This window comes from Pipra filicauda, unplaced genomic scaffold (genome assembly GCF_003945595.2).
Source record: "Pipra filicauda isolate LSUMZ 115617 unplaced genomic scaffold, ASM394559v2 scaffold82_size2718185_pilon, whole genome shotgun sequence".
In the NCBI taxonomy this organism is placed as follows: domain Eukaryota; kingdom Metazoa; phylum Chordata; class Aves; order Passeriformes; family Pipridae; genus Pipra; species Pipra filicauda.
The window spans coordinates 1,132,089-1,420,446 of record NW_024105009.1 but is presented as its reverse complement, the minus strand read 5'-3'; the positions used below and the strand labels follow the sequence as shown (position 1 = coordinate 1,420,446).

Here is a 288,358-nt window from a genome sequence, read left to right as displayed (position 1 = left end):
GGTCATTGAAGATGGTGTGCTCCCCAGCGTTCAGGTGAAGTGACTCATTGGAAAGCCCCTTCCCTAAGCTCAGGGACATGACGAATTCCTTGTCATCTCTGAACTCTGGTAAAGTCTCCAGACAAAAGATGACGATGGAGATCAAGATGACTAAGACAGAGACAATGGCAATGCCTCTGGCTGGAGTGGAGCTCTCCGGGTACTCAAACAGCAGCCAGACCTGCCTCTTAAACTCATTCTCTGGCAAAACTTTGTCCTCTTCCTCTTTGACAAACCCTTCATCCTCCCTGAACTTGAGCATGGCCTCCTCCCCAAGTTGGTAGAACTTCACCTCCTCGGAGAAGATGTCAAAGGGTACATTGACTGGCCTCTTCAGCCGACCACCGCTCTGGTAGTAGTACAGGATGGCATCAAAGCTGGGTCGGTTCCTATCAAAGAAGTACTCATTCCTGAGAGGATCAAAGTATCTCCCTCGCTTCGCCGGATCGCCCAGCAACGTCTCCGGGAACTGAGCTAACGTCTTCAGCTGGGTCTCAAAGCGCAGTCCTGACACGTTGATCACCACACGCTCGCAACACTCGTACTCACTGTAGCGGACAGAGCTGTAACCCCCAGGGCCTCCACCATCATCGGGTGGCTGGTCCGAGTAGGAAAACTCATCCTCCCCATAGTCATCACTGTAGTAGAGTTTTCCTTCTTCCTCATCGTCTTCGTCCTCGTCTTCATCCTCCTCTTCCTCCTCACTCAAGTCCTTCAGTATCCTCTCCTCAGAACCACTGAGCGGCAGCAGCTCAGAGCAGGGGAAGGAGGCCCCGCACTCCCTACTCCCCAAGTGGTGGCTCCTCTTTTTCCCTTTCTTCCTCCTCTTACCGCCCTGGCGGTGGGGCAGGCCGCTGCGTGACGCGCTCCCGCCGTGAGAGGAGGACGCCCCTCGGCTCTGCTCCTGGTGGTAGTGGTGGTAAGGTCCTCCCCCGCCGGCCGCCCCACCTTCCACTGCTGCCGTCGCTGCTGCTACGGCCGCGGCCGCGGCGGCCCGGGACTGTGCCAGCCGCTCCCTCTCTCGCGCCCGGGCTTGGGCCGCGTATCCATAGGGCATGTGGGTGTTGCACCCCGAGCTATCTGCACTCACCATCGCCACCTCCATTTTGCAACTGTTTTATTTTTATTTTTTTTTTAATCACTTACTGCGACAAGGCTTTGTTCTATTTACAGCGTAACCTTAACTTTCACTAGAAAGTTCAAAGCCATTTGCATTTGGAGGACAGTCCCCGGGACGTGGAGCATGGCAGCATGGTTGTAACACTGAATCTGTGTTTTGGAAAAGCACAGGTCTGCATTTTCTCGTTCTCTGGAATGTTTGACACAAACTCCTGTTTTGCTAATAAGAAAAGACGGGATCCTCAAATTGAACCAGGGAACAGCTGAGACCTTGTTATTTCATTCACCAAGCCCCTTTATTTTCATTTATCTCCTGCAGCTATCACAGATCTGATCATAATCATGTCTACCTCGCAGGCTATAAAGGCTGCATTTGTCAGGGGAAAAAAAAAAGTGCGAATCAAATGGTACCTGTTCTCCACAGATGGTTTTAGTTCATCATTGCAACCAAATGCAAATAGTCTCTTTCCTCATTATTTGTTCTCGGTAACGCTTTGGCCTAGCAAACTTACTGTTCAATATCATTACTTGGGAAGTTGAAGTTAATTCCAGCCATCACTTCATTTACACAGTGAGGAGGTCTTTGCAAATCCTTTCTTCAGCCTGTCAACAATGTCTCAAACCTGGGAGCAGCACCCAGGGCATCAGCAGCAGTGGTAAGAGGAGGAGGAGGAGGTGGAGGAGGAGGAGGAGGAGATGAAGACTGAGAAACTGGCTCTGAGGTCCCCATAGGACATAAGGGAGTGGATGGGTCACCCTTTGGTTATGGTCATGCAGAAGAAGCACTTAACCTGAGGCACATGCACAAACACACAAAAATAAACAAAACAAAAAGGGAAAAGATTGGATTGTTTTCCTAAAAGGTCACACCGATCAAATGAAACTGTGTCATCTATTACCACGGCATTCAAATCTTCTCCTGCCCACACTATTCACACTTCTACATTACACACACACCCACATCACATGCACTGAGATTTTGAACGACTCTGTGGGTAAGGATGTGGGTGGGTATGTCACATATATATAGAGACAGATACAAAATCCCCACCCATATAAGCACTTCCATCCATACACAAACATATGCATGCTTCTGAAACATCAACACATAAACACCAATAAAAATACTGCAACACACAGGGCATTCAGGTCTTTGAGCACATATGTAATAGATACACCTACATATATCTACATAGAACGTTAAAGAATAAATGTATCTAACACAAAGAGCTTTTGTTATATTTGTAAGAAACACATCAGATGCGGGAATGCTACATTTTAATCTACAGCAGAATTGTGTTTCAATCACAATGAACGTCTCGCTGGATTTAATTTGGAAACAGGCACGTACAGTGCTCACCCAAGTGAAAATACCGTGATATGATATGTCAAGAAAACAACTGCAGGTGCACTGAAGCAACATCTACATGCAAGCACACACGCAAAAATACACAACCCCCCACGCCCCCTTTGAAACAGAAACCTCGTTTATAGCCACATCTATTAATACATGACAGAAGGTGAACACGAACTATTAAATGACGCTATTTTTAAAATCGTACCTATGTGCCATGCAGAAAAGGGTCTTAAAGCCGCTCTTATACTTACTGGTCCTAGGCAGAGAAATAGCAACGCTGTTCCTGGCGGTGCACGGGCGCGGTGGCAGCGGTCCCGAGGGGGCTGTGCCGGCTGATCCACATTCGCAGGTGTCTGTGGTCAGTGCGCACCACAGGTTGGCGAGTGATTCCCGTCCCTCCTTCCCGGGCGCAGCGCGGGCGGCGGGAGCGAGCGGGGCAGGGGCAGCGCGCAGAGCCACAGCCCCGCCGCTCGCCCAGGCATCGGCGGAAAGGCAACAAGCGAGGGTCTCGTTCCCAGAGGGAAGGCGGCGTGTGTGTGTGTGCGTGTGTGTGTGTGTGTGCGTGTGTGTGTGCGAGGCGGGATGGACGGGCAGGCGCGATCACCAGCCTCCCCGCGCCCGGCTCTCGCAGCAGATTTGTGAATCAGCGCCGGATAATCCGCGCACCGAGCCGGGTCCCCGCGGCGGGGGGACGCGGGGTCGCTCCGTGCCGTCTCTCCACCCCCACCTCCCCGAAACACGTCCAGGGGCAGCGGCTCAGCCCGCTCCCGCCCGCGACATCCACTTGTTGTGCGGGTTTTGAGGCGACGCGGGACCCGCGCCCGCCGCAGCCGCACCGCGGGCCCGCCCGCCGGACGCGCCGCTCCCGCCGCCCGCTGAGGGAGCTCGGCCGGCCCGGCCCCGGCCCCGGCCCGGCCCCGCGCCGCACGGCGCTCCCGGAGCCGGCCCTGTTGCTCCCGAGCCGCCGCCCGCCGCCGCTCCCGCTCTCCCCGCGGTTGCCGCCGTTCCCGGCCCGCCGCCGGCCCCTGGCGGCCGCCGCCCGCACTGCGCCCCGGCCCCGCACACGGCCCGGCCCCCGCCCCGCTCCGCGAACGCGGCAGTCACCGGCAGCGACGGCCCCGCGGGGGTGATGCCCGGCATGCCGAGCAAAACTCTCCGCCCGGAGCGACGCTGCCAGCCCTGGCCTCTGCTCTGTCTTAAGGAAGCCAAACCCGTTGCTGGGGCGGCTCGGAGAATTCCGAAGCCAAATTTCCCAGAAAAGGGAAAAAAGCTACCCCCACCTCCACCCCGCTGCCCCGCTCGCCCCCCAGCAGTGCAAGCAAGCGTTCCCTCCGCTCCTACCCAGCACACCGAGGCCGCTGCAGCCGTCTCGCAAATGAAGCCAAATTAACTTCGCTCCCAATTCTGTACCTGAACAGAAAGTAGGTCCTAGTTCATGACTAGAGGGTACCGTTCTGTATTTGGCAGAGTTAACGCCTCAAATCTCTGCTCTCTCTGCCTGCTATAACACAAGCAGTGTACAAACCATTCCTTCTGCACCTAGAAAATCGAAGCTGTGACGGATTCCACTCTCTGTAAGGGATCACCGTGAAAATGCAGCTTGGCTGTATTTGACATCACAGCTGGAATTCTACCATCTCAGTACAAATTAAGTATAGGCACTCCTGCTTCTCCTCACGGAGAAAGAAAAGACTACATCGAGAAGAAATCAAAAGTAGCATTCACACCAGAACACTTTGCCTCAAGGTATTTGCAACTGGAGACAAATTCAGTGCGCGCAGCAAGTGGGTTAGGCTTTTGTTTCATTGCCTTGGTCCTCCTCCACAGAGAAACCAAGACAGCCTGGTGACTATTTCCCTTCAGATCCCTCCAGCACAACTCACATTATCCATGTTACTTCTCTGTCTCTGCTGCCTACATACATCAGTAACTGCTCGTACCCTTAACCTCATTCCTTTCAGCAGATGACCTATGACTATATAAGAGAGAATGAAGGATCAACCAAATAAACACACAGAACGTCAGGCATCAAATCAGTTCATACTGATCTTGCCAAAAGTACTGTGAAATGTATAAATGGCAGTTGTAGTGAACCAGCTTTTCCACCATCACAGTTCTTTGGGTTCCATAGTCAATGTAAAGTGAAAGATATAGAGAAATCCCTAATGTCATCTCAAATGCCATTAAAATACAATGTCTTCTGTCATCAAAAAGCCAGTCCAAAATTTTGGTGCTCCTGGAGGCAGTTTAAAAACATTCTACAGATTAATTTCCAGTACCAAACCCCAGATCCTTCTGCACCTGGCACAGGAGCATACCAAAGGCATGGATCAAACCTCTATCATCACTTAGTCTCAAGGACACGTATGATGCCATAAAAATAGAAGAATTGTCATAGGTACACTTCCTGAACTATTAGGAACACCTGGATTTACTCCTACTTCAGTAAAGTTTAATTCTAGGGGCATTTTCCAGAGTTCAGCCACTTAATTCTTTAGCAAGTCCTGTATTACTTTTTATCAGTAGGACTTGAGCAGCTTTTTATTTCGTTTTTGAGATGTTTCAAGGACTTGGGACAGAAAATAATGGTTTATCTAGTTTTTACCTCTCTTTCAAAATTTCAGATGCATTTTCTTGTCATTATTTCATAGGACTGTTAAACTGAAAAAGTCGGTGGATATTTGAGTATAAAGACAAGTAGAAACAGACCAATAACTTTGGTATTCCTTTATAAGCATTATTATTTTTTTTAATAGCTAAAGCGTGTTCTTGAGCTAAAGATAGATAAAAGATAAATAAAATGTGATGTACACATAATAGACCCACAGCTGATAATGGGAGAAGCAGAACAGCTTTTTTGTGCCTTTTTAAATCCATTCTAATGTGATAGGGATCACGTAACTACATGCAATTCAATCTAGCTCAGAGATCTCACTTGATCCAATTTTTAACTGATTTAAAAGCAAAAAACAAGCTTTAGGTATTTACAGATGAATACAGTGACTCATTTCATTCAGCTTTATATTTTCATAGTATTCAAAGAGCAATTTTTATTTAAAAGCTCTTACATTTCCTCTGTTCCTTCATATTCATAAGGGATACTATTATTGGTAGAACAAAGAGAGAATACCTACATGTCATTATCTTCAATAGTACTGTATTAAGAATACTGTAGTATAGTAAAGGATCTCTAAGATGTGTTATCACACAGATTTGTCCTGTTTTACAGTGATGCAGACAAGAAATATGCATTATTGCTTATCTATGTATACAGTGCCAGAAAAAATACACAACAATTTAATACATTTTCATGAAAAGGGAACTTGAGATTTAAAAAGCTTAATTTATGTTGCTATGCCCAATATTAATTTATGCTATCCCCCAACTGCTGCAATTCACACTGGCAGGGTCTGGCCCCAGTCCAGCACTAATCTTCCTACTGTAATCAAGACTTCTGTGCAGCAAATAAGACTACACTATAGCTCAGTACTTACTGAACTTCTAGGCCATGAATTACTCTCCTTCCCTTTTAGTCTTCTGTTTTTGCTCTTCTACTCCTCCCTGTGCTTGCTTCACTATTATTTTTATTAGCTTCTCATGGCAACACAGCCAACTTCCCATAAGATCAGTGACTCCCTTAAAAACAAGAAAAATATTGCAGCAGTGGGAACTCAGGATAATCAAGTGAAAAGACTATGGTCACTATATCATTTCAGATGTGCTGAAACATAATTCAGAACGTGCATTTCCCCCTCTTCTCAGTTGCTCACAGTGCTGGAGACTCTTAGGTACCAAAGTAGCAGTGAATTCTTGTCTCCACAACTAAGTTTTCTCTCCCAGTGGTTATATCACTTTAGGAAGTTCACATTTTATTCAGATTTTGCTAACATGGCTCTGTAAGACACCCCTGTCAAAGAATCTGACTCGAGTACTCTTGAATATGACTGGCAGGACTTAACGAGATACTTAGCAAAATAAAACAAGCCTGTCTCAGTCAGTTCTTATAGACAACCTGTATGAATTGCACATCTTTTCATTGCTTGTACTTTAACAGGCTAATCCAAGGAAGCTGATGCTCCAGAGAGCAGCAGGCCTTTCATATTTTCTTCTGAGAGTTTGCAAAACCACTGCCATTTAGCATGGAGTTTAGGGGGAACAGCAGTAAAAACACTGATGATATTTTTACTTGGAGAACAATTTCTTGCAGCAGAGTACAGATCTCCTCGGAAAATAGGATAAAAATACCACGTGTGTTCTATTTTTGGACTTGAATATTTATCAATTCGTTCTGGGCAGACAAGGACTCACATCAGGTCTATTCTTAAAATCGACAATAGCAAAAAAAGAGAAAAGAGTAGTAAGGAGAGAAAACTTCTAAGCAAGGAACTGCATGACAATGGAGATACTTACTTGTTTTCTGGGTCGCACTCCAGATTTCCAAGATACCCACAGCCACATCACTCTTAATGCTGACATCCTTTGGTTATTCTGAACATGCAGTTTTCAAACTGTGCTAATAGAAAATGTAATAATGATAAAACCTGAAAACATCAGCTGCTAAATTCTGGCTTGCACATATTTTTGCCCAGATAAAATTGTGAGGGCATGTTAGGCTTATTTCTCCCTGGGATTTTATAAGGAATATTCTGGAGGAGAATCAGGTAGTAGACTAATAATTAATGTACCTTTGCATTATTGAGTCAACCATCACTTGAGAACAGCTGGAAAGGAACACCTATAGGGCAAGAGCTCAAAACTATTAGTGTAAAATCATGAAGAGTTGTTAGCTAGAAGTTCAAGTATCTCATGCTCCAGGAATACGCAGTAGCAAACTGTTACATGAAGAAGCAGGAAAGAAAGGAAATTTAGAGGTTCAAGTATGGCACCAAACATAGCTCACATTTATATATTTTAGGTACAAAAAGGTATTTCTATGAACTTCTACTGGATAGATATTGCTAAATTTTTAGCAAATATGTTTTTATGATCCCTATTTATGAAATGAGTGTGAGTGGGAGATGTGCATGAAGGAATTGCAGGATCAAACTAAAAATAAGGATACACCATTGCACCTGTAGAGCTCTAAATCTTACTAGAAGGCTCCACTTACACTTATTATTACACACAAACTAGATTAGAAACACAATTTTACTGGACTAGAACAATTACTACTAAAGATTCTGGCCTATAACTGCAGGAGGTACACGTTTCACAGGCAATTGTCTTGGTTCGTGATTTGATGGCAAACAGCTTCCAGATAAATCTTTGGGTCAAAATCAGCTCTGGCATCATCTTGTCACCCTACTGATGGATACAAAACAGGCAGGGTAGACACCAGATGAGAGTGGTAAAGGGAGAAGCAGCAATCAAGCTTCATAACCTTCCCATTAAGTGGGTCGGCAGAGAAAGGAGCACAGGCATTTTCTTTAGTCGTTGAGAGGTGTGTGTGTGTGAGGGAATACTTTCATGCCACTATTGCACTACAGGATCATTTCCCTCCTGCCATAATAAGCATGCAGAAAATTGCTCCATGTTTTAAGAAGAGACTGAAACTCTTAGGTCTGAGTTCACGACGTGCAGCAGAATTATGTCAGACTATTCAGATAGGAGGAAAAAATTTGATCCCACTTTTCTTCCAATGCATGTGAACACAAATCCTGGAAGAATGGGGGGAGGGAGGCATTTAGCCAACCTTAATAGCCTTGCATATCAGAGAAAATATAAGAAATTTTAGTAAGGAGAACTATGTTGACAAATTGAGAATCTATTAAATCTTATTCTAACGGCTTCAAGATGAGATTCACGTGGGAGCTAGATGCCTAGAAGTTTTAAATGCCATGTGTATTGATCCACATGGGAAAGATTACAAAACAAACTGTTTCTAAATAAATTATATACTCATAAAAGTTTATTAAACCTCTTTATTTTGTAGATATTGTTGTATGATCTCAGGGGTGTATTAAGCACAAAGTTAACATGGAAAAAATGTAACCAGCTTTGGCAGACTGCAACAGTTATTACTATACAAAGTTGGAGAAAAATGAATTATTAAGATTATCAAATAAATATTTTTGTGGCCAATTTTTAACTAGCAAGTAGTGTAGAAAGAATCTTATGATAGCCTTTATTCTGGTGTAAGGTAAACATATAGTTTTGCTGTTGTTGTCAGTATGACATTTACTGAGGAAGAACCTTTCCAGAATGGAAGTGCAAAATGTTGGGATTGGTCTGGCGTCCAGGAAACAAAAAAGGCAGCACAAAGGCAATATAAAAATTTCTTTAATCCTGCTGTATATATGGAGTTACTAAAAACACTTTGGAAATTGCCCTTTTGAACCCGCCTTTCAGGACATTATGGATCATTTATGCTTGGGAGAGCTAAGGTGCAATCAACACAAGAAACTAATAAATTCTGTGTGTCAGACCTAACCTGTTGAATGAAGCATGTAGCCTGCTGTCTTTTCTTCAGAGGAAACAGGAAATAGTGTTCTGGAAATCACGGGCTGCCCTCCTAGTGTTTCTCCTCACGTTCACGCAGAGCTGTCTCAAGCATGTGAAGGAAGGATCTGCAGCCAGAAGCATCCTTTCTCTGTTTGTGCATCAAGGCAGGCAATGCTGTAAGATATTAGTAAATCCCAACACAGAGGTCCCAAAAGTTGCACCTCATCCAAATAAATAATTTACACATACAAATCAGAAATAATCTGTAGCGAGCTGATGTTCTTTTGTATACTGGGAACAGAGTAACTCCTGAGAAATCCCTAGTTAAAATTAGTTCAATTCTACCCTGTCTGTAAAACCTCCTTATCAAACCCTGAATTTAGAGAAATCTTATGGTTCTCATTTGCAGTTTACTTTAGCAAATTTCCTCATATCTAGAGGTGTGGGAACTCTCAGTCTATTACGTGCCTCTGGGCATTGCTTAATTATTGTTGAACACAAACAGGGAGAGGAGTTTTCGTACAGAGACCAAAAAAGCCAAAACATTTGTCGTTCATGAATACAATTATCACTCATATGAGATCCTGAAAACGTAATTAAACTTAGCTCTTTTAAAAATTGGGCATTATACCTGTGTCAAAACTTCGTGTCAGAAATTGGAATGTGGAAATTACAACCCAAGTGTTAATCTTGGCATGGAAGCCTGAGGCTGAAAATCATACTGAAGTGTGTTGCTAAATTCAGAAAGTTAAGTGGATCTAATGGTGCAGGTACTTCAGATCTTTTCAGGCTAACATGGATTAATTTCTTTCCTCTATTGAAGTCAAAAGCTTCAATGAATTGTTCAAGACTAGGCTTGTGTAGCTAATTGGTTGGAACTGGAACCTTTAGTAGCCAGCAGATAACTTGCTCCGTAGGATACATTGCTACGTGTATAATTTATTTAGGAACGGCTCATCACGTTCCCCCCATGTGGATCTCTATAAATAGTACCTAAAACTGTCAGACATCAAACTCCCACCTGAATCCAATAGGAATTGAGTTGCAATGGACTTTCATTTTTGTCAACATAATTCTCTGAGCCCATTAACTAAAAGAGCCTAATGCTGAAGAACTTGATAAGGTCTCTGATGAGCTCAAGATGAACTAAATCCCCCTGTGCTGACCAAAAAGACCTAACCACCAAGGCTCTGACCTGACTCTCAGCACTTAACACTCTTCTGATGAACACAGTAGTGCTTCACACAAGGGATTGTTGATGTGTCGGTTGTGAAAGCACCCTCTGCACTGTGCTGTGAACACTCACCCTCACCCTCCTTCTCTGCACCACCATCTCAACACAGCATGAAATGGATTAATCACTGAATATTGCACACAGCCACCAGAGTAACAACACAGCACTCTCCATCCACAAGTAAAAATAATAACTTAGAGTGAAACTACTCCCTAAACAACAACAACAACGAGAAAAAGACCCAACCAAACTCATGGTCTATTGGCTGTGTTGTTATGCCATTGTCCTTCTAATCTGTTGAACGTGAACCCTTAGGTAAAACAATTTTAGATCATTATAGTTGTAAAATAAATGAATAAATAAATAGTATCTACAGGAATAGACTCCCTTCTGATTAAAATGACCTTTACAAGGCTAACTCATGTTCAGGAATGTTCATTGGGAGCTTTAATAAGGCAAAAGCCAAGAGCACTAACGCATAAAAATCCAGTTTATCTTTTACCGGGACAGGCTTGTCATCCTCTCTGCCATGCACACTTCAGGAAGTCACCTTCAGAGATCCTGGGGAAATTTTAGAAAGTAACATCTCCCATTTTTCTCTTTCCTGAAGAAAAATAAAGAATGCTGAGCTTCTCTAGACACTTCCTCTAAAACAGAGAATGAATATTTAATAATGAGTGTGGTGCTGATGAGGGTGCTCTAGAGACCAAGGTTCTGTCTTTAGCCATAGTCAAGCAGCACGACAAAGCATCAAGTTACATTTCTGGGCACTATTATGTCTCTGTAGTAACCTGGTAGGAAAGTTCTGTGGCTCTTTCAGGTACCCTAGGGTGAATAATGCTTATAAAACTTCCTTAGGACTTACTGCATTCACAAATGCTGCCACTGCTGATAGTACTGAAACTAGGTCAACAAACTGAAGCTACTTTACTACCGAATAAGTTACCTTTCTTGGGGTTCATTAACATTGTGAGCTCAAAATTTGCCCAGATTCACCCACTTCAAAAAGTTCAAGATCCATTTTAAGCAAAATTTCTTTTCCAGGTTAGAAGGGAGCCGAGTGAACCTCACTAACACAAAGCTCAGCTTGATCTTCAGGGGCTCTTCATAATTCCAGTTTGAACATACAGATATACATTATTTATCAATGCGAGCATTTATCAAAGCCACTGCCAAGAATTTTCAAATTGAAGGTGTTAATAATGGCCTACAATGGTTGTTCTGACAAAGTGGGTTGGTTTACATTAAACAATGCAGTCTAAGCAAAGGCGTTTGAATGACATAAGTGTGTGTATATTACACCTGGAGTTGAGTTCTAGACTCAGACCTTGTTGGTACAAAATGATTAACACACAAAATGTTTAAATATTTCAAGAAATGTCTACCATGTCCCCACTCTCTTCTGCAAAGTGGAATTGATACATTTCTGGTACCCATGGATGTGCAGATTTATGGATACACATCTGCAGGGGCATATCCACGTAACTCTCAGTAATCTGAGGGTTTCCTTTGTTCATCCACAGAGTTATTAAACAACAGATCATGTCATGTGATTCATCTGTGAAAGGAAAAATGGAAGTCAGAAAAATACATCCTGTCTTAAATTATCTTTGCTTTCTTTTATGTATATGGCAAGAATTCCAACTGTGACTTAAAAACAAAACAACACCACAAATTCTTTCTGTGAAACATAAGTTCTTAATTTGTATATTTTTCTTGTTGTCAGTGGCAAAGGAAAAGCCAAGGTTTAACTGAGAAATCAATCTAAAGGTGGCTAAAGTAGCCCAGTATATATCTGGAATATCTAAATGTAGGAATTAGCATTTTAATGATGGGAAAGTGAATGGATGCTGATAGCCTTCTCTGTATACATTCAAAACAAATTTCCTGTTTTATCCACAAGTAAAGAAAAGAACTTATTGCATTGCTTGCATATGTAAGAGTCCATTACTTATCTTTAGCTAGGAAGAGAGATAAATGAGCAACTACCAGCCTTATGGAGTAATTTATAAAGTCTTGGTTCAGCAGAGTGGGAGTTCTAAATGTATGTTATTTTATATTTGAGAAAATGTCTTACAGATCAGAGGTTTATATGCAGTTCTGGCACTTTCTTTATAGTAACAATGCACTCTGTCTAAGGAGTAGAAAAAAATTCTGCTATAAAAATGTCCATTATCAAGGGAACTCATAATTGGTTTTCATATCAGCTTTCCTTCTTAAAATACCCAAATGAACAAAGCAGATAATTGCAAAGTTCACAGAGTAGTGATTATATTCTGACTATGACAATCAAGATGCCGACAGACTAAAGACCTATTATATACATAAAAGGCTGAATTTTGTTTACAGATGACAAGAAAGCTAACCTTTAAAAGATATTTATGCCACCCCTTAATGCATTCTACTGAGATTTACACATTTTGTTTGTGACATTTCAGCATTTTCTACACAATGGTTCCACAAGGTAAACAAACATGTATCTTACTGAAAGCAAGATATTAGTTCCATTGCCTTTTGTGGACCACAAAACACATCCTGATGCTCCTTGCTGAACTGTGCTGTAACTAACTCTTAACATGTCTTAATATCTTTCACTGTACCCTCTCATGTAATGGGAATTTGTCTGTAATTTCCTTTACGCAATTCCATTTAACTTAGATCGTTCTTACTGTGCATTTCCATAGATGTGTTATTTGCTCATAGCCCAAAAAGCTGTTTCCACTGGGCCACAATATACAAAATGGCCTTTGGTGAGGTTGTGTTCCAGCAGGATTGCTTGTCTCGTATGAAAACCAGAGTTCTGCCTCTGATTTCACCTTGCTATGTTTTGATAATGATGAGAAAAATGTTAATCCTTAAAAAAAAATCATTACTTTGCATTTAAAATTCATGAAGACAACACTACAATCCCTACTTTCTATTTTTTATTTAGCATCAAAATATGTCATTCAGCTGCAATCTTCTGTCTTCTGCAGCTTTTGCTAAGAAACTAATACTTACTAAGTCTTGTTATTAAACTATGAATTTTGTCACTTCTTTTGGAAAGACATTTTTCTAATTTTCAGCAACTTTCCTCATTTTCAAGGAACTTCTCTTTGGATCTTTAGTACCTTCCTTCTTATATTTTTCCAGGGACACATAAAGAATCAAAAATATGGAAAATGTAATATATCATACCAAATAAATATATCACACCAAAAAAAAAAAAAAAAAAAAAAACAGTAAAAGACACAAAATAATTCTCAGACTTTACGTTACCAAAACACCCAGACTATTCTGGCAGAAATGAGAAGTATTTCCCAGGCTGGAATCTACTCACTGAAAGGTCTGTAGAAAAAATTTCTGTGAATCTCATGGTAAAACAATGCCAAGCACAGCCCAAAAGGCAGGATTTAGAAACAGCATCTTCCAAATAAGGTGCTGAATGCAAACACAAGTGGCCCAGTTCTTCTAAGAACATGTATCAGGAAGTCCTGGGGAGAAATCTTACCTTAGTACATATGGTGAGTTTTTCTTCTTGCAAGTAGTGAAAGAGGCTCCTGTTTTGCATAATTATACAGTTCTTTTAGTAAGTACATTTTTTTTCTTTTCTAAATAAACTGTTTGCTTGTTTTCCATAATTAAGCTCTCTTTTTGTCCCTCTGGTAAAATGTAATCCCCTAAGGATATAAATCATATAATGGTTGGACTCTTTTCACTCTTACCTGTCATCCTCAAATTATTCCTTGGTTACAAGCAAGTCTTCCTCCCTGTAGGTCAGCCTGCTTCTAATGGTAAATCTCAATTTCATATTACCCATAACCAGAATTATCCTCATGGTTTCTTTGGTACATAGGAGACGCTGGAAATCTCCAGTTTGACTCCTACAGCCCCTTTGATGTATTATTTCTGCAATGCATTGACAAGTAACGACAAGCACAGGTAACATTTAACTGGTTTATTAAAGTCAAAGATGTTATTACCCTCTAAGTGGCACAATAATCAAGGCTGTGCTACAATAGTCAAGCACAACATCCAAGCAAAGAGTAACACCAAATCAATTTTCATTTTTTATAAAGTGTTTATAGTTAACTTACATAGAAAAAGTCATAGGGATGTTTCACACACCTTTGACATTCCAATGGACCTCAGTGAAAAGTAACTACAAACAGCAATCTCCATACTAACAAAGCAGATGAAGGCAGTTGAAACCTTTATCTGATAAAGTTCATCCTCACCCAAAGGATACTCTTGAGATCTCTTGTATTTGCAAAATACACTTACTGCACAGGACAGCAAACCGTGAGGAAGAAAAATACAGCTGTATAGACAAACAAATGCCACAGGGAAAATATGCCAAAGCTTCAAAGCTTTTCCCAAGAAAATGTATTATAGTTCTTTGAAACCAGCATGGCAAGGTAACAGAACCAGCAATAGAAACCAGCATGTGCAAACAGAAACTCTAGATTTCTCCTCCAACGTGGATCATATTTTAAAATACAATGTAAGTTGCTTACATGGCAAGTGAGAGTACCAGTGACAATGCCAGCTGCCTTTGAAACCTCTTAATGGAGAATAAGGAGTGGAATCATAACTGCAAAACCCTCAAGAATAAGAGAGACTGTGAATGCACTATAAGGTCCCACATTCACACCAGACTTGTAAGTGGATGAGTCTTAAGGCTCTCAGTGAATAGGACTACAAGGAATGATAACTGCATGTTGTTTGTTTACAGAATGGATATTATTTTCATGAAGTTAAAGAATAGATACACTTTAAGTGAGGCACATTAAGCTGCACTGGAGTTGCTTTATCATGAACTTTGATTGGAGCAGTGGAAGTCACTCCTGCATGGAAAGGTGAGTACCACCAATAGAAACAGCAGATTGCTTGCCTGAAAGGCACCTTAAAAAAAGGAATCCCTCCAAGTGTTCATAGTAAGTATCAGCATAATTCCTGAATTAAGGAAATATTTTATTTTGCTCTTGCACTCAGCATTGTGAGTTTGTCCTCTGTGACTAATGTTTGGCTTCACTTTGAGTGACATTCCCAGGGCCTCATTTCCCAAAGGACTCACAGATTTGTCTTCCTTAGCTACAAAGTTAAGTTGTTCAAATATAATAGCACTTTTGACAGATATGTTTTAGTATGTTTGACATGCTGACTCAAAAATAAACAGCCTTAGCTTCACAGCACAGTTCATTCATGGAAGAAACCAGCTCCCACCTCCTTGTTCTGCCCTCAACAGAAAGAAACAACCATAAAACCACACACCATTTGTGGCACCCACATTGTATCAGATACAGAGGCAGAACTTGTAGGGCACAGTAGTTTTGGTTTTTGTTCTACATTAACTTGCAAGTTCACATAAATGGAGCCCTTTTCCTGCTGCCAACTTTGTCGACAAAATATACAAAATACACAAATATTCCTCCCCAGTTCAACCCACCAAGTGCATATAGTCTAGCACCTCTTTCTTTAACACAGGACTTAATTCTCTTCACATCTCTTAGCTGAAATAGATTTACAATTCCAAATATTAGAGATTTCTCACATGCCAACAATATTCTGTTGCGTTGTTGTCTGCTACAGCATTCGTGTGGTGGTCTAAGAATCTCAGTAAGGCAAGATTTATAATACTGAGGCAGTACCAGATAAAATAATTGAATCAAATCTAGAAGAAAATGGGAAGTTTTAAAAAAACATATGCCTGTGAAAGAGTTTATTTGTGTCTTTGTCTGGTTTTTCAAGCATTCCCTGACTTAACAAAATACGTTAATTGTCCCTGCAAATTTTAATGTACAAACAGTATTTTGTACATTGGAGTTGACGTTTTTCTATTTCAGCCCCTATCCACAATGATACTTCATTGCTTTGGTGTTTTGTTTTCCTTTTCTAGCTTGGGGCTATGTTATCCTCTTCCAGTTCACATTCTATATATGAGGCTATATAATTCACAGATAGAGGTCATAAAAACACATATGTGTTGAGATACAATCTGAAGAGGACCAAAAAAGGTTTTGCTGGGAGAGCATTTTTTGTACTACTTTAGAAGAATAAGATGAAGTATTACACTTGAAGGAAGTGTCACATGACCCTTCAGCACTTACTAACGTAGAGAAACATAGAGTGAGAGAAGTAGAAGAATTATGTGGTGAATATTGAAAAAAAATAAATCATGGATCATGATGCCACAGAAAGCAATTCTGACTGGGGTCGTGAACACAAGGAATGAAAATACAGGTTGGCTGTGGAGCATGAACCAGCAAAAAAAAGGAGAGAAAGCAGTGATTCCAAAGATAATGGAATGAAACAGTTACCTCTGTATTCAGAAATTCAGCTGGGAGAGGGGAAGTCACCATGGACAACTCTGTATGCATGAAATGAGAAATGTCCAGGCCAAGTATGACTGGAGAAAAAAAAAGGAAATAATCAGAAATTTTGAGCCTGAGCCAAGCACAACAGTAAATTAACAGAAATCTGTTTTTTAGTGATGCACATAGTACAACCTGGCAGCAAATTTGCAATACAATTATAATCAACAGAAGCACTATCGTAAGGCACCATTTTGACTTAGCTGGGGCTACAAGAAACACATGTAACCAACACATCCAAGGATAATTGTTCCAACAGCATTAATAGCAGATTTTCCAAAATTCCTATTTATTTTAGCCTTTAAAAGATCAGAACTTAGGCAGCATACTACAGACAGAAACAGGTTCAAAAGACAGATTGTACCTTCCTTATGTAGTGACATAAGGACAAGGGAATATTATTTTTATCCAGACTCTCATTCTGATTTTACAAACCTTGTGAAAGAATCAAGTTCCAGTTCTGACGTCTTTGCATCACAGAAACTCCCACCATCATCTGAAGGACTTTTAGCAGATCACAAACACAAGACTCAGACTAAAACAAAGCAGTTTTAAAAAGAAAATTATTCTGTGAAATAATTATTATAGAAATTCTCTTTCACTATTTTTGTGATTACCTAGAATACTGTGCTACAATGCAAAAAACCATACAAATCCACAAAATTTAGAAGAATATAATTTTTAAAAATGAAATGCCTATTACTGGAAGCATTTTTCCTTATCGAAGTAGTTTTTCACTGTAAAGACTTCCCACTGACATTTCTTAAGAGCTCAGTTTACAAAATGCAGCCATGTATCGTACTCATACCTGCTCATTTTAGTTGATTTGCCTGGAAGTTTGAATTAGAACCTTAGTGAAACTGTCTTAGCTGTAGGCTTTCAGTTCTGTCTTTGTGATGTATACAGCCCCTTGTTCTTTTCTTACCCACTTTCTTCCTCCTCAGTTTCCACTCTTTGCTTGATGAAGCCACTCCTTGCAGCTGAACTGAGGTGAGGGCACACATGAAAACTTTGTGTGTAAGTGGGCGTGTAGTTTGGTCACAAAATACAAAACTATTCATTGCCTCTCACAGGATGTTCACCAGGCAAGCACATACAATAGGGGACTCGAGATAATGAAGTTTAATAGTTTCCCATTGAGAATTAAAAGGTCATTACTTTGAACACAAGAACTGTTGGCATAAAAAGACTTTGATGGTAGAGCATTGATAGGGTGACTCTTAGATATTCACATGGCATCTGCTGCTGTAATATATTGTAACGTCAAAAATATGAAAATATTTGTCTTTACAATGTTCCTCTGAGGTTAGGATATTCTACTGAACCTCATCTTACTGTGAGGAAATTCAATTACAGAGAAGCTAAGTGGCTTCCCGTAGTCCTACAGGAAGTTGTAACAACATAGACCTATGTCTTAATCAGAATGTTCACCTTTCACACAGTATAGCAGCACCCCAACCACGGGGCCATTCACCTGCTTCAGTCACTGTGACAGGGAGCACAAAATGTGAAGTACAACAGGAACATGAACAGCGCTTGGACTTCAACCTAGTCATAATTTATTACTGTGAGGACACAGAGCAAAGTGAGATTAACAGTTCTCCTTAGCCTCTAACCTCGCAAAAATAAGCTACCAACATCCGAATGCACTGAGAAGTTTCTGTGAAATAAAGAGCAAACCGATCTGTGAAGGCATTTACAGCTTAATTAAAATTAAAATTTCAGCCTCTGGGTGCTGTCTTTCAAAGGCTGTAGATCAAGCCATCTTTGTGTATCTGCGATGTGTCCCATATGGGATAATCCAATGTAGTACAAACTATTTAAAGGACAATAGCCTGTCGGGGTTTTTTATTCCCAAAGAAAAAAAACATGAAGAAACCACCTGGGGTAGAGTGAGCAGACTGCAGTGATTTCCTCAGACCATTGCACTATTCAAACATTTATTCACCTTTGAAGAAGAGCTGTCTGCCTTTCAAAATTACTTTCTCTGGTCTTGTAATCAGTTGCTTACAGACAGTAATGGAACAACAGAATCTATATTAAAAACATATAAGGAGCCATATTTTCTCTCTCCCTGTGTGAAATGAGACTTGGAGGTGGTCTGAATCCCACTCCTTCATGTGTACCACACAAATCAGATATGGCAGGTAAGCAGATGGTATGTAATTAACCACTTCATTGCTCTCTTAACCTTGTTAAGTAATTAGTTTGGCATTACTTGCAGGTTGCAGGAATACAGTTTATCATTTATGATTCAAGTAGCAAAATATTTGTCAGGTTCAAATCTAAATTTTAGCCAACCCTCCTCTTTGCATTGCATTCAGCAGTTATACAATCTGTTATTCAAAACCCAAACCCAACAGCCAGAATTCCTGTGGGGAGTAAGTATCCTGAGTTTTCAGAACACCCTCCCTACCAACAAAGTCGTCTATCCATGTGTATTTTCATTTTTAGAAGAAAAAAGAAAAATAAATAAGAGTCTTTTTTAATGATACAGCTCAAAAATTGCATTAAAAAAAATCCAAGTGCTTACTATCTGTGTATTTTTTGTAGTAACACTAATGGTTTTTTCAGACTAGGGCAAGCACAGGCCTGCGGTGGCACACATAATTCCACTTCTCCAACAGCTATGCCTGTTGCAGTACAGGTTGGAGTTTATTGGGAATCTGCAATATTCTGGGCAAGAGTTTCACCTTCCATACTTTCTGAACTTTCACTTTCAAAGCACGTACTCATGTAGGAGTTCAAACAAAACACAGAGGAAGAGAAGCAGGTTATCATGACATAAATGTGTTGCTACCACTGATTAGTTGCTTAAGTGCCACTATTTTTTCGTTTGATTCCTCCTTCTTTTTGTCTTGATCTTGAGCTGCCACAAAGCTACCACTATGCTTACCATCATCAATGACTAATACTGCACAACCCAAGAGCAGTAATCCAAAACCAGGCATTGTCTTGTATAACATCAAAAAAAGGCTCACAATTCTTGTCCAGAAGCAAAATCTCAGAGAAACCAATGAGCGTACAAATATACAGGTCACAGAGGTGTGAGTGCACAGTGCATGAGTGCAAGAACCAGGCATCACCAGCCTCAATTTCTGCCAGTGCAACACAGAATCAAACCTTGAGTGGGAGGATAACAAGAGACCCGCCCGTCCATCAATAGCTGCAAAACAGTCTGAGACCAAAACTCACAGGGTACCTTTAGCAGCAATGTGAATCCTCACTGCACTCAGAATGAGTGAAAATTTTGGATTCAGAGGGAACTTAATCCTCACATGAAAGGGGAAAATATGTTCACATATCCCCTAACACTCAAGATACGGGTCCTAAGAGAGCAAAAATATGCTAAATTGTTCTTTGAGAAAGAAATGTTTCCATTTAGACAAAAGTGCTTCGTGAAGGTTCTTGCTGTGGGAAAATGTTACCTTTTCCAATAAGGCATCTCTCTCTCTCCCATATGTACATTTTCATTCTCTTCCTGCCATCTTGTGATAGTCCAGGCAGTTTCCATATACCCCACTAGACACTGTAAATCTCATAGAGGACTGGTTTTTATGACACATTTGTTTCTAAACTAATGCCAGTGTCTGACCTGATCCCCCTCCAGGCCCACTGATGAATCGAGATGACAGGACACGTGAGCTTCATACAAATCAGGAGGTTCCATGCGATAAAAATGATAACAAAATAAAACATTTTATGTGACACAAGCACCTCAAAACCTACTTTGACTATCAGGCACTGAAAGAGAAATGAAAAATGATGGATAATGCCACAAAGGGCTCACAAGGGCAATATAATTGCAAAAACAACGCCATGTGGATGGAGTGGAGCAGAGCTGGAAGAGAAAAAGGACGTACCAGACAACAGTAAGACGACAATTAATTTGAAACATTAGAGGATACAAGCTGCCCAGTCATTATCAGATTTTCCTATTAGCCTGAGAATAGTAAATTTAAATAAAGCATATTAAATGCTTTCATCAGTTTAAGATTATGTAACACCCGTCTAGGATGTTACAAAAGGCAACAACAAATCTTTTTATGACAAAAGAACTGGGCTTGTAGCCACCGCAGAAAAGCCATATATTACAGATTATTTTGGAAACCTGTAGATGCGTGTAACATTTGTTAAAGCTGACACATTGAATGGAGTTACATAAATCTGTATTTCTAATACCAAATTCTAAGTAACGTTGTTTTGTAAAAGGGTTGACTTCATTACATGTTATTGTTACAGTGATGCTGAATTCACTTTCATATACATATCATGAAAGGAATGCAATTTACCTTGTGTTCACAAGTCAATTTTGCTGTGTTTTCTAGCTATAGATTAATTACTCCTTCACCAATGTTAGACAATATGTTTTTGTAATAGAGAATGCATCATTACGAGACACAAATGGGAGCAAATGTGCAAGATAGAGGTTTAGATTGTAATTCAAAGCATACTTATTTTTTTCTGTGAGTGGAATACCAATTTAGGTTATTTTCAAGGTTAGATCATTAATGTGTCCTCAGCAAATCAATAAAGATAAAATCCGACTTCTACATCACATTAGCAAGTTGAGCACAAAGTCAAATGTTGCAGAAAGCATTTATTTCTGTTTACAGCTGCAGCTCATCGTTGAGCTCTAGTCCTTTTTTTCCAGAAGGTTTGTGACACAAACTTGAGAAGCTTTTTATAAGATCCAGGGTCTCCATCATCCTCGGAAACGGAAAAGTAATGATATCTGCACGAAGCTGAAGAAGGGACCCTGTAAAGGCAAAGATGTCAGCACAGCAGACCCAGGAAAACGTGTGACCACTTCAGTCAACCTGAAAACAAGTGACAAAGTGAGCTGCAGTGCAACAAGGCTTTTTCCCAAGGATTAACTGAAATATTCCATTTGAACTCTCACTTAGAGACAGAACTATCTGAGAACTAACCAGTAAAAACAGTCAAACAAACTGGTAAATACGTCAAGATATTTATACAGGGGTCATAACACTGATAAGGCATAAACTCAGCAAGCAGAAGCAAAAAACTAATTAGATTAGTGCTCAACACATCCAAAATGGGCACAGAATTCAAGCTTTTTGACTCTGTCTCCTGAGATGAACTGAAGACTGATTAGTTTACACAGCAAAGCCAATGTAAAAAAGATTAAAAATTTCAGCAGAGAGGTTGGTAGCAGGGACAAATCCTTGATAAAAAACAGCATTTAATCTTCTTTTAAAATAGAAATTGTTTACTTATTACTTAAAAATTGCTTGCTTACTTCGCTTTTATTGTTGCATTGCAAAGTAATGAATAAATCAAATATGTCCCTCTTATGCTACCTCTGTTTGACTACACCTTGATCCTTTAAACTCCACCTCTCAGATGTCACATATTCTTTAAGCTCAGAAAACTATTTTTTTAGGGGGGGGTTAATTTTGATAGGTGCTCAGAATATATATATATATATATATATATATATATATATCACATTAATGTAGAGCCACAGTTTCCTTTTTTTCTGTCACAGTGGCTGCGTGTTTAAAAAAAAAAAAACAAACAAAACCAACCAAGTTATAAGGAAATGCTACTAACAAAGAATCAAGGATATTCACTGTGATATCCACTGAAGTTTTCTGGGGAGACATGCACAAATTCTTCTTGGTTTTTCTCTCTAAAGAGATTCATGCAGTTAAGTTTTACTGGCACGAATCTTCAAGAAAATTGAGTTTCAACATCACGGGGGTGCGTAATTGCAGGTATTTGCATTTATTCACATAAATAAGTTACAATAGAAATGATTTCTCCTATACTTAGGCACCTGTGAACTAATCAGAGTTAGAAGATGACTTGTATGTTATGAAATTTACCTCAAGAATCAATGTCAGCACAAGGCCTAAATAGCTCAAACTCCACTACTGCCTATATAAGGATAATTTCTTATGTAAGGTAATACTATTTTTGTCCTATATTTCCATTTAACGTGAAGGACAACCTAAGAGAAAAAAAAAGTAATTTTAAAGATAAAGGACTCCCTATCTTGGAAGTATATGATACATAGTCAACTGGTAGAATCTAAAAATTATACCATTCTTAATCTTTTCTCAAAATGCACTGGATTCTTCAGGTTGTGTATGGGGTGATCTATTTTCAAGCTAGGTTCTGTCAATCAAGCCTTTTGCATTGGTCAAACCTCTATAAATTTCAGTTAATTTAAATTAAAAATCCTTTAATAAAAACAAATATTTTGCAAAGATTTTTGAGGTGTCTGTTCATATTCAATTCAACCATTTATACTCAGGCTACTTCCTGTTTGAACTCCAACCACATAACAAAACATTCCATATTCGTCTGATTTATTCTCAGATTGTTCCTGAACTAAACATAAAAAAGAAGTAGCAAGTGCTGAACTTGTAGCTTATAGCCCTGATAATCTATTTCATAGGCTCTGAATCAGATGCTGCAAATGCAAACCTCCAAGCATTTTCAAATTCCATTTGTGCTGAACAGCAGCGACGTGGACTCAGAATTCCGAAGTACTTACAGGTCTTGCTTTAACCATTTAACTGACTTATTATTCCTTTTCACCAATACAGATGCTGTGACAGACAAAATATTTAAATTTACAAAGCTAAGATTTTCCTTAGCTTAAAAATCCTGCTACTTCCCTCATAGCTACTATAATTTGGCTCAATAGTTATAGAACTGGCGAAATTTGTGATTTACTCTCTGGTTACTTACAGGAACTTTTGAAATTATATAATATGGTGGATTTTTTTATTTTTTTTTTTTTTGAGATATGCCTCGTTTTCTGCTTCCCCCTCAGTACTGTTCTGCAGTACTGTTTTCTCATACCCGAATTATTCAATGCTATGTGGAACACGCAGCAATCGAAAAACAATGCTCAGTAACAGCATAATAAATTCAGCTCAGGGGTTCATTAATGAAAGCTTTCTCTACCCTTCCTCTCATATTGTTTTTGTGGTAAACCAAAAATTATTAGTAAATATGTCTAATGTTTCCACTTTGGCACTGTCTCTGAAGAACAGGACTTGGTTTCAAATCTTCTAACATCAAATATTGATTTATCACTAAAAAATGACAATCAGAAGTAATGGAAAGATTTCCTTCAGAGGAAAAATGATGGCATTGTTTTTAAATGAAATGTTTTAATCTTATATGGTCAAGTAATCAGATTTGTTCTTTAGAATTCTTGTGTGTTTCAGAATAAGGCATCTAACAGAGGTTACCACAGTTTATAAAGATTAATAGTATAACCATTAAAAGAAAATCATCTAGAGAATTTTCATCATTGTCAGAAGGATATAAATGCATTCTGTAATAGAACTTTAAACTCATATATATTACCACTATAACCACAGAGAGTTAAACAGGAGTCTGTTTATGACTTATGGTTTGTGCATAAAAACACAATTCAAAGGGCTTATCTAAGAATGGGCCCTAACTGTGGACAAAAATAATTTTTAAAAAGTTGCTAGTACTCTGGAAAGGTGATTTTGCAAATGTAGACTTCTCTATCTAACCAAAAAAAAAAAAAAAACAAACCAACCAAAACAAACCTTTCTTTGACTAATGAGAATTAATTTCTTGGAAATCGATGGAACTATTTTCTTTGGAGAATCGTTTACTTCATGCAAAGAGATGAGCTGAACTTCAGATAAAATTTATGATTTTGTGTTCAGAATGTTAATCAAAATGAAGAAAAAAATTAAGGAAAACAGAGTGAACATTTTAAATTTCCACAGCTATCATCAAAAAGGACTCCTAGGGCTAAAGTATGAAATCTCTTGTTTCATTCTATTCAATGTCTTCACAGAAGAGCTGAAGTAGAATCAATGCATAAATCAGAGAAGAAAACAATACACCTCACAGTGACCTTCCATTCAGATATTGTGGATTTCAAACGATGGATTATTGTAAAAATTGATACTTAAAAATAGATTCACTCATGTGAGCAGTCCCGTTGTGTTAAGTAAACAAAATTCCCCTTTTTTAAAAAACTGGCCAAAGTCCCACAAACATTTTTAACCCTGTATTTTCCTTCAACTATGCCTACAAGTCAACAAAAAATGAGGATTTTTTTTTTTTGCAACAAGTCAAGCTCAGGGAGATTGTCAGCACAGTCAGAGTTGAAGTATATCTCACGAAATAAAGATTGGTCTGGGTTGTACCATATTCCTTCTGTGCTTCGGGCCTCCAACCTGCTGTCTTATGACACCACCATAGCATTTTATTTTCTAAATATTTGGACTAATTTTTTTTTTTTTTTTCTAAACAGAAATAGTGGAAAAATTCATGCTAGAATATTTTTAATTACACTGTGGTAACTTTCAAAACCTCACACCCCTTTTGGGAGAATTTTTGAGTTTTAATGGGCACTAATCATGGAAGTGAGTTAGATTAGAATCTAGAACCTTACACGCAAAGCCTGACCTTAGATCTATTTGTTTACATTCATATTTTACTCTCTGACTTTTAATTCTTTCAAATACTAAATTAAATGCTTACTTAGACAGAGAAAATGTTGTATTTCATATTCCTGACCTGAATAAGGGCACCTACCAGTCTTCAATATTTGTGTACCTAGCCTTGTTTATACTGATTAATTGGAAAATCTGTTAAAAGAGCCTATTTTATCACTTTTTTTTTCATTATCACATCTTTTAAGCAAGAAAGCCTTGGAAACCTTGGAAAATAATCTGAAATAACTATTTCTTACCTAGCTCTAATTCTCCATTAAAATGTGTCATATTGCCCATGTTATGACTTGCAGTTTATGGAAAGTAATTCTGTTCCTTGATGTTCCACTAGACTCCATCACAGCTATTTGTGATTATGTGCTGATTGATGGAGTTGTTTTAGCTACAGACCAACAACATCAAGTCAGAGTGCTCTAGAACTGTGTGACTATAGACCTAAATTCTCATTGTGCTGACAGCAGATGCTTCTGTAAAATTCCAACACCTGGTAACATTAGAAGTCACGGCTGAAAAAACTCGAGCAAGAGAGTGCAATGCAGAAAGCAATAGCAAACAGAACACATTTAATCTTTTCTTCTAAAGAATAAGCACCAAAAAAATGGCCTTTGAGGCTGAGAGTTTCCCAAGAATAATCTGCACTCAATATTAGACAGATATATAGGTCAAGTCTAATCATTTCTTCTTACTATGACTATAAAAAAAAACCCCAAACTCTTACACTGTGTAAAATCATGGTCTAAAGTTTCACAAGTGGTACAGATGATATAGAACCAGTGGACTATTAACAATGCAAAATAAGAAATCAGATGATCAAAGATTATGCCCTAATGGATCTGACATTCAGCAGTCACGTTAGGCACAATTTCTTTAGCTGTGGGAGGCTTTGTCAACATGAGAATAGACTGCTTTTCACATATAATGCTGTTCATTTTAGTCACAGAGGTAAAAATCCATCTTTTTCTGACCACTGATAACAAAAACAGATCTCAATATTCTTGTAATTTATTGCTATTTTTGGATGTCGGTGAAGAACTCTCTGAGTATAATTCTGAACTAAAACCTCAGAGTCACAAAACACTTTAGGTATATGGATTATATTATGTGAAAGACAATGTGTTCAATTTTCCTGAGCAAAATTTGGAAATGGAAGGTCCCAAAGTTAATTTTTGCCTCGTACAATGCAATCATAGTTAACGGCTAAACAAGATTCTTGGACACGTTATGGTAACATCTAGATAGGTATCTAACACAGCAGTGAAGGCTGAAGGATTGGAGTGAATCTTGGCTCAAATAATAATTTAACAAACCCAGGTTGAGGTCCTCACCTTGTAGCAAGGAGTGAGCAAAGGAAAGGAAATGCTCATTACAGTGAATTACACAGAATTACCCTTAAATAGCCATGCCTTTTCAGCAGTAGTCAAATATGACTCTATTATGAGGGAAATAATACCCCTCAAAGGCAACCATTGATTGCCTTTTCTAGATCACTGTCAGAGACTCCACTGAGCTGTCTGAAAGGCCTTCTCTTTGACTCGAGGCATAACAGAACTCACTGAAACAGGGGATGCAATTCACTGGAATAAACTGTCTCAAAATCAATCAGAAAGACTCATTCTGGGAGCTATGACTGAATATAGCACATTTGAAAATTGAAAGAAATGCACCTCTACTGTTTTGTTACCCACAATGAAATTCAGCCAGGTACTCATCCTGATTTTCCCTGGAAAATTCACTAGGAAAAGTGGACTCACAGAAAGAGAATCGATTTTATTCTTTGTCCTACTAATGGAAAAAATAAAAAAGTCTCATTCTTCAAAACTATTAGATCAGACATGCAGGCTGAAAACCTTAAAAAATAAAAATTTGATTTTTTTTTTCTAAACCAAATTATTTTACACCCATATAGAGCCGTGTTCTGTACTTGCAAGGTTTGATCTGACATTATATTCTGCAACTTGGAGGAGAACCAGGTTAAACCTGGTTTAGTGAAAATTTCACTCCCACCTTACAATTAATTCAATCAATCATTTTGATTCCTCAATATTTAATGTAGTCCTTGCAGAATATACTAACATGAGAAGTCATTAAGTAACACGGGAGGTTTTATCAGTCATAGAATCATTAGGCTGGATGGAATCTGAAGAGTTGATGTAGTCCAGCCTCCTTCTCAAAGCTGAGTGAGACCAGGCCAGATTGCCTGGGGCTTGAAAATCTCCAGATGGGGCTTGGAAATCTCCAAAACTCCACAACCTCCCTGGCAAACCTGTTCCAATGATTAATTATCCCTGGGTTTTTTTCCATATACCTAATCCAAGCCACTCCTGTTTCCACCTATGAGCACTGTCTCCTTCTACCACCACTATGCACCTCAGTTAAGATCCTGGCTCCATTTTCCTGGTAACTTCTCAGGTGTTGACATTCTTTTTTGTCTGCTAATGGATGCAAAATTTGTATTTGCTCAGACTGCAAACAGAATAACTGTCGATGCCTATAAAAAGGGGAAATTACACTGCCTGAAATTTTACATTCTTATCCACTGATACTTCTAAATATTTTGTACAATCATATTTATATTTTAGAAATAATTTTTCAAGATACAAAAAAACCCCAAAAGATGGGGAGGAACAGCAAAATAATAATAATATTATTATAATATATATAATAGAAATATTTATAACATATATTTTATAACATATAATAGACTATATTATAAATATTAATATAAGTACAATAAAATATTGTTATTTAGTCTGAGTGGCAGATCACAACTAAAGACTAAAGAGCTTTCTTGTTACACATTCCCCTACCTGGTATCACCATTCCTACTTACATTACAACACCAGTAGCTGTGAAGAAAGGGAACACATCTTTAAACCTTGACAAAAATGAGGACCCTGGCAAAGCCTTGTCTTAAATACTGTCCCTGCAATTAAGACAAAAAGACAGAAACTATATGACAGATAGTAGGGAGATGGGTTTCTGAGAGGAACTGTCACAAACATTCTCAGTCAGCTATTGGAGAGGGTTCATCTCACAGCATCCATTCTGGGAACATTCCTTTCTCCATTATGTTGTAAAGAACATCTCAGGAGCATTGCTGGTCCTGGAGCAGCAGAGCATCTGAGAGGCAGATCTGAGCTTTGCCATCACCAGATACTGGGCTGCTGTTTTAATATTTCCATGCCTCGAAATTCAGTGCATTCACATTCCCCTGGCCAATTTCTTTGGGTTTATTAATTCTTCCTCCATTAATATTTTCTACTTGTTTTAATGAGTGAAAAGCATCCCTGAGCCTGCAGGTAAAACTGAATGAATTTTTTTTAAATGTCAGAGCTCTGATAAAGGCCTGGTTCTTTAGCAGCCATTAAATAATTAAGAGGTTGCAGCAGCAGTTTCAAATGGCCCTTATCAACACTTGATAACTTATTATCACATCAAAACCATAAATCATGTGTAACCTGCATTTTTAGTGATGTTTTAGGATAGACTGTGAAGTTTAAGGCTGTTTTGAGGAAGACAAGGAAAATACATTGCGTTAATAAAGAAGAAAAAGGAAAATCTTTCTAAATTAGAATTAGATTCTACAACTGTAGGTTATTTCCATTTCATGCATCTTCCTTTACATTTGCCCACTATAATGAAAATCAAACTACTTTGTTAACATCAAACATGAATAGGCAGAGGCTTAAGGAACAGCATGTTTTGGTTTATCACCCCATATTCTTTCAACTCTTTTCTCAGGTACCACAGCCCAAAGCAGCCCAACTCCTGTGAAACTGGTGAATTTTACCCTTGGTAAGGGAAGGACAATGGATCATTTTGATATGTCTCTGTAGGCTCTGCGAGATAATAAGATGTGAGCCAGCAGAGGAGCAAGAACACCATTTACAAATTCAAGAACACACAACTCTTTGAGAATAATGGGAACTGTAAAGCTCTTCAGGGAAATGAATCCTTTCCCGTTCCGGTCTCTAAAAAAATTCTCAGTGTTCTAGTGTTTTCCCTTTTGGGAGTACATCGAATTACAAACAATACACTGGGAACTCCCAGAAACCCAACAGCAATTAGAACAGAACAAACGAACAAAAACCCCCCCAAACATAATCATGTCACCTAGTTTACACTAGTAACCTTATGGCACTTGGATGGGAAAGACCTTTCAGAAGCTCCACTTTTTTTTGTTCACAAAATAGGACTTCCCTTCAGCTTTTGAGAATTTTGAATTAAAAGCATCCAGCTTTCCATCAGCTTTACACTAAACCACAATTAGAGGAGGAATGGATTCAATAGTTTTCATTCTTGAGCCATGGATGATATTTTTAGGTGTGAAAAATAGACCCACAATCCATCCAAATTTTATTCAGGTTTTCAGTTATTCTGAAATAAGATTTGTTCGTAAAGAAAATCAGCTGTAACTATGACACAACTCTGCCTTTTCAGTCTTTTTAGCCAGTGAGGCCTAAATAATTTTTTCAGTAATCTTAAAAAATGCCATAAAGAAAGATTCAAAACAGAGCAAAACCCTTGTGGCTTTTTTCTTTGCTTCTCCCTAAGAACATGGTTAAACATTCCCTGGCAAATGATGGTAAAGTCTAAATTCAAGTAGGGACATAGAAGTTCTGGAAACCAAAGTTGCTTGCTAAGAACCACCACAAACATAAAGCCCATTCTTCTTTTCACCCTTAAGTGAGCACAAAAATCAAGGTCAGACTCTCAGGACCAAATAAATGTTCAGCTGCTGGCAGTCAGCAATCCCCTACATCAACACAGGCATGCTGGCTACCACATCACTCCAAAGCTTAGGAAGTATGGAGGCTGAGAAACCTTCAGATCAAGCAATTAAGAAAAAAAAGTGAGAAAATAACATTGTTGCCTCCAAGCTTGCTAAATTGTTTTGTGCCCTTGCAGTCCTTTGAATTCCAGCCTTCTCGGTTGAAGAGAAACCCTGGTGGATTACTACCGGTTATCGTAAGAGTACAAGCTGTACACTACCCACAGCCACAAAGACATTCTTGTGCTAGAGAAAAATACTGCTGCAATGAGACTGAAATATGCACAATTTACCATGAAGAACTTGTAGAAAGACTAATTACCAATTTTTCCTCTGAGCCAAAGCAGGTTTCACAGGGTATCAGAGTTGTACATAGATCAGGACAGCAACAAGTGCAATTTTAGCTCTGTAATTGAAAGAGGAGCAAGTCACTGCTAACAAGATAAGTCTGAGCTAAATTCATACCATGCCCTCTGTATGCTCAAAACAAATTTTAATAGGAGAACCCAATGTATCTCCAACAGGGAAAATGCCTTTCTGATATGAAAGACGTGTTACCTTCACTGTCATAGTCTCAATTTTTTACTCATAAATATGAGGCAACATGAACCAAATGCCTTGTTTTAGAAGGAAAGAAAAAAAAAAAAGTGTGTTACACGATTTCCAGATGTGTTCATCACTAAAGGGCTTATCAGAATTTCTTCAGATGAAAACTGTGACAGCGAAGGCAGATCCCACACCAAATAAAAAAAAAAAAGATCTCAAAATAGAACTAAGTTTAGGTGGCAATTATGATGAAAGGACAAGATGAGGAGGCTGGAGACAATGGAAAATAAATGATGAGTAGTCTGCAGACTTAGCACAGGGGAATTCAAGGGAACAGCACAAGATATCACTGTTAGAAGTCAGAAACAATAAATGTATGCAGGAAGATCATCAGAAGGACATTAGAAGCAAAATATTCTAGAAACAACTGAAAGACTTGTCTTTATAGTCTTGTGCACACAGCCTCAGTGAAAAAAGTGCATTCACTGAAATTGCTGAAACAATAACTACATTTCTGATCAAAAGACTGTGATGTGTAAAATCCCCACAAACAAGGTGGAAGGCATTTGAACTATAGTAAGAAATACAAACACCAAATCTACAGCGTTCCTTAACTATTAGTCTTCCTGCACATAAAGGAAAGTGATGGCTATTCACAAGTTACTTGGGTTTTTGTCAGAGGAAATATTCCATCAGAAAAAACAACCTGCACAATCTCCCTTTAAGGCAAAGAAAATTACTTCATTGTCAGCATTATAGTAAAAACAAACTACGAAATAATAAAATTAGTGTGATTGGGGGACTGCCACTCTTCTGCCATTTTGCAGCTGCAATTAAAGAGATGAGACTGAAGGGACAGAGAGCTCTGCTATGAAACTCTCCCAGCTACACAGGTTATCCCTCCCACTGTCTGGAAGCCACACAGAGGAACACGACCCAAAGCCTAGAAATAAGTAGACACATGGTGGTACAATATCACCCTAACTAACAAATGTATCATGCTGCCTCCTAAAGCCCAATGTTATTTCCAGGTTAAATTCACTCATTAGCAGGTTTAGAGCTTAATTCAAGCATTTAGCCATCCTAATATGTGCTTTCCACCACATTTGTAGAGAGAAGGTGCATCTCTTTCAACCTTAGCAGTTTTCTTGGCCAAGTGTCTAAACTATCACATTATACAGTGTTCAAGACCAGCAATGCACAAGCCAGTTCTTGCCCTACAGCCCTGATCTCTGTGAGCATATCACCCTGCCCATGCCAGTGAACTCCAGGCTAAGTTCTCCATTTCCCATGCTCACCTGGGCATTGCTCCAGTTTCCCTTCATCTGATTCAGCTGACCTGTACTAAACACACAGTCTCCACCTGAGGAGGTCTTATCAGCAACAAAAGCATTACTAATTACCTGAGCATCATGTTTACCATTTTCTCTGCCATAGCATTGCTGAAACATAATTATCTTGCAGCTGATTAATATACTCAAGTGTTGCTTCTTACTCAGTGATAGCAGAAATTTTTGCAATTAGCCCCCTAACCACATGACCTTGCAATTTTGTCCTGTTTCTATCAGGACACTTCAAATTCACTTAGCTGGTATCACCCCATCTTTGAATGAAATTATGTTTTCCACATTTAAAACATCAGTGCATTTACCCACCATTTACAACAGGGTGAAAATGAAAATAGATGCATAAGACTGATGCTCACACTATTTTGGAGTGTCTCCTTCAGACCACTAGATCTGATATCATTAGAATTTTCATCATGGCACTGAATTTTTCCTCACTTCACAATTTACCTGCTACATTGCTACGTGCCACCTTTTCCAGACGAACAACACTTCACATGACACAACACCAAACACATTCCTGAAGACCTGATAAGCAAGATGTGCTGTAATCTCATTGCTTATGAGAGTCAAGGTGAACAAGGTTATCAGGCTGATCTACCACAACCTGTCTAAATCAGCTTGGTGTTGTTCCTTTATTATATCCCTTATGGTTTTATTTACCTTTTTGGTTGATAAGCTCACAATCCTTGCATACCATCAATTCAGACTCATGGGAACAGTTGTGCTTTTAGGCTTTGTTTTGGGGTTGGTTTCTTTAGTAGGTATGTCATGTACAGTATTCTCCCCTCCTTATATATCACTCCAGTTTTAGTAGACCAAGTACAGGATCCTTGTTAGCAGTAATTTCACATGCCTGTTTTTCTACTGTAACAGAGTGAAGCCTGTTGAGCATGACCACTCTAAAGGTATGTTTGGAAGTTCTATCATAAAGCTTTTTTTCCCCCTAAGATAGTTGTATTAAAGTTGCCATTTACGGAAATGGGAGATTTTTTCAGTTAATTGTTGAGGTATTGCTTTGTTAGCTGAGAGATCATTCTTAACTTTGCTGAGATGCACAGAAACATGGCAAGCTTATGGGAAAAGTTTCTGAAGCACAGGAAAGATTTCCATTTTCCCTCACACACATATAGATATAGATAAATACAGAAAGAAATATGTAAAAAGGCATAGATTTGATTTAATGACAGTAACTCCATTTAGTTGTAGTTTACTACAGTTCATTGCAAGAGCAATGGATGTAATAAACTTTTTCACCTAAAGCTTGCAGCCATTTTTCTCACATAATTTATTTCATTATGATATAAAGTCGGTAATTTGCTTGAGAAGCAGAATCCAATTACTCTCTAATTAAGAAAATTCATGTCCTTTGTTTAACTGGAAGGGATCCAGACTCAAACAGTTGAACATTCTTTTTTGTCACCATTAACAAAAAAAGAGTTCTTTATGTTTTCAGGAAATAGCATCCATTATTTCTTCTAGATTTAATTCCTGGAAGATGACTCTTATCTCAGATCTGGATAGGCTGAGTATCAGGGGCAGTTTTACAACATTGTACTAGTCTCAAACTATAGTCTCTATACATCATAAATATTACGATTTGCATAAACATTACAATTGCATATACAATTTGCATGTTAATTTTAAAAGTTGCACTTTTCAAAATAAAGTGTTGCAGAGGGATCCTTGAACACCACATGAAGGCCAGACTTCCAAAAATTTAACCTGGTCTCAGTGTGGGGTGGGAGTTATGCATTGATATTGAAATTCTGACCTTCATATGCACACTGGAAAACAGGCATATCGTGCCATTTGCACGTCAAAGTTCATACAAGCCTTTGAAATTCTGAGTCTCCACTGCTGCTTTTCGGGAATGCACAATTTCTTTCCAAAGCTCGTTTCCATCCCCATGGATTGGGACTTGAGAATATCTGGTAGACACTATTTCTAAGGCTGAAAAGCAAGGACTCCTCCTTTCCCCAGTCTTTCAGTAGCCATGATAGCTTTGACTTCAGTTTACTTATAAAGGCTTCAGCAGATTATTCAGGGATCAATGTCTTACAAAACTGTGTAATAATCTTTCACAATTTCTGTTTTATGCTAAAACGGGATAGGAGGGAAGAAATTCAGCAGATAAAGGAGGGGGGGGGGAAATCATCATTCAAAATTCAGAACAGCTAAATAGGTCACTCAAGTCTTATAATAATCTCCAGTATCCAGGAGCAGGTGATGACATTGGTAGTCAGGAACAGAAATTAAGAATACAGAATGCTGACATTTTTTCCAGAGCTTATAGGTCTCAAACACTGGATTGTCTCTAGCACACACGATGCTCTATGGGGCAACCCTGAAATGCATTATCAAGTGTAAAAAGGCAAAAATACATATGAGAACATGCAGAACAGCTCTACAGTCTTAAAATATCTGCATTTTAAGCCATTCGAATACAGTGGCTTAAATACTGCTTAGAATCCTTTAAATAGCACTGAAGGTAATGACTAGCCCCCTCATTGTGGCAACCAGCCTTTCTCTGAACTCGCTTTGCATTAGCCAGCGCTGGCTAATGAGTCGTGGTCTCTTCAGTTCACCAGCCCAGGAATTCATGAAAAACCTTCTTCTCTCACAGGCTGCAGGAGGTGACTATCAGTTGATTTCCTTGGCAGCTTTGCTCTGCTCGTAGAGGTCCCTGTGACCTCATCCAAAGCCATAAAAAGGTTGTCTAGAATGGGAGAATGGTTGTGGACGTAGGATGGAACTTCTCTCGGCCGATTCCAAAAGCACCTACCAAGCCTTCGGCGTTTTCCAGTCCAAACAGATTGATACCCAAGGCCTGAGATCCAACCCCTTCACCTTTCCTGCACCCAGACCTCTGTGCAGATTCGAGTCTTCAAGACACTGAAAGATCTGCCTCAAGCATTTTACAAGTCTGCCATGAGCACAGCAGGATTCCATGGGCTGCAATGGACACACCCGCTCCCAGCTCTTCTTCCAGGTCTGCATCTGTGGCACTATCACATAACAGCCTTTCCAGGTTATTTAGGAAAGGATGTTTTCTACAGCAGAAGTAATTTTTTTCCTTACACTCCCTTGCTTACCAGCTCTCTTCTGAAGACTTTATGTCCCCTGCCTATGGAAACTGAGATGTGAAGCAAAAACCTCTCTTTGGAGCTACTAAATCACATGTGGCCAGCAAATGTGAGATTTCATAGTGTTACAGACACTCAGAAATTTTACCAGAGAGATGGATATATTGACAGTTTCCTCCAGGAGTATCATTATGTAAAAGTCATTCAAATAGAAATTAGAATTCAAGAAGAGACATATGACAAACATTTTTCTGAAAATGCTTGCTAATCTTCTGGATGCAATAAAAAGTGATAAAACGTTGTAGCAAAACAGAATGGCAAATAGTGGACAACACCAATGAAACAGGAGGCTGTAAAACAACCATTGTAACACAACTGAAAGTTTCCTAGTTTTGGGGGATTGAAAGCAAAAATAAAGCCTACTAAAAAGCAGACTTCCATTAGCAATCTGCTGAAAGCATTACATTGGAACACAAGGAGTACCAGCTGGAACAAACGTTATTCTTTTTCAAGGCTGAGAGGATAGTAAGATGAGCAGGGACATAGAAAGACCTCTTGAAGTTAGGAGGAATGCCCCTCAGTGTACAAGCTCTGTAAGAGCAGGTGGAAATGAGCTGGAGAGGACTGCTATATATACTTTTCTGTAAATCTTCTTTCCCTATCCCAAACAAGGCACATCAGAAGCAGAAGGACTGCACTCTCCCTATCCACTGTCAGAGCAATTCTCTGGAATGATTATGCTTAACGTTCCAGGGTTTACAAAGAAAGGAGAGAGAAGGCATGTTTTCTTGAGCCCAGTTCTCCATGCCTCTCATGGAGGGGACAAGCAAAATGGCCCAACACAATCAATACAATTGCATTTCAAGACTGCTGTATTATCACCACTCTTGCAGCGAGATTTCGGAAACTTCTTTTTGCCCAAAGGCTTTACTAGAGCTGGAAAGGACTGAGCATGGCAGGAATCTGGCCAATAGCCAGGAGGCTCAAATTGCTGTTTCAGTTCCAAATCCTTGCATTTTGGTTTTTCTTGCCGCAATGCTGTAAAACCTGCTTTAGCCGGCAAGTGACTTTCAGCAAAGTGGGAACTTTTACTCAAGAACCACGAGATGGCACCACAACAAGCCATAAAACCTGTTTAATTATCAGCAGCTCTGATCTTGCTCGTTTATATAATTAATAAAGCAACTGAGTAGGGCTGTTTCTTTTTCAGGCAGTACTACAGAGATTACAAATGGATCTGTGCTCAGCGACTTTTCAATTCCTCTAAAGCTGAGCAGCCGTTGTTTAGACTGATCCATTTCAAACAGCTATTTAATGCTGTGCTGAGACAGACACAACATAAATCAATATTTAAAAAGGTGATCCGTGCCCACTGGTATCCAATTTCAAGGTAATTCTAATCACATTTAGGAACACACATTTCATAGGCTGGCTCATTCAGCCTGTCCTACATGATGCCCTGTTTTTAACTCCCACACCACCATTCGACTCATCTGCCCATCCCAGTGTCTGGAATCCCATGCTCCCCCATTCCCAAGAGGCAGAACTGCCTCCCAAGACAGGCTTCCCTGCCTGACACTTGCCATGGAGGTAGCAGGAGAGGGTCCCAATCTCCTAATGGGAGAGAGGAAAAATGAGTTTCTAGGGCCCTTGGCAAGATAAGAACAACTCCAGGATCCCAAAGAGAACGACGACCAGTATTTTCTGATGTCAATATGGGCCAAGACTCTGGCTCGAGGTTCCAGCCATCAAACAAGTTTCCTTTTCTGCAGTAAGGAAGCTTTCCATTTGCTGACATCATGGCAGGTACAGGAGTATTTATCTGACAGGCTGAGCAGCCCACACATCCCACCACAGCACAGTCTAGTGCAGTGCATGCTCTCAGACATGGAAGGCTCCTCCAGTCTATTGGACTCTCCCAGGTGTTTTTATATGCCCTTAAGTAATGGAGTGCTTCTGGTCACTACAGTTCACATCCCTTAGATTATAATGCTGTTTCACCTCCCTGTTTCCTATCAGGAAGAACATTTCTAGGTTTTCCCCGTGGATTGGAGAAGGCATGAAAAGATATTATGGCATGGCACAAACTGCTTTGTGCACTTTTCTACTCAGCCTTCGATGATCACCAAGGAAACAACAGCAAATCCAGAACCCTTTAATAAAATACCTTAAATAACACACTTCCAAATAAGCTTTCTAAACATGCATTTAACTGAACAAATATTGTGCCTGTGCCTTGTTCCCCAAAATATGTTAAGCCCTCAGACAGCAAGAAGTTCCCAATACTCTGAATTAAATGAAACTGATCTTCTGACTGCTATCACATTCCAGGTGGTTTTTTTTCTAATTCAGGAACATTAAGGTGATGAGACATTTATGTTTCAATATCTCATCATTTGGGGATTTTTTTCCTGTAATAAATTGACCACATGGCAATGCCAGGTCAAGGCCTCTAGAAACGTGAGCCAAACTGAATTGTGGTATTCAGAACTAGGACACTGGAGTCTGAGAGCTCCTACCAGAAAAACCAAAGAAACCTTGGGGTCGTGGTCTGACTAATGCCAGGAAAATGCCTGGAGGGATGAGAAATACTTGTTTCTTCCACCAGAGGAACAATCCTAAACTCTCACTTGTCACACACACTTTGAGCTCTGCCATGAGCAAAAGGAGCGCCAGGGCCATAGTTCTCTTCCCCTCCCTGGAATTCTGCTTGCCTGCCAGAGCTTGGTTTGTTTAAGAAGTAAGAACAGTGGCATTCCCACAGCACGGTTAGTGAGCAGAGAGTATCATATGAACAAAACAGGCAGAACGGGAGAGAAAGGAGAGAGCTGCATCTTTCCCTCAGAACAGTAAACAGAGATCCTGCTGACCACATTGTTGATTTCCTTCAACAGTGTTACACAAAGTAAACAAAAATTAAGACTTCAGCTTAAGCCTGAACCTGCCAAATTTATACGTACTTTATTTAAGAATAAAGCCTCTGGTTTAAATTATTGTAGTTGTCTTAAAAAAATAAACTTTCATCAGGAGTTCAGCCAAATGCAATACTTGTTTTCTTATTTCATCATTCAGCTAATACAACCTAATGAATAAAATCTGGTTTTCATATTAAGCTATATACTAGGCTGATACCTGAAAAGTTTTCCTTTAGGCTTCCAATCTGTTACCTCATTAAAGCTCTGCAGTACTGATTCCTGCAGTAGTTTCATGAAATGTCTTTGCAAATTTGCAATCTGATCACAATCAAACTCCTGCAGCTCACAGTGCAACTCCATCACCCCATATTCTGCACAAAAATGGCTCCATGCCCCAAAATAAAGGGTCCAGAGGACAGCTGAAAAAAAATATGTTGTTTAGAATCCTTAAAAGCAGTTAATATTTTAGCTGGAGTTGGTCAGATAAAATGTTAAAATCACAGCTGAAGGTGGCTATGGCTGTATGCATTCTTTTCAACCTATTTTTCTTAAGCACTTTGACCTAAAATCACTGCACTTGCAAAAAGAATATGGGTCAGATATCTTCTGCCTCAGACTTTATTTAGAAACCCAAATAAGGTGGGCTTTTCATCCATTCTCCAAGTGTGCTGAATCCTTCTGCAGCCACTCGATTTTGTTATCAATGCAGACTCTCAGCAAGATTCAGGTAAGCCTTATGTTGCATATTAGAGCTGTAGTTTGAAAACAATTAGCAACTCTGTTTTATGCGTGTGAATAAGGCTCAGTCCTGCCATATTTACTGTTTTAGAAGAAATGGATGCTTTTTCTGAAGCCCTTCCTAAAAGCCATCAAAGACAAATGCTTGCCCAGCCTCTTAGCTTGGTTACAGAACATAACAGAAATACTGATGAAATATTAAAGGGTCTGAAACACTGTCTTTTTTTTTTTTTTAATTTCTAGCTTTAGCAAAATACGACCATGACAGATCAGTGAAACAACCCACCTAGAAAACAAATGCAAACATTCCTCACACAAACTACTAATGGCAGCCTCTGTCCTTTGCACTCCAGTCATTCTTTAATATTTGGGTCTTGAAGTATTATTTGCATAAAAGTCTTCTTAAAAAAATAAATGTTGACACAATCTGTGGACATTTGTGGTGAACACTGACAAGAAAGAAAACCAGGACTCCTCGTTCATAAATTTCCAGGTTTTTCACTCAGCAAGTCATATCAATGAAGGTAAATACCTGTTTTCTCTCAAGCACTTACTTTTTGTACCAAAACACTCAAATGCACTCAAATTTGATTTGACTTTTCAAGTGAATATTTAGATATGTTTATTTTATTTTCTTTTTGGTTATCTTTCTCCTTTTATCAACAGCATAATGACAATTCCTTACAGACCCAAGAACTGCTCTCGTAACAAAAAGGAAACCCTGGCTAATTATGTATCAGTGGAATGTATAACCTTATATACTGTCCTTGTTTTGTCAACTCTTCTCTAATATGACTAATCTATTTTATATCCATTACAATGCTTTCTTGTTGAAAAACACTAGTCATACTCAGAAAGCTTAAAATAAAACAGTAGTGCTCAAGGGCAGTCACAGAATCAGAACTACTACTTATTCACACACAGAGAAGCTACTCCTAGGAAATAAAAAATATTTTTCATTGGAAAATTAAAATAATCAGGAACTAAGTAATATGTTAAAATGAAAGCATGACCACAAAAAAAAAAAATGGAAGAAAAGAGAGTTTCTATCAAACATATAATTTTTAACCTTGATCTAATCTTGAACAGAATCTTAAAGCACATTTCCTAACAGATACCACTGGAGTTATCAAATGATCTTATATAAGGAGCCAAGATCACACTGTGATGTGGTTTTGCAATAGCAAACAGACTAAAATTGCATACAAAAATCATAAGAAAATCTAGCTGGTTTAAATATTTAGAAATGTGATATAAAAATGAGCCATGAACAAACTTATGTGAGACAAAAACTGCAGGAAAGATAATTCAATGACAACATAAGCATCTGTATTGTTCCTTGCACTGCTCTGTGTTTATTAAACACTTTCAGAATCGTTAGTTTCTGCTGCTGTTGACTGCAGGCAGTATTTCCACAAGACTTAGAAGGACTAACAGCTCGTGTAGGTATTTGAAAATACAGGATGTATATGCTTTGCTCCAAGTAATGGTAACTTGTATCTCAAAAGCTTTCTAAAATCCTATGCTACTAAATACATAGTCAAAGCATTCTAGCATTTTCTTTATTCTCCTGAGGGTCAAGTGTTCTGCTTGCATAGGGGTGCATATACAAATTCTTCATTAATAATTAAGTCTTTAGCTGACACTAATTAGTTTCAACTATCTAACTATGTGCTCAGCAGGCCTGACCTACTTCACAGCTCTGCATCATTAGTGCTGGGAAATTAAAACAATATCAGTAAAAATTATATTGACCGATAGTGACCAACCTCTCAATGCACTTACCACTAAAGCCAACGAGGGTCTCCCCACTGACTTTAGCAAAAATAACAGTAAATCCCAAAGGCATAGAGAGAGGTAATGCAATGAAAAAAGTCATCTCCCACCAGCAGTAAGCAGCAAAAACAACAACAACAAAAGGGAAAAACAAAACTCCAGTTAATTTGCTTAGCACAGGCCACTGGTGCTCTGCTGTGAAATACAGGGAGCCCAGACTTGAGCAAAGACTCAGAAGCAATTTGCAAGCTGTGTACTTCAAGGATATCAATTTAGTCAATCACCTGGGAGCAGCAATATACCTCGGGTTCAATTTGGACCTGTGCAGAAAAACATGTGGCCAAATACAAAAAAAAAAGGGGAGAGGGAGAGTGCTCAGTCAAGACAGGCTGTGTGCAAAAGAAACTGGAGACATCACACATACTCAGTGTGATGGCACTGAAGTGCCCAACTCCAACATTACCACATGTAATGTTAATTAAGCCACAGGTTTAAGCACCTTTGACATGCCTTGAGACATACTTTCAATGCAAACCAGCTTTCATATGCAGAAGCTATTATCCTCAGAAACATATCAATTTAACAAGGCCTAAAACATGTAACCACAACCATGAATGTAACAAACCTCAGACCATGTCCCTTGACACGTTTAAATTTAAGAATATATAAGAAGTATTTAAGAATATATTGCAAGCTAAAGCTAGTCTGCAGCTGGAATAGTTTACAGGTAAGACCTGTCTTTTATATCAGACATGTTTTTTCCCACAAGAAGGTTCAATACGTCTTCTATCAGGACTGAGGCAGATTTATTACTCATGGTGGATAAGTTGCACACACTTAGCCAGGTTTTCCAGTAGCACTTTGTTAGGTGCTGAAGTTCTCTGAAGGATCTAAACTACCTTCTTTTAAGCAAGGCAGGCTTACAACTTGCAATCACAGAATTGTTAGTCTCAACAACATCCCACTTAAAGAAAGAAATTGCATTTGTTTAGAACATATAAGGAACATAAAGCTTTCTGTTGTGTATTAGATACTTTTGCAACGGAAAAAAAAGCCAACAAAACAAACAAACAAACAAAACCCAAAACAACAACAACAAAAAAAACCAAAACAAAACAAAAAAACCCCAGTGTACACAATCACACACAAACCCACAAACAAGCAAACCAACCACCAAACAGAAGAAAAAGCAGAAAGAAGCAGCAGAAAAGCAGGAGTAAAAGAGCAATTACTGCTAGAAAGGAAACAAGAACAGAACGTGTCACAGCACTTCTGGTTGAAGTGATTAGAAATAGCATGGCAAGTGCTCCCTTGTGACAGTGATGGTAACAATGGCTTGCCAGGTTACAGCAGCAAACAGTCCAAGGGAAATAGTCACAGAACACAAAAAAATATAGCAATAGGAGAAGCCCTTTTTTTCCCCAAGGTGCCACTAAGGCACTAACATGTGAATCTGATGTCCACTGTGACTTACACAAAAGTTGGTGAGTCTTCACTTACAGGAATATCTAAACTTTGATGAACCAGCTCCTTTGCTCAGGTTGAAGATATTCCATTGCAGCATTTGCCAGATTTCTGCACTCACTCCAGTAGGAGTGGAGCAATCTCCCTTGACAGAGGTCCTGACCATTAAGTGCTCCCTTAGGACCCTCCCATTCCCAATTATAAGGTAATTACAGGGTTCTGTGGCAACTTGAGCCCTCTCATGGGTCTTGCTATAGCTTGGATTCTGCAAAACGAACCCACTAATAAGTTAATTCCAGAAAGGTGTAGAAAGAGCATAAGGCTGCTTTGCTAAGGCCATTTGCAAAGACATCCCAGACCTATGAATTGCAGAGCACACGCAGATCTGTCTGAATCTTTCTGTATAGACGTAACGCAGCATTTTTTATTTTCCTAGGCTGTACACATAAATTCCAGGAGAATTCCAGGAATAGGGCTACAATAATTCTTCTCTGACAGTCTGGGCAACACCTAGCATCCAGCCTGGAAGCATAATGACAGCTGCTAAATCCTGGGTGGACAATACTGCTTGGGAACCGGATAGATAAAACCACTACATAAAAGTTTCTGTGGTATGTGAAGTGTTCCTTCCTCTGATATTATTCCCTAAACTGAAATATAAACCATTTAAAATGGAAAGCATTACTATTTCTCAAATAGATACAAACTTCAGTAACAGAGAACCTACACGTAATGTTCACATATATGTGAAAATTATAGTTGTTTGGATAAATAATTTTGCTATTCCCTTCAAAACTACCATAATCTTTTTAATCTAATGGGAATATAAACTTGAAGGAGTAAGATACAATTAGCATATAAACATTTCCCAGAGGTATGAATTAATAATCTTAGAAAAGCATGTACTTACATAGCATCTTGCCCTTCATGAGTAGTTCCTTTTGTGTATCTTTCTAGCAAAAGGTGTGGAATCAAAATCAAAGTTAACCAAGTAATAACTCACCAAATTACTGCTCCTCAAATGGCAGGCTGGGGGTTAATTGACTTCAATTTGCAATTTCCTGTTACCCTAAAAATGCATATTCATGTATTCTCCCATTGAATGTAGCAGAGCTGATAGCTGGAGAGTCAGCCCAGAACAAATGCCCCTGAAGTCAGTGCAGGACAAAATCTTCCTGTTAAAAAGTTTGTATTCTGTTTGCAATGTGGCTTCATGAACATGTGTAAAGCATTTTCTGTTAACCTTAACCTTCACTCACACTCCCCAGTCAACCCCATCACTTACACTGCTACAGCTGTTCCTCCCACTGTGGAACAAACTGATATGGATTAACAACAGTGGTGTCAAAGACAGCTGGATTGGTTTTTTACTTTTAACAGAATGATTTCCCTAATTCCCGTTTCCACAAGTGAGGAGGCTGAGTGAGCCAAAACAAGGAACTAGGGGAGGGAAGAAACAGCATGGCACGGACTGAACTCACACTCTCTGCTTGTGAAACTGTGCTTTTAGTGGATGTGTATGACTTCTTCAAGTCATGAAACAGATCACAACAACTGAGACATTAGATATTTTCTGTACTGTCCTTTGCAAATTGCATTTATTTATTTGCATAAATTACTTAGAACCAGTATAAATTACTTAGAAAAGACCAGATCCTCACTAGGGTTATAACAAATTGTAATCAGCTTTTGTCTGGCATTTCTGGAATTAGTGATTTACAGCAACTGAGAATCTTCTCTGAGAAGATAGACTGTGTTGACACCAACTGACACAGAAGACCACTATCAAACAATCACAGAGTTTATATTAGCACAGAGGAAAATGTCTGATTTCTTGTCTTCTTTACACATTTAACTGAGCTGTCTTCTCCTTCAAACAAAGTCATTATTACAGGAGATGTCCAGGGAAAATTTGCAGCTCACTTTCTAACTTTGGTGTGATATGAAATTCATTAACAAATGAAGGCATTGCAGACTTCATGGAAGCTGGAACAGATGGCCAGTCTGCAGGACCACAGGAAGGTATGACACACTTAAAGGGCTCATTTGTAAAAGCCACTTAGAAAAGTATCCCATCTGCTGGAAACTAATAGGCCAGTGAGAATTTCTTTTCAAGATAAAATGCTTTTAGCTATATGTCCTTGTCTAGTTTTCTTCTGTGGATGGATTTCTGTGAAAGTCAGACTGACCATACTAGAACAGTCAAAACAAAGCAAGACCGGCTGTTCTGGGCAGGTGAGAGTAAATACAGTGCTGCTGTGAGTCATTTGCCCCAGAAGTGATATGTGAAACTCAACCACGTTCTTTCTCTGCCATTATTCTGGTGAAGAGGCACACATCACTGACCTGTGAGTGCAGAAAAGGGCAGTAAGCAGGGGTACACTATCCACAGAATCTTTTATTATCATGGGAAACTAGGGAATACAGTCAAATTGAGTTTTCATGGCTGTCAGTTAAAAATATTAGCATTTTCCCTGTAACATGATAATATTTGATCTGAGATCACTGACACAAAAACACAGATCTGGAGCCTCATTATGACATACTTGTCCCTTTCCACCATACAGACATCCCTTGCATAAGTTAAAAAAATATGAGCATGCAGCAGACAGGAACCAGGACTGCACGTACTGGGATAGAAAAACCACAGTGCTTTTAGGAACAGCAAGGAAAACTGTAATTCTTCATGGCTTAACAAAATTCATAGTACTAGCTTTCTTGGACCACAGATCAATAAAGAAAGTACGTATGCAGCTCAGTGGGTAAGACCTAACTCAGAGAAAAGCAATTAAGATTGATACTCTGAAAACCCCAAGAACATGTTCATTAGGCAAGAAACACTATAACAACATCTCCAGCTATGAAGGGTCTTCCACCACCAGAGGACCAGCTTTGCACCCCAAACTCCAGCTTGAGGGCTGACACAGAACACAGTTAAAATACTTGAACTTTTCCACAAGCGGGCTTTTCAGCCTTTTTTTCAAACTGTGGAATGGCTCAGCTATTTCTAAATGCCACTGAATCAAATCCAGTGAAACTTCTAGAGAGGCACTGTGACAGTAACCTTCACCACCACTTCCTGAGTGTGTTTGGCTTTTCTTTTTTCCCCTTAACAAGGCTTAATCTCACTGTCTGGCTGAACACTAATCCGCTTTCACCAGGTCCCAAACTAATGCCTGCTGCATTAATACACTGCAAATCCTCGAGGTATAAATTACACACAATTCAGTATAAAAGGGAAGCATAGGGCTTTCTTCTCACTGCAGCTATTACTACCAGGAAGGCAAGTAGAATACAGGTAAGTTTTCATCAGATCCTGATCTAGAAATCTTTTTTTCAGATTACAAACACTTTATGTAATTAATTGCTACTGAAAATACATTGTCCTTTGCGCTTTCTCTCCTTTGCTTCTTTTTCTTTCTCCTAAAGACAGGGCACATTCTCTGTACACAACCCTAGACAAAAATATTTCATTGAAACCGGTATGGTATTCTGCTATTATTAATCTGCAAAGATTGCTGACATTCCATTTCGGTTCTCAGGGAAATCAAACTCTTTTAACAATAAACATAAGGACAGACCTATGTAATGTCTCTGTTTTCATTGATGTTTCCAAAAGCTAGCTGTTATAGAACTACTACTACCCTGTTTCAATAAACATTTCCTGTTGAAAAAACTATACGTGTGTCTCTGGTACACATATATTTTTTTGCTTTATACACAGGATGAAGACAGTTAATTGTTACGTGCTGTTACTTTGCTGGAAAGCAATTTGTTGCAATAGCTGCCAGCTCACCAATATTACCATAGCAGTGGAAAGAGAAGAATGTGAATTCTGCATTACAGTGAACGCCACGTGGTGCTCCGGATACTGCTTCACAAGGGTGAGGCTCCTAATTTTAATTTCAGGCACCAGAATTAAATATTCCAAGTGATGTATGAACAACCCATTTCTCCAGTCCGTAGCGAACACATTGGCAGGATGAGCCTTGTGAAAGAAAAGCTTGAGTAACAGGAAAGTAGATACACAGTCAATCTGAAGAAGGGGGGGAGTGAAAAGACATGAGTAAAACTCAGTTCTTTAACTGGCTGCTCACATTATGTTTATATTGTATAATTGGAGTTAAAAGTATGGCAGTGGGGATCTCTGCCTTGTGTTCAATTTGTGGTTGCAAACAGACACTGTGTAGACTCCTACTTTTTCAAATAATTTGAAGAAGAGACAAGTAATTGACCTGAAAGATTGTCTGGAGATGGTATGACACAGATTTGCCACATCAGTCCTGAAAGGCAAAAATTTAAGGATCTAAGCGAAATTAGGAGAGTCAGATCCAAATGCTTTCGACCTCTGTGGGATTTTCCTATTTTATACAAATTTGGAATTCTACCCCACAGCAAATTCCAAAACGGTTATTTCCTTCTTGTAATTTCAGGATCCAGTATACAAATATCCACCAGTATCATCCGTTCAGCAAACATGCACCTTCAAGGAGGTTGTGTACGAAACAGTGAAGATCCCTGGCTGTGGTGACCATCCTGAATCTTTCTATTCATACCCAGTAGCTACAGAGTGTCACTGTGAGACCTGTGACACTGACACCACCGACTGCACCGTCAGGGGACTGGGGCCATCCTACTGCTCCTTCAGTCAGAGTGGAAGTAACCAGTGAAGGGTGCTTGAGGTGGCAGTTTGGCCTTAAATGTTCCCTTTTAAATAAAGGTACTGATCAGGCTTAAGTGGAAGATAAAAAGCGAGGCTATTTAGAATGCCAAGATTTAAACAAAGATTTTTAAGGCCAAAATGGAGAGCTACTACCTAAACTCTTCCTGAGGCCTTCCCTACTTATCCCATCAGTTGCATTTTCATACATCTATAGAATGCTCCTTCTGATTTCTTCTGCCCTTGCCTCCTCTTCATCACAACTTCTTTATTTATATTCCTGTATTATCACTGCTTGGTTCACTTAGATTATTCTGTGCTATTCTGTGCTTTCAAAAAGTTCCCAAGTTTCAAGTCTTTATTACTCCCTGCTTTCCATCTCTCCTCAGAATGTACTTACTTTAAAAAGCTTTGCTGCTCTGGTTTTATTACAACCAATGTCTGTGCCTTTACTTTCTATTAGTTGGTTTGTAAACTTCTCTCAGCTGAGATCCTGACTGGTTTATTTTGCAAAATAGTTCATATAGTTATTATGCTATATAAATAATAACAGCATGTTTATTTAAGAGCCAAAATCTATGTTCAAATGTTGAATATCACTTGAATTCTTGTACTTTCTCAGTAAGGCTTGTTAGTTCAGCCTCAGTGCCACAATAGTACAAGTAAGAGGCACTGTAGTTCATACCTGGCTAACTTGAAAAAATAATCATCAGCTCTCTATTTTCACCTGAGTACAGAATGTAATAATGAGAATTCTTTAGCATTATTTAACACAGCAGTCTCACAAACTATTTCGGGGTGAATCTAGAGGCACCTGACCCCAGTAGTGCAAACATGGTGTGATGACGTGCCTTGAAAGCAGTTCCTTCTGGCAGTAGTCCCTTCTGAGAATGGAATTCAGAGAGCTCTGCAGCAATTTTGCCAAGGCCAATATGAAGTTGGGGTGGTCTGGAAGCAAGCTGGAAGACTGACTGAATCGGAGCAGAAAATTACCTCACATTATGGAGAATCTTGTCTGAAGCCTACGGAATGAAATCCCATCAGGAAAACGAAAATACACTCTTCTCCATCAGAAAGAATCGACTACACAGACACAGAATGGAAAGTGACTGGTTCAGCAGCAGTTTGGCACCGAAGGCTTGGAGGTTGTACAAGAGAAGCAAGAGTCAACAGCATCACAGTGCTGCAGAAAAGTGGGAATGCAAGGAGTAGAGCCTTCAGGACACAACCTACCTCCACCACTCAGTTCAACGGGACACGTTGAACTCACCTCGGCTGAGTGGTTATTTCCAGCTTGGAACAGAGAACTTCAGTGCATTGAAAGACTGGGGAGAAAACCCACAGAGGAGTAATAAGAAGGGAGAGAAGCCTAAAAAACACCTTAGGAGGGAAAGATTTAAATAAATGAGGTTGGTTTGGTTATGAGAGGTAACACTTGGGGGAGGGGGGATATTAGTGGAACTTTTTACATGCTTGAAGACTGTTACACAGAACAGGAACAGTCAGTTCTCCATGTTCAAAGAGAACAGAACAACCAGAGAAAGATTCAGAGTAGTCACTGGCAAATCTTCTGAAAGGTACAGACAACTAGACATTGAAATAAACTGTCAGGGGGTTGGAGAAGGAGGGAAGGAAGGAAGGAAGGGTGTGAGGTCTGTGGAGTAGTGACCACTACAGGCCACCAAGAACACATTGAACCTGTCAGGAATTGAGGCAAGGGAATGAGGCAGGAATCTGGCATGTCTGCTTTTAAGACCCTTGCAGACATGCTTATTTAAAGGGAGTCTGTGTGTTACTCTGAATCTCTCTTATAACAGATATTTTAACTTATTTCATTTTTAGCTTTTTTACTAAAAGATATTAATTCTTTTGATTGTATTTATAAGATTTATATGCATTTTCTTTAGTCTAGTGAAGCTTTAAAAGTGATAAAGTAATAAGTAAATCAAATCGGGTCTCAGTTTAAACATGAGTTGACTTGTGTTAAAACTAAGCATATTATTCATATCAGCAATTATTCCACTCTAAATGAGAGAATTTTGAATTAAAATTGCAAAACAGAATAGCTTGTAGTAAAAAAGTATGGAAAAATGTTTTCAGCATAGATGTGTATTGTCTGTTGTGTATTTTGGAATAATAAAAATAATTGTATTGCACTTCCATTATGTGTCTTAATAAGCCAATTAAAAGACTCAAGAGTCCACCTCCTGACTTTACTATGCTTTAAATCACGTTTTCTTCCCCTCCTCTTACTTTTTTTTCGTGCAACACCCACCTGAACCATATTTACATTATATGGCCAAATCAAAACAAATAAGACCAGTATACTTTAGCCTGATCCAATAACGTGATGATGAAATATTACACAGCTGTAACACAAGAGAACTGTGGATAAGAATAAAGATTATTATTAACATTTTATTTAAACTCTAGGGATTAGAACCTGTCCAGATGTGTCCGCATATGTCACAAATTAGCTTTCATGTGAAAACAAAAATCATACAGCTCTCATTTTATCCATCAGAAAAATGCAGCACTTATTTTCATTTTGCAAACAAATCAATTCAGAACCTCGAATCTAAAACTATAACTAATGCAGTCAAAAGTCTATTGAGGTTAATATCAGAATGCTGACCAAAAAAATCCTAATCATGCATCACTACAAACTTCCAGAATCTCACTTTATATTTCCTACACATACCAGGTACTGATGGTGAGGTAAATAGCAAATCCTAGAGACTCCAAGATGCAAAGAAAAAGATGCCCTCTATTTAAGCACTCGCCCTTGCCAAAACAATTGCAGCCTTTGGGAATACCTCTCAACCTCTGTCCACTACCTAAACATCAGTTTACCTGAATCTCTTTCATAAAGCTGGGCTTTGAAAAAAACGGGTATATCATGCATCAGAAGCTTTCTGTTGTTCAAAAGTCCAATAGGGAGCAGCAAACAAATTATTGAATTTAGCTTCTTTTTCTAATCATAAGTGATCACACATGAAGCTCAGGAAACATCTCAGTCCCACATGAAGCCTTGCTGTTAACATCAGCTTGCAATACATGCCTCCCTTTATATAGACTTGGTATTCTACTCTGAAGTAAAATCTGCTCCAAATCATGTCAAAAATTACTTTTTGTTCTACAGACTGATGGCAAATATTTCACTCTTGGTACTTTCAGTGACAGCAATTCAGAAATTCTTAGAGGAGGCTGCCCTGAGTTGAAGGTATCATAGTCTACGTTTGATAGCTTGTAGGAGAGACTTTATCTTTTTAAAGTTCAATTTCCATGCAATGCCCAATAATTTAATTAAACTTACTTTTGCATCAGCGTTTCTGCAAAGTTCTAGTGGAGGTACATGCAAGTCATGAATATCAGTGTAGACTGAGTTCCAAATCTGCTTATTATTTAAGAAAAATATTTAAGAAGTAACTTGTATGCTCTCTGTCTAGGTCTGTCACAACGAGTAAATGGGAATTCTGTCAAAAGGTGAAAGTCTCAGTATGACATGCTATTCTAAATATTAAATTGGTGGATAAGATTTTAGAAACATTCCTAATGCAGTCAGAAATAGATTTTCAAGAATATCTACCACAGGCCTAACACTTTCCATGGAAATCAATAGGTAAAATGCTTTTCAACTTTAACAGAACTATCTGCCAACAGTGAACTTTTCAAAAACTGCATATTAATTCTATTTTTGATGTTAGGTTCTGCAAAAAGACCTTACAACATGCCAGATTTTAGACACCAGCCTACAGAAACTAACTTCAGAGGTTGTAAAAAGTAAACCGAACCGAACTATTTATTTACTCCCATTTAAGTAAAACTCTCTTTTTTCTTGCACGAGCCTGAAAGCAGCAAACCTGGAAAACTGTAATTTATGACCCCCTGGTGAAGGCATACAGCACAGGGGCAATACATAGTGTTGAACTGTCCCTTACAGATCTCTGAGAGGGACATTTGATGCAGGATTCACTTTGTTGTAAATAATTAAATCTTTCAAATCCCAGATGTATAGATAAACTACACAGAGATTATTCTTCTTTGCTGCCACATCTGTGGGCAAATTAATACTCTCTATCATTTGTTATGCAGACAGTTTGACCTTGATCTTCTGAGTGTCTGTGCCAGTTGTACTTGAAGCTCTCCAGACATCAAGATGGGAACACGACGTGCAGCAGCAGTATTCATAGTCCTACTAATTGAAATGACCATTTGATCCCACGGCATTTTCAGGTGGAAAGCACACCCTGATTTTACAGACAGACAAAGAAACAGACATTCCTCACCTTGAAGCCATTAAAAAAGCATCAGCATATTAGCATCACCCTGCTGTTGTCAAAGCTCAGCTATTATTCCCAGCCCAAGTAAATAATTCCTCCTGGCTTAAAGCAGGTTTACACTTGCCTTTTTAATTTTGCAACATAACTGGGTTCACGGTATTTTTTACCATGAACAAGAATTATATATGTCCTCTCCCTATATTAACCCAACTGGTGTATAAGAACTTACTAGTCACTCACAAATCCTCAGACAAATCTAGCCTGAAACGGAGTTAATTACAAATGGTGGAAAACAGGAGTTTCATCAGCCTGGCTTGCACGTATCGACTTGAGACTGCCCTTAATTTGGGCTATTTGAATGGGAAGGGGAAAGACAGTTGAGAGTGGTGTTTTATATGCCACACTCCTCTTTTACCCTCTCAACTCAGCAAGAGTGTTTTGCTTTGCCCGCTATGCCATATTTCGCCACACGCTTTATTTTCGTTTAAAAAAAATACAACTATTGCCTTAGTCAAAACTACCAAAAAAAAAAAACTGTAAAAAAAAAAAAAAAGAGCTAAGCAGCTAATCCGAAAAATTCATTTGGAGATGGCAGCCTTGAGATTAGTGGCTCCCCTCCGCTCAGCCAACGGGATCTATAAAATTTTTCTGTGTCTCTCATGTTTCTCTTCAATTTATGTTATTAACATCAGCTATGAGAGCCTTGGTCTTTCAGCGTGACTTATACTGATAGATATTACAGCAGCTCACAAGGCTGCAGCCTCTGGGAAATAGAGAAAACGAGACAGGAGCAGGGTTAGAGAAAGGACATACTTTCAAGAAATCAAATGTCAGTGTTTCATTATGTGTAGGCGGGGAAGAGAAAGAATTAACTAGCTGTGCTTCACAGTAATTAACCATTAGACCTCTTAATTCATTGAAAAAAATATGAGAAACGGTTCAGATATATTTCCTGTGTTGTATTATTCTCTGTGAAACAGAGATTATATAGAGATAATATATAGACATTATTCTGTGTGAAAAAGTAAGGTAAATTATGAATCTAATATGTTTGGCTTACATTCAGCTGTAGTTACATACATGAAATAATATATATTTTTCAGTCAGGGTATGAGTCTATCCCCTAAAATTCATCCTTCTTAAAATGACAACATTCAAGACATAAAAGGTAATCTAGAATTGTCCAATGGCTTGTAGACAAATCTTTAAACAACTGAAGGAATCCAGTTTTCCTCTTCTGTCATGTGTTTACATTTAAAGTTTCAATTCAAAAACTATCTTAGCTTTTATGATCTTCTTTTCTCATTGTACAGTATTGGCAAGTATCTTGATGCTTTTGTGAATGCTGTGGAAATTCCCAGTCAAAATAATATGATAATGAAGAAAAATCTTCATTAGAAATTAAAAATTTAGAAAGAAAACTTTTGGTTCAGACACTGACGAAATTTATGTCACAGCGAGGCAAAGGGTTATGAGTCAGGTCTATGCCTTGGTAATACTTGCATTTCAAACAGGCATTTAGAATCATTACCAGCTAGGTAACACAAAATTAGGGTATGCACTTCAGTGAGCCCAGTGACTGAAAAATAATACAGACAGCTGGAAATTAATTCTGCTCCCACTTCCAAAGTGTACCAAAGACAGCTCTGCCAAGCAATGCATCAGTTCTTTCCTATATGATTTCTCCTTTTAGAGAAATACCTTAATCTTCATGAGAATTCTAAAAAAGAGCTAATGCTTTAGATGTGAAACTGATTTACACCGTGGGTGGGAACAGATGCAAACTTCACCACGCAGGCTCTGTTTACACAGTCGAGCCTTAAGACAAGGAGACCCTGATTCACAGGTGTCTAGATGTGTTCATGGCTTATTATGTCTGTATCTCAAAACCACTATATGCTGTGATGCTTAGTTCAGGGACAATGTAAAACCAAATCAGTTACTGTCTATGCACAACCTGCTTATTCAGTATTGTCACTCAATATGTACAACACATGGGAGACTGCCATTTTACTAAGCATTTCTCCAAGCAGAGTGCAGAAACTACCTTGCCAAATTCCAATATCCAGCTGATAAATTCATTAGAGATAATGAAGCTGTAGCAGTCTTCACCCCAATACAAGCCCCAAACATCAGCTCTATGAACAAGCACTCTAATTAATGGAAAGTACGTTGTCTCAAATGGTCTCATATAAGTATATAAGACCTCTCATGAGGACCAGCCTAAGAATATTTATTTTCACCTATTTAACACTATAATATTTTATATATTTATTTTAAGATTAGGATAGCTAGTGGTATCAGAGCATTCTGATACAGCATCTGAAGAACATCCATTTCATTTTGTTCGTACTGCAACCAATGCTGCTTTAATAATAAAACAAATTTTAAAAAATAGCACAAAAGCAAGCCTGGGAATAAACGACATCATATCAGGATAACTAACTTCCAAATGTGAATTTCAGTGCTCCAGGGGTTAAATATTCAAGGGCTTATGATGCCCTTAAATAATCCAGTCTACCTCCTTTCAGTAGATGTCTGCTCTATTAAATATTCACAAACACTTTGAAGACTGGAATAGTGTCAGATCCCAAATTAGAAAATCTCCTTTTAATGTCACTCTTATGTTAATTTCTGCCACCTTATTTCAGGTTATTTGCCACATCTCGAGATATTGACAGCACAAAAAAGCATCTCATTCTTGATAACTCAGGATATCTCATGAGAGAAAAAAAGCAACCCTGCTTTTGATATACACAGCCCCATGGACTTCCAAATGGGAAAAGTGACCTGCCCAAGAGTATGGCAATTGATAAGGGAGACTTCAGGGCCTCCCAGACTCTCACTCAAGCAAATCAACATGAACATACAATTTGAAGCATTATAAAATTGATAATATTATTATACCGCACCAGTTTATTAAAAACGTGTCCTTGTACTTGATCTGAAAATAAAATAAAAGCTTATTGCCCATGACAGAAGGTAGAACAAGGGATGAGTGTCAAGTTGTAACTCTACTAATAGATGGAAAGAGCCTAATGTAGACCTGCCAGGGTTTGAAAACAGGGAACTGAACTGGGAAATCCCTTTGGTTTCAGTATGACATTGCCATATACCCTCATTATGTGATATGGTTCCAAAAACATTATGCAAACAGCTGTGCAAAAAGCACTGAAATCAGACCTTTCACAGCGAGAAAATCTGTGTCGTAATGGGATTCTCCTGCTTGAAATACATTACACCCTTTCAGTGAACATGTCTGTGCAACACAAAGTGTTTCCTGCTTGCTTCTGCTGAATCCTCGTGTGAAATTCATGCAATTTAGCTCTTCTTCGACCTGTAAATTATTTCCAAGTAGATGTTGACAACTTGTGTTTGCGATGGTTAATGCAACCCCACAACACTAAAAAGCGAGATTCCTTAGTCACATTTCTTCCTCATGTCAATGAGGGGACACAGTAAGGGATCTATTTTCCCAATACATTCCAACTGTTCTGTGAGTAGCAATAAGGCAGTAAACATTGCTGGTCTGTTTGTGACTAGGATTTATTACCATGAACATGAATGTGCTGCTGAACATTTGAAAATCTAACTTTATGTCAGTGAAAACAGAGAAACTACAAGCACTGAAGACTGGAGATCTCTGGAGATCTCTTTAACTGGATTTAAAAAAATCAAGTAGCATCACTGTAGGAAAGAGCAAAAGACCCTCAACCATTGCAAAAGAATGTAGCAAGAAACCAATCACAAAATCAAGAATGTTACTAGCAGGAATTAACCCCACAATACTCACTCTAGTCAAGCATTCCCTCCATGGCATTCTGGTTTGCCATGTTTCCTTCTACAGGGAAAGCCTAAGATGTCTTGAAAGAGTGTTATTCCAGGAGCAGATATTTCAAATTGGTCTTAAATTTCACATCTTATAGATATGGAGAGCAATGTACATTACAAGCTTCTTCCCAAAAGAAAACCACAGGTAAAGGAAACTATAAACTTGCTGAATTAAACAAAAATGGACCATGTCCTCACACAGACTTTTCGTTACTTATCAACTGTTATGCAGTTTAATGACTGGTTCTGGGGACAATTACTGCACCTCTGACTCAGCAGGTATGGACATTGTTAAAGGAGAAATACAACATTCTGGATCCAACAGCCCAAGAGAGACAAGGGCATTAAACACAGAGGTGTGTACAGTCCCTCTCGTTAGGCCAACTGGCAATCCCACCTAGGTCTCAGGAAGTTTGAACCCCACAACACTGTATAAATTTTCCCTACTGTTTAGCAAAACTCCAAGAAAAGAATAGACTTCTTTGGCATCCATTTAATGTATCAAGGATTGTCACCCAGACAAATCTCACTGCCCTTTCACTTCCTTAACTGATGCTCAGGATTTTGGGTTGTGTTACTCTTTTTAAGACTTTTAGTAGGAAAAAAACAAAACAAAACAAAAACAAACAAATACAACAACAAAAACTAAAAAAACAAACAAACAAACAAAACAAAAACCCAAAACAAAACAACAACAAAAACAAAAAACCAAACCACACAACAACAACACAAACAAACAAAAAAAATCCCACAAAACCCCAACAAACAAACAAACGAGAAACCCACTCACCTTATTTGGATATTTTACATTTCTATTCAATTTTAATAAAACAGCTGCTTTCCTCTTCCTTTCCTTATCACATTTCCTGGTGACTAACTAGCAGAAAGAGGCATTCATTCACAATTTTGATCATGACATTGCTAACAATTCCCATCTACTTCACATTAAGTCCTTTGAAGAGCAATTCTAGTCAATTCTAGATGGACACATGCTCACTTTTGAGAACACATAATGCCACACATAAGCTTGAAAGTCAAGTTTTCAGTAACTGATAAATGGCAGTGAGTTTAGGTACCAAGAAGCATCATCAGTCATCTTCTGCTTAAGATGCTCAGTGGATGTTTTCGATGCTGCCTTTGAATTAGCTACACAACAGTGTGTCCTTTCCAAAAGCCCTGAGCTGAAGGACATATAGCAAAAGTGCACCACGTAGCTATGAAATGCTCATATTCTGCAGTGAATAAAAATCTTCTGAACAACTTAGAACTCTGGTTCTCTTTGGAAAAAACTGTGTTATATGAGTAAGTCCGTCCAGCTAAGAAAAAGGCGCAATAAAATCCATACAGACGTTAGCATTGGTATTTTTAAATGTTTCTTTAGCTGGCTTTCCACCTCTGTTGAGCACAACACTGAGTCTATTTTACTCCTCTTTGATCAAAAATCACACAGAAAAAAAAATTAAATTGATATTGTAACAGGAAAAAATGAACATATGAGTAATGAAACTCACAAGGTTTGATTTCAATGTAAAACAAAAGATAATTTCCCCTTCACCACTTCAACTTGGCCAGCTTTTGGTATTTATTGAGCTCAATGTTTTGATTTCCAGTAATGTTTTTCTTTGCCTGGATGAGAATGACCTTTATGTGGCACCTGCACTAAAGTAAAATTCATTGGGAAACCAAGGCCAGACAGATTTTCCTGGTGAACACTTGAGTTTCCAAAACAAATCACATCGTAATTCATTGTGAGCAATACTTTCAGGAACACAGCCCTAGTTATCTAAATTAAAATCTCCACAAGTCAGGTTTCCTAAATCTAATTTACTCTTTATTATACTAATGTGTCCTCAGGTAGCTCACCAGAATAAGCTACGAGTCTGCTTGAAGTTCAGCTCTGAAATCCCACCTAGCTTGTAAAACTTCCTGTGCTTGAACAATCCTTCCTAAATGCATCATTTTTTTTATAAGACAAATTCTAAATCACTAACCAGCCTTTCAGCATAAGGACACATTCTCATTAGCATAAAGAGTGGCAATGGGTTCACCCAAACCAAAAGTCTTATACCTAGGTTTCTGGTGGTGCATCCCTCCACTCTCCTCTTTCTTCAGGCTGCTCAGCAATCTCAGGAATATTTGTTAAGGCCTTAGCCTTAATTAATGGCCCCCAGGTAATTAAGCTCCCCTTGAGCTTGTCAGAAACACTGTCTGTTCTCAGGAGTTTCTGTTGCCTAAGGAACATCTGTTGTCTAACAGAACAAAGCTTTGAAGCCTTGAACATTATTTGCCTGAATCACAGCCAGAGTGAAACAATGTTGTTGTCACTGGACTTCTGAGGAAAACTGCAGCAATTACCACCTTGGATTATGGCCAGGATGGGGATTGACAGATGACTAAAGCCAAACATCTTGCAACTCATAAGCAGTGGTCCTAAGTGAGGCTCTTTGAGCGTTCCTGGACCACAGCAGGCTGTGCCAGCATCTCCCTCTGAACGGGACATCTCTTGGAGTTCACCAGCCCTCAAGTATGGGATACTCATAGGACCATCAATGAAAGCTGACATGGCCTTTGCTGATACCCCAAACTCCTTGAGGCTGAACCCTCTGACCAGTGAGAACTGCAAAGGCAACCAGCATACTTCACTGAACTCGAGGGCAGTTTAACAGTTTAACACCTTTGCACAAGCTCTTCGTGTCTGTGTGTGTGCAGAGCACGTGTAGAATAATGTTGCCTTCTCAGATCTCCAGTTAAGTTACTGCTGTGTTTATACAAATCCTGCTGAATCATTTTGTAAATGTTAAATTAGTCAACGATTAAGTGCTGCTAAATCCTTTAAGCATAAACTGTTGACCAAGTAGGGGTTAAGTTTGGATTCAGCTCCATCAGATTAGAAAGCAACAGGTCCACTGTGAACCCTGTAACTCGACGGATGGGTCTCCCTTACCCTTTTGCATCCTTACCCCTTTTATGCCCCCAGTCTGCGTGTAAATCATTCTAAATTTATCCCAAGCTGATTTATTTTCATGTACTTCATCTATGCAGTAAATATATGAAGTGAGCCTTGCACCAAATTTTAAGTCTCGCTTTTGCAAACTTACATTAAATCTGCTCTTGCTAATAGCTTTGAGAGTGATTCTTTAAGTGACCTAAACTACTCATTTGCACCAAGGTTCAGAACTCACTTATGGGTGGCTTCCCATTATCTTTTTAAGTATCCTAAAATCTGTCCAACTGCAGCGTAATTTAAGGACACCTCTGGGCCATGTCCCTTCCAGGAAGTTGAGAAGAGATGAAACAGAGCCAGCTACTCTCTAAGTAGGGATAGTGAGATTCTCCTTTAATATGATAACACAAAAGTACTCTTTGACTTTAAAATGTACCCCAGCAGTAAGGAGTTAGTTTCCTTTTATTTCAATGGGTAGGGATCTTACCTTAGCAATCTTCCACTGATCTTTTTTAACCCATCAAGGACACAGAAAGACTGAAAGTTCATGTGATTCTGGGGTGGAGGGAGTTTTCCTTTTAATTCCCATAGAACTTTTCTAGGAGTATTATTACTTTCTGAATCAACAGATACAGCACTCAGAAAATAATCTTATAAAAGTGTCTGGAATACACAAAAAACTAAGATATTAATAAAGTGATATAATCACTTGCTCAGCTCACAGAAGCTTGCTAACAAGCAAGCTAGACTGATTTATCTGGTGATTTTACACCCCAGGTTGTTTCAATATATTTCCAAAGGCAGTGGTAAAGACTCAATATTTGAAAACCGATCAGTCTTAGCAGTTGTGATGGGTCACACAAATCAAGTAGCATCATTCTTTTTCAGCTGAAGAATGTCAACTCTTACAAAGAATCTTTGGTGTACCACCAAGCACAGGTATAAATCTGAAGTTTCCCAGGTATGATAATTCCCACATATAAACCAGAAATTCAGCCTCCTTGAACTGCCAGATGTAACATTGAATTACTTAAATGTATTTTAAAATATGCCAAATCTAGCTGAGCATAGCTGAAGCACATACAGATCGGGGGAAAAAAAGCAAAGCAAACCAAACCAAAACCCCAAATCAAATAAACACAGAGAACTTGATGCTCTTTTCTAGTTAGTGGCAGGGTAGAATACACTGAACAACAGAGACACCAGGCACACCATACCACCTCTGCTAAGAGGGCATTTCATACTCATAGAAACAACATTACCTGTTTAACTTTCACTCAAGTGAGGGATACAGCTGTGGTTTGCTAAGAAAACAACAGAAAGCCAATGAAGAATTAAGCGTTACTGTTTGAGCTGTACTACAACTACTACTTCTCCAAACTTCTATGTCTCATTGTACAGGTTTTACCTGCAGAACATCCAAAGAACATATCATACCCCACGTGATATTGTGCTACAGTGACACATTTGACAAAAGGAAAATGTAAAGATAGAGAATATTTATTTGTCAGTGACTATGTTAACATCAAATAGTAAAATACATGGAAAAGTAAAAATTTCTTGCACTTTCTATAGATAATAGATTTATGAAGATTGCTGCTGCACAAATCATCGGCCTTGCTTGCCAATCCAACTATATCATTGCTCTTTGCAACCTTCAGCTGACCATCCCTTCTCTATGGCAATAACCATAAGGCATTGCCATCGCTTTCAAGGCTCATTATGACTGATCCCTCCTACCCATCACCTCTCATCAAGTATTTAGAGGCCTCCAATCAAGCTATAGTGACAGATCCCATCATCTTCCTGTTAATTTTTTAGACAAGCATCCCTATACTTCCTGTCAAGAGCTGACACATCCAGAAAGGTACTTTCTAGCTCTCCTTCGTATCTTCCCTTAAAATTTTCCTTTGCTATAATACCAAGAAGAAGTATTGTGTTGTATGAAAAGAGATACTTAACCTGTTGATCAAGAATATCAAACTGTCTCCCTCACAACCTGCCTGCTAACCTTTGTGTTTTTCTGAACCCATGAATTATTTACCCCTCTTGATAAAGCTTTAGAGCTCTGCGGTGTATTCTGTTTATTATGACAGGATAAATGTGCAGATCTCCCTCTGAGGAAAATGGAAAACCCTCTCCAAACCCACAGAATATGTTACTCATTTTAATCTAGATTAATATAACATAGCTCCACAAGATGGCATTACACTACACTCAGCTGGGGAACACTCCCTCTCTTGCCTGCTTGTGCCTGGGACGATTCAGTGCTCACTGAATCATCCCTAAAAAACCAGCATGCAGAAAACTGACATCCCTGTCTCTGTTCTTGAAAGTCACATGAGAAAACACACACAGGCAATGAAAATGCAGAGCATTAAAAACTGGAATTTTTCCTTTCAGAAAATATGGATTACTCACTTCACAGATGATATTTTATAGAGAAACAAACTACATGTGAGCAATCTCCAGGCTCACTGTCAGTGCAGAACCAGTTCAGTTACATCCTGACCACTGCTGCTCATTCAGTTCCCACCAAATACAATTCTCCAGCTGAAGCAAATGTTTTTCATGCAAGTTCACTGGCCCATAAGAGCTGTGGGGTGTCGCTTAAATACAGTGAAAATTAGCATAGCACCAATATGGGGACCCAGCCTCTCTGTGCAATTAACAAACGTATGTGGTTAGCTAAAGAAAAATCTGCAGTGTAGTTTGGTGTTCTCCTGATAGTCACATAAAACCCTTGTTGACTATTGCCAGTGCAGCTGATGCATAGTAGCTCTGCAGTAAAACCATGGCATTATGAAAATTCAGGGCCTATTGCAGATAAGCCAGGATCACACCAAGATTAAGACAGTATCTTCTCAGGGGCTTTGGCAGGAAAGCACTCTAGAAGGATGCATGCAGAAGCAGAGTCAAAATCCTACAGTAGGAGGAAGATTGATGAACTGCAACATCTCAGAGGCTGAGCAAGATAATCTAGGCTGCCAGAACCATTCCAGGCCTCTAAGTCCACATGCACTATTTCCAGATAAAATAGATTTGTATCAAGCCTGTCACTTGTTTAGTCACTGTCCTCTTCGATGGCACATAGAGTCATGGAATCAGCAGTAAACTCCCAGTGCCAGGAAGTCTCTTATCTCCCAATTTAAAAAAAAGCACTAAAAAAAACCTAACTAGTGTATTCTCCCTCTTTCCTGGAGATTAAGTGATGGGAGATCCTGTTAAAACAAATACCCATGACAGTTTCTGCTTTTTCAGTCTCACTGAAACACTGCAGGCCAGACCAAACTCAGAGCCACCTGCTGATTTCAACGGGCTCTGGAACAACACTTAGCCCAGGAAGACTTTTCAATTATCTCCTTAACAAGGCACTCGGTTGATTAACAGCCCTCCACCTGCTACTCTAATGGGAATGCTTTTATTTTTATGCTTCTCAGAGCATCAGATATGCTTGTACAATCATCTGCAAGCCAACTTTAAGGAAAATCTGTTCACTAGTTCATTTACGTTGTTCAGCTGTTACAGAAGATCCCAATAACTTCACTGTGGACAGATCCTCATTTCAGGATCAAGCTACCATTGTAGCAATTGAAATGCTGATCCTAACAGAATAGCTGATCTTTTAGAGTGTGCCTCTTTCTGAGCATCAAAAATTTACTGATGGTAAAAAAAAAAAAAAAAAAAAAAAAAAAAAAAAAAAAAAAAAAAAAAAACCCACAAGAAAATAGTGTGAAAAAGCAATATCTCTGAAGACTTTCTGAACTGAACAGAGGTGAGGGAATCTTAATAAAGAGATCACAGAATTTCCATAAACTTCGAGATACAATATGATCTCACTCTTCAGAAGATATTTGCTGGATTATAAAACACTGAGAAGGATATTAAGGGGCAATTGGTTAGGAAGAAGTAAAAGCTTATGAAAAGGGCAAACAAAGGCTAAATACAACAGCACTATATTCCCCACTAGGTAGAGCAGAATTTTAATCTGATCCTCCTTTTTTTTTATGCCCCCATTCAACTCCACGATTTCTTTTTTCTTTTTACTACAAAAAGACTGTAGTAGTCCCTATTAATTTATTTCTATATCTGAAGTGCAGCAATAGTCAGAACTGTCTGACGACACCAAATACTTTTTTTTTTTCACAAATTTTAAACATGCTCAGTTTAAAATCTATCATCACCTCTCATAAAATTAAACATTTAGTTTCAAAACAGAAATCTGCTACATAACTGCTCATGCTTTGGTTTTGCAATGTGACACCACATGGAATTTTAGAGTATCGCTGAGAAGAACTGAATGGAAGAAGATTTGTCAAACATGCACAGCGAGGAGGTCATTGTTCTGTTTTGTCAGCTTCTAGGCAAGACTAAGCATGCTGCTCTGGGAGACCACAAAGTAACACCTCACACTCACAGAACACCTGAATGTGACTGCTGACACACCTCTAATTTGTTCATTTAAGGACAAAGTCAGCCTACGAACAAGATATGACATCGAGTCAGTGCTTCCATCACTTTATCCCTGTAATGGGTCTTGTGCAGTGCACTTCAGGAGCATTTGAGCTGCCTTCTCTTTTTTGTGAGCTTTAATGACATTTCTGAAGACCAGAAGAGAGGGGGATAAAGAAAACCTTGGCATAATGAATCATAATTCAGTGTAAGTGAATACAGCTTTCCTCAAAGATTCCTGCACACAGAGAAATTATTCTTCTATACTAACTGCTGTCAACAATTGTTTTTCACTGCAAGAAAGAGCCACAGCATTCTACTCAAGGGTAAACAGATCTCTGTAGGGAGACTTATCTAAAAGCATGATATGCACGTTTTGAAACCATTTGAGATGAAGTTAGTACAATGAACAGTCAGAAAAATTTCTCTTCTGTTTGCATTACTGTGTTTTAGAAGCACATACCTTGTTCTTGAGTCTTCTCATCCTAACTTCTTCATAGCTAAAATGTTAACTTTGGGGTAAAAAGTGGATCCAGACTCTAGAAATGCAATTTCTTAGGTTATGATTGTGAAACATTTCAATATGAATAAGGTATTGTATCGTTTTATTTCCAAATTCCATTAACTACTGTGAAAAGCTCAATAAGAGCCACAGCCTGAGCCTCTGTTTCCTCTAATACAATGACAGTGTGATTTATACCCAACCCCTTCCCCCAGTTCTAGGCGTGCATTACTATTACATGTAAATTTAAACAATTTAAACTTTTTTGCTTCAGTATGTGAGCCAAACTGAAGTTGGTAAGCGTATTCTTAAAACAGCAGCTCTGAGATATCTCCAAATTGTTTTTCACTTGCTACCTAGTGTTTTCCTGAGGCAGTTGTTTTAACAAAATAACAAGAGTATTGACAGAGTTTGATACAACCACTGGTCTTGTCTAATGTTTAGTCTTACATGTCCATATTCTGAGCTCTCCATGTTCATAAAATTGAGCCAAAACACAGGAAAAAAAAAAAAAAGTACACAGTTGGTGTCCAGGAGAGTATTTGGCACCACCACCTTGACAAATAACTTCTGCTTTGTAAACTGAAGGGAAAAAAGTCATTGTACTGGATTTTCTCATACCCAGTTCTTTAAGTTAAAACACATTACCTTCCTGCTGTTTTCCCTATTCTGAGAAACAAGTGTACCTTGACTGTCAGAAGGATCAAAGCCAGATTTCTTATACATGATAATTTTATCAAGTGAAATTAACTGGAGGGGGAAAAAATTGCGGTAACTTCAGAGCTCTGGACATTTTTGCTACTGCCATTTATTTTGCTTCTGCCTTTTTTGCTGTTTACATATATCTTTCAGTCCTTTCTTTCCCAGTCCTTAAGTCTTACTAACTTGCCTTCTCAGTTCATCTTTAATTTAGGTTCTCAATCAGTCTTCAATGTTCCTTCATTTATTCCGACCTAGTCCAGTCTACTCTCACATTTTGTGTTTTCCTCTGGTATGTTTCCCCTTCTGTTCATCTTACTAAGTTCTGGCATAAATTCCTTCTGCTTTAACATCTGCTTTAGCTTCTCAGAGCAAAACACTTTGCCAAGCTCAAAAGCTTTTCCCACAGGGTTACACTGTACAGGCATCATCCTGTTTGTGCTTCTGCCTAAAAAATTATAGTTCAGACATCATTTGGTGCTTGGGGAGACAAGAGTCTGAAGAGGACTGGTAGTTATACACTTTTTCCATGCAAATGGCTACAACATAGCACAATACCTCTTTCCTGTTAGTCATGGTGCTATCTGGAGAGTAAAGACAAGTAAAAACAAGTAACACCCATCCCACTTGGCAGCATAAATAATCCATTCCCAAACACAGAATCTTTCTTTTACTTTTTTATATGCTTGCCATCATTTTCTGATGCTTTCTGCTATTACAAAACAAACAAACAAACAAAAAACTACCAGTGCTAGGGCACAAAACCACACTGAACACAAAGTGTTGAATACAAGTCTGACCTATCTCCAGAATACCCATCCTGATCCAAGCACTGTACACAGTGACCATATTTCACTTCACAAAATTAGCTCCCCCCTCCTTCAGCAAAGAATGTACCACTGTGTAGAGCACAAGTTACCTCATGGGAACAAACCCAGAACAAAGCAGATGCTTCTGTGCACTTTGCTGCATTGGACCACTCCAAAGAGTTCATGGCTCCTGAAAGAAAAAGCACTTACATTCAGAGACATCTGATAAATATACAAAAACATTAATTTATGAGAAGATATTCTCCTGAGACAGAAAACTCTGGCTCTTTTTTCATGTCCCTTACTTGAGAAGCCACTAATCTTAGGATCAGCCTGCACACTGAGGTTTTTCAATTGTCTGCATTTTGTAAAGATTCAGACTAAAATCCAGGTTTCAAACATCTCTCCAGTCAGACCAATATGTAACAATATTGTAACATTTCCAGCTGAGAAATTCTAAGGGGCTACAAAATATTAACAGTATGAAGTAGCCCTCTCAGGGAGAAATTTTCTCAGCCTGTGTCACTCGGAATCTATTTGCTGACTTGTTTTCTGGACAGGTTTCCTAATACCTTGACACACAGAAATTGCAGCCCATAAAAACTGTACTTGTACATATGACGTGCACATTCACTTACAATTAGACACCTATGCAAAGCGAAAGAATTTTGACATGCAAAGGGCTGTTTCAAGGACTTTCTAATATTTAAAAATCCATTGGAAAGTTAGTGCATGTTTATCGTTTAGAGTAAGAGTCATAGAGACTTCTAAAATCCTTCCACTCATTATAGAGCAGTACCACAAAGAGGCTGGATGAACATAATGTGCATAAGCTTCAAAATAAAGGAAAAGAAAAACAATATAACCCACTGTAAACATTGAGATTACAGAAAAGAAAAGGAAATTACACAAAGGGAAAACAACATATTGGTCACAGTCCATTAAAGTGAATAATTAAGGAAGTGTTCCAGTGGCATGCTCATAGACTTAAAATGAGATGAATTCAAGACAAAAAAAATGGCCCAAATGTTTGTCTCCTGTAGCTGGAGTGTAATAAAAACAGGAAAACAAAGCAAACCAAAACATGTTCAGAAAGGAGAATATTCATTTCAAATACCTGAAAAAACAGTGGCAGTACACAATTATGAATATTTTTTAACTAAAACTGATGTATGTAACTCAGTCCTCCCCTGCTCTTCAGAGATTTCAGAGAAACAAACACCCTGGACCAAAAGCCTATGACAAAAAATTCTGAAGTATAATTTGAGAGTAAATGTTCACCAAAGATCTGATTCTATGGTGGCATTTTGACAGCGTGTCAGTTCTGCCCAAATAGCAGAGATGTGATAAAGTAACAAGTAAAAAAATTAGCAAAAGATTTACCTCATCAGAACTAGTTAAAATGCCACAGTCGAGAAAGAAAAATAAGTCAGATTTCAACTGTGTAAGAGAAAAAGGCACTTTCTCCTCTGAAAATAAAAACTGGGAAAGTACCAGGAGATGTGTTCCAAGCAATTAGCAGTTGTCTTACAATTGGAAACCTGAAACAATGTATAGATGACCAGACACCGGCTGGACAAGCAGATAAAGGGAATCTTTGTTCCTGCTAAAGAATGAGAATCTGGAGTCTTGATACAATGGTATCACTCCCAAAATCAGAACTGTTCTTTGCACTTCATAATTGCATGGAGAAAATGCCAGAATCAGAATGAACCACATGACATCCTGAAACCATAACTTCTTTAGGATTTCCGTCACCACCGAGCACATTTTTATCAACTATGAAAAAACATGTGACACTTCCTAACATAACCAGATTTGGAGGAGGCTGGATGGCTCAGTAACTACAAAAACATCTCAGTGAATTGCAAAAAAAAGTCCCTATCATCAAAAAGAAGAGATTAAATATCTTGCTGCTGATCACAAATAAGACTATAAATGTACATTCTATCCTTAGCCACACAGCAACACTGATGATCCTGCATAAGCAGAGCATCAATACAGTGCCCTGACAACAAAAAACTGGTACTAACAATCAAAGTCTGAATAAATAAGGAGGAACAAAGCAATCCAATTGCCTGAGTGACACAGAGCTGATCCAAAGTAAGAAATAGAAGCAAGAAGTCCTAAATGATTTGCTAACTATCAAAGTTCAGGAAAACTGTGGACTTGCCAAACATAAATTGATTTAAATGCTGAATAATTTATTCTTCCACAGTAAGTGTGGTTATAGATCACAGTAAATTCACATTATTGACACAAGAAACAAAACCTTTGAACAACAAAGATTTCTTGGAAAATAAGGAATGCTTGTATCAGAAAAAGTATTGGGGAAAAGCAGAACTTTGTCAGAATCAAACCAGATTTATGTGCTGCAACTGCCTCAGAGACAGATATGAGAAAACCATTACAGATAAAATGATAGCACACCAATGTTGTGAAGCTGGTATTCAACTTACCCAGGGAAAAACTTAAAAGGAGCATTTGAAATTGGCAATGAAAAGAGAAGAATATTAAGACATGAATAACTAATCACAGCTCATAGTATGAGCTGCCTTAACAAGTTATTTGAGGATATTCTAGAAGAAGGTCTTCAGATATAGTTCAAAAAAGACCCTGGAACCTCAGAGCAGCTCACTATTGAGCCTACACCGTGGCCTAAAGCAGACTCCGACTTATTCCAGGAACCAGGGATTAGATACACACATGGAGCCTTCCCTCAGCACTTTGTGGGCACTTGGTGACACACTTAGAGGCCCTAATGACCAGGACACTTCCCTGTTGGCACTGGAGTGACCCTAAAAAACCCAGAGAAACAAGCAGTATCAATGCCACACCCTCCACAAAGAAACTTTAACTGCAATGTTACGTGGTATCACCATCTTTCTTGTTCTCTAGCTTTCAATAAAGGCATAAGATGAAAATTTCTAATTCGAAAAATCAAAGCTTATAATTGCTGCCAAAACTAAGAAACCTTTTCTAGGTTTTCTTTAGAATAGTTACACTTTTCAGTTTGGTAACAGCTTTGTTTTGTCAGCTGCTGGTATTAACTCATATTCATTACCTCTGGAAGCTGAGATGTACTCTTATGTTGCTTGGATTCAATAAAAGCTATAAAGAAAACTGTAACTGTAAATTATAAACTACTGTACAGCTCTCTTGACAAACTGTAGACTGACTCATAAATTGGTTTGTTCCAGCATAAGTACTAGCATTGTTTTGGCTTTGACACTGAAGTACATCAACAAAGTGATCTTAGGCTGAGCATGTTAAAAACCACTGTGTTTAGACTCTATTTGCAGTGCTTGCTGGTACCTGCTAACAGACCTATCAGCTGCAGAAAAATGGACCATTTTCTCTCCAAATACATAATGAGGCACGAAATCCAGAGGGCAAACTGTGTGGTTTTAGGTCAGCAATTTGTCACAGGGCTATAAAACTGATGGACAACGTAACAGTCTCCCACGCCTAAAGAAAAAAAAAATCACTCTCTAATGTAAAAATAGAAAAGATATAAATAAATTTGATTTCAGTAAAGGTTTCATGGGATAACTGTCTTATTTCTATAAGGATTTCAAGGAACCATGGTAATTCCCATAGCTACAGCTGACAGAAAAGTCTGATGCACAGTGAGTCATGGAGCAGAACGCTGCAGAACTGAAGAATTACCCCCTACGGAATTTTGTGCAGTGCCCAACCCCTGCAACAGAGGAGGACTGAAAAAAACCTAAGCCCACAGACACATTTCTTGTTCGGTTTATGCACACACCCAGCTGCTGTGACCATTTTAAAACCAAGACTTTATATTTGATAAGAAGCTGTGCAACACATGTGATAAGCAAATACAAGAGTCAGTTGCTGGCATTCCTTGTCACAAACATTTCAGGACTCGCTGTTCCACGAGTGTAAGCGAGGAAATGTGGTAGAACTGATGTGTTAGGAACAGAAAGCTTAGCAAGCAAAGATACTCTTGCAGCAGGGCCTCACTAAAGCAGCAAGCTATACTAAAATGTGTTTCCCATGTGAATGATACCAGTACAACTGCACCAATAAAACCTTGCACAGCTGCCCTCAAGGCCATAAGTCTGCGCTGAGACCTGCGAGGTGCTACTCTTGCTTTTCTACTGATCTACTTCAGGATTTCAGCAAGCCACTTCTCTCAGTGATATTGTTTAGGACCTTCCCAACGAGATTACAAACTGATGACTGTTAAGACAGACATGATTTGCCCTGGAAAAATGTCCTTTTAAAATACGGTATGTATCACCTACCCACAGTAGCTGATACCGACATATACTTTCGTGCCAGTATAACCATGTCAACAGAATAAATTTTTTGCTTGAATAAAAATGTCACAGAAAATTTCTCCCATTACAGACAGTGTCATACACGAGAGTTTCCACAATATGGCTAATAATCACTGCTATCTCTTTGTGCTGGATAGGTTTTCCAAAACTAGGACTTAACTAGATTGCTTTTCACTAGCTGGTGGCTGCTGTAGAACCAACACTTCTAGACCTAAATGCTGTTCATTTCTTCTCCTCAGATTTGGTGTTCTGTTAAAGGCAGCCTTGCAGAATAACCATGAATCAAGCCCTACTATTCAATAGGCAAAAATCATGGGAGGCTTCCTAGAATGATGGATGACCCATAAACCCACACTTACATTCCAACCTAATGCCTACTCACAGGCACGTATCCATTATTCAAGCCCTTTGCTTCCTTGGACTTGAGGGTGCATTGGAAAGAAGTAACAGATAAATAGACAAATCATTCAGCATACACCAGCAAACAGCAGTTTCCCCTATTTGATTCACCAACTGTCAGATTAACAACCTTCATTTTCCCTCAAGCCAGGCACGGAGAGGACATTTTTCTTCAGAAAGGGCAAATCCTAAATTCCTTGAACACCCTAACCTGTTACCAGTGAGTAGGCATTAGCTGTCTTAGGTCTGTGCTCTGTAAGAATAGAAAGAGGCTGAATGAGATTGCTTTTAGGAACAGCAGAAACTAATGTCCCTGCTTTTTGAATCAGAAATAAATTCAACACCTTTACAGATGGGTAAAGAAAACTCCCAAATCATCTGAGACACAAATGTTAGAATAAAATGCTGTCTGCTGGGACTTCCTAATGAGATACAAACCTGGCAGAGAGTGCCTGCACCAATTCCAAAGGGCAGCAGACATCCATGTTTCTGAGCACGTTCTCTTCAGGCCCAAAGCAAAGAGCACAGTGCAGCAACAGGGTGATGCCACATCATCTGTGAAGCTGCTCAAACAAGAGGGGCAGACTGGAAGCAGCAGCCAAAATCCTCCTCAACACAAAAAAAAAGGGAAGATCTCACTGAGCAGACAGACAGAATGTTCCAGGCAATAAATTTATAAAGACTACCAAGGAATCAGCCGGGAAAGGGCAGAAGATTCCCAAAGAGGCATTCCAAAGTCAGATGCCAGTAAAGTAGATGATTCTCATCATGACACAGCAAGAACCAAATTACTGAAGAGGATTTTATTTTTTTTCCTACCTGACAGAATTTCTATTATTTCTATTATTCAAAAACTGCAGCATGATATGAATCCAAATATTCAACAGTGTGTGTCAAAGTTTAAATGCAAATTTAAAAAATAATCAAGTCTTTATAACATTGCCAAATAAGAATAAAAACAAACAACAACCCAGCCAGAAAGTAATTTAAGCCAATATTTTCATACTCTTATACCCATATCTTACAAAAAAAAAAACAACAACTTATCAGCATGCTACAAAATATCCCAAGGTACTTTTTAAGATTTTTTTTCCATTAGTTTTATGATGATATCTAGACTTTTGACAACTTAAAGATTTGGTGTGAAATAAACAGTGCTGTTTGTACCAAGACATTAGTTCCTGACTTTCAGATAAAATGCAGCACTTGGCATCACATTTTCTACAAGGAAAAGCTCATGTAGGGTACTTATTTACAACGTTGTGTTTTAGTGAATGTCTTTTTGCTTGTGTTTGAGTTTGTGTGGGCAAAAGCATGAAATCAGCACTTACCCATATCTGTAATAAAATGTATTGATTTAGGTGTCATTCAAATGAGCCTGTAGGTCTTTGTGAAGGGTAAAGACAAGACAACAAGTGGCAACACAAAAGAAAAGACCAGTTGGACAACGTAAATTTAATGGCAATAAAATAAATTCTCTAAGGTCCTTTTCTTTCACTCTTCTACAAGCTTATGTTTTTGTTCCACAAGCAATATTTAAACAGGCTAATATTTGCTCTCAGAGTGTATGTTCAGTCACAAAAGAAAGAAGTCCCCTGAGCTGGTGATTCCCACAGCATAAGGGAATATACAAGCTATAAGAGTGGTAGCTTCCAAATACATCTTAGCACTTCAACCAAAATTGTCACCTATTTCTCTCATCAAATCTTTATTTCTTATTAAAAAGAGCCTAGTAACTCAAAATAATCCTTTCTAGTGATACAGTCCCCTTTCTGCCTTGAGTCTCCCTATTTCTTATGCCTGAACTGCTCCTTACACAGAATTTTGCCCCTTCACACTGAATTTACTGGGATGTTCCATGGAAGGTTTTCTTTTTTCCATTTAGGTGAAATGGTCCATACCAAAACTGTCAAACTTTTTCTGCCTCCTTTCCCTGCTACAATCATTCTCTATATCTCTGACTTTACGTTTTTGAAAGAGTACACCAAAATATTTTAAAAGAAAACAGTAAAAAAAACTCAAAGCAGACAACATCTCTGCCTATTTAGTGTTCCAGGACGTTTATCAGGAGCTAGACACAGAGAGATGTTTGCCTAAAAACTTTAAAGAAAAGAAATAGGATTTCTAGAATATAAACTACATTAGATGCTGGTTTCCTTGTCAAATATGCCAAAAATGCACATTTTATTTCCATTTAACACTTAAGTTTAGAAGAGACACTTCATGAGATAGTGATTCTGTAGTAGTGGAGTATCTTAATCTGCTTCACTTTAATAAAAAAAAAACAATTTAACAGCATCCTCAAACTTGCTTTGATTGAAGAAATTAAATCAAGTCGCTGACCCTTCCCAGCATTTTGCTGGTTTCTAGACCAGTCTACCTGGATATTATGTAGATAAACTGATTTTTGGAAGTTTTCTATGGATAAGGTGTAAAGTCTTAAAACTATGGTGTTCACATGACAGGCAAAGTTACGAAAAACTTAAACTCCCAAGCTTCTGGCAGAAAAAAACTATCAAAATACTTATACGTGCTTTCTCATGTAGTCTTCTCCTGTAAAAATTTTTTCTTGATTACCTTGGAAATTTGAGCTGAGCTCCCTGGAATTTATGATGTATTGAATGCAGTTCCAATATCATCTTTCTTCTGAGTCTTATCTCAATGTTTTTTGCAGATCAGAAACAAATCTGTCACTGCTTCAAACTCTGGAAATCAGGGCAACAGGAAGACACAGCAATTTTGAAGTGATGATCTGTGTCACTACTGCTTTATACAGTTTTTACACATGAGTGAACTGAGGCACACACTGAGCACTGAAACTTAGTGAGCACAACAAATTTGGGTACAGAGAGTATGACTTCAGCTACTTTTCAACACAAAATCCACTAAAAATTACCTTGACATACATATTCCTCTGTAGCACAAGCTTTGACAGATTCCAGATGCCCTTATGAATGAAAATGGCATATGGAGTCAACCTGCATTGGCAGAGAAATAAATTTAAATTGCTGTCCAGTATTACCAGAATATATGAGAATATTTTTACCACATCTACTATAGCTCATGATCCTGTTACCTTTCATCTGTCATATCTAAAATCCTTTTACTCTAAACCCCAAAGTTCTCCCTCATTAGGCACCATTCCATTTACATAGATAAAAGCTAACTGATCAACCAAAACCTGTCTAAATCCATGGATGGCAGACTTGTTACAAGTTAATTCCCAGATAACCTGAACCCTGAACCTAGCCCTATACAATCAGCCTCACAGATTGACACTAACTCTGAAAAAGTGAATACACACACCTCACTGCTCTTCCTACATTTATTTAGTACAAATTGATGTCACAACCTGTATCTCGAGTGTCTCCTCTCATGAATTATTCCCCTTCATTAACTCCACACATTTCATCCTAAGCAACACCAGTCAGAAGAAGCAGCCTTATTGAAACCCTCTTGAATGATAGCTCCTCACAGTCTCTTTGTCATCACTGAGCCAACGTATGACCTAAGCAATAAACACGGAATTTATAATGGTTTTCTTTAATGGTCAGATGGAGAAACAGAAAATGGCACAGCCTACTTACTGTTACTGTCACATTGCCATTAAAGCTTTATATTCCTGTGCTTTAGCCTTCTGGGTATCTCCTGAAGCAAGTATAAAATAATTTCTCACCTCCACAGGCCTTTAAGACAATGATGCCACCAATTCTTCAACTACTGCTTGAGAAGTCCATTGTTCTGAAGACATTCATGGGATCATCAAGGCTGGAAAACACCTTCAAGACCATCCAGCCCAACCATCAGCCCAGCACCACCACCACTGTAACCCCTAAACTACATCACCTGGTGCCACATCCAGGCACCTGCTCAACACGTTATAGAACTAAAAAAACAAAAAAAAAACAAAAAAACAAACTCTCAAACAAACAAACAGAAAGAGTAACAGACTTTTGAGTGACAATTCTAGTGACTAAAAGACTGTGTTGGGTTTTTCCCGTTAAATGAAACAGCAGATTTGCGAGGATTTTGTTTTATTTAAAACAAATAACAGCTTCAGCAGTGCTGATTTTGGGGCCGGGAGGGGGGAGCGTGTGTGAAATACTGTCTGTGGGACCTGGGGATATGAGAGATAAAATACAATTTTTATATACATAGGTGCATCGTGAAGTTGCAAGATATCCAAGTTCCAAATGGAACTGGGTGTCAGGGTCTTTTTCGGCCGGATAAGAGAAATATAAAAGTTCTTAAAAATTAAAATCTTTCAAGGCCATGTGGAAGTTTTGTACACAGGGGTTTCTTCTCTCTCTTTGGGCTAAGAACAAAGGAAGATCCATTGTTTTTGACAGAGGACACCTTGCAGCCAATCAGAAGAAAGGGAATGTCCCTTTTCAGAGAAAAGAAACCTTTTTAGGCAAAAATGAATATATTAAACTTATCTGAATAAGGGTGGAACTACAAAATGTGTGGTATTTAAATCCAAAGGGTCTTTCTCCCCTAAAAACTCGGTGTGAGACTAGACCCGGCACGCTGAATAAATTCTTTAGTTTCATGACTTTATGCCATCTTTCTAAATTTAAAAGAGGAATTTTTCCCACAGGGCGAACACCGGTCATTCCCGAGGAAGGCATGGAGATCACTGCTGGAGAGGGCACGGGTCATTCCCGGGGAAGGCAGAGGTCACTCTCGGGGATGGCAGAGGTCATTCCCAGGGAGGGCACGGGTCGTTCCCGGCGAAGGCATGGAGATCACTGCTGGGGAAGGCACAGGTCATTCCCAGGGAAGGCATGGAGATCACTGCTGGGGAAGGCACAGGTCATTCCCGGGGAAGGCACAGGTCACTGCGGGGGAAGGCAGAGATCGCTCCCGGGGAGGGCACGGGTCATTCCCGGGGAAGGCACGGGTCATTCCCGGGGAAGGCAGAGGTCATTCCTGGGGAAGGCAGAGGTCATTCCCGGAGAGGGCACGGGTCATTCCCGGGGAGGGCACGGGTCATTCCCGGGGAGGGCACGGGTCATTCCCGGGGAAGGCAGAGGTCACTCCCGGGGAAGGCAGAGGTCACTCCCGGGGAAGGCAGAGGTCATTCCCGGGGAAGGCAGGTCATTCCCGGGGAGGCAGGCGCGGGTCATTCCCGAGGCAGGGCACGGGTCACTTCACGGGTCGGGGAAGGCAGAGGTCACTCCCGGGGAAGGCAGAGGTCGTTCCCGGGGAGGGCACGGGTCATTCCCGGGGAAGGCAGAGGTCACTCCCGGGGAAGGCAGAGGTCGTTCCCGGGGAAGGCAGAGGTCACTCCCGGGGAAGGCAGAGGTCACTCCCGGGGAAGGCAGAGGTCACTCCCGGGGAAGGCACAGGTCGTTCCCGGGGAAGGCACAGGTCGTTCCCGGGGAAGGCAGAGGTCACTCCCGGGGAAGGCACAGGTCGTTCCCGGGGAAGGCACAGGTCGTTCCCGGGGAAGGCAGAGGTCACTCCCGGGGAAGGCAGAGGTCACTCCCGGGGAAGGCAGAGGTCACTCCCGGGGAAGGCAGAGGTCACTCCCGGGGAAGGCAGAGCTCATTCCCGAGGAGGGCACGGGTCACTCCCGGGGAAGGCAGAGCTCATTCCCGAGGAGGGCACGGGTCATTCCCGGGGAAGGCAGAGGTCACTCCCGGGGAAGGCAGAGCTCATTCCCGAGGAGGGCACGCATCCTTCCCCCCCCACCGCCCTCCCTCCCGCCTCTCCTCCGCCCCGACAGGGGCCGCTGCCGCCGCCGCCCGCCCGGAAGCGCCGCCATGCTGAGGGAGGGCGGTTCATGGTCGCCGCCAGCGGGGCACGGAGCCCGGGGACGGGGAGCGGGACGGCGGGACCGGACCCACGGACAGGTACCGGGGCCGCCCGGGGGGAGCAGCGGGAGGGCCGGGCCGGGGCGGTGCCGTGCGAGGCCCCGCGGGGCGGCCGGGCCCCGCTTTCCCTGGGGCTGCTCGTACCGCCCGTGTAACCCCCCCTTTTCTCCCCATCCCACGTTTCCGCCGGCAGCAGGAACCCGGGAGGCCCGTGCTGGATCCCTGCCGAGCACGGGCGCTCCGCTCCCTCTGCCCCGGGCGGCCGCGGTCGGTGCCGTGAGCGCCGATTATCGACTCCACAGGTGCGAACGCAAACCTTCGTCTTAGCAGTGCGGGTCGGGTTCTTTTGTTTGTTTGTTTGTTTGTTTTGTTTTGCTTTGCTTTAAGCTCCTTCCTGTTTCCACCAAGGAACAGCAGCTGCGTGCCCCTCCCAAGGGCGGGGAAATGCGGTGAGGCTTCCACCAGGAATTCCTGCGGGCGAAGCGGATGAGAGGCGTAACTTTACATCCCCCAGCACGGTGTCATTCGAGCAAACCGATGGGCCCGGTGTGCCCTCCCTCAGTTCAGTACAGGGCTCGTCACGCAGTGCAGTCAGCTGTCACCGCAGGTGCCTGCCCAGGGTAGCATTGCAACAGCTATTTTTGGGGGGGATTTTTCCTTGGGAGACTAGTTGGGTTTCTTAACAAGGACGTCTTCCGAAAGTTCTGACTTATAATGCGTCCGGGAATTTTGAAATTCGGGTCATCGCTTCTGTGTTGGCCTCGTGTGTTTCAGCCACGCACGCAAACCCCGCCTCGCACGGCGGGAATCAGTCAAAAGTACATGTTAGCACCTGAGGTGAGTTTGGTGCATACCCTGTAGGTTTGATAGCTGGTCTTTTATAAAAAGATTTAAAAAAAAAATCATACCAAGTCAGTGCTGCAGTAAAAGTGTATAAATAGGCAAGGGCACTGGAACTTTTATGTAGTAAAACTTAGTGCTCAGCAGACACTGAAAATAAGAATTTTTCTAATTTGATTGACGTCTACTCTTTACTTCTTATTTGTATTAGTCAGTGCAGATCTGAAAAGCTCGAAACTTCAGGAGTTAGCTCAGCATACAGAAATTGGAGTGAAGAAATGCTCAGATAGCCTGGTAATTTAGGACTGGATTAGTTCTAGCTCTGAAAATAAAAGATTTAGGTTTTGACCTGAGAAATTAGTGTTAGGTATTAGAATACTTAAGTCTTTGTACTTTCAGATCACTTGCAAAAAAAACAGAACCAAGTTTTCATTGCTTTCAGAATGAAACACTCCCTTTTCTGCAGACTCACAGGTTTATAACAATGTGCCTCTACACTTGGAGCTCCTTGTGCCTCTATTATCATTGCTTTAATTTAAATGTGAAAGGTGGAGCATTCTTAACAATGGGCTGAGAAAACTTATTTAAAAATAATTGCTTGGTTATACTCAGTTCTGTCTCAAATTAGATATAAAATTACACTTCAAGACAAGTTTACTAGCCTGAGTAGAACCCAGCATATCATTTATATTTGCATCAGCTAAGTCAGTAGACAATACCATGTCCTATACAAGACTTTTAAATTACTGCCCATGCCGTTTAATGTATGGAAATGTGTTGTGTGATTTCCTCAGACATACACATCTGTTTGAAAAAAACTGAAGTATTAAAATCCAAAGTGGATTTCTGCTCCGAAAACCAGTGGCTTCTCAGATTAATTTTAAAAATCATATGAACTTACTGTTCTCTTTCAAACTCTTGCACTGCTGTGTTCATGTTTCTGTATATTGGCTAAACTTACACATTTCGTGTCATTAGATTGTGCCTGATGCTATTTGCTTTCATTTTATTGAAAGTAGCATCTCAGGACTCTTGTCCATTAGACAACTGGCTGATACTTTGATTGATTAAAAGGCCATATTACCCTGTTCAGTGGTTAGAACAAATGTGTCTGTTGTGGCTTAACCCCAGCTGGCAACTAAACACCACACTCCCCCCACAGTAGGGGGAGGATCAGAAGGGTAAAAGTGACAAAGTTGTGGGTTGACATAAAAACAGCTCAATAATTAAAAGAAATTTTTAAAAAAAAAATGGTTTAAGGGAAATAAAAGGAAAACCAAAAGAGAGCAGAAAGTAAAACCCGAGAAAAACCAAGCAATGCAAGTGGAAACAATTGCTCACCTCCAGTTGAGCAATGCTCAGCCATTCCCAGAGCAGCAACCCCTCCCCACCAACCTCCACTTCACTGCAGAGCACAAGGCCATGTGGTCTGGAACGTCACTTGGGATCAGCTGTCCTGGTTCTGGTCCCTCCCAACTTCTTGTGCCCCCTACCAGCCCCTCACTAGTGGGGTGGGAGGCAGAAAATGTGGTGACACTGTAAGCACTGCTCAGCATTAGCTAAAATATCACCAGGTTATCAGCACTGTTGTGGTCACAAATCCAAAACACAGCCCCATACCATATACTGTGAAGAATTACACTCTATCCCAGACAAACCCAGTACATTGCTTTTTTGTTTGTCTGTTTTTTCCCTTTTGCAGAGTAGTGTGTGGGTGAACATGAACATCCCAGTTAGGCTGAACTCATTGTACTTAGGGTTCCTGGAGGATTTGAGAGCACATGATTCCTTTCTTTCGGTAGAAATTTGTTCTCTATGTTGCAGTAGAAAAGAATGTAAGGTGGGTTCAGGCTCTTATGTGTTAGGGCTGGTATTGGATTAGCAACAGACTTTGGCCTGGGTGTGAGACCAGTCTGCAACAGCTCACTTCGTGTTTTGTGCCTGAATTAGTGTTTAAATAACTGCCCAGTATTTACATCAGACACACACAGCACGCAGCTGCAGGGAGCTGCACACAATGGCCACAAAAACTGCACGCATCTAGAACCACCAATCTTTGTGCCCACCCCAGACTGGTTCTTGAAGAGGCTCAGGTTGATTCAGTGTGTTGACTTGCACCTGGTACACAGGGGAGGAACACACAGGAGAGCACTGCCGGATGGGAATTGCTGACTGACATCAGCCAGCCTGTGCAGCCTACCTTCAGCAGCCTTTTTTCCCCCCTTAGAAACTACCAGGATTGTTTTCAGTTGTTTAGCCATCAGCAGTCTCTTCCTGTGGACAATCTGAACAACTGGTCTAGACTAGCAGGGATTGTGCCAAGAGAGGGGGCCCTGACCAGAGCAGGCTGCTGTCTGTACAATTCATCCACCTCATACCTTGCTCCCAAATTGTTTTTGTGAAAGTAATGCTGCTAAACATTTTGAATAGATGCTTATTTTAGCTGGGAAAAAGTGCCTCTAAAAGGAAGATGAGATGCATGGTTTAATTCCAGAATAAATGTAATGTCTTTTTAAGCTTATCTAGACTAGGAGGCTATAATTTCTTTACATGTTTGTTAAATTACTTAAACCCTATATGTCAAGCTTATGGATAAAAGTTTGCAGTGCAAATCTAATTGATTTTAATTCTTCCTCTAGGGTGACCTTCATAGAAACTCCTAAAGAACTCAAAATAAGTGCAATAAGTTGTTCTGATAAAGTAAAATGGATCCTTGTTCAGTTGGAGTTCAGCTTCAAGCTACCAATGAGTGCCATAAGACCTATTACACCCGTCACACTGGCTTCAAGACTAAACAAGATGTATCCTCATCTGACCTGCTGTTGCTCCAGCTTAGGACTGGAATAACCCTTTCAGAGAACAACACGATCTGCTTCCACCATGCGAAAATTTACATTGAGAGATTCGAAGACTTGCAGAAATCATGTTGTGACCCCTTCAACATACACAGAAAACTGTCCAAGAAAAACTTACGAGCCATCGATATGGATGATGCAGCTTTTCTCAGTGCCAAGTTTGGGAGGCAGTTTGTACCTGGTTGGAAGTTGTGTCCCAAATGTATGCAGATAATAAATGGAAGCGTGGATGTTGAACCCGAAGAGCGACAAAGAAGAAAACTTGATCCAGACGTACGTATGTGGATCAGTTTTCCCACCCCCCCCTAAGTCCTGCAAGCTGTTGGAATTGGGCTTTGTACAACTACTACATAAAAAATTAATTTTTTTATGATAGAAATAAGAAAGGATGTAGTCTTTTAGATATGGGGGAGTTTACTGTATTTAAACCTTTATTTGGAGGACCTTAAAAGTCCTCTTCTCTAATTAAATATTATGGCCTTTAAAAATCTGAAAAATTTTGTTTACTAGTGTGACTTACAACTCATAAGTTCATGTAAATACCAGACTGCTTCTGGTATTTTAAGCTGTTCTTCAAGTCTTGCAAACAACAAACTGAACACTGCAAAAGTTGTTTCTAGGGATGTCTCTTCAGTTGAAAAAAAAAAAAAAAAAAAAAAAAAAAAGGGCAATTTTTTCTAGCAGTTCATTACCAAATGAGCCTGCATTGAGGTGAATTAAGTGTACTCTGGTTGTGGTGTCTGGGCTGTGAAGGCCACGGTGTTTGGTCAGGGGCAGTAATGAACTGGTGTGGGAGGATAGTGCTGAGCTCAGAATACAGCTGGTGCATTGCTGTACACAGATCATCAGGAGCAGGGGCAACCATACCAAAGAGCTCCTCCACACATGCCCTGAGCAGAGCAGAACTGCACTGTAGGAACTGTTGCACAGCTGTATTTTTCAGTTACGTGTCAGTATGATTAGGAGGCTGATAGGAGTGAAATTTGAAAGCATTGATTAGAACTGCTACTACAAAGCTTGTATTGCTGAGTTCTGAGACCGGTATAGTTCTCTAGCATAAATATTTTAAGACTTAAGAGTCCTAGGTCAAGAATTCACCTGGGTTATTACAATATCATGGCTTGACTGGACATTTTCTTAAGAATGTAGATTTGTATTTATAATTAAAGGCCATTTTCTGTCTTTCCTCAGGGACGTACAGCCAAGGCTTTAAAGTCTCTGCAGTTTGCTAATCCAGGGCGACAGACTGAGTTCACTCCTGAGACCAGTAAGAGGGAAAAAAGAAGGCTGCAATCAAAAATTGCAGCATTTAATTCAGACAGGTAATCTGTTTGCTGTATTTACATTATCTTTCATTTCAGAATAAAGTATCCTCTATGGTCAGTGTCTCTGTAGCATTCAACATTATCTTTGTGGGTCTTTGTGTGTTTATGGGTTGCTAAAGCTCACTCTCATTCTTGGGATAAACAAACCAGAAGATAAAAGGTTGGCATACAAGCAATATTTCAGGCAATTAGAATATAAACAAGTGTTTGTGAGGCATGACAATACTACACAGATCATAGATGTAGCTATTAATTTATGCATAAGCTAAAATTCTGATGATAGGCTAAATTTGAATATGTTAGACTACACTTAAAATATTGGAATTATCTTTCAGTAAGCTCAGTAACTACACTTGGTAAACAGAAGTGTGCAGGTTAGGACCTTGCCTTCCTTTTAAAGAACAAAGTTAGCATCCATGTTGGACAGTACTAGATTAAGTTATAACCTTCTAATGTGATTGATTTTTAAAAAAAAAAAAAATCAAATTTTTCTAAAGAGGAAAGTTGAACTTTGTTATTTTCCACTAAAACTTTGGACCAGTCTTGTGCTAATAGAAGAATGGTAGAAGTTTCAGCTTTAAATAGTCGTACAATATTTGTTAAAGCACGCAGTAATTATCACATTAATGCCTTGCCCCTGTTCTCCACCCAAGTTTAAACTCACAAGACAGACACTGGATGTGCCGCTCACCAACTGCACATCGTTTTCCTCTCCATTTGTTGCTTCTGCTTAGTTTGGGCACACAGTGGGAATACAATTAGGGCTGAGAAAGGTTGTCAAATACAGTAGGGTAGGCACGTCTTTTAAATTAACAGCGCTGAAACGGACACCTGAAGAAAGCAAACTCCCCTCCCCAAATTTAGCAGCTTGGCCTCAAAAGAAGTGGATTTTGACACGGAAATAACTGTCGTTTTTCGTTATCCAGGCAAGTTATACCAGCCAAGAGCAAAGTCTATGACAGCCAGGGGCTGCTGCTTTACAGTGGGATGGACCTCTGTGACTGCCTGGACGAAGATTGCCTGGGATGTTTCTATACTTGTCCCAAGTGCGGCTCCAACAAGTGTGGGGCGGAATGTCGCTGTGACCGCAAGTGGCTCTACGAGCAAATCGAGATAGAAGGGGGGGAAATAATCAGAAATAAGCATGTTGGTTAGTGCATGTGTGCATTATTTAATCCTGAGTATGTATTCCACGCTTCGGTTAAACACGGCACATTCATCATTTAGTAATTTAATGAAAGCCGTTGGAATTTGTGACAATCCGCAAGATTAATGTACTCACTTTCACAATCATTTTCCATATGATTATGGAGATAATTGTGCTGCTCTCTCTTCACGCTTCATTCTGCATTGCATTCAGGCTTTTTAGTCATCCAGGTAGGATTCTACTGAACAATCACTGTATTTAAACACAAGGTGCTAAATCTTAGTGATCTATCCTGAGCCACTCACTGTTGTTTCATGAAAGTACCATCTCCATGTATCCCTCATTTTTTCCTTCTCCAGATCAGGATCTCATGGGTTTTATCTGTTTTATGTGAAATACTGAAATTTCTTAATTACTTTACATGCAGTGTTAATAAAGCTCTCTCCAGTATTAATAGTGAATGCTGCATCTTTACTATAGAGTATCTGATTAATCTGATTAATCCAATCCTGTCCACTTGGAAAGGATTCAAAAGCATTTAAGTGTTCAGATCTCATGCAGGCTACTGGGATTTGAGATCAAGTTGTCCTTATTAATTCAAGCCTCACTGTTAAAATACTGAAATTAAACTGCCAAGGCATTGTAAAATATATTAAAGTATTAATTATGGCACAAAAGTTATTATTTTGTTGGTTTCTGTGTAATACAGTGAAAATAATTTTGCTCTGTTTGTTATCAGTCTGTAATTGGACTGAACTAATAGTCCAACAGCCCTCTACCCTTTCTTTTCCTCTTTTTACTTGTTTTTAAGGTGAAGGTTTATATGCAGCTGAAATAAATTTGAGTTTCTGTTCCCACACCAAGGATATCTAGACTGTTACAAAAAAACCCACAGTCAAATTGAAATTATCTTTAGTTGATACATTATCTGTCCTCAGAGTATTAACCTCTTATGATATAACAAGGTTTATGGAAAAGAGATTTTACAAGTGAAATCTTAGTAATATTGTTATTCTTGCTATTTTTGTTGCATTTTGAATAAATTTCCTATTTCTGTGCTAGACTTGGAAGATCTGCATGTTTTATTTGTCACATTTATTCAAGAATACTGTTAAGTGTTGATTTCTAAAGACTTACTTGGTGAAGTTGTATAATCTTTCTATTTCTTCAGCATATTTTCTTCTCTGGTAAGTGTCATGAACATTGCATCACCAAAATCCAAAGTTGCTTTGAGTTGTACTGACATCTGCTGGTCCTAGCAGAGTGTAAGCACCAACTTATACTACATTTTTGTTAAATCTGTTATAAAAATAAACAGACTTCCTTTTTGTTTGGTCTGAGTATTGGCTCTTATCCCAATGGATGTCTCCTTGGCCTTGTATTCCAGCCACATTTATCACAAGAAACATGATGGGAGTTTTAGGGAGGGCCACACACTACACTTTTCTAGATGGCAGCACCACAACTGAGTAAGAGCCATGGCTTCCCTTACATGCCAGTGGCATTTAATACATTTTACTTTGTTGAGTACAGAGCATGGTTATCCTGACACAGCAGTAAATCTTGTGCACTTGACCCATGTTTGGAACTGCTTCATCTCTCAAGCAACTTTTTGAAATAGGTGAAAGTATAAATAAATAACCTCCCTGAATGTGGGAGGGTAAAAACTGGTCCAGTCTTGTCACTTATGTGTATTTATTATTATTTTTAATTAGACCAGAGTCAGCAGCACCCATTCTTAATGAACTTAACAGCTTTCCAAGTATGTGATGAATGTAACTTAACACTTAAAGTCCACATCTAGATTTTGGATTCAGGAATTACCAGTAACTTAAGTTGCCTAGAGCATTAGGGGAAGTTTAGGTTGGATATTAGAAAAGGGTTCTTCCCCCAGAGGGTGGTTGGGCACTGAACAGGCTCCCCAGGGCAGTGGGCACAGCACCAAGGCTGACAGAGTTCAAGAAGGGTTTGGACAACACTCTCAGACTCTTGAGGATGGTGCTGTGCAGGGCCAAGAGTTGGACTTGATGATCCTTGTGGGTCCCTTCCAACTCAGCATATTCTGTGATTCTGTGATCCCATTATTAGAACTATGTTTCTCCAACTCCACTGAGTCTCTGCAAAGTTGGTATATCCAGTCCCTCGTTTTACAGGTGCAATAGCAATCAATATTTTCCCAAATAAATCACTCAGCTTGTTTCCTAACAAAATGCATAGGACTGTTGTTTGACTAAAAACTTGGGTCAAGTACTGGGTACTGTTGATTATTATAGTGGCTACAGGACACATAGGGGTTTTTTCTCCTAGTAAAAAGCCCAACTTTGTGGTTTGGGCTGCTCACTTACCTTCTTAACATATTTAGGGCATTTCAATTTAGCTGCATTTCTTTATCATGCCTAGGCTGTAGTGTGTAATTAAGTTCAACAGTGTGGTTTTATACAGTTCCATGTGCCCCTCATCTATTTTTCTGTTAAAAGACATTGTTGCAAGTCAAGCTTTGCCATCATGCTAGATTTTAAAATGCTTACAGCTGTGAATTTCTTCAGGTTTTTTTCTATATATTTTTATAAACACCACACAAGCTATCATGTGCAATCACTTTAGATGTGTACTTCCCCATCTTTCAGAATTACTCTACAACTAAGCCTGTTAAACAACTGCTTTCCATGCCATCCAATAATTCAGGTCTCATGACCACTTTAAACTCTGCATGCAGTGAAGAGAAAAGCCAACTGCAGATACACCTCAGCGGCCGTGTTAAAACTTTCCTTTTGGTATTGACTGCAAAAATTGTTGCCTAGCCAAAGTTTACATATTTAAAAGGCAAAAATCAATGACAGTGAAAGACTCTGGTTTGTGAATAATACATATCCCGTGGGTCAATTTGAGTTTATTGAACAGAAGCTCCAGAATTGTGATCTTGTGAGTTCAGTGTTAAGGATTGTTTTGGTTTCTTTCTCACACAGAGCAAATTTCACATCAAGTTTAGAAAATAGCCAAATTTACATCTTCTAAAGTCAGTGCTACCACACAACCCTGTGGTCATACCCAAGACAGGATGTGCCCTTTTGTGGAGCTGAAAGTTTAAAACCAATTAAATAACCCCTGGGATTATTTTTGTTTAATACTCAACAATATAGTACAGCCAGGTAATTAACTCAGAGAGGGTTTATATTAACATTTTCAGCATTATGCTACAAAAAGGCATTTATCTTTGGGAGATACATTATAACCTTAACCAAATTTGTGCTTTGTCTTTTAATTAATTAAAATCATAAGTTTACTAACTAACATAAGACAGCTCCTAACTTTTTAATCTTTTGGCTGACTATTCAAGACATAAGAAACAGCAAAAAGTGGACAGACCTACACAAAAAAAATGTGATTTTATAAATCCAGGAGTCAGAATTAAAGCTTCTATGAGAAAAGAAGAAAACTATTAAGGTGACTAAATAATTTTTTACTTATTTTAGACCTGTTTTAATGTTCTTTTTAGCCTTTTCTTGTAGGCATTACCCATATTAGCCACAGTGGGCCAACAGACAACTGCACAAAAGCTCTCACTGAAACCCCATAGTGACAATACTGCACAGAGGTGTTCTGTCACTTCTTAAGTGACAGAAACATTCCAGCTTGCTGGGATCAGCATGAAGGCCTTGGAGTTCTCAGTCTCATGAAAAAGCATAAACAATTTCCAGTTTTAATTTGTTTTCCCCTAAGGTTAGAGTTACATTTTTTTGTCATATTTATGTCTCAATAAATGCAGTTTTGGCATTTTTCGACTGATCTCGCAGTGGAATATGGGATGTACTGACATGCAGTAGCTTGTCCCTCACGGTCTAGATATTTTTCCCCAATATTTTTAAGTTTAGCAAACATTCTGAAATTTTTATTCACCTTTATATTGACTTCTAACCAGTTAATATCATACTAATGACAACTTATTTAAACAGGCAAAACACTTCTCTCCAAGTTATACATGCTTTTAAATCATATTATTAGTAGAGGAACAGTTTATTAAAATTATTATATTTGAAGATCTTTAATTACAAGTTGGACCTAATATTCAGCAATGTGGAAGCAATAACCAGAACTATTTCTGTTATTCAGTCACTGAAACTAGATTCCAAATCTAAGCTGTCCTCCAAACACATATTAAAAATCATCGTGGGGAGGTGTGAACGGTTGCAATTAGACTATGCAGTTCCCTCTTTGCAGGAGTTGTGTTCAAAAGCCGGTATCCTGCTCTGAAAGAGGGGATTTTACATTTTCCAAGTGCTTGGTACCCAGCAGAGGGCATCAGCTCGCTGCAAACGTGGCCCTGAGCTTCTCCGGGCTGCACTCGGGAGAGATGCAGCCCCAGAACGGGAGGATTTCATCGACAGACTGAGAAATCAAGCCCGGGACAAGAGAAGTATCACCCAAATCCATGAGGCTGCGACAGAGCAGACTCAACTACAAGATGAACACTTCAGAGAAGCTGATTTGCTTATGGGACTTTCTAAGAGCTTCACACCAGCCCCCCAAATATCTCGATGACTCCTAGTTCTTTAAGAGGAGAGCAACACAGTTTTCGCAGGTACATTTGCATTTTGCTGTGAAACCTTGTTTCAGAGCTCCTGCCTGAACATTCCCTCAGAAATTCAGTATTGGACAGCCAAGAAACCCCCTTCCCAGCAGGGCCCTGCACTGATTAGCGGGGAACTTCCTGACATCCACAGTGGTGCTGCTGCCAGTGTTTGGCAGTATTTTAGCAGAGTAGCTACAACAGTAGCCAGAAGCAGCCTAGCATAAGGTGTGTTGGGTGAGGAAAAGTCAAGAGAGGCAGCTGGGGATGGGAAGTTTCCCTGGTTCTCCTACCGTGACTGAGTGGTGAGAAAGCTGCACTAATTCTTCTCTTCTTCCCCCAGCTTCCTTTGGCAGCCCTTCACCTGCGCTCACCAGCAAATTAGATCTGTATCACACACTAAATGACCTCCTTTTCTAAGCTCTAGTTAGGACATTATTAACGATTAGATTACAGTAAGCTCAGTTCTCCATCTCACCCACAGGTGTCAGCATTATCTGCTACAACCTCCAGAGAGTAAACAGAGAGTCCGTGCAGTGTCTCGGACTGCAACCAGAAGTAAAAGCAATTCTCTTCTATCATCTTCTGATTTTCTCCTTAGTATTCTTCCATTTGTTCTTGCATTTTAACTGATAGCTCTACCTATTTTAACTTGATCATTTCAGCTACTGAATTAGTACCATGAAGAAGACAACATTATTTAACATAATAAAATAATACATATATATATATATATATTTATCAGCAAGCATCAGCTGCACAACCTAGGTAAACTGCTTACCAGGACCATCAGAATTTAACTCCTCACAGAGAAATCACTGGGAATTCAAAGACCCTGATCCATTCACAGCTTTTAAGACCTCTCAAGTCATCTGAGAAACTGAAACTAAAGAACCCATTAACACAACTACTTTGCTTAGAGGTAGAAAATCAGATTTTACTAACTTTCAGTAGAATAAGTTTTCTTAATTCAGTATTTCATTTTCTATTTAATTCTTCATAAGAGTACCTGATAATCCAGATGAGAATGAGTTTTCTTCTAACTTCAACTATTTTCTGCTGTACATTTGTAGCATAAAACCAAAACCAAACCAAAATCCTCACCATCAAGCCTCCAAGCTGCTCCTTTCCACCTGCTTTATAACAGGTGACTTCCTCATCAGCTTTCAATCAGATGGGCTGATTTCAATGTTCCTGAAACTTTTCTCTGACCAGCTCTTCTCAATAGTTATTAATTAGAGGTGATTATATTTTGGCTTAGTTTTAATTTGTTATCTTCGTGCTGCTTCCTGGGAATTTCAGTTCAACCTCTAAGAAAAGAGAAAAATCAGAGTGATTACTCTGTTAAATACACCTGCCCAAGCTCCTTAAAGTTGTACAGGCTCCTCATAGCAGCACAGAGGGAGCCCTAAATTTCACTGCACTGTTCCATGTCTCAGTAGTGAGCTCCTCCTAACAGTCCTGGTGACTTGAGTGAAATGCCTTAGGGGGGTAAGCAAGCCAAGCAACCATGTGGGTTCTGCCCAGGTGAAATGTGGCATCAAAAAAATGCTGGAACTGACAGAACTGTTTGGACAAAGAGACCATTCACCTCACTGGTTAAGTGGGAAACAGGAGTGGAGATTGTGACTGATATCCTATGGTCCTAGGAAGCCACTGCAGAAGGCAGCTGTGGAGCAACCATCAGTGTACACCTAAAATAAAATCACATTCTGTTGTTGGATTCCCACAGCAAAATGTTGGGTCGCCTTTACAGGATTGTCCCCTAAATATCTAGAGAAGCCTGAAGTCCCTATGAAATGCCTGGATCTGAACTCAAATATTTGGGTTTCCCTTTGGAGTTCAGAATCAGGACAGGGGACAGAGCAGCCAGACCTGCAGAAGTAGAACAGATGGCTTTTCATGCACTTTCTGTTGGATGTGGTCAGTATAAACCAACTGGGTTGAAAGCACAGTAACTTACACTAATCAAAATTGGTTATATCTCTAAGCAAACCAAGAATTTTATTTTTTTAAGAGGTTTTTTCCCCACTGTGTTGTGGGTTTGGTTTTGCTTTTATCAAAAACCTCAGAAAGGCCAAATTTATCCAGCCTAGTCTGTGCCAGCTGCCTCTGCCTTATGACTCCCCCGTGTTAACTCCTTGCCTGTGAACTGCTGACTTTTTGAAGGAAAATTTTGGGCTAGACCTGGTTTGGAGCAAATGAGGGTGCAGGGCCACTGGCAAAGGACATCCATCATAGGAGTTGCTGCAGAAGATGTCTGGAATTTCTTCTCCTCCAAAGAGGCTGAGCTGCAACATGCAGCTCTACATGCCCACACTCCATCCCAACCAGGCATCTCCGACCCAAACTGGGGTAACAGGGTTTTCCTCGTGTACTCTCTGAGCACATCCTGATTCCTTAGTTTTAAGTAACACTTTTGCTGCAGAATGGCAGAACCTAACTCACCAACACTGTACCTGTAACTTATTTAATTTTAATCTGCATAGTGCTCCAAATGGCCCAAGGCTGATTTAGGACTCAGTAACACATAGGACTGTAAATGCAGCTGATCCCATTGAACTAATTGGAGCTCACCTCTCAGAAATACCAGGTGCAAGTGATTTGGTCTATGTTGCCACTGATCCAACTGGATTTGTTTGAATCTGCCCAAGAATGAAGTGGGCTTTTCTCCCTAAGTGTGCGTTCTGTCCTGTGGGGTGTGAGCAAAGGGGACCTGCATTTCATTGACTTGTATTGGCCTTAGCAATTATTCAATAGTTAACTGGAAGGCTGGAAATTATCCTTCTGCATCTTCTGCTTCGATGTGCTTTGAAAGGCCCATTCATCACCCAATTACAGGTGGTACCCAGCTCAGTACTGAGACACTACCATGTGGAACAGAGAGAGCTTCTGGAGGAGTGGAGCTGTAGCTCTTTCCCCCTTTGCATCTCTCCTTCCCTCTGACTCCACTAATTTCACTATTTTATTTTTCCCATCCAGCACTAGTTGGTGATGCTTCTCACATGTCAGAAATTGCTACTGACATTTCAATTTTGCTTTATTTTTCTCCTGTCTTTGATAGCATTATAGAGAACACTTATATTTGAATAAAAAGCAAATAATGCATGTCAGAGTATGCATCAGGGAACGTCAAATTGTTTTTTTCCAATTACAAGTCTATTTCAAATAGGGTAATGCAATTAAAGGATAATTGCTAGAAGTGCAAAGCCAAGGTTATGATCAGAAATGGTTACCCTTTCACTTCGAAGGCCTGTCTTACTAAATAAAACATTCCTGTGGGGCAAGTTACTCCTCGTATCTGCAGGTATCCAGAAGCAGCTACATGTCTGGCACTACAAATAGAGTGGCTCTTTGTGTATAAATTGCCATGCTAGGAAAGGGGACAAATCACTGATTAATAATGCTATAAATTCACTTCAGGATAGGATATTAATTAGTAATATATTAGTAGTGTTTAAAAAGCAGTATCATAACAAGCCTTTAAATAGTAGTCATGGTGAAGTGCTAATACTTAGCACTGGGCTGCAGTTTGAGTTCTGTTTTCTTTGATGAACTATCAGCAACAAAATAAAGAAGAAAAATAATTAGGTTGTTCTCAATGGTTTGCTCACTGAGCATGTTATCTTGGCACTCCAGGGCAGCCCTGCCAAGGGCCAGGGGATGTTGTCCCCACAGCAGGAGGGGTTTGGTGTGGTGAGTGAGCTGCAGAGCAAAGCTGTGGGTCTGTGGGTGGACTCTCAGTCAACAGCAGGTACAGCAACCTCCTGCTGCCACAGATGGGTCCAGTGACCCAGAACACCTGGCACTGGTGATGTGGCTCTAGGTTTTCCTCTCTGTGACCTGGACCAAATCTGAACTAAACAAATACATCTGTACTGCATCCCCAGGGGGCCCTTCAGCTGCCTGCAGGAACACATTCCCCGTCCTTTCAAATGGCAAAGGTGCACTTCAGCCTGAAACACTGCCAGAGGCACCTGGCAAAGGCACACCTCAGCCTGAGACACTGCCAGAGGGAGCACCCACCTTCCTGCATCCTCCTGTGCTGAAGCACAGCAGAGATGGAGCCATCGGGACCAGCCTAGAGAGGGATTTTGGGATATCCCCTCATCTTTGGAGGGGGTTTCCCCCTGCAGTTTGGCTCTCTCATATAAGGAGTGTTGTGGGGAGCCAGAAGTTTTCAAAAGCTTAGGATTCCTCTTTCAGAGCTGCCTTTGCCCCTGTGTGGAGAAGCACAGTGATGCTGTCCCCTGGCTCATCTCGAGGGCCATTCAGTGGGAAGCCAGACAGAGGAGGAGCCCAGTTGTGCCAGCTGTGTGACCCACACGGAGCTAAAAGTGATTTTCCCGTGACATAAGCATACATCACTAACTAGCACAAAGCACTAATTAGCACTGTCAGCCCCCCCGTGTCACTGCTGGTGCCCGGGGAAACGGGGTTTTTTTCTTCACTTAGCTCAGGGAAGGCTAAGGGGGGATCTAAAAGTAGTTGATGACTGTGGGAAGGGTAGTTATAAAGGTTAGGGTGCTTCAAACTTTATTCAGATAAAGTCATGGACTTTCACCCTTTAAAAGCCCAAAACTGCTGGGAAAACCTGCCTTTCTTCAGAAGCCTGTCTGATATAATGCTCCCGTGTCACAAATCATTAGTAAGGTTTTGCCATTCTGTTTTATTTAAGTGTATGAAATAAACCAGCAATACTTTATTATTAACTGCTTTATTGGACTGGTAATAGCGCCTAAAATGGGCCAGGACTCCCGTTTCCTCCACTTGGAACCGCTATTTGCTGTGAGAGTACATGTTCTCATTTTCTGCAAGAGTTTCAGTGGGGTGGTGACTGAGTCTTGATCCTGTGTTGTTTGTCTTCAACTTTCTTATGGAGGCGGCTGACAGGTAGTGCAAACTACCTGTTAACTGCATCATGGGAGCAAGCCTTATTTTAGTAAATGTTCCTCCAAGGCAGTGACAACACTTGGGTGAAAATGCAGTGTTTGTGACTGAGCACTCTGGCTTTCCTCTGCTGGGCCCCACAAACTCATGATGTCTCTTCAGGAACAAGCCAAGCCCCACGGAGCTACACACCTAAAATACACTGAAGAGGTTTATCCCCTTTGTACTTCTCTAATGAGAAACCAGAAGGTGAAGCTGGACATATAGAGAATTTGTTTCATAACATTAGTGTTTTAAACAAATATCATAGTAACAACAACAAATCTTCATACATATTTATAGTGTTGATTAAGTGATAAATCAGTTTATTTCTCGTGTCAACCTTACTTTCAGGATGGTTTTTCTACCTGTATCCCACTGTAACTGACAAAAATGCTTCTCTATGTACAAACAAGGGAAATGGGGCAGAAAAGCAGACCAGGAAACACTGATACCTAAGGAGCAAACAAATAGTGGAAAAGAAGCAGAGTTGGAGCATTTTTTTTTTTGTTCCCTGGAGATATTTCCCTATCTCAATAATTGGAGGAATAATAAGTAAATAAATATGTCTTATTTAACTGTGTTGTTGTTGCTGGAGTCCTTTTTCTGTAGTGTAGTCAGAAAAAACTTTTGCATTGATCTGGAGTGCACAAGCCTATTTTCTATTAAAGTGTATTAATGCCAGGTTCTGTGCAATTAGTGAAAAGTCAATTCCCATTACTAGTTAACATTATTGAGTATCTGCTTTCTTCTATAAAAAGCTATGTCCAGCATAAAGACAATAAATCGATAAGCAGCCACTTTCTAAATCTATTCTGTCTCCTCCAAAAATGCAGAGAGTGCTGCCATTTAGAAGTCAGAATGGATTTAGAAGAAAACATCCCCTGCAACTCTGTTCTTCTTTGAAAAAGCCTTTGCTCCTTTCTAAGAGCTGTACACGTGCAAACTGGTGTTAAAATCTTTACATTCATTTAGCAGCATCAGAGCCTGAGCTGGCAGAAATCCTCCGTGGAGTTAAGTCGTCTCACATGTCTGAATCATACACATGCATTATGATTTTCTTTACTGTGAGGGTGGTGAGGAGCTGGAACAGGCTGCCCACAGAAGTTGTGGATGCCCCATCCCTGGAAGTGTTTAAGGCCAGGTTGGATGGGGCTCTGAGCAAAGTGATCTAGTGGAAGATGTCCCTGCCCACTGTAGGAGAGTTGGAACTAGATGATCTTTAAGGTCCCTTTCAACCCAAACCATTTTATGATTCCATGATTCTATAATTCTACAATCCAGCAGCTTCTGAAAGTGCCAGGCTGAACCTGGGACAGACTTTGGAGGTGTCTGACAGATTCCAACAACAACCCTATTGACCAGGCAGCTCTGTCAGGCTGTAGAGTCCCACCTCACTCTTCTGAAGAGCAACCATTTCTCCTTTAGCAGTGGAAGGTCTGCAATTCCTTACCACTGTCACCTGGGATTGCATATTTGCCGTGCTAATTCCACAGGTAATAATTACTTTTTGGTAGAACTTGATCTTCTGTTGTAGGACTTGCTGGAAGAGCTGCCCAGGTGGCAGACTTGGATTCTCCTTGGATTAACAGTACATAGTAAGGACTTGGGATGCTGCCTTTTCAGTGGTCATGGAAAGTAATTGTGTCTAGCCATGAGAGTAGGGACTTCTGAGTGCAAGGAGCACCTGAATGATTAGCTAAAAATAAGATAGGGAGAAGTGGCAAAGGTCTGTTTGGTGCCTTTTTAAGCTTCTATGTACAGGTTTCATGTCTGGTTAACCCCCCAATAAATAAGGAACATGATTTGAAATTACCAAAAAAATAACTAAAATGAGGTGAAAAAACTAGTTCTTTTTGGGTAAGAAAAATGCAAGCAGAGCAAGAACTGTGGGGAAGAGTGAAAGAAGATTTATTGTTCTGCTCCTGAGGTTTCTTTGGGTTAGTATTGGTTTTCACTTTCACCATGGATCTGCAAAAACCCAAAGGCTGCTGCTCAAAAGTGGATAAAAGGCAACTAAAAGGCAGATGCTGTCAGTAGCCTTTTTTGTTGTTAATGGCACCTGCAGAAGCAGGGGGAAAGGAAAGACTGGTGGCAGAAGAAGCCAAAGATTGCTAAAGGATAGAAAATATATTTCCCTTCTTTCTCTACAGAGAAGCAGGGAAATAAAGCTGCTCTGCCTGTTTTAATGATCATTTGCTAAACATCTAAGCAGCTGAGTTGTTAGTCAGAATGAATGTAAATGAAATTCAGACATAGACAAGGCTATTTGTAGAAATTTGATTTTTATAGACACATTGGCAGTACTTTTTCCCCAGAAGTATTACATTTTGATTTAGCTGAGGAAAAGAAATTATATTATGTGATTTAATTACATGATCGTGACTCACACTTTGTTACAAATACTGAGTGGTGAAAATGGAAGCAAAATGCAAGCTATCTGGTAGGTAAATATGTTCTTTTAAACTGTTGACTGAATTTGAATAATGAATAAATTGGAGGAAATGGCAATCTGCTTGTGGAAGCTCCAGAAAAATAAAAAACGGCTAAGCTCATAAGGTAAATTATTAATGTTGGTATATTCGCTTTGCTCCAGTTATTTGTAACATAGGAAATGTGATTTGTGTGTATGTGCCATTTTAATATTAACTCAGTTGCCAGCTCAGACCTAAAATAATGAGGCAGATCCAAGTCTTTAATTTCCAGAGAAGCATTTTTAATACAAGTGAAACCAATGTGGTAAAACATTCTGCCCAAAGAAAGGCTGAAAACTGAGTTTTGGGAGGTTTTAGACCCTCCATTTTCTTCACCTGAGGTGTGACAGGCACATGCACACATGGAAGTGGCTCAGTAAGAGGATGACGACATGTGCTTTCACTTCTGAGTTCAACTGTGTGCTGTGATCTTATCTGCAGCAAGTTTGATCAGGAGCAACTGCAACAGTATAAACAAGAGTAAAAAAACCCATTGGATACATAGACACAGCTGTGTACAGCTGCAGGGCCCGAGAGTTACTGAGTAAGAGCTGACATCCTTGGTGGGATGCTGTTGGGGAAGCCTGCATGCCAGCAGGAATGTTGCACAGCCGCCCTTCTTTCCACTTCCAGCCCTTCCTTACTACTCATAAATACACATTTCCACTCCCCCTTTTTACACTGTCTATAAATAAGTTCAATTGCAAGTGCAGGACTAAAATTCTATTAAAGGGAGTTGTAAATTACAGCTATATTTTTAGATGTGTTTTGTTAATTTTAGATTTGAGTGTTTCATTAATTTGGCCGCAACGTTTCTCAGAAACACTGTGATTTTAGTATCTGCAGGTGGTAACTGTGGGATAACTCTGGGCTCTGAAGCCTTATATTATACCCCAGCATACAGACAGACCCACTGTCACTTTTCAGGCCTTGCTTTGCCAAAGCACTTCAGCCTGAGAGGGATCATCTCTGGGACTGGGAAGGTTGTCCGGAGCTTCCCAGATCCAGCTAAATCCTGCTGCCCACGAACACAACCACGGCAGAAAAGCGGGCGACCTCCTCATGCAGCTTTGCCTATGGATTTAGGAGTGCTCAGGGCAAGGTCCTGCCTCCCAGCCTCCACTGAGCTCCTGCTCACGGTGCTAACCTGACTGTGAGCCCCTGTGCTGGCTCCAGGGAGGCCACTGGGACACCCCCCGAATTGGCTGCGGCACCTCTCGATAACACCACCAGAGGGCTTGAGTCTGCGCCGGCTCCATCCCACGATTCTCATCAAACACCCACGGTCCTCGTGAGAGGAACCTGACACCAACGTGCAGTCAAGGTGCGTTTAAGGTTCCTAATGCTAAATCAGGAAATGCTGATGGTCTTAAAGGCCACCTCAGCAGGAGAGGACCTAAATTATGCTAGGTTCTCTCCTCCTGTTTAGGACCTAAAATGGGTCCTGTTCGTCTTTCCATGCAAACAATCATTGAAATTGTCTTGGGGATCAAAGGGAAATGACAGATTGGGGCTCATCTGGCTTTGAAGTTGCTTAAAACAAGGAGGGAATCCCCTTATTTTAAAAGGATGGCAAAATTTCTTTTGAAGGTAATGTCCTAGAAATCTGCCTCAAGAGAGGCAGATCTCCTCTCAAGGCTCCCCTTGTATCCTTGGGCAGCTGCAGATCCCTCTCTCCCATCTCTGCTCATTTGTGCCTGGTGCATTTATATCAGAAAGAGAAGACTGACCTGGTGAGCAGGCTCACTCCACAGGCTGCCTGAGCTCCCCATGCCCCTGGTGAGCAACATTCCTATGAACAGGAAAGATCACCATTCTTTCAGCCCTTCTGTGCTCAACCCATTGAAGGAGAAACTGGAGCCTCAGTGAGGTCAAGTTCACTTGTGGCCTTTTCAGAGAAATCTGCAGTGTGGCCTTGCTCCAGGTGTGAATGAGCATAATGCACATGGGAGGCAAATTTGGTGGTAAGAAAAGCTTGGACCCATCCTTATCCACTGCAAATATGCACTGGGCTTTTGAGTGATGGGAAATACAAAGCATTGAATATAACCAAGCACCTTGCCATAGAGGATTATTTTAGGGCAGTATGGTCTCATGATCACTAGTAATGGCATGAGAATGAAATAATACTCATCTGCTCCAAAATCTGCTCTCCCAGTGACATATATAGCAGAAACAATAGCAGGAACTGGTTTTTTCTTTTTTTTTTCCCCCAGCTTGTTCATAGCTTGTGCCAAGATCCCTGGAAGGATCATCTACAAGTTACAACACATGAAAATAAGAGCGCTGTCAGGCAAAATTCAGGTCTTATTTTCACACCACGTAAGGATAGCAGCTCAGGTGGGGGTCACATCCAGATAAAAATGTCTCTTTATTTAACTCAAAGGGTGCTGGACCAGAGGTGAAACCACTGTGGAGTTTGGTCCAGCATCTTTCTTCTTTATAAGACTGTACATGTCTTCAGATATGCAGCTTGTGTTGTCTTGGGGTGGATCCAACTTTCACAGTGAGCTGGTGCTGCTGAGTTGCCCTGCACAGGGGCCAGGAGTATGCTGGCTTCTTAAAGGCTTAGAAGTTTCCTCTCTTCTTATTTTCCACTGACTGATTCTGTTTTCCCCAGAGGCTGCTTGTTAACAGCACAGACCGTGGCCAAAAATTAAAAACAAAAAAAGGGGAGGGGGTGGGGGGAGGAGAGAAAGGATGAGAAAACAAGACATACCTGCAGCAGTCCTTGCTGTATATTCCCTCTGTCCCACCGGCAGTGTCATGTGGAAGGAAAATTGTTCTATCAGTGACTGTGTTAGATTCATGACCCCACCACAACCTTGAATTGGCCTTTAGTTGTCGCTGATGGGAACTGAAGAACAGCTCCTGTCGACATGATTGCTGCTCTCCAATGAATCAGAACACGCAGGGCACAGAGCAGCACATTAAACTAGCAACAGAAATATATCACTGTACTTTTATATAGATGTATTGCTTTTGCCCAGGCATATAAATGATTGGGCTATCCACTTATTTTTTTTCCAAGGACTATAAATTAAAAATAAGCTAAGGGTTTGGAAATTATGTTCTCTCTCTTTCCCCCCTCCCCTCCGCTCTCTTTTTCTTTCTTTTCCAAAGCTGGGTAGCTATTTTTGGTTTACAGTAAAACATTTTAAAGGTAATCTTACTGCCTGTGCCTACTTGACCATCCTTTTTTCTAAAAGAAATCTACCACTGCAGTTCTTGCTTAGGTAATTTAGCACTTCAGTGTGATCACACTAACTGCACATGTGGATCTCTGTACTGCTTCTGCTGCTAATGAACACTTACAAGGCTGTATTCTTTCATTTAGTAAGACAAGTCACTGAAATGGCAAAATCTATGTATATCAGGTGTTGGGATTTTTTCCCCTAACAAATATTTCATAAAATAAGGTTATTTCAATATACCTTAACCAGAGGTCACTTTGACTGGAAAGGTAGTTTGATGCACTGCTGCATAATTTAATGTGCTGCCTCAAAAATGGAAATGTTTCACCATTAAATTGCATATAATTTTTGCAACTTTCTCTGCTCGCTGATTGAATCATCTATTCAAAGCATCTCTTTAATTCAGAGATGATATCACCAGATCTTCAGAGGTTGGAATATGTTTTGTCCATTGCACATTTCCAGCTCTTTGCAAACGATTTATCACCTACCAGCTTTGCAGCCACATGTAGAAGAAATAAGCGAGCTACTCGACTTTCATTCCTCTCCCATTTCATGGGTTTTTTGGGATGAAATGCAGAACAAGAGTCCAGGAACCCATTTTCTGTGGTCTGAGGCCGAGGCAGGCAGGTATCACAGCGTTTGTTCCAGCCCTGGAAACCCTCGTCCAGGGGAGCAGCCCCTGGTCGTGTAAGTGGAAAAACTGACTGCCATGAGCAAATTTTCCCTACAAGAATCTGTGGGTCTGAGCCTACCAGATTGTTTTCTGCTAGTTTTTGAATGTGTTTTAATAAGATCTTTTTGACTTTACGTTTCTTGGACTACCTGCTAAGGGACTTTGGTGGTAACCACATGTTTATGTGTCAGAGGAAATGATTTTGCTGGCCACCAACATATGACCTGGTCAAAGAAAGTAAATGAACTGGTCACAGCTATTTCTCCTCAACACTCCTAAACACCATAACAGTGTTTGCTGTGTATCTTTTCACCAGGTTTTGGGTGATTGAATCCTTACTGTACACCACTTTCTAGCAAAACTAGTGAGCTATAAATGAAAACCTGGCTGCATTATTATCTCTTTAAGAGACCAGTAATTTCCAGATCTAATGATAGTGTAGTCCCAAGGTGCACAATTAACCCAGGGATTACTGGCTGATAGGTGAGGGGGAGCAGCCCTTCTTTGCTGTGTCATCTCATGGAAGGGAACCACAGCTGTAGGAGAAAGGATTTATGGCGAGACCAACACTTTGCTTGCTTTGATGACGTGGAGACCAACACTTTCCTTGCCCAGATCTTTGCCTGGAGAGGCCAGAAGTCAGGCTTGGATTCTGCTCTCATACTGGCAGCAGCCAGCCAGACCTGTCTCCCTATGGATTCAATCCCTTTTCAGAGCCCACCTGAAGGTCTGTCCGTGTTGGCATTCTTAGGGTAATGGATGCTGATAACCTGTTTTCCAGATATAAAAAAAAAATAATATCGCTCTATTTAAAGAAAAAAGAGACTTGCTTTGTGGCTAGAAGGCCGTCCCAAATAATTTGGTTCTCTCCTCACTACATGTGCAATTTGCCATTTGGCCTTGGGAAAGCCAAGTAGCTGTTACTTGTTCGCTGAGCTGAGGAACTGGGAAATTTGGGGCTCTTTTCTTTTTTCCTTTTCACAGAGTTCTTGTAAATCTTGACTTTCTAATAGCTTTAACATATGCTCATTGTTTACAAACTAACTTTTGAGCATGACTGGTGCTAAATTCTAGACCTAACGAAGTTACGTGTCTGAGGGTTTTCTCCTAAGCTGCTTCAGGCTGTGAGAGCGAGTCTGTTTTCATTGCCCTCCTGTCAGGCTTGGAGGAACCTGCTGGCTGCAAGGGCATTTCTCCCTCTCTGTGCCCATCAGAGGGGTGCAGAGGTGGGCACAGTCACAGTTTGGCTTTTGTTCTTCACCCAGAAAGGGATGATCTCTCGCTAAGCTGGGGACCAGCTGAGGTGTTTCCCTCTGGAGGAAGGGGCACTAAGACTAAGGCTGTGAGAGCAGGGAGCTCTGGGGACAGGATGCCCACGTGTTGTTTTCTATAAAACACTACGTAATTCTCTAATCTGGTCTTAAAAGCCAGAAAAAAGCTCTTGTCAGCCATGGAAAAGAAAGTAAGAAACTCTCAAGAACTGTCTCAAAGTGAGACAGCACTAGCCAGCGAGCAGCACAGCTCCCCAGCAAGGTGTTCCACGCCCAGAACTATTTACATCCAACTCAGTCTTGCCCTTGTAACTCAGTCTTGCCCCTGATCTTAAGCAAGGTGAAGTTTAAGTTATCAACAGTCTTGTAACCACCAATCCCCAAACTCAGATAAATTTAAAATACCCCTCCCAATAAGTATCATTGGCACCTGAAGGACACATAGAAAGTCATTACTGAAAGGTGCTAACTTTTCTGGTGATAATGAATTAGTTTTCTGACTCCTTGAATGCTTTCTCAGCCCAGTCTGGAGATTGTTTTATAGCACAGGTCTGGCATGCTGCTTGCTTATTGATGTTATGAATGTCCCGGATTTTATTTAGGGTTTAGGTTATCACCAGGTGCTGAGATTGTGCAGGGGAGGAAAAAAAACTTGCAATGTCCTCAGCTGGTCTACTCCACTGTTCCTCCAGCAGCTCACATGAAGGGGAAGGTTGACAAATTTCTGATATCAAACCCAGCTGTCAGAACAACACGGGGTAATAGCTGTCCTTGTCAAACACGCCAATTAATTCACCGGCGTGTCAATGTAGGTGTAATTGATAGACTCCACAATCTGGCTGAGTAATGAAAGTCTAAAGCATTACTAAGACCATTTCACCTCCTAAGACATCCCATGATCTAACCTGAGCTGTCAGCAATGTGGTGAGGGGCACTTAAAAAAAAAAGAAAGAGGAAAACAAAACAACAGTTTGCTGCGATAGCAAGTAGGGGTTTCTTACAAATCTTCATTTTAAGGGGAGAAAAGGATGTGAAAAGGAAGACTATGAAACAATGGCATAGTACTGTGGAGTGACAGTTTTATTCAAATACTCCTTAAAGTCAAACAGAAAATATAATTAGAGGAATTGTCTCTCTGTGAGAATCCTGGAGTCTTCCTGTTAATGAGGGAGTTGCTTTTAGAAGAAAATGCGGCCATTGTCTTGAAAAGCTGCGGCTGCGGAAAGGCAGTGTCAGCTCAGCAGGCTCATTAGCATAATCCTTTGTCTGACTTAGAAATGTTTGTTAAGAACTTCTAAAACAACAACAAAAAATTACTACTGGAGTTCTCTGACTACTGTGCTAACTCATCCAATTCCAGTGTAGATTTTGTTTTAATAAATGGTTTGAGGTCTTTGGGCTTTAGAGGGTGGTTTTTATATTAATCGTTTACATTATTTGATTAAAAAAAAAAAAAAAAAAAGCTTTCTCCTTTATCACCATAGCATGGGGATAAAGTTATTGGACCAACAGACACGCAAGACAGTGGTATGTGCCAGCCAGAACAGCTCTGTTAAGTCAGCTCTGCCACCGGATGAGTACCCAGCATGGACTCAACATATAATAATACACAATAATAAAATACAGAATAAACTCTTCAGGCACAAATCCAGAAGCCAAACACACTGGTAGGAAAATAGCATGAAAAAGGAGGACTGACATTCACCAAAAACCTGAGGGTGCTGCCCTGTCATGTGTGTAAATCTGTCCTCCGCTCCTGCCCATGGGGATAGGGAGGAGCGATGGCCCCATCCCATCTCACAGCCATCCCTAACATACAGCCAGATGTTCTGTGCAGGAATGCATGATATACCTGAGCTGCCCAGGGAAGATGCACTCCTATATTGGCCCATGAAATATGTCTCACCCTCTTTCAGCACACTGCATTGGCTCAGCTGGGCTATCAGCACTACAGCAAAGGCATCGAGACTCATTGCCATCATTTAAATGCACTTTGAGAAATACCTGTTTGCTAGAAAGGGCAGGGGGCAAGGCCAACCCTGCTTCTCTAGGGTAGCACAGAGCATGGCCAGGAGCCCCAGGGAGGGAACTAAGCCACCAGGGATTGTAATGGATGCTCTGAGGGAGTCTGAAGTGAGAAAATGGAACTTCTTAGATAATTTAGGACAGCTTTTTATGGGGAGGGACTGTTGTATTGGTTCTTTATGCAGGTCAGGATATGACTGAGAGATATTACAACCACTGGCAACGATGAGAAAAGCAGATGAATAAGGACCAGCAGTGCTGGGTAGTTCTGCTTTCCTGCTTCTTGGGATTTATGTACTTACGGATGAATTTAATACTTGGTGATCAAAAGAGTTCAAACAGTGGTTGTATTAATGATTTCAGCATAACCTCTAAATCCCGGGATGGCAGTAGAAATCTTCAGCTTGGTCTTAATCTTCTGACGTTTTTTATTAAGAGCAAAATTAAGTGCTGTTGCCTCACGACAAAGCCGCTCACGGAAGTGTGAACTGTGCCACTGTCACTGCCGTGTGTGGACACCCTGTGCTCGGAGCCCCAGCCCTAGTCAGACCGCTTAGATCTTTCCCCAGAAAAATTAATTACTGGGGAAAAATATCCTCTCTTGCATTCTTTCGGATTTTTTTGCTGATGTTTGGGTTATTCTCGCCCGGTCTTCTCGTCTGTAGCTCTGGCCATGCAGAGCGATGCACGTTATTGCCTGTGTTTGTTACAGTGTGTTACTGCTGCTGGTGTCCCTGGACAAGAGAAGAGCCCAAGTTCTCTGTTCATGCAGACTGTTTTGGCCCTAAATTACCACTCTTTCTTCCTGTTTTCCCCATAAATATTTGGTACCCATTAAAGATACCTGCAGGGCTCCTAGCTCATGCAAGTATTGTGCATCTTGCAGCAAAGACCTACCAGGCTGGAGTTTAGCACACCTGTGATGTGTGTTTTGTGGCCAAGGAAATATTAATATGCCTCAAAGAAATATGAGAATCATCTCACCATTACTCTTCTTCCCTTCCTCCCACACATTCCCTAAAGTATATTGATCTTTGATGTGCTTGCTTTCTTGAGCCAATATGAAGACAAAGTGTCTGAACCAGGGATGGAAATAAGTGATATTTGAAGCTGTTCTCAAACCTCAAGACATTTTATTCTGGCTTTGCTGTCTCAATTGCAAAGACTACTCAGTTTCTTAGTCAGGGGTAGTGTTATCTGCTAATTAGAGGTAATGACATCCCCAAAGATGAAAACTGTCAGCCCTAGTCTTCATTTTGAAGCTATAAGGTATGGCAAGATCTGATCCCAAGGGCCTTGAATGAAGGTAGGGATTTTGGGGTTGACATGCTATTGTACTCCCTCCAGTGCAGGAGAGCTATTAAGGACACTCCTATTGCAGACTTGGATGGTGATGCAGAAGCCAGATAAAATAGTTTTTGTAGCTCGTAGTTTCTTCACCTTCCTTACACCAGGGGCCCCAGAACTCACAATATTACAGATGTAGCCTAACAAGTGCAGAAGATGGGATCTCATCACTTCATCTGCAGGCTGTGCTCACTCTAACACAGCCCCAGTGCTGTTGGCCACCTCAGCTGCTATGGCAGGCACGCTGCTGGCTCGGATTCAGTTCACTGCCTCCCACTGCTTTTTCCCAGTGCAGCTGCTTCCCAGTGCTGTGCCACAGGGTTAGTACCTCCAAAGTGCAGAACCCATGTTAGTCCTTGCTGAATTTTGTCAGGTTCCCGTTGGTCTGTTCCTCCAGTCTGCTCCTGTCCCTTTGAAACACTCCAAGATCTTTGAATCAAAAGTGAAATGCTAACGTTGTGTTAATGTTCCCACACTCCCTGTGAAGAAGGCAGGATGTTATGCTGGCAGGTCCTGTTTGTTAAAATGCATCTAGGATACATCCAGAGGAAAAAAGATGGGAGAAGGAGGACATGGCAACAGAGCATCTCTCCATGTCTCCTCCCCTGACCTGAGGTTAGTTGAGTCCCTGTTTGGTATAAGATATGTGGCAATAATATTTCAGTGTTGTGGCCTTCAGTGAATGCAAGGTTTAAGATGTGAGGTAAAGACATACATAAATTCTCTGGGTGATGAATGGTTGGCAGTTTCATTTGAGTATTTTCTGCTGCAGATGTTTAGCATTTTTTCCAAGGAGTCAAGGTTTAACCCCAGGCAGAAACTGAGCTCCATGCAGCTGCTTGCTCACTCCCTGCTGGTGGGATGGGGGAGAGAACCAGAAGGGTAAAAGGGAGCAAATTCCCGGAGTGAGACAAAGACAGTTTAATAGATAAAGCAAAAGCTACATGCACAAGCAAAACAAAGCAAGGAATTCATTCCCTACTTCCCATGGACAGGCAGGCATTCAGATATCTGCAGGAAAGCAGGACTCTGTCTCCCATAACGGTGACTTGGGAAGACAAATGCTATCACTAAACATCCCCCCTTCCCTCCTTCTTGCCCCAGCTTTATGTGCTGAGTATGACACCATATGGTCTGGAATATCCCTTGGGCCAGTTGGGGTCAGCTGTCCTGGCTCTGTCCCTTCCAATTCCTTGTGCACCCCAAGCCCCTCGCTGGTGGGGTGGAGTGGGAGGCAGAAAAGGCCTTGGCTCTGTGTAAGTGCTGCTCAGTATTATCTAAACATCCCTGTATTATTGACACCATTTCCACCACAAATCCAAAACACAGCTCCATAGCAGGCACTAGGGAGAAAATTAACCCTATCCCGGTCAAAACCAGCACACAAGGGTGTATTCCAGGGAACAGAACAAGGAGGCAGTTTCATCTGAACATTTGCATCCCTAGGACACAGTCACTGTGGCCAGCAAAGCCAAAGCAGTTGCACACGGAGCACCCAAGTCAGGAGGAGTTAGAGTGGGAACACAACTGGGTTATGGACTCGGCAGAATCCCGACAGTAACGTGTGATGTGCTTTGCTGGGCAAGGTGGAAGATGCGGCGTTCCCAGCTGGCAACTGCTGGTAACTTAATGCTCCCAGATGGAGGCTGGGGGGTGATCTGATATTCCCAGCTGGTGGCCGTGGCCTGCCTCGGCGCGCTCCCAGCCGTGCATGTGCCTTCCCTGCACAATGGGAAGGGGTGGGCGAAGCGTAATAAAGCAGCTGGTCTATTAGAAGATAAGCTTTGTGGAGAATAGCACAAACATGCAGAATCCCCTTAATCTTAAACTTTATTACCCCAGATAATAGGCTTTGGTAGTGACAACAATCAGTTGAAACGCAGAATTGTCTTGGCTTCTGCAGCACCTGCCATGTCAGTCAGTCACAAGCCATCTCCTGCTGCACAAAAAGGTGGCTGTTGTGGGGCTAGCAAGCTAAAAGTTGTGTTGGTTTATTTTGAAAAGGCCAGGGAAAGCTGGGCACCCTCCCTTTGCAGGCTTAAGCTTGCACTCTGAACCTGCCAGGGAGGAAAGGCTAACGGGATATGAAAGCCTGCTTTCTTTACCTCCGAGGAGTTGGAGCAAGGCTTCTTTTGTCCACTGAAGCCCACTTGAAGGAGTAGGGAGTGTTATTCCTACTCTGAATTAGGTCAAGTTTCCCAATATTCAACCAGCAATTAGAAGGGAAAAGCCATTAAATCTGTTTGTAAAACCTTTATCTGTGTCATTTTCAATATTTCTGACATAAAATTAATTTAGTTATCTGAGGCACAACTCAGAAGCATCTCATATTCTCCTTTCAGTGAAACAATTAGATCCATGAAGCTCAAAGCACATGTGCAATACCCACATCTGTAAGTGGGGAGGAACAGAAAGCTTTCAAATGAAAAGGCATTTTGCTTTATAAATGGTCTTGCCCTTATTAATTTTTAAGGGCTTTTGTCAAGTTAATTTTTTTCCACAGTCCTGTGATCAAAATATGGGGGGGGGGGTGTGTGGAATCTGCTTACCACAAGCCGTTCTTTTGTTTAGAAATATTTCAATATGAATGTTGGTTAATAGAATAACTACAAAGTGACAGAGGGTAATTTTCAAATCATGAGAGATAAGAGATGTTTTAAGAAAAATTTGTGCCAATTATTTCAACTTTTCTGTGTCCTCCAACAATAGTTGCTACAAGGAGTGTAACAGAAGCTCACAGTGAGAGGGGCTCATTTAGGGACGAGGTGTTTATACATGTGCTGGTTTGGGCTGGGATGGAGTTAATTTTCTCCATGGTAGCTGCTACGGGCTGTGTTTTGGATTTGTGCTGGAAACAGTGTTAATAATACAGGCATGTTTTCCTTGCTGCTGAGCTATGCTCACACAGAGTAGAGGTCTTTTCTGCCTCTCACTCCACCCCACCAGCGATTAGATTGGGGTGCACAAGGAGCTGGGAGGGGACACAGCAGGGACAGCTGGCCCCAACTGACCCAAGGGATATTCCAGACCACAGGACATCATGCTCAGCACATAAAGCTGAGGGAAGAAGGAGGGGATGTTTAGTGATAGCATTTGTCTACCCCAGTCACTGTTGCATGTGCTGGAGCCCTGCTCTCCTGAGGGTGGCTGAGCACCCGCCTGCCCATGGGAAGTGGGGAATGAATTCCTTGTTTTGCTTTGCTTGCATGTAAGGATTTTGATTTACTTATTAAACTGTCTTTATCTCAACTCAGGAGTTTTATCACTTTTATCCTTCCAATTCTCTCTCCCATCCCAACACAGAGGGAGTGAGTGAGCAGCTGCATGGAGCTCAGTTGCTGGCTGGGTTTAAACTATGACAGTGCAGGTCTAGGGAGTATAGTCAACTAAGTCTAAATGCTATGAATATTAAAGCTCAATCTAGCGGGTTAGATTCCTAGTCTTAGCTTTGCCTACAAATCTCTCCCTTCTAATGTTCCGTATTTCCCTCTCTCCTCTGAAGAAAGTGTGAGTGGAGATTTAAAAATCAGTAGACTGAAACCAGCAGTGTATATATAACTTGCAGAACTATAAACAGAGAGGCAACAGAAGGTGCACTGAAACCTGCATCGCTCTCTGCCTGTCTCTGAAGACAGAAGTCAGACTGGAGGCAGCACTGACCACCCCAGCACCCTGCCAGCTGCTCCTGGACGGTGCTGGAAAAGCATCGTCACGGCAGAGCAGATGCCATCATCAAACTGTCTGGGTAAGGGCAGGGAAACAATGAAACCTAAAAGAGGAGTTTAACACCATCTCAGCGAAGCTTTAGAAGAAATGCTGCTTCGAGCCTGATTTCCCTCACCTCAGTTGGCTTTGAAACTCCTTGTCTGGTTCAGGCGATTCCAAGGCTCCTGACCCGTTCCAAAGCTCTCCGGCCCTTGTGCCTCAGCAACGTGAGACAACCTCCCTCCTCAGACAGTTCCACTTCCTCTGGCAGCCAAGACCAAGACACCTCAGCTTCCTTTGCGATGCCATATTGATTTTTGCAGTCTCTCCTTCCCTAAGGAATTGACTGCACTAGATCAAATTAAGAACAATCTGAGCGTTTAATGGGGCTCCTTCAATGCGATGAAGTTTGATTGCTCGAAGTTGAAGTTCATGATAATTATTTATGCTGACAGCACCCTCACAGGCAATAAAGCCTGACCCTTTCCTGAAGGCATCTGTCTTTCCATCAGGGAATTATTTTAATCCTGCTGTGCTTACTTAGTACACTTCTCATTATTAAATATGAGAATAATGATCAGACAACAAAATGTATCATATTTCCACCAAAACTGGTATCAGAATTCTGATTCTGTTGCTGTTCTCAGTGACTAAATAAAACTCTTGTGCCTGACCAGCAACAGCAGCACCAGAGCTCACCTGCAGCTGGAGATTACCAACAAAACTTTTGGCTCTAGTGGATGCAGGATCAGGGCTCTCCCTGCTCATCTGCAGTTGCACAGTATCTATAAAATCTGTTCATGATGAAAATTGCTGCATTTCTATATTGTCTAAGAGGTCTATCCTGAGGATTGTCTATAATCACCACTCTGAGTTAAATAACAGGTTTATTTGTGAGCAGGTATTTTCACGAATGACAGAGAAGTTAAATCCAAATCTCGCTTGCAACTTCTTGAGCTCTGTTATTAAAAACCCTCCTGGTGGAGTATAATGAAAACAGTCCTCATAGTTCCTGTGTGTCTGTAGGGACCCCACAAAACCATCTGTCTTTAACACCTGGGCATGCTTCTCAATGCACAAAGCATCAACAGGTTTTCATCTGTGGTGTGTATGCACACACACACATAAAAGTGAAAACATGATGGTGTTGTATGTATAGACACACATAAAAAATACACCCACGTGCAAAGTAGCCCTCCATCTGCAGCTGCTATAAATGAAGCAGTATAACACCTCAGCCCTCAAAAAATTGAAAAGGGCATCAGGTAAGGACAGAAGGCAGTTTTCTGATTAATTTTTTTTTTTAAACTTTTCTCCCCAACCCCCAAAACAACAGCTACATCCATCAAACTTTTCTCTGGAGCATAACTGTCAAAATATAACACATTTTGGGACCTCCCCACACGTATTCTGCTTTTTTTATGGCAAGGAGAAAACCAATGATTATGGCTTTCTCACAAGGAATGTAGTACCTACCTGGGTTGTCATCCTTCTGTGGTGGAGAGAATGGCTATAGGGCTCTGATGCAGACTCATAAAATCCTCGTTGTCGTTCCTTTGAGCAGGCAGCCCAGGATCCCTGCTGTTCCTGTCACACTCCTTCTCCCCAGTGCAGGCTTCTTTCACTAGGCAAGGTCTTGGTATTCCAGTTTTCAGATGCACGAACAGCTGCCTTGCATTACACGGTAATTCCCCAGCCAAGGGACTGAGGAGAAAAAACCAGTCTCTTAGCTCATCTAAATGTAAAAATGACGTTATTTAAGAAAAGCTAGAAAACGTGAAAATGGAAATTAAGCTGCGTGGAGACAGCAGAGCTTCCCTGTGACAGTGCTGGCTTTCCCTCAGCAGTGCTGGAGCAGCCCAGCTCCAAACCCACCACTTGGGCCAGACAGAGAAGGAGCAGCGAGGGGCTGGCAGCTGATCAAGGGGGAAAAGCACATTTGAGGGGTTCCCTTAGATGGCTCTGTTTATTTCTTGCTTTGGCTTTCATTTGCTCTTTGTCACATCTCGGCTCATCCATTTTAGACTGTGTGTCAGAACCGATCTCGTCTCAGTGGATTGCTCTGAAACCTAATGATGGCTTGGCTTTTTCAGTACCCCTGAGGGGCCAGGCAAAAGGAGGCTGGAGCTGCCCCCCACCCCAGCACAGGTCAGGGTTTGCATTTGGGGAGGGAGTTGGCTACTTGCAGTAAGGGGAGGGGTTTTTCGACAGTATGGCTTGATGTAATCAAAGAATAGGGCTTAAACCTGCTTCTCATTTAAAAAAAAAAAAAAGAAGAAAAAAGTAAAGCAGGAGGCAAGAGGGGAGCTGCTCTGTTTCTTTAAGTGAGAGAGCCTGTGTTGGCCACTCTGCTGAGCCACTCACTGCCCTGCTCTAAGTTCTTAAGTGATACTGAACTCCAGGTGACCCTCGCAGACAGTAATTGCTTTAGCATAGGTTTGACAACAACAGCACGAGCTGTTATTTTAAGCACGAGCTTAAAATAAATTTCAACCCTGGAGACGTGCTCACGTGAAGAATCCAGTACATCGCCCGTGTTTTCATTGATGAGCATCACAGTTCTTGGCAGTTGGGAAAAATGACAGTTTTCAAGGGATTTCCAGAACCTCCTGCTCCAGTTTGTAACCTGGCAGGGAGTCAGCCAGGAAAGACAGCAGATGGCCTTTAAAGGAATTTTATGGGAAAGCTCCAGGCCACTATCCCTGCTCATTTAGTCCAATAGCTACCTCTTCTTTAAAGAGGTTTTCCTTTTGGAGAAAACCAAATTTAATTGCAGTTCCTTGCTTTGTAGCTGTAGCATAGTTCATTTAAAACGGGTTCATCATACCTGACAATACAGACCACCCAAAACCTGCCCATCAAATACTCATTTAAATGTCACCCTCGCATTTGGGAGAATGAAACTTTCTGCTCCTGAGCAGGAAAGGGGAAAATTTCAGCTGCAAGTGCTGTAGGAATTGTTTGTTCGTGAGGAGGTGCCCACAGGACACACACAGAGCAGAGACATGTCTGTAATTGCAGCACAGTTTTAGAGCACTTCCCATTTTAACAAACCACCTGCAAATTAGCCCTGATACTTGCCAAGGTTTTAAGGAGGTACATGTACCTTGCTGCTACACTGAATCTGGCATGCAAATTTTCACTAAATTTGATGGAAAGTTACTCTTCTTTCAATAGTGAAGAGGAAAGTGTTTTACTTGAAGAGGATGAAGTTTCCTTTTTCTGGCCCATACAGTGGCAGCATACACAGGATGGATTTGGATTCTGTGAGTAATGAAGAAGAGAACCACATTTTTTTTTGCCTGGCTCTTTCTAAAGACATTTTTTTCAGCTTGCCAGGCTGACTTCCTGCAGGCAGCCTTCTCACAATATGAACTATTGAAAGTTAGAATGTACCTGTCCACCTGGCATGGCCTCCTCTTGTTCATGTTTTAGTGGATGGTGCATTGGGAAAAGGCTGTTAGGACATTGGAGAAGAATAATAGACACGTGCATAGAATTCTACACGGCAGTCAGTGTTTTATCCTTTCAGGAAGACTTCAAGTATTTCAAGAAAAGAATTTGTACCAAGTTTCAATCCTCTATAGCAAACATAAAGTGGTTCAAACTCTAAATACACAGGGGGTTCCAGCATGTGGTGTGCAAGGCAAGAGGAGACACGATTTCTCTGCATACTGTTGTCTGGAAATCGGCTTTTCTTTTCCCTCCCCCTCTCCAATAAAAGACAGAGTTAGATCCCAATTGCAAACTGAAATATTCACCTGACAGCAAACATTCAGATATTCCAGGCCACTCTCAAGCAGCACTTCCTCCTCTGACAAATCAGATTGGAATTCTGAGAAACATATATAAGAAGTCTACATCCTTTGCTTGTTTGCTGATTAAATACACTTCTGCTCTGTCATCACTGATGAGGTCAGCTTGGTCCAATAACTTTTGATGACACAAAGTGGTGGACTTGCTGTTGGCATTTTTTTAAATGCCTACATTTTAGAAAAAAATTGCCTGTATCAGCTTGCTAAATAACAAAACTCATGAAATTGCTTATTTTAGTAATCGTTTGAACTAGTAGTAATTATGCCTGCAATAGTAAAATGAGATTTTAATGCTGATTAATGAAACTGCTAAATTGTCAAGACTGCTAGTCACAGCTATCAGTCTCTGGAGACTGTCCCCTAAAATAGTTGCCATCATATGTATAATATGGCTTTTTCTGTAGGACCAGATGTGAAGCATATGGTGACCTGTAACAGTAGGCATGGTTTGTAAGTCCTGGCTGAGTTATATTGGACAAACTACCCAAATGGAAAGATAGCATCCAGTGATTATTATAGGATCATAGCAGCTTTCTAGAAGGTAAGGGATGATGGAGGACTTGGGAAACTGCCTAGCTCCATTAATCGTTCCTGCTTGATGGAGTAATACTGATATTCCTTTATGCTTATTTATATCCTAGAAGAATGCCATGCTGCTGCATATGCAAACATACTGTAAAACATATTGCTACTGCTTACCACTTGTTCTCTTTCCTGCCTGTGCCAGCTACCCATTCCCACAGCTGGGGGGAAATCCCATGGGATGGTGAGTGCTGGCAAGAGGAACCTGTGGAGTTCCCAAGCGTTGGACCTGACAGTTGGCAGGAACAAACCCCAGAGGTGCTGCTGCAGAGGAGGAAATGTGGTGTGTGATAGGAAGGACATTGGACCATCCAGACCACAAAGAGGCAGGCGGGAAAATGAGGACTAATTATGTAATGAAACTCAGTGGTCTCTTCTGCAGAGACACAATTTTAGTGCAGTTGGGCACATTTTACTTCCTTTTGGCCATTTAGTGGTTGGGGCAGGGTCCTGGCTCACAGGGCAGCAGTGAATGGCTGCACTGAGCTCAGGAGGGCTGCTGTGAGAGTGCTTGTGCCCCTGGTAAGAGGAACAAGAGTAAAGCTCCCCTCTGAATAACCAAATTGCCCCTTACCCGTTAACTTGATGGTTATCCAATACTGTACCCAGTCTTCAGTACACTGGCAGGTACAACCCAGAGCAAAACATAATGGACTGCTTTTCAGTTTTGCTACTGCCACTTCGTATTACTCCTTGTATGATTCTGTCGTTTTATGAGCAGTTTAACCTATTTACTCATGTGTAAATGGACAATGGTTGAAGATTAGAGAGGCTTCATTTGCTATGAAGAGCTGCTATCTTGTCTCAAAGGAAAAAGAACCAGTTGACCTAGATGGCAGGTCACGTACTTCTTACTGCAGATGTAAATCAAATTATCATCACAGCATCAGCCTATGTGTACAAATACACAACTGCATAGACACAAACTGATTTTTGGAGGAAGGAAAGTTTAAACAGCTATTTCAGTAACTAAACATATCAATCAATATGCAGGATGATTCAGATGATTCATAGGCACATTCGCTGTGCCTAAATTTCTAAAATTGGTGCTAAAATTGCTGATGGTCAAACTTACTTCAGGCAAGATGTTCTTGTTTGAATGCATGCTTGGAGGAGGGAGTAAATTTCGTGTTATCTCCTAAACCATTCCAATATTTCTTCCACTGCCCTATTCTTGGGCTTTAGGGCTGTTCTCTAAAATAGAATTGCTCTTCTTATAACTTGTCAGGTCTTGCTATTTTGTCAGTGGTTTCACAGCACCCAGTCCTGCATTCCTAACCCCCATGAGCAGTATCACCAACTTCACCAAATCAGATCCCCAGAAATGCTGAAACTATGTACTGCAACTCTGTAATCATGCAAGGCTGATTTATTGCAGCAAAAGTCCTTTTCACATTGTTTGGCAACAGAAAGTGAGGTATTTCCATTATATGGTTAAGCTTTCTGTGACGAATGATGCTACCACAGTTTAATTGGCATTTATACAAATATTCAGGTCTGTAAACGATACTAGTGGAAGCCAGAGCTACAGCTGGGGTTGTCTGCATATGGCTACTGCACTCTGGATAATTTGTTCCTTGGAAAAGTCTGTTTTCATAGTAACTGGTTACAAAGCAGCCTCTCAAGCGCCACTGTGTCAGGAAAGCACATCACAGACAGAAGGTAATGACTGCTGACACCAGACCAGCTTTCCTCTTGTTCCATATAAAAGCCAGCAAACTCTAAATCATCAGTGCAACCAATGCCATGTGCCTGCCCCCATTGTTCGAGCGTGGCTTTAAGCCGGGAACAAAATCCATCAAAACGCGGTTTACGAAAAAAATTTCCTGTACGACACGTACGAGTCCGACTGGCTGGTCTGAACAAAGGTAAACTGGGATTAGGATTTCAACAAAGAGCACTTCCTACCCAAGGAACAGTGCCTTGGTAACTACTTCACACACACAGAAAAACCCCTCCAACACTCCATCTCCCTGGGTCAAACAAAAAAAAAAAAAAGAGAAATCTGGGGTGAGATGGTCTTAGAATTTTTCCTGTCCTGGCACTTTGGCACACAGCCTTGCAGGCTCTGTGAGAAGGAGGAAGATTACAGTAAACAAGTCATAAAATACTGTTTGTCTAACATTTGCCATAACTACAGCCCACTGAAAATCCAGTTTGTCTCCTGAATGCCCTTTCTGGTATCTATTGCTTATCGTTGGTTCAAATGACAGCTTTAATGTGAAATCTTCTGTGGGCTTTTAAGTGACTTTGCTTCTCCAAGTAAGGATTAGGAAGTTGGCTCATTTTCACTGTATGATCTTTCCAAATAAAAAGCTGTAGGAAACTGAACAGCAGCAAACAGTCAGATCAGAAAATAAGGATTCCATCCTTAGTTTGGCCACAGGCCGCTGGTGTAACTGTAGCTGATCAGCTTAATTTTTGTCCCACAGCTGTTCCAACAGTAAAAAATAGCACAGTTACTGGCTTTTTGCTTTCCTTGATTCTTGCCTAACTTGGGCTTCACAATAAAGGGACTCTCTGACCATGCTGGGCATGGAACACCAAGTCAGGAAGGTCTTTGCCTCACCTGGAACGCAACTGAGAGCCCCAGCTTTTACTCAGATAGCCAATAGTTTGCTGTAGGGCATTAAAGTAAGAACTGTAGATTTTACCTGTGACTCTCCACTGTGCTTAAGTCTAACTGGTAACTGCAGTAACTCCAGAGAAATCTTGGAACAAGGTTTTTTTGTATAGGACAAAACCCCACAAAACTGTAAATTTTTTTTTTACATACTTCTAGATACAATAAGTGATAGAGTGCCCAATAGGATTTTTCAAATGTTCCTGGCGACATAAACATATCTGAAAAACTGGCCTCAGTCTGATAACAGAAACCCAAATCACAAATGAAAATAAATCCCTTGAATTTCATTTCAGGCTGATATAGCTCTTGGATTTCAAAGTTTTATATCTAGTATAATTGATTATGAATAAGCCTACGTATTTTGTAGTTTTAAGTCTACAGAAAATTCAATAGCACTTTGTACAAGCTGTTCTGTTGATTAGGAGACCTTAATCAATACAATTTAGCTTCTCTTAGGAACTGCCCCTGTGCCAGCCAGAGCTGGGCTCGAGCCAGATGCCTTGTAGTGTCAATACGATGCTCAAACACATCGTCTCCAAAATTCTCCTGATACCTTATAACACAAAGCCAATAATAATGTGGTGTTACTGAGAGAGCTGCAGTTGGTATCTCACAATGATGCAAAGATTTTGTACCTGCTTCAGAACTTTTAAAGAATCTACAATAGGGAACATAAAAAAAGGAAAGTTACATTCCTCCTACAATTGCAGTAACTCTCAGGCAGAAAAAATATTTTGAAGTACTCACACAACAGTCAATGTTGAAAATGCTTGTACACAGCATGCAAAAACCTTGCTGTTCCTTTTGTAACTGAGAGCCCTCAGCAACAGACTGACACGTTTGAGCCACAGCAATAATAACAGCAATACAAAAATACATTTTAATGGATTTTGAGGAAGACTAAGCCTTATTTCATAATTTTAAGTCTATGCTTTCTAGCCTACTTTTGAATGTATTGTTATTTATCTAAACTCCAAGGATTTTTGCACTCCTAACTCCTCAGTTCATAAAGCTGACAAGTCCTATTGTACCTCTGAGCCCTCTACCTAGAGAAGTACTCCTCACTGAGGAAGAGATTAATGTAGGCCATTCATTCAGTTATCCTAAACTCAGGTAGAGGTTTTTGTCACACTCCCTTTCAGGAATGTAAACCTTAGTTACAAAAAAGCAACTAAACTGTGTACTAAGAACTGCAGGGAAATGCTGCCCTAGAAGAAATGAAGGACTCCTCTGATTCTATTCTATAATCGACAAAAAGTAAATTAAGCCTGAGGAAAACAAGAGGTAAAACAAAACGAGATGTATCCTTATAGCCACATCCTAATAGAATCATTACAAAACTGGCTGGCTCCTGACAGAGGTGGAGGTACGGAAAGGGATAACTAGATGGGGAAGAAATAAATCAATAGGGATGGCTGAAAACCGATTTAGAGCACTAAGCTCACTCAGACTTCTCTTGCATTTTCTCTTGATTAGGCTGACAGGAACTGAAGATGAAAATGTTAAAACCCGACTTTAGTCTCCCGTGTTGCACTTAGGCTGCACTCATTTGTTAGAGCTCCTTTCTTTGTGCCTCTGCAGGTCAGGCAGTGCTCCAGCGGCCGGGCCCTGCCTGCAGAAGTGCAGAGGGTGTCCTCTGGCAGCCGACACAGCTGTCCAAGCCTGATCACAACATGATTTTATCTGAGGAGCTAATGTAAATTAGCTGATGATAGTGCACAGCAGACTGCTTGCTGCAAATGAGGAATCTGCAAGGAAGTTAGGATCAGTATCAAAACAGAGGAAAGAAAACACACTGCTTTTACAATGCATTTCTCCTCACAATCAGAAGCTATCACGTTTAGGCAGAGAAAATCGGGAACCCTGCCTGTCTATAACTGCTAGAGAATATCAAGTTTAAAAAAGGAAGGGGGGGGGGCAGGGAGAGAAAGGGTGAAAAGAAAATTTCAGAAACGTAATTCAAATACACGTGGTCAAAAAGCAAGGCCTCAAAGAAAGCTCTAGGGTCAATGTAACACAGAATGGAAGCACTACAGAGTTTGGAAGCCTCCCTGTGACTTAAATTACAGATGGCTTCCAGGAGTTTCCTTAATAAAATTTGTCTAGGGAGAAAATATTGGTGTCAGTGAGGGGAAAAACTCTGATTCACGGAAAATGGAAAAGAGAAAGGCAGCTTCAACCAGGAGTCAGTCATCAATCTGTTTCTTAGACAGAGTCTTGGCAAAACCCATTCTCCTGGTAGAACTTGCCTGGAGTAGACCAGATTGATTTGACAGTCTCTTAGCCTAATAAATGCTTGACCTCAAGGTCTGCTGAATTCACTAAATTCACTATGCAGAGAGAATTGGGAACCAATCACCTCTGGGGAACATCCTGTTCTGCAGCCCTCCCCTGATAAAGGCCTTGACTGCTTTCAGCCTTATCGAGATGACTAGATGAAAGCTGCTCTCAGAAGAAGAAAGGTTAATCGACTACACTGCTGTTAATCAATCACTTGGAAAGATTCAGCACTTACAATAGGTAGGTCCCTCTTCCTGCCAAGAGGTTCTTGCATGTTAACCAGGGACCATCTCCTCCAGTTTGAAGGATGAGTAAGAGGCAGGAACATAATCCCCGATAGATGCCAGGTGTCTGATCCAGAGCCAGCTGAAGCGAATAGAAAGACTCCTGGTGAGTTCAGTGGGCTTGGACCAGACCCCGAAGAAAGACTTATCATCCCAGGTTTATTCTGCATACATGTATCGAGCTACTTTTAGCAGTGAAAGATCCTTGAAAAGAAGCAGATTCATCACACACTTCTGCCTCCCTGTGAAATCAAACTTCTTCAAATCATACTGTATCCCATTTACCCTGATTGTCAGATATGGCTGACATCCAGCAAAGGAAAATTACCTGCCTGTGACAGCACAGATAGACATTTCAAAATCTCTAAGGAGCACAAAAAGAAAAATGCCAAGCTGCTAATGTTTTCCTGGCCTTTTTGTAATTGCTGCTAGCCAAAATGATAGCTTTCTCAGAAGAGGAAAAGCTAGATCAATTTCTGAAAGGACAAAGGAAAACTGAAGGAATAAGATTTAAAAGATCCTGGCATGGAAAAGAAAAGCTCAGTCCTGAATCAGCAGTGGTATGCAAGGTGAGGCTGACAGAACCCGAGAGAAAAAAAGTACCAAGAGAGAACACACAGTTAGAAAGTACCCCTGAAGATTTACTTCTGTAAATTAACAGCTGTATTCAGCACCAACATCAGCTGATGACAAAGCAGTGACTGCCCCTGATGTGCTCTAAATGGAAGTAGGAAGTCTTAAGCCCACTGTTACAAATCCAGGTCCTTTTATCCCAGCGCAGAACCACTTGGTAACACACCTGCTGCACCACACAGCTGAAAAGCCATATGGCAAAGAGCTGAAAACAAAAGACACAACACACCTTTAGGACATTTATGGCTACAGGTACCAGCTTATGGTTTATTGGTACAGACTTGCTTCTCCACAGCACTGCTTCTGGCATTTTCTCACTACCAGTCTCACCCAAGGCAGACTCCAGGCTGAACTTGTGCTACCATTTCCTCGTGCCTGCCGCCAGAAGGCTTCAGGATGCTCAAATCCTGGAAAAAAAGCTGCTGGTTGGAAACTTTTTCTTTTGGAATAACCCAGTTTCCATTAGAGGCAGACACATGACAGACTGGTGCCATGGGCTATACCTGCTGTAGCTGGTGAAGAGGTGTCAGGTCCTTCAGAAGGCTGGAAAGCAGTACAGGTGCAGTGACTCTTCTCTGCTCGTCTGAAAGTTAATGGCACTATAAAACACCCTAGGCTATGGATATTTCCTTCTTGGGCAGTGGCAACAAGCAACAGATCAGCGAAACAGAGTAATCTAAGGTGTGCTACATATATAATTTCTATATACTCCAAGAAAATGCTTTTTCCAAGCCATCTCGAATGGACGGCCATGCTCTTTGCCAGTAAACAGCTCATTGCCAAAAACAATTCCACAGTCTTCCCTCTGCTAGCTGAAAAAAGCCCACAAGACATATCCTGCATCTACATCCAAAAGTAAGGACTGATCTCTCTCTCTCTCTCTCTCTATATATATATATAAAATAAGACCTTTTTTCCTTTGCCTCCACTGATAAAATAACCAGCACTGCAAGCAAAGCAAGGCAGATATCATTAAAGAGTAAAGGTACCTATATATTTCATAAGGAAACCTGACAAGAAATTCCACATGCAAAACAAGAACTAGATTTAAGAGGTACAACGGCTTCTTTCCCAGAAAAGACTTTGGTATAGCAGCCCTATAAATCTGAACATTTCAGCCAACTCCACAGCTATGTGGAATGCACACTGCATCAAAACACAGAGCAGCACTCTAGGCTGTACTCTGCTGTAAGAGCCTGGAATTTGTTTTTCTATAACCTTTGTGTGAAAATGATGTCAAAAGTTAACAACCTGCTAAGATAAATGTGAACACACTGTGTCTCTCCAGGTCTTGTTGATGTTATTGCAGATGCAGAATCACGAAAACTGTGCCTTATCTTCTCATGCTTGAAACTGGATTTTCACAGCTATAATTCTACTTTGGAACAAGGTTCTGCCGTTATATATGTAACTGTATGCAGCAATACCAGCAGCAGGTCCTGCTGTGTTTGTCATTCCATGGGCACACACTGAATCCCACTCCCTGGTGATTCTCCTGCCAGTGGCGGATCCCGCTGTAGCCACAAAAATGACAAGAGATCCAGATAAAAAGTGATATATTTCACCTATTGACTATTCATTTCTTAACCCAGAGTGGATGAGCATAAGACACCTGCAGGTTGGTACTAATGACCAAGTGAGGCAGTAGAAAGGTTACTGCCTAATCAATTCTTCCTCGTGTCGTTTGGAATAGCGCCCTACAAGGCTTAAGGCACAAACTTGGTTGCGCTGAACTACGACATCCAAAGACAAAATCCCTTCTGTCTCAAAGGAATGGAGAGGTGGATGGGTGGCAGAGAAACGGAAGGAAAAGTCTCAGTGCCTTATCGACCCAGCTGACATCCTGCGAACGGCACGAACAAAAATTCACTGGGAAAACAGAAAACTTCTTACTTGCCCCTGTCATCGCTCCCCCCAATGGTTCATGCCACGGAAAACCACAAAAATTCCCTTAGGCCACGTATTTAAAAATCTTGCAATTTTATTTGCATATAAAGGCCGCTAGATATAATATCACAATAAATTTAAAGAAACAACCGCTTTTCTAAATTCCATTAACAAGGTAACATAAAACAGAACAAAGCTCAATTAGCATTTACAGTGGTGGAACAGAAATAACTATCTGCAACAATATTTTGTGCTAGCGAGATTGCATTTACACACAGTGCAAAATAAGAAAAAGGAAATAAAAAAGACAAGAAGAATATTTAAATATAAAGGACAACTAAGCCTTATTTTATTTAGGCTTGATTGTATCCATTTGACTCTATACATGCCTGAACTACAACAAAGATTTAACTCGGGCTCTTGAAGGCCTTGAGCACTTGGAAAAATGTGTCACATCCTTCATAATTTAGATGTGCTGTACAGCATAATTTTGCAGATGCTATACTGGCAATATTAAATCCTAGCTTAGTTATAATGCACAAAAAATACATATATATATAAATTCATATTTAAAAGGAGTCCGCATTTACATTTTTTTTTTTTTTTACTGCATGAAATACCTGCTCTTTGCAGCTTTCACCCCCAGTCTTTTAAAGCTAAAATAATTTAAAAAAGAAACAACAGAAGGTAGATATCACATACAGGCTGTGGCTATCTAGATCAGTCTTTATAAAGCAGGTAGAGACAAACAACTGAGAAGTCTATTCTCCCCTTGCTGCATTCTACCATGAACAGAATTCAGTTTAAGTACATGCACACATATCAAGAGGTAAATGGACCCCAAAATATTGTTTGTGCTACTAAAAAAAATTGATATAAATGGAGATAAAAAGCTAACATTTAGACCTAGGGAAAAAGAAGACACTTAAAAAAACCTCGACAATAACATAAGTTGTGCAAATTTGGGTGTTTTTAAATGCTGCCTATTTTTTAGCTTATAATATAATATTAAAATAAGGTCTCTCACTTATTAAAAGAAAGCTTGGCTGTCCTTTTGAGAACACTATAACAATTTACAATGGCAAATTTATTGGAAAACAAAATTCATTTTACAAATTCACAATGCTTTATCAATTTAAAATGAATGCTGCATTTCCAAAAAGCACAACCTCTAACTTTTCTCCTTGTTTGTTTTGCACCAGCAATTTACAAAAAAGAAAAAAAAAAACAAAACAAAACAAAACAACAAAAAAAAACCCAAACCCCAAAGCCCACCCCAAAACAAAAACCCCCACGGTTCCCCCAAAATCCCACCCCGCCCTCCCCCAGCCCCTCTTTCGAAATAAACATGTAACTGAATGTTTTATAATTAGAAAATGGCAGTTTATAGACCTTCCCCAGTTCCAAATGTGCAGTAGTGCTTCAGGATCCTTGAGGGGTCGGAAGGTCGAATATAATTGGAGGGTTGGTTGGTTGGAAGCTGACTGTACACGTTGAAGCATTGATGTACGTCGTGTAACCGTCTGTCATGATGCCATAACCTGTGGGGACAACGTGTCACACTCACTGCACCACAAACAAACAGTGCTGAAGGCTTGTTGTGGGATCAGTGCTTTGGAGTAAAATTAAATTAATCCCTTCAAAACGATGCAAAGCTCTTGAAAGCTGCTTGATTGAAAAAAAAAAAAAAAATACACAGTGTGCCGTGTTTGAAATAAGAACGGATGCTTTTGTTTTATGTACAAACCTTTTTTCCCCCCATGGATAGCCCTCTGTTGCAACTGGATGTAGCAGAAACAGAGACAAAGCCACACATGTTCTTTTTCTAATTACATTATTAGTGAGCTACAGTCAGAAGAAAAAGACCATTCAGGATTCGGAAGTATCTTTGGTTTAGTCTACAACACCCTCACTCTGGGAAATGACCCAAACTCTTGTAAGCTCTCCCTCTGCTAGTCCTTATTATCCAGTTCCTCATCACAGGACTGCCAAGCTGGGGTTCATGCCAGCTCCTGATACCCCAGAAACTCCTCAGCAGGTTAAAAGTATACACATACACCCATCCAGGTTGCCCAGAGAAGCTCCATCCCTGGAAGTATTCAAGGCCAGGTTGGATGGGGCTTGGAGCAAGCTGGTCTAGTGGAAGGGGTCCTTGCCCCTGGCAGGGGGTTTGGAATGAGATGATCTTTAAGGTCCCTCCCAATCAAAACCATTTTATGACTCCACAATATACTATATATATATATATACACACACACACATATGTGCATATACATATATATACACACATACATATTTTTAAACTATTTTTGTAAAAATGTGTGTGTTTTCAGCTGACATCCACAAAAAGCTAAACAAAGAACTTGGAAAAGGTCTTGAAAATGTATCTGGCACCAAATGTACTTGAAAAAATAATTTTGAAACCCCCCAGAGTTTCATGGAGGAAGAGAGTTTCCCATCGCAAACCCACAGAGGAAAAATGTTTTTCTTTTGAACCATTATGATACAGTACAGATCACTGCTGTCTGAAAGCTAAGATAAATACAGCTACCCACAGTGCCTATCAGAAAGAATAATCACTGCAGAATTGCTGCACTGTCCACCTGTATTACTTTATTTATTTAGAATGGCAATTTTGATTTAGACCATCTCATGGTGGGAAAAACCCTGTTTGTGGTTGTTCTTGTTTATCAACCAGGGAAAAAACCTGCATCACCAAAATGTGTGTACAGCCTCCGTTGATTTAAGGGATTGTGGTGCATGTTCATCTCAGCTGGAGTTGGATGAGAATTAATTGAACTGTAAGATAATGCTTTTAACACTTTGCTATTTCTTCCCATAATGAAACAAGCTGTTCTTACGTCTTCTGTGTAAGTACTAAACGGGATTTTAACTTTTTGCTGTTATTCTTGTAAGAATTTATTTGAACATTCGTTTTTAATATGTGCTGCCACCTTTCCTCTGAGATACAAATGCAGGGCGCTACACATGGTTCCTTGGTGCTTTCTCATAATAATGGTCTTGTACATTTTAAATATCTTCCTCTCCCACTATTTAATGCTATTACAACCAGAAGTTTCACCACCTAATGTGCCTACAAAGGCTGTAGACAACTTACACATTTTAGCTGGAAGTCTTGCTATATTCGCTTATTCTTAATATGCAAGGACTAATATTTATACAAAATATCCAATCTTTTCCTGAGTGCATTAAAAGACTGTTATTTATGCCTCTATACTTAAGGTCATGTCAACATTCCCAGTATAAACTCTTTATTTGCAGATGCCAGGCATGAAATTCATCGTATGGAGGGCTTCAGAAAAACCAACATCACTAGTTGAGAAAGCTGTCCTTTTTTTATTTTCCTTTTATGAAGTCCTCCAAATCTTTAAGCTTATGGAGAACCTACTTACAGACAATGGAGAAACCTCCAGGGGGAGAATATAAAGCATTTAATGTGTAATTTTGAGTTCCAGGGTCACAAAGTCTTACACTCTCTCTCTCAGGCAGAACTCCTAGTGTTTGTCTCTCAGCCACATGAAAGCTATGAAATTGTATTAAATATTTAAGTATCTCCAGCATGTATTTAATCTCTCAGTCACTTCCACTGCCACAAACTGAGCTCATTGTTTCTGAAGCTTCACACTCTGCCTGTCCTGGCACTGACAGTGGGGAAATATCTCTTCTAAAACATGAGACTCCTGGAGGGTAACACACGCAGTACAGACTGTATTACAGGGTGCTTTTAGAAATGTATGCACAGTGAGTTCTGGCAATGCCTCCTGATGCCTGACTCAAGATGCCCTCCTTTCTGCTTCTCCTTGTGCACTGAGGGAGGTGAGCTGAGACAGTAAGTTGTCTTTGATTTTCTGTTCCCTCTGGCACCTTTCTTAGCTCCTGTATTTAGAGTAATGGGGATAATTTTCATTTTGGCTTGCAAGTGTGGGGAATCTCATCTGTTTCTCTAACCAAGTTTGTCAAAACTTGAATTGCTTTCAAATAACCTGCATAGAACAACCTTTGCACAGTGAGAGATGTAGGTGGCTAAATGTAGCACACATTCCTGAAACAGCCTGTTTTAATTCTGGCATAAATTTACAATGTGCTGTGCATGCAACCACTTCCCTCAGCTCCTTCCCCACTTTAGTCCAATATGCCACCCTCCATCCATTGCAATACACCATCAAAATGTGCTCCTTGAAATCTGTCTGAGATCCAAGTGGGGAGTAGTGCTGCTCCTTACCTTCATGAATCCCACCAAAGACATGGAGTTTGGGCCTTACTCGCCTCTGCACTGTGTTCAGCAGCTCCACACAACCCACCCTCTGCAGCTCCTTTGGAACCCAGTCTCGAAAACCTGAAGGCAAAATGCAATCAATATTGTTAATTTTCTCTTATTCAGGTAAGGTTTCACGTAGTCTTTCAGGAAGTCATAATTCACAGAAGGTTTATTACATTATCTCTAGTCATAACCTCTCCATTAAAGCACACAGTGGCTTTTAAGGAATGTTTCGCTGCCACTTTGTCTTCCTTAAGATTTCCTCCCTTCAACTGCATTAATATTTTTCTGGATGTGATTTGTTTTTTTAAACTACAGGTTTAAACTCATCTTCCACCTTGAAACCCTGGGACATTTATTCCTGGCACCGTTGCAGATTTTTCTTTCCCTTGCCCTGGCTCTTGGAGCAGTCAGCTTCCCAAGCCAGCTGTGTGGTTATTCCAGAAATGAAAACAGCTCAGGAAGATCAGCTGATTTCGATACAGCTGTCACCCCAAAGGTTTAAAACACAGTCTCCCACAACTTCCAGAGGACCATGGTCTGCAAGCATCAGGTAACTTCTGAGCCCACATCACCAACCTCAAGCAACGCAGCAAAACAGCTTTCAACAAGCCAGTGCTAACTGATTATATTGCCAGTTGGTCCTACGGATAATATGGGAAAATGTGCAAAATTTGACATCAGTCCTTACAGAAGTTTGCTGCCTGGATGGACTAGCACTGACAAACATCAGCAGGGCAAGATGAACGAGGGGGAGTGAAAGGGAAATTGGGAGCCAGGTCCGACTGCAGCACCATTCTCCCGACTTCAGTGTGATTACACCCTGTGCCAAGTTTATCCCAGGTAGTAAAAACGTGTTTGTGACATGAACTTGGGCTCTACCTCCCTTAATATTTACTTACTAAGTAAATAAGTAAACAATAAATATTTATTTAAAAAGCAGTATTTTGTCAATATTACCATACAGGCTGAGACCTAAAGCCCCTCATTTTAGGCATAGTACTAACAACTAATCTGTGTCTGTAGTTAAGATACAGTGCCAACCTTTTGAAATTGAACTTTATTATCTCCATCAAACACAAAATTTAAGTATGCTTATTCAATTAAAGCACTCCTTAGTGTCTGCAGCATCACAGTACTTCTGCATGAACCCAATTCAGAGCAGATGGATTAACAACCCGTTTAAAACAGCACCCATGAAACATTATAAACATGCTTGCGGGGGTTTTTTTGCTTCTTTGGGAAAATAAACTGATTAAGAGAGTGCTGTTCAAAGCACTGGTTTGCAATATCCGGTGGCTCCAAAGCCAGTGGATGCTGTATCCCTGCTTTAACACAGCAGTAAGGTGGGAGCTCCAGTGAGGTTAAAGACAATTTGTAGATCACCTTACGATGTTCTCTAAGTTGTACCAAAAAAATGGAACCAGAATACAAAAGGAGCAGTAATTACATCGGTCAAAAACTTTCTGGACTTTTTTTTCCCTAAGCTTTGCTTAGATTGCTGACTCTTAATTGTGGTAGAAAGCATAAGCATGCATTATTTCCTGACTCCACTGTCACCAAGAAGCTCCGTGAGATCACTGAGCCAGCCTGGAAGCATTTCAAATGCCGCTTTATGATGGCACCATGCAATTCTTAGAAGTTTTTACTAGATTCACAACCATCTCAAAAGTCAGCGACTTCGTGAGATTTGTGTGATGATCTGACCCCTTGGATTGCAAGCTCTTACTAAAACCCTGACAAAATCACAGCAAGGGCAATGAAAAGACTGCCACACTTCCTTATCCTGGTAAGTCATATTTATAAAAGACAGATGCTCAGTTGTAAACCCCACTGAAATACTTAAAATACAGTCCTAGACTGCTTGCCACATGTGCCTTACAGAAAAGCAGTAAATAATATGTGATACTGTCTTCTGGGGTACAGGGTAGAGAAAAAATAGTGGGGCTTTTCAAGTGGTTTTAGTGTGGGCTTTAATGACTTCAGACATGCCAAAACTGAGTACTCCTGTCTCTGCTAAATGAGTTTCCCAGTGTCTTTTTGAGACCATCAGAACTTAGTTTAGATCTTACGAGCTAAAATGGAGATCAGTGAATTACTCACGTTGACAAGGCAAGCAAAATTCAACTAAATGAGAAACTTTTAGCTACCTAATGAGAAAACAAATTATGCATTCATAGACTGGTGCTCACCCATCATTAGTTCAAGTAAGGAACAATTATCTAAGAATGTAATTTTATTCCTTCACAAAGTTCTTATATGCCAATTAATACCTTTAAAACTACTGTTACATATTCTAAGTTTATCAGGACTTTATCAAGGAGAATATGTGATTACATACCCCTAACTGCTGACTGCTTACTCTCAAACCTTAAAGTAACATGCCATTGTAGCGAGAAAAGTTTTTAAAAGTTTTAGTCAATCTCTAAAAAATCACATGGGATTGGAAACTGCTTGTCAGATGAATACTGTTCTTAAATAAAATGTCAAACTATAATGGTTATTGAATCAGATATTTGATCTCCCCTAGCTTGAATTTAACAAAAAAATTAAGTTTTTTTTATTGAAATTCAACAGATCAGCTAAGCCTAATCATCATTTTCCACTTCTTCCAAGAAGGTTTTTAATCCACAGTTTTGAGTTTGGGTGCAATTAGAGTATAGGTTAGAGCATTATTAGTTTTGCTTATTTTGAAAGTAAAATTCTCATGCAAAAAAATCACACAGAGCTTTTGTTTCACTTACCAAGGGGAGGTCCATGTGTCATTAGTATGTCAATTCCCTCAGGAATAAGGTTCCACTTGTCTAGCAAAGACTGACCTCTGGGTAGATTAAAGCCCCATCCATTAAACCACGGTGTCCTTCGGGGGAAAATAAGACAAACTGCATCAGTGTAAAATAAAAATCTCTTTCCTTCTCCAATTTTTTTCCAAATTAAACCAATTTCTGTGCTTCAGAGATTACTTGCAGACAGCCTTTTTGAAGGGGATGCCTCTAAAACACACTGATTCAAATACATACATACATTAATGTATATGTTTGAATTCAGATTAATATCTGATGCTATTTTTGTGCTTGAAGAGTATTCAGCCCTGGGGGCATTTACTCACTAGAGGGGAAGGGAAAAATGTTAGAATAACACAGTCTAAATATAAAGCTTTTTTTTTTTTCAAAGTTTGGGGATGTTGGAAGGTAAGAACTCCTTGCTCGTGCTAATTACCAAAACAAGCAAAAAATTTTCAAAGCTTTTTGGAGGCAAATATCGATTTCTCACAGCACAGGGCAGCAGTAAATAACAGTTCAACAGCACTTAAAAGCACCATCTGTGCTATGGTATTTCACTAAACTCAAATTTGCTCCTTTTAGCACTTTTAATACTGGGTTACTGTCACCTGTCTTGGTTTTGAACTCCTGAGCCTCCTAAAGATCTCCATCACACAATGTTTAGCCTCACGATGGCTTTTTAAAGAGATCTTATAATTTAAAGTTCATTTACTATTTCTTGAGGAAAACTTATATTCTCAGTCTTCTCTACCATAGCATAGCATTGTTCTGAGACACTGGTTTAACCACCAATCCAAGCCTGTAGCAATGACAAGTGAACCTCCTAGGAGTACTTTTTCAAAGTATAACAGCAAAAATGAATAATTTTCATGCAGGTATATCATAATAAAGCCTTTCCTTATCAGATGGGTACACAAAGCAATTGTTCTGAAGAGATACTGTAATGTTTATAGTATCTGTTACTAACAACTTTTTATACAGTTGTTTGTACTGTACTAATTTTAAGGGTTTTCAGCCATGTGTGCACTTCCTAGAGCTCAGGCAACAAATTTAGACTTCATTTTCTAGGGAGGAAACTCCTATCCTAGCCCTAGTCATTTGGGGGTATCTTTCTGAGAGTTCAAGCTCCTCCTGACATCTTTTGTGTGCTGCAGTTCTGAAAAGAGAAAACAAAAACCGGGGCAGAAAAACAATCACAAACCAAAGAAAACTGTACCTTTTAAAGAGACAGAGATCATTAGAGCCCTATGTAATTTCATTATGTAACCTGCCTCCTCTACCCTCTAAATTATTCATATTTCTCAGCCTCAAATATGCATTAAAGCAGGAGTGTCCTGCTGAGATTACATCTCTAATTTTTATTTTTTTTGTAATTAAAGTGCTTTGTTTTCCCGACCCAATGATTTGACCAACGAAGATTATACCCAGTTATATGGATGATCTGCATTCCTGACAATCGGCAGTATGGAAAAACAGCAGGCGCTGCTAATATAGGGGCAGGAAGGTCACTGGTGCCTTAGTAACAAATAATAGACATATCCCATGTAGTCCTACTGAACTAATACTCCTACTACACACACACAGGAACTCATTCAAGCCAGCAGACTTCCTGAATGAACACTAACAAAAGATAGGGAAATGAGACGTTTGGTCAAACATTTGATGAGAGCTATGGGTTCCTCATGTGCACAGCCACGAAGCTTCACCTCTCACAGCTGCCCCGCTCTGCACCCACGGAAACGCCCCAAAAAACATTCCCGTGTTGCAAAGTAAGGTCAGTGTACTCACAGAAGGTTTGCATGCAGCTGAATTAAAACTGGAGGTTGTGTCTTAGCTTTAACCAAATCACAAGAATTTCTGCTCTTCTAGGATTGAAACATTTATCCTGAAACATGTATCTAAATTTCCTGTCCTACAGAGCTCCTAGGTCTTAATATATCAAAATTATTGTAACCTTCAAGGCTGCAGTTAGAAGTTTAAAGATTGTTTGGCTAAACATTCAGCTGCTTGAAAAAAACAAACACACAGAGCATTGGTCAAACTTTTTACTGTCAATTAATGATTCTTTCCCCACTTGCATTTCTCCCGAAGATAAGATTGTAGTTATTACACCAGAGTTAAACCTGAAACATGAAACCACATCTGTGATTTCTCTGGAGCTCTTTGGAGACTACAACCACAGAAAAAGCTGGATTTGTCTGCAGGTTTTTTATTTTATTTTATTTTCTTCTGAAGCACTGTGGAAGGAGGAGGGGAACCTGAGCTCAAATATATTCCTCATTCACCAACCTCTGTAATTAGCTGTGACTAACAGGCCCCACACGGGAACTCACTTGCAAGAAAACTTTCAAGAAACCTTCCTGATTATGCAGCATGTGCACAAAAAAGATGGTCAAGTGCTTACTTAATATAATAAAGATTTTCATACAAAATGAATAAATCAAGGAAGAACACCTGGATTGCAGATTTAGGCTTCAGGCATTTAAAATACAAAACCTTGCATATTCAGTGACAGCACTGCACAGACCAGGCAGACTGAGGGTCCCTGCCTTTCAGGGGGTTCAGGCATTTCCAGAAAGCCAAGAGGATGCGTTCAGAACACCACCAAGAAGAGAAACAGCTTTCTGGCACAGGCTCAGGTTTAGATGAGATCACAGGGAAGGTCACCCGATGTTTGCACTCGGCTGTGTTGGAGTGCAGACGAAATGGAGTTGATGTGCTGTGAATCCCACAGCACATCCCGTGTCACAATCCCAGGAGCGCACAGTGAACGGCCTTTTACCCCCAGCAAACTTGAAAGGCGTGGAGGAAAGACAACCCCTGCAGTGTAGGTAGGTAGCATCCTATCAAGGGGTATTGGATAGGGGTATTTTACTTCCATTAGTGCCTTTTTTTGAATACATGAGTTAGAGTCACTCTCAACTTCTAAATAATTTAGAAGAAAAACTGTGCATGATGTTAGGTGCCTTCTGCAACATATTTTCAAGCTGATTACTCACTGTGAGAAACCACTTCCTCTCTAGGAAGAAATGCCTGTAATGAACTTTGGCTGCACTGTCAGGGTTTAAGCCCAGCTGGCAACCAAGCACCACACAGCCACTCCCTCCTCCCCGTGGGATGGGAAAGAGAACTGGACGGGTAAAAGCACATACACCCACCTGTGGTAACCCCCTAATCAGGTGCAAATAATTAGTAAATTTTTGTAATAAAGTAAATTGCTTGATCCTTAGCAGCCATATTTCAGATCTGACCTGTTTTTTTCTTTCCTACGGAGCTCTAAGTAAAAGTAATTTGGGTTAACTCCTAAAACCGTTCATCGTATACTTCATTTTGAAGTACAGCTGGCAAGAGCAGAAAGATATCAGCTGTTGAATAATGTCACGAGGGAGGCGTAGACGGAAAACCCACCGGGACTGGTAATGAGAGATTACAAATGATTTTGTCATTTTACGTTTGATGGACCAGAACAGTTCCTCACACCCCCATGCCCGGCGTGTGCAGGGGAACCTAATTGAGCCTCTGCTCGTCAGAACCACGCCACACTCCACAGCCTCCTTCACGTGCCATCAAACCATCACGATAACTCCCGGTCCCCGGCTCACCTGACAGCTCAGCCCTTGCCTGACTGCAAAGCTTCCTTGTGGTTTAGGGACAGCAGCTCTGCTGGCACCAGGTGTGACACAGGGAATATCCTCGTGAAAGGCAGACACCTGGCCCGTCCCTACTCTCCTCAGTTCTTCATTTCTACGCAGGAATCCCCACAGGCCCCCCTCCACCTGGCATTCTGGAAGCTACATTTCCTGCAATTAAAACTGAGTGCTTATGCAGGAGGCTGCAAATTACCTTCGCACCTTGTGCTACAAGAGACGCAGACGTTACTTGACGTGATGCCAGGAAGGAGGGAATCTTAAGCTTCACAGCAAGACTCACCCTCCTTTTACAGGTGCACTGGGAGAACCCCTGGACAAGACACACAAATCCATCTGCTTTTTACAGCAGAGAGCTGCCTCTTCAGCAGGTGATCGGATCTCCCTTCTCCCAAGTAAACACTGTATGGTTTTATTAAAACCCAAATGAACCAAAGCCAACCCACAATAAAAGCGCAGTCACGGAGCATTATTTCATGACCAAAAAAATCACAACTGCTCTTTGGTGTGCTCCTCAGAAGCAACCATAGCTATGACATGAGGAAACAGGAGACACAAGGCCACAGCCAAGTTCATCCAAGTGATACAGGAATTTCAAATCCTTCTGGAACTTTAATGTTTTTAAAGGTTGGTATCTCCTACAACCTACTTTCATCTCTTCTCTGGCTCATGAATTTTATTACCTGATCCTCAGAGTTCAACAACCCAAAAGGTAAATGTACAGTGAGACCGTCTAGATTCAGATTCTCCTCTTAACTCCACCAGTAAATCCGTTTATTTCAATAGTTACTTCTAAACAGGATTAGAAAAAATAAATTATCTCATGGTTCTTTAATCCCATGTATCCATTCATTTTTAAGGCTAGCCAGTCTTTTAGGAAAGCTTCAATTTTATCCTTAATCCTATGAGTAAAGTGCGCAGGAGGCAAAAATCTCGTTCTATCTCCTTCCACAGGATAACAGCCAAGGGAGTGTCTAAAAGGCATCGCAGCAGGAAAGCGCTTCCACACGGCCAATAACAGTAATGAAATGCTCTTTATTTTTTTCAGCATTCCAAATGAACACACAGACCTGGCTCGGGAGGGAGAGAGACCGTTCCAGCAGCAGAGCAAAAGTGGTGGGACAGGACATGGACACGCACTCCTAGACTTGCTCAGTTGCAGGACTGTCCTACAGACACGTCCCCAACGCGTCTACGCTGGTGCTGGGCAAAAGCTGCTGCCGTGCCCGTGGAGCAGCAGAGAGCAAACCACAAAGTGTGTGTGTGTGGGGGGAAACAGTGACCTTTGTGCACTGAGAAGAAAAGCCTTTCAATCCCCTCCCTCCACCCCGCACAAGTGTTTGCCAGGGCCGGGCAGCCCACACGTGCCGGGTGTTCACTCAATGGACAGAGCGGGAATACACAAACAGCGACTGCCAGGGAGAAGGGGAAGGAGGAGAGAGCCTGTGTAATCATGGAGACAAAAGGCTGAGCAGGGCAAGTGCACAGTGTATTGAGGAAGCACATTTTTACAAGAGCTTCTGTAAAGGCCCCAAAACTTGCCTTCGGTGCCACTTTTTTTTTTTTTTTGGTGAAGCTCCTTCTTACGGTGAAGGTTCAAATGCTTTTTGCACAATGTAACAACTATCAGGAAATGATAAAAGCTAAATTATTTCCTAAATGTGCTCATCCTGTGTAATGTTGCTATATCAGTAAGAGGCCCAGCCTAGGGGCTCGAGCTGTATGTCATTCCCACTGAGCACTTCTGTGCCTCAGTGTCCTGTTTAGAGAGTGAGGACAATAATACACAACCAAAAGAATCACCATGAGGTCTGGTTCCTTGGGATTTTGCTTACCCTGCATCTTTAAACAGCTGAAGCTCTCACAAAACTGGATTTTCAGTACTGCCATTATGTTAGCCATGTTACTGTATGTTACCTCCTTATTACCAACCTGCACCTAAGTCTGGAAGCCTCTAAAACACAGTTCTGCTATTTTTACAAAGCTAGAAAAACCTGAAACCTCAACAGCTGCTGGTTATTTGTTTTGTTTTGTAGTTTTTCCTTTTTCTCTCTTTCACTTACAGTCTATAATCTCTAAAGGCTGGTTATCTAAATGACAAAGCATTTGAGAAGCACCCCTGTTATCCACCCTGCTTGGAGGGCAAGAGCCCACACAGTGCCTTTCCTCTGGGAAGCAGTATTCCACAATGAGAAGCAGCAGCAATCACCTCATCACCACCAGCCAGCATGACATGGCACATTCCTTGCACCAGGCCTCTCTCAGTTTCTAATTCAGACTGTGGAAACTGGTCCATGAGGGTTTCAGCTTAAACTCCTGCCAGACAGAGATCCATGCTTGAATCTGTGAGAGCTATGAAAGGAAAGAAAAATCCAGGACCTTTACTGCTACCACTGCTACCTCTGTGGATACCTTTCAGTAATTTTGCTTCTCTGATGGTCCACACCAACCACTTCTATCCTGTGTCTTGAATGGTTAGTGATCCTTTTTTGGCAGAGGATTGTCCATTCGGTTCACATGTTTTGTGTTAACAATACCAGAGCAGCACAGACAATATTTAAGAAAACTCATCTGCGGGGAAGGTGCGTTTTAACAAAAATAAAATTGAAAGAAGTTGAGGAAAGAAACACAGAACAAACAGACCAGGGTTTAAGACACTTGAGAGCAAAGGAGCAGACAGACAGGAGGTCGAAATGCGAGTAATGTCACAGAGGATCACAAGACACTGAGGACAGCAGGAGGCAGAACACAGGGCTCCCAGAGGACAGGAGTAAGGAACACACAGAGAAGCAGAGGAGTGGACTCCACCAGGAATCCAGTGGGTACCAGAAAGGACAGGAAAGGAGTAGATGTATTTCTCAAGTTTATGATCCATACTACCTTGGCTTAAGCATCTGAATTGCTCATCAAAGAGGAAATTTCCTCCAAACCTTCTGAGGCTTTTCAATCCCTAACTGTATTGAAATTATTTTATTTAGGGCTTTACTTAATGAGATCTGGGAGATATTTTAATATCCCAAAAATATGAAAATAATTCAAACTTGACTCAAGGGCTAATTTCATTCTACTTTTAAAAGGAACAGAATTACAAAGGCCTACTAATAGAAGCAAGTTTTAAACCTTACGTATTTCTGTGCTGCATAAAGTTGAGGATGGCTTCAAGGATAGACCTGGTGTAAAACAGGACCAGTTTTAAATGGATCCATACATTAAGTACACTTTGTTTCCCCACATGGCAGTGGAAGCACTGTGGCAGCAGCCCAGACCTATGGAGTACCATCCTGGATTGACTTGTAAAAGTGCTTTTCAGTCCAGAGTGGGAACAGTGTCCCCTTCATTCCCATACTACATGGGAATGTACATGCACGTGCACCTTTGAAGAGTCAAAGGATGCTGCAGTACTGAAAAGAGCTTAAATGCCTCAAATTCTTATAGTAGAATTTTGTGGTCTTGGTAGAAACACAAAGGATCCTGGTATATCTCCCTAAAGGATGGTCCTGAAGCTCACCATAATATAAACTGAATGTCCATTCTGAGGGACACACCGGGGGAAAGAGGAAAAAAAAGGGGGGAAAAACAGCTGAAATTTTGGTTTAATTTTGCTCAAGAACTGTGCATGTTAAAGAATGATGCTTGGATTCTTGTTTTCTTATAGTAAAAGTGATCATAATATGCTACTTGTATTGCATCTTAATTTTCTACATTCCTCTCATTATCCATGCAGGAAATGTAAACTGACAAAGCTTCTACCTCAGGTCAATCTGGAAGAGGCTTTTACTAACAGCCCTGCTTCTGTGATGACAACACAAATTAAAGTAGAGATAAAAAAAAAAAAAAGGTAAAGAAGTAAAGACCTCTCCCCCAACGTATTATGTTGCATAGTTTCAATCCACTGGGAAAGTCTGTGTGTTTGACATGTAAAAAAGCCAAATCTGTACAGGTGTAATTGCAACCAGTAGTTTCTGTTGAATATTTTATACATTTATAAAAGCAGCATTTGGAAAATATTAAGAGAAAGATGTCTGCCTTTAAAACAAGTAAGCTACATTTCAGTGAATTATGAAACAACTGTTGCCAGATATAAGTCAGTATAACAAATAAAATACTCCAAAGTAGTTATGCCTGCCTGTCCTATTAGAGAATTTGGTTCTTGGTCCTAGGAAACAGCCTCTAGATATTTAATTATTTAGAATGCTCCTTAAAACAGAATACTTTAGCATCACTAGAGTGTCCGTAGTTCCTTCAAAAGGTTATGCTGGTCAGTGAACACGATTGCTTGTTCATGAATTAATGCCACAAACCAGAAGCTTTCCAGATACATATTTTTATGTAGTGTTTCAGCACCTTTAGGTATGTTTACATCTGCAGCCTGTACTGCATAACATTTAATGAGACCAAGAGGAAAGGTGTGTGTTCCCCAGAGGATGAATTCTGGCTGGGGACTCCCTAAGAGCTGCTGAACCACTGTCCCAGTTCACTGCTGCCCAGAGGCCACAGCCCTCCATGCACTGTCATCAGTCACAGAATCACACAATATTCTGAGCTGGAAGGCACCCACAAGGATCCTCAGGCCCTGCACAGGACCATCCCCAAGAGTCACACCCTGTGCCTGAGAATGTTGTTCAAATACTCCTTGAGCTCTGTCAGGCTTGGTGCTGTGACCACTGCCCTGGGGAGCCTGTTCAGTGCCCAGCCACCCTCTGGGTGAAAAACCTCTTTCTAATATCCAACCTAAACTTCCTCTGACACAACTTCAGGTCATTCCATCAGGTCCTGTCACTGGTCACGACAGAGAAGAGATCAGTGCCTGCCCCTCCTCTGCCCCTCAAAAGAAAGTTGTAACTGCAGTGAGGTCTCCCCTCAGTCTCCTCCAGGCTGAACACACCAAGTGCCCTCAGCTGCTCCTCACACGGCTTCCCCTCAAGGCCCTTGATCTTTGTCGCCCTTTTTGGATGCTCTCCAATAGCTTAATATGCACACAGTATTCGAGGTGAGGCCGCCCCAGGTCAGAGCAGAGCAGGACAATCCCCTCCCTCAACCAGTTGGTGATGCTTTGCCCGATGCCCCCCAGGACAGGGTTGCCCCTCCTGGCTGCCAGGGCACTGCTGACTCATATTCAACTTGCCCCATCCCAGGTACAGAATCCAGCTAAACTTCCCTTGCTAAACTTCCTACAGTGGTCCACGCACCAGCTCCAGCTCTTGCAGGCCCTATCCATTTAAATCCTGACTAACAAATCAGGGAGAACACTAGGTGATGTCACTGCCTCTGTAAGCAGTGGCACAAACCCCAACCTCAGATGATGGAATAAAAACAGTAGCTGGGCTACCTGAAAGGAGGTCACTTTTCTCATTCTGCTCTTCCCTAAAGATAATCCTCTGAAAATAAGAGAGTTGCTGTTTTATGCTTCAGGAATACCTACTAGATATCACCTCTGTTTAGAGCCACCTTAAGAGGGCAACCCATCACCACTACTCTGAGCTCTCACAGTAAAGCTGTGGTTAGTACACACCTAAAAAAGACCCTGAGTTATAAAGTCCCTCAAAGAGTGGACTTAAAGCAGAGCCAAATTTTGCTCTTGTTCTTGCATTGCTTTAAAGCTTTCCATGTAACACACTTCCATGCTCTAGGACATAGCATCAAGAAAAAAAAGGTTTTGGTTGTTGTGCCTGTATGATGTGGATGTCTTAGTTGCCCCTGCTTTTCCTGATCTAACTTCCAGAGGTAACAAACCGGTTTGTTGTTTCTGAAAAGTAGAAAAACCAAACAACAAAACCCAAAAACAAACAACCAACAAAAAACCCTCACTAAGCACAACCTACATCACAATCACAGGAACTTCAAGGCTTTCAAAAACTCTTTCAAGTGCTTTACAAGTAATAAATAATTCAGGCTCAGAACAGTCTAGATAGAGCATTGTTTAAAGAGGTATTGTGTAGGATGGGATTGGCCACACCAAGAATAAATTTGCCAGAATATACGCCTAAGTCACTTGCTTAAGGTGAATCAGATGGTAGACACAGGATGCTTGCCCTCCATGATTTTCATTATTAGTCTTCACTAATAAGTCAATTATTCTTATCTACTCTGACTTAAAATCAGACACTGAGACTGCATAAAGTCGGATGGTGCTGTTTCTCTATAAACACCATCATTTTATTTATGTTTTTCTCAAAACACTGTCCAGCACTCCTCAAGAAGAAACCAAAACTTTACAGAATGCCTGGTAGGAAAACCAAACAAGGCTCACATGTATTAAGTCTTCCAGGCACACATAGCCCACAATATTTAATTGTAGGAACTTGAAACATAATCTTCTGCATATTTACAGAAAAGAATGGAAACAGTTAGTTATAATTAGGTCACAGGATACTCCCAGCATTTCTTGTTTGTTTGAAGTCTGTGCTACCTTCCGTTCCAGCTTATTCTTGAAGGTGGATGCAAAGTTGCTTACCCTCACTAACCATATGAAAACTAAGAGTTTCCAGTGTCACAACACATGCTTAGTTGGCATTTAGGTACAGTATAAAATATCATGGCTGGACCTTAAGCCATAATACTGGTTTACTATTTATAAATTTTAGGAAATGCCATTTATTTAAAAGCTATGCAGATTTTGTTAATTTTCTTCATTTATTACAGCCCTTGCTTTCTGCAGAAATTTAACATCTGGCACGCTCAAAATTTCACCTTTACTGAAAACCACAATCCTACTTTGGAGTCTGCAGGAAGGGAAAGTTAGCAACTCCTGTTCAGTCTTCATCAAAAAACACGGATCCGTCATTTGTCAAATTCTTTCAACCAAGAGATAATGGGATGATTATGAATCCCAAAATGCCTATCACGCCTCCTTCTAAGCTCAGGAAGCCTCAGGAGACAGACATGTGTGCAAGCAAAGTTCACACATACAAAAAATCTTATACCTGATATTACATGCATACAATGTGTGCACACGTGTGTGTGTATATATATATATATATGTATAAATATACATCTATCTCCTGTTGCTCTGCTTGTATCAAGGAATCTGACAAATAACTTGCAGAAATGGCACAATGCACTCCCAAAACAATGAGAACTCCAACTGCTGCAGCACTAGAGCAGAGCCCCAGCCATGTAAGCAAACATTTTCAGGTTATTACCTGGAGAAGCTGTCTTATGTACGAGCCAATTTAGCAAATCAATTAGAGTAATGCAGTTACTTGATCAACAGATGAACACAAAGGGGGAAAAATGACAGAAAAGACTGAGGGAAAAACATGATCGTCATGAAAAAAAGCAGAAGCTGCTGAAAAGAGAGCATTCGGTATCACAGAGGTAAACAGAGCATTGTTTTAATTGGAAAGGATCTGTTTAAGCAGTGGGTCACTCACTTTTGTTGCCTTTAGAGTTATAAAACAAGGAACTCAGATTACACGTGGGTCATTTACACAACACTTAATTTTAGGCCCTCCCGCGTTCGCGCTGTCCTTTCAACGAGGTTTGTGGGAGGTGCAGATTACCACAGACTGAATGAGAGTTAATTCAACCCTTCTGGTGAAAAAAAACCTAACAGTAATAGAACAATATTTCTAATTATAGAATAATTAGAAACCAATGTAAAAGAATTTTTACATCTGATCAACAAAATGCCATTCCTACTCTTTACAGTTCTCACCTCGAGGGAGAGAGGATTTGATCCCCACATCTCTCTGAGGCCACATGCAACACCTAATTCCTCTCAAGAGAGTGTTAATGGAAGAAAATTAAATGGAAGCAAACAGCAGAGGAAAAAAAAGTAGGGAAGGTGTCTTTCTCAGTGACCACCAATTAAACTCCAGGTTTTATGAAAAGCCCGAGATGCCTCCCAGTGGATTGCAAAGTAGTTCCAAAGCTTCCCCACAGCCCGCTGACAAATCTGCTTCTGCTGGAACCACAAAGCAGCAGCTCAGTCAGAAGCACCATCCAGTGGGCAACAATCAGCATTTCTGGTGCTACAAAACACAGAATCATTGAATGCTTTGGGTTGGAAGGGACCTTAAGGATCATCTAGTTCCAACCCCCTGCCATGGGCAGGGACACCTTCCACAAGACCAGGTTGCTCAGAGCCCCATCCAACCTGGCCCTTAAGAATTCCAGGGATGGTGCACCCACAGCTTCTCTGGGCAACCTGTTCCAGTGTCCCATCACCCTCACAGTGAAGAACTTCTTCCTTAGATCTAATCTAAACCTGCCCTCTGTCCATTTGAAGCCATCCCCCCTTGTCCTATCCCTGCACGCTCTTGCAAGAAGTCCCTCTCCAACTCTCTTGTAGCCCCTTCAGACACTGGAAGGTTGCTGGAAGGTCACCCCAGAGCCTTCTCTTCTCCAGGCTGAACAATCCCAGCTCTCTCAGACTGCACAGGAGAGGTGCTCCAGCCAATCTGTAGTTTCCCCACCCCTTGGGATCATATACAACTCATATTTAAAAAGAAAACATATTCAAAGAAAAGTTGTGAGCTCATATTACAAGTTCTCACTCAAAGTAAATTTTTTACTGATGAGTTACCAGCCTATGAACTGGTGGTTTATAATAGAAAGGCAGACTGACATTTAAATAGAGTGGCACTAGAATAATGGCTTTACATTAGTATTTTATGGGAGCCTGAATAACCACAGAGTTAACATACTGTATTTTCTGGCAATAAAAAATCCTTTGAAAACAAAAGGTCATTTTATTTGATAATGTAAATGAATTAGATTTGTATTGTATGGCCAAGAGAGTAAGGGAAAGATTAATTCTTAGAGGAGAAGTCAATATATCAGGATGGCCAGGATTGGTTTGGTTTTAATTCTTTAAGCATGTTGTAAAGCCTGTGGTTCATAACCCACAGCCATATATTGCTGTACACTGGAGGTTTTAATATGGGCCCCGGACTTCAGTCTGATCTGATAAAAATCTGAAACTTGCAGTAGGCCATTATGTGGGCAAACTATTCATTTTATATTCACCTCCTTGTCGTGTCAGTGCAGAGGTCATCTAAAGAGGGGGCCTAATTAATCAAACTGTCAGAGCCGATGAGGAGGAGCATGTTAATGGGACTTTTATTTCACCCAGGAAAGCAGTGGTCTGACAGGAACCAGAAAATATGGCCTTGATGTTGCTGTTTATTAGCAATGCTGAGATCAGTGGTAATAGGTGCCAAGCAGCCTATGTTTGATAAAGCACTGGATGTCAAGAACCTGCACCAACTAGAAATGAGACTGACAGGAGGCAGGAGTCGCTGCTTATTGAGGGCTACTGAGAGCAGGTACGGCTGGGATGTGATCACAAAACCTGAGCCTGCACAGGACACACTTGTTTCTTCAAAAGTAAAAACAAACACACAAAACAAAACAAAACAAACAAAAACAACAAAAACAAACAAACAAACACAAAAAAAACCAAAACCCCAAATCGAACTACCCCTCACCCCTCAAATACCAAAACCCATCAGCTATTTTCCTGCACCTAAAGGTGAGGCTTTGCAATGTTTAGGTCCCGTTTGTTTTGCCTAATAGGCAAGCACAGCAGCACCAGCATAGAGAAACCCCTAAAATTAGTACAAGAGTGCTCAACTTGAAGGACTGCCTTGACGGGAGCTCGTGGTGGTGCAAGGCCAGCACACCAGCCTGACAACTCTGATACCCTCTGAGAGAGTTGTCAGGATTGTAAATGGTCTAAGACTAGCACAAAAGCTGAGACTAACTGATCCAGACCAATGCAGGAGTTGCACCAGATAAAGGAAGCACAGCACAGGCAGAAGTCGGGTCTGTGCCCCTCTTGCCTGTGCTAGATTAGGCACTCAGTGAGTTCAACCCTGTCCCCACAAAACAGTGATAATGCTAAAATAAACACAGTGAAGATTTAATTTCTTGCCCAAAGCCTTTCTCCAAAATTCCTAACACAAAGTGCATGCCCATAGTAAAGAAGAAAACAAGCATCTCTAAAAGGGAGTGAGTGGGAGATACAAGAGATGCTCACAGTTTTTGAAGGGCACTGGACTCATTTTAGCAGCAGCCATAGCATTTGCTGTGTGGGTGATATATGCAAAATTTTAAATTAATTATTTTAGTAATGCACCCCTACATGATTTCCCAGTCTGCAGTGCATTTTATACTTCAGGCCATGGTAGGCTTTATAATTAACTACTTTCTGAAGCCATTTTAATTAATTTTTCCCCCCCTCAACACCATTATTTCCAAATGAATAGAGAGCTAACATTAAATAGCCTTCTAAATAGAGAGCTACAGGGATCTACTCTTGTAGGATAAAGCCCTTGGAATCACGCCCCGAGCAGTGCCCTCGGAAAGGTTTAAGCAGCTGAAAGGAAATGTGCTGCCAAAAGGAAACCTTGGACACTGACAGGGCATGCAAGTCCCTGGCTAAGTCAAAATTCTTCCTGGTGGAAGAGGAAAGCTATTGTGTTTATGGCTGCTGCCATGGATCCAAATATCCTCATCCTGAATTACCTTTTTCTTTTCTTGCCCGAGAACACTCCATTGTCTGGATCTTCCTCTTATAGCCAGCAATACTAAAATTGGAATTAAATGATGCAAAACCAAGTTGTGTGCCTCTCACTGGGGTGAGTCAGCCTCCTGGGCTGCTGCTCCATCCCAGAGCTCTCAGAGGGCTGTGGGAAAGGCAGGAGCCTGGGACAGTCCTGCCTTCTGCCCTGGGAACAACTGTCCCTTGCAAGAGGACCAGCACAATTCCAACTACAAAGGCTAGAGAGACATGTTGGCAGTAAGGCATTTTTCTTTGTTAGCAAAACCACTTAGAAAACCTCCTTCCCCTCTCCTGAGCCTTCCCTGTTCCTCCCTGCCACAGGCACCGCTCTCTTCTACTGGGACTCATGAGCCTGGGGTGAAGTCTCTGACAACATCCACATCTGAAAAGACTGGATGATCTTTTTGGTTATTTGGCTTTACAAGATTCAAGCCTTCAAGTAGCCCAAATATGGGACTGGAAAATGGTAGCACTGGGCTCAGGACTGGTTACTCAGGGCAGGAACTGCTTCTCTGATGGCAAAACTCACTTAAAGCTTTACCATCAAATTACAGCTTTAAAGAGAAAAATGCACTCCTACCATAAAAGAAATGTAGGAAGAATAATAAAGACACTCTTCCTGTCCTAACCTTTTGCTGCTGACAATGCCCTTTTGAATGCTTAAAATGATATTTATTTTCCCTTACAGTTTCATACTTTCTAATTTAAACATAAGGCACACCTACTATACTTCACAGAAAATACATTAGACTGAAAATAAATGCAGAAAGCTAAAATGTGGTTCAAATTAACTACCTTTTGAGCTTTAGGTGGCTGTTTTCACAGCCACAAGAAAAATAAAAGTTGGTGGGCAAAATTTTAATGGTTATGAGACTCACTTACATTTTTCAGTGACACTGGTGTTTAAATCATTAAAGTCAGTTCACTATTAGCAAATGAAGTAGCACAAAAATTTGGAACTATGTTGAGTATCTTTTAGAAGAGTATTGAAGAGGGTTTTCTGTCATTGACACTGCATTACTTAGCCATCCCCATAGTATTTTATTAATGTTAGGATTTTATTACCTATATTGTACTATTAGTTTATTGGAGAGGAGGTGTGAATTTTTTGTAATGTCACCCCTTCATTTACAGTCATTGTGTAGTCAGAGTATGACCACACAACTATTGCTTCAAAGGCTTTGTAAGATTGTATTCTTTAAACTGCCTGCCTCACTTCATGGAGATATTGCTCTTATTTTGAAATAGAAGAAAATCTGCACGTTAATCTCAATGACATTGCTACAGGGACCTTATTTACAGTATGATTAAAAAATGGTCCTTTCTTACAGCCTCATTAAATCTAAGCCTCATTTAACTACCAGGACATTTTTACAATGGGTTTACTGACATACCATGATAAATGTCTGTATAACATCCTTCAACAATAGCCCCGACTATAGCCATAACCACAATGTGTATAAACACTGCATCAGTCCTAACAATGCGCTGTCCTGAATAGTAGGAAGTGAAGTAACACTAAACACATTTTTACTAACCCCCAAGTCTCCAAAACCTGTGTTTTGCTTTAGGTTTTTTTTCATTGGTTTCTCTTTTGTTTTGGGGGGGGGGGTTGCTTTGTTTTGCCTTCTCAGCGGGAAAAGAAACACTCCCCCTAAAATTACGAGAATTAAGATGCTAAACTTTGTAAAATATTACAGGACCCTTTGAAATTTTGACCTAGGCAGAAGGGTTTCCTGAAATTTGATTCTTTAGAGATAAAAGGGTTGGCAGCTGGATGAAAGCAGCCCTACCCTTTTTTTTCCATGTCAGAGAAATGAATGGAAGGGCTTATGAATACATGTAAGTCACCCATTCAGGAGCCACGCTGGTGCCTATTTGTCCTGAAATATCAGTGTTAGGTTACTGTGCAAAGCAACACAACTGAGCCAGCATAAACTCAACCCATGAGAACAATGAGGGCCAGAATAAGGTTTTTGGAGATTAAACAAATTTTTCAAACTTCAAGGTAATGAAAGGGATTAAAAGACATGTCTACGGGAATCATTCTCTCAAAACACCTTTATAAATGGTTAGCCACTGTAACTTTCTTTTGCAAGACACAGAGATCAGGAGTGCCAGAATCGTACAACAAACTAAAACTGAACAGGCTCAAATGCCTTCCTGTTCATGGTTAGCCTCTGATTTAATTTCACATCAAGTGGAATCACAAAGCTGGACATGGTAAACCTACAGTATTTTCACTGGAGACTAGGGTCTGACATTCTGCCTAAATGAAATTTCCCAGTTGTCCCAAACACTTTTTATCTTATTTCCATGCTAGCAGTTCGAAATGTCACTATGTATTGCCACAATGACAGATAAGCAAAGGCACAAGAAAGCAACAAGAGCTGCTTTCTCCAATGAACCATGCCTGGCAAATGTGAAAATTCACTTGTGCCCCTGGCTCCTGGCCCACTCCCAGGTATTGATGGTAACACAGGGGTAAGCTCTGCAATGCAGGCTGAAATACAAAGCATAAGTTAAAAAACCTTTCTATGCATGTATGTACATACACTGCTAAAAAACACCACTAAGGGTCAAATCTTGTGAATATTTTTTACTTTACTACCACAGGTTATAACATCCTGACAGCAATAAACACCCTGAGATACAGAAGATCGAGCTATGTGGCCATAATACATATTTTATGTGGATTAACAGACTGAGGCTAAGAATGTATTGGTAAAAAAATAAAGAAAACATCCCTCAGAAAACACGTGCTTAAGAGATGATGCCTCCTGCTCACTGGGATTTCAGAACCTGCAGACTTCCTCTCAGTGACAGTGGGGAGAAGACCACAGTAACATTTCTCATTGCTCTATCTTATTCATTTCTATTAACTACAATGAATTGTTCTAACGACAACCTCAAGACCAAACTGTAAGCTATAGGGATTCTCTTCTCTAAGTCTCTTCCTCTTGCTGTGGTGAAATAATAATCTTCTGCCTCTAAAAGGCCACTCCTTTACATAGGTTTGCTCATGTCATAAAGCTGATAAGTGCAAAAAAAAAATATAGATGGGGTTATATTATCAATTAACACCTAAATATTGCTTATTCCCTCCCAATCTGAGTAAGTGCTCACTCTGAGCAACACTCCTGTCCAGCTCCTTTCAGAGCTCCCAGCAGTGACTCCCGAGCGATGGTAAAACGGAGCCGTGAGCATTTGTACGCAGCAACCTCCACCTGGAGACACCCAGCACTGGTACCAGGGGGTGTGAAATGCTGCTCTCATTGCAGTCAAAGCGCCAAATTTCACCCATGATTTATTTTTCAATAAGTCATCTCTTGCTGTTCCGCTCTTTGATATTGCTTTGCCTCTGAGAGCGCAGAAGATACAAAAAGGTGCATTTCTATCAGCGACATCCACTTCAAAACTTCACGTGCCACCCTCTTCATAAGGCCCTGCTGCCATCCACTCTCTGATACAAGCTGTTACTCAGCCTTCACCTGCCTTTATTATCAGAAGAAATCATTTTGACCAGCACAATAAAACCCAGAGGTCACCACGGCCTCTCTTATAGGCATTAGGAAACAAACTTTTTAGTAAAAGGTGGGATAAAAATCGAGTTCTGCGCCACATTTGGGCTAGATTCCCCTGAACATGTAAATCTATACAACTATTTTCTTTCAAAGTATAAAACTGAGGTCCCATATGGCCAGAGTCTTCCATGACTGAGATGAGAAAAGCAAGTTTTGAGCATATTTTGAGGGTATATTTTCAGAGCTCAATAGTGAGATCCATCTGAAACCTTCCTCTTCCAGGGATGCAGGAGGTGACACCTGCCCCCAGGAGACCCACGGCCAGAGTCATTTCCTCAGCTTACCATTCCTTTGCTACAGCTGGGAGAAAGAAGGGAAAAGGGAAGCAGAAGACTGTGGGGATGCTGACTTCAGTTTATACAATACTCCAGTGGTTAAAAAAACTTCCTCAGAACGTTCTCATTCAGGAGGCATGAACTATACTCTCTAAAAACTAAACAAAAAACTAGAGGATTAGCCTCAATGCCTCCTACATACAGGGCCAGTAACTCTATGCACTCATGCAGACATGCACATATATGTAACCTAGTCCATGTGTTTTTTCATATATACTTACATACTTTTATAAACAAGAGGCTACATTATATGCTACGCAATTATAATCAAGAAAAAAAAGCTGCATTAAAAAAATGAGCATGATTTGGCACGTTCAAGTAATTTAACATACTTGCATATCAAAACATACAAGTCCTTATCAAATTTCCTTCATCAAGTGTCGGAGCAGTTCAACTTCTGCCTGTAAATATGAATTTATGAAGGGAAGAGCAGTATTTAATTTTCTGTTTCTGCCCAGTTGCTTAATTGCCACTCGTATTGGGCTAGATGAATTAGCAAAGTGTTTAAAGCACAAGCTAAGGCTGCCTGTCATCAGGAATGAGTTTTCTACAGTGCTTAACACTTTTCAGTGATTAAACCACTGCCACAACATCCTTGCAGAGGTCGCTTGATTTCTTACAGTGCATCAGGAACAAATATGACCTGTTTTTAACAGCTACAGTGCATGCAAGTCTACTAATACAAGAGTCTTTGTCAGCTAAATTTAGGTGTTCAGGAGTCAAATGTTTGGTACAAGTTATTTTCCCTGGCTCCCTTATGGGCCATGGAGAGAGACAAGCCCTTTTGTAAAGGGTACAACTAGTCCACAGGCTAATGTTCAAAGCAACTGGCATGGATTGCAGGTGCTGCTTTCTGTCCCCTTTAATGAAAAAAGAGGGAGCTGAGGAACTCTTCCTTAGCTTCAACTCATAAATTTAACCACCCCCCCCAAAAAAGCCATCAAACCTCCAACCCCAACCCCAAAAATTTACTGCACCTTAAGGGACATCATACGTTATATAAAATAAAACTTCTGTAAAAATGTGATGAGATAGGTGTTTGTTCACATGAGCATGCATGTATATATACAGCATACAAAATTTGACACCTAAAATATATATATATCAACTGCTGGCAATATTGAAAACCCTTCAGCATGTTTCTTCTTTGAAAGTGTGCAGTGCTTCTAAGAAGGCAACTGTGATATTGCTTTTAAGCTATTTTAGTAAGGGCCCTTGACAAGCTTCACATAACATATTCAGCATTGATGCTTTCAAGTCCACACAATTTAACTTAAAAAGCTCTCCCTTCTTCAGCCCACATTGTAAATAGGTTTATTATAATGGTGGCGTATGGATTAGATGCTTTCCCTTACCCTTCCCATCTGCCTTCCTCAAGTGTAATTGTATTGGGCTGCATCACAAACTCAAGCAAAAATCAAAAAAAATTTCCTTTTAGAATTAAAATTATTTATTTAAAGCTGTAATTGGTTTTAAGAAATTTGGAACAATTTCACACACTGTTTCAAATTGCTATGTTTACATCTCCAACAATTAACTGTGCAGTTGAAAAGCAGCTGGAATTAAAGGGGTCCTGCATTTATTTAGTCCTCTAGTAGGAAACTTTATTGGTGATTCCTTTATTGGGAAGAATTTGTCTTCTAAACTAACTTTTGAAATTACATCCTGGCTTTACGGAACTCAGGAGCCAGTGCTACTGATTTCAGAGGGAGCTGACTTTCATCCCTAATCTTTTATTTTTATCTGAATAACGAACCAATAATCTGCTCAATGTAAGGAAGTTCTTAAAATAATACACTGAAATACTGGAAAAACATCTGTGCTGTGGAAAACACAGCATTCACATAACTTTTCTGACTATACCTGCAACGAAGGACCCTTTGCAGGCACAAAGCAAAAGCCATTTTCAAATTCTTACAGGCCTAGAGACTTCAATGTGTTTTTCTAACCTATTTAGGTGCCCAAGTTGTCATCAAGATGGAGCCATGCTTGAGCCTGCATGTTGTATTTCTTAATGTAAATCTGCAGTCCTGAATCGGGCAGAATTCCAAGCACAGTATTTAAATTTTTCTCATCTGTTGCCGAAGAACTTCAGGATCAAACACACGATTTAAAGCCTACTGAGATCAGTGGGAAAATCCTATTGGCTTCAACAAGCTTTGGAAGAGACTCAGAGGACCACAGTTAGTTATCTAGGGCTGAAAAATGCATCTAGTGAGCTCTAAGCTCAGCATCAAAACTCCTAGTTATCTCAGTTTTCCTCTCAACTTTTCTACATTCCAATCCCTAACTATACTAGCCTCTTCTTTATTTGAAAATCTGTTGTGTCCTCTTCTCTTCTCTGTTTGGTACATTTGGGAATTTTATCCTTGACAATAGAACTTCATGATAAAATAGAGACCAATAACACTTTTAACTTCTACTCGTGTTATGCAAAGACATTTTAACTGCTGTTGAACTCAAGCTACAGGAAATGGTGATTTCAAACTAGACTTGATAGGGTCATTGAGATATTTCCTATAAATATTTTAGATGGTAATTCTATTCTTCCCAAAGAGAAAATGACTTAATTATCAGAGCCTTCTGCTCGCACTATTCATGGGAACAGATATACTTTTTAACACATTTAAAGATATTAAATTATGAAAACCAGTTCACACAGGGTAACTATCAGAGATAATTATTTGATAGTTCATTATGATGACTACAGCACATTTATTTATAATAAGTGCCATGTTTTACACCCTGACACCAAAATCAGACACTGCTTCATGGCCAAAAAAGTCTCCTTTGGCACCAGCAGATGGAAAATCACTGCAACCTGTTAATCCAGTCCCGTTCCAACCCAGACCTGTTCCTCTTTGTTGTATCAATATTGCACAGCCAGTGCAATCAGGTTCCTTGTCCAAAGCCTCCTGGTCACTCTGCTGTCTCACAAGAGCTGTGTGTGCTCTGCACAGGGGTAAATATTATTTGCCATTCTCTGTGTTTTATAGTCTACCATTTAACCTTTAAACGTGTGTTTACCAAAGCCTCTAGGAGCACAATGTCTTTCTTAGCTGGAGAACATCAGGCATACAACACAAGGTTTATACAGTAACTTCTGCTTGACTGCAAAATATATCAAAACAGGGTGAGCCCCTGTTTATCCTGGGGGGGAAAACGACCTTCTGTCTTCTCATCCCACATCTGACAGTTGTGTACAGAGACTGAAACTTCATCTCCCACTGAAAGGAGGAGAGGTCTACCCAACAATCTAAAGCGTATCAAGATTTAATTGAGATGAATATTGGCAGCACATTTACTGCAGAGTTATTGCAAAACTCATTTCATTAATGATAATGATACTAAAACATTGGAAATCCATGAAGGTAGAATCAGAAAGACCGATGTTCACTGAAGTCAATGCAAAGATGGAAGCAAGCTCTGGATCTTACTTTGCTTACAAAGCACTATCTTCTTTAGAGCTAGTAAAATTTCACACAAAGGATTAGAGGCATGTTACCAATTATTTACATAAAATCCCCACAGAATAAAATGTAAAAGAGTAAATATGAATGGTGAAAACACAGTGAGGAAGTGGGAAGAGACCCAAGATCATTTTTCCACAAACACACACAATTACTGACACTCATTCAGGAGAGCTGCTTGTAACAAATGAAACTTTTCACACCAAAATTTGCAGGGTGGATTCCTCTCCTTACTTTCAGCAATCTCACACATATTTGAGAAATCAAGCATAGTCTGCAAACTTTAATTCAGGCTTTAACATCAGCCCTTCAATCCTACACTATTCCCCACGTGCATCCCACCAGGAGCCACAGAGCAGCAGCATGAAATGATCTTCTGCTCTGAGCCCAAGGAGCTCTCTGTGCTGCTGGGCTGCCTTGGGGGCAGCTGTTTTAAGGAATTACCAAGCTAATGAAAAAAAATCTGGTTTCTGGGGATAGAATATCAAGAATAAGCGGTTTCTGTTCCTTTGCAACGTTTGCCCTTTCTTGTCAGCTATTGCTGAAGTAAAATGAATTCACCTGAACTGTAACCATCAGGGTGAGGTGAGAGGAAAGTGCAATATTATTAGGACCAAAGTATTACATGAAAGCTGTGATATGAAAGTCACAACCCCCTCCACCCCCACTATTTATTCCAAGTAGAATAACATCTTTGCTCACACCAATATTCACCCCCTTGTCATTTAAAGAGGGAAAAAAAAAAGTCAGGCCAACTTTTAAATTAACTTACATACCACGCCTCCAGAAATGATTAATACTTCTTGAAAGGATAGTTAAGAACAGCAAAAAAAGAAAAACCTAGATTACTGTAACTGGGCAGAATTTCTTCTCAAACTAACCCCAAACAGAAAGAATTGCTCACGTTGTAAGGTCATCTGCTACAAATTTATCATTACCTAAGGTTTTTAATGCACAATTCAAGCATGATGCTTCTGTGTGAAATGCCAGTGCCCGCGACAGGTAGGCTGGAAAACACAAGGACCTTCTGTTGCAGAAATAAGAGGCAAATAAGAAAACCTGTGAGGGATCCCTGGGGAAGACTTAACTGCAGGGCTTGCTTGCCATCAGCCCCGATGGATTGAATCCATCAGCACAAGCACCACCCGCTCCCACGAGCTCCTTCAGACTCTGTCAGGAGCACCACAGCTTTCCCAGAGTTGCAGCTGGACATAAAACTCATCAAATTAACCTCAGTCTGCATTAGCTGCATTCTAGAAGGAACCACGTGGCTCCGGAAGCAGAGGAATACTGAAGTTTAGCAGGTTTTGTTTGCAGTGAGTGGGATGGCTCCTTATTATTTGTTGCTAGTTTTCACTATTCACGGTGGAAGAATGCTGACGCCTTCACTCTTTTATCGCTTGCAAAAGGCATTCAGCCCCCAAAAATATTTGAGACTTTACTGATTGGTCGCTTCCCTGCGCAATTTATTTTAAATAAGTTTCCGTGGGAAAGGGTATTTTGGAATGCACTATCAGAATAATTAACGTGTAAAATTGGAGGCCGTTCAAAACCTGCGGCACGTTGTTAGCGCGACCCCCTCACATTGTGGAACTAAACATAAACCCGGGTGTCACAAGCAGCTGCAACCCCAAGTACAATAAGAGGGAAAAAAAGGCTCTGCACTAAGTAGAAGAGCACCTTGACACGTGGCTTCTCTTCGCAGACTTGCAGCAGAAATTAAGATCCAAAAAACAAACGGTGGTGGGGATAAAAACTTACATTTCTGACTTAATTAACGTAGATTTCTGAGTCTTTACATAATAAATTCTAGTTTGTATTAAGTACGTGATTGCTGTGTTGGACAGTTAATTATTTTTAACATTTACCCTGAAGGTGTAACTACCCACATGAAGTGTACACTTACAGTAATATATTAAAATCACTAATATCTTAAAAAATAAGCAATATTTAATTGGTCCTAAAGTTAAAAGTCAAGCCACTTAACTGACAGAAGTCCTCAAATAAGATTTTAGAATCATGATTTGCTGGAAAAAGATTTTTACAGGATTCATTTCTGCTTTTCTAGAAGATAATGTATTTTTTATTTCAGTCCATATTAATGTTGGATTAAAATGAAGAAGAAAAATCATCCAAAAAATGAGAATCAGAAAAGTAAAAGTACCACCTGCAATTTATGAATAAAAATTAAGTATAAAACACTATGTCCATTATCTCTGCAATCTTGAAAGACTGGCTTGACCAGGAACAATAGATCAGTTTAAAAACTGAAACAAAGGCAATACTTTGTCTTATACGATAAAATTTGCTGTAATGAACTTTTTCTTTATGCATTTAGAAGTTCTAAGGTAGTTTTATTCTGTTAAGAGAATGCATTTTAAGCCATTCTCTATGTTCATTTATAAATTAATTCTAACAATTTGCATCAAAAGACAGCTTGAATCATGAAAAAAAAGAAGAGAGTAAAAAGCATAATTCATGACTTTATAATCAGAAAAATTTTAAGTGTATACACAAAAAACATAAAGTGTAAAAATGTTAATGTATAATAAGCTAGGCTGTTATTTAAATAAGACTGTAGCATATCGTCCCAAGCTAAAAAAAGATGAAATGCTGCCAATTAGTGACAATCAACTTTCTTCAGATAAATAATTGCTTGTAGATTTTTACGACGCAAAATAACAAAAGCAAGAGTAAAGTTAATTAAAAAAATCACTTAGACTTAAACCAGCCCACCCTGTGGCAAAAATAAACTCTGTTTTACAAAGGGGCAACTTGGCAAACGGTGACATTTATTTCTCATCCGCTCCTGAGGCTTTCTATAAGTAACACTGTCTAAATAATCTTTCTGCAGCTCTTTTACGCTGCCATCCAACGCTGCACTTCCCACAGGGTGCCCTGGCTCTGCACCTCAGCCCTGTTTATCCACCTTATCAGCTCAGGAAGAAATTTCGGCGAAACTCTTCCTCTGGTCACCGATATCTCTGGGAACCGAACCCATTAAGATATTTGTGACCCCTACTCATGCTATTTTAACTGTCTGTTGTACAGGAAGGAACTGATAAAAATAGGATTACAATGCCCTTACAGATGAACTAGCAGGAGGCTTGATTGTGATTGATGCCTGAATAAATATACAATAACAGGCCCTACATTTCAACACCGCTTTTGATAAAAGGTAAGAAGCAGTGTCGGTTTTCACCGCCTGGACTGCAGGACTCTTTTCTCAAATACCTGGGAAGTGCCTTTCATTGAAGATTGAATCTTCTACTCTTGGTCTGATTTTAAATAGAGAGCAGGAGGTGCATTATTAGTAGGTAGGAATGAATATTAGTATTATTTCGTGAAGTACAAAGATGCATTTCTTCCCACAGGTGCTTCCGTGTGGCCCACCCCCAAGTTCAAATGAAGGTCTGAATTCCTTTGAAGTCTCAATAACTTCCCCACAGATAATCAGTGCCAAGGTGAGCATATTGAAAAAACAAGGCAGCATCATAATAGCTCTGTGAAAAACAAATGGGCTGGACGTGGAGTTTGGGGTGGGGAGAGGAAGGCTGGGATTGTCCAGGTCTGTGTCAACTCATCTCTGCCTTGGGAGAAAAAGTTTTCAACAGTCATTCAGGCACAGGCCTACTCTGGGGAACAGTTTCTCTAGGAAAAGCATGAGCCCACCCATGGCTGGAGTTGGATAGCAACAGGAGAGCACAGTATTCCTAGCAAACAATGTCAGATGGTTTTCCCTGACTCTGTTTACTGCAGTACAGACTGAAGCCTTTTAATTCTTTTAATATTTCTTAATCAATTAATTCTTAATGAGTGATGCATTTACCACCCAAACCAGAAATTTCAGGAAGTAAACTCAGAGCACTGTGTTTATTAACCTTCCTCTTTTTGGAGAAGAGGGCTTCAAGTGTCCTGAAATCACACGTTATCAGCTCCCACTTCAAGTAACACAGCTATCTACTCCACTTCAACAGTATATCAAATACGCCCCTTCTTATCCTGCAAAAAATAGACACCTACTTAGCTTTCCAGTGCAGTGATCCAGCCAAGTGCTCCAGCAAGTACACAAACTTCAAGCAGGCAAACACTCCCTCTGGCTCCTTTGAAATCATTCAAGGAAGTAAATCTGCATCTGCTCAGTACCTTGCTGGATCATCTTGCTAAAAATAAGTTAACAGCAATACTTGGCACTTCCAAAGTGTTTCATGTGCAGAAACTACTGTTGAAATGGCAATCAGGTAACTGTTATTGGCCTTATTTTGTAGATGGAGGAATTAAGGCAAAGAAACCATTTAGTTATTTCCTGCCACTTGTACAGTGAGGCAGCATCAGAGCTGGGACTCCCTTTTCTGTTCCCTCATCCACATGCTCCATCCTTCTGGCACCCACGTGTTTCTCTTAACTGAAGGCACAGTCAGCATATCCAGCAGCTGTCCAGCAGTCTACAAACAAACTTCAAAAATTCAGTTCCACCTACTCCTACAGTCTGTAGCAATTAATATAGATCAAATACTAAAATTAGTCCAACCCCCCTGCGGTGAGCAGGGACACCTTCAACTAGGTCAGGTTGCTCAGGGCCCCATCCAACCTGGCTTTGACTGTTTCCAGGGATGGGGCACCTACCACCTCTCTGGGCAAGCTGTGCCAGTGTTTCACTACACACCAAACTCCATCACTCACTATTCATTATCAGCAGATCTTACTGAAGTATTAATTCTGTTCTGAACTCATCATTTAACAAGACAGCAAATACCATTTTAGTGTACCTGGCCCTAGAGCAGAACTCTACCAAACCCCTGAATCCCAAACCAAAGCACTGCAGCAAGAAGATGCAAATCATTTACCCAGTATAAACTTGACCAGTTCAAAATTTGGAGCACACACTTCATATTTTATACCCTGCGGAATGAAACAGAAACCCGGTGACTTGGAGGAAGCTCGTGTTAAGGGGTCACATGGCAGAGCTCAGACCCAGTATGACTGATTGTGGAACTGGGATTAAGCTGTGCTCCAGCCTCCCTTCCCTTCCCAGTTTCAGTGGCATTCGAATGCTTGCAGGGTGACATCAAAATCACAGTGTTTAAAGTCATTTAACACAGCATCTCACTGCTCAGGGAGAAGCAAGAAATCCTGGCTCCAAGTGGTCAGTGATGCCTGAGCACCGAGCACACCACCAGCTCCTTGTTTGTTCAGGCTGCAGAGCTGCCCAGCCCTAACCAACCAAGTGCTCTGGTTTTATGTTCCTATAGCTCTGGATTAGCACAGTCCAAAGCCAGGGCTGTGACCCATATTTTAATACCTTTTCTTCTCCCAGATGTGATGATTTGGTGGTGTTTTGAACAGCACGCCACTCCAACCAAGGCAGGACAAATAAACTCTCCACACTAGAATTTATAACGTAAAAATGGGGTTTTGCACAGAGCTTGTAAAATCAAGCCAAACATACATATGAGAAAGTGAAATCTTCCAAGCTTGGTTTCATTCAACTGCTGATGACACAACTTGTTATTCAAGTCTATACACACACACACGATGCAAATGGAAAAGGTCGTGAAGCAAAAGATTTTTCCTATTACAATTTAAAATATCTTTGAATTGGAATGAAAAATAAATTCAGTGCACTACTAACCAAATGATACATACCCTCAAGCTGCACAGCAAGAAAGCACTTAAACCCACATTGAACTTAAGCAAACAGATAAATCTTACAAATTCACAAGGATGAAAGTGTGCACTTAAAATTAAGGCAAGAGTTTACTGTTGCTTTTGCAAACAGGTGAACGAAATTTCAAATAGACATATATATACACATATATGTTCCATATATGAATATAGAATATATATTTATATATCCATATAAAACATTACAAAATAACAAAGCTCTGCCCATCACAACTGCAGACAAATAAGTAATAGACAGTTCAAAGGTTGAAATATTAACAGAAGAATTCCATCCGCAGTAGTTTTGTATTTAAAATCAAAACCTGGAGAAGCAGTGAGGAACGTGGCACTGATCAGCACACTGTGAATTACGGAGCAACACTGAGAATCATCTCCTAGTAAGTCTAAATTCAGCACAGAATAAAATTATGGTGTAATTGGGGTGGGGGGTGGGTGGGGGTGGAGGAGGTGTAATTGCTCTAAGAAAGGAGAATTATAGCTACTCAGCTGCCAAGATCTCGAAGTGCTCCAAAACCACAGCTCTATTTCATCACATTTAATTTTTGTACATATATTAAATCCAGCCAAGGCAGTAGATTAAAATAATATAGTAGATTGTATCAACCCAGACTTTGGCAAAATGTGACACCATCCCTTTTCAAAATCCTAAAATTGGCTTGCTTGGGAGGACTATCACACGCCTGAATAGTGGCTAAAGGGCTATAAATAAATAGATTGCAGCAGCACAAGGGAGGTGCTAGCAGATTGCCACAGGGATTGGTATTAGGATCAGTTTTATTTAACATCTTTATTAATGATCTGGAAGAACGGGTAAACAGTGCATTAATTAAATTCACAGATTTCAATATAGTGAGAAGTGTTATAAACATGACAGTGGGGAAAGAAATTATGCAAAATGAGATTAGAAACACTGAGATAAGTAAGAAAAGGGGATTCCTTCTGGAAAAAAAATGCAGGCTAATACATCTGAGAAGAATTAAAAAAACATAAATAAGCAGTGAGAGGAAGAAACTCAAAACCTGTGAAGCAAAAACAAGAGACCCAGGGGCAGCAGCTGTCAGTGATTTGTGTATGAACTTGCAATATGAATGAGGAAAAGAATAAAATTTTCTGGGCTGCACACGTGGATGGATCACGACATTGTAGCGTGATGCAAGCCTGGAGTTCCTGCAGAGGCAGTGGAACATGCAGTCACCATCGGTGTTCCAACCAGCCAAGTATCTCCCCTCAACATACTGCAGAATTCTGCAGTTTGGTCCTAAGCCTCTGTGAAGATTTAAAAAAAAAAAAAAAAAAAAGCCAACCCAGAAAACCAACCAACCAAAATCCAATACCCAGGAATATAAACCACCTCATCAGAAACAGCAAAGAGGGAAAGAGAAAAATCTGAAAGGATTACAAAAAGTGTATAAAGTGGCTGACACAGGGCTGGAAAAGTACAAAACCAAACATCATGAAGGTACAAGAAATCTTTAGGTTCATTTCAGCAAGCATGGCACAATTTGCATATATTTTATTTAAATAAACATAGAAAGCATATAAGCAGAATATAGGTCCCATTAGCAACACCTACACTACACCGAGGAACAATCTCAGGAAGAATTAACTAAAACTATTTTTTCTTCATTCATTAAAACTGGGCATAATATTAAAAAATACAGTGTAGGAGACAATCCTGCAATAGCAGAATGATTTAATGGGTCTTTTCTATCTCTAACTCCAATGATTCCTTAAGAGACAATAAGCAGAGAGACAACCCTCTGCAAAATTAAATCACTGGAAATCAACCAGAGAATGAAAATTAAATCACAGTAAAGTATTTTCTTCTTTGTAAGCATTAGCATTAATCACATGCAAAAGTAAAATATTAGTTAATTTGATTCCCTGTGCCTTCCAGACTCTGGTCGAAATGAATCAATGCAGGAAGACTGATTTCTCTGATAATTGGGGAAATGGTAAGGAGGGACGAGAAGAAGAAAGAAAAAAAATTGAACAGTAGAAATAGCTGGTGAAAATGAAATTACCCAAAGCAGACTAGAGAAAACCACGCTAGAGCACCTATTTCTCTTGTATTCCTATTAAGAACAATATATGTAAAATTTCACAGCGGGGGCTTTGAAACAGTGTTTTCCGACTATGGTTAGAATTGGAGAAAAAAAAATCACCTTGGACTGTACAGACTATTAGTAATTTGTTTAAGTGACTGTTATTACTGTGCTGGAAGTCTCTGGACAATGGCTTTACTGCATGACACCTTCTGCTGGTCAGCCCTCTGCAACACCTCGGGTTTGCTGCAGGGAGAAGGTGGTGCTACACCAAAATCCCAGCTCCCCACACACAGTAAAGGATGGGCATGGTGAATTCACAAGGCACAACACGTTTGGGAACCCCTTCTCCTGAACTGCTGTGGAACAAGCAGCATGAGCCGCTCCCTTGGCTGTTTCCATCGGGATCCTGTCAGCGATCCAGCACAACCACTCTGTGGCCGAGGGAGGGAGGCGTCATGCCAGCACTTAAATCTGCTCTTTAGGCCACAAAAGGTCAGACTGGACAAGCCACAGCCTAACCAAGCAGTTTGTAGCTGGGGGGGGAGGCAGCACAGAGCCTTTCAAACCGGCAGCCAGACGATGGCATGAAACCGTACGGGACCAGTTCTGAGCGCAGCCAACAAGAATTCAGGTGCAGGTGCTGCTGGACATCCAGACTGGGCCAGTTTTGCAAAGGCTGGTCATTTCAGCTTGTGCACTAGGGAAATTATTGCCTGTGCTATGGGGAGTACAGGAAAAATGGACATGACCACAGTGAGAGGCGAGCAGAGCAGCTGAGACAAACCCTGCTGCCTTGGGGCCAGCGTTTTTTTCCAGCCAGCAGCCTGAGTTCTTTAGTTCAGTGACAGACTTTATTGAGCTGGCAAAGAGATACACCATCAACATAACAAAAACTTTTTAAAAAAATAAAAATAAAGCCAAAGGAACAATACAGAAAAAAATAACTGGGGGTCTGGTTTGTTTCTTTCGATGCATTTTAAAATACATGCTTTCCTCCTACAGGGAAGAAATACTGTATTTAATTAGAAGCATAAATCATTACACTTTTATAGTTAGCAATTTCTTCTTTAGTGAAACTACATTATTTTCTCACTACACATGCTGTTTATTGTTCAAATTTTATTATAAGTTCTAATAATTGAAGTGTTACAGAACAGTTCAGTTTGTGGGGTTTTTTTTTTGTTTCTATTAAACCAACTCTTAGATTATTCTTTTGTTATATTCCCATCAGCAGAACTACGCCTGGCTTTCTACTTACTGCAGGAAAATATGCACTATCTTAAGTGACCCTCTGAACGTTATGGGGATAGACTTATCTTCAAAATTCTAAAAAAGAGTTTAAAACTTAGCCCCATCTGTGAGCAGAGCTTGAATTTTAGTCCTGATATTTAAAGATGGGGAGGTTCTTCACATTCAGAACGCAGGTAACCAGCGGTTCTGCTGCGACAGGACCCGTCCTGCAGCTGCACATTCACTCTCTACCAACACAAAGCCAAATGTCACTTACTTCAGCCATTTTCTACAGGACTGCAATTATTTTCCTCTGTGTATTTTCCCCACCCCACAGCAACACGATCAAGATGTAAACACAAAGAAAGTGCAGCAGACACCTCACTGATTTCACTGCCATTTAGACAACCCCAGCAGCTCTGTGCTGTGGGCTGATGAGGAAAGCACATTAAGGCACTTGCAACAGAACATCCAAGTAGGCCTGTTTTGCAGCCTGATTAATAGAAACAACCTCTGAGGACTAATCACAAGTCGAGCCCTGTTTTGTAGATTAATAGAACAAAGGCACAAGAGAATAGGGAAGGTTACAGGACTGGAATATAAATAAGAAAAGGTGTGCATTCCAGGCAGATTGACTGCTAGTAATTATCAGCTAAAGACACATCCTTACAGTGAGGTCTCGCTCTTCTGGGCTAAAGCAGCTCATTTCCAGATGGACAATAGGTCTCTGTATCTCTGAATATTTTATCTCCAAAATTCACAAAACAACAACAGCAAAACCCTTCTCTGAAACAAATCACACTTTCATATCATTCTTTCAGTACCACTTAAGTTTCTGTTGGTATTAGGTGATGTTAAAGTTTGCAGGAACCATCCTTTTCAGTTATACCTATGAGGATCAGCAAATACAACATTGGAACATAATGAATGACTGTTACTCAAAACACTGCAATATGGTAGTGGATACTACAACCCAGCAGAAATCCCACATACCCCATCTGACTCTGCCAGGAGATGTGCTGCTGCTCCTGCTGCACCATCCCAGCCAGCAGATTTTGCTGGTCCTGAGCAGGATTCCACTGCTTGAGAAAAAGGTACTCAGCCAGAGATAAGTCCTACAAATAAATCCCTTTGAAATGAAATGCAAAATAATGTACACTTTTTCATTACCTAATTGTTCAGCAACGATTTAAAGCTGTGCCTGAACTACGTGCAGTGCCTGCACAAGTTCCGTGTGGAAAATGATGGAACCTTTTCATGCCTCTGAGGAAAATTCCTTCTCTGCTTTTGAAAGTATTCATTTTGATGGGCCATAACAGAATGTAGGCAAGATAATGGCAACACAAAATGCTGTGCCTGTACCTGCTTCAAAGTTCAAGAACAACTGCAGGTATCACCCAGAGCCAGCTCTTCATTAAACACGTGCAATCTGCTCTCCAAAATCCTGAATGAACTGAAGTCCTTCTGACTTCAGGAAGGATGGATTTCTTATTTTATGAGAGAAAGTATCTTTTTATCTACAAACACATTAAACATTTGCAGAGTGATTTCTACTTTGTTTATATATTAAATGTATATATTTTATATACATATACATATTTATATATAAAAATACTCTCACAATTCCTAGCTTTTCCAAAATTTCCACCTCTGTCAATGCTATACATACAAGAACATAAGCTCTTGAACCGTATAAATCTAGGAATTTATAAAAAAGGATCCTCAGGCTAGGCAATGGAAGACAATCTTCCTTAAAATGGCACTTTACACGTTTATCAAGAAATACAAAACTTTTGTTATATTCATAAACAGAAGAGGGAGACAAACCTACTAAGAACCGAAAAACCAAATTCAGGCACCCATAACCCTGGAAATTACAGTGTATCCATATTAAAATTAGGAACACTTTAGGACTACAGCTTTCAGACTAGCACTCAGTTTTCCTTGCTCCTCCTTTTCCTTGCAGTGCAGGCCATGGAAGTGTCCCAAGCAGCCCAGATGGAACACCCAGAGAGGTGTTAAAGAGAACACCTTTCTTGAAGTTTATTACATTCCCAGTTTTGAAAACAAGATGCATTAAAATCTGTGCCAGGAAAAGGAGACTGAAAGACAGCCTTCTTTCTTACATAAAGCTTCCTTATATAAAGTTTGAGGCAAGACACAATCTGTAAATACATTCCCAAGGTACAAACCCATAAACCTGACTCAAGAGAGCAATACACTTAGCAGCTGCAAATATCAGCTTTTTTTCAGTAAAACACACTGATTCACCTATGCACAGAAAGAAACTGGCTTTTTGAAGAACCAGACCACACAACCTTCTTTGTCAGCTCTACCCATCCTGCAAATGCTGCCAAAGCAGCAAAACTGAAGGGGAGAGCTCTCTAGAAGCAGAGGGGAGACTGGCTGGCAGATCTGCAAATACAATACTCAAGTTCTCACATTACTTGCAAAATGAATTACGATGGCACAGTTGTCAGATGATTTCAAATCATCGCAAGATCGTTTTCGCGGCAGCGCGATTTCCTTTGTCAAAGCAGCCATAGGCACAGGGTTTCCAAGCACAGTACACGTGTCAGCATGTAAGACAAACAGCTAAGCTGCACATCTATTAAGGAGTACTGTGTTTAGTGTTCATTTAACGTGCTGAAGAACGCAGAATGGAGTAACTCCCAATACCTTCTCCCATGTACACTGTGCACACAGATTGTAAAAATTATTATTATATCCTTGTCTGTGCAAAATTAACAGAGGAGGTAGGAGGGCGTTGTGGCTTGTGAGGCCTTCTGTACTCGCTCCAGGGTGTGTGCAACTCTGGTACAGCTGTGAAGGCACAGTGATAAGCTGTTGGCATCTTCCTGCTTGTAAACCACTGCTAAAGCCTTCTCTGCGTGCACATACACAAACATGGCTCTCAGCAACACTGAGACTTTTCCATTTAACTAGCAGAGTTAGAAATGTCAGCAACCCTCACATTTTAGATGTACACAAACCATAATATAGACCAGAATCTGAGCATTTTAGTGGTGGTTATGAATACCCAAAAGTCTCAGTGATTTTCAGCTGAATCCGTGAGTGTTGACCACCTCTGAAATGAGGTGCCAGATCTATTCTACTGAACAGATTCTCATGAAAATCTGATGAATGCAGTTGTCACTCTTGACCTTTATGTTTATGCTCAGATTCACGATCAGTGGTCTCTTATTTGAAGTGCATGTGCAATTTTTGCTTTATTTCATAGCCTCTGTGAATTACTTTAAGCATTTTATACACATATCAAGGTAAAGTTAGCATCCTGATCAATAAGTATTAGATAAATACCACCCAAATCATCTTGAAGTCAGTCGTAAGAAATCCTTCCCTTCACTGGTAGCTAACAAAATCTAGTCACTTACTATTTGACTTACTTTTGGATTAAAACAAAATCCAGCTTTTCAAATATAATTGCTTCTCCCTTTCTATTGCATTTTATCACCGTCACATCACATGAGTTTTATTGTCAACCCTACCTGAACTGATTTAAGTTCTTCCACCTTTTTTCCTGCTTGTCCTGAATAGATGAACTGTGAAGCAAAGCACCTGTAGACTACATCTGTTTCCCTGACAGTACCCAGGACAAGCACAACCACCTTCTTCCCTGTCACCCCTCCACCCCAATCTCAGTCATTTCACCGCACCTTGTAAAGGCACTTGGAAGTATCCTTCTTTTTCCAATTAACCCAGCAAAGCTGAAAATATGTAGATCTGTACGGAACTGATAATTATATAATTTAATCCAAGCTTACTATCCATCTCACAGAGTCAGTGAAACCAGCCAGGTCCCACAGTTGGCACCCTTAGGGGCTGAAGTGGGGCAGTTTCACAACATTTTCCCAGTGAGCCTTGACACTCGCCCTGTGAAGGTATCAGCCTGTGTACTCTCTTCTCACTCAGGGTCAACCCCTGACTTAGAAATGATCAATGCATTTTAAACTGGCAGCACTGCTGCTAACTCCCCAACAAATGCATTGATGTGTTGTTTGATCTCAATATCCTGCTGGAAACACACACACATGTTCATGCACCAGGTGCCCACCGAGTTGCTCTATCAGTCCCCCTTCTCAGCTGGACAGGGGACAGAAAAAGATGGAAAATTACTTGTAAGTTGAGATAAGGCAGTTTAATAAAGCAAAAGAAAAAGTGTGTGCACGCACCATAAGCACAGAGGGGAAAAAATAACTATTCTCTACTTCCCACCAGCAAGTGATGTTCAGCCACCTCCCAGGAAGCAGGGCAAATGTTGTAAATAACAAATGACCCCCTCCTCCTTTTCTTAACTTTTGTATCTGAGCTGACCACATATGGTATGGAACATCCCTCTGGTCAGTCTGGGTCAGCTGGCTTAGCTGTGTCCCTTCCCAGGATCTTGCCCACACCCAGCCTACTGACTGGGGCTGAAATGTTGGAGAAAACTGTGCTGATGCTGTGCCAGCTCCGCTCAGCAGTAGCCAAAACACTGTGGTGTGTTATCAACACCTTTCCAGCTACCAGTGCAGAGCACAGCACTGTGAGGGCTGCTGTGTGGAAAATGAACTGCATCTCAGCCAGACCCAACACACACTGGATGGTCCTCACCCTTCCAGAGACACAGCCCTCACATAATCTCCCTACCCATACAGTAAAGTCTTGGTGTGACACTTAGTTCCTCACTGGAGTCCTGGTTGCTCTGGCTCACCAGCTCCTCCAGAGAGCCCTGAACCTCCTCCTGCTCTGTGCTCCAGCAGCCAGGCCCTGGTTTGCACCCACCCACCCATCCTCCAACAGGCTCTTTGCCTGTCACTCAAAGCATCCACCTGCTCCCTAATTCTTCTTGCTTAGGGCATAGGGGAAATGAAGCAAAGAAAGTAATGAGGACTGAAGAGCACCATCCAATGCAAAATCCATTCTGACGTCAGCTCGCCAAAGCTGAAGCCCCTCTCTTACTCCTCCACTCTGCTACTGGGAACGTGGTTGTCCTAGAGCGAAGTAATTTTTCAGTTAACCTTAACAGCATGGTATTTTCAGCTTTGTCTTTCTTCCCTTCTGTACTAGGCCACCACAAAGAGGTATGGTGCACATGCAGGTGGAAGGAAATGGAAAAACAGGAGTCCTGAAGTGCAGAAGCTGCACAGAAGAATTTATTCAAGCGAGCATCAACACACAGCACTGAGTCCAACCCGGTACAGAACAGCCTATCTCCACATTGGGGTTAATTTGAAAATTTCAGTTTTGTAGTATTCAAGCTAATCCCTACCATTCCTAACTCCTGGCTGGGTGTGAATGCTTTCAGTCTGCTCCACGCACACAAATGCCACAGTGATCACTCTGTTATTCCAGCGTTCAGCAGAAGGAAAGCAAAAACTCCTTGTTCCTGAAGAGCTGGCAAGTAAAAACACACAAAACCAAAGCAAAACTACAAGTATAAGCCCAACTTTTGAGCTTTGTATGCACAGCTCGGGCATCGAAATGACCTTGTTGCTGAGCAAATCACACTTCAACCTACGAGCAGGAGACCACCATAATCAGCCCCAAAACACCACAGCTCACACTCATCCTGCCTCTGCTTTTTTGCCCAGCACCTACTGAACTCCAGGAAAACGGAGCAGGAATTAGAGAGCCAGAGCAGATTCCCACAATCATTTGTTCGGTACTGCTCTGAAGGAATTCAAATTCCTTGTTTCCACCCTGGGAAAGATTAGAAAGAGTTAGGAGAGCCACCATTTTGTGTCTGTTTTAACTGGCTAGAATTCCTCCCACTAACAGGCGCAGTTTGTGTGTTACACTAGTAATGAATACTCTAAAGTTCTTATTTCTGCTGAAGTCAAGCCCGAAGAAAAGGTTAAGACTTCATGATCTGTGCAGGATACAGAGCTTTCCAAAGAATTAGCTAGGAGAGGCTTGCATCACAGTATTAAAAATTACCTATGAGCTAATATATTTAAAATTACAAACATTAATTTAAAAAAAAATAAGAAGAAGAAAAAAAGAAAGTAAACAGGACAGTTTTTTTACTTGGAAGTGAATCTGATATCAAGGAGACCAAATTAAAATCAGTGACATTCCTATCAAGGCAAAAAATGTAAACAAACCGCTGCAATTCTACACCGGGGGGGGAATTCATTCTTCAATCCTAAATGGAGAGACCTGGAGGACAAATGCCAAGAAAAATGAAACAGAAGCCTGCACCTTTAAACACAACCACACTGCAGTGGTGGTGTGTTTGTTTAACATACAGACAGGAGACTTCAGTCTTTGCCAATAATTTTCTCAGTTGCTGACTTCCAGTGCATGAAAGCCAGAATTCCTGAAAAACTGGTACAACACCAACAGCCCTGTCCAGTCTCCCCTGGTTTCCTCTCTACTAAATAGCAAAGAAGAACTTTATTGCTGAGTAGTCTGATTTCTATTTCTTCTTTTTTTAGGCACAAGCTAATTGCCAACTAAGACTATGAAAATAAAAGAAATGAGATCCATTCCAACCCATCGGTGTATCTGAATCCCATCATGTGAGTTGCCAATTGGTTTTCCAGTCCTCACGCTCAATATCTGCTGTTAATTTGCTTGCTATTTCAAGAACTTGAAGACTGTCAGCAAAATCCATGATGCATTACAAAACTTATAATTGGAAAGAAAAAAAAAAACCACCTCTGACACTTTTCTGACAGGATAAACTGAGGGTCTGAAAACACTGATCAGAACAAGGCAGAGGTACTAACTTAGAGCTACTAAAATACGACTGCAAATGAAGCGGAGAAAGAAACAGAGTAAGAAAAATAATTTCAAACTGATGTAAAACCATTTGATGAGACCCCCAAAGTTAACACAGGTCTAAAAAGAAAAGGAAAAGACCGCACAAAACATTGTTTTTAAAGGAGATGGCTGAAGCTGTCTCGACTTTCTTAAGGTTGCATTATCTATGCCAATTAAAATTTTGCTTCTGAAAAAGAGTTAAGGCACTTCCTCTAGAGTTACTAAAAAAAGCAAATGAAAGCCTTGGCTTCGCAGAGGTGAGTGATAGTGAGCCGTTTGTTCTTGACCTCTGGATCACCCTACAGATCAAATTCTTGGACATAGGAAAAACCCACTAGTATTCATTAAAAGCAACTGGGAGGCCAGCTATGTGCTTCTGTTCTTGAGACCTGAACAAGCTACAACTTGACAAACGTGCAGGATATTGCTGAACAATGCTGCTGTTCCTGTCAGGAGGGAAGAGCTTTACTCCCAGCTCCATTCAGGATGAATTGATTTTCATCACAATGATGCAAATCACAGATTTCAGTCATTATTTAAATAATCGATTGTCATCTCTTACCTTTGTGGTGCTTTTCAGTTATTCCCATAAAGTTGATTCCGTTAACCATTAACATGCATTGATTTATATTGAATTAGCTTTTATACTACACATTTTTCCCTCAAAAAGATACATCTAGCTACAGTTATCTAAACAAATATATAGCCTGAAAGTCCCAGATATTTAGCTTTACTTTTCTTTCTGCTAGATATGGGTGACATTTGCTTATATATTTTCGTAGCTAAAAATTACGTAAAGTATTGCTTTATTAGAGAGATTATTTTATACTTACAGCTTTTGACATTTTTTGACATTTTTATGCATAACAGAATTTAAAATCCATAAATAAGCCTATTGCCTCAGTATTCATAAAATTAACTGCTATAAATTTCTCTGCACACAAAATAAACTTCATCGGAATACTTTTTAACTATTTTTCTCTTTCAAACAATAAAATAATAAAAAAAAAGCTACCTGTAGAGCTGATCAACAGAACAAAATAAAACAGCGGAAAACATTCTCCCTGAACAATTGTTTCTGTCAAAATGTGGTTTAAACAAATTCTGGCTCCAGTTAACTGCAGTTCTCTGGTGGTTTGAATGCTTTTAAAGCTTCATTAGAAAACAGACATTGTGAGAATATTTGTATCCAAATGTCTACAGCATACTATAGTGAATTCAGTGCTTAGCATGGATGAACAATTTCAAATATAATCTAAAAAACTCAGACATATTTTAAAATAACATTTGAATTTAAATAAAACTTATTCACTTATGCATATTCAGCACCCGAAGCTGCAGTAAAAACAGACTGTCTCTCCTTACTCTTTCACAGATACATCAGTATGACTTGTGCTCACACTTACTTCACAAAGGCAATTTTAAAATTTAAATTTTCATATATCCATCACTGTTTGTATTTTTCTGTCCTGTTTAATAAGTAGCCTCAATCTCAAATTTCCCAAGAAGAAAATATTTGCGTTGGAATCTTTAAGAGTTTTGACTGCATAAACTATCAATTATTTCCCCACCAAACAAGGCAGGTTCATAGCACAAAGTCAGAAGGAAGAGAAAGGAGGGGAATGTTTTTGTGGATTGTTATCTATAGACCAAATGGAAAATCTTCAGCCATTTTGCTCCTTCAAGGTACATCAAAGAATCTCCTATTTAAGGTGTGAAAATGTCAGTTACATTCTTCACCTCTGAAAATGAACAGAGCTCTGAATGCGATTTATGTCCCACCCTGGCACTTTTCTCTTTTAGGGGCTGATACTCTTCTTTTCAACTTCCTTCCAGCTAATGCCATTAAATACTCTCAGAACCATAGGGCTAAATTCAAATTTTCTGCTCCTTAGAGGCTGTTGTTATGCACCACTGCACATTCCAATTGCAAATACACATGAAAGCTCCCGTGTATTGTAAGTTATTTTTTACACACAAATTCTGCTAAATTGTAAGTTAGGAGGCACTACTTGAATTCTCTGAGGTCTTTAGAAAGCTTTCAGATGTACCACGAGTAATAACATGTAATGAATATGGACTGATATTTCTTTTCTGTAGTTACACTGAGTTGGCAATTTACATTTTCTAGATAGATTACTTATAGCCAGCCTTCCCAGTACTCTGGCAATTACTTCTTAGAAACCCCTGACAGGCTGAAACCTCCAGAATCACATCTGTTATTCTTGGTTTGATCCCTCTTTTTTAAATTAAAACCAGTAGCTTTATCAGCAAATGAGAATTTTTTTTTTTTCCCCTCTGGAAATACTTACAAAACTGCACATAAATTGAACACGCCAACTTATCTCGTTTTAGGGTTGGTGCATCTTCTGGGTTAATGACCAGTGTTCCATTTCTGTGACAGAACTAATTGAGGTAAGGAGCCCATAAATACACACAAACCCCCACAAATTCTCTTCCTTTGGGGTAGTCTGAAGATGTATAGAAGTAGGGAGAGATGTGATTGGAGGGGAAAGAGAATAAAATTTAAGAAGTGCTAACAGGCTTGTCTGATCATTCTATCTCAGTTTCCAGGCACAGAATAGAATTAGAGCAGGTTTTTCTAATACCTGATGTGACTTTTTCCTTCCTCTCAAACACCAGCTAAAAATGCAAAAATCTGGTTGAATTTTCACATTTTCTAGGAACCGTCATTATTTAAAAAAAAAAAAAAAGAAAAAAGAAAAAAAGGAGAGAGAATGTATAGACAATACTACATCTTTATGCTCTGAACACAAACTGGCTGATTGATCTAAACAGCTCTGATGAAAACAGTAGCCTCAATTCCACACCAACAGTTGCTCAAAACATGCTTTGACAACAGTTTTTCACAGCTGAACACAAACGAAACATCCTTCGAGAGAGAAATCCGCACTTGGTTGGAGCTCAGTGTGCATTTCCAGCAATCTAGCTGCATTTGTCATGCATCACTAATCAGAAAAATCCAGTTATCAATGGATTATAGGAAAGAATAATTCAGGTTTGTCTTCCATGACTAGGTCAGAATGCATATGCCATTCACTTTTTACGGCTAAAACAACTCAGTACCTTGATGCGATGTCCCTTAATATCTCAGAACAAACATTCTAAATCCATGTGTACACCTGCAAATTGAAAGAACTTCTAAATGCAGCTGGAGGCAAAAGGGTGACAGATTTCCATTGTAGATTTGGGAAGCATAAGAGGACAAAAAGGAGCACTACATATTGCCTGTGCATATAAATGTAAATGTAAAGGCATGTCACACAGTTCTCCATTTCAGAATACCAAACTCTCTCTTCCCCAGACGGGGATTCTGCGTTCTCCAGATCTCTCCAGCAGTGCTGTAAGCAAGCTGAGTTCAGGTAAATCTGACCCAAATAAATTTTAAAAGATGCCTACACTTCCTAATCACTGGATGGCTGCAGAAGCCCTCTGAGTCTGAGACATACATACAAAAGAGGCTGAACACTCTTAATCTTAGCACCTAACCCTCCTCAGCTCCTTACCTTGCAGCAAGCCTCAAATCCACCTCACTCTACCCAAGGCCTTATGTGCCCTGCCTTCTGTGCTGATATTACCAAAAAAAAAAAAAAAATTACTTCAAAATGTCTTGAGGAGATGATTCTTAACCTGAATTAAGATCATCTTTCCCAATTTGCTGATAATGCAGGATTTAGAGCATTACTTTTTTTTTTTTTAGCTAACCAGTGTCAGGCTGATTTAAACTGCTAGCTAAAGGCTACAACTTAAATTAAAAAATTAGTAGCTCAAGTCAAGAATGTGAGACACAGAGCTAGATCAGTTTTCTAGCCAGCACTAATGCACACAATATGACCAGAAAAAAGCACTGTCAGAAGCATCAATGTGTGTGGTGTTACATGAATCTGCAGGCCAAGACAACAGAGATGAGATGAAGGGGAAAATTTCTAATATATGTATAGGTTTGCCCCATTTCTTGGTTCAACTCCTGTCATTCCTCCTTCCTCTCCTGCTTTCACCTTTAAAGCAAGGCTGACATCAAAAATAAGTTATAAGCTTATAATAAACCCTTCTTATAGGTGTGCATAAATTAGCATCTCAGTACTTCAGCTGACAATTGAGAATGCCAAGCAGCGGAATGATTATCACCATCACTCAAGTTCAGGTTTCTGGTAAAGCCTGAAAGGACTGTGGCTGTTGTTAGCATGAGAATTTTAAACAAGTGCTACCCAAGACTACACAGAAAGATGTCAGGCATCACAGTTAAATGGCATGTAGAAAACACAAGGAAGAATCTCCTTAGTACAAAATGGGACAGCAATTTTTTCCTGCGTGACATGCTTGACACATGGATGGAATGACACCAAAACTGGCTTGAAATTTTGCTATCACAACTTTACAAGGAAAAGAAAACAATGCCTGGAACTGATCAAAAAATAGGGCTTAAAAGCACCTGCTGCCTTGTACCTTGTGCTGTGTGGGAGTTAAATTCTACCACACTAATCTATTAGCATAGTAGACATAAATACCCCAACAGCACAGAATATAATGGAGCTTCCCTAATACATACTCAGATGCCACTGCAGTTAAATCCACGAGCACAGGGTGGGCATTGAGTCCATTCAGCAGGTAGGAATAGTCACAGTTCCTTTTGTCTTATTTCACACACATGGCTAAATAGAGATTATTTATACACACACACACAAAAAAAAAAAAAAGGAGAAAAAAAAAGAAACTATTTCAGGGTGGTTTACAGCCAAGTTTGATACTGTTCTGCAGGGCAATGCAACAAAGCAGCTTCATGCATGTTCAACAGGAACAATTCCTGCTGTGGTTCAAGTAATAAACAGCAAAGAAAGTTTAAATTGAGACTTACCATGGGGCACCATATATTCGGAATCCTTTAACTGTTACCTCTGAATCTTGTAAGTAAATACTATTTGTCAGGAGTGACTGAACATTGTCAAAGTCCTCTGGTTTCAATTTGGACACAGAGGGAAAGCGGTAGTAATCTTGTTTAACAAGGTCTGCCATGAATTCCTTATCAAATGTCAGTTCATGATTCCCAGCAATCACTATTTTATATTCATATGGTAGGTTTCCTGAAATAACAAAAAAGAGGACTTAATTAGCACATTTTCCTCCCACACCCAGCAATGCCAGCACAATAAGTAGACAGCCAGCAGTGACAGAACCAAACACCCGAGGTCTGTGTGCACCTCCATGTCGAGCACAAGGCTTTAAAGCTGCTTCTCCTCCACTCAATGGAACTGTGTTAAAACGTAAAGGAACGTCACACGAAGCAATGTCATAATAAAGGGCCTGCACCGCAGAGTTAAACAAAACAAGCTGGTAGGCAACAAACCAGCTCCAACGGTGGCGTAAACCACCACTGCTGAATGAAGATTCGCCTAAAATCTGACGTGGGACTGGGTCAGGGTCAGCAGCCCCCAGTCCCTGTCCCCAGGAGTGCCCTGCAGTGAGATAGGTGGCTGTCCCAGTGGGCAGGTGACCAGAGCCCGCAGGATACCTCACCAGTGTGTCCTGAAGGTACTGAATTAGACTGCTGGTGCTGTTGTTTTTTTAGAGTATGCTGTTATTTGGATTAATTTGTGTCCCAGTGGCATTTATTCCACACCTAGTCTGTCCTCCAAAGCATCAATTCATTTCCAATGTACTTTCACGTTATTATTATTGCTATTATGTTAAAGCAGCATCTCGTTTCTGTAAGACGTACACGAGTAGAAGAAACCATAAAACAGCCAAATACAACACAGCAGGAAAAAGGAAATGTGGTTAATTCATTTACCATGAGAGTCAGAGGTAAAGAATGCAGGTTTGCTCACCTCAGTGCAGGGCAACTGATACCACTGTTTGGAAGGAGGCTCATGCCCAGAGAGCCAGATTGTTGGAGTTCAGAAACAGATTTTCAAGCACTTGGTACCAGCAATCACTGCCAGGTTTTCCAAATAAACATACTGGCTGCTGAGCTCCCTTAAAAATATAGTCCCATACTGTGATGTCTTCACAGAAGTTAGGTTCTTTTACAAAATCTGTCCCATTATGACTTGCCAAAAATCGCACCTAAGTTTGCATCAAAGCTAACTTCTACTGCCTTCACCATAAGCTTGATTTCCCAGTCTCATACCAAATCAGTGATTTTGGTGTTTACTCCTAATAATCATTTAGAAAAGGTTGGGTTTGTTGTGCTGGTGTTTTGAGGGGTTTGTCTTGGGTTTTTTCCCATAAAGGCAGCAAAATATCTGTGGAAATCTATGGGTCCATCTTCCACCTTGGGGACTCACAACATCTGTCCCAAGGAAGACAAAATCAGATGTCATACATTTCTTGTGCATACAGTTCTCTTGAATAGAAGAGGCCTTGCTAGTTTAAAAACTTGCCTTTTAACTTTTAAAACTGTTTGGGTTTTTTTAAAGTAAGTTTCAAAGTAAAGCTGCAAGTATATATAACAAGATTAACCTTCCCATAAATAAGACTCACAGGGAACCAGCCAAAACCCTCTGCTTTTCAATATTTACAGCACAGAAACAGGAATTACACAAGGTATGTATACAAATATCATTTTAGCAAAATTAGTTAATTCTGGATAGAAAACCAAAAAGATACAAATCCCCTGAAAGAACCATGCAGACTTTTTCACAGACACCTCACGTCTGAACAAAATACAGATTGTACATACACTTAACTCTCTGCAGTGCTGCTTTAGAATAAAATCTGGGGAGATGCAATAAATGCTCCTCTACAGGTTTTGCCTCACTCTTTTCCCTCTTCCCTCCTCTTCCCCATCTGTGCTACGTGCAGCTCTGCAATTCATTTCTATTTAAAAACTCGATGTGGCAGGTACCTACAATTCCTGCTCTCTGTGACTCCTGGGCACAAGATAGAATTGCTATTTTCTTCTCTCCCAGGAAACATAAAAGATACCACCAGCATGAAATTTGATACACTTGTCATAACTATCAATCTCCCCAAACAAACTAGATGTGATAATATTATCAGAGAAGTAGGATGGAGCAGTTAAATTCAGGTATCTGCCAAGTTATCAACATTTGCCTGTTTTAGCAGAGAAAACTTTTCATCTTACTGGATACATGTCCGAGCTTTACACTTCCTCTCATTTATTTTGATAGACTTGAAAACCAGCACATTTTGCTGATATTATGTCCAATTAAGCCTGGAACATTTTTGCTTGAAGTCAACGGTTTTTTTTTTCTCTTGACATTTAAAAATAAGGGCTTACTTTGAAGACACACAGGGCACACAAAAACAAACTAATGGTGGCATCAGTAATTATTAAAACGTGTAAGTGTAACATTGTAGATGTCATTTAAGCACCTGAAATCAGTAGGGAAACCAAACAGTATTTCTTTGCTCTGGCTTTCTGGTGCTGGCTCAGGAGCTATCAAGGAGCAACACCACTCACCAAAAGGCAAACACACCAAAAGCCAGGCCCATGCAAAGGAAGGGCAGCAGCAAGAGGAAATCTCATCCATTTCTTCCCTCTACCCCGAGGAAAGACTATATAGCACTAATCACAGTAATAAATTACCTGCAATAAGATTAGCTCATTTATTCATCACATTCATGTTCTTCCTTCTTGAGACGTGTTGTGACAGTGCACAACATCCATTCTCTCTAATACTATTTATGAAATATTTTGGTGTGTTTTCTTTTGGCAGATCTGCCCTTTGTCTATAACCTGTTGACCTTGTGTTTAACATGGAAGCATAAAGAGTCATATTCAAAAATCTCCTACTCCATGGTAATTTAGTTTCATCTTGACCAGATTAATCTCTGCATATCTACATCAGTGTTGCCTGTACAGAACAACACACAGGTTGAAGGGTATTTCCTCATTTTCCTTCACTAAGTCTTTGTTAGCTACATTTGGGTTTTATTAGCCTAATTTCCTAACTATCAAAGCTTCCATCATGCATCGGTAATATAATTCATTCTAATTTTTACTGCGAAGACTCCTTTTCCAAACTATAAAAACTTTGATTTGTTTGCTGGGACAAGCACTTCAGAAAACCCAAATAATAATAACTGAGTTTATTTAAAATGCTTAAATGCTTAACAGGTGAGATCAAAAGGCTAAAATTACAACTACTAAAAATGATCAGGGCACTAAGTCTGTGAAGTAGAGTTACCTGTACTAGAGTATTTGAACCCCAGTATATTTATGTGTATATACACACACAGGGTGTGTATGTGTGCTTCTTCAAAATGTATCTATCATTTTGGGTAAGATGAGCAACATCTTCCCCAACATCTGCCCTCAGCAGCACAAGCAAGGGCACAATGCAACCATTGATCAAGAAAATACTGCAATTAGCCAAGTTGTTCTCTTCTGGAAGCCAAAAAGGTCAATATTGCTCCTCCTCAAATAAAGGCAAAGATAGTTAACTGCGAACAGTAAAAAAGGAATTGTTTACAGTAAATATATTAATCTGGGAGTCTCAGAAAATTTCTGTGACTTCTTGTCTAACGAGTCAACCCTCAAGCTACAGTCCCAAGTACCTTTGCCCCCAAGTGTTCACCTTTACTCTTTGTCAACACAAGGATTTGGTGGCCACAGAATAGAGTGGATCAGAAAACTGATCCAGATGAAAACCAATGTAGCAAAAAAAGGAAAGGGTGTCTGTGAATGCTGGTAAGGTAGGAGTTCTATTGCTGGCTGCAGCCACTTACACTACTCAAAGTGTCAGCTGAACAACAGACTGACTTTAAATATATCTATTACATGGGATGAGGGGGGAAGCTTGGGGGGCTGTGGGGTTTTTTTAACCTATATAAGTAGGTGATTCAGTGGGGGTTTTTTTAAAGTTCACCTTAAGTGCTTGGATCCTAGGAGTCCTTAATCTGTTGGACAGCCATTCCCATTTTAAAGGCATGCTTCATATGAGTACAATTTAGTCACACAACCCAAGTTCTGTGGAGCTGCCAGACATGAAAAGGAGTCTGACTGGCAGCGAACGTTAACTGCTGAGTCCCTATAAAAATAGAAAATCACATTATTTTTTGACTACTGTTACCTGCAAACCCCACAGGGAAGTAGGGGAATATGAAATAATGTGATACTAGCTGTCTATATAGCGGTAGAAACCTGTATTTACACACAGATGATATGCAAGTGCTTTTGATGTGAAGCTCTGAATATGCATATGCATGCATTAACTATTCAAACCACACAACACTTCCATGAAACACGAAGCCTTTTTCATGCCCATTTCATAGCCTCATAAACCCTTTGGCCATATGCTGAGAAACAGGCTGAGAAAGCTTGAAGTACAAATCCTAGTCCCTTCAAAAAGAGAGAAATCTGTATAAAAGATGTGTGTGCTGGTGAATCATCTCAAGTTTATGGTGTATCATATATGCTTCAACAGTGCACAACTGGTCATGGAGCATTCACCCTATAACCAACACCATACACGTCCAGGGATAAACACTTCAAGGAGCAGATTTGGCATTGTTCCCATGGAATTCCAGTCCCCACAGGAGCACAGGCTGGCAGCAGTTGTCCAGCCCAGCTGCCTAGCAATGGGCCCAGCCCGACACTGGTCAGCAGCTCTGTAACTCTTCACACAGGGAATTCTCATGGAAAGCCCATAGCATCTCAGGGCCATGCTTAGCACAGTCACAACACACAGAAGCTCCTTTTCAAAAAGAAAACAGAATATCTCAAAGCTCTGATTTCTCCCATGGCAGCAGCAAATGACTTTGTGTAAGTACAGTTGCACAGACTCAAGCTTTCACATAATAAGCCGGACTTATCTCACCAATGATCCAATCTAAATACCAAGATCTAAAACTGGGTAGGAAAAAACTCGATATCTTTTCTAGGATGAGACTGACCAACAACTGTGAAAGTATGCTGGCTGTTTTAATCAAATCAGCCCTCACAAAAAGTCCTCGATGGAACAGCTAAAACTGATGTCAACCAACATACTGGCTGAAAATGTAACCCATGAACTTCTAAGCATTTTAGCTCTCTGTGTCTGTAGAAACCTACACAATGAAACAATTAGAAACAAAAAAAAAGCGGGCAAATAAAAGACAGAACATGCACAAAACCAGAACATGTTTCTAAAATAGTACAAAGGACTGAAGTACAAGATCTCTCAAAATCTTCCAAGTGGAAAGTACTCCACCATCAGTTCAGATGCCTTTTTTTTTTCCCCCTCCAAAATGAAATTTTGGAGAAGTAGAAATAAAGGCAAAACACACGCAAGCAACACAGCAAGAGGAGAAGATGAATGAAAATTTAACTGTTTTGCCTTTATGCAAAGAAAACATCAGACCACAGCACAGGGAGAAGCAAAGGCTGAGACCCTTAAATTCCTGTGATAAATCTGAAGCTTGTACATTAAAGCTCCCCTTTGTTGAAAACGCTGTTAGACGCAACAAAACAGAAATGTTAGGTAAGTGCAAGCTCTGCCTCTGACCTTTCCCTCTGTAACCGTCAGGCTTCATTAATTTTCACAAGGCCTGACAGCTCCAGCGTTAATACTCACACTTGCGGATCGAGCCACACAGCAGGTTCAGAGTCTGCTACCTTCTCCTCTGAAACTCATGCATTAGGATTTCTTCCATGCTGGCAATGGAAAACCAGGTCTGAGAAACATTAAACACAAAAAACTACGTTACAATAACGCCAGGGTCGAGCCATAAACCCACGAAAGCAAGGAAGGACTGAGCGAACGCCGCCTCGGTGCTGCAGGGAACGGGCTCCTCTCCCAGGGACCTCGGGCACAGGTGCTGCTTCACCTGCACGGGCACTTCAGAGAGGTCTGATGCTGCAGCATCAGCGGTACCCAAGACCAAGGGTTTCCACTCATTCTCTCTTCTGTAGGTAAATGTAGTAAATTTTGCACAACGCTGGGCCAAAACATCGCCACGTGCAGCACGAACCCCGCAGGACCCACTCGGCTACGGGTCGGACTGAACGACGCTCTGACATGGGTAACAATTCCTTGCTTTTATGTATTTATGTCTCAACCATAACATTATTCTAATGTAACTGTTTGTGATTAATATCCTTCTCCTGTCTGCTAAAAGGGAAAATGCAGCATGACATAAGTGACAAGCTTTTGTTTCACTTCGGTGTTCCACGGCTTCCTCAAGGATTATTCTGACGTAACTTGTGCTGGGTTTTGATCTCCAGGTTGTTTTCGAATTTCACTGGGCTACTGTTATTGAAATATTTTTTTTCTTGAAACGTGGAAAGCTTCACTAAAGTTTTAACAATTAATACATGAGATTTCTTTGTTTCGAAACAGAATCTGAAGGTTTCATTTAGTCTAACCTCAAAAACAAACCAAAAAAAAGCCTCCAGATTTTGCAGCTCACAGCACTGCCAACTTTAGGTGTAAAAAGTCCCCCAAATTGACTTTAAAATTATGAAATCTGAAACACAAGCAGCACAGATTGCTTGCTAGTCCCTGGAAAGGCTTTCTTTTCAGGCTTTTAATTATGCAACCTAAAAGATGAAGCTTTCAAGAGAAAAAAAAATCACCTAACCTGAAATCAAAAGAGTTGACAGCTGTGAAGTTTCCCTTTAAATTCAGCAAATTCTGAGAACCCCACCCTCCCTGGAATTTGCAATAGCCTTGTTTGTTCCCTTCATTTTTATAAGTGCATCTTGCATTAATGGTAGCTCCTGCTACTCTCCTCTCTCCCACAGCAAAGCCATACCTACAGGACTACCATGGCTGTACTGGTGCTGTGAGCCCTTTTAAAGAGATCCTTTAAGGGAACTGGTGTTCACTTTAAAAAATAATATGAGATTTTCAGGCAAGAACATCTTTCGTCTGGCAGAGGTGAAGGGTGTTCCTCGAAACCCCATATTTACATTTATAGGGACATTTGCATCTAACCCCCTGTAGTTTAGGGTCTGTAGTGCACTTATACTGTAAATATAGAGAAACATGTTCTGTTTTACCCAACAGAACTTTATCTATTCTCTTGCAATCAAGACTTTAATGTGCCAGGGCTGAAAAGTTTTGCACCAATTTCAGCACACTGTGTGGTTTCAAATGGCTCCCAATCTTGAACTTCAAATACCAAGGCCGAGAACATAAACTCTGCCTTCACAGTGCCAGTGGGGCTAAGTCGAAATGTTCTCCTTGAACTTAATTTAGACTAAATTGAAAAGGAACATTTTTGGTTACTATTACATTAGGCTAAAATATAAAAATGAACCCTAATACTATCTAAATCTAATAAGAGAAAGCCATCTCCATTTCAGAATTTTCAAAGCATTCTCTATAAATGCATCACAGATCAATTTACATGGTACTTTTGCCAATAAGCAAAACAAAATCACAGGTTCCAATTGGCTTAACTCATATTGGAAAGCGCGAAAGCAAATGCTGGAAAATGCAATTACTGCAAACAAACTCCATTTCCTCCACTCAGGAGGGAATTTCAGGGAACATTTTATTGCCCTCAAATAATATTTCTAAAGGCATCAATACACAATTCTATTTTCTTTTCAGAGTCCCTCACACTATATAAACTAATCCTCCATAAACGAATTCACCAGATTTTGAAATAATATATTGGTTGTTGATATTACCTTGGGCACACACATACTGTATCAGTTTAAATTATTTTTCTCCATGAATCTTAGGAATATAAAAACCAACAGCCACTGCCTGACACAGACAGATCTGGACCTACTTCCCATAACATACCCTTTGTCTCTGTAATTTACAATTCCAATTAAGTCTTTTTTTCCCCTTAAAATAAATGAATAAAAGCCATCAAAAAGGAGGTCATCTTGAGAAACAATTATACAGAAAGTAATTAAGCTAATCATAATTATCACAGACAATGTCTTGGTATTTTCATGTATTTTCACACAGCAAAAGGCCAGGGACTGCTAAGGACAAGATGTTTCAGGCAAAGCAAAATCTTTATTTAAGAGAAAAAAATCTTGATATGAATTCTTCACTACTTACTGAAGGAAATAAGAAGTATTAATGAAGGACCCAGATCTAGATTCTGCCCCAAATTCTTCTACCTTATTGACAGAGACCTTTATATGAGCAGCAGACCTTCCTCTTCTGTCCACAGGACTGACAAACACACCTCTATCAGGATTCTTCCCACATCTATCCACCTATCTTAATATGAACAAATAAATACACCAGCCAGGAAAGACATACAGTAATCACACCAACACATTTTCCTGTTTCTCTCATCTTTGAACTTGTTCCCATTATTTGTTTTCTCATTTTTAAATGAAAGTCTCTGAGGCTTACAAATGCACAAAGCAGTAGGCACACACCTTCCTCTGTCTCACAACCTGGTAGAGCCCAGTCAGCATTTCTGAAAAATCATCTCTCTGCCTGTCTCCTTTTTTCTCTGTCTCAGGAAGGAATTCAGAGCATTTCTGATGAACAAAAAAAAAAAAAAAAAAAAATCTCAAAATACATAAATGAGAAACTTACAAAAACTATTTTCCTTCTATGATACATTATATTTTACATAACTTCTTGATTTTATACATCTAACTGAAAACCTTCCTTTAAAACTATGATTTTTGAGTATATTGTTGGTAAACTACAAACCCTACTGAGGTTCATATTAACCAACTATCAATACCAATGTAACATGGATAAATTTCCATAACAAGAGGGAAAATAAGCAGGGATAGCAAGAATAATCACAAGGAAAATAAACTGAAAGGAAAAAGAGAAATGAGATAAAATTCTTTTTAAATATCCCAAAGGTTTTAAAGCATGAACTGCTGCCTAAAAGCAGGACTACAGCTTTTTAAGAACTCTGAGAATGTAACATTCTCCAGTGTGCTAAAGCAATTAGCTGCTTTTGAAATTTTACCTTGTGATCATCGTTTGTGCTTTTACTTGTAAACATTAAAGTATAAGAAGCAAGTTTGATATTCAAAGGTGTTTTAAAACATATTTTCAGGTGGCAGTGCTGATGTTTGTTGGGAATTGTTTCTTCCTTTTCTAAGTTGGAAGAGGAGAAATTTAAAATCTGAACCAAACTGCACTTCAAGAGTCCAATATCCATTTGACAGCACTATGTGCTGTGTTTCAGAACCACCTCCACGGTTCTCTTCTGAAATGTTTATGGAGGATAAAACACAAAGAGAAAGTGCACAGAGAACACCAACAGAAATTACAGTCAACTAAAATATTCAGGCAGGTCTTTCGGAACCTCCAGTATTATTTTCTGAATCCCATCTTTAAATTTATTGTTATAAATAAAACTAAACATTCCATTATAGTCTTTCAAGATGAACTTGGATACCAAGAATCTCCTGAGCCCTGTAAGGAAATTCCTTTTAATAACTCAGCTCACAGAGAGGTTTCTTAGCTACTAAAAGAGACAACCAAATCACTCCAGCTGTATCATGTTATTACAAGGAACTGAGTTCCTCTTGTGCAAGGTTTTCTCCTGGCCATCTAGAATTGCCTGAGCAGAAGGGCACACAGCCTCAGATACCTTCTTAAGCACATGTAGTAACCCCAAACATTAAAAAGAAGAGAGAGAAGGAAGCTTTAAGCCTGATCAAGGTTTAGAGTGATAACCATGGACATTGGTGCCACTGATTTCTCTTACCCCTCCTACTGGTTCTTGCCACCTCCTCTCTTCCACTGGCTTTGCAGAATTTCAATTACCAAATTATTTATGTTACAGCACCCCAGGACTTCACAACAGACAGTTCAAGTTCAGACTGAGGCTTTTTAAAAATCCAAATCTTTGAATTTTAGTGGAGAAAAATATGTGCTGAAATACCTCCTAATTTGTCTGTAATTAAATGCTACCATTAATTGCTGGAGCAAGCATCTAGTGTGCTTTCTGCAGAGCGGAGTCTCTTGTTGACTTATTCATTTTAGGCACCATTTCTAGACTTTAAAACAAAACTGGAATGAGAAACCTGCTGTAAAAAGGCATGATATGCAGACTTTAAGTTTTGCTGAATAAAGTGACAACTCCAGTTAATCAGAGCTGGTCATTAAGACAAAGCCTTCAGAGAACAGCTATTTCAGTCACTTAGACAAAGGTAACAATTTATTCCTTATTTATACTCCTTTCTGCTAAGGTTTTGCCCTCTCACCCCCCAGGCAAGCATCATTGTTTTTACAGCTGGCTTCACGGAAGCAGTTGTTTATGAATGGCTGTATTGCTTCCACTATAACTGTACACACTCTAGTAACTCACTCAAATGCCAGACCCATTTCAGCACGGATAACCAGAGCTGTCAGTCACCAGAGCAGTGGCTCTTCCTTCTCCCTGTCCCAGTGCAGCCCAGATCAGCCAGTCTCGCTCAGGCAATCTCTCCCCTCCTTTCCCACTCCAGCTAATGGCACAGGATTATAATTTACAACAAGACAGCAAGTGGTGAGTGGCTTTCCCTGCAGTGCTGGTCTGTGAATTACTTCTCACTGGGGTTTAGGAGGGGATGTCAGTCCAGGACCTTTACTCTCAGGACCACGAGTATGGCTACAGCTGCATTATTTTATTCCCAGAGGCCGTTGGAACTTGCAGGAGGGACGGAGGAGAACGGAAGGAATGAATTCCTTCCCCGCCACGCACAGGAGACATCTCCAGCACAAAACTGCAGCAAACTCCACGTCTGCCTTGCAGCTTTTCTGCTCATCTCTCAGCAGTGAAGGCAAATGCCAAATGCTGCTTAGGGAGCGCGGAGCCTTCAGAGTAACGGATGGGGGAGAGCAGCTCAGGGAAAGGTGAGGACGTGTGGGTAATCTTTTATCATTTGCAGCTCTGTTTTAAACTAAAACTCTGCGTTGGCTGCTTACACCAAAAAAATTTTAATGGCAACATTCAAGAGAGAAGGAGCTATTGCACTCTGATACCCAGCCTGGCCTGTAATATGAAAGCTTCTGGTTCATTAGAAAAGATGTACATAATTCTGAGGTCTTTATGGTTCACTTACCAACAATTACAGGAAATTCAAAGTACAGAGTGTTCCTGAGCTCTCATTCCTTAATATTATTAACTTGAGAAGAAATGAAACTCTGAAAAAAGCAGGTGAATCTCCAGCACTTTACATCCCTGAGCTCTCATTTGTCTTCCTTTCCTTTGTAGTCTCCATCCCACCCCCAGTTTGATGTTATTTTGTTCTCCTGTGTGTTGGCTTTCCATCTTTTTGCCTCTCTCCTTGCACTGCTGTCCCCTGGTGTGTTGCTTTGTTCCTTCTCTACTAAACATACCATCAATAGCCAGTGAGGGTTTGGTGACTGTCACCTCACAGCTGGGGTGCAGGATGAGAAAAGAGACCAGAACAGCTCAGTGAAGTGAGGCATTGAAGTGACCTGAGCCTCAAAGCCATCTCAAGTCCTGAGAAACTCCGTTCCCAAAGCTGTGGAAGGGCCACCACAAACCAGCCCTCAGCCAAATGCTGAGGCCACCCTGGTGTCACAGGACGAGGCAGCAGAGTGGGCAGCCTCGGGTGACAAAGCAGGACAAAGAAAGCCAAAGTTCCTTTAGCTCCGGGAGAAGGGCTTCTCTTCCCCTTCTCCGCCCCACCAGTGGTATCAGAGTGCCCACAAATACAATGCCCATCCTCCAAAATCAATATACTCCCTAAACACAGCCAGTAAAGATCCCAAGCTCTCCTATAACAGGCACGATGAGGGTGGATGGGAGAAGTGGAGTTGCACAGGTCTTTCTTTCACAGCCCTTTTGTGCCAAGACACATCATTCTGATAAAGAATTTGCCCAAGCTCAAATACTCAGCCTCAGCAACCAGAGGGTTAATTAACAAGCTATGCAGGCTGGTTATAGCCAGCAATAAGCAGCCATTTATTTTTCTTTAACAAAAAAAGAAGTCAGTAATTCTTGGAACATTTATTAACCCCCTAGTAAAGGCAATTACTGTAAGATAAAGGTCTGCCAGTCTTGCATTACTATAAATTGCTGCATGTTGCTTTTCCACAGCACAGTAATGTCCACAGCAGTGTGAATAAATGCTAACATTTGAGTTTTAAGCTTGATTCAACCCCCTCGATCAAACATTTTTAGCAGATCTTCACTCTCACTGGCTGTTTGGCCACAAGAAAAATAACCATTTTATACAAGCCCAAAAAACGCAGGATGCTATTTCACTGACATACTGTTTTGTAGCTCAAATTAAGGTAATCTCACTGATACACTGTTTTGTAGCTCAATTTAAGGTAATCTCACATATTTTCTAACATGCAGAACCGAAAAGAGGAAGGGGGTGGGAGGTGCAGAACCCAAAGATCATTCCTGCTGTCTACCAGATTCTGTAGTCACATACAACATAAAAAAAATAGCAGCTATTAAAAAAAAAAAAAAAAAAGAAAAGAAAAAGGCTTTGTAATAGACAGAACACTGCCAACCAGCTTTAAATTGAATTACACAGCCTGCTAATCTTTATGATGAAATAAAATTTCTTCGAACACTACACATTATACTAAAATCTGCAGTGCTTTCTCCCCAGCCCCAAAGCTTTCTCTCTGCTCAAAGTAACTTCTCCATGCCACGGCCATTGTTCTTTCTAGGCAGGAATGTGATGCTCCTCTAGCAGGAAGACTTATTTTAATTAGATATTGTTAATAGGGTGCGAGTGGTGTGAAAATTTAGGAGAGAAGTATTTTTGCACTTGGTGTTTTTGATGCAACATTAAATTTGTAAGTGACAAAATAAACTGATGGTGTACAAAGAGTCCATCCTCTGACTGCTTTCTGCTGAAATCATTCTCATTGTGATCCATGGCTGTGGCAGCAATACTGGAAGAAGAATCTGATGACAATGTCTATAAAACTTCCTATTTGAGTGGCATCAGCTGTTTCATGCCTGGTCAATACAACCACCATAAATGTCTTTTCTCTTTTAAACTGGATTTGAAGGAAAGGAAGAACTATTTTAGTTATTTTATAAATTTGATTTGGTTATGATTTGTTATTAAAAACCTAGTCATCCCCTCCCCCTTCTAAGACAACATCAGCAGCCCAGGGAAGCAGATCCAAGAAGTGACCAAGCAATTATTGTGACAGAAAACCCGTTCAAGAATTGTGCAATACTTTCCAGTGCTCACTGGCTCCCTTCTTTCATTGAAAATTACCAAATGAATACATTAGGTTTAAACAGAAGAAGAGCCACTCAATCCAGAACATTATTCTCTTGGAAAGCACATTTCACCTGAGCCAAGTTTTCTAATGGCTGTCAAATAACACCTTTATATTGGGTTTGACTGACCATGGCAGTTCGTAAAGAGAATTTTACACTTTATCTCTAGGAGTGAATACAGTTTAAAAAAATCTGTTTCTCTATATGCCATTAAGAGACAGCAAAAATAGATTTTTGTGAAATCTCTTCATGAAACATTGCCAGGAATAATAAGAGCAAAACAAGAAAACACTGATCAGATATGAATGAATTTACACTGCTCCTCAGGCATAAATTCCACTTTAGTCAGTGGAAATTTTACTACCTTGACACTCATTTTATCCAATTGCTTCTATTCTACCTTTTAAGTTATAGCATTCTGTTTTCCGCAAAGCATTTAGTATCTGATCCAGAGCAGAGGACAAATATGAAGAAGCAGCTATAATAACCACAGCACAAAAGGAGAATTTTGCACTTTTTTCCCACTTTTGTCATATTTCACTGTAGATTGCTAAATCAAGAAAAACTATTCAGCCTATTACCAAAAAATCAACATGGCTGTGTTTTCCGACTATTTTATAAATATAATAAAATGTAACATTCAAATTATTTTTGTATTCCTCTGAGAAGAAAAAATAAAATTAGTAATAACATATTTAAAAAGGTATATGCAAATAAAAGCTGAGCACTGATGATTAATTCAATGAAGCCACATGGGAATTTAAAACTAAGTACAAATGGGAATTTAACCATGACATTAAACACAGGTCAAGTTAGAACAAAAGCAAGGCAAATATTCTTAAATAAAATACTGCAATAAAACCTAAATAAAGTAGTTTTTAAAGACTTTATGGTAAAGACAAAATGAGATACATAACCCAGAGAAGTAAATAAGTGAAAAACCCACAGAACCAAAACACTTTGAAGACTCCACGTTTCATCTTATAAATCTGAGGGGGTTTTGAATGAAACTGCATCAACACATTCCAAACTCATAGTATTCAGCATCTAGAAATAATAAGCAAGCGGCCAGCTTGGTCTGGATCTTGCAAATCACGTGGTATGAGAAGGACAGGACAGTGCCAACTCCACCAACTGCCTTCAGCACACCCAGCTCAGCTCAGCCTCTTATTCAAACATCTGCACCCCATTCCGGTGCCTGAAGCCTAAGGAAGCTCCCCCCCAGAGCCATCACCCAAGTCACAGTTGTTCTCAAAATCAGACTAATAGATTTTTCGAGGAGTTGCCTCCCTCTCTCCCCAGAACAGCTGTGCAAAACTCGTACATGCTCACAGGATTAAAGCTACCTCAGCGTTTTCTTTCACTTGCAGTGAATGCAATTTATTTTTTTTTTTTTTCAAGTGCTGAGAGTTTTGTTCATCAAAATGGTATTTTATGTTTAGTCAGTTATTCATCCTAGCTATAACAAGTAGAGCAATGTAGAGTTCAAAATATGCTCCAGATGGCAAAACCACAAATCAGAAATAAATCAATTTATAAAAATGGAAGAGATTTGTTTTTATTGCCATAATTTTACTTTAAAATATTCATAACCTTGCTTCTGGTTCTAAATTAGTCCAGAATACTCTGAGCTAATACCCCTCTGAATTTGGAGAAATTTAGAGCTTACTGGTTTTTTTTTTTAATAAAAAAAAGTGTAAAGTCAGATGCCAAAATAATTCACATCAAAAATATATTTTTAAGGAGCAAAAGGCCTCAAGAACAAATACTTCATCACACTGAAACTGTTCTCAGTGTACATTAGAAAAGGAACACACTTAGACAAAACCCTAAATGAAACATGCCTGGAGAGGAGATGAAGCCAGATAAAATGAGGGAATAACTAAGCCAGACCAGAGAGACTGAGAAAGGATAAAAGTGGAATGTGACCCTGCATTTTTAAGCAGTGATAAGAAAAAAGCTTGATCTTAGTATTGTACTAATTCTGTACAGCTCATTTTTTTTTTTTTTTCAAATTAAATTACACTACCTTCAAGATCAAACACTATTTTGGCAGGTGTCTGGCTTCATAGTGGTGAGTAAATTTCAAATTTCTATGGCACTAATGCATAAATTCAGGTGTAGACTGGAACCAAGTGTCTGTCCATACTTCTGAGAGCAACACCACATTTCCATTTGGTCATCTATTCCATGAAACAACCAGCAAGTCCAAGCTGATGCTGCTATTTTCCATAATTAACACTCACATAAAAATGAACTTTAAAATAATTGACAATAGTTTTATATATATACAGTGTGTAATAAGAAAACCTCCACATTAAAACTGTATAATCACTCTTTTCTTCTCACTTTAAGCAACATGATCGAGGAACTACAGTGCAGAGAAAAAAAAGCTGAATTTTTTTTTTAGCTCTGTCAACAATGTTTACGCTAAAGACAAGCATATATTGTAGGCAAAGAAATATTGTTCCAGTACAAACCCATATGTATTTGGCCACTAAACCATTCACAAAGTTTGTGGAGTCATTATCCCACAGAAATTAAAAGATATAGACATTAAAAACACTTTTTTTTTGTTTAGAAAGACTCAAAAGAAAAAAAACATGAAACAATTAAGTTGCTAAATCCCAGAACAACTCAGGAAAAACCTAGCTAAATTCAACACTCGGCTCCACAGACAGTAACCAGCAGTAATTTCACCTCCTGAATTTATTTGTTTGTACAACTGCAGGATTTTGTCTAGTTTGTGCAGTAATATGCCTTGTAATAGAAGTCTTGCATGGAAAAGTAAAAAAAAAAAAAAACAAACAAAAACGCAGAACCCAAAAATTAACACATTAAGATATAACCTCTAAACAAAAAAAGTACAAACCTGGTTGTTTGAGAAAAATTACTAAACTGGATGCAAATTATTCACACAAGTAAGGATATGCACAATCAGGCCCATACTAATTGAGCACAATAAACATATCGACACTCATTAAAGATCTATCTGCCAGAATTTATCTTGGCTTTCTCTTCAGTTCTTATGGGTTATTCAATCACTTCCCATCACCCAGGAAAGGAAATATTGCACTATGAAGACAAGAGCTATAATTGGATATTTCTGTATTTCATTTCACATGTATGACTGAACGAGAATGGATGGGGAAAATATGAACAGAGATAATAATAGTAAGTTGAAACATTTAGTAAGAAATCCATTGGGGACAGAATAACATCTCAACTCTTCCTCAGTACATAATGCTGTGTTTACTGCAAAATCAGTTACTACAAGAGATTTTTAATGAAAACAATTATAAATTTAAAATAACTGTGTTTAAAGCATTTAACAGTCCCTAAGGTCAAGTGATTACAGCAGTTACAAGACCCAAGGGACGTGTTCACACCAAAACAAAGTGAATAAATTACTTCAGCCAGCGTATGTAATCAGTAAGTGACCACAGAGGTTATTCAATGTATAAGCCCAGATGACTCCCATGCAAAACCAATAATGAAAATGTAACAGCCGAAGGGAAAAAGCACACAAACCAGCAAAAGTTGCAGGAAGGGCTGAGAACTAGGAAGAGTGGGAGAGAGAGCGTGGAAAGCACGTTCTGTGATTAGGCTGTGGAGACAAGGAAGAACGATGAGCGTTAATGGAATGGACAAATGAGATGCTGAACACTTTTCCCAGGTGAGAGACCCAAATTGTTGCAAAGGGATGCAAGTCTCACAAAATACAAAACTGCAGGGCTGACAGAAGTGCTCTCAGCCCTGTATAGCTCTGGCATATGTAATGCTCAGTGAAGTACAAGCAAAGCAGGAGTTCAGAATTAACCATCTCAACTTTCCTCTTGGCCTTACTGCCAAAAAAAACACGGGCTTTGTCTTTGTGTCTTAGTTATTCCATTATACAGTCCTAGTGGAGATGAGCCCCTGTTTTTTAACCACAGAGTAGGTAAGATAAGCTGCAGAATGAATCCCAGCTTTGATCTCACTTCTCTCCCTCATGGCACAAATGATACAGGTGCATTGTCTTCATCACAGCTTCACAACACAATTGCCAGTGGAGAAAACCACGCCCATGAAAGACAGGAAAACACTTTTCTATAGGGACAACGTCATATTTGATGGCAGTTCTCAGCATGTTGCTTTGGAATGAGCTTTCTACCAAGTATGATGAAAAAACATGCCTCCCACCATACAGCAGAAGAAAAAGGAATCCCACTTGTTCCTGTACACTGGTATGTATTTTTTCAACTATTGCATGTCATCACCTCACAACACTGAAGGTATTAAATCCTCACAATACACACCGTAAACAGTAAAACAGAAAATGGTAAAACACAATTACCCATTTTGTAGGTAGGAGCCTGAAATAAAGTGGCAAAAGTATGTGCCTGACTTCAGTGTTTTGATTCCAGGTGAGGAAGGGACAGCACTGAAGCAAGTTTTGACCAACGTGGCAAGATTTCACAGGGGAATCAATTTGCTGTCTCACTTTATGCCAGAAAACTGGTATTGTCATATAGAGGAAAATGCAAGTGGGCTCTGTGCATGTAAAACAAAAGGTTTTCTCTGCACCTGAAATATGAAAGCCTGAGCCCAAAGCCAGTGGGTCCTCCCAAAGTCAAAGCTTCCAGTTTCAATCAATCTGACTGCCAAAGCATGCAAAATCTGCTTCCTCAGGTAAATCCTATACTGACTTCTACAACAGCTATACATATATGCTAAGAAAGTCCCATGGTAAATTATTGAGGCTGGAACACAACCCATCCAATAATTCTTCTGCTGCAAATGTTAAGCCAAGGACCTATGTGATAAAATAACATCACCTTGAAACACCTGTCAAACACAAGGAATTCCAAGTGGCTGCCCATACTGTAAGATTCCCCACCAAAGGGTGAAACCCCCCCCAGCAGATTACTTGATTTGGCTTTCTGCAGCACTAAGTCAGTGCTTTCAAATGCCAAGCACTGGGCACAGGCTGTGGCTGTGTCAAAATAACATTTGTGCAATTACTCGGAGTCCAAAGAGGAATTCTGGTGGCCTGACACTGCTGTCAGCAGTGCACTCAGGGCAGACTTTGGAATCTCCAGAAGGCAATTCCTTCTCTGGAGCTACTTGGTATGCATAATAACAGAACCTTGTTGAACAGCAGTGCTGCCCAGCCTCTCTAGAGGACTGGAGCTGGGCAGGATCCCACTCCCAGGGAAGCTGTGCAGCCTCCCACTGCCATTCCCTTGCTTACTCCTTACCTGCTTGCTCCTCCTCCTTCACAACACTAACACTTAGACATTATCACAAAGAACATTCAAAAGCTGAGGAAGATGATTCCTGCTGTCTCTTCCCTCATCCTATGACATATCTACCTGCTTCTCCTACTGCTTCTAAATTCCCATTCCCAGAAAAAGGATAGTTTTGAGCCTATCGAATCTAGTACTGCTTTCTAGAAGTAAGAACAATAAAACTAAGTTGCAGTGATAAGGCAGTATTAGGAGGCCCCAGCCCCACATGCACAGCAATAAAAGGAAGGAAAAACACTCTTTTAAAACTGGGCTGTGGAAATCAGAGGAGGTCAGGTAAAAAGAACAGTGTGGAGGAAATGCAAAGGAGGATGAAAAGACAGACAGCGGGGAAGTTCTTCTATTTCCTTTTGTAAATCTAAAAGTTCTTTACATATCTCTTGAAGGGTCAGCCAAGGAACTCTAATGGAATGAAATGATGCTATTAAAGGCCTGTGGAGATGCAGCCGTCACACAGCAGGCAAGGGAGTGCAGTGACGGAGGTAAAGCCTGGTCACAAAGCTACGCTTTGAAAGATTTTTATATAATGCTGTAAATTCATTCTAATGTTTCCTGAAGATCAGTTGCTTGAGTCACCTTCAACTCTGAGTGCTTCTAGTGCAAGAGGTGGCATGGCAGTACACAGCCAGCTACCAGTGGCATTTATAACAGGAGCATCCTGTACAATTTCCCCTCCCTCATTTTGGTTTTCTGCTGTTGCAATTTAATTGCCCTCAACTCCAGCAGTATCGAGGCACTGCTGTCCAATACAGCAGAGTATGAAAAGTATTCTATCAAAGGGAGGCTGACTGCCTGTGGTCCAACTTAAAATGCCAGTATTCTAACTCAAAGGGGCAAGCACCTGAATAAAAACTCTCCTCTTCCAAACAGCATTATTGATTCTGTCATACTATATCCCGGGAAAAAGGACTTTCATCGTTTCCAATTATGTTGTAGCTTCCAGTGCTGCTTTAAGTTATGGTAAACCCAAAAATACAGTGAGCAACAGTTTTGGCTGTGGTTATAAAACCCCCCAGCATCAACTAATGGGACACTGTATGCATTCATATGAGGTGCCACCACCTCCTCGGCACGCTCGTAGGGCTACATGGTTCTTGTCGTGGAATGACAGAATCTTTTCCCCCCAAAATAATGCAAAAATACAGCAAAGCATCTAAATTTGTCTTAATTAACGGAATCAGACCAAGGCTAGAAACAGCACATCACATGAGGACAAGTGAAGTAAGGGGGTGGTGGTGGTGGGGGGAGATTTTCAAGTGCTCTAATTCAATTAGGAGGCAGTGACTGACACTTGGACAGGAGAGGTTAATTGGGGTCACCAAAACGCAGTAATTCCTTACCTAACCAGTCATTAAACTTCTTAACCTCTGAGGGCAGTCCCAGTTCGGTGAAATCGCCCGTGTGCAGAAGGATGTCCCCATAAGGCATCTGGATGCCATCTGTTCTGGAGTGCGTGTCTGAGACGCAGACAAATCGCGTGTGGCCCGCTGGTTTTGGAGTGTCATATGGGATAGGGTCGACCCTAAAGCAGACACATAAAGAGCTCGTAACAGTTACAAGGTTAAAACCCCTCACATCTATTATTTCAGGTATCAGCACAGATCTCTCTCTGCAAAAGTGAGAACACACACACACACATACAGACACACACACACATTTACACACACCGTGCTGAAAGGACTCTGCAACACAGCACTACCAAAGGTCCAGCAGGGACCACAGTGCTTCTTAAATACTTACCTGGGAAGGAAGGAAGGAATATTAGAATATACACAAGGTTTGGCCAGTTTCTGACACTAAAGTTAGTTTAAACATTGGAAAAAAATGGATTTAAAGAGACTTTGAATTCAGATATATGTTTTCCATCATCTGCCTTATGCCATTAAATAACAGGTTTCACAGGTGGGCCAAAAACAGGCTCTCACTCGAGCTGGGCAGCTTAGCAGCTGATTTTGTTCAAGGGCATAGGCACTCCCACAGATTCCAGCACGAATATTTGTTTACACACAATCAGGTACATCCAGGAGTGCTTTGATGAAGCCTGGAAACTGCAGAACTGAGTCTAATGATAACTTCTTAAACTCACAGAAAATCCTGAGCTCATCTGCCCAGAATCTATAAAGTCAGGAACTAACATGCTAGAGCACTAAGCAACCACAGAAAAAACCATTTTTTTTCTACAGCCAACGATGTTAAAAATTTAATTCAGCTGGTTATTTGCAAGCTACATTTGGTAATTTGATCTTATCAACTGCACGTGAGCATAGAAGTTTTGTCTTTTTTTATCTTATTGAGGCAGAACAGAAAAAAATAATAGGCACGAGAAATGCTTTATGCATACTTGGTGGTTAGAAGTTCTAATTTGTAGCAGAATAACTTAAATACAGAAGGCAACCCACTGCCTACTTCAGACTAGCAATTATTTCTCTGCAGAGTTACCGTAATTTGATTTGCTCAGCACTTGAATAGCACAACATCTGGATTAGTGCCACAGAAAACGCCATCCCAATTCCACAAAGCTTCAACTCATTCCAATTGATGTGCCACTTTGATCATGGTTAGAGCTTAGCTTCGACTAGAAATTTTGAGGTATTTAGGAGTTATGTCAGAATAATAGTCCACCTACATCTCAAGCTATCAGAGCAGTGAAACCAAGCTCTAAGTGCTTTAAAGCATCCAAACAGTGCTGTTCTAAGACAACAGACATTAAAAAATCAGTGACTGAAAGTAAACAGAAAATTAAACAGCTTTTATTAGTTTTGCTCTCCACACTGAAAAGAAAAACAATTATCACACGTCACTGTGAATCTCTTTGTCTTAAATCCCCACAGTTGTATTGAGATGTATGATCAGCAGTAGAAAATAAAGCAAAAACCCTAAGAAAAACACAGGCTTTTGAAGTATTATTCTAGTTTACTGAACTGTAAACTAAATTAGTATTTAGTATTTGCTATACACTGAACTGTGTGAAAACTTCTACCTGTGTTTGCAACTTCAGCTCCCTACATAGGTGAGAAAAACCAGAAGTATATTCCAGTGTGCAATTCAGTTCCCTGCACTGGGGAGATTTAGAGTGGTTCCAGAAATCAAACTCCACGTGGGTATGTCCTGGTCTCCAATGGAAAAATGCCCCCAGGAATGCACTTACTAGCAAGATTTTACCAAGTCAGAATCTAACTTGATTTTGTTAGAATTTATTCTAAAAAATTATATTTGTCAGAATATTAACAGCTAAAGTATTAGTGGGGGAAGGGCTATAGGGGAGATATTTGTTACATTGCATTTTCCTAGGTACCATAGTTAGTATTTGTAAATAATTATATATTAATTATTCAGTAAATAATTAATTTCTAATCAATCTGTATTTACCATAAAAATACCATGTCTGCTTGCTGTGGGCCGCTGAATTAATTGCCAGAATTCAGGTTCTGATGAAGTTTACTTTAAAAAGAGATTCTGCTGCTGGCTGGACTGGATGGGAAAAGGTTATTTCAGTAGACAAGTGGCTTTTTTGGCCTTGGTATTGTACCTCCTATTCCACCCAAGGCACCAGGTACAATTATCTGAGCCTTGCAGCTGGTTACCACTGCAGAAACAATCAATGGATTTTTTCTTCTCTGCAAGGGTCTGAAATTAATAAGGTTATTATTACAGAGAAAAATTCATTTACCCAATGAAATTGCCCTGCCAAGGTGGGCAGAACTGTAATTATAGGCCACAGTCCTTTTGTATTTGGTGCCTTCCTTCCAAATACTGAAGTTAAGCCCCAACTTTTTCAATCTTATGTCACACAGTAAACACGAGGGTCCCCAAATCAACACTTCCCCACTTCCAAGTGTGTTCATTCCAGGCAACACAAAAAATAAACACTTGCTTTCATCACCACCACACACATACCTTGTTCAGAGAAATCTCTGCTTGAGCTATGGCCAGCACTGCCTGCCCCTGGGGAGTCCAATTTTGTTTGTACACAGCAGCTATGCTTTTGCTATTCTCTGCAGTTTGCTTCCAAGCCAGCCCTGTTTTGCTTGAGGCAATCCCTATTAGAGTAGGACACCAAAATCTGGTTTCGGATTTTTCTATTCATGCAATGACTCACTTACAGAAAATTCTATAATCAAAATTCATTAAGTTCCTGACCCTTCTTTCTCTCCTTTACAAACACTATGATGTTGCCAAGTAACCTTTTTTCCCACATCTTAGCTTTCTTCGCTTATTCGGTAGCGCTTGCCTACTAAGTATTTGAGAGTGAGATACTGAAGGTTATTGTGTTCAGTCCCATCAATTTATCCTACTCAAAATAGTCCTTCAATAGAAACTTAATAAAAGTGGTGTTATTGCCAGTCCTAAAGGCTTAAGTTTTCTTTTCATTCACACCTACAGCATGGCAAACAGTAATACCAGAGTCTTCTTTTCTGCTGCATCACGAGGGGGTTGGCCTCTGAAGGCAAAGCACTGCCTGTTCAGCTTTTGGTGACACCCTGCTCACTACCTGGGCTGTGAACATCTGATCACCTCACAAGCCAGCAGCTGGGGATTACAGACTGGCATTTCTAAAAGCTCTGTCATAGTTGTGCACCTGACCCCCACCGCAGTTCAACAGCAGATAAAACAATTATTTCATCCCTGTCCACCACCACTCTGCTCAATCAGAGCACATACCTAAGAAACTCAGCCTCATTCTTTACCTTTGCTCCAAACACAGTCTATACAGCTCACTTTGACACTCTCATCACCACCAACACTTTATTTTTTCAGTCTTCTTGGTGTGACAGACTGAAATGCTTTACAGATTATTTGATGACTGTATTTGGAAAAGCACGCTCATGGAGACGTGTTCATACATTAGGATTGATACAGTAATCAGAAAATAGAAAAACAACCTAAAATAGCCAACTATCAGAATGAATGAGGATTTTTTTTTTGCTTTAAGTTAGTAAATTACTTTGAGCATCCAACTTCCTTTACAAACAGCTATTAATAGATATTTATCAGTCCTAAGATATGTTACACCTTAGAAAATCAGGCACTTGGCTGTTTTTAAAAAAGTTTATGTAAGACCCAGAAAGAAATCCCATAAGGCAGTTGAGCAATGACTGCTTTCCAAGATCGTGACAGTAATGTAAGATCTGTCACATTTAATGCATTTATGACAAGGGTTCAGGAATCAGAAGGGACAACATAACCTTCATACACTTCTATAAGAACCTTGTTTATCAGATAAGTACTTGGCTTTACTAAACTGCCCTCACCACCAGTTGTTCTCATTTGGAGCAGGAGTCCCTCAGGTACAAACCTCAAATTTGCAGTTCCTCACACGTTGCTCACATGTCAGCTGTGTATTTCAGCCCAAGCTTACACTGGTTACTCATAATGATGTCGTATAAATCAGCAGCGTCGGAAAGCACCTCTGAGACAGAGAGGGCAGTGCAGCCCTCCTACAGACACAACTACACTGGGACCCCATCTCAAAAAAATTAAGAAAGGACACAAGAACCATTTTTCAGAAAGAAATAAAGACTGATTGCAAATGATAATTCTGCATGGGTGAGTTTAAATGCTGAAAATAAGGGTCTCGGGCTGCGTTAGCTGGTCCCTGGGAACGCCCGTGCTTGGAGAGCCAAGCCCAGAGCCTGTTTGCTTCCCTGCTCTCTCGGGTTTTGAGATATGCAGACTCCAAATCCCCTCTTAGAGTGTAATTCCCAAGACACAAATTCATCCATGAAGATGGAATAAAAATCTTAAAACATTAAGCCAGGAAAAATTTCCAGTACCTAACACTGATAAATCACTCCGATGAACGCAGCACCTACGCTGGATAAAACATTTACAGACGCTGAAAATCCCTCCTCTGCCCCCACCTCCTACAATTCACATCAGCCTTGTTCCTGCTTACAATCCACCACACTTCAGGCTGGCTCTGCTGGCATTGCTTCAGGTGAACAAGTCAGCAGGCAGCACAGAAAACCACGTCATTTTACCCTTTCCCAGGCTCACCAGATGCATGAATAGTCCTGTGACATACAAGCCCATGTCCCTCCTAGACTGTGTCACATCATATGCTGGGCCTTTTCATCTCAATAATTACTCCACTGGGTATATCTGTGACTGAATTTGTGGGTTTGTTTTTTATGACATCTAAATTAGCATTCATTATACATCCATTTATGCACAGACTTCAAGTCTGTGTGCCACATAAAGTCCGTGTGTGTTGTTGCACTTACTCTGTCTTGGGAGTCACTTGCAGACATGTTATCTAGGAACTACTTCATATTTAAAACATATCTATATAACTAGCTTTTAAAAACCCACCTACTCATACTTGCTATGAGCAGTCATCATGGTATTTATTTACAGTCTAGCTTCCTCTTGTAAAATTTCATACTCTTCTTGCTACTTCTATTTTCAAAATTTGTAAACCAAATACTTCTTCAAAGAGCCAGTTAGCTTGGTATATTTATTTTAGGATTAAAATGCAAACATTTTCTGCAAAAACACTTTTAAAAGCTTGTTTCTAAGTGCAGCTGTAGCTCCCCCTCCTCAGCTAAGGGAATGAAAGACAATTGTTTTGAAATCAGAAAACAAAAGCAATATATTTTCTACATCTTCAGGTTATTTTCTTTTTTTTTTTTTTTTAATTCATACATCTGTCTCTACACATGCTCCCTCTGGCATGGAAAGTTCATGAGAAAAGAATGGGAATTTCTGTGAAAACTCCTTGCTACAGTACTTACAGTATTTGTTTCTGTATGCAAATCTCACAGCTTTGTTAAATGGTGATATTTGTTACTGCTCTTAAGAGCCAGTCCCAAGTCCTGGAATAGGGTGATCATGTGAAACCTGTGGCTTAATTATTTTTGTCAAAATATGTCAATAAGTCTCTCAGTTGAAGAAAAATGCCTGAAATGCACCTGTATGCCCTGCAGCATCCAAGAAATGGAATGAAAGTAAAGGATGTGTAATGTTCCTATATAAAAACAAATAAAACTCAGGACTATTAGGCCAACCTCATAACTTTAGAACCAGTTTTTAATGCCACAAACTAGAAGGACTGTATTGAAACCAAGCTGTAAATGTGCCTACATTTTGAAGCAAAAATTTAAAATCTTAATTTAAAAATCTTCCAAACATTAACATAAATGTACCGTCATTTAAAATGCAGTGTCATTTAAGTTTATTAGAGCAGAATGATGGACACATTACTGAAGACTTTAAACAGCATCAGATTAAAAACTGCAACTCCAGCATCACGTGTGGGGCAGAAAAGAGTGCCCTGCTCTCCTTTAGAACTTACTCGAAATCATTTGAGCTGCTTCCCTGTCCCAAAGAGCAAGTTTCCTGTGCCTGTGTGCTCAGCACTGCACATCCCAGCTGCTCTGGACACAGTTCCCTAAATCTGGAAGGCATCTCGAAAGACCCAGACATTTTTCTTCTACTGAAGCACTCTTATTTCTTACAGTTTATCACCATGACAGCACCCATCTCAACACCCAACACTTCAACTCCCCTGTGTATCTCAGCTGCAGGGTAAATGCAGTCCTAAATGAGACCCTACACGATGAGGGCCCAATCATATGAACCTTGTACCCTCCAGTGAAAGGTGGGCAGTCTGCAAATCCTTGTGCATCATATAGATACCCAGTCAGAAAAAACATACACATGCCCATACACAGAGCTGATTTTTTGAAAAAGCACATGCTGAAGACACAAAGCCAAACACTAATTTCCTCTCGGTAAACACAATGAATGCCAAAATATAGTATTGCTTTAGCTGGCCACTGTCAGCCTTTAATTGTTTAAATCATACATATTAACGCTTTTGTTAACTTGACTCCATCTTCCAGTATGGCCAAACATCAAGATAACATCTGTTTTTGTCTCTGACTGAAAACAAAGTGATGCAAATACCTTTCAACACTCTCACTGGTAGGCTTTATATGTACAAGCACTCATATCTAAGAATAGACTACCCCAAATTCACTAGAAAGCCACACCTCTTCTGGAAACCTCCATGTACATGTGTCACCCACCAAAGCCTTAGAGGGTTCTGGAAACTGTAAAACAGAGGTCTGATATTTATTTCAGAAATGGCATTAATTGTGTCTCGGTGCAATGCGGGGAGGAAAAAAAAAAATTACATTTACAAACCCACAGGAGGATTCAATGCACTGCTCAGCAGCTTACTGCTAACGCTTCCAACAATTACAGCTGCAGGGAAATGATGGATCTTTTTATTACAGGTTCTGGAGCTGTTTTACTTCCAGTGAGATTTATGAGATTAAACAGAAAAGACCTACATTATCCACCGTCATCATTTGAGCAAACTTAAGAAAACTCTCTTTTATAAGGAATTTATAATAATACATCTTCTCAGCCCGATTTAAACCTCAACTAATTAAGAGTCCAAACTCTGTTAATCCCAGATTCTGGTCAGTAATAAAACCCGAAAGAGCTAAAATCCAGATTTTCTATGGCATTCTTTGGGGGCAAATAGTCAGCTGGTCTTTTCTGAAGTACCTAACCTCCTCCTTTGATATTAATGGGAATTCAGAGACTGAATTGCTTGAGTGCTTTTGAAAATCCTATTAATCATCCCTTTGCAGACAAAATTTCTTTTTAGTCAGCGCAGTATCTTCTAAAATTTGGGTATCAGTGGCTTTCCAAAGGTGAGAGAAGCCAAACAGAACTGAAAAAAAGTATCAATACCAGTATCAGCATCACCCTAAAGCACAGACAAAAGTTTCCTTTAAATAAAATAGTAAACTGCCATTTTTATGCTGGTATGGTTTCAATTTAAATTCATTAAGAAGCACTTTTCTCACATTCTTTTGTTGTTGGTGGTGGGGAACTGCTATAAATTATGTCTTCCCCCCACCCTGACAGAACTCATTTGCTGATAAAACTACACCTACTAGAAAGGGAAGTCAATAAGCTCTCTACACTGAAAGCAGACTTTTATTTCCCTACTATAAGCTCTACAAACACCAACTCATTAAATATACTCAAAAAGTACAATCTGGCATCCCAAATTTAGATCTAGTTTTAATTTAAGGACAACAAGGTTTGAAAAGTACACATTTTGATATCTTGGGAAGAGTGAGGCTCAATTAATGTGTGGTATCCCTCCAATCATTTCAACTGCAGGAATCATAAAATAGAGTGGATTTATTTCTAGGATGGAAACCACAGAGAAGGCTTTAGCCCTTGCTTCAACAGTAAAACAGCTTTTCCCAAAATGTTATGCAAATTCATCCCTAAACAAACAGATTTAGATCTCCAGGACACAATAAATTTAATTGGTTTTGTTTGACATGCCATCTTTCTCAGAAATTAGGACAATTCTGGTCAGAGGGACCAAAGGTCACAAGGTTCTGTCAAAAAAAGAACTGTATAAGCATGTTTTGCAGTATGTATTCCATTTTTTATGCTCATTTAAATTAAGAATCAAATCTGGAATGTCCCAAAATGTACAGAATTCATAAGCATAAATCATTACTTTTTCTTGGAGATGACAAATTCAGCAAGTAGACAATAACTCTTAAGTTACTGAGTATTATTAAGTAATAGGGAAACTGGGCAACTGGACCTGAAGATGAAATTTTGAGAATTGATTTTCTTCAGAATTTGCTATCAAATCTAAAATCTTGTCATGTTTCAGACACAAATCTGCAGTGTTTAGATACCCACAGGATTAAGCCCAGAGTGTTTGCAGAGAATCACTTGAGGTTGGTTCTCGGTTTTTTTACCCCAATAGATATTTGGTCTAAATTACAGTGACTACTTGAAATTTCAGCTCTAGAAACACAAGTGCTCTTCTTTAAGCCAAAAGTTAAGTACACAGTGCAAGTAAGAAGCTCTGCCCTCAGTCTTCTCAATCATTTTCCTTTCTGACCTGAAGGTATCACCCTCTCCAGGGATGAGATGTTGGCCCTCTCCTAAACAGACGGCTAATCACGAGTCTCTCCCCTGCTCTGCCTTGTGATTTGACTTCCACAGGGGTGATGGAACTGAATCCAAAACAAAAAAAACACAAAAAAAACCAACCTGTTCAAAGGAAAGACAATTCATGCTGGGTGAACACTCCCAGTTCCCATTTTTAAGTTACTAAAGGCACAGAGTGCCATCAGCACGCCTGTGAAGTTGTGAGTGGTGTTAGCAGGAGATCGGTGACAAAACCAGACTGGAACATGCAACTCGGAAAAGAAATTTGCTGGTATTCATGCAGCATGATATACTATTTTAAGAAAGTAAATTGGCAGACATCATATGTCATCTGCAAAATGAATTTGTGTATCTGAACCAGTACAAAAATCTGTTGCTGTTAGGAGGTATATTCTCTCCTGCATCTGAGCTCTAACAAACTTCTTGAAGATATTAGTCACAAAATGCTTCCCATTAAAATCCGAGCATCTAACACTGTTTTCCTACTAAATGAAACTTTTCATAATAGCCATGCTGTCTTAAAAGGCCTTTTGCCACTAAGTCTCATGTATATGAACTATTTCAACCCTTGTCAAAGGTTTCTTTTCATTTGTCTACCTCCTAAGGTTTAAGAAGCTTTCTGCAGGGAAGAGGATAATACACAGACAGCAATTTAGCTCTCCTTCTAAAGTTAAGTCCTAGTTTTTAATAGGAATAGAGAAGAGATTATTAAACTAACTTCCACCAACACAAAAATACAGGTTCCTGCTCAGCATCCAGGTTACCAAAAGGCTCAGTTCTATATTAAAATGGTTAACTGGAATTAGGTAAACTCTCATGTTATATAGTCATACAGCTGGCTTAATATCTCTGTACTCCTAGAAATTCCATTGCCCCAAATTTTGACACCAGTTATCTTAAGCTCAAGTCTAGATCTAGACTGGTGAGAGTTTGGAATCAGTCTCAGCGTATATAGAAAAAATAAACAGTTACCTCATAAAATTTTCTTTGTTGTAAGGGGGGAAAACAAACAAACAAACAAAAAAGCAAACAAACAAAACAAAATCATCCAAAAACCCCCAACAACCAAGAACCAATTTCTGCCCTTAGATATGCTTTCAACCTTTCACAGAAACTTTGCTGGAGACACAGAAACATAAAAGACAACTTTGGGCATAAAACTCTCCTGGAGAGAATTTAGCACTTTAATCTTTCTATCCTTTATCTTTCTAGTGCAATTGTCTTCACTGCAGCTAACAGGGTCTCCCTGACACACGCAGCTAACATAAAATCCAGTCACAGACAGAACTGGATTCAATCAGCAAACTGCTGCAATTCCTCAGTGGCTGGGTTGGAGAGGGCTGTAGTGCCACAGATACTGACTGAAAGCAGGTTCTGGGTTTGTAAAACACTGTGCCAAATACAGTCCCAGCTAAAGAGGTATTCTACCAGATAGCTCTATCCCTCTTTTCTCTCTCTCCAGCATTAAATAACTCATGACAAGGAAACCACAGGTCAAATAGTACACATTCCACGATATTTCAAGACACAAACATTCGTTCGAGTGAGAAAAGGCTTGGTAGATAAAGCTATAGCAGGTGGGGGAGAAAAAAAAATCTCATGTCTTCACCAGCAGAAAGGTGCACAGAGGTAACTCCAGCTGGAGATACTCCCTAGAAACGCACAATTCATTCTGACTTACTTTCTTCCCCTTTTCATTTTCTTTTTCAAATCTCACTCATTATTTGGTGTTCTTATTCACTTTCTCCTAAACCACAAGTATTGTGTGACAGAGGCTGCTGAACTCGGGACCAATGTCTTCATATAGAAAATAAAAAATATCTTATGGATAGAAACCAGCACTGACTTTTTATGTTGCACCGTCCCTTTAACTTGTCTGTGGCATTTATTTGACACACATCACGTTTAGACAGTATTATGAGAAGCAGTGCTGCATATACAATCAGGAGGTTTTATCAATAATGTAGTTAATGGGCAGAGGGTTTGTGGGCAGCCACAGTGTTACAGGTTATCTAAGAACATTTCTGTTTTGCTTATACTTCTATCATAAAAATTAATGACTTAAAAGTCCTCAGTGGGAGTATCTAGGACATTCGTATTTATCAGAACTGTTACTGGCTTCTGCAGTTAGCAATTATTCTTACTGGATTAAACCAATTATTTGCAAAGATGTATCCCCAAAAATCAAATAAATCCAAAAAATGAATTATAGTCAAGATAGAAATTTACCTCGGGGATACTTTTAGAAAACTCAATTTAAAAACACATTTACTTTTGCCTCTGTGCCAGTAACAAAGGCAGGGGGAAAGAGGGAAGAACAACAGAATCATTTTGCTTTCAGTGTTATCTACAAGTCAATTCCAAAGCCAAATGAGCTGCAACCCCTCAATATACAGCTTCTATCCCTGAAAAGTAGGAAGGTATTACCACATACACCTCAGAGGTTGCTGCTAATTGTACAAACCTGCTTAATAATACTTAATATGCAACAGAATGCAAGACTTTGAAAACTTGCTGCTCCCGAACCCTTGCGTTGCGCGCAATCAAAATTTTGGTTCACGTGACAGATGCAGAAGCGCACTGCAGAAAGTGATTTCTGTGGCAGACACAAAAAGCAAACACTTGTAGTTCGAAATTTAGAGAAAGAACATCACAACGAGAAGCCCCAGGAAGGAGGAAAACGAGCTGCACCACATAACATTTTACGACAGCAAACGAGACGCGGGCAATGTAATTTCCACTTACGTGATTCATTTTACCAGCAACGCAAATGCAATCTCGCTGATTACCCTCCAAAACAAAAGAGGGAATTTCATTACCTCAGCCAGAGCAATTAGACATGTAAAAATCAAAACATCCTATCCGCAGCAGAACAAACAGAAACCCTCATTTCACATTCGGATGGGAATAACCAAGGTGGGTGAAATTCATTCTGTTGTGGTGGGTGCTGGTAAGGCATAAACTGAATCTTGCAGCATTTAAGCTCACGCAGTCAGTGGTACATAAGGCCTCATGCACAGAGACTAATTCCACCAAACTTGTCATAAATGAGCTAGAAGACACCTCAGATCCTCCATGCCAGGAGGTAAAAAACCCTCAAACAATAACAAAACAAAACTAAACTAACAAACGAAAAAAACTCCACCAAAATCAAAACTGAACACCTTTTTTATGCAAAAGAATCTGTTTCAGCTTTTATTTATCCTCTGGTTTCTTGAAATTTGAGAGTAAGAGGTTACTCTGAAGCAAGTCAGGCTGTGTGAATTAGGAGTATACCATTGCTTGTTCTATATGAATCCCCAGGGAGTCTATTTATTAGGCACAGTCCTGTTTTCTGATTTAACTTAAGCACTTTTCCTAGAGAATATGAGTGTCCACACCAAGAGGAATTTCTGAGTAACAGCTGCAGAACAGCCTTTTTCTGTAGGAACTCTCTTGAATCAGATTCCCTATATGGATACACAGTCTTGATTTTTATCTTCATAGTCCTCTTAGTACTAAAAAGGAAAATAAAAATCTTTTTAATAGGTATTCTGATAACAATAACTTCAGAAAAGCTTCAGCTACTTGAAAATTAGAAATAAAACTGAAAGTTTTATTACCAAAAAAAATAAATAAAGGGAACATCAGGGCACTCATTGTCAGTTATAGTAACTTGGGTGGGTTGCTTTTTGTTAAACCATCAAAACCATTTTTGCTTTGACTAAGAATACATGTAAAACTGCACCCACCTACCCATCCTCTGTAATATTTCTCAGCACATAAATGAAATGCCAGCTCTTTTCCCTTTACCCATTAGGGAGCAGGAAAAGATACATTCCAGGGACAGACTAGAACAGAATTCCACAACAGCTTTGCAAGGCTATGGGGAAGTGCAATTTAAAAAAAAAAAAAACAAAACACTTCCATGAGTTTTCAGCAAAAAAATCATTACTAAACATTCTGTAAAAGATATTAGAGCACCTTCGACAGGCTTACAACTATTAGGGTAGTTTATAAGTAAGGAAACAAACTGTTGCTTAAGTTGCTTAAGGAGATGGAAAAAAAAAAAACCACTGCAAAAAACATGCAAATGTTAAAAACCTGGGAACAGCTGTCTTAACCATTTCTTCCTTTACATCTGGATCCATTGGGCTTTTATTTTTTCTTTATATTTCTTCATTCTGGCAGTGCCACTGAGATTTCCAGTTGCACGGCACGAGGGCTTGTGCTCTGTGCTCGTGCTTACTGAAGTCAGTAAAGTCAAAGTTCCCAGTGACCACAACAGCACAGGAATGTGAGCTAAGAGAAACTACTTCGTTCACATCAGTACTGTTACAGTCACCTATACTAAACAAAAAAATCAGCAGTTAAGATTCTTAGTTCTTTGACTGGAGTGACTAATTTCCTGCAACCTTTCTCCTCCTTCCTCCCTCCAAACGTTTTGGCAATCAGGAACAGACTTACAGACTGTTTCATAACGAATACAGCCCTTAAGGGCAAAACTGGCAAGATACTCAAGTCTGTTCCAGAAATCCCTTCTGCAATTCATTATTCCATCTAGTTCTACTCTAGTGTTTTACTCTAGCCTATAAAATCTTGAGCTCCTTCATCTTCTGCAGACTGTGAAGGCTAACTATACTCCAAAAGGGCAAACCCATCTCTTTCTAGAATTAAAAGGCTCTGGCCTATCTGCCTTCTGGAAAATCAACTGCTCTAAACCTTTTCTCAAGAATGGCTTTGTCTGAAGGCTGCTGTAGAAACTAAACGGTAACAGTGCACAGAGTCTTTCCAGTAGAGACTACTTTTGCATAAAAAAGCATCTCTAGCACTTTTTTTTCCCCTATTGGTATTACCTACAGTAACAAGGACCACGTCTATTTCTCTCCTTGTCAAATAACGTGATAGATTTTTTTTTAAAAATTATCATTTTTCACTGATGAAGAGAATATCACGAAGTTCCAAAGAGCTGTGCTCATCTCGCCCACACAAATGACATTTTCTCATCTGAAACATCACAACCTCCCCAAAGACCATTTCTCACCAACATAATACTTTGCTGTTACTGTGACTTGATACCTGCATACCCTTTGGAGCGTGTCACCAAGACAGCAGCAAATACAGCTTAGTTTAACAAGCACAGGTGTATTATTTTTGCAAAACAGCAAAATCACTTCGTGTAGATCACTGACATTCCCTGTGTCACAATACCTGTCCTTATAAGCCAAGCTCCCTCTGTGCACACACGCACACCCCCACGGAACATGATCCAGTAAGTCGCTCTGCCCTTGACCTTTGCTAAATACCCATGCCCAGGGAATTGCCTGAATTACAGACTTGCCATTGAACTATTTCTCAGTATGAGGCGACCTGCCAGGTGTATGCACCACCAGCCCCAAGACGTCAGTAAGCAGGGGTTTGCCTGGCTGTGCTCGACACAGGCAAGCCGGCTATCCAAAGGGAATCTAACCTCACAGGAATTTAACAAGGTCTCTGACTCTGGCATGTGCCACTCACTTTTCAGCTCCCAGCCTGATGGCAAAAATGCAATTCCAGTCCAAGCGTGATGGGAACATGCTTATATGTGGAGGGACAACTGCAGTATGGTACAGAGGGAATTCAGCCCTGGGACGTCACATATGGCCTGCCACCAGTTTAACAGATGTCAGGGCTGCACACTGAGGTTAATACAATGCACAGCCACTTTTACAGTTTGAAGTAAGCACGGGAAGTGCTGCTGACAGCATAAACTACGCTGTCATTTTTCACACCGCTAAGCAAAACAGACCAAAGTGTTAACCATGAAGACCTGTTGTGTCCTGGATTTTCCCTGATGATTCCCAGCCTGTAATTCTCTCTTTCACAAGTGTCCCACCAAGCTCTCACTCATGGGAAATAACAACTTGTATCATGAAGCTTATCAAGGTGACTGCCTTTACCATCCATCCCGTTCACAGATCTGGTAAAGGCCACTATATGAAGGCTTGGAGTGTAAAATACACAAATACAGACTTGGTAGCCCTTAAAAGTCACAGTGTAAAAAGGTGAGCCATGAACATTTCATGGACACTCGTCAGGTAAAAGGGAAAAAGGCCTTCTTCCTTTCCCACTAACCCAGAATCTGTATCAGGAGCCTATAGACAGGAGGCTGCTCACATCCTCCCAACCACTCCTCATTACCAGGTACATGGTCAGTCAAACCTCCTCCCGGTCCCATCCACAGAGCACCTGCTCTAACGACTGCCTGGAGCCAGTATTGCAAGTCAAGACTTCAGGCATCACAGCCTAGAAAGGAGTACTGACACGACAGCCCCCCAGACCCAGGCCAAGGTCTATCTGTTCTCCTGTGTTCAACTTGCCATCTCATGGCATGACTGCTGAGCTGGACTAGTCCTGGAAGCTGTGCAGCCCCTCTGTGAGTGGAATCAGCTCACCAGACGGGCAGGTGAGTACAAATCATAGAATCATAGAATCATAGAATCATAGAATCAATTGGGTTGGAAAAGACCTCCGAGATCATCGAGTCCAACCCTTGGTCCAAATCCAGTCCATTTACTAGATCATGGCACTCAGTGCCACGCCCAATCTGCGTTTAAAAATCTCCAGGGATGGTGAATCCACCACCTCTCTGGGCAGCCCATTCCAATGCCTGATTACTCTCTCTGTAAAGAAGCAACAGGAGCACTGGGGTATGGCAGGAAGGCAGGTAGTGGGCTGCTCCTTTCTGCAGAAGCTACATGTTGGATCAACACAGCCATTTTCCAAAGTGTTAAGTGACGTGGGATTTTTTCCTCTTAAGGCAAAAATAAGAACCTCATTGGCCTAATGAGAGTTTTCTCTATTTGCAGACCCGGTTTGATCTTTCACTCCATGTTTGACTTCCAGATAACTCCTTCTGTGAGAAGAGATGGTATTAGGTTTGGGTGGGAAACAGACTTCCAAAACAGACAAATTAAAAGCAAACAAACAAAGTGAATGAAGAAAGAAAAAAATAAAAGGAAATATCTTTAATATATTGAGATAATAAGCACCCTGGCTGCAGTTTCTTTATTGTGCTAAGGGGTTGTATTTTACAATCTTCACACCTTTTGTTTCCAGCATCTCAGTCGTAACCATCTATGCTTTTTTGCTATTCCACTTTTTTTATATTTTCCTTGAATAAAACTGTATCCTTACATGGCCTCATGTATATATTTAAGCATTAAAAGCAGCAAGTGACCATGTACATGAAAAACTGAGCTATGCTCTGCCCAGTTTTACAGACTTTGCTTTATTTTTTGTTTTGTTTTCCTACAACCACTTCATTTTTTTTCCTGAGGGACACGCTGACACAAATGCCACATTAACTGCCAACTCTACGAGAAGAACATTTCAATCACCCATTATAACTAAGAATCAGACTTCTAAATTCCAATGGCCAGACGCTGTTTGGTGCCCTCCCAGTAACCCTGCAGCGTGGCTATCGCTGCCACTTCTTATCTTATCGCCCCTGCAAACACTGTCTGCTGTGGGCAGACAGCGAGCCAGACCTAAACAATGATGTTAAATGAAGACTTCCTCCCAACAGTCTTGAACTTCTAATGAAAATGATAGCTCCTCAAGCAAGACAACAAACCAAGTCGAGGGGCTTTTACGGGGCTTTGAAATCCAGGTCAAGAGATTGTAAATAGGAAGCAGACCTCCAGAAAACAGCAAGGCTATCACTGCGTGTAAACATTCCTCCCTGGACATCAGGAAACCCACCAGCTATATGTACATATATACACACATGTAGAAACAAATATACACTGTGTGGGTTTTTTTTTTTTTTAATTTTGTAATCACAGCGGGGAAAAAAAAAAAGCTCAGTCAAATTCTTTTCTGTTACACCTGGTGAACAGAAAAAAAAATAAAAACAAAAAATGAAAGGAGGCTTTTTGGCTCATTAGATTTTAAAACACAGCTGAAGTGGCAGAGAGTTTTCTAGAGCAAAGAACTCGACGTTTTTTAATCCCATGAAAATTCAGACAACTCTGCACTAGAAAGTGATGCCAGTTAAATAAAATTAGTTTTGCAATGTTTTCATAACAGTGAAAAAATCTGACATATACATATATATATGAAACAAAACAAAAAACCTAAACCCTGGAAGTAGTAAGACTTCCATACTTTTTCTCCATCAGGCTATTTCCTGTCAAGAATAAAAGCTTTTTTACCATCCTAACCTGTGCCCTCCTTAGGTGGTCTGTTAACCTGATTAACATTAGGAGTGTACTAGCAAACTGCACTAACATGCACACTTGGCCCCTGTTCAGGTTAACTGCCCTTTCTACCAGGGGAGCCACAGGCAGAAGCCCTAAATGAGGATTTACAGTTTTCAAGGATGGAAGAGATTCTGTCCTGTCCAAGGCCCCACATGACAAAGACCATTCTTCATTCACTGCACCTGCACAGTGGGATCGTACCCCCAGCTCCCCCAAGGCCTCAGTGCCAGGAGAGGTCCAGAGACACTGCAGTGTCCCACCCTTAAGGAGATTTGTAGATGCTTGTGGTTGAAAGGAACGACAAAAGACATAGAAACGTTTATGAGGACATTACACACTTGGCATGGAAATTCGTATGTTAGTCCCTGACCTCCCATATAAGCACATGGCACTGGGTTTTGAATGAAGGGGTAGGCTGAAGGGGTGGGAGGGGAAGAGAGAGAGTGAGAGATGAGTTAGAGGGCAAGAGAGAGAAGGAGGAAGGGAAATCACCAGTCCTGGCTCCATTGTCAATCCAGCTGTGGTGTCCAGGGTGCTGGGGCGCACATGCAGAGCGAGTGCCCACCCTGGGATTTGTGGGGGTACCTTTCTATAGACAAGTTTTCCCCATCCTGAAGACAGGTTTCTCACTTTCTATGCAAATAAGTTATCATAAGCAGTCTGTTCTTCCAGACCTTTCTGGAAATGGGCTGGAGGTTTTGGGGGTCTTTGGTGGTCTTGATCCCCCCCTGCAGTCCATGCCTGCTTCTCAATCTCATTCCTTGCCCTTGCACTGTGTTGTGCTTATCTCCAGGAACTAGAACAAGGATGTTTGTCCCAGAAAAGTGATGGCCTACCTCTGTAGGGCCCCCTTTTCCAGCCACATACTGCTCTTTCTCACAGTGTGTTATTACCAAGAACCCTTAACTGTTTTTATCACTAATCCCTGGTTGACTCCACAGCCATCCAGCTCTGGGTGTTTGAGACATACACATTAGCCCCTTCTGGGCTCCTACAGACACTACCCTGCAGTTCAAAACAGGGTGGTACTTTCTCATCCTTGCACCAACCAGTGCTTTGCACCATCACCATACCGGCAATGCCAATGGACAGCTGGCAGCTCAGCACTCTCCACACTTTAAATCACTACTCTGGCCCTGCAGAGTCAAATTCCCACTGATCTCCACAGATGCACTCAGGCTCTTCAGGATGCAGGAATTATCTCAGATTATTCTTGTAACCCTGAACAACACTGGGAGATTCTTTACGTCTTGTTTGGAAATTACCCAAAGGTCTCATGTGGGTTCATTCTAGCTTTGCAATTCACCTGCACAGCGAACTCTGAACCATCTGACACCACAAGATACATAAACCAACAATTTCATAGCTGTGTCTCGTGAAGTCCCTCTGTAAGTGAACTGCAGTGGGCCATACATTAAACACAGGCCCATCACTAATCCGTGCAGGGATACGGATCGATAACCTCGCCTTCCGGCAGCACTGCCAACCTCTGCAGCTCCCAGGGCCCTCTCCCTGGGGCTGGTTCCTGCTTCAGCAGCGTCCCTGTGGTGCCAGTACAACTGTACAGGGACAGATGGTGAACACGACCGGAGAACTGAACCGGGCAACACACTCGCTCCAGGGATTCCCGTGGATTCCCAGTCACGTTACACGTGCAACACAGACGTGGGAGAACAGAGCGGCGCTGCCAGGGAGTGAGGGCCACTCCAGGTAGCAGAAGCACCACCCTCAAAAAAGCAGGGCAAAATAGCTCTCATAAAACCACTGCTTCACACGCTCCTTGGCATCACGGATTTAAGAGGCAGTGGCTGGAACCAGGTCTCAAACCACAGTGATGTTACAACGGATGGTAGTTCGAGCAGCTTAAAGCAGCCCCAGGTTGCAGGTCTTTGTGAAACCACAGTGCAAATCAGATTGCTGACCCATCCAAGAGTTTAACATCACATCTGAAGGCAGTGGCAAGCCTTGACTAGGTGTGCAAGTGAATGTTTTCCTTCATCAGTGATTAATCCATGACAAAAGGCAAAAATATCACAGGAAAAACAAATTAAAATATATTTCTCCCTTTTTAGCAATATGGATCAGTTCAGGAAAATATTCCACAGCATCTTACTGTTTCTGCAAGGACAATGAAGGCAATCTTAAAAATCTTGATCCCACAGAAACCTGTGGCAAAACTTCCATGCACAGGGGTTGCACTTCACCATTCCAAAACATTTCCCCAGCAACAACTACGAACTGGCCTTTCAAATGTATATCATGGGGTATGTGGCCCAGTGAAAACACACATTATGGAAGTTCTACACTCTTTATTATTTTCATAAACATTTAGGTCAAGTGCTGCAGAGCAGCATGACAGAAAGCTCCTTCAAGATTCATTCCAAGAGAGTCAAGATCAGCCACCTTCTTGCTAAGTGCAGGAAGCAGAAGAAAGCAAGTAAAGCTGTCAGTGCAGGGAATTGTCTATATGCTATTCCTCTATAAAAACACAAGCACTGTAGAACCTTAAAAGTCCTTTTCAGACATTGTGTCTCTACTAAGAGCTAATATAACAGGAAATTTTAAGTCAAATATTATATTAGCCAAAAGTACAACAATAAATAGCAAAGTTGCCATGCTTAGCATAAAAATGAAACACTAATGAAACATAGTGCAGTTTGTTCATACCATGTGCAGTCTAGTCTACATGCATAATGTAACAGTGCAACTGCTAACAGCAGGCTCACAGAAGATAATTTACACTTATTTTTATGGACATGAGGAACTGATCTTTGAAGTTGTCCCTAATGAGATTCTGCTTGGCCCTAACAGCATCCTGAGAGAATGTGCTGGTTTTCTCCCCTGCATCCGGTGCATATTTATGATGCAGAATCCAGACCTATTTAAATTGCACATGTGGACTTGTGTGTGTGTGTGTGTCCCCCCTCCCCGTGCCGTTGCAAAGTCAGATTCTCACAGTGGGGGAAATACCTACTAAAATACCTACTCAATTTAGCTTCAAGTCTCTTCTGTAATTACCCATACCACCTTTACTAATTACCAAAAGATACATGGGGGTTAATGAGTACGGTCTCTTTTTTTCTTTGTACAGTTGAACTCCTAACTCGATTTAAGCTGCCAGGTCACCAGCAGCTGCATCACACATTGCAGAGGACACATCCAAACCACAGTCACAGGGCTCCTCAGAGAAAACACAAGTGTAGCTGTGCAGTGGACTATTTCTAAAGCACAGGCAACAGCATAAGTAAGGCAAATAGAAAATGGGTTTTGCTATGCCCTGTGTAGTCATTGCTTTGATACTACACCCACCTGTTTTTAAAACCCCTTTCAGTTAAGAGATCTGCAAGAACCATTGAGCCAGTGGGTGAAACACATAATGTTCACAGAGAACACATGTTAATATCATCACATCTGTAGTAACACAACCCTTCTCTACCACTGGACCAAAAATGACTGCAAACTTTGGATAGACAACTGAAAACATTTGTTTAAATGTTGCCTGACGTAGTACCTTTGGTACCTTTGGAACAGTGCTGCTAACAAGTGCCTTTGCCCACTCTGAGCCAGGGTTGGTAACAAATTAAATAAGGACACCTAGATTTTACTCTCTCTTCCATAATTCTCCACCCATGTGTCATGGTTCTTGCTTATTGCTGTTTCAGGTCAAAGTAATCAAGTAACCTAAGTGCAAACTAAGGTAGTCCAAGAAACTTTTTCATGCTCCATTCAACTGTTCCTTCTGCAGCGTAACAGCCTTTGGGAAGGTGCTAAATTCAGAAAGATGGCAACTCCAGCAGCTCCTCATGCAGCTGATACATCATATATTTCAGTTATACCATCAGGGAATCAACATTTTAACTCTTAGTACTCTGTCTTTTTCTGTTTGGACAATGGGGGGGGAGGGGGGCAATCCATAAATTCTTTGAACATATCTGTCAGCACTGTCCATACCCTACAAATGCAGTGCATATTGGTTAAGATTAAATGACTTAGGGGACAGATAGCAGGATGCCTGATTTTTCATTTAGAGCTCACTGTCTAACGTAACTCTAAACAAACAGAAATTCTACCCCACTGACAGCTGTTTGGTGCCTTAAAAAAAAGAAAAAGGTCCACAAAGGATGGTGCTTGATTTCCTATAAAGTTATTCCCATAACTAAGACCACCACAGCGACTGCTGCTCTCTGAAGAAACTCTGGTTTGAATGGAGGCAGAGACTAATTCGTTCTCCTGGTTCCACGAGTGCTCCCGACAGGTAAGAGAGTCATTTGCGGGGAACTCACGAGGGAAGTTCTAACAGGAACTACAACAGCTCTCTCTGTGGAGACAGAGAATTTGTTCCCGGCACACCGCCTGACATTGCTCACACTAAGGCACACTAAGCCCGACAGAAGAAAAAATTGTAAAGAATGAAAAAAAACCAAGCCAACCAAAAACCCGCGTGCCTTTAAAGCCTTGCTCGGTTCCGGGCATGGCAGTGGAAGGTTCCGCTGACCACGGTCAGCGTGGCCACACTCCCGGGAGAACGACTACAAGGCACGAGTCTGGAAGTTCAAAAAATCTAAAAAAAAAAAACACTTTTTTTTTTGGCTAGGAAAATAATAAAACACAGACAAACATGAAAGGCCAGGTCCCAAGCTAGCAGCGCAGCAACGCTGTGCCGTATATCACACCGCTGCGCTTCACGGCAGAGCGAGAACTCTTCAGACACATATGCAGGCAGTGACATTGTAACAGGTTAAATACGGCTGCAGGTGCCAGGTGTGCTAGGAGCTATACATCAGGCCAGCATCTTATCTCTCTCTGGTTATTTCTGGATACTCAGGATCGTTTATCCATTTCTCATCTTCCATTTATTCCGTATCAGCCGCCTCCAGTACATTTCTCCTGCGTTTTTTTGTGTAAGTGTCTGGACCCTAAAGAAATGGCGTTGCCTCTTTATGAATAGATATACAGAAAATTGCCATGTCTTGCTCCAGATCTTCTACAGATCCCCCATTTAATTTGAACTAATTAATAAATAAAACCCTCTACCAACTTCCTGGCTCTACGTGTTTCAGATTATACCTTTTAACTCTGCACTGAATAAAATAATTCACAAAAGGTCTCTCTTATTCTGCAGAATGACATCTTAAAAACCTTCTAAGCGAAACTGAAAATAGTGACTCTGGTACACACCACAGTATAAAATGATGGTATGAACTGACTATCAAGGAAGCCAGGTGACCCAAAATTAATTTTCAACTTAAATTAATATTTCTCTTTTTTTTTTCTCAATTTAGACTGAATGTAAGGGTTCGTTTCAGGACAATATGTTCTATAATAATGATATCTAAAATGAATGAGCCTAAACACAAAACAAAATCCCCCTAAACACAGACCATTTAAATTCCTTGAAACCAGTACCAGGGATTTTTTTTCTATTCTCACTCAGACAAAATGAAATCTCTACTCTACATACATACATTTTTAAACCAACCAGTCTTCTTGAAGGCATAGAACTCATGGCAATAGATAACTAACAACAAATGATGAAAACTCCACGAGTTAAAGGTCTCCATTTTGTTGCCAAGATGATGTATCAGGTTCTGAAAGGAGCAATGTGTGTGATCCTTCCATTAACACAGCAGCACTCTCAGAGAGCAGCCATGCAGAGTAGCTGAGCAGAACACCACCAAAGGTCACAGTGGAGAAGGAAAAAAGGGGGAAAAAAAAATCATAGACCACCCTTAAGATTACCATCAGCATTTTAATTCTCAGAGGGTGTTTGAAACTCGCATTACAGTATTTGTTCTGTGCAGTCTCATTACACTGACAACGTTTCTAGCAGAAAAACTGTCTTAAGAACTTTGTACAAACTATTAAAATAACCTCCAAACCATCTAACAGGTTGCAATATTAATCATAACTCTCCCTCAGTAACATAAAGAGGGTACCTAAGTGGAAACTTTCAAGGCAGAGAATAGTAACGAGAGCAGAACAAAATTAATTCTTCCTACAAACGTGCCTTCCTGTCAAGGCTGCAAACATCACTGTTTAACAAAGAAAAAATTATGAAACACATCAAACTAATGCCAAGAGAGATATAATCAAAATGAAACAATTATACAAAAAACTTTCAAGTCATTTCAAAGATTACACCCAGGTTATCTATAATTTTTTTTTAATGTATAATTGTGCATTTATTCAGTTTTAATTTATTCACTTCTTTCCACCAGGAGAAAAAGTGAATGCCTGGCTGACTTTAACTTTACAAAATAAACAAACAATAAAGATGAAACTTCCCTCTTCCTTAATATCTGTCTATTATCATAATCTTACATGCAGATTGTTAACAGCCAGAGAACAGAAGTCCCTGAAAGAATCATTGTTAAAAATTGAGGGAGCCACTTAATGTGGCATTTCTCAGTGATGGGTCCTGTCCCACTGGAAGCAATAATGATGTCACTAATCACTGCATTAAACAGGTATAGGACAAGGCTCCTATTTATTAAATATGCTGGACCACATGAAATTTTAATTCTGAACATTATTTTCCCCAAAACTACTACTTCACCATTCACAGGAAAGAAAATAAGCCATTGTTAATGCTCGCTGCTGGCCAAAAGTGAATGCGCTTTAAGAAACAAAGAAGCCCAGAGTAATTAAAAAGTAATGACTTTTTTCTTTGTGCTCCCTATATAAAAGGAACAGGAGGGAAGATATACTGAACTAGCACCTTTTCCTTCCCATAAACAGATACAACAATAGCTAAACATTTAGGAGTAATGTGCTGACCCTGATGCTCACAGTCACTACGCTCAATTCCTTATACCAGGGAAATTGTAAACGTGGTAAATAGCAAGTTCCCTGGCTTACAAATACATCACATCAAGGCCCTTCTATCATACTCCTCTCTCCTTCCCTCTCCCATTCTCTCTCCATCTGCTGCCCTCCTGGGAAGGGAGTGCTACACTTAATGGCTGTGTGCTTTTAAGTCTAATGTGCTGGATATAAGTTAATGCCCAGTACAGTAAGTGGGGACCGTGCTGCAAGGAAGCCTCTGGTGCTGCTTTTCCCCTGTTAACATCCAGTGGAATCTCTGTAGCCCCAATGTGAGGCGGCACGCAAGGAAGAGAGGGTCTGGGAATACCAAATTCACAACCTGTGACAAAAACAAATCTTGGAAGACCCCACACGGCACAACAATTTAAACGATCTTCTGGTAAAACCAGGAGACAGTTGGGATTTTCTTATTTGTCTTTTCCCTCAAGACGATGATTTACATTTAGAAAATATGCTCATTATAAAATAGTGCATCTCAAAATAGGGGTGGGCATTTCCCTGTCAAGGGAGAGTACACAGGTGAACTCTCTTGACAGCAGAAATAAAATGGGTCTGATCCATCAGCTATGAAGAGGACAACTGTATTTGGGGATTATGAGTCGACTTGCTGTCTTAACCATCCTCTCTGCCCCAACTCCAAAAGCTTCAGCAGCAGCAACAGCAGAGCTCATCCCACCAGCATTCTGTTACAGCCATAGATCCTGCAGGATATATCCAGCTGATGTGCTGGAAGAAATCTCCAGGTTTATGGAGGTTATGACCAAGCTTTATGGTCAACTCTTCAGAAGGAATAAAACGACTGCAACGCCAGGTACCTAAAGTTTATTGTTTGGAATCCAGACTTGCAGTTTTGTGCTCTAACCACTTGGTCCTGCTCCAGGAATGTTACTGGGTACAAGATTATCACACCCTAACATTTTGTTCGAAACAGGCAGCAAAATAAAAACCATTAAATAAAGTCTAGTCACATTTACTACAGGACAGAATTGGTTGGACTTCAGTGTTTTAAATGCACACGTTTGCTGTTTCATTTTATGTGATCTTAATTTGCAGATTTTTTTTTTCAAACATCTTTAGCAGTTAATATATTGAATTATATTGTGGCAGACTTGGCAATGCTAGGTTAATGGTTGGAGTTGATAATCCAACCTAAACGAATCCATAATTCAGCCACAGCTTCCTCGTAATTAAAACCAACCACACACTAACAGAAAACTTGCCCTCTACAATACATAATCTAAAAACTGCAGTCTTAATGGCCCACATCAAAACTGAAAGTAAATGGATAAGATCTGAATTTTCAAATCCCATAGAGCTCTTTCTATCTTCTGAAATATCTTCTACTAAATATGTGCAGATCTATATGCACATAGCCTTACCTCCTTGCTCTATTTTGCGCTGCTCTGCATGTGCACACTACAGAAAGGACCTGAAAGCCAATATCAGGCCTTCTGCAAGCAGAAACAATCACAATGAACTCCATAAAACTACAAGTGCATGTGCCAAGTATGATTCAAACCACTGGAAACAAGGAGTCATTGCTTCAAGGACCAAAACTCACAACTTGCTGGAATCCTCTGTAGGGACTTGGAAAAACCTGGTGTGAATTAAGAGGTGAATGATTTTCCCATGCAAAACTGAGGGGACTTCCTACCCAGCACTGGCACTCCCCTCTCCCTGCCAGCACATATCACGTGAAGCAGTGCAGGCAACCCCAACACCAAACTTGACTGTGTCTTCAAAGTAGTAACTTCACAACCTCACTGTTAAGAGATGCATGTTTTAAAGACATCTCCCTGCCTCACTGTACCTCTGCCATGCCTAAGAGCATTTATTTTCTCAAGCTATGCCATGGCATTTTAGAGAATTCAAACCCAAACTCTTCAAGTGTTCCTTTAGGAAGGGAGACACATCAGCTACCCATTTCTGAATTTTTCCATGGATACCAGTGTTAGGCAACTGACTTTGAAATCAAGCCACCTCTGGTAGCTCAAGATCAGAAATGCAAACTCAAAAAATTACCATGCCAACATTCAGTACAAAACCCAATATCCATGACCAACACTTGATCACTTCTGAAGTAGTCTTGCATCAAACATAAGCAAGCTGCATATAGTAATTTAACATATAACAGACATCTAAAACCACATCGTTTACAGGGCTTTCCTCTTGCTTATTTGTCCCACAAAATATTCAAGCAAGGGTTTGCAAAAGAAAAGAATGAGATGTGTGATAGGTAAGTGCAGCACTTTCCTTGAGCTTGGAATAGCCATGTGTCACAGGGAACACACTCCCTCATCACTGCTGGCAGGGAAGCCTCATTCTGCCACTAGAAGAAAACCATGAGCCAAAAATTCTACAATGGGATGTTCAGTGTGGGGTCTGCAAATTTAGTCAGATACTAACTCTCTGTTTGGAAATCTATGCTCTAGAAGTTGTTTCACAGGACAGATTGTGTTCTCAACCTTCAAGCATTAAATAAAAGCAAGAATCTGCTGCTTCCACGACAACATCCCTACTGTCCCAGTATGTTAACAAAAGAAATTACAAGTTTCCAGTGACAGTACAACACCCTGATTGCAACATATATTCACTTTTTCTGTCCAATTACTTCACTGCAAAGAACTGCCTTGGCGAGCAGTCTCCCTCCAGCACAGGGTACCGTGGTAGGAACCACTGCTGCAAAAAGTGTTCCTGGGTCAAATCTCATCACACATCTCCCAAAAGGTAAGGACACACTGTGTGTTGTACACAGACATGAAACTATAAGTCAACTGTCTCTCAGTATGACTGACCACTAAACCAACTACACAGGTAACACCATAGCACAGAATCAGATCATGCAATGAAAATTTCCATCTTTATAGTGCTCAGCTACTGAAAGAGGGCCTTACAATTAAAGTGCTTGCTATCTGAAGGCTTCTTTACATGATTAATAAAGCATAAAAGAACATGAACACATATGTACATAAAAAACTATTTTTCTTCCTCCCTCTCGGGTTTTACCGACAGTGGTCAGACTGGCTCTACAAGGGGTTGACAGAACAGTTTCACCAATGAAAATCTTCATCAATCTTACTTCTTCAGGTAAGATGAACAAATATCCCTCTCCTTCTATCCTTGCCCACCAGCTGATCCATAAGCACACCTCCCTCTCACCTGTGCTGGCCACCCCAGTAACCCACTACTGGTGAGGCTACACCAAGAGAGAGATCACTGAAAATAGCTCACTGGAAAACAAAACAAACAAAAACCCCAAACAAACAACCAAAACCCCCACACCACTAAAAGGACATTTTTAACTTAGACCCTTTCAGTGTCTGAGTCTCTACAGCAGCCCCAAAAAGGCTCTGCCAACACTCCTGGGGAGGGGGCAGAGCGTGTGGCGAAGGGGCAGGAAGGAGCAGCTGGGCAGGGTCGGTGCTGAAGCCCTGTATTTCAGGGATCTTCCCAGCTTCCAGCCCTGCAAGGAACCTCCAGGCACAGCTTTTCTCATTCAGCCAACGCGTGGGAGCTGCAGAAGGGCTGCTACCTCACACTGAGGGACTGACAGATTGATTTTGATGGGCACGGAGGCTGCTCTGGCAGCCTGTCCCCACAAAGCAGCAGAGGTAAAGGGTTTATCGACAATTTAAACCAGACCCGGCTTCTGTCTTAGGACAGGGCAATGTGGAAAGAGAGTAATAATAGGGCAGTGGTGACAAAAAATTATTTTAAACCTGTCCTACATTTATAGTAATAATATTGGCACTTTTACAGCATCAGCCTTCCAGGGATGTCAGATCATTTTTTTTAAAGGTAGGTTGGTAATATTCCTTTTTACAATGACAAAAAGAAAGGTCAGAAACTTAATTTTTCAAGAGCGTTTAGCATATTATGACTGCACTGTATAAACACAGTACAAGGCGCCTAAATTTCAGTTTTATTTACAAAACTGCAATTCCTGATCCTTATATCACCACTGTATTAACTTTCATCATGTTCCACTCCAGTACCTCAAAAGGCTCTAAAAAGTATTTATTTTCATCTCACACGTAAAATATAAGTTTAAAACTTATGTGATGCTTCGATTTTTGCACAAGTAACTTTAATTAACATAAAAATCAGGAAGATTAAAATTAGCATCTTTGCCACTCGGCTTCCACTGCTCTATGGCAGAAGAACCAGAAAACACAATCAGCTGATGGCCCTCTCCTTGAGTGCAGCACTATTTATTTGGGGACAGTTGTAAGGGTTCTCACCTCCAGCTGTCCTCCCTGTATTCTGCTGGAATCCCCACCAGGCCACTGCAGGGAGAGCTCAGCTGCTCCAGGGCAGCTGCTGAAAGGCTACTGCTCTTGGCTAAAGAAAAACAGGTTTGTTTTCCTTAACACACCGGGCTGTGAGCCTGCTGCATTTCAGCAGCACCCAGGTCAGTGAGATAAAAGGAGACTAAACCTCCACAAAGGTAAGATGGTTGTGAGCCTCCATCCCAGGCAACAATCCTCACATCCAAAAGTAAAGCTCAGCTTGTAAGTGCACTCATTCAATGTTTTCACTACCAGAATTTAAATGTAACTTGATTGTTTCAGAGGGTACTGGGGTTTTTATTTATTTATTCTGAAAAGTAAGTTGTGAAAAGGAACTTGGGTGGTCATGAGCTGCGTATGGTTTTACAAAAAGTCTTATTAAAGGCCAGAGCAACAATTTCCACCAAAACCTCTGTCACATCACTATCAGCTGAAACAGCCTGCCCAGTCATACTAAATACAGCAGACTAGTTTAAGACTGAATCTCTGTATTCTCTCAACCAATAATATTACATGCACCGACTCCACTATTCTCTAAATGTCAAATGAGTTCATATTTTATTAATGCCAACTCTTTCCCCTCCCCCTAAATATCACACACCCTATATAAAACAAAATTGAGACTACTACAAATCAAATGCACGATTTCCCACTAATCTCAGGGGGAGTTTATAAAGCACATTAAAAGCAGGACCGTTTCCCAAAGAAGAAAAAAAAAAAAGCAGGATCCTATTTCTCCAGGTTAGTAGTCTAATAAGATCTCTGGGTTTTAACAATGTAAGGCTTTGTCACAGTTGAAAGTTTTTCTTCTATGATCACACAGCTCTGCTTTTATTTTACTATTATTATTATATATACACATTTACACACACTCATACCTTTAAATATTTTATTCAACCATATATATATACACCTTTAAATACTTTATTCAACCATATATATATATATTTCTACTAATATAAAACTCTGCTTATGCTCTTTGCTTTAAAATGAGAATATTCACATGGGGGTTTACTCCAGTACAGAAAAGGCAATAAAATTATATGGTTACAGATTGTTCAAGGTATGTCTCGGTATGAGTAAACTTATTTAGAAGACTTGTGCTCTGGCACAGAAACCTCTATCTTTCTTACTCCCCTACTACTGAATTTAAACCACAGGAGTTTTAACATGTACATACTCCCAAAAACAAGCCACCAAGTCATGCTGGTGAGACCAGAAGATAATGAACTCCTCTAAAAGGCCCAGCCTGCAGCAGCTTGGGCTACAGCTATTTTATCTTCACAAAACTCCCCCATCCTCACCAGATGGGCCCGTCCAAAACAGATACACAGAGTTTATTTCACTCTTCCTTTTTTTTTTTCCCCCTGCAAGTAAATGGGGTGTTGTACCTAAATCGGGAGGTTTTTCTCTATGGTTAAAGCCTAAGTAAGCAGTTTTACATTTGGATTTGTCCCCAGGCTGCATTCTACTGCTGCTCACTGGTATTGGTACCACTGATCCCAGCCTCATATCGAACACCTCAAAACTCTAAATGGCTTAAAACCCGTTTAAAAAACAAAAACAAAACCAAAACAACAAAACACCCCCCAAAAAATAAACCAAATGTAAAAACAAACAAACAAACCCCAAAACAAACAAAAACTTCTCATACGTGGCAGCACCACACCAGAGGAGCAAAAAGCACTTGCCTCTAAGTCACAACTCTTGGCAAAAAAAATACAAAGTATGAAAACTTTCAGAAGAATAATAATCAATATGAAGCAAAGGGAAGCATATTATAATTGTCATTTATTATTTTGCAGCTGCCCTTGAAAGCAGGGAACTAAGGTGATGCATATAATTAAAACTAACAGAAAGTAAACGTGACTTGTACAAAACATTCAAACACAAACACTTTATGACATCTTCAGAAAGTAAGTGAAACCTGTAGGTGGGAGCATTGCTTAAGATGACAAAATAATATTTCAAATTATATCCCTTTATGCAAAATAATTGTAAAATTTGCCTTTGGAATACCTGTTCAAATGTTAATTGGTAGAGAAATGAAATAAAAAGAATGGACAAACTGATTCAAAAGTTATACCACCAGAGCTTAAGTAAGTGACAAAATTGCTGTCCCAGCCAGCCCAAGCAAAGGGAGCTGTAACAAATCCCCTGTTGTTTACCTGGCTGTACATTTAAACAGATTCACTAAGAAGTGCTGGTGGAAATACACAAATAAAGACAAGAGAACTGTATCCCAGCTGACACTGTCACATGAAAGGCACAAAATGAAAGTGGGAGAAAAAGCACAGGATGTGTCCCAGACTGATGCCTGGAGTGCCTTACCCACCAGGTTTGTGCTGGTGATAGTCCATGGACTCCCCTCTACTCTGTGTGAAACGAGAGCTGAGCCCAAAGGATACCAGAACCAGAAATGGCTCAGCATGTGCCATGAACCCAGTTCTCACCTTTGCACATGGAGATGCATATCCATAAAGAAATTAGTTCTAAAAAAATTCCCTTAGCAAAGAACACTGTCCTTAAGCTGCACCCAGCTCCTGATTTATGGCATGCAGCAGGGCCCTGCAGCAATATATTGCCCTGCTATTCACATACCTGTCACAACACTCAGTTCCCATGTTGCTTTACTCATTTCTCATCATCCCATGATTTTTAAAATAAATTTTTCACTAGAGAATAAAGCTTCCTCAAACTCCCTCTTAGAAAAGAAAAAAAAAAAACAACCAAACGCATGCATTACTTTAAAAGACAGCAACAATAAAAAAAAGCAGACTGTAAAACCTAATCAAATCAATCCCAGTGGCTGCAGCAACGTGGCACTAACAGAGATACAACAGGATAAACAGATCATGGTTTCTTTGTTAATACTGCTTTTACCAATTTTCTGTTCAGGTTTCTCACTTGATGACATCCTCTTTCAAAAATACACACAGTGTTTCCACTACAAAACGCTGAGAAGACAAATAAAGACCCTGTCTGAAGCTACCACAGAACCCAGGCTCTCCTCCCCAGAAATAATTCAGCTGTTGTTACCATCACACAAACCCTCAGCCATAGTTGTCTTCACTTCCATGCTTTCCTCTACCCTCCTGGTAGGACCCTGTCTTTTTTTTTTTTCCCCCTCAATAGGTTTTCTAAAATCCATCATCTGTTATCCAGACCTACACCTGAATCCAGAGTCGCCTCCTGCACTATGACATTGCTCTCTCTGCTTCCACTGTGAAACTGAGACTAATTAATTTCCAATTTTTCTAAATTTTGATCTCCCTTTAGTTTGCCACACCCTCCCCTGAAATCAAATTACTGATTTTAAGAAAGTTGCAGTATTCAAGTTAAAAATCATTTCAAATACTGTCACTTAAAATACTGTCACTGTACTGAACTTTGTCGTTTCAGTATTTATTTCAATTACAGTTTTTCCAGGCAAGAAAAGTACCTTTTAAGATATCCATCGAATCAATATCATTTAAGAGATGCACTATCTATTAGAGGTGTGGCTGTCTAAACGTTTTCAATCAAATGTAATTAATGAAAACTTTTTTCACCTTGAAAAGTCAGCCACATGCAGGACAGACACTCTTCAGCATCCTTCCCAAAGTTGCCTTTAGGAACATTGTAACCACATGAAATCCTATTAGAAGGTGCTGAACTCCTACATTGTGACTCTTCCGGCAGCCTTCTACATAACAAAAATGCAATGAAGTACCATACAACTTTCCCCCCCTTATTATGCTAAATCCTTATCAAATTCAATAGTGTGACATCGTTCAAAATCCTGCCTAACAATGGCTCGCAGGAGGTCAAGAGATGTCGGCTTTGTTTTAGTTTCACGTGCTTTCCAGTCTATTAATGCTAAAAGAAAAAGAACCTTCACAGAAATAACCGATAAAGATCAAACCCAACTAAACAAAGGGAAGGAAATTCAGAGTTAAAACTGGTACTTAGCTCTTTGCTAAGCAAGCAGCCCATTGTGCCAAAGGTGCTGGGCGGCACAAGGACCCCGGGTCACACAATGCCCAGGAATAACAAGGTGAGGGAAGGAGCTTTCAGCTCTCCACTTCCCGTGCCCTTGTTGGTTCGGGCCAGAGCTGTTGTTTTAAGAGAGTATTTGTATTTCTTGGGAGGAACTACTGGGCAGACCCCGACTCCTTTGTGCGGCAGGTTGCGGGTGGAATGGAATGTGTCATGCGGCACACGTTCCACTCGCAACCCGGAGGACAAAGGATTCACTGATCAGGGGGGACAATTAGTCCCAATTAGGCCTATTTCGCAGCTGAGTGTAAGGGCTGGGGGAAGGGAGCTTAATTTTTAAAGCAATGGGTCCCTCAGGCGAGTTAAAAGAAAGATCAGTAGAGTGACAAGCTTGAGAACGTTCGCCCCACCAGTCGGCACAGGGGAGTTCCACAGAGGCGATGGCGGGCAGTCACCTCCAGGAGAGGATGGAGCAGGGCTTCTCAAACCTCAGACAGCCAGGTAAGAAATCTGACAACCATTTAGCCTCTTAGCTCATGTGACTAACCAAACTTCCCCGTTTTCAACCCACTCCTTCAGCAGCGGTTCTCCGTCTCAGGCACAGGCAGACACACGCACAGACACACGGGCAGGAAGGTCGGGAATACTCACATATGCACATGTGGAGGCTGGAACCTGCTCTGGTTGATGTTGTAGTGTGTAAACGCCTGCGTTGGGTTGGAGCTGTATTCATCCACTGTTATGGTAACTTTGCCTTGTGAAGGAATTCCATGAGCCATCCTTCCTCCTTATGGACATGAGCAGCTCACAACTTCCCAAGGCCAGGAGCAGGGTAGGGCATTGTGGTCCAGGCAGCTCCCGATTCCCAGCAGCTCCTCATCAACTCCGTGACCTCTGCCAGGAGAGAAAGACAGCACACACTGCTATAAGCTATGAGGAGATGTAAACATACACAGACAGATTACTCTATCCTCTCCTGATTTCTATTCAGACACCTTTTTCTATATTTTTTATGTAACCATCACCCCACTCTCTAAGCATTACTATTCACTTTTTTGTTTGTTTGTTTATCTTGGGGCGGGGGGAATAAAACATGAGTTTAAAGCTTCTGTTAAATACTCCACATTTCATATTCTTTATTTGAAATAATATCTTGTGCTAACTGCAACCACGAAAACTAACAAGTGGACCCAGTTTGCTGAAAGATAAACGACTTTCCACAAACATACACACTTGTTTTCTAGGCCCTATTGCAGCTTTACCACATGAATGACAATCTAGAGACTTATAAGAAACTGATGTAAAGAACATTTTAAAATTGCATAGCTAAAGTTACACCCAAATGCCTTTAAATCAAAGCATTTATTTGTCCAGAGAAAGGCGATTATCCAGACAACGTTTGCAAAATATTCATGTTATAGTGCACTAGCAATGAAACTGGTTTGGATTCACCACCAGACAGTAATGATTTATCTGACAGATTTAAGTGCGATTTTATGCACAAATATTTCTGAATAAGATGAAAGAAATAGGCTCTTTCCTCCGTATGCATCCCTATCTTTCACTTCTTCAAAGTGCTCTTAAACGTATCTTGTGTCAAGACTGGGTGTACACTGTAATATAAGCAAAACCCAAATAGCCAGAAACCTCCCAAACCTGCTCTGCTGAGCTTCTTGCACAAAATCTGAGCTTCGATTTCTGCCGTCAATAAACTGAGGATCCCTCAGCTGCCTTCCTTTCAGAGGGACTCTGTGAAAATTGATCAGCTGATGTTCGAAGAACACTTTCAAGACGAGCAGCTCACGAGGCAGATGCTCAGCTGGGACACACTATCCCAGCAAGGACTGACATGAAATCATGACACCTGGCATCAGCTGATAGCCCTCCCTTTAGCTGCCACACGCAATAGTGTTTTTTCCATGTCTGCTGTGTAATTCACAAAAGTAAATCAGTGCTTACTGGGAGGAACAAAGAGATGGGAAAGAGAAGAGAATGATTTGAGCCCTGAGCATCAACACTGGTTTTTCAGTGTGATTTTCCTGGACCTCTCTAGCTCCCAAATAGAAATGTGTTTGCCATGTGTAACATGAAATACTTGAAATCTTTGATTTGTATTCAAAATATATTTTTAATACAAAGACTAATTTCCAGTTTGGCATGAAGCATGATGAAAATGCCCTGCAAATGGCAGATGGCCTGCTATAGGCCATTTATTTTACTATTTTACCACCTCAGGCCTATGTAGGCTTCCATATGTTAGTTGGGTTAAGACATTCTGCAACCTTCATTCCAGTAACTGGGTTCTATCCTACGTCTTCTTTAGATGGAGGGAAAAAATATAAAAGAAGATGAAACTAAAGCATAAAGTCCCAGCTTAACAAACTGTCACTAGTGAGATGGTACATCTTTGTAACTCAGGTTATGGTCTGGTCTCCACACTTAGTAAGAACAAGTGCAATAGTTTCAGGAGCAAGGTGAGCTTTACTGAAACAAATCTTTGCTGCAACAACTGCTCACAAATCTTAATGTAGCAGTTACCACACCAAGTTTGCAGCTGTTTCCTTAATTTCCTTTACCATTATATTTTAGTGTTATTTTGCATAACAGTAAAACACAACACCTGCTTCAAACCGCAGTCCTGTTCCAAGCACTGTAATTCTTTGGAGATAGGAACTGCGAAGAGTGCACAACACAGAGGAGCATAATTGCCCTGTACTGAAAAGTAAATACAAATAAAAACATCTTCCTGCCAGAGAAATGACTGTCATTAGCAAGAATGCTGGCCATCAGAGCTCCCAGGAAAAAACCGGAACAACTAGACTTTTTCTTTTACACAGCAAGAACTTTAGCGTCTGCATATATTAAGAAGTGATGTGAAAATTACATGTGTAATGTTACTTTTTTCCACAATTAAAAACAACAATATAAAACAACACATTAAACCAACAACAAAAATATGCTTGGGCTTTCAGAAAAGCTAAATGACACTGTTTTTAGTAATCCAGCATAAGAGAGGTCAGAACATTAAATTTCATATTATAGTTCACTCATGGAAGAAAAATCTAATTTGTTCATGAGAGTGAATTATACATACAGATAATAAGCATTTTTTTCATGGTTTATAACAATCCATGTTACAGAAAGAAATTACAACTAACTGGCATAAAACAAATGACAAGAGGATACTTGAATAGCTGTATTAAATACTTTTAAGTTGACTCTCAGTAAGATTATAAGTATATAAGCTGCAATTCCTTCCCATTGTTCTAATCTTCAATCTTGAAAATAAATCTCTATACTTAAATTAGGACAAAGCTGAACAAAATATCCTTTTAAGCTGAAATTCACAACAAATGCCAGACTGGAGGTTAAAAAAGAAAGTAAAATTTGAAGCTGGCTTCTGTGTCAATTCTCTTAATTTCCTTTTAGTACTCCATAGAGTACTACAGCTCACCTATCAGAAGTATCTAATTATTACCTTCCTTACTGTGAATGTCTCTGAAGAAAATAGAAAAAGAAGCTGAACCCTTCAAAACTTTAAAAAAAAATATTTTAGGCCCAAGATTAAAACAAAATAAATTAAAAAGACTACTTTGAATCGCTCCTGTTCTTCTTTCTCTAACTGTGAGCACTGTTTGAAGGTTACATGCAGGAAATGATACAAAAGAATAAAAGTTGCATTATTTTCCCATCTATCAAGTATAACAATGTGTAATATCTTCCACGCTTTACGAGGCAGTTTTAAGTAAGAATGACCGCATTAAAAACCTAAATAATGATTTTTTTGGCGTGTTGTGTTTTCCCAAATATAGGCAGCTATCCTTTTCCAGAGTGTATTTGTACCGGCAGCGAGACAGGAGATGTGCCATTGTACACATCTGCTCAGTGTTACAGGTAAAACCCGGCACTTTTTCAGAACAGGGCTGGCCCAAACTTAGGCGCAGCTAATTGTAAATCCGTACGCTGCTGCCCTGTCATAAAAACTACCACGAAATAAGCACAGGTATTTGAAATGTAACGTTACATTTCACGGAGAGCTACACACACGAGCCCTGCGTATGTACACGCACACACACAGGCACGCGAAAAACCCATTTCCCCAAATAAAATATTTACGCCTTCCTCATCTGAATTTCAAACATTTGCCTCTGGCTGAGCTCGGGCCGTAAGAGAAAATGCTGAAAGGCAGGAGACGGGAAGGGTTAATCCCGTGTCAACACCTTCTGTTGATACATCCACTATCCCGGCGCTGTTACACCGACACCGCACGTTCCGCCCGCCCGGGGCGCGGGCACCGGCCCCGCCGCCCCCGCATCCCCCCGCACTCACGCTGCGCTGCCCCTCAACCCGCGGGGGCTTGGCAGCGGCCCCGCAGCGCCCGAGATGCTGCGCTGCAGTTTGCGGACAACTCCGGGCTCCAGACACCCCATCGAGTCCGGCGGAGGCGCAGGGGGGGCCGGACCCCGACGCTCCCCCGCCCCGTTCCCCCCCACACCCCGCCGACCCCCGGTACCTGCGCTCCCGGCCGCTCCCCACCGCCGCCCGCCGCCGCTCCCGGGCCGCCCCGGCCGCGGCCCCGCGGGGCGCCGGGCTCGCCCCCCGGTGATTGATGGCTCCGGGTGGCCAATGGCTCCGGCGCGGCCCCGTCCCGGCGTGTGCCGCAGCCCCCGCCCCGCGCCCCCTGCCCTGCCCTGCCCCCGCCCCGCGGCTCCGGGGGGCATCGCTGCCCTGTCTGCGCCGTACGTGCCGCGCCGCACAAAGTTCGCGTCGCCCCCGTGTCCCCCGGCTGCCACGGGCCGGGATGATCCGCGGGGGGAGGATGCTCGGGGGAGGGATGCGATGAACTCCACGGCAGCCGCGGGCGAGCGCGGCGGGGCCGGGAGGGTGGGAGGGCGGAGGCGGGATGCCCGCTGCTTTTTATCCCGGCGGTGCCAAGCGCGCCGTCCCCCGCACCTCGCCCCCAACCCCTTGAAAGCTTCCAAGTGTCTGAGGCCTCCGGGATCAGCGTTTCAGACCGGGTTCTACGCCGGCCAAAGGGCGAGGGGCAACTCCGCCGGGGAACGGCGAACCAGCCCGCTTTTCCCTCCTTTACTTTTGCGGCGTGTTCCCCCCCTACACACACACACACACACGCACCCCCATCCCCGGGTCCCTCGGCGCCGGCAGCCCCGTCCCCGCCGGCCGCTCGGCGCTGCCGCCCGCCCGCCCGCTGGCCCCAGCCAGCACAATGCTCCCCGGCCTACCCTCCCGGCCCCGCCGCGCCGCCCCCCGCCCCGACCCCGCGCCGGCAGCCCCGCACACACCCCCGGCCGCCCCCGCGCCGCTTCCAGCGCCGCCGACCCCTCGCCGCCCCCCGGCCCGGGCGGGGGGCGCGGCGGCGGCCGAGGGCAGCGGGGGCACGGCCTGGGCAGCGGGGCAGGGCAGCCGCGCTCAGCGCCGCCGGGAACGCGCCGCGGCTGCGGGGAAGCGCCGCCGCCGCCGCCGCTGCCGCCGCCGCACCGACCCGACCGACCCGACCCGACCCGGCGGGCTCGGGCGGTCACGCCGGGGGGCGGCAGGAGCGCAGGCGGCCGGGTTTATCCTCATTATTGTTCGCGGGAGGCTGGACCCGCCGCCGCCGCCGCTGGAGCTCCTGCCCGCCCCCCCCCTCCCTCCCGCTCTCTCGCCCATGACACGGCACCTCTAACCCGCCGCTTTGTGCGGCGCTGCCCCCGCCGTGCCCGCCCTGCACCGACACCGGCCCGGGGCCGCTCACCTTCCCTCCGCCGGCTGCCGCTGCGGGCGGGTCGGGGATGCCTTCAGCGGGGCCGCTCCATGGGGCTGCGGGGGCGCGGCCGGGGCAGAGCCTGCGCCCGACCCCGCGGCGGTGCCCGGCGGGGCCCTGGCTCCGCGTCCGGGTCCGGGTCCGGCTGCGGGAGCGGGGCGGCGGCGGGGGCGGGCGCGGTGCAGTGATCGGGACTGCCACTGGGGTCAGGGAGCAGGCACCAGGAAACACGGCGGCCACGGCGCGCTGCTCGCACACACACACACACACACACACGCACGGCTCCTCCCGCTGCCTCGCACTTCACCCCCCCGGGCAGGGAGGGAGGGAGGGAGCAGTCGCTGCTGCATTTCCCAAGTGCGGCACGGCTTTCCCCCCGCCGGGCCGGCTGGAGCGGTGGCTGTGCCGCCCATTGGGGTCACGCAGGGGTGCCCCGGGGGAGCGGGGAGGGCAGCGCCGGAGCCCACCGGGACCCCCTTCCCCGCCGCCGAGGGGCAGCGCCCGCCTCGCACCCCCAAACACGGCCGGCCCCGCTCCGCGCACCGCCGATCGGCTCTGTCCCTGCCCACACGAATAGCAAAATAAATAAGTAACAACAGCAAAAATTTAAAAAAAAAAAAAAAAAAAGTAAAAAAAAAAAAAATCCTTGGAACGGGTTTTCGCATCTTCCGCCGCACCTTTCGTCACTGGGTGTCAATGCGGTGCTCTGCTCCTTTGTAGGTAAGCTCACCTCAGCGGCCAGAAAAACCACACAGAAACACCACTGCAGGGTTCGCCTTTGAGGCCGAACATTGTCTTAGGGTGACTGGGGCTTTTCTATGGAAAGATAGAATCAGGGAATCACGGATGAAAAAGATGTTGTCTTTTTCTTTTTTTTTTTGTCTTCCTCCCCCCCTCCCCATCCACAGCAATTGTGTCAACAGCCACAACAGTAACAAAGTAAAGATTATAGGTGTTTGCTCTGTTACTTTCAAGACAGCAAATGGAAGGGGAGACTTCCACAAAGGTACACTTACAATGGGGAGGAAAAAAAGAAATAAGGAAGAAAAGGAAAAAATCCAAACAATTTTGAATAGTCGAGCAGATAGAAAATAGATAACAGGTCTCTAAGAGTAAATAGTGTCCTATATATCTTAAATAAGTAATTTTTACTCTGGCCAACCTTCAGACATAGATGGCAAGCAGGCAGGTTTTTCTTTGTTACTGAAAACTGTGAGAAGGGTCCCTTGTATTGCCAGGCAGAAATCCACTGGGATGGATTGTTCTGTTTAGAATCATGGCAAACTAAGAAAAAATCAACCTAAAAAAGACTAAATGGCAAAAGGTTTTTTCCAAATTTGCCCTTTCAGTCCCTCTTTTTTTTTTTTTTTTTTTTTTTTTTACTATTGTCTTTATCGCTTTTAACAGAAGCAAGCACTGTGAACCACCAAAGGAAAATTCCTGTTTCAGACAAAATGGCCCACAGATGAGTCGTCCTCCTAATCGAATCAAAGTAACATTTCCAGGGAAACTTTGCCTGGAATGAAGTCTTGAGGCCATAGTTTCACAAGAATTTTTAGCTAACTTACTCTGACACAGCTGTAAAAAAAGCAGTCCAGCATTCAGCCCACTCCCCCCACTTCTGTCCCTGCACTCACCCTGCTGTGAGAGCTGGGGACCCCACCTGGGGCACTGATCCATTTAGCACCAGGGAAAAACGTTCTGGTTCGGTGTGAGTCCGTATCCTCACTCAGTCCACTTCACAACTGCACAAACACTTCTTCTGGAACAAGACAGGGAGTGAGATGAGCAACTGAGGACAGAGAGAGAGCAGGACAGCTTCATTGGTACCACTGCCAACTTCAGCATAGGATCAGGGAGGGGCAGGGGAGGTGAGGTGAGGAGAAGCAGCGAACTTGACCCTGAACCTGCTGCATCCCTTCTCCCCAGCTGCAGCAGAAAGACTTTTCCTGTAGTTGTGGAGCCCCCAGCACTGCAAAAAGGAGCTTCTAGCCCAGAGGGAGAAACAAGGTGGAAGCCTGGGTAGGTGGCTGGACTGGGAGTTAGAAAGCTCAAAGACCTTCTCTCTGATGCTCTGTGTGGCAAGAGACAGATCAGACATTACCCCAGTGTTTCAGTGTCCTGGTACTGAAGTGAGCACTTACCTGATCTACTGGTCCTTATACAAAGCAAGCTCTGGGACCTGAAAGTCAGAGGTACCTGGGTACTTGTGTGAATCCAGAGTGGGACCTGACTCTAGGTTCACACTTCTATCACAATACTGAGTGCTCCTCACCACCACCAAGCTGTAATACAGTCACCAGGAGCACTGGTTTTAATATATGACTTGACAAACTCTGGAACATTTTCTGTTAAGAGCACACAAGGAAACTTTTTCCCTTTTTTCAAACTACTTGTTTTCTGTTTCCCCAAGAACAGCATGCTTTCCGAAGATGCACCCACTTTAGAAATGTGCTGGCCCTGGGAGTTGCTAAAAGAAGGAAAAAAATATTTTATTTAAATTCATTACAGGATTTTCTGAGGAAAGGAGTTGCTTTCTCTAATTCACAGGAGCAGCATCAAAATGCAAATACAGAAAAATAAAACATCTATATTTTGGCTGGAATGTGTACTTATTAATACACACTTGACAAGAGGATCTCAGAGATAAATTCAAAAAGTGAAAAAAGTAAGTGAGCTGTTTATTGTGAGTGTCACAGGACTGATTTTTCTAGCTGGGTGAAATTCAAAACAGTGAACAAACAGCTCTTGTTTACTTTAATACTTCCTATTTGTAATATTAAAATTGTATGTTACACATGAAACCTTAGTCACATTCAGAGTTTGCACTGGATTTTATTTTTTCACTTCTACAAATCCAAAGTGAGTGTCATCAAATGTACAGATGCAGGAGATGCATGTTAAATATTATAAAACACTATACTATCCCAAAAAGCATACCCATTCTTCAAAATCTATTATGTCATCTCTAATACAGTTCATAGGAACCACTGTCTCCAGTTTCTGCCAAGCACAAGACAGAGCTTTTGAGACACACACAGGGTAATCTGGAGTGAACCACAGACACCCATCTCATTTTGCTGTTCAGGAAAAAGCTTCCCTGAGTATCTGTGAAGCAATACAAGAAAGAATAATTTAAAGTTCACCTCTGAGAACTCATTCCTTAAATAACAGAATTTTTTGAGTGATCTTTTACACAGAAAGGAGTTAAAAACAAAACAACAAACAAACAAAACCCACAAAACAAAACCAACCAACCAAAACCAAACAATTTTCAACCAACCAACCAAACAACCCCCCAATTTTCAAACACGTGCAAACCACACAAGAGGAACAAATTCATTTTTTTTAAAAAAGCCTCCTTCCAAAAAGGGTGTCAAGGCAGGTCAGTTCCCCAGTCTAGTCCACAGCACAGTCCCTGGAATGCCCACACTGGCACACGGGAGACTGCCTCTGTCTGCAGCGTGAGACCAACACCAGCACAGGGTGTGCTACAGTTTCACAAAAAGTTAGGCCAGTGTTTCACACTATCTTTTCGTTTGGACACAGTGTCAGAGGGGGTTAATTTGTTTGTTTCAGTACATGGCCTTTTTAGCCATTTTAAGACCAGAGCATCAAGGGTTCTCATTTGCATTGCAGAGAAAATTCACTTTCGGCCTGCAGAGACAGGGGCATGCAGGTGGAGTACCAAACAATTTGTATTTTGGTTGGTTAACATTTTAAGAAAGTAGAGTTTGATCCAGTGGACAGGCACTGGTAGCAGTCTACACCAAAAGTCACTGGACTCACCATGTCAATACAAATCACTGCAGTTCTGCCAAAACCTGTAACTTAACAGGCTCATTCCCCTCATTACAGCAGAAATTCTTCACTAACTGTGGAACAGAAGACAACAGGAGAAAACTGCATTAGTTTAGGCTTAATGTCCCACTGAGTCCCACAACATTCCAAATTTGCTGGATATAGCTGGATAGATTTAAAGTTCTCAACTGCTCTCCCTCTTCACTTGTAGTCCATAAGTCACAGAGCATTTGGCATGCATGCTGGCCAACAACATGAAAACAACAGAAGATCATAGTACAATCTATGAAGAACAAACAAATAGAAAAAGAAACCCCTCCAGGATTCCAATTTTGAAGATACAAATTGGGTTTTTTTAGCTCTTAGAACTCCTGAACAAAATCACAGACTGGAACTGGGAGTTAATTGAATCCTAGAAGCTGAATTATAAAAAAAATAAAAAAAAAAATAAAAAATTGCCTCTTGGCTTTTGGTTTTTGTATTCTGTCCCATTATGAATTTTCATCCCACTTTTTCTCTCACAAACAAGGGCCCATACACTAACCTGTTCAACACTCCAGCAGACACTACATCTTCCATAAGACTCCATGACCCCTCCAGAGAAGCCCACCAGCTTTTGGAGGGAAATGACAATTCTCCAAAGGAAGTGAAATTTGCACCTTCTGTCAGAACCTGCAGACACAGAGGAGCACGACATTGCAATGCTGCAAGAGCATCAGGTAAGACTAACAAAGGAGATATCACTAGTTGCTCTCTGGGCAGTCTTTTTATATTTGGTGGACCAGAACTTTGTCTGCTGCCTTGCCCCTTTAAAACAAATTAAGTATTTGTTTGGAACTTTCCTATTCATCCTCTCTAGAAATAAAAAAATTATGCAAAAAAAGGTTGTGAGTCGTTTGCCCTTCTAAAAAATCCCAGTGTAACTGATAGTCAAGTTACCTAGAGAAGAAACCACTCTTTTTTTTTTTTTCTGGAACATTCCACTGAATATTCTTTTTTCAAAACTGAGAAGGATATATGAGTGATTTATTCCTTCATAATAGAGCAGGCAGTGACTTCAGTTTTGTATGTACATAAAGATCCAAGTGTTGTTTGATGGAGAGCAGTTACTGCAAAGACATTACTACAGGAACTCCCAAACACTGAAGGCTCAGGGCACACTACAAGTAAAGGTTTTTGGGGGTCACCTTCTGGTAAATGAACTGTGACAGGGAATACACAACTGTGGGAGTAATGTGAGGTGTTTAAACATTCTGTGTAATGCATAACAATTTACCTGTTTAGAAGAAGGTGGATGCCTTTTTCCACAAATGATCATTTTATGATTTAATTGGTCTATAACGCATTGGGTCAAAGCCAATGCATGAGAAAACCCTCAGTTTAATTTGTCTGCAGTTCAGGCACTTAGAGCCCACTGTACCAAATAATTCCAAAACTTGGTGGTGTGTCAGGAAACAGGCATTAGTATTACAGCAGAGTGTATTACAAATTTCTCCTCTCCTTGACCTTTAACTTGTTCAACAACTCCCTTCCCTCTTCATCACGTAGATTTTCTCCCCCTGTGGCAGGCCCTGGCCACACTATGTTTCTGTTCCTGGATGTAATACGAACTGTGTCCTCATGAGTTTTGAGAAGTCACACTCTCACTCTACCCATGTCCTTCCGACTTCAGAGAGGAGATCTAGTGAAGTGGTTTTCTGTCACACTGAGTGCATTCTACAAATGGCAGACTCCACAAACTGAAATTCCTGCAGACAGAGAAAAATTCTTCTCTCTAGTCCTGAGAGAAGGTCCCTATTGTACTGAAAGTTATGTGCAAAATTCTCAACATCAGTCAAAATTCCATGTGGAAAGCAAACTGCAAAACTGAGACAGATTTGGCTCTCAGTGCAAGTAAAGCAATTTACATGGTAGGGCAGAAGTGAGACTATTACTCCTGTGCTATCTTGAAGACATTTTTTGAGCGCTACAGATTTAATGGCAAATTCATCTAATGATGATGACTATTGTCAACAGTTACTCAGAGTTAACCTCTTTACATCTAAACAAATAGAGCTTCACTTCATGCCTTGCATAATTAACTTTATGCTTTTGACAGACATTAAGAACCATGGTCTCCAGCACATCTACATCTAGTTCCAGTTTACAGAATCCAGATTATCTTTTGTGGTCCCTCTGCAGAAAATTGCAGGATGAATGTAACAGAAAACCTTTAAAGGTGTCAGGGCTTCCAGCATGGACATCTTTCAAATCTGAGCAACCAAGACCCCCTAAATGAAGGAAAAGACTTTCACAGTCGTTCTCAGGAGTCTTGTCACTTTAAATGTCCCCAGTAACGTTGCTGATCTGAAGGTACACGTAAACCTAGAGCCTGAAGGTTTATTGTGTGTTAATTATCATAATTATCAAACTTAGCTGTACAGAAAATATAGTTCAGGTTGCTTATGAATCCTCTGATTCTGTGGGGAAAGAGAGAACCTTAAATTTAAAAGCAGTGCTCTCTAATGTAAGGTAGGTTTCTGGAAAGAAATGGCTAAGGTCTTACCGTTTAACCAATGTTAATTTTTATCCCTTGATTTGACATTTCAAAACCAATATTTCATAGCAGTTATTGTCTACATTTTTAATGCGTTCAGGCTGAAAACACTTCCTAAAAACTGAAGGATTCTACGCTCTTTGTCTCAGACACCCTAGGAAAAGAAATCCTGTATTCCAGTTATTGTCTGGCATTTGAGTTCAGTGCTGGCAAACTGGTCCCTGCATGTCTTTGAGGCATATGGAAATTGATGATGAAAGTGTCTAGTATAACTACAAGTATAATTTGATGAAAACTGGAGCAGTGAACTGTGAGAAACTGCTAAATCAGTGTCATCAAACTCTGCTTGAAAAATAATGAAACAGAAATACCACCAGGACACAAGAAATGCAGTGCAAAGGCTGTGAAACCAGAGAGCAAAGACAAAAAAAAAAAAGGAAACACACAAGATATTATTTTAATTGTTATTTTTAAAACACATGCCCAAAATACAGTACAACTGTCCTGTTCAAATTCACTTTACAGAGACAGTGACATCATGTCTCCTCCAAATTGTTCAAGCCCAAATCTTGGCACAAGCTGTTCCAATAGAATATCATGTTCAGCCCTGGCACTCTCTCCTGTCTACCCATAACCATGTGCAGAATAAGAACAGCACTGTAGCCAATGCAAATCCTTGTTACAGCTCAAGTCCCTTGGGGCAACAGAAAAATACCAAAATAGAAAACATATTACAGTTTTAAAGCAATAATATTACTAAGGAAAATAAAACAAACGTAACCTCAGAAGCAAGATGACATTTATTGCCTAAAAAGTTAACAATTCCTGAAGCTGTGAAAGTACTCTATAAATAAGACCTGAAGATGGCAGTGAAAAGATCCTGATATTGCTTTATTCATACATTTTGAATGAAAACAAAGCAAACTTACATAGAAATCTGAGAGCAAGAGGACAAAGGAAGAAGATATTGTATTTTTTGATACTGTGTGTATGTTCTGTTTACTGATGTTTGCCTACATCAGCAAACACACTCGAATTACTGAGAAAAAACCCCTAATGATTCCATTCAGTTGTACCCATGTTTTGAGAGAGCAAAATGCATATGCATGCCCAAGAAAGGGATATAAGCATGCATATTTGTAGACTTGCCAGAAAATTTGTACAAAAAGATCACAGGGAGACAGAGACAGCTGGAAAAATTGGAGCAGGGGCTCCGATTTTCATGCCAGTGTTACACCTAATGCAAAGGGAATGCAGATGATGGACTGCAAGCTATAAGTTATTCCTCCTGACACTTTGCAGTGTGCTTGTAGAGCTGAACAAGGACTGGGAATAAGAGAAAAAAAGAAAACAAAAAGCACATGAACAAACAATAAAACAAGACAAAGAAATTATGGAAACTGCGCTACTATCAATTAAAATATTTATTTCGGGACATTTATTACGTTTCACATCAACGTTTTTATGTACAAAAGACAATCATCAAGATCAAGCAGTGGAATACCAAGCACTAGTTTTTAAAATTTGAAAGTTTAGCTAAACTGTACCTTCAATCTCACCATGACATACACAGAAATGGAAAATATCTATAAACAAACATCTCTTGAAGGTCCTGTATCATGCTTTGAAAGAATGATAAGGAGAAGTTTCTGCACATGGATTTATCCAGATTAATTATCAACAAGCCTAACTAGAAAGCTGTGCAAACAAATATCTAGAAGACTCCTTTCTGTTAGGGAATATACAGATAGGAGGCTTAGTAGAAAAAGGGTAAGTGGAATCTTAAGAGGACTTTCTGGTAACACATTCAAGTCTCTAAACTAATCTAGGTGTGATTTCCATGGGGTTTGATATCATCTCTTCCCATGAGGTGGTCTCAAATCCTATGTGTTAAAAAGTCATTTTCTCTGCTGGTTACTGTTAACCCAAACCATGCACTTGAGGAGCCTTCTATCTGTCAGTGTTTTTTCTCCCCCCTCAGACCTACTGACCACAATTCCATCTTTTGTGATGTTATTACTGTACATTCCAAACTGTGATCTTGTTGTAAAAAGAGCCTCCGAAAAGAAAACCAGTTTATAAAATCAATTACAAGTCTCAGTTAGAATTTAAGCAGGGTACCTTTCTGTGCCCCCAGGGTTCCTGTGGATTCCTGTTGTGCATTCAGATTTGCACACAGCCTAGCCTTTGACGGTCGCTGAGAGAAGCAGAGTCACAGTGTCTGTTTGTAGCAACCTCATTGTCACAGTGACCCATCCACTGAGGTGTCTCACCTCTGGAAAGGAGAAGCGAAAAGGGAAGAAATTAAAAATACAAAAAATGGCAAAGCAAGAGACAAAGGAAAAAGTAGGGGTTCAGTTCCAACTTTCCACAAGCCCAGTGGTGTAGCCAGTATGGGGCCAAGCCTACAAAATGCTACAGCTTCTAAAACAAAGCCAGACACAAAACTTTCCCAGATTAGCCTGTGTCTCTACCCACGTGCAAGATAAACTAAAGTCTGACAATGATTTTTTCCAATTTAAACCAAACTGTTAACCTTAAGAAGGTCAAAATCTAGAATAAACCTGGACAAATACATATTTAAGGTTCTGCCCAAACTTCAGACTAGAGACTATACTACATGTTTTTGGATCAGAGAGTAAAAGATACAGAATCACCTTCATCCCACTAAAATCCACAGCTTTACTTCTAGTTAAATGGATATAATTAAAAAAAGCAGACATTCTGCTTTGCCTTGAGATCAGACCCTATTTTTTGAGATTAGACATTAGCTGTTGATATAAAACCCCTCTTATTTAGGTATATGTGATCTTTTAGCCAGCTATTTCATATCCAAAACCTACTAAATCATACTGTTTCATCCGCTGTTGTTGGCTTCTTTCTATTCTTTCAAGTTTAGCCTGTCATAAAGCACTCTGCAAGCTTCAAAAGAAAATGGACCAGATATGGGAGTTCTACAATGGGTAAGTTACTTCTCCATATCTGAGAGTCTCTATCAAAATGCATAGGGTGAGCCAACGAGCAGTGAAGGAAGAGATCGCCGCTGCCAGCCCCAACTTTAATGCTTTCAGTCCAGGATGGAGCTGCACACACTCATGTTACTGTGAAACATTCGCTTATCTGCTGAGGGATTTTCGTCAGGGCCCTCTTTCCCCCGTATTTGTCTGATCTGAACGCTACAGTTACCCATGTTCAATACTGCCAAATTAACAAAGCAAAAATCAATGATTAAAGCCCACCGGTCACAAAACTGCCACAGCCTGCAAGCTGCTTAATTTCTTTTTCTTTTTTTCTTTTTTTTTTTTTTTTTAAATACTTTGTCCTCGCTGCATTGTTGTAAGAGTCCCTATGCTGTGATTCTATATTTATATCAGAATATGTACAGCAGATGTACTTACAGGAAACTTCTGTGGTGCTACTGCTGAGTGAGCTCTGGGCTCCCAGAGATGAGTGTGACCCAAACACTGCATCCAATGTCTGAGATGGGTCTTTCCATAGCAGGTTTTAGAACCTCTGACAGAAGAGGACTCCAAAATTTCGAACTCTGGGCTCTGCACATGTTGCAATCAAAACTTTATTCCTTTGTGTGACTCACAGGAAAAAAGAGTCAGGCTGTCAGGGTTTTAGAAGTCTGGGTTTAAAAATGGAAACAGGAAAATATGCTCCTAAACCGTCCAAGAACTGATCCAATTGCCACTGTCTTAAAATATTTCTGGCCATACCGGTACTGATTTATTACTATTGTTTTGTATTTCCCTAAGAGGAATGACAGGATGAGAGTCATCAGATGAGATACTTTGTCTGACTTATCAAATGGCAATGTAATGACATTGCCTTATGTCATTATTCTGTAGCTACAGAATAAGAGGAGTTGGAAGGGCTCAAAAGACACTGTTGATTAGGTACACCCTCTACAGGCTAAAAGTTCTCTTTTAAACACGGGGCTGAAGCAGAGGCTGCTTGAAGAACCAAGGGCTCCGTTCAGGCCTAGCACAAGAACACTTTGCCAGTTCTCCTCAGTAGGGCTGAACCAGGGCTTTGAGAAAGATGAATATAATTCATGTCTAGTGCCTAAACTAGTTCCCTCCCAGAACTAGCATCATCCCACTGCAAAACAGAGATTAATCTTAGATTTCTTTCCTCCTACCAAATCCCACTGTTTTCACAGACAATTTAGGATTTGCAAGGAATGCAGGATCCATTTCCTTTCAGATTCTAACTAAATATTTAAAAGTCAGTCTTGCTCCTCTGAAAGAGGTATGAGTTCTGCTGTTAGTTCAAACAGAAGTGAGATAAGTTGCAGACTTACAAACCTGCAGCTATCAGACATTTTTTCCTTTTTAGGCTTGGATTTTATGTCCAAAAAAAGTCACTTGAAAAGCAATGTAATGTACTTGCAGGACTCCCTAAAACTGACAAGAGCAAAGGTGTCACTGTGTAACACAGGATGTTGATAATGGTGTCATTTAAGCTGCACAAATCTATACAGATTCTCTTTTAAACAGTAGCTGGTGCTAAATTCAAAGTTCTTATTTGTGAGTTAAAGGCAGACTCCACCAGCACTCAGTGATTTATGCTGTCTGCTCCAGAAGCCATGTGGCTTCAGGATTTTTTTTGTTGACCTCACACAGCAGTTTGAAAGTCTCATCCCACAGATATCAAGGGAATCCCAGGCAGCAGTTCATCTGTACACAGCCTCCTTTACTGAAGCCTGGATTTGCATTTTCTGTTTCAAGACAATTCTGAAGTAATGGACCCAGACATATTTGATTAACAAAAGTCTCCATGTCCAATAATCCACTTGTCACTATTCTTAATTTTGTCTCTCACAGCTTTTATTTGGTACAGAAGGATGATACACGCTAGATTTTAAATAGCTACACTAAAAATGAATATTAGAAAATCCTATATTGTATTTTGCCTGTCAGAGGTCATCAGAAGCTGTATTTCAAGAAAACTGAAGGCATTAGATGTAGTTTGCCCAGTAGATTAATACTGAGCTGTGAACTTTCATCCTCTGCAGCAAGATTTCCATCCAACTGACATAGAACTGACATGCAGTAACACTTACAACCAGGGGGATCCAATTTAGACAGAGTTCAAATGGTTTCAAGCTACTCATAGGTCACAGAGGTAAAGTATGCATAAGAGAGCTGGCTTTAATCAGAAGGTTTTCAGTAATGTCACACCAGAAGTGATAGGCCACAATGAAAATGAGCTGAATTTTAGGCTTGAGAGTTAAATTACTAAAGATATTTAAATATTCTGAATACATTCTGTGAGATATTTTCACAAGCCCAAAACACTTCGGGTTTTTTTTTGGTTTTGGTTGTTTTGGTTTTTTTTCAGAACAATAGAAAAAGACGTGGCATTTTGCATGAGCATAACAAAACCTTCTTTCTCATATGGCATCATATCTGCGATGTCTATCTTCAGGAGCTTTTGGGGAAGAAATGTGATCCAAACAAAACAGCTCCATTGCAAGTGAGAATTTGGAAATAATCTGAAAAAAGACTCAACATTTTCTCCATAATGGGGCATTAGAACATGGGGAAATTGAGAGGGACAGGAAGGATTACAGTGAGAGAGAGGATTTAGGAAAGGCCAATTTTAATGCAGTTATCAAATACTGACCTACTTGTGGAACAGGCAGGTGGAATCTCTGTTAACCATTTCATACTAAAGAACAATGTGAAAATGAGAGAACTCATTGAAAGACATGTCATTGAAAGACCATGTGTTATTCTCTTGAGACTTCTAAAGGTTTTGTTCCACCCAGAACCCCCTGAATCTGTCAGGTGTCCTTATTTCAAGTTTCTCTGATCAGTTTGAGTGCATCCAAATCAGCCCTGTGCCTTCCTTTTCATGCAGATGGGCTGTGAGCTTTGTCTCCATGCCATTAAATATGCCAGAAAGTAAACTGGGAAACAGCTTGGAACTACAATGAAAAGCATCACACTTCCTCTACAGTCATTCCTCCTGGTTTGCACTCTGTTGAAGAACTGTGTCTCAGCAGAAATACAAAAGCAATTACTGCACAAAGCCTGGCAGACGAGGTATGTTGAGTTTCTGAAGATTTTCGTTGAGTTTTATAATGAAAAGGATTACAATCCTTACTGCTGTGCTGTCCACAGCATTCTCTCTGCAGAAATTCATGTCAATGCCAGTAAGAGAAGGGAGAACTTGAAGTCTGTCGGCAGAAATACAGTGCTGGATCTCATGTCATATTACAGCAAGTGCATCTCAGCTCAGATCAGCAAAGCAAAAGCAAGGAACCTGGCAGAGAGGGATCTGGGATTTTTTACTCAATACTTACCCAGAAGCAGCATCACAACCAACAAAATGACACCTCTGTAACCATTAATTTCACTGCAGGCTGCACTGACGATTTAAAATGTGCAAGCAGGAAAGAAAAACCAAGGAATTCAAACCCAATGTTTTCTTAAACAGGATAAATAAGTTCCTTACTATTAGAAACCCGATTGTCTTCAGTACCTGGATTGCTTGTTTACCTCTGTTTCAGGTAGCTCTTTACAGAGCTCTCAGATGTGTGTTACAGGTACAACCTTAAACACTGGACTAGCTAAAGTGTCCCCATCTAAGTTAGTAAAAGAAATATTTATTTTTTTCCCCCAAACTAGCACTCTTTTAAAGACCAATCCATCACTGCTCTCTAAGTCCATATCTCTTTTTCTTCTTCGTGCTGAATGTGCAAGAGGTTTATCACAGTCAAAGAATCATTCCTTTTACAAAGTTGAGTCTTTCTTTTGTTGTGGTCACTCACTGGCCAGACTGCTATCACAGACTAGATGCACTGTTCCTCAGTTCTAACTACGCTGCACGGCTCAGCTTCCTACACATCCTCAACTCTTTAGGAAAAAAAAATAGCTTCACTGCATGAATAGTCCACAGAAGCCAAATATTATGAGATTCTTTCTTTTTTTCCAGACTACCAGGTCATATAATTCTGGAATCATGGAAAAGGTAATTTTTCTTACTTGTCATGGGCACCTTAACAAAATAAGGTTCTAAGATAAGAACTAGCACGTGTCCAATTGCTCCAAATCCTCCACATAACCCTTCCAGCCCCTCCCATATTCACCCTATTCTGAAGCCTTTGATTATCTGAATTTCCATATGTAATCGCAGAATTCTAAGCTGATGGACTTAAGAGCACAGGGGCAGCATCTAAGAAAAAGTGCAGCATATTCCTGTAATTAAAACTTTTTACAATAAAATGAGATTCAACTTTCCCTCTTCATTTTTGCTGGAAAAACATACTATGCTGTATTTTGCCTTTTAACACATCCTAATGACTCATGGCATTTAAAATTGAGTTAAATATTTTTCTTAACACAGCTGTATATGCTTTATTCATAGTTTTGCCAAGATTTCTTATGTACTCTTCCAACTATTACAGTCTTCCTTTCATGTTTTTGATTTTTAGTTTCCATGGTTCCATCAAATAGAAGTGGCTGAATGGTCTCTAAGCTGATGGCTGGAAGTATCTCCTTATTCCACCCCACAGCTCCCTAGAACTTTGAATGGACCTGAACACCCACCTTTTTAACCATCTTTTCAGAAGCAGTTCGTTAGGTCTCCTCCTTGCTTTCCTGACACATTCCATCATTAAAACACCATCCAAGGTTCTCTTATATTCTTCCACTAATCATGAGTTATGTTAGCTCTCCCCTTATGAACACGAAAATCCCACAGCACCTGGACAGTTTAGGAATTAGCATGTCTTCCTGCCAGAGAGGAGCTGATGCACCTCAGCTTTTCATTCCCCCTTGAAGGACTGCATTTATTTTTGCAAAGTGAAATAGAGATAATAATACATTGTTAGGATGCATCTCAGATGGACTGAACGTGAATTGGGAAATACGTTTAGTTGCACTCTTGAAATTCTGGCAAGCAGGATGGCAATGGATGGGGCTTCCCTCATTCTGCTGTTAAGTGACTCCATCCTATCCAGCTTTTGTTAATGATCTGGCTTCAGTCACTCATCTCTCTTACCAGTGCAACACATCTGGCACAAAGGCTTTCGTGCTGAAGAAAATGCAATTAGTGTAGAGCACTTCAGTACATCCCTTCACCAATGCAAACAAGCATGCTTTTACCATCATATCCTCTACTCTCTACACTGGAAAACCTAGGAATCCTACAGCTTTGCAATGAACTGCTTATTCCTCCAGCAAAACAGGAGGTAGAGCTCATCTGTAAGGGAACAATCACTTCTATGAAGGCTGACCTAAAACTGAGAAATTAACTGCCTTGGGAAAAAAAAAAAAAAAAAAAGAAAAAAGAGATCATCTCAGATCTTCCCAAACGTCTGCAGCTTGTTTTAAATTTAACATTAAAAAAGAACCCACATGTGAACACAAACAAAACCAAAACACCCCAAAACAAACCTAAAGAGAAAATAAAAACAAAGTCTATCAAAACAAACGGCCTACATAGCATTTTAAGATTCCATTGGGGATCTTAAAAAAATAAAACACCTCCAAACTGCTACTGAAGAGGTGCTAGAACATGGTCATAAGATAAAGAGTTTCTTGCCCTTTCACAGGGCTGCTTTGAGTGCTGTTTAAGGAGTCAGGCACAGCAGAGCTTGGAGCAGTAATTTTACTGTAGAAATAAAGAAGGCAGAATGGAAACAACTATGCATCAACATCAACATATTATCCACACCAAGAACTGCTCACAGATTTCTCTTCACTCTGCTTTTCATACTTTGTCTTCCCAGGCTCTACTCAGAGCTTATGCTGCACTTGAATGAATCACCCAATTTATTGCATGTCAGCTGAAAAAAACCCTCACACTGATAAAATGTTTTCCTCATTGATTTAAAAAAATTACACAGTACCCATTAAACTGACACTGGATAGTGATGTTACACAGGACTTGAGACGTTTCATGTTTTTCAAATGATTAGCACCAAAACCTCTCTATAAAAATAAAGCAGTGACAATTATAGCAGTTAAGCTATCTCCGCTGTGTGTCTGCACACCACCTTTATAAAAAAAAAAATCAGCAGAAGAGGTATTATTGTAGTCCTAAATATGGTTTATCTGTTGATTCTTCAGCATTCACATTTCTACAGCCTCCAAATATTTAAGCTATCCCACAAGCCACATATCCAAAAACATCCTTAACCATCTCCATTTCCAGAATAACAGAATATGTGGATCTGAACATTCTGATTAGCTGGCTCATAGGGACCAAAGAGTCTATCTCCTGGGAAATGGTGGGAACTCTAAGGGTTAACTTGTGTGTTATCTCAAAACACATTTGTGGTTTTTTGCAATAAAACACCAAACTTAATGACCATCAAGCAGTGGTTGCATGATCTGAGATTTGGAAAACCTAGACACATTCAATTGCTTTCTCTGATTAGGTCTGTACTTATTTGGCATTACCAGAGATATCTCAATCCCTAAATAATTAACCTACAACCAATATGTATGAAATTGCCTCACTAAGCTCACTATCCAGGACTGTTTGCTGTTAAATTAGTAGAATAAATAATTTACACCAAAAAAGTGTGCACAAGACAGTGCCAATAAACCTGGGGGAACTTGTTCATTATTTGCAAGAAAATTGGATGAAACACAATTCCCCAAGTACAAGCCATTCTGTGGAGTAAAAGGTGTATTAGTATTATTGCAGCATGTAGGGAACAAATGAAGTCTCATGACTGTTCTCTTCAGAGTATGCTCTGTTCATTAGCCTTTTCTACAGACCTATAAATACTTGTAGTATACTGTACATATGAGAAGATAGAAGGTTTGTATACAAAGTACATTGCTTATAGGCAAAAAAAGAGCACAAAAAAATTGTAGTTTTATCATCACTCATTACTGAATAAGCAAGGACCTAAAAGAATAGCACTTAACGCCCAAATGGCAGCTGTGTATCATTTGGAAAATCCACAAACCATTTTTTCTGGTGTCAGAAGTCGCTGTTGCTCACTTTAGGTGCTCAAGAAAATTGCTTTGCAAACTTGCGATTCACAGGATTTCTATCATTTTAAGACTGCTTCAGAATTAACTGTTGATGTGTTGCAAAAACTTACCCCTGCATGGTTACTCCTACAGCCCTTTCTCCAGCACACAAGGAACCAGTGAGCATCTTTCCACTAATGTCCCTGGGAGCTGGAACAGGCCCTGCTGGCAAAGACAAACAATGCTGACTCTTGTTAAAACTTCAAGAATAGTTTAAAAATAGTTATTCAAAAGGCACATTCAAAATTCCCAAGTAAAAACTGACATTTAGAAATAAATAAATAAATAAATAAATAAATAAAAATCACTGGGAACGGTTTGGCACAGAAACTGGTGCAGAGGCCAGAACAGAGTTCATGACTTTCAAGGGGGCCCATCTCCCATTAGGCTCCAGAAAACTGCAAGCTCCTGTACTCATATTATTTGTAGTGGTTGAAGGTATGGCTTTCCCTGCACAGCAAGGGAGAAGGAAGAGACTCCCTCTGTCCACTGTGGCTGGAGGTTTTGTTCAGAAGCACCACTTCCCTGCCCTCCCTGGATTATACAGGGAAGAGATGCTGGGGCTGGAAACACCCTAACCAGAAGAACAACCTCCAAGCACTGTCTGCTCCTCAAGCTGTGTTTTTCCCACAGAGAGAAATAGTCCCCAAGTCTCAGCCTCTTTCTGCAGGCCAGGGACAGAGCCACAGACACATTTACCACGTCCAGGGAAGGTGCAGAAGAGTCCCTGGCTGCATCCAGCCCCTTGTCTAAGTTTGAATCAAATGCCAGGTCTCAGTCAGAGTTGTGGTGGCTTGCTGTTTTTTTGTTATTTGATAGAAAGTATCCTGGGACATGTTTCTTGACCTCACTCTGTAGTCATGCTGAAAACACAACAATCTCTTTTATAAAAAACCAAACATTTCTCCCTAGATTATGAATCATGTAGTTGCATGACCTGTGTCCCAATGCTTCCTGCAATCTGTCTTATTTAATACTGAAAGAAATCATAGATATGAATGCCAGCTTGTCTGTCGTTTTGGAAAACAATACTGGGGTTACCAATTTCACTCATTTCACTCACCTTTATCCCTAAAGAACAGTGACAGAAAAAACACCCAGGTTAACCCTGTGGAGCAAAAGGTGTCCCAGTGTCATTGTTGTGTGCAAGGATCAGATAAGCACTTGGTTTGTGCTGTCTGTGAAGACAGCTTTATCCAAATAAAGCATAGTGCATTTTATCATTCTGTAATGGAAAAGACCTGTCACTCTTTGAATATCATCATATGGTCGGTGGCCGGCAGATAATGGACTGTTAAGTGTCAAGGTGACTGGCTTTGAATGTGCACAAAACTAAAAATTATAGACCTGTCATTCCATAGGCAGGCCACAATTAGCTGTCTATGCAACTTGAAATTTCCATTTTGCCAGTTGAATAATCAGTTGGCTACAGTTTCTCAATATGGATGCATTTTTAGGCTCCTTGCACTTAGGATTTTATCTTTTTTGTAAGGTTTTTCAAATAACTGTGCAGCACACTTAGGCAGATGGGGTTAGGAGTGAACTGCACAGTCATCTCCTCCCCAAACACATACGTGAATGCATTCACCAATATTTTACAATCAACACTTTTTATGTTCATTCCCTCTAACCATGCTATACCCTATATATACTGTTTCTGCCGGAGATGTGGTGATAAGAAGCACAAGCTACAAAAAATTCACAGCTTCAGAGTTCACAGTTGTTTATTTCTATTAACAACATTATGTTCTTTTACTGCATTTTGCTATCAGTCCCCCCTGATATGAGCTAATAATGCAACATGACTTAGAAATAAAATCTTTGCAATGGTCAACTTGAAAGAGGAAAAGTATTTTCTTTTGGGAGACTTTTTTTCTGTATCACTTACTAACAAAATTTTAAGGCGGTTTGGACAAAGACATTTTATGCTGCTAAAACAGTGATAAGAAGCAGAGCAACCAAAAAAATTGAGAATCCCAGGGCATATATTAATGTATGTACTGTAGCCCTTTTTGTTGTGGACAAGTAGCAAGCATTTGCTGTTTTACAGGCTGTCTGCATTTGAGAAAGAAATTGCTTAACATTGTGCCTGAACATGAGAATAGGCTAAATTCTGGGTTTATAAACAACACAACATCAGGAAAATTGCTGCCTCAATGCCTTTTTGACATGAAGTTCTTTCTAAAGATATGTTATTGCAAACGTTTTGGCTTCGGTTATTTTGTTTTGTTTTTTTCTTTTTCAGCCCAGCAAAAGCCACTTGGAATAACAGAAAGATATCTGGGATCATCACTGGACTTTGAATCAGGCTGCAGTATTCCATTTTTATAGCACTCCATATATTGATAAAGCCTTTGCATGCAGCCCTGGGAGGTGCAGTGATACTTTGGTAGTCTAAAGAGGGCTGTGATCACCGAAGTCTATGACTGAGCCTGTAATTATATGGCATATGGGCTCAAGTGATGACTGCCTCGAGTGACAATGGCTTGAGGAGGCCCTGGGCTTCCCTCAAACCCACATTCATTTCCTTTCTCAGAGCACAATTTACTCTTCCCTCATTTGCCCTATTTAAGTGCTCCCCCATCCTTTTTTGATGATGACTTTTAACAGCAGTTATTTGAACAGTATAATTTACAGCAAGTCATGGAAATAGCTGTATGTACAAAGCTGAAGACGTGGCAAATTACAGCAAGAGAACAGGAACACGAGGCTGGGGGAAGCAGAGGGGAAAGTTCTTAAATTCACACTGTAGAACTACACTGTTAGCCTGAATTTCCTCTCTGCTTTTTTCTCCTCTCTCCCTCTAGAAATAGAGGGTTAGGCCATTAGAGAATTCAATTGGTTCCAGATGGACCCTTAACCCAGTTCTTCTAATAAAAACATTTTCCTGTTAAACAACCTGTGTCACATGGAATAGATGAAATTCATCTTTAGTATACCGCCACTGAAGCCTGGAAAGACAAACCTAAAGTATGAGTACCTTTATCTCAGATATAAAAGAGTAATGCAACAATGATTTATCTCAGAATTAGGCAGTGATCATTAAAAAATAACGCTAGAAAAGACATAGAATACAAGCTTCTAGGAAAAGTTATAAAAAATTATAGCCGTCTTCTTTTTTTAAAGGCAGCATTCCATTTGTATGTTTTCTATTATAGTCTTCAGAAAAATAAAATATACACTTGACAGTATGACTCCTAAATCATCTATTTCAAGGGCTACAAAATTTGTTTCATTTTACTTCTGTTTTATAATATATAAATCAGAGACCCAGTTTTGATTGTATAGAAATCAATGACAAAAATCTTCAAGTTGTCACACCAGACCACGGTCAACCCTTTTTGCACACTGGAGCAAAAGCTTTACTGTCCTAGATTAACATTTAAGGTATCTGTATAAATAAAAATAGCCTGGGATTTTGTATTTGGTAGCAGGTTGCTTAAGTAGCTCCCATCCTCCTTTCTCCCAGGCTTCTTTCTGCCCCACGTGCCAACCAGTGTTTTGGCTGGCACAGTCGTTTGTGTTGCCATGTAGTCAGCATATATTTTATCTTTTACCAGCTGGATCTGTTCCTTGATCAAGTTCACTGTACTGCTGTGCAAACAGTTGTGGCAGCAAACGCAGGAGCTGGGAACAACCCGCCAGGAGGGGGGATAGATGCCCGAGCTGCCTGAGCCATGACTGCTAGTGAATAAATGTTCTCAATACCACAGCCTGTGCAGGCTGTCTGCCTAGCCTAGGTTCCTTAGAGAGCTTCTATTTTGTTCCAGTTTCTTTCAAATATATTTTATTCACACATCACCTTTGCAAGAGGTACCGCAATTCCCAATTTACAGCTGTGGAGCCGAACTGCAGCAACGTTTTCAAAAATATCTTTCGGAGAGACTTAAATTCTGAGTGCCTACAATGCTTTCAGAGCGAGCTTTTAATTGACCTAGATGCTTTTGAAATTATTTCCTTAAAAAAAAACAAGAAAGAAATGGTTTCTAGGCTAGCATCCTAACCAGCAAGCTGTCCTGGCACTCTTTGCTTTGTGCATTTCCTTCCATTTTCCCACCAGAGATGACTGTGATATAATTTATTACGATCATGAAGCTGATTATGCATTCTGAAGTCAGCAGATTTACCTTAAAATAACACAGTGCCTCAGTGAAAACCATTACATGTTCACAGTGGAATCTGTCTGGGCAAATGAAAAAAAATAAAATGCTACTTGCCTCAGATTCCAGCCGCCCTCCCCCAACACCCACACACACTCTCGCTCTGTTTTATCCTGTTACTAGTAGAAAAAAGAAAAAAATTGAGTGTTTTTGTCCATTCTGGAAATTAAAACTTTTACAGAGTCAGGGTTAGTGGATTTTCCCTTCATGTTTCTGTGGGGACCTGAGCTCAGAACAGTTCACTGTGTATTTGATCCTTTCAGTACTTTGCTTGGAGAAGAGGGAAGAGCTTTGGCACCACAGTTAGGAGCATTTGTGCAGTGTCTCAGGCTATAGAAGCAGTCTGCATGCTTTGCTGGATGCTAGCAGAGGTTTGAAAGAAAATTTGAAAAAAGTCACACATCCACCTTTTTCTTTCTAATGTCTTTCACCTCAGAGACTGCTGTGTTGCTACACCATCCACAGAAGGCTGAAATAACTCTCAGCTAAACTGGCCTTTGGTTAGACCGGTCACACACACATCGTTATCTGCTGCCTTGTAGAAACACAACTTATTTACTTATTTTCACCGAACAGTGCTATCCTATTGAAGTTTATTAGCCTTCAGATAGGAGAACCTTACATCTCAGTTATTCCTGTTTAGAGCATATGGAAACATCTTGGATGCTCAGTTATATGGCAGCTTAGGAAAGGGGTACAACGGGGTAACTGGCGAAAGGAAGACAGGGTGTTTGCACAGAGGGGGAGATTATGGAACACAGAAGTGAACAAGCTCCCCCACACTCCTGTGCTTCTGCTTCTCTGAGTACCACTGCTTCTGCAGCGCTGCTTGGGAGCCTTTTTCCTGTTTGTCCTGGCCTTTCAAGCCGGAATGGGCAACACTGTGACAAGGCACTCACCAGGGCACCTGCTGCTCGTCCCAGTGGAAAGAACGACGTCGGCACCCCCGGAGGTGCTGGGAGGGAGAGGCACTGCCTGCAGCAGCGCTGGGCTGTGTGTACAGCTGTACAGAGAGGCGGAGAAGTTACCATGACATCAAATCCCCCCCACCCTCCGCTTCGCTACCTGGCATTTGCGTCTCCCTTCGAGGTGAAAATAGATAAAGCAGCAGTTACAGCGCTAAATAAGCTTGGACCCATCCCTGCTCCACGTGGAGTGTGGCCATTGGCTTCACCGGAGCAGGGACAAGCCCTTTACCTGCACCAAGACCATATAACTTTGAACCAAAACAACCTGTTTTGTTCAAAACAAAGACTATCTGTTGACTCCTGGCTGCTCCACACACCTTCTGGTTGGACCCCGGCCAGTTAAACTCTAAGAGCAGTAACGCCACCAAGACATCCAGCTGGTACATCAGGTGCAGGCAGAAGATTTTGCTTAATTTCTGTGAATGAAAAAATAATTTGCTTAAAACTACCACACTCTTAAGTCCTGCTGCTATTTCACATCAAAAGCATTAGGTCTCCAAAAGCCCACTGCCACAGGAATGCAGCTTGCTTTCTTAAAAAAATGAGGGTACGGTGAGGATATATGAGGACATAGTAATTGCACGTGTCAAATTAATATTACGAAGAGGAGCAGCACAATGCATACCAAGCAGCGACGCTCTCCATCCACCTAACAAGACACTGGTGGGCTTCAACATGGGAAATTCAGCCTGCTTACTTCCAAGGGAGAGCGTGGGAAGACTTCCCCTGAAACCGCCCAGGTAAGGCCTGGTCGGCCGGTGCCAAGTGGCCACCGCGAAGGCCTCGGGCCTGGGCGTCCTCGGGGCCTTGTGGCAGCTCCGCAGCCCTGGCTCCCGGCTGCTCCACCACGCTCCGAGCGCAGCCGGGGCCCTGCACGCTGACAGACTCCATTAGCACTGACGCCGCTCCCCGGCTCTCCGGTGGCCGGTGACGGCTGCCCACGGCCACCGCCAAGGCCCAACGCCGCCAATCGCCGCCGGATCGGCAAGGTCACCGCGCCGGCCGCGCGCGGGATTGGCTCCGGCGCCACGGCGTGTTATTACTGTCTGATTTGATCGGAGGCAGGGGGTGGTCTCCAATCAAACAGAGAAAAGGTCCTGGAGAAGGTAATTAAATCCTGTCAGAGGCAATTATCGGTTCCAGGGCCATGACTCTGGCACTGAATGCAGATGATCTGAAGCTCTATTCTTGTAGAAATTCAAGAGGGCTTCTGGCACGGATCAGTCAGACATAAAGGAAACAGCAGGCTTTTTGCAAACAATGCCGTGCTGTATTTTGAAGCTCTTTGCACATCTTTTTTCCTCCCTGTTCTCAGAGTTTGGTTACCGCTGATCAAAAATATTTCCTTGTCCCCACATTCTCATTAATTTAACAGATAAGATTTACCTACGTATTATACACGTAATGACAAGCTACATAAGAGAAATTTTGTTCTGAAACACTGCCCACTTAAAATGTCTTTCATCAAGACAAAACCGCTTTAGACAATAGAAGCATATCAAATTATTGATGTTTTACTGGAAAAAACAAAGGCATCAGAATTGGATTATATATCCAGAAGGGCAATGGCTCATCTCTAAATCCTATGGATGCCAAAAGGGAAAAAATAAATGACTACTTCCTACCCCAGTATAATGATGCCAACACAAGTGGCCTGACATGTTGAAAAAGGCAAGCATTTCACTGGTACAAACAACACACTTGGTTCCACAAAGCTCAAAATATTATTTACTGTATATTCTTCTCATTTGACTCTGATGTGACAAATAGATCTGACAAAAAACCCCAATTTCTTACCAGAGATCAAAAAAACAAACTGAAATGAAAAACAAAAATCTCGCCGTTCTCCTTTAACAAAAGCATTTTCCCGATTTTACACGAGACCTTTTTTCACTCAAGTCTGCATCAATTTATTATTTCAGAGCCAGATTACAAGCTCAGTTGTGACACCGTAAATCAGGATTGACATAATTAAAGTACGTGGAACTACTTTAGCTTTTACAGAGAGCAGGAGCGGGGCCCTGCCTGCCTCGGCTGTGCTGCAACCACTGCTGCATCCAGGCACAGGGAGAGGAAGGGGGAAAGAGCTGGGGTGTGTGAAAGGGCTTTTTAGGAATCACACCCTCAGACTCACTGCCGACCGTAGGTCTTCCTGAACAGGCTTCGCTCACTGGCAACACGTTCTCTTCCAAATTATTTTTAATTATCTCAAAATATCAGACATCCGATAAAAAAGGAATGTTTACTAAACCCTTCCTTTGACTAGAGTTTTGATTTGCTGAACTGACTTTGTAAACTGCTGTTTAAATACAAACATTGCTGCTGCTGAAACATTTCCCACAGTATTAGGGTAAGTTCTCCGTTATTTCTGCAAGGGCCCTGGGTTTTTTTTCTGGCCTGTCCCCTGGATTTCCCCGTAGCCCCGCAGAGGCCATGCACTTGCATGGCATCATTTCATTTCATGTGAATGCACACCTGGAGAGAGGGGATTATAGCTGCCGTTTCACATTTCCTCACACAGATAAGGCATAGGGCTGGCTGAAAGAAATGAATTTAAGCTTTTCTTTAACATTTCAGTCACCTCCTAGTATAGGAAGAAGGGGTATGTGTGTGTGTGTGTGGTGGGTTCTATAATCACTAAGGAGGCAGCAGATTATTTCCCTTCATGAGCAAGCATAGCAGAGGGAAAGACCTTTCTCCCTCAGACCATGCCTGCAGGCAGATCCTTCTGTCAGTCTGGCCCACAGCTCACTTGGAGTCCTGCTCCTGCAAACCCATGGAGTCTCATGAACATCTCCAGTAAGCCTACATTAAGAAAGCACGAGAAAAAAACTTACACAGAGAAGCATAAAGGGAGAGACTCTACCACAAGTCTAGTAGAACTAAAGCTCGAATTCCATGAGTCTTTATAAATCCATATGGGTGCTTTCAGTTGTAGAGAGGAGGGACACCACAAGTATAGCAGCAAAGGAACATTTAAGTCCCTGTAATTCGCTCAGTCTTGAATTTCAGTGCAAGATTACTGAGAGAGGCATTTCGGTCGGTGACAACCACCACAGCAGAGTCTGGAATTCGAGGCATTTGTCAAGTAAGAGTTGAACGAAGCATGAACTTGGTTTACACGACTGTCAGCTCTCGGAGAATGACTACTTCAGTCACCACCAGCTTCCAGCAGCATCTAACTGGTGACACATTGCCTACTGCCAGCTAGTCAGGTCTCCTCCCCACATAGTGAACACTTGGTATTAGTAAATTTTCCCTGTGAACCCATTCGGAAAAGGAAAATTTTACTTCTGACTACCATCTGTGAAGGAACATAATGCTGATCCTAGTTTTCAAGTGTAATTTTTGAGCATAAAACAGCAAAAAAATCATCAAATTATGTTTGCTTCGGCCATACAGTGCTATGTCTATCACCGCACCGACCCTCATCCACCTCACTTCAGATTCTCAGCCTTGTCAACATAAACATATGTGCATATTCCTGAAGCATTTTATAAAGGCCTTAGAGAATTTGAAAGAAACTTAAAAATTTACTGATGTCTTATACGGAACTGAACAAGATTACTGAGAGAACAAGTTGTCTTGCAGAAGCTCATTTTCACTGTCATTATTGCATACTCTCGTATTCTCTATAAAGGCACATCAAAACCAAAAGATTGAGGTAGTTCCCCCTTCTGCAGCTGTCAAAGCTGACATCAGGATTCCATACATTTCCTCTGAAGTTGATACCATTCTAATTAATTTCTTGTGAAGCTGATATGATCCTGATTATGCAAATTCTTGGCTATTAGAAGATAAGCACGACGCCTTAAATTTGTACCTGTATTTTAAAACATGCTCATTCATCATTTGATTCTTTTTATGTATAAATCTGTGTCTAAGCGACAGAGAATATATTTCTGTATGTTCCTTTATACTTGAACATTACATACTTGTGAAGGTTATTGATTAGTAATTAGCAGAATGTCATTAGATATTGTCACACTGAAATATTTGATTGCTTATTCACAGACAGGGTGTGTGACTGGTTCTTATTTGTATAAAAGGGAATCTTAGTCATCTAAGTAAACCCAATATTTTGTTTAGAATGAAAAAGATGGTTTCACTTACTAGTAAATTTGAGCAAGAACGATAATAAACCTTGACAAAAGCAGAATATCAAGTTAATTACAAAGAAATGCCTCTTAAGCTTTTTTTTTTTTCTGCAGTATTTGTTTATGTGTCATTAATATTAATAGTCTTTAAAACTTAAAAACGGAAAGGTCAATAAAAGAGTTGATTCCACCAACCATAAAGGGTTAGATTCTTTGAGACAATCCACAGTCATCACATTACATACGTAAATTTCAAGGAGCCAATATCCAATTTTCTGTGGTTTCTTTCTTCCCACACATGTCACACTTCAAATTCGTTTTGACAACTAAACAATGTTTCCTTTATTTCATTATAATTCCCTTATCTAGAGTCAAAGCTTCATGACAATTCCATACAAAGAAACATGAAAAGACTTTCTGGTAGATAGGTTCCTTATTTTAAAGATTTCTTACAAAGATACATGGACAAACAATCCAGCTGCATGGGTTTTTGCAGGCAATATCTAACTCTTACTCTACCACACAAATCCCACTATAGATTCAATTCTCATGATAAATATTCAACCTTCTAAAAAAACCCAAAAAACACCCCAGATTATCCTTCATACCTCATTTCTGCATGTTTTGGGTTTTTTTGGGTTTTTTTCCCCCTTTGAGGCTGGAGCATCTGTGTTAATACCCTACCAGCAGCACACACATGTTTAATTTACCAAAAATTAGTTGTCATTTATGTAAGATATACTCACTTATACTTTTTTCAGTTTATGTATAAATGTAACTTCATTCATTAAAGCACATATATTTCAGAATGGGGATGCAGCCCCTGCTTACTAATGCACAGCAGCAGAGGGAATTAATGCTTACCCAGGTTCTTATCACGCTGCAGTTGCAGAAAAAATGAAAGCTTACCAGAAGAAAGCTGCAAAAATGAATCAGCAACACATTCTGGGACCGCTTTCCATGCCAGACTTGAGTCTAAGCATGCCTCAGAAGGAGCCACAGAACTGCCTGCCCGTGGTTCCCAAAAGGGATGCCCCACCTTGCACTGACTGGTGAAGCTCGAGAGCCCTTTATTCCTTTCCCTCTGACTCCCACATCCACTCCTGCAGTGCCAGAGGCGTTGGGAAAGTTGTATGATACAACCCCATAGCCTGAACAGAGTGAGGGATTCCAGACCTGCTCCCCAGTGCCCTGTGAGGAAGGCCAGAACGGGCCAAATACTTAGACCTGTATTGGCACAGCAAAACTGCAAGAGCCAGAAGGTAGATGTAAAACCAGCAGGCTAGCAAAGCCACAAGCTTTGAAGTAAGAACTCAAGGAAACAGTCATAGGATCTTGAATAATGTCAACTGGTGTATCCCCTGATTTTATGACAGTTGAAAATTACATTGCTGGTGCTCTCTCAGTGCCATGCCATCACGTTCCACATGCAGTCTGAGACAGGTGGAAAGACCATTTAATGAATCCCAAACACAGGGCGGGAAGGAACCTCCTAAATCAAAATTAATTGCCTGCTATCACAAGCCACATCATCATACAATCTGGTTTACAAATTAATCATACTTCATCTGAACAGTACCTTGGCATCTCTCTCCCGCTTCTATCACCAGACAGCGTTTCTGGCATCTCCCTTCTCCAGCCCTTGGAGATCTCATTTCCAGCCCAAATCTACGCATCTCAGACCAGGTGATGCACAATTTGTCTTTGTGCCAATATTTTCTCTTCTTTTAAGCAGCTGTTTTGTCTGGTGTTCACTTCTTTAACTTGTAAAGAGCGAGTGAGCTCTCTCACAGCTTCCCTTTGCTAGGCTAAACACACCAAGCTGTCTGAGTCTCCTTTCAGCAGAGAGGTTCTCCATCCCGTCGATAATCCTTGCAGCCTTTTCCTACATCTCTTTCATCGGGAACCACATTGCTGAAACAGGGGCAAGAACAGCATGCAATAATTTAGATGACATGTAGCACTGTCACACACATGACCTTAGCAGTTTGCTGTCCCTTTTGGGAATACTTCTCCAGGGGCATCAAACTATTGCTTTTTTCAACAACCCACATCACAGTGGTATCTCACCCTCATCCTGTGATCTGCTAATGTATTCTTTTTGTTGTCACTTCCAATTGATTAGGTCAGATCTTCCAAAAGAAATCCTTATGACTAGTTTTTAAAAGCATAGCGTCGTGCTTTGTACCATTAAATGACTTCCCAGTTCCAGTATCCTCAGTCACCAAATTGTTCTTTATGAAGCTAATATCTTAATAACAATGATTTCATAATTGGTGGCTTTGAAATAATTTAATTATGCTGTACCTGCTTTTTATTCCAGTGTTATTATATGACAATGATTAAAACGTAACCTTTAAAGAAAACTCCATCCAATCTACTTCCAGTCAAAAGTTTCTACTTTAGAACTTTCAGATTTCTCTCAAATCCTTCAGTTACCTTACAGGCTTTCTCTTATTTACCTCTATTCCTTCTTTTATTGAAGCCAGGCTTAAATAAAAAAAAAATCCTTTATATGAAGAATTTAATTTTCCAGAGAGATGTGGTATAATTTATCTTTGGTAAATTCAGTGTGTGCCATCCCATTTTAAATCAACCTCCAGAACTTTTTGTTTATCTTAAATATCTTCATTTCACTTCTCTAAAGTTCTGAATACTATTAAAGCTTGAACAACAGACAGTTACCTAAGTCTATCCTCACCTCCATGCATACACTTCTTAAAACTTTTATTCTGCTGGCTTTTGGCACCATATACAATTTTACTGATCTTTTAAAAATAAAAAGGAACTACAGGAACCATAGTTTCACAGCCTTTCTAAGAGATATTCAGGGGTTTTTCTCTCCTTCTTTTGTTCCTGCCAACTTTGTATATTCTGCTTTCCAAGTTTTCATTTTATTTTAGCATTACTAAGATTGTATTTTCATACTTTCTATTCTCATTAAGAACTGTGTTGCTTCCTTGACAACCTCACCACCACCACCCAACTGGCAACTGGTTTGGCCAAAACTAGATTATCCTCAGTCTATATATCATTTACATTAAATGCAAGTCTCACTTTCACTCACCAACTTCTCCTTTTTAAAAATATAGAAAAGGAACTATTTACCATTGATTGACACTGAATTTCTTTCTCAAGTCTAAAACATCTTGACTTTGGCACTTGTCATGTCATACTTACCAGACAGTTTTCCTACCCACATGAGATCTCTTCCTCCGTTCATGGGCTTCTTTCCTAAGTTCTGGTTTTATTCTTCATAATCCTCCAGATGGTTATCCATCTTAACATCACAAGGCTGGACTTCAAAACCTTCCTTACAAATTTATACCCTCTTGCTTAAGATGCAAATTTCACACATTTTTAAACCAAAAGTAGAGAGCAATTCCAGGTTCTGAGTTCTACAGTCCAAGTGACTCCAATGAATAGCTCTTTACTTTGATGTCTTTGAATAATTTCTTCAAAAACAGTCTGAGATATATTTCTATTTAATTTGAAATTAATCAAAGGATGAACCAAGCAAGGGTTTTCTTTGTGAACAGCTTCTTATTATGTACTCACTTCTTACCAGAGCCTTTTATTTCTTCTGTAACAACTTGATAAGGAAAATTGTCATTGTCATACTGAATTAAAGTTGTGTCTTACCACCAGTTTCTCAGTTTTTCACCCATTTTTGTGGGTGAGCGTTATGGAATGTGGAATGTGAAACATTAAATCTCTTCACCCCGACACAATTCTTGTGGTGCTCTGTCAAACCATGTAACAAGGTTTTTTCCTCACAATCAAAACTCAGCCTGGTAGGACACAGCTCACTGCTGATCCTTTTCCATTAGGTCATTGTTGAATTAACAGCAAAGTATTTTAGTTCCAAACCCCTTGTTTCAGTAATTTTGTATTCCTTTACAGATTGCTTAGCACAGAAAGTCACCTATCACCTTAATTTCCGTGTTTCTCAAACGAAGCACACCCTTTGACAGCCACGTTTCAGACCTCACCACTCACCCACCCTGACTGTAGACTACAGGCTGGTGTCCAGTTCCTGCTGGGTGTGTCTATTCACCCTGCTGTCGAGGTCCTTGGCATTGCTTAGCCCATAAACATCATGTCACCTGCCAGTTTTCTAATCACATTAGGCAGTTCTCTCAATTACCTTATCACATACCTGACTATTGTCACCAACATCCTTATGCCTCTCCTGATTAATGTTCCTAACAAGTGCCACAAGGCTACAGTGAGCTAGGGGAGCTGTCATATATTCTCCTGAAGTTTCATTTTCTTTTAATGATAGATTAGTACACTTTTCATCTCCTTAGTTTCCATTTAAAGGGTAAAATTATTTCACACAATTATCAATAGTTCTTTATATGTATATTAACACACTCAGGTAAGCTGCCATAGTTGTCATAGAGATTTTCTTTCTATCATTTCCCTTTCAATAAAAGAACTTCTATAATTGTCACTCTCCTGCTTGAAAAGCCAGCAGACAGTATGGCTGATAATGATCAGCTCAGAGTCTGAGCAGTGACAGCAATGCAGCCAAACCCCACTCGATGGGATCGACATTTCATTCCTACTGGAGGTAGAGTGGAGCATGACACCAACTGCAAGGTTTGATGCTTGAAATCAGACACATTATTATAAGTTTAGTTGGCATCTGGTGGACCTTAATAACTGTGCTAATAAGTCCACCTTTGCAAATTCTCTCGACGGTAGGGGTATTACTTAAACAAAAGTCCCAAGTAGTATCTCCTGAAAGAGATTTGGGAAGAAGAAAACAGACCAAAGAAGAGGGTACCAAAAAAAAAATCAAAGCATTTTTGTTATGGACCTTATACTAATCATATTCCCCAATGCAGACTTTAAAAAGGAACAGAAATTGTGAGGAATTTTACACTCGGTCCCTATTTGACACTACTTTATTACTATATGATAGAAATATTTCATTTTGAAGCACATGTTTCTTCTTAAGAAGTAAAAGAAGTGCAGTTCTAGCAAAGGTTAAGATCTGGGGTTTTTGAAGAAGTCTCTTTTTCTGTGATGCTTCATGACCCTTTTACCTTGAAGGACCCCATCAAATGACTCAGGCTGTCAAGAGTATGTTAGAAAGTTTGATTCTTCCACAAAAGTATAAAAGTAAAGAAAAAAGTTAATTGCTGGCTGCATGCCTTTCAGAAAGCCTTTATATCTCTGGATTAAGAAAAGAAAAGTCTGATACTTTGGGACTAGTGTTTCTGGAGATGAGCAAAAGGTGTTAAAAGGAAGTCTCATTAGGAAGGACATAGTCCTCTTATCACTGAACATCTCAAACAAAATAATGTATTTGAAGCCACCCAGCTTTAAGAGACAAAATTCTGCAGTATTTACAGTTCTGCCATGTGACAGGTGTTCACCCTTGTGAACAAAACCTACACACAAGAAAAGGATGGGAAGAGACACAGCCAGCTTACTGCTTTGTTCTGTTCTGACACCTCTGTATTTCTGCCTGACCCAAACAGATATCACAAAAGCTAGCTGACAAAAATTAAGGTAACATTCGACAAGTAATTAAAATAAAATAATTAAATTGAGTGTAATTAAATCTCTATTCATTACTATATACACTTTCAAAATCATACAGATATGATTTCATCCACTGCCCATACTTACTGCAGCTTAGAAGAGGAACGGTTTTAAAAACAGCTCTTTGAAACTGCAGAGAGAAATTAAAAACAACTTAGCTGCCCAAAAATGAAATTAAGCAGCACAGAAAGAACATAGCTCTGGACTTAAAGTTCTGATCAGCTTTAAACCTTATTCATAAGGCAATGAATAAGGTTTTTTTAATGATACTACCCGAGTGTAAAATCATTCCCTTTGCACTACAGTGAAAAATAGACTCAATCCTGACCATCAGTAGCAGCTGTCTGCTTGAACACAGTACATGTAAGTGCAACTACAGAGCAGAAACCACCTTGCAAAGAGAAAAAAAAAAAAAGTCAAAACACCAAAGGGTCTAAAATGCCGGAATTACCCTGGTAATACTGAGTGTGACTGTACATGGAGATGTATCCCACCTGCAAGCAATTGCAAGTCTTCCTACCTATTTTGCATTTAATGTCATATCTCACATTAGCACCCAGGTGCCACGAAGTGAAACTGCCACTGCAAGACTGCAGCAAAAAAAAAAAATTTTCTGAAGAAATAAGGTTGCTGCTTTGCCAAAATATTCTGTTAAAATGCTTTGCTGCCCTCTCCCTTCCCAAGCAGCATAAGGGATTATTTTCCCATCAGGGGGAGTCAGATTCCGTAATGCATTCCTACAATTCGTCGTATTGTGCTAAATAGCCAGGGGATTGCTTACACCACCATGTTTGGCACATATTGCTGGTTTTGTTATACCTCAGAAAAGTTTTGCTGTAGTCTGATCATCAGTGCCTATCACTGTCGTTTTTAGGGTACTGACAGATTTTCTGACAATGCAACTCAGATACGAGGCCTGACTGGTAAAACAGAGATGTCTCACTTGCTTGTAAGTGATGGTCACAGATGGGAAGGAATTTGGTGCCTCAGACTTTCTTCTAGGTGAATTCCCCCCGAGAAGCCCAAATCTGAGAGAACAAACTACATTCCAGACGAATAACATGCCACATATATTTTTAGTTTTTGTACTCTACGGCCCTTTTACGCAAGGATCTAAATTTTTTCCCTCTCAACAGAAAAACTATGAATTTCTGAGAAAATATTTAGTGTACAGATAAAATAAACTAAAAAGCATTGCTTGAAATGGAAGTTCTTTCAAATTATTTCAATCAAAAAATATTAAAATCTTCATTTCAAAGTATAATATTCTCCCTCTTCAAATACAGCCGTACTTGCAAATATAAAATCTGAGCACAAAGAAAACCAAACTGACTGATAAGAGTCAACCTTTTTATTGAACACTCACTGTTGCTGGCTTATTTTCTATTATTCTTCATCTGAGAATTGTTTGAAAGTTAAAGAAGCTTGAACCCAAGAAAATTACTGTAATTTATACGAGAATAATATTGGTGTAGTTTATCAGCAACAAATTTTTAAGGAAAATAAAAAGACATTTTTTTGTGTATTGACACATGTTGCCAGAATGATAGAGCAGTACTTAGGAGAGAAGGCTTTTGCAACAGTCTTCAGTTCTACTTTTAATTTAGAAGAATACCTGTACTGGGCAAACAAATGCAATGCAAACATTCCGTCTCTGGGGGCTGCACAGCACCATCACAAAACCTTTGGGCAAAAAAAGAGGAAGTTCTACTCAAAACATGCATGAAGGCTCCCAGAGTGTGTTCTCCAGATGAAATATTGCTTTAACTCTACTATATTGCATCAAGTGTCTCTAGTTGTGTTACTTCCTGCAAGTAACCAAAATATGAAAGAACCTGAGATATCTAAATCATAGACTTGTTTGGGTTGGAAGGGACCTTAAGGATCACCTAGTTCCAAACCCCTGCCATAGGCAGGGACACCTTCCACTAGACCAGGTTGCTCAAAGCTCCATCCAACCTGGCCTTGAATGCTTCTAGGGATCCACAAGTTCTCTGGGCAACCTGTTCCAGGGCCTCATCACCCTCACAGTGAAGAATTTCTTCCAAATGTCAAATCTAACCCTACTCTCTGTCAGTTTGAAGCCATTCCCTCTTGTCCTGTCACTACATGCCCTTGTAAATAGTCTCTCTCCATGTTTCTTGGAGGTCCCTTTAGGCCCTGGAGCCTTCTGTTCTCCAGGCTGAACAACACCAACTCTATCAGCCCGTCCGTGTTTGAGGGGGGCTCCAACCCTGACCAAAAACTTTAGATGAGACAAAACAAGTGTTTAATAAAAAGAATAGTTTGTGTTACTTGAAGTGCTTTCTCTGGCAGTACTTTTGCTCTTGGTAAAATGCAGTTAAACATGCAACATAAACGAAAGCATCAACCAGAAAGTTCCAATCCCAGTTAGTGCTGTGGCAGAGAGGGCTGTTGCAACAAGTTGTTGAAACACGAGATAAAATAAACCAGAGGGGGGGTTATGTGTTTGTTTTGTTTTGGTTTTTGTTTTTTTTTTTCCCCCCCATACTCACGGTGTTACAAAGCCACTAAATACTTGTAATAGCAGCAGTACCTGTGTGGTTGATAGCTTTCACACGGCTTAGGCAATTAGAGGCTGTTTTATTTGGAAAGAATACATTCATATTGGCCAGGACAGCATAAGGGTAAATCATGGTGTTACTTGTGCGAGACTGACTGTGATAAGGAGATTATATGAGCTTGGCAATGTGATAAGCCTCTGTGGACTGAATAATTTCAGAAGCTTGGGAAGACTGAAAGTGCTTTTGCTATTGAATAGCACAGAAAGCACAGATCCCCCAGCCAGGGCTGAGCAAGGTACCTGCAGAACTAGGAGCAGAATAGTCACACCAGTGTCACACTGTACACTGTTAATCACCCATTTTTGCAGTTCACTCCGATCATTCAGGAGAGGGGGTGCATGTGGAAGGGAAAACAAATAATTAGAACCAAATACGCTGAAAAAAACCCCAAACCTGGAACATCCACCCTGATCATTCAATAATAAATTATCTGAAAATTTCTCCTGCACACTTGTAACTTTACCTGATTTTGTGAGCAGAATAAAAGGCTGGTAAGGCAGACACGCCAGGATATTATTTTAGAAAGCCATGTACAAATGGCAGAATCAGCATCAGTGATTTGTGACTACTACTGAAGAAATTAGAAATAATTGCAACCTTTCATTACAAAACCTGTCATTTGGTATCTGCAAGCAATTTGGTGTAAAACTAATCTTGACAACTGAGTCATTGCCAAACCTAATAATTTGCTGCATAAACTTTAAACCATATAATTGCTCAAGGTGAATGCAAGAATCTATAACATTAACTGTTACTATATCAAGACCAAACCATGCAGTTCTTGATTCAAAGAAATTGGGACTGTAGGATCAGGCTCTTAATTATTTTTTTTTCTCTTTGAACGTAATGTGGGTTAATATGAACTTTAATTTTGTCAAAAAAAGTCCATCAGTGAAAGACATAACAACATTTCCATTGAGTAACCTTATTTTGGGTTGCTCACATGAACTGCTGAATTCACAAAATGTTGCTTGGCTGGGTTCAGGGTTTTGCAAACTTATACATAAACTGCTTCAGTGAAAACAACAACAAACAAAACTGTACAAAGTGAAAAATCCATTAGCATTTGTCACAAATCAGATGAAACCCAACAGATTTTTTTTGACATGTAGACTGTGGATCAAGCATCCTCACCACACACAGGTCATAGCTATGCCTGTATTCTACATCCACATCCCACTTCCACTTCTAAACTTTTTTCCCCTGGAAGAGTTCCTACCCAGTTTGCAATTAAAAAAAAAAACACCAAAACAAACCCAACAACTTCCTTTATAATGTTCTAAACATTATACCATAAAATATAATTGATCTGTCCCTACACCACCAGAACTTTCACCAGTTTCTTGTAAACCTGATGTGAAATCAGCATTTTGTACCTATCCACGTGTCACGGAAATTATATCAAAAAGCTTTGTTTGAAGCCTATCTTGTTTTGTTACCTGCCACTGTAAGAACCTGATTACCCCCTGCAGCTATTTGTAACATACCTATATGTATATCCTGTTTTTCTCCTAATTCTCTTTCAAGGATTTGGAGAGAAAGGTGGATTTCAGATGCTCCCACAACATGTGAACATAAAGTTCAAGTCACAGCGTGGTGCAAAGCATTATTGGAAGAGAAAAAGAAAAACTCTGTCCTACAATGTGTTGAAAGCTTCCCAAATGGTGAGAGTTATTTTAGAAAGTTTATTTTAGGTAAAAGAAAGCTTTTCCAAGGAAGTGGTAGCATAGGATTACACATTACAAAAGGTTGCTCTCCAAAGCAAAGAAGAATTATTTTACTTCTCTTTTCAATGTATCCTGCTTCTCTGGGACAGAGAGAAAATGTCTATAAAAGACTAGAAAACATCACCTGGTTGACAGCACATATGCAGGCATGCAGGTAGACTTTATTTTTTAGCAAAACCCTTAGCTAGAAATTTGTTCCTTTAAAGCATAAACTTATGAAATGAAAAAAACTCTCCTTCCTGTTAAGTACTTGAGTAAAAAATATGCTGGGTTTGCACACAAAAAGTATAAAGATTTCTCAGAATACTGTTTTCTACACATTTCAAGGGGCCTTGAGAAATGAAATTTGTTCTACCAGTTCTACCCTGAATCAAACCTACACCTATGAACAAATAATTGGGAAAATAATTTGACTGGGATGTTGTGAAGGAAAACTTCCAAGAAAAATAGAGTATTTTTTTGCAGTGAGCTTAAAAATAAAATTAAATCTAAAGGTTTTTTATTATTATTATTACTTTACAAACCCCACAGAGACTATAGAAAACAGACCTCTAGTAGCTACAGTTAAGAACTAAGTCTCTGGAGGGAAAATGAGTAATTTTTTACGTATCGAAGTTGTCCCTAGATTCAGCCAAAGCAGGTAAAATATTTGATTTTTCTCATGCATTTCCAGTGCAAGTGACCTCTGTATACAGCCAGGCACCTACATCAAGTGTAATGTTAGCCCTGTTAATGCAAACAAGTTCTTTATTGATCTACTGTAGTGAAGACCTGAGTAAAATAACAAGGGGAAAAATCCACGTACAATTAAGAAAGAGGGTTTTTTCGTTCCATTCAGTGTTTCTTAGAGCTCACTATCATCAAAAGCTACTTCAATAAATTTCACATAAAAGTGGAAATCTTCAACCATTTTTCCATTTGTTGTGATAGCCTGTGTATTCCAAGGTACAAATAAGTGAAACCACAAAGAAAACTGACCAAAGTTTTATCTTATTAAAGCTATTAAAAGAAATTATTCCCCCTTCTCAATACAGTGGTATGAGCATAACAAACAGGCACAGTGTGGAAGGTCCAGGTCATGTGGGTAGTAATAAGCCATTGCTTCCTTATGAAACAATAAAAAAAACACAGACAAAGTTAAAAGGGGAACCTTTACAAGGAAAATCAGCAAACATGGGATCGATTTTGCCCATTTATTGCCCTTGTCATACTGTAATCAAGTTTCAAGTTTAGTAAGATTTTCCCTGCCCCCTCATTTAGAATTTAGGCAAGCAGAGTGTTAAATCACTGCAAATGGACTCTGGCTTTCTAGGTTCCAGGAGAGTGAGTCTGTTCACTAATGTATATTTAAAAATAGCTGCATTTTGGGCAAAACTCCTGAACATTTTTGTGCTCCTGAATGCTTAATGGTGAATAGATTTCTGATGGTCGATCCCAGTGAGATGAGTTTTACTTCAGTTGGAACTGGCAAGTGTCCACACTGCAACTGAACGAAAGAAATCCAAGTTTTCTTCCTTTCATTCTAAAAAAGGTCACTATCCCATTCATTCATTTGATTGAATAAGGTATGAAAACCTGTAGGGTATCACATCAAATATTCTAACTGTTACTAAGTAAGAAGGACCAAAAACTTGCATAAATAGGAAGGAAGAAAAATACTTGCAGAGGTGGCCTTCTATGTTCAAAATCACTGCAATGGCTCCTTCTGCAAAGGTTCTCCTTCACCGACAGACATTGTTCTTCAGATGCCAGCCAATGCCAGAATACACAGAAACAGGCTTCAAAGTTTGTATGGAACATAGAACCTTAAAAAGAAATGCAAAAAAGAGAGAGAGAGGAAAAAAACCCGTGATTTTTACAAGATTATATAGATTAAGGTTCTGTGGATAAAGCATATGCAGAGCAGAAGTCCAGTTAGTAAAAAAAGTCTCAAAATATATGTTATACAAATATTAAAGTTATTAAACCTAAACTCCTGGAAGTCCGCTGTAATTGCTTCTTTTATATCTGGCATTGCACTTCAACTGCTGAATTCCTTAGCTTCCAAGAGCAGACTTATGGAGATGCTGTACTATTTGATTTGGCACTATTCACAGGCCTTGGCAGATGATCAAAAACAGAGGGCACAGAAGAGCAGGAAAAGCCTTAAGAAACTGTCTGGGCTGCTGTTGTTACTGCCTCCATAGAGAGAAAACTCACTCGTAAGCAAAAAATAGCTGTATGAATTACTCTTGTTTAATTATAGACTGATTTTTAATACATCTTGACAAAACAAACATCAGCATTTCTTCAACAGATACTAATTCACATCCAGCTTAACTTACATCTCTTCACTCGCCAACAGTAGAAATTTTATTTTTTCCTAGTTGCAATATTTTGGGATATATGAGTCACTAGTGTTGTAAACTAACTGAAAACTCAAGACAAAACTGTTACAAAAAGCAGCAAGAAGGAAACGAGACAATTTAAAAGGTACTTTAAAAAAGTCCCAAATTTAAACACGATCAAAACGAGAAGATTTAAAACATTCTCTCTGTAAATATCATGGGGACATAGAACTGATTTTTGCAGCTTCAAGAGGACCCAATAGTAAGCTGGGGAGTCCTGAAAAGCTGCCAAGGAAATGGTGCTCATGTAGAATACCAGAGGTAGAGAGGGGGAAGGATGTCCAGGTCACCCAGAGGCAGGAGAAAGTAATCCCAGGGTGCTTACACATGACTGCAAATTCACGGAGAAGCCTTCCAGGTAAACAGGAATCACCAAACATCAGTACAACCACAAAAGCTTTTACATGCAGTGCTAAACTCCTCGTGTAAGATCAGCCCACGTCCAGTGACAGGGCCCAGGGGTAAGAGTCGCCCGGCAATCCCGGGCTCCGGTTTGTTCCAGCCGGCAGCAGGTAGTGGAGACAAAGCACACTGGGATGTCTTCCCTGCCTCTGCTGACAGCCTGAACCCTCCAACACCTACATGGTTGTAGGTTATTTCCACTTCTGTTGAGCAGTGCTCTGCTGGGAGCAGGGAGGAGAAAGAGGAGGCTCGCGACTACAAGGGGAATTAATGCTTTGAGCGGTTTAACTCCCATTCAGATTTTGACTTGGAGAGCTGCCAGGTTACCAGGGAAGCAAGTCATAGAGAGCAGCTGCTGCCCAGTTATGATCTTCTCTCTCCCCAGACTTCCTCCACAAACATGGAGCAGATCCTTGCTGGCAAGCTGGGGCTTTTTAAGGCCCCCACAGCCAAGAGAGAGCCAGAGTTCTTTCCTTGCCTGTGGCTTTGGCTGCATGTCCTCCCCAGCTCTGCTGCGGGAGTAAGTGGAGAAGAGCACATTATGCTCTGTGCAGCATGGCAGTGCTGGGTGCTGCCCTTAGAGGAACGGGCAGTAGGGATGAGAAACAAAACAAACCTTTCCAGTTTGTGCACAGCCCCTCCTGGTTTAACAGTCAGGAGAGACAGATGACTCAACCTACAGTCCAGCCACCGGCAGACATCACCAGCATCACCCTCTGCTACAAAGCTCAGTATGACTGTTATGCACAGAAAACTAATCCTCACAGAGGATTACATAAAAGCCATCCCAAAATCTTCCTCCTTTTCCAAGATTTTGACGACTACTTTCCCTTTCCTCCTCATCTGCCACTCCTCCATGCACCATGCTCAGGGACAGACATGTACTTAGCCAGCATGAACACAGAAAAAATGTCTTCTCCTGAACAGTGCTTTCATCTCCTTATTCCAAGATGTTAAGGTCTTTTATGGCCAACTATGCTCAGGTTTGCCACGTTACAAAAACTGAGGTGAAGCTTCCAAAAATCAGATGTTTTGTCTCATGTCCCTTTTGAAAGGCAGCCTGAAGGCTCTACTGCTAAATACACTCCTTGCATATGTACCTGTACAAGTGTATTAAACTGAAGGTCTCAGTTTCTAAGTTAAATATTCAAGTGCTTTACCATAATACTTTGACAGGTATTCTTGTGACAGTTCAAAACCAGAATGCATTCCCTACAGACAAACACTTCTTACTGATTTCCTTCAAACTTCCTTGCAGAGTGCACTGTGTGAATACTGGGTTTTTGTTCTAAAGCAGAACTACCCAAGTGAGCAGCATCCAAGAGTGATGTACGTCTGTACAGCTGCATCAGGCAAAAAAAATATAAATTCATCTAGTGGCCAAATTCCAGTTGCAGTTATGGTTCCTTAATGAAATTACATCTTAATGGAACTGACCTAGTTATACATTAAGACTACTGTACCTAAAATATAACATAGATGGAAACATATTCTTTGTCATTTTAGCTGCAATTTGTGATATTGATTTTAACCCCAGATGAGACCTTGATCTAACTAAGTGCACTGTGAATCCAAAAATCCTGACCTCCAGACCAAACATTTGTTCTTTATTATAAGTGCAAGCAGACTGCCTCGCATTTGGGTGAGGGATGTGACCCCAATCTCTCAGTTAACACTCTGGTTCAAAGAGTAATCCTGCTGCATGCAGCTTTATTGGTGTGAGAGCTACACCAGAGTGCTCACCCACACAAAGTAATGACTCCAAGTTCTCGGTGACACCAAGAACCACCAGGTTATTTTCTCACAAAATAGGAAACAAAGCAAACCCAAAAGTTACAGTGCTAGTTTGCAAACAGAAAAGGTTACCTTTGATTCCTTCATATCGATGAAAATTAAAAGGGAAAGAGTGATTTAATCTTCTTTTAAAACATACAGAATCGCTCAACCTCCCATCACAAGACCCTTCTGCCCTGATTGAGACATTCATGAAAGATTTATTCTTTGCAACTAGAAACACAGAAAACTTCCAGAGATTTTTATAATACTTAGTTCTGGTTCTCCCTATAGTAGGTGACACCTAGACCTTCCACAGGTGCTTATTTCCTACTGATTTAACTCAGCACCTAAATATCTTTAGACCTATTTCTGCTGCACCACCCCTCTTTCTCCCAGTAAATGAAGGTAATACTATCTCCCTGTTTCAAAGAGGGTAAATGAGAATGAACTATTAACATCACTGAGTCATTACAAATTCTATAAAGTCACCTAAACAACTTTGAGGACTTGGGAGGCAGGGTGTCTAGAAACACAGGCATAGAACAGCCCCGTGAAGTGGTACAGCACTATCACCTGCAGTGAATGAGATTTTGGAAAGTAACTTAATCACAACAACAGGATTTGAAAAAAAAAAAATGGAAAAGGGCAATTGTGATTCTAAGTCTCCTACAAGTAGAGGAGACAGGTTGTCTAATTCTCCTCTGTGCCTTTCAAAAAATCTCTTTAAGAAATTATTAGTCTTTTTATGAATGAACTACACCCTCTTTACAAAGTTGACTCCACATCTAAACCACGGAGCAAATCAAATGTAGTGGACCCTTTTAATCCAGGAGAGCCTCTCTACGTGACTAGAAAGACAAACTCTCTTTAAACTGATTTATTGAGTTTGATGGGCAGTTACAAATGTTCATCTCTTTTCCCTTCTTGCAGACATGAAGAAGGGAGCAGCACTGTCTTGGGACTCATACACTGCACATCATTTTACATTAAACCCTTAGAAAGTAATAGCACATAGGAAGAACAACAGGAAGCAGAGACAAGTGTTCTGCAGTATTATAATTACTATAGTTCCGTTTTAAATAAAGAAATCCATAGAAATAAACCAACCCAAACAACCCAAAATACAACCAAACTCATATTTACCAGTGGCTCAGCTGGATTTACTTGAATGGAAAGAGCGTGGTCTGCAAGGAACTGGGATTAAGACTAGATCTGCTAACTTGCCAATATTTCTGATTTATAAATGAAAATACAAAACATCAGAACTGCAGAAAACTTTAAGAGCATTATCCAAATTGTTAACAACTGTGGAGGGCACGTGTGTGCCCTCTACATGAAACTAATTAAAAGACATGAAGTGAATTCACTGGATGTCCCTCGACTTTGCTGAAGAGCAGCAAACTTCACATGAACTTTCAAGATGCCAGACATGAAAGACCACAATCTTGTCTGACTTAGCATGTGAACTTTGATCAGCCTTTTTCCCCTCGGCCCATAATTTCTGGGTTGTGTTTACTTGCACATCACGGTGTTGCCTGGACTCAACACAGTTTAAGTGAGTTCACTGTTGGAAGTAGCTCAGCACTTATTTTGGATGACAATGCTTTATTTGGGAGTCTGATCTCAGGAGATGAGGCCAGAAAAGAAAACAACTTTATCTTCACCACTACAAAAAAAAAAAACATTAAGAGTGCAAAACCCTAAACACGTCAACTCTTTTTGCATGCCTCAGTAAGTCTTAGGGATAAGATTATGGAATAAAGATTTAACATTTTTGTTTAGCAAGTGATTTCAAATTGTTAAAGAAAGACAAAGAGAATACTACAAAGGAGAAAAGAGGAGGGGAAAAATTACCATCTCATGGAAAAAAAATTGAGCTCTTCCCACAGTAATTTTCCCTACTCTGTAACAGTTTATTTTATGCCTATCTAATGGTTTTATTTTTGAACAGGATGACACAGAAATCCTTTGGAAGGTACTGCTTCATACCATGATCATAAAATTTTCAGTGATGCAGGTAAGATTAGAGAATTCTGAACTTTGCTAACAGAAATATTCTGCTGAGATGACAATCAAGAAGCTTTGAAAAGATCTGTAACATCATCAACCTTATGAGCAATCATAAATAACCTACCAAACACTTTTTTCCTGAACACATTCAGTCACCACCTTCCCGCAAAGGAAACCCCAAATCTACAAGGAAGACAAAATTTAAAATGCTCAAAGAAGTCTGTGAAAGGAAGCAGAAAAAAACCCCCACCACAGTGTACTTCAGCTATTGTAGGAGCATATATTACATTTGCCCTTCAGATCAGCACAGTGGTAGCCTTACAACATGCAAGTCATGAGTGATATATTGGAGTCCTCCTTTTCCTGAAAACTTCCTTATGGAAGAAAAGAGTTGCATATGCATCGAAGCAGATTTATATGAACCTCAATGTCATCTCATATTCTGAGCAAGCATTGCTTTAAATCATTTTACTAACACAACGGATCATTTCTTATTGCATCTGGTTTTTTGCCCTTAGACTGAGGGTTCTGTGAGAGGCAGACAGGACCTTTCTGGAAAGCATCCAGCTGCCCCCCTCAAAATAATGACATTTACTTAGCGAGAATTAATTCAACTATAGTAAAGCACAGCAGACAATTTAGATGCTCTGGCTCGATTTTACAGAGGTGAGCTGCAGCAAAATTCTGAAATAAATGATAATACCAAAGGAAAAATTCTTCACTGTTGTCAAACTGTTCGGAAAGTGTTAACATGGTTCATTCATTTTCAGCTGCAATACTGTGTTGAAAACATACTTTTGCTGGTCTGCACTTGATTGATGTACATTACTCATATCAGGCTAATGGCACTTTATTTTCCAACAGTAGCAAGTAATGAGTGACCTTGAGTGCATATTGTTTTGCTGAGAGGTTTTGTTGCTCCGTGTACTCTAAGAGCACCCCCAAGGAAATGAGGGCCCTGTATTGGTGTTTTTCAGCAAACCTCATTTCTTTCATGGCTTTCTGTAAAAGAATTTGATACAGGGATAGAAGCTAACCTCAGTGAGTAAATGAAATATTGATCCACACTACTCTGGCCTTGCCTTCACCTTGTCCCAGGGCTGTGAGTTACTGACTTTTCCGTTTTGGCTGTAATAGGAATTATTACAACAGGCCTGTGCGAGTAATTACTTGGCATGGCAAAAAGGAGGGTCCATCATATATTTCTGTGGAGACGTTAGTTTCCATCAGGCCAGCAGTCTGCTTTTTTGGCCCTGTCTTTTCTACTCTTGATTCAATTCCTTTAACCATCATTAATCAAGTTCCTTGTCAGTAGAAGTTTATCAAAAGTATTAAGTGAGCAAGGTTGCGTGGCCTCCTTAAAAAAAAAAAAAAAAAAGAAAAGAAAAAAGGCCAGGAAAAAGAAGCACCAATGCAGGGCAGTAAATTTCAAAATATGGAAGGCTGGTTCCATGATATATATGAGTGTCTCTTCAGCTGGAATGAGCAGTTTGTTTTAGTGATAGATATTGTAGTTTGAGCCGTGATAGAATCCTTCTCAAGTTTATATGTCATAGACTATCATTTATGAGAGACCATGTGTTTCTAAATGGTGAAGGTCATGGCTGATGGCAAAAGTAAAAGCAGTAGTGATTCATTAAAAATAGTTAATAGGGCCTGCTGTTGACAGGGATAAATAGCAACACCCTGTGTTTTCAACCCACAAGCAACTAGTTTAGGCCATGTTTCTTCTGTGTTTCCACCACTCCCAATTGCCAGACAGCTGTGAACATACACAGAGACATAAGCAAGATTGCTTCCACCCCGTTAATAACAGATGCAGGATGGGTTTCCAATGTGAATGACTTCTCTGGATACAGATTTTCCAACCAGCAGCCTTGACAGACTGACTAATAATCAAGTTTACACTGTGCACTGAATTCTTAGGGACCAAACACGTTTGCTAACTCTACTGCAGGGACCCCATCCTTCAGTTTGAACACCAGCTCATGTCCTGGGAGAGCCCATGTGACATCAGTGGAAATTTTGCTTGCATAAAGGACACTAACATGGGACCTCATGGCATTGGAATGGCTAAAATATTAATGTCCTTTATTGTATCCTCACTCAGAAAAATGTAATTTCCTTAAGGTATTTTTGTGCTATTCAGAAAATGAACTCCTAAAATTCAGTTAAAAATAAAGGACTTTTAACTGGTGGTTGTGATGCTGTTCCTTTTTTTATTTTGTCTTTATTTTTAAAATATAAGCACACAATAATCATCATTAAGATAGAGGCTTAGCCAATTAGAAAAGTTTACAAATATAGTTTGCCAAACAGATTTGGGACTGCATTTAAAAAAAGACTTTGGTGAATGTTCTCTGACAGTACATATAAATGACAGCTCATGGATTGCCCATGGTTTCGCTTGGCTGGTTGTTAAATACAGAGGGAAGCTACTAATATATATAATCATTGACTATATATAACTGATAATATATAGTCATTATTTCCAGGCTGGAAAACTGGAGAAAGAGGTGCTTCACATCTAATTTCTGATCTTCCTTTGCCAACTGAACGTTTTCTTCTGGTTGTCCTGGCGTTTCACTACCTAACACACGAGCAAACATGAGCACAAGGGGGGATTCTCATTTGTTTTAGGAGAAAAATATGTTTATCATTCTGCTCAGGTGGTTTCCTCCACGAGTTTTGTCTCAACTATTTAGGGAATTCCATTTCTTGGTTGATCTTGAAGCACTATTGAAATGAGTACAATTAATGACTTCTCGAGGAGTTGATCGTGCTGTGCTTGAGTGGGCACTGGAACAATAACAGCAGCAAATGAAAAAAAAAGAGAAAGAAAGAAAGAAAGAAAGAAAAAAGAAAGAAAAGAAAGAAAGAAAAAAAAAGAAAGAAAGAAAGAAAGAAATAAAAAGAAAAAGAAAGAAAGAAAGAAAGAAAGAAAAAAGAGAGAAGAAAGAGAGAGAAACTAGAAGAAAGAAAGCAGAAAGAAGAAAGCAAAAGAAAAGACGAGAAGAAAGAAATAAAAAAAAAAGAGAAAAAAGAACAAAGAGAAAAAAGCAAGAAAGAAAGAAAGAAAGCAAAGAAAGAAAGAAAAAAAAGAAGAAGAACGAAAGAAAGAAAGAGAAAGAAATGAAATCTTCTGATTAATTAAAAATAGTAACAAAGAAAGGAAATGAAAGTGAATCCATTAAGGCTTGGTTAATTCTGCCATCTCCAGTCTTTTCTTCTTCGTGATACATATGCTTTGCAGCTGCTCAGATCAGAGCTGAAGTCCTGTAATTACAGAAGCTCCCTCACTTTCTTTCCTCTCCCTTTACTGTGGAAAAGAACTTTAATTTTTCCTTACTTGCTAGCCGAATACAAATGCCTCTTTAGGCAAACCAGGAGATAGGATGTTGTGTACTTGATAACCCTTCTTAAAAGTAATTTTCTCTCAAATATTTTTACTTGTTTTAGGCACTGATTAAATGCTACTTCCCTTGGCCAGTCATCTGCAGAAACAACATCAGCCTCTAAATTAGAGAGGCAGACAGTGAAAAATATTTGATTACTAAGAAGAAAGGTATATCACAACATCTGTTGTGATTGTTTTAATGCCTATCTTTTGATACTTCTATAAAAGGATCAGTTACCCTAATATAGTCATCTTGAGAAAGACAGTGTGCACTGGTTATAAATTGGCTTTTTATGGAGAAAATAAGACTGTTCCTAACCTATTGCACTGATATTATATTTTGTTAATATTTTATGAAATAAAAGTCCTCCCATTAAGGGTGGCAAATTGCTTTATAATTATAGCACTTCGCACACTAGAATGACTGCTTCATTTTATGGAAAAAAGCTCAAAATACAATTTCATTATCATCCAGTGTCTTTTCATCCTTCTAAAGGTTTCAGCAGAAAGCACTGTTATATGTGTCTCAAATATCTCCTTTTCCAAATATTAGTTCAATTTAAAGAAAAGAAAATTATGACTCCTGTTCCACGCTGCTCACTGCTAATGAAATAGTTGTGTACAGTGACCATTTGTACCTAGATCTAAATGAATCAAATGAACAAAGTGAACAACTATAAAATATGGACCTTTCAAATTCTACATGCAAAGGCTGATTTATATCAGTTTGAGCACTGAGTTAACTCAAGTGGTTTAGAAACAGATTTAGTTAAATCTGTGCAACTCCCTGGTGCAGTCTCTCTTAAATCAGTTTAAGAGAACCTTAAATCAATTTAGCCTGATGTGGTTTATAGATCTGAATTGGTTTCTAGACCAATTTAGTTAAAATAGGTATCCAAGTTGTAATCAGACAGTCTCCCAGTCAATCACTTTGATCTTAGTCCAAACCAGGACACTTTAGCAGCTCTCACATGAGAACAAAATCGCAGCACCAACGATTTTTTTTTTTTTTCATCTTTCCTCTTGGAAGATTTTGATAGAACCATTAAAGTCCTCTGCTGGAAAGCATCAACAGTCTGGCATATGTACAATCTTGTCTCCTACCTGAACACTCCAATGAGAGTTTGGGTGCCTAGGCCTGCAAACTCAAAGGTTATTTGATTTCCAGTGGGGTGCTGTGTTTGTCTGCTGGAAGATCATCACTGCAGCACTATCAGTACTGCACCACCTAGATTGCAAATGAAAACTCAACACATATTATTGGGAAATGCTGTCAGGAAAATATTCTGATTCTAGAGGCATTAATTCAAAATACCCTAATTTAGTCAGATATGATGCACAAACAGCTATCAGTCATAACAAACAAACAAACAAGTCTCCCTCTCCCCACTTCCCTCAGTTGTAAGAACATTGTGGAACAATCTTTAGAGATAATACAGACTTCTCCCTCACAAACAAAGCAACATTCAAACAGAAAATCACCCAAAACTCAACCCCAAACAGAGGTGCTTTGAACATCAGTAAGCTCGAAATGTAGCCTTTTGATGCTGAAGATTTCAATCAATTTAAATGTCAGAGTGGGAATGAACTGATTGTGCTGACACAAGCCTGAGACTTAAGGACAGAAAAGGATCAAGAAACTCCAGTTCTCCAGGACTGTGAACCCTTCCCAAACACTATATAATATATAAACCCCTCTATATATCAGGTTTGGTTTGGTTTGGGGCTTTTTTTTCCTCTCTAGGCATAGAGAGTAAATTTAACTCTTTTTTTTTAATTGGTCTTTTTTCCCCCTTTTGGTTAGTGCCAAAACATCTTGTCCTACAGTTTCTCATTTTACAGGTTTAATTGCTAACCAGTGAACTTCAGTGCTTGAGGAAGGTGCAGGATGCATCTTTGGCATCTGCAGGATAAATGTAATTTCCTCCATATGTGGAGCATTGTCCCTGCACCACATATGTTTAATAAAATCTGGTATTTATTTGCCAAGAAGATGCAAAAATAAGTTGCCTTTAACTCTTCCACTTCAGTTATGTGTTATAAATTTCAGCCCTTCAGTGCTAGTTCACCACACAGAAACACTTGGTTCATTTAAAAAGGTAAAATCTCCCTGTGGCACAACTTGTAAGATCAGAGATTGAAGAAAACATGTCATTATTTCTGCTATGAAAATTTGTCTACCTAGTGGATTTTCATTGAAATATATTTCTGAGTTAAAAAAATATTAAATCCAACAGAAATCTAGACACTGGACTAAGGACATTAAAAGCCAGGAACACTTTCCTAATTCCCTCTGACCCTCTCTGTAGAAAAAAATTTAGTTAGGACTTTCTTTTAAAGTAAGCAAACAATATATTACTCAACCAGGATTTTATGAGGTTATTCTTCTGTGATAATAATTTTACTATCATATAGTCCCCCAAAGGTGACTATAAGAAATAAGAAATATTTAGGGTGAAAATGTTCATGTCCTATTTTTTTGCCTGTACTGTGTCATGATGCTTTTTAGTCTCTGTTTTAGGGGACCTTATAGCAAAACTATGAGAGGTGTTGAAAGGACAATCAAGACACTGAGTTGGCAGATGAAGCTGAGGCAGCACCCAGAAGTGTCTGAAACTTGCCTTTGTGAGTGCTTCAAGTGAGCTGTGAAGGTCTCTCTTACTTTAGATGGTCTGTTATTGTCAGGGACAGATTCCAGTGGGTTTTTTGATTCTTAGTAGAACTTCAGGATTCCTGTTTGCTGAGTGTGGAAGGGATATCAATGAAGGAAGAGGTCCTTACCCATTTAGATTATTAGAATGAAAACCAAAGATCAATTACTATTTTGGTTTAAATACACCCCTACACAAGACACTTCCACGTCTCATTCTTTGTTGCTTTTAAAGACTGGAATATGAATGGCTTCAGATTTCAGTTACAGTGGGGAGGAAAAGAGGGGTTTGAGCCATTCTGGTAACAGTTGAAAACATAAAGAGGGACAAGGGATTTTTTCCAGTCTTATTCTAGCCTGCAGCCCCCCTTCTTACATGGTATCTGAGCTCTGGGATGACATCACTGCAATGTGAACCCAGACCTTTCCCTCGTTCCCAAATTCTATTACACACTACAATTTTACACACAAGGACCCTTCAATTATTTCTGCACTGGCTCTGTCCCAATATAAGCACTGGCAAAAATTCAAAACATTTTCCAAGGAATGATTAATCGTGTAAGTGTTCTGAGATATACAAAAAATATTCGCTCATTTGAATTACCCTCTCAGGGTCTTGCTAGCTGAGATGACTTTGCAAAAAGTTTATAGAACATCTTGGCTGATTTCAAACAGAAACTTTAGGCACATAACACTCCAGCCAACAGTCAGAAGCGGGTTAAGCAGACAGCTTTCTCTTGCCTTCCCTTATACAACCTTGAGCTTTTGTTTTTCTGTAATCAAAAGTGGTTTTGCAGGCAGTCACCAAGCCCTATCAGCTTTAACACACTGTAATGCAACACATGTTGTGCAGCAACAGGCCACCCTTCTGCTGCCACCCCAGAGGGTCCCAGAGCTGCTGGGTGGCACAGGAGGCACTGCCCCAGGCAGAGCCAAAGCCTTCCCTGGCCAGCCCTCCTGCCTTCCCACTTCTATGGCCTTTTGTGAGTAACTTATGCTGACCCAAGCTCTAATCTGACCCTAAGGGTCTGGTGGCTCATTCATTAGTACACACTTACCATAAAACGTGGGAATGAGTCTTTATTTTCAGCATTTTCGGGAAGATGATCATTCTGCTGTGTATACTCTGTATGCTTTTACAGCACTCGAGTCTTAGATAAAAACACACCTCCTAAAAATAGTTGGTGCATTAGAGGGAATGCATGGACTTCTTATCCAAACACAAGTCTTTTTTACAGTTTAGTCTTATTACTTATCTTGCTTGTGCTCCCCAGCATTTTAAATAGGAATTGCTTTGGCACCAGTCAAATAAACCAAAGTATGGAGAAGCAAAACTGCTGTAGTGTTATAAGTGGATCCTCCTGGGAAAGGTCAGCTGATGTCTGTTCCTTTCTGATTTTTTTAATCTTTTTATTTTCATTCTAATGACATAGCTTTTGCTGCTATAAACAAAAAGGTGATACAAATGCATATTGAAATGCAGCACACTACATTTCCCAGCTCCTTTCAATTGCATAATAATTCAACGAAATGTCAAAATGCTACTCTTGAGAGTCTCCTGCTTCCAGCAGAACAAAGAACAGGAACAGCTCATACCACTTAAGTCAGTCTTACTTTACCTTTATGTTCTGTGTTGCTTATATCCCATTACAAAAAAACTTATGCACCTCTTTAAATATTGCTTTGTGAAAAGAATATGTATATATATATATATACACACATATATATATACGTAAATACATATATATATATGTATGGATACTGTCACACTCCAAAGTAAATATTTTTAGTTTTTGTTAGCTGACAGTGTATCAGAGCCTACAGGGTTTTTCTCACCCTTTTGTTTCCTGTTCTCATTAAAATATTTTTTAATGAAAATGTCATTGTCATGTCATATCATTTCACCCACAGTCAACTCTCAGATGCTCATTACTCTTATTCTTGAGACAAATGTTTGTCTAAGAACAAAAAACCTTTTTCCCCTTAGGAGAAGTAGGATAGCATAAAAAAATACATATAAACTAACTCATCAGCAAACCCCATTCACCTCAGGGTATTGTTTCAAGGGTTATAGTATTAATTAAATACCCTAAAATTGCAGCATTCACTTAATTCTAAGCATTATCTTCAGTTTTCTTCAGTATACATTTGTATTTTGAAAGCAACCTTTATTTAATACACTGAACAAGACCATGGAATCCTAAAAGCAAAGGATTAGAAATTAAAGAAAATTTGATTTGAGATGGATGCAGAAAAATGTAGATTCATAGAACCAAAGAACATGTAAGAAGTCAAAGGCCTGGCAATGCTAGCCAATACTCTGAACTCAACCAGTTAATTAATGTTTTTCCAATCATCATTATTCCTAAATGAATCTCCACAGCAATTATTAATCCCTAGCTAAATTATTAGCACACACACATGTGTATTCATCCTAATCAAAAGAGTCGTGCAATTAAGAATTGCAAGCAAGAAAGCACAAATACCAGAAGCAGGTTGAATTCTTGGGATGCTAAGGCTTTGCATCCCAACTTCATCAGCCAGAGAAAACCCAGCTAAGCCTGGAAATACACATGTAGCTTGATTCTGCTGCCTGCAAGTAAGGGTGCCTAACCATAAAATTTAAATGCAAAATGTTTGAGGTGTTTTAGAGTGGCCCACTTGATGAGGTTTAGTCACAGCAATGAGTTGTGGGCTTTGCACGTCATTTTTCAGACCGTGAAAAAACTGCTTGTACCATCTGGGGACATATTTGTTAGAGCAAAAAACTTGCATGATTTGAGACAAAAGTTTTACCATCTTAGTTCTAAATTACCTACATTTATAAAGACTTTTGATTTCAAAAAGCACAGATAGTACAGCTACATATTTGAGTTCATTCCTCAAGGCCACAAATATGGGTCCTGTCCTAACACGCACACTTCTGGGGAGACAGCCCTCTTTTTTATTTTGGTCAGGAGCTCATTTCTGATCGGTGCCTGCTGGGAAAGAAAGGGCAAGGAAATATTCTTTTTTTTCTGACAGTAATATTCCCAGTAAGAAAAACATTCAACTGCTACCTTAAAATTGGCAGGTTATTTAAATTAGTGCCTCCTGTAAGTTTATCAGTTGCAAAACAGAAAGTCAGTTACCGCTTTTGAAGTCTGTAAATTGAAACCTTTCTTTTCAGAGGCTTTTGGGTCATGGCATGGCCCAAACCAAAATAAAGGTGTAGGTAATTATGAAACAGAAACTTCAATTCAGATTCCATCTTTCTGATCCACAAAGGCCATTTTCCCCCCAGTGCTTTCCTTTAAGCCAAGTAATTAGTGCTTTATGAGAGATCCTAATGGTAAAACTGCAGCTCCATCTGTGACTGTTTATACAAATTACATACCTCATCATGTATTACTAGTGGTGCAAAAGAGAAGGATGTGTATTGCATATTCCTATATTTGGTATGATGCTTTTAAGAGCTGTATTTTGTTTACAGAAGAAAGAAGCATTGCCAAAATAGTGATTCCAGAAGTAGCTGTAAATTACCACCAAAATTAAAGTAACAAGACTATTTTTTTCCAATACATATCTAAATACCAGTTTCTCAGGCTCTCCCTTACAACCTTCACAAGAGAGGTAAATAATATTTTTTTGTACTAAGAAGGAGGTAAAGTGTCTTGAAAAATAAATACATAAAGAAAGGAAACCTTCCTTTTCCCTCTCTAACAGCTTTCCGCAGCTTGATTTTGAAACATTGGGGAAAAAAAAAACAAAACAAAACAAAAAGAAACTGTTAGTTGAAATACTGCTGTATTGCAACAAATAAAACATTTTTATAAGCCTTGAACTCAATGGCAAGCACGTAAGCCAGGGGCAGAAGCAAAGGGGGAAGTTTCCCGAGCCTCAGGCTGTGCTGGCAGGGCTGGTACAAGCAGTCTTCCCCCTCTCCACCCCAAAGAGCAAGGTCTTTTGTCTCCTCAGCTGCCTGTAGGGTGTGTGGGAGCAGTGCCAGTGCCCCCTGGAAGAGCAGCACCGCAGAAAGCTGTGAGAGCACGAGGGGATGCAAAAGATCAGCCCAGCCTGGAAGCCTCTCAAGCCCCACTACCAACAGCAGCGAGCTGTAAAACCGCATCCCTGAGGGTCACAGATTTGAGCTACAGAATTTATAATAAATCTTGACCGGTGCTGTCAGGCTTCTCGGGCTTTTAAAAGTTGTGATAGACTTATATCCAGATGAGTTTCAGACACCTTGGTGTTAATACAGAAACACAGCTAGAGCTTCTTACAACAGAGAGTTTGGCTGATCATTTAAAGTTTGGATGTAAAGCAAAAGTGCTGTTAATTCACACTATCCTATCCTAACTATACTTTAACTAATGCCAGATTGGCAGATATCTTCATACCCCAAGAACTTGCTTTGTATCCACATGAGCCTGTCTACGAGCATCTTGCTGCCAAGCCCTGTAGCTACCAGTCCCTGTCCCACAAACACACTCCAACCCCAACGATGCTTTCCAGTAGCTACACTTCCTCCTACATAGGGGGGTATTTTTACTTAGAGCCTCCTTTTTTAGGCACCAAGTAAAAATACCCCCCCTCTGTAGGAGGAAGTGCAGTTTGTTTTTCAAATCCAGAGCATGTTTGTCACAGCTAAGTAAACAACGTATAGTTTCTAAAATAATATATACCTAGCCATATTTTCTAACAGGTAAACAGAAATTAAGTTTTAGCATGAAAAAGACTAAAGTACTTCCCCATGGCTCCCATCTCCATTTTGGGCCCCACAGGGTCTTTGCCCTTCCCAGGACATTCCCTGTCCAGAAGAATGCTAACGACTTTAACACACCACCACAGAGAAATGACACCATTTCTGACAGAGATCAGACTTGAAATTCAAATAAGTTTTAACAAATGGCATCTAAAAAAAGCAAAGTTCTTCCCTCGTCCCTCCTCAGGTGTGCTAAGCCAGCGAGGAGTGATGGGGATGTGGGGGCTGCTCGGTGCCCTGATGGCAGGGTGGGCCCAGCCCCCTGCCCCTGAAAAAGGTGAGCTCCCTCAATTCCCACAGAGCCTTGGAAAGTTGTGATGCCCTCCCCACACAGGCAAAATATCTGCTGACTGATAAACAGAGACGGGAGCAGGGTCAGCCTCACTGTGCAAACCAAGAGGGAGGTGGAAACACAGTCACTGGGAGCCTCTCCCTCTTCCCCACAAGAGTCACCAGACAGCACAAACTCCATTTGAGTCACTGATCTTACTAAGTCACGGGTGGTCTACAGTTACCATTTGGTTTTTAGTCACTGCAGCATCCCTGGCCCTGGGGCGTTTCATCTCTTCCACAACAGGATCTGATTTCCACCCTCATAGCTGTGCCTGCCAAGGGAGCAGCGTCGGGCCGCGCACAACGAGATCAGCGCTGTGGCTACGGGGCATTTTCTCAGCTTTGCCTCATTTCTACAGGCCTGGCACACCACGGTTCTCCCTCCCCGGTTTGGGCATCTTCTGGCACGCCACGGTTCTCCCTCCCCGGTTTGGGCATCTTCCAGTTCCTAGGGAAGGAGAAGTCTCCGCGGCATCTAAAAGGCAGCTGCTGCGCAGGAACTTCCCCGAGCCCCAGAGAGGCTCCCCAGGTACAGGCTGCGGCTTTGGAGCCGTGAGAAGCCCCAAAATGTTGCGGTGCACTCCAACGTTGCCGTGTTTTTGAGGTGCCTGCCCTCCAATAAAGAACGGGCCGCGTGAATGGTTACATTTCTTCAGCATCGTACTCCAGACTCCTCGATCTCAGAAGGCTGCTCATACATCATGCAGCATAAAAGCTAATACGATTTCAGGAGGTGTCGTACATGGCCAAGGTCAGGCACGTTTTCTTTCCACTCGCACCTTCTAAGCACTTAACAAAAGCTCGTCTTAAACAATGGGTTTGTTATGATAAAGACAAAACATTCCCACATTCCTGATGAGCAATGGTATTTGTTGTTTTAACCTTTGCAGGCAGTGATAGTTAAGGATTGAGAAATCCAAGGTAAAGCACAATTAAGGGGCTAATTTGTGTGATTATTTATCACCATTTCTCACACTATCAAGTGCTACTTACAAATGGCCTGCTAAATACCCATTTGTAAATACAGATACAGGATTTGTTCATAGCAGATACGCTGCCTAGTTTGACTGCACAGCTACAATCCCAAAGCACTGGGAAATAATGAATGTGTGGAAACCGGAATGCAAGTATTTAAATAATTCAGAACTTCAGTATTCAAACCCAAAGCTTTGCTTTCTTTATTCTGAAAAAATACACCCAATACGAAGATCTTCTATTAAAATGAAGCTCTAGAAAGAAAAACCTTGTAATTACAAATCTTCTATTCTTAAATAATACTACTTTTTCTAAGTAAATGTTCACAAATCAAGGAAAATGTTACTTTAATATTGATGATGACTATTAACGTCACATTCACAAATGCTATTTGAGAAACCGTGGAACATAATTAAATGCAATATTACCAAATAAAAACAACATGTTTTTGGGGCATCTGAATGTTAGCCCTCCTCATGAAATAAGTTAAAAATAAATAAATAAAACATACAGTACTTTGCCCACACTGTAATTTGTCAACTGTTGAGGAAATTGGCATGTCTTTTCTGCTGATTTATTAGTTAATCCCAACAATTCATTGCAGAAAAGGCCAACAATGAATTACAATGTGAGGAAAAATTAAGCAGTACATTTGAAAAATGTCTGACCATACAGTCCTTAAAACAAATTCCAAAGTTCTCATATACCTAGCTAAAATATTTTGGATACTATGGTAGATAATAATTCAGTAGTTTTAAATATTCTTCCTCTTCTAAGTTTTATATCTTTTATAGTAGCTTTGCTAATATTGTTTCTTAGATTTGATTTCAAATCTGTTTGAAAATTATATAACCACCGGGTTCCCAAAATATAAAACATAGAGGTGTGCTGGATCTATTACATTGATTTCCTAAGCACTGGGACTCTGGGTATTTCTCTGTATCAACTAAACAAATTATTTCATTTAAGCCAATGACTAATCCTGCTTATTATAATGGTAGTACTTGCTTATGTTAGACAGCTTTTGGAATAAAAAACCCTCCAACATATGACTACACACTTCCCGACTTACCTTGTTTTCACACAAAATAACCTGCACACCTTTAAATTACTGTTCATTTACTGTAAGTTCTCAGAGAAGTGTTGCAAAAGTCAGAGGTGTAGGATTTCTTGAACTTTGAAGGGGAATCAAGTAAAGCACCAGGGAAGACAGGACCTCAGGCCCCCTTTTCTCTGTCACTCCCACACTCACATACAGCCTTCACCTGGACCCAGCTGTCAAGTCAAGTTTGTTATTGTTTTTCACATCGTGTTTTTATGCCTCTTTTCTTTCCTTCTTTTTAAAAAATATCAGCTGCAGCTGATATGATAAAATATTTGCAACCAGAATTTTCTTTCTCTTAGGCTTTACCATGCAAGAAAGGGAAAATACCTTCAGCTGAGGTACTAGAAGCCATGCAAATTAAACCCCACTTGCTGCTTTGGCACATAATCCATAGCCTAAATATAGTCAGTGGGAGTCTTGAGAAAGTACAGCAGGTTTGCAGCAAACACATTTTGAGGGCAAACCTGCACTGCACAATACAACATTGTGCAGAAAAACACCAGAGGCAGTTTATGGTTTCTTTTCTGGTTCCCACCCTCAGCTTACACCCTCTTTTTAGGCAAGACTTTTAAACAGAAACACTGGGCTCCACTCTAACTCCAGTTAGGTCTTCTGTCTCCTGGTGCTTCTCTTTGAGAGCAGTGCCAGATTCTCAATAGCTGTTTTGCAACCTGACTTTATTCAACACGAAATGACACACGTTTGTTCTCCCACCAGATCTGCATTAGCTTAATTACAGTTTCGGGGTGTGCAATGAACACGAGTGTTTATGGGTTGCATCCCTCAATTTTGGTCCTAAATTATCTCTGTTGTAACTCTATCTGATGCTCTGTAATTAGGTCTTCGATTGCAAATTTTGTTGGAATTTGTTTAAACCGAAGTAGCAGAGCACCTTTTTCCCCTCAGCTCTTCGGTGTGCTTCATTTATTTGGTCCATCCTCAACTGATACATTTCTTAAATTCTTCCCTTCTGACCTTACTTTGATGTTTATGTACTTCCTTCCATGTAATTTAAACTGAATCACTTGTGATAGTTTCTTTCAAAGTTATCCCCCTCACATTCCTCATAACTCCCTAAAATTAAATCTAAAGTATCATCATCATATGCTTCGTTTCACACAGCACACGCAAAAAATGAATTTTGCCACCTTAAAAAGAAGCATAAAAGGCTTTCCAAGACAGAATTCAGTGCTCCTGTGTCTTTTCAGGCACAAAGCATCACCTTTATCCTGCCACCAAAGGTAAGCAAGCAAATCTTGTCTTTGCCATGACCACCTACTCTTTGAGGAGTGAACTCATCAGGAATTTAGTCAAGAGCAGTAACCTGCTCAGCGGTGAGATGTGAGCTCCAGGTGACCTTGCTCAGCAACGCTGCCTTGTCATCCCATTTTGCACTCCCACGCTTTGCTCAGCAGTAGCAAGAAGAACAAATAGCAATGTGGAGGCACACACAGGCTGAGCTCCTGGATTTACAGCAGTGCTACTGCCTAGAGAAAAGCCATCCCTGCCTGTTGATCTGGGCACTGCGAGCCAAAGGGAACAATACGTGGCAGAGAGTAGTTTAGGAAACACATTTGGGCTTTCAGGAGAACACCCCTTCCATTGGCTGACTAGCACTTCATCTATATTTAACATTTAGCCAGATGATTCTTTTAATTGGATAATAATGCCATACACTGTATTCATTTCAGGAAACAGACATGCTTATTTTAAAAATAACAATAACAAATATAAATCAACAAAACTCAAACCAAATCCAGGCAATAAATTCTGCAGACTCCAGAAATTGTTTTTAATATTCTAGCTATTATTTCAGTCAAAGTATTTGCCTTGCAACCAGCCAGCAGGCTACAACTGAACCAGAGAACCTGGAAAAAGAACAGATTTCTAAAAATAACAGGACATTATTTAGAGCAAATATTCCAAAATGACAAATAGCTGTTCAGCTAGCCCTAAGAATTAATCCCACTTTTCACCCTTAAAAGACAGGCTAGCGTGCCTAGAAATATCACAGCAATCAGAATACAAGACAGGAGCCCTCAAAACCCTGAGGGGTTTTGGCTGGTGGTGCCTATGATACCTAGAGGTGTGTGTGTACTGAGGACGGGCTGCAGGCAGAGAGCAAATATGTGGAGCAGCTCTGGCAAAAACACTGCCCATCTAAAACACTGCCACCTCCCTCATTTATGCAGGACTCTTCCTGCCTCCCAGAAGGAGTCTTCTCTGTGCAAAGAAAGGAAGAACAGGCTCAGTTTAGAGTCTTAGCTGACTGCTGGCAAGTACTTACATGGACAAAACTGATTCTGGGTAGAATTCTACCAGTCCAATGTTTTTAGGTCTTACCTGAGATCAGTAGGCATGCAAAGGACTTTGCTGTGTTACAAATCCTAGTGAGAGCAAACAGATCTTTTGCCTGGTTTGCTAAAGATACAATTAGGTTGTAACACTAAAAAAGACGATTTGGTGAGACCACGTGCAAAAACATGCAACAGTCATACACCAGAGAGGTTCTGTGAAGTCAGAGATTTTTTGAGGTACTTTAGCAGTTCAGTCACAAGACCAGTACACTGTGATTATCCCAGCAAAACACATTATGGAAAAATTATCAGATTTGGCTTTTTATTATAACGCACAAAGCATGTTCACCAGCACCAGTGACTGTTGCAATCCTGAAAGCAAAATACCTTCTGTACAACTAAAAATTTTTGGCTGTTGAGTCTTCCATACACTCATAAAGGGCAAAATTTGGCAAAACATCACTTTAACCCCATATTTTTGCCTGTTGCTGAAGAGGACTGTAGAGCAGACAGCGCTCTTTTAAGAAAAAAAAACATACCAACAAAACCCAAGCAAGTACACACATGCAAAATTGAAATTATTATCCAAGTAATTTACCAAACCTCAGTTTGGGCCATCCAAGACTTCATGGCCAAAACTAAAAGGAAATTTGTAAGAAACCCATCAAAACAGCCTGGAGAGGGAAACCCCATTTTTGAATATCAATTTGCTTACTTGTCAGTTGTCAGCAGCATTGTCCACCAACAGCAGTGCAAGGCCAGACTCAATGTATTTCTCTGCTTAGGGAAATCTGAACCTTCATTTCTCACTCCACAAGCCAAAACCACACACAGCCTTTGCCTATGTGCTCTCAGTGTCTGCTGCTGATACTCCTTCAATTAGTACAAAATGTATAAATACTTAGTAAGACAGAACCAAACCAAACCAAACGCCCACCATCTGAAAGTAAATTAATCTACTGCCTAGTATTTCAGTCAATTTTCTGAGATGTGCAAGCTCAAATTCATGTCAGAGAAGTAGTGAAGCAGCAGTCTTCTTTTTGTGCTCATGTAAATTCGAATGATATGATTTGTTGACTTTTTCCCCCTTCCATTTAGATGAGACAATAAGTAGTTAGGATTTGCTCCAAATCAAGGTGAGATTTTTACTAGAATTTTTTTCCCCCTCACTAGCCAACCTGAAGACTCTAATAAAAAAAAAAATCAATTACTTTCAGATGCTTAATTGTGATTGCAATCTGGAACCAACAGGATTACCAAGAAGAAGAGACACAAGTATGAGGTCCATCTGTTGGCTGATAGTCTAGAAACTAGACGGGAACTATTAAATCCCACCAACAAATTACATGCCAGGAAATCACACCAGAGCACACAGCATCTGACAGGTTATTATTGGGAAAGCTTATTATTTGGGATGGGTTATTATTGGGAAACCTATTGACAGCTTATGAGCAGGCAATACCAATCCTGCCTCAGGGGAGCTGTGCTGTACTTGGTCAGGAAACCCAGAGAGATCATTCTGAGACAAACAGATAGAGCAGATGAGAAATACTGAACATAGCAAGGGGTGGTAGCATGATAACCTCACCAGGGCATTAATCTCACCAGAGAATGAGCTCAAGAATTATATGAATGCAGCCAAGAATTATATGAAAGCACAAAGCAACACTCAAAGAGGTATTTGGCTGCACCAGCAACACCTCACAGAAAAACTGTCACCCAACAACTTAAAAAACAAATTTTGTGACAGAATTATGACACCAGAGCGCACACTGCAGAGCTTTTGTGTGTGTAACACAATGATCTCAGTTCACTTGCCAAGCTGTGTATTCAACATCCAGGGCCTGTGTCTCGTACACAGGTACAGGTTCAGCTTTTAAACAGTGGTGTCATTTGTGTGCATTATAGGCACCATGTAATCCTGTCATTTAATAGGAATTCCATATTTGTGTGAAGTTCTTAGTTCAGATGTAAATGTATTTGATTTATCCAGTAAGAACAAAAGCTATCTTACCTCATTTCCATATTACTTGAATTCCTTAGCTGCTCTTTATTTCCTACATCGAGAATTTTATCATCTTTCCAAACTGGAGATTCAACCATCACTGTTCAGTGCAATAGACCATTTCATTGGTCCTTGTTCTGCTGTTCCAGGGGAGTTTATGGGACCTAAAGCTCTGCTATAGCAGCAGCTATGGGAGGATCCCCAACCACAGGGACAGTGCTCCCTGGGCCAAGTCAGCCAACTCTGTGCTACACTTCCAGCTTCCCAGTGTGGGAATACTGGTGCTCAATAGCACGGGGAAGCCAGAACAAATCATGACATGCAACTCCCAGATGGCAAACAGCCCCTTGGCAACAGCTGGGAGCTGGCTGAGGACAGGCCAGCGACATCATTCAAATAATGAAAGCCTCCCCAGAGCGGGCACAGGACCAAGGATGGCAGCAAAGGTGTTCTGTAACCACATATAGGGCACACTTGAACAATAATCCCACAGAAGGTATGAGGTGCCCAAATTCATTCTGATTTTAATGCTTATTGATTTTACTATACGGCTCTTCCATGTTGTCTGGTAGCACTTTATAAATGTTTTATGTAAAATAAATAATTCAAGAAAGACGTTGCTTTCTTCAGTAAAGTTTATGACATCATGAGAGCTATTTTTTGTGACTATGCTGACTGCAATGATAAAAGAAAAAGGAAAACTGGGATCTAGACATTTCAAACGTGACCATTTTCTAAATCACAGCTGCTTTTTGTGTTGCAGCAACACTATGTTCAGAACTGCATTAGTTATATATCAGATATATATTAGATGTAACATAGTTCTCTCCCTTCCTGGTACCATTTTTAACATTTTTCCCCCCCTTTGACACCAAAGCCAAGTCCTTAAATAAAGCAGATTGCAGCACATTGTATTTGAATAATATAGTTTCTTTATTTCCCCATCATTTATTATCCTTTTGTTCTACTGTCTTCAGTAGCACTTCCGTTATATCAAAAAGAGAACCTGTAAACTGAAAGAGCCACTTTTGACTTAATTGAAAAAATTAGCATCTGATTTTTTAACACATTTTTGGTCTACTGACCTGACAACATCCAACCAATCATAATGGTTAAAATCTGGTTTGCAAACTCTTTCTAACAAGACTATAGCCTTTTTTGTATACACTGTCCCTGAAATACCCTTCTGTCAGTTCTTGTGGACCACACTATAAGATCAAGAATTTACTTATAAAATATCTTTAACAGTGGTGTCTTACTGTCAATGCATTTTATGCCAGCACATTAACATACACACTCAACACTGAAAGGGAATTAATAGCTTATAAAACATGGTTACGTGTCTGTATTCCTTACAGCTGTAAAGCTAGCTCTTAATCCTTCCCTTTGGAATGCTTCCTGACTTTACAGAATCATTGCAGCATATTGAAAATCACATGAAATGAATAAATCTGCCTGAGGCACACACACACACACACACAGATAGTGTCGTGCAAACCTTGCTGCAGGTCATCATAAAGTCAAAATACTTCTCACCTCCCAGGAGTCTGTCCTGGAGGGCAAATGGAGAGAAACAGGGAAAGGACCAAGAGTGGGAAGTGTTCTACTTTGTTGATTTTATCCAGAAGGATTTTTCCAGTGGTCTTAAAATCCACTCAGCAGAAAGCCAAGGATAACTCCTCTTCCTTGAAATTTAATAAGCCTGTGGTCAAAACTCCCCCTCGCCTTCACTCCAAGAATTCATCACAGCGCTTTGTAACAGAACCTTGCTGGGCTACAGACAAGCTCAAACCCCACAAACAGCGAGTAAATAAAATAAGAGCTTCTATTTACCTTTCAGTGAAAATACTGAGCCATTAAATGTCAAATGCCATTCACCATCTTTCATTACCCTACTCACTAGATCCTACTCCTTGCATGTTTCTTAGCTCTAACTCAGGCAGCACTGCTTTAGAAATGTTAAAAGTGCTAAAAGTGCTGGGAGAATGAATAAAACAAGTAAAAAAAAAAAAGCATTGTTTCAGAGAATAATAAAAGTAATTGTCATCTTTTTCGCTGTTATTGCTTAACAATCCAACGATTTTGGTCTTACGCACCCGTACATTATATTCTTGTCATATTTTTAAGGAGTGACACAGTCTGAGGGCAGCTAAAAACCAAATCCTGTCAAAGGCTGCAGCGGGGTTAACAGCTGGAAAGCACAACGGACCTTTAGTGCAGCTGATAGAGTGGCACACATCAGTGCTGAAACACACATTCCCAAACCAGGGCGCAGCGGGATAAGAATCTTCTCATCTGAGGTACAAGCACAGAGATTAGAGCTGGCAGCAGTGGGAGAGAGATCCCTCTGTCAGAGAGCAACGTGCCCTTCTGAAGGGATGGGAACCCTATGCTAATGCCTGCAGAGATTATAGGACCAGTAGGAATAGTTATGATCATTGTTTAATCTTCTGAATATAATAAGCCTTTCTCTCTTGTAACTTGCTCTTATCCATTCAGACCTTGAACACAATTATCCAGTGTGCAGTGGTAGGTGATGGGCAAATGGTACCAACCAATGCTGATGAAGCAGCACAAATCTAGTTCCATTCAGCACAAAACCTACAAAATACACCTCTAGTGTTGTATCAAAGCTGCTATTATTTCTTCTGGTAGAATTCAAATCAAAATTGAAAAAAAAAAAACCCACCCCACATTATTTATCAGCCTTAATTCATGGCCTCCTGATGGAGGCTTTACTGAAGATTCACATTTGGGGTCTTTGATCTGCCTCTAGAAAAGATGTGCCCTTCTTTTTCACACTGCCTTTCCCTTTTTTTTCATTTTGAGGTGTCATTAACACTTAGAAATCAAGTAACTGAAGACTAGAAATGTATATAAACAGTAGGATATTGCTGGTCTAAAATGCTGCACCTGCACTGACTCCAAATGTGCGTGGAGAAGGAGAAATAAAACTGTTGGCACACAAATGAACAAGAGGTTTGTGGAGCACAGCTTCTTCCTGACTCATTTGAGAGGAAGGCAATGCCCACAGGCGGCTCAGCTCCTGGAAATTAAGTATTTACAGCTAAAAAAAATTTGTGAATTTTTAACTTTTTAATTTTCCCAAGTCTAAGTTGACCAACTAACTTAAAACTGAACCCTGATATCATTTGCTTCCTTGGAACCCGTTGCCCTAAAATCCTCTAGGACCACAAAGGCAGTGCAGGTATCCACAAGAATGAATAAAAGCAGGGGCTTTGTTTGTTGAAAGAGGTCTTCCAGCATTAATGTTCTCTGTAGGAATCAGTAAACCTTGTCTTACTAGTACAAGATTTCTTGCTCAAACTCTATTGAAAATATAATTTTTTAAATGAAAAAATAATACATATGCAGCTTTACTTATTTCAACAGTGGAGTTAAGTCCTACTGAAAGAAGGTGTTTGCTATTAGTAATAAAATATAGCACACTAAAGACATTTACTGAGAGAAGGACACTATGCCAGTCAGAGAGATGAACCTATGAAAGGTTTCTAAACTAAATACATAAGACACAGAGAAAGCTTAAAGACACAGAAGAAGTTTAAAAGGTCTATAGACTAAATTTTGAATGAACAAGCAGTTTCCACACTTTTCACAACCATATACATGTATATACAAAAGAAAGGTAATACACATTTAGAATAGCAGTACTTTAAGGTAGTTCTGTACTGGTATAAAATCTACCACAAGGAACAGTGCAGAGTTGGGTTGTCCATACTGTAAACTGTGCCATAATGATACATTCAGATTTGTTTTAGATTTTAAGTGGAAACATTGCATTCAGACAATTTGGCATGTTCAGTGAACTCCCAGATCCCATCTTCTTTCTCTGGATACTGAGGCAGTTTTGATGTGCCCTTGGGCTAATAAGGGGTTAAAAACTTTTCTTATGTTCCTAGTGGGTTGTAAAAGAAACTGCTGAAGCTGATCAATGACCACTGTTAAGACCTGGAAACCAATTATAAACCTGAAATTTGTGATGAACAAAGCTCTGAAACACTAGGATGAAAACTACTGAATTAGTCTAGTTCATTAAAATCATTAATAGTCATGAAATGAAAACCACCAGAGTCCAAAAAGGCTTAATGCCCTATCCATATTAATTAGATGGGAGCAAATCTGAAGTGAAAAGCAGCACATGCTTTGTAGAATTAGCAATTGCTCTCTACAGACTACACAGATCTCTATTAAAATTCAGTTTAATTAAAATTGATCACGTTAAGAAACTGATGTGGTTAATTAACTGAATTCCTGAACTTCTTTTCATACATTTCACAAATGCATTGTACACTGCTTTCCTGGGTGACAGCTTATGTTGCAGCGAAAATCTTGATTTCACAGGTTAATGCTGCATGTTCCATGAGGTTTAAGTTCCCGTGTCCCCCCAGGAAACCCTGACAGCACAGGGGAAATGACAGGCCTTTGAAACTACCAAAAATCTACCACCAGAAAGCCTGGCTGGACTCTAAACTGTTTCTCTTTCAGATAAGAATGAAACTCTGGACAAATAAGCAAAAACATCCCAAGAGCTGTGATCTCATAAGGTCTGCCATTAGAACTGCACAAAATATACAGGAGAGATATAAATAGATGCACACATAGACACATGTATCAGCACAGACTGACACAAACAGCCAAAGGCTCTGGTCCACTCAGTTAATGAAGGTAAACATCCAGGCTGCAACCATCTCAGTTTTTAAAACACGCTGTCCCCACCGTGTTTCACCAGGATGCAGGAGGCAACAGGGCTTGGCCAAGCCCTTGAGCCAAGGAATACAGAGCTGGCTCAAGCTTCAGTGGTCATCTTCTGTATGGTGCTTCCCAGGGGACCAGCAACCCAGTACCTCCAAGAGTTTGCAGGGTCATTCTCTAAACAATGAGGTGACCTTTCCCAATTAACAGTGGACTTGGCGGTGCTGGGTTAATGGCTGGACTTGACGATCTTAAGGGTCTTCTGGAACATAGATGACCCTGTGGTAAACCATTAGTGCCCCACCAGCCTCAGGAGAAAGACTGGATTGCATCAAATGGATATTCATTATTATCCTGTTGTTGCTTGAACTGATAAGTTGTTGTAAATTGTGCCATTCTCTTCACTGGAGGAAGATTTCAGCATTTTCTTTTCTATGCCCTATTCGTTGGTACAGTTTAGTCTATGGAAGCAGTTTGGTTATGAAGTACTGCTGCAAACAATTCTCACCTTCTCACAGAATCAATTCTTACAAAATA

At 40.4% G+C, this 288,358-nt stretch overlaps 5 protein-coding genes across 12 annotated transcripts in view; 3 read left to right on the top strand and 2 right to left on the bottom strand.

Annotated features, from left to right (window-relative positions):
• The window catches only part of KCNA4 (potassium voltage-gated channel subfamily A member 4), an 8,178-nt gene extending 4,799 nt beyond the window's left edge, over positions 1-3,379 (bottom strand). The window contains exons 1-2 of the mRNA XM_027735749.2: positions 2,767-3,379; positions 1-1,949 (exon numbers count right to left, since the gene is read on the bottom strand). The exon at positions 1-1,949 is cut by the window's left edge and continues 4,799 nt beyond it. Coding sequence (XP_027591550.1) covers positions 1-1,144 — 1,144 coding nt within the window. The 5' untranslated portion in view covers positions 1,145-1,949; positions 2,767-3,379. The remainder of the gene's footprint in view (positions 1,950-2,766) is intronic.
• A 42,014-nt stretch (positions 3,380-45,393) lies between these two features.
• On the top strand, positions 45,394-46,338 carry FSHB (follicle stimulating hormone subunit beta). The gene is made up of 2 exons (XM_027735748.2): positions 45,394-45,552; positions 46,102-46,338. The coding sequence occupies exons 1-2, from the start codon at positions 45,394-45,396 to the stop codon at positions 46,336-46,338; spliced, it is 396 nt and encodes a 131-aa protein (XP_027591549.1).
• A 26,957-nt stretch (positions 46,339-73,295) lies between these two features.
• On the top strand, positions 73,296-74,528 carry LOC120325114 (basic salivary proline-rich protein 4-like). The gene has a single exon (XM_039390506.1). It carries the CDS (start codon positions 73,296-73,298, stop codon positions 74,526-74,528), a length of 1,233 nt encoding a protein of 410 aa, XP_039246440.1.
• Positions 74,320-81,880, top strand: LOC113995575 (ADP ribosylation factor like GTPase 14 effector protein). Of its 5 annotated transcripts, none has more exons than XM_039390500.1 (6): positions 74,330-74,412; positions 74,567-74,675; positions 74,782-74,980; positions 77,853-78,341; positions 79,260-79,390; positions 80,320-81,880. In XM_039390500.1, the coding sequence occupies exons 4-6, from the start codon at positions 77,919-77,921 to the stop codon at positions 80,546-80,548; spliced, it is 783 nt and encodes a 260-aa protein (XP_039246434.1). In that variant the 5' UTR covers positions 74,330-74,412; positions 74,567-74,675; positions 74,782-74,980; positions 77,853-77,918; the 3' UTR covers positions 80,549-81,880. The 5 variants fall into 5 exon arrangements, with proteins under 5 accessions (XP_027591551.1, XP_039246434.1, XP_039246438.1 ...); XM_039390504.1 differs by having other exon boundaries at positions 74,782-74,993; XM_039390503.1 differs by lacking the exon at positions 74,782-74,980.
• A 36,316-nt stretch (positions 81,881-118,196) lies between these two features.
• Positions 118,197-245,437, bottom strand: MPPED2 (metallophosphoesterase domain containing 2). Of its 4 annotated transcripts, XM_027735720.2 has the most exons (12): positions 245,380-245,437; positions 240,006-240,096; positions 232,052-232,205; positions 227,939-228,066; positions 227,383-227,468; positions 225,231-225,355; positions 218,481-218,723; positions 185,914-186,095; positions 166,048-166,273; positions 123,859-123,974; positions 121,079-121,192; positions 118,197-118,376 (listed from the first exon to the last, which is right to left on the bottom strand). In XM_027735720.2, exons 7-12 carry the CDS (start codon positions 218,606-218,608, stop codon positions 118,258-118,260), a joined length of 885 nt encoding a protein of 294 aa, XP_027591521.1. In that variant the 5' UTR covers positions 218,609-218,723; positions 225,231-225,355; positions 227,383-227,468; positions 227,939-228,066; positions 232,052-232,205; positions 240,006-240,096; positions 245,380-245,437; the 3' UTR covers positions 118,197-118,257. The 4 variants fall into 4 exon arrangements, with proteins under 4 accessions (XP_027591521.1, XP_027591524.1, XP_039246414.1 ...); XM_027735723.2 differs by lacking the exons at positions 225,231-225,355; positions 227,383-227,468; positions 227,939-228,066; ... (1 more) ...; positions 240,006-240,096; positions 245,380-245,437 and adding an exon at positions 223,585-223,828; XM_039390480.1 differs by lacking the exons at positions 225,231-225,355; positions 227,383-227,468; positions 227,939-228,066; ... (1 more) ...; positions 240,006-240,096; positions 245,380-245,437 and adding an exon at positions 220,450-222,183.
• Between the last annotated feature and the right edge of the window lie 42,921 nt (positions 245,438-288,358).

Excerpts from the sequence above, each read along its gene's own strand:
- MPPED2 (XM_027735720.2), bottom strand. The coding sequence starts at position 218,608 with ATGGCTCATGGAATTCCTTCACAAGGCAAAGTTACCATAACAGTGGAT. Across the intron at positions 186,096-218,480 it reads CAGCCTCCACATGTGCATAT|GGTCGACCCTATCCCATATG; the intron begins GTGAGTATTCCC and ends TGTCTGCTTTAG. Across the intron at positions 123,975-166,047 it reads CGAATATATGGTGCCCCATG|GACACCGTGGTTTAATGGAT; the intron begins GTAAGTCTCAAT and ends TTTCCCCCGAAG.
- FSHB (XM_027735748.2), top strand. The coding sequence starts at position 45,394 with ATGAAGACAGTTAATTGTTACGTGCTGTTACTTTGCTGGAAAGCAATT. Across the intron at positions 45,553-46,101 it reads CCGGATACTGCTTCACAAGG|GATCCAGTATACAAATATCC; the intron begins GTGAGGCTCCTA and ends TTGTAATTTCAG.
- LOC113995575 (XM_027735750.2), top strand. The coding sequence starts at position 77,919 with ATGGATCCTTGTTCAGTTGGAGTTCAGCTTCAAGCTACCAATGAGTGC. Across the intron at positions 78,342-79,259 it reads GAAGAAAACTTGATCCAGAC|GGACGTACAGCCAAGGCTTT; the intron begins GTACGTATGTGG and ends GTCTTTCCTCAG. Across the intron at positions 79,391-80,319 it reads GCAGCATTTAATTCAGACAG|GCAAGTTATACCAGCCAAGA; the intron begins GTAATCTGTTTG and ends TTCGTTATCCAG.
- LOC120325114 (XM_039390506.1), top strand. The coding sequence starts at position 73,296 with ATGGAGATCACTGCTGGGGAAGGCACAGGTCATTCCCAGGGAAGGCAT.